The sequence below is a fragment of the Stegodyphus dumicola genome, chromosome X2 (assembly GCF_044657685.1).
Source record: "Stegodyphus dumicola isolate Sdum_Otavi_A_Nest chromosome X2, ASM4465768v1".
Lineage (NCBI taxonomy): Eukaryota > Metazoa > Arthropoda > Arachnida > Araneae > Eresidae > Stegodyphus > Stegodyphus dumicola.
Genome location: NC_140781.1, coordinates 78,960,233 through 79,248,590, shown reverse-complemented (window position 1 = coordinate 79,248,590; position 288,358 = coordinate 78,960,233). Strand labels below are relative to the sequence as shown.

General features: G+C 33.8%; 1 long non-coding RNA gene across 2 annotated transcripts; it reads right to left on the bottom strand.

Moving 5' to 3' along the window:
- Nucleotides 1-76,543: 76,543 nt before the first annotated feature.
- On the bottom strand, nt 76,544-259,804 carry LOC118201721 (uncharacterized). Of its 2 annotated transcripts, XR_015038905.1 has the most exons (5): nt 259,474-259,804; nt 226,987-227,164; nt 108,597-108,757; nt 105,322-105,383; nt 76,544-76,914 (listed from the first exon to the last, which is right to left on the bottom strand). It is a non-coding gene; the product is annotated as an uncharacterized LOC118201721 (long non-coding RNA). The 2 variants fall into 2 exon arrangements; XR_015038904.1 differs by lacking the exons at nt 105,322-105,383; nt 108,597-108,757; nt 226,987-227,164; nt 259,474-259,804 and adding an exon at nt 100,355-100,481.
- Nucleotides 259,805-288,358: the final 28,554 nt, after the last annotated feature.

Genomic DNA, 288,358 nt, shown 5'->3' with positions numbered 1-288,358 from the left:
AGGCCACAGCTTTGCCACTAGACATCCGGTTGAAACAACAACCAGAAAATGAATCACAGATTTAAAATGCGGGGTCAAAAAGTGTCTCAATTTCACTTTCTTTTGAGTGGTTGGGGGGATAGAGAAATGTATATGGTTTAGGAAAACAACATAGTAATAAATTCACAAGAAAAAGCATCTTGCGTGAATTATTACTTTATATAAAATACTTTTAATTAGTACTGGATGCTTTTGTATACTGTGGCCACGCTTATGGAGAAATCGCAATGTATAATTAGTTCAAGGAAACCTTCAGATCAGTATTTGTTTCAATGTAGAATTGTAATCTAGTTTGCATAAATTTCTAAAGTTCTTTAAATTTTATTTTTGGTCACACAATTTTAATATTACATTTCATTTGACTGAGCTATAATGAAAATCATACCTACTGTTCCATCTAAATACAATATGCGCATATATATATATATGTATAGATGCGCAAATATATATAAACATGCAAGATAAAATATATATAAGTCAACTTTATAATTTAATTTAGTAATAGTCTCTTAACTCCTCATTTTTGATTTGGATCCTTTGTCTCTCTATTCTAAAAATAATAACAATATTTCTGGATTGCGATATTTCTAGATTAATCTATGCCACAGTGCTTGCGTAACGCTTTAGTTAATTCGGAATCTAAACTCTGAGAACTGAAACCTTTCTAACCTAAACCGAAAACTTTCTCTTAACAGACTGCCATATTGGATAAATGCGCACTTTAGCTTCAATTTCTGTGATGTTTGGATGCTATTTCACTATTCTCTCTTCCTATCGCAATCGTATCAAAAATGTAAATATTCTGGAAATAGGCACGATTAGAGCGCCAAGTAAATTGTGGCCACAAATGTGAGTTGAAATAAAAATGAATATTTAATATTACTTAGCTATCAAGTTTCCTAATCACTACGAATTCAACATTTTAGCATATTACGCAATCAGAATTCTTCCTCTGCGATGTGGATCTACGTTCTGTGCCAAACAGCATTGTTACGTTTTTGTCTGTCTTTATCACACACACATATACACGTGACTACATAATTTTTATCATCTTGCACATAAAATTGTTGATTTTCATTGTAATAGTATTCGAGAGTTTTCAGTGTTTGCGTTATGAAACAGCGTGCGCAGGTGAAATTTTTTTAAACACTTTTGTGTGTCTTTTATTAAAGGCCGTTTAATTACAGGATTCTGCTAATGAAACTGGAAATTATCGTTTCCTGACAAATTAGGGCTTTATAGAAGTTATGAAAATATCGGCTGAAGAACCGAGTTTATTACAGTAAGCATACATTATGATGACATCGAGAGGAACAGGAAGTTATGTTATGAAAGGGGAAGTTTTTTTAGCAGGCGCAGGAACTTTTGAAAATGTTTCTGTAAATAAAATTATTTGCATTGTAATTTTGTGTACTACATGGTAGTATTTAGGCAATGCATATTGCACTATATATCGTTTTCGATATACATGTAAGTTATGACATTAGTGAAATAAAATATTCATTTAAAATTTATAGTAGTGCACAGCAAACTAAAATTTAAAGTACTCACTCTGCAGTATTATGATTACAAATATTAACAAATCTGTTATTACTTCCGTTTTATGGACTCTTTTTAAATTAAAAAAATCTAAACGCAATAAAGCTTAATCTAAATATTAGTCTAATCTTCTTAGATTCTCGAATCAGCTATGATCCTATCTTTTCCGGTTGATACTAGAATACTAAATAAATTGTAGTAATGTAAAATAACTAAATGATTTATTTATTTGAAGTTAAAAAACTAAAAAAAAATTAGTATTCTTAACTTCCCATTCTTATAAGTGGACAGACATCAATGATTCAAATTATTTACAAATCAAGATTTAAGTGTAAAGCCAAACAAGCAAGCCAGGTATATACGGCTCATTTGCGTATTATAAGCATGGCGGAAAGATTTAGACAAAATAATTACTCAACACTCAACGACTGACCTATCATTCTCAGAGTAAAAGCACCATAGACGTTCTTAACAATGTCCAAAAAGCAGAGAAAATTTGAATACGAACATAATTCTCGTTAGACATTCAGCTATGGTGGATGGCGTTGAAAGCAAGACTCAAAGAACTTAGATGCCCTCTAAATCTCTGCAAACTAATAAGCTGTTATCTGAAGGGCAGGAAAATTACATACAACAGAGATGCAGCAAATATCACAGAAGAATATCACAAAAGAGCCCCCCCCCCCACAGGGCTTGAATATAGGACCTATACTATTAAAACTTAGAAAAGCAAAGGTGCAGAAAATTTAGGTTGGGTTAGGTTATTGAATGGGGCAGAGCACATGACTGCTAGGAAAAGGAATAATTTCGTGGAGGTCCTAGGGAAAAGATTGCTTTCGTAGAGGGCTTTTCTAAGGGAAACTATCTCGTATTCTTGTTCCAGTATGGGGAAAACCGCAAAAAGCAACCATGCAGCCAGCCCGTTTATCAGGGACTGAACTCAGGTTGAGTCAGCCATCTTAAACACTTGGCCACTAGTGGACTCGTGCATACATAATTTGACATAAATGATTTTCACATAACATTTCACTTAAGAAATAATGTGTTAATTAAAGTAAATCTTATAGTGTTGTGATCAATTTTGTGTACGTTAGAAATTAGCTTCACTTTTTCGAGGCGGCTTCATAAAACATTTACAACTCTAATGGCATCAAAAGTTTTGTTTAAATTTTGTATTGGAATTTTGTCCGTCAGAATTTTCTGCTGAATTTCTAATGAACATTCTTGCCTTTGTGTTCAGAGAAATATTCTCTTCTTTTATAACCATAGTTTTTTCAATACTTAGAGATACATCTAAATCGTACGGTGTCAGACTCTCATTATCATAATTTTATACTTCCGTCAACAGAGGCAGGTCGTCTTCATCTTAATAGTAGTCATGACTTCTTTATTATTATCTTCCTACAGTTTGCAGAGATTGTCTTGTAATAATTCCTTAATGATAAAAAACTATCCTTATCAATCCTAATTATAATGTTTTAGTTGTGTGTTCTCCATTCTTGTCAAGGTATTAAATCTCTGTCACTAATATAAATTTACGGTAATGATACTTCAAGCTTCTAAACACTCCCGGGTAAAAATAAATACCTTTTTAATGCTCTTTAAGTTATTAAGAGCGGAATGTGCTAGACAATTATTACTAATTATATGTCAGAATTTACCATTTTTGCAAATTCATTTTCAGATCCTATCATAGTAACTTACTCTGAAAGATATCAGTCAACTTTTAATTTCATTTTAGAGAAATGATCTTTTAATGCTCTCTATTGAAAGGTTTCCTATTTCTCAATATCACACAGTTTTCTTAATCTTGCCCCATTAAAATATTGTGCGTTCATAAAAAAACAGTATGCAGGTCTTTGTAGGATTACCGCCAACCTGAAAATGAAGTTTTCCGATTTAAAGTTTAACATTCTATTTAGCATTAACTTGAAGAAATGTCCAGTTTCATCGGCGTTAAGAATACCATTATTTTTGTTATCTTCTCTCAGTTTGGCTATACTGTCATGCAGTCATATGTTTACAGTTTATTCAATTTTATTCACCTGCATTCACCACAAGAAAATTGCAACGGAATTTTAATTTATCAATGCACCCTGTGGTTCAGATAAACGTATCATGATTCCAAATTCTCTCACGTTCTACGTCGAATTTAATGATAATCTTAAAGCTTAAAACTTTAGCCTCTATTAGTTATTTATGCACTAAGCAATGTATATAAAAGTTAAAATTGTATCCTTTTATCTTGAGATTTCTTCTTAATTATTTTATTTAATATTCATAATAAATTCGATAATCGGCTTGCTTAATCATTTATCTGAATATTAAATAAATACGCATGCCCTTTATAAGAGGATCTGAATAATTTCTAATCAATTTTTTAAGCGAAGAGAGCAGATTCTATGGGAAACTGGCAATCTTCAATTCATTGGGATTCTAGCTATTCAGCAGGAAATTAGAAATTCAATAGAAAATTAGCTATTTCTTCCTGCACTTCATAAATTTAATGAGCAATGTTTTAGCAATTGTTTCATTGTTTCATTTTATAAAATAATTCAACCTTTGCACAACAAAAACAGTAAAGTTGACAAAATAAATCAACGTATGAAATTAATGAAAAACTTTACTGCACACGAAGTTTATAGTAAAAAACATTGTTAAACTTTTGTAAACATTGATTAGCTGAGTGCGTCCAGGCTATACACTTTTTTTTTTTGTCTTCGTCTTTTCTAATGTAAGATATTCGAATTTTTAATCTCAAACCATCTTCTGATTACTGCGTACTGCTTGTTTGTAATTCACGTTGAACTTGTTCTGCAGCAAGGTGAAACTTTCAGAAGCACAAAAAATTTCGAAATCTCCATGACAATGCATATACAAATAAATAGCAGCTACCGCTCGTCCTAAAATTAATGGTCAAAGATCATACTTTAAGAAAGTTTATAAAATTATTTGAATTATTACTCAGCATATTTTTTCTCCTATTTACTTATTCAAACGATAATTGCAGTGCATATTCCTGTTCTTCATTTAAAGCATCTTAAGTTTTGAATAGAATTACCTAGTCTTCAATCAAACTTACCATAGCTTTCATTACTGCAATTTACTTTCAAACAGCCTTTGATGTTGCATGCATGTCATTTGCGAGCTAGTATGTAACTTCCAAACCAACAGTCACTTTTCTACTTTCTTAACCACTGTGTATCACTCACCGGTATGCAGTTTTAAATGACATGTGAGTGAAAAATTGAACAGTCAAAGAAAGCTTTGAATAAGGGTCACCCGTCTTCTCAAGAATATATGATAATTGAGGGAAAAGAAGAAAATATGTAGCTCAATGCTCTATTGGTTAAGAAGCTCGTTTAACAACAGAGTACGGCTCAGTTCGAATCCACCCTTAGGGGATTAGGAATCGCAAAAAAAAAAAAAAAAAAAAAAAAAAAAACTAATTCTTTCCGACTGCAAATTAAAAGCCCGATTTCGTAAGCGATACATTAAATATTTAATGAAAAACATTCGGTTTTAAATACTAATAGCATTTGTAATTAAATATGTCATGCAAATTTTTGACGTTATAGCAAAGATCATTGAAACAAACATATAATATTATTCAGATTATGATGATTTGATTCAGATTATGAAATATCTTAAGAATGCATTCAATCTGAAAAATATCGCACCTGAAAGTATACAGCGAAATTTCCTCCGTCAAAAGTCCAGATACTAAGGGTAAGATATAACTTATTTACATTCTTTTTCTCATAAGAAAATATAACGGTTATTTCCATTTTGTAATAAGTCCATTTCTTCCGATCATTAGAAGAAATGAAATTTACGAATTTAAAAACCAGCAAGAAATTTTGAAAAACATTTCTTTCTTTCTAACAGATTTCTTAACATTTTCATTTACTATATTCATTGTAATATATGGAGGATAAGATCGTTAATTTGTTTTTTTATGCAAATCAAGACTTAATTTTTAAAATCGGAAGAGCGGAATCTTTAAAGTGGGCCGTCAGAAAAGACAAATAAAAAAAAAAATAGCTAAATTAAAATAAATTAAAAAAATTTTTTTAAAAATATCAAAATATGTGAAAGCTTTCAGATTTTATATTACTCCCAAAGGGGCTTTTTTTTAACGTTTTGTGTGTTACCTTTATTTATCAAATATCATGTTCTTTGCACTTAAACCATAAAATTCAATTTAACACAATATCACAAAATATTTAAAAGAGCATACCTTTAGATTTCCCGATACCCAGTCTCGCGCGATGGAGATTTTTTTTTTTTTTTTTTATTTATTTTTTTTTTTTTTTTGTTTTGTTTTCATATAGTGTTACCATTGCTCGCTTTGAAATCATTGAGTTTCTTAACCAAAAAGTCATAAATGCTTTACAATATAGGAAATAGATAATAAAACAAATTCCAAATTTGGGCTTCGAGACGCCCATATTCGGATGCAGATATACGTTATTCAAAATTTGATGGCTTTAGGTACCGTCGTTTTGTCAAAGTGCGAGAAATATACGTACATTTATGCAGATTCTTCATTATTTAATTTATTTAAATATAATGCAGGGTTCTAATACTTGGTGGCAACAATTTAAAAAGTGATTCGCCGTTTATAGTGAATCAACGCAAAATGTCCAAAATAATAAAAATTGGAAAATTAAAATAAAAAATTAATAACCAAAATTCAATAAAAAGTGAAGAATTAAGTAAAATTTAATACGTTATTAAATTAATAATGCGTAGCTAAATAATAAAATAAAATACCGGATCTCTTCTTATTTGGAGCTGCGGGTGGATTTACAATTTCATAAGAAAAACTAAGAAATAACTTGGCTCAGGTTATATTTAAGTCCTGAATAAATAGTATAATATGAACAGTATTTCAAAGGATAAAAGACCATTCTCTTTCCAGCACACCGATGATAAAAGGTTAAACGATTAAACAGCCATTAGTAAATTAGACAATACTAGAAATATTAACGGAGTATGGAAGGATATTTGGTTCTGTAGTTGAAAGGATATTTCGTCCAATTTTACTGGGGCCCACCAGCGGCCGAGCGGTAAAGTCGCTGAACACTGGTGGTTCGGTCCGAGGTTCGAATCCCGCGAACGGGCTGGCTGCATGGGCGTTTTCGTGGTTTTCGTCATGTGTAACATGTATACGAGCCAGTTTCCCTTAGAAAGTCCTCCACGAAGGCATCCCTCCCCTTAGGCAGATAGCCCTCAAGGCTTTGCCATAATCACACACACACGTCCAATTTTACTAATACTCGCACAGCAATCTTAATCTCAGTATTACAATGAGGGAAACGAGTAAGTTTCGTTTATTTCATTATGGCAAAGCACGCTAAGGCTATCTTCCAAAGGGGAGGGATGTTTTTGTGCAGGACCTTCTAAGATAAACAGATTCGCAATCACGTTACGTATGACAAAATCACGAAAATGCCCATGCAGACAGCTCATTTACCTAAAATCTAAACCAGATCGATCTACCAGTGTTCAGCGACATCACCGCTCGGCCGCTGGTACACTTTCAGACTGGGTGAGATGAGAGTTTTTCGCTGTCTCTGTCTACCCTTTCATGCCTTAATCTCTTAACTCCTACCTCTATTCTCACATCACTAGCTTATATTGATATCACAGTTATTAGTAAATTATTTTTGAAATAAATTGTGTTTCATGATTACTAAAACTTCATCACTAGCCCCCTTTTTAATGTACATTTTTAATCTTAAATTAGATATTTATTTATTTACATACTATACACAGTTTTAGATTATAAGCAATAAAAGCAAGAGTATATACTCCTTCTAATTATTAAACAAATGTAATAACATCATTATTTTCATAAATTAAACTTCCACATGCATAAATCAATGCATAACAAGACATAATTTATAATTTCATTCGCATTTTCTCTCTTTATAATGTCAAATGCGATTAAAGTAGAGTAACTTTTTAATTTCTTAGAGAGATAGAGGGGAGGAGAATGAACTATTTAATTAGTGCAGCGAAACGTATTTTAATATCGCAATTTAATCTCCCAAAGAAAACAAAAATTCTTTTCACTAAACAAATGCTATGATTTTGTTTAAAACTGTTATTTATAAACTAAGATACTAAGAATTTCCTTCCATCTGTCTGAGGTTTAAGCAATAACATCTTAAAAGTCATTGCTCTGGAAAAAATTTGCATATTTTCATGCAAAGTAACTTCTTAGTCAAAAGACTCGCTACTCGGAATGTGACGAAGACGAGTGAATTCCGTAAAGACAACATTCCTGCTAGGCTGTATGCCCTGCAATTAACCATAACCAAGCCCAATCAAAAAAAGTACAATTTAATTAAAATTCAGTTTAAGATTAAATATCGAATTAGATCCTCATTCGACTTCCCAGTTATTATCTTATTATTTTTTTACCCTGAAATAAGTATAATAAACTTTTCCTGTTCAGACTATGTTGAATATCTGGAACGAGAGTCGCCAAAACTTCGATAGTGAACTATCAATAGGTAAAGGAATTATCAAAAAGTAAAGGAATTTGCGCTGTGGTGATCTATCAATAGGTCACCACAGCGCAAATTCCTTTACTTTTCATTTAAGCTAATATTAAAAACTAATGTAATAAGTACATGGATAAATATTAAATTAAATAATAATTTTGAGACAGATGGTAAATAACACTACAGCAATAAATTGACTTGAAATTGAAACTATTCCGCTGTATCGGAAACTATCAAGAACTGAATTGAAAAACTACATTCATAAAATATTCATCAGAAAAGTGGCTTTGTCTCTAAGAATATCGCTTAAACTTCAGAATCTACTTGAACTTTTATCTTAATACAAAGTTTCATCTTTGACATTTTCAAAGCATTTATCTATAGAATATAATGAGCAAATTCCTAATAAAGGACTCAAACGAACATCGCCGAATCCTGATTTGGCTTGTAAAGTCGTAAAAATGCTTTAAATAGGTAGGTTAGATATCAAATAACTATAAAATTTAGAATACTAGACATGTTTATAGAGTTTAGTAATAATCATATCAGTAGATAATAATATGATATAGACTGCTGTTATTTACGCAGTATTGTGATGTAGAATACGCAAAAAAGTTGTAAGGCAACTTCCTCAAATTCACGAATAAGGAGGAAGTGCGTACTATTGGAGGGAGGATACCTACTGTGGAGAAAGTCGAAGTTAGAAGTAATTTGAACGAAAGGGTATTGGAGAAAACCCAGAATCATGAAAGAGAGGTTGATGGGGGCCAGCAATGGTTACTCATAAGGATGAAGAAATTTTGGGGCGAAAGAGCATTGCCAAGGAAAATGTTAATGAACATGTACTGGTGTGAAAACAAAGAAGAGTCTAACACTTACTGAACACGACCCCTGCCAATATAATTCTCGCTGTCAAGCAGAATGTGACAGAAAAATAAATGTCCTCCAAAATCCTAGTTGTAAACAGAGCACAAAAGAAAGTTTCTATACAAGTAAAAAAAAAAATCTTCGCCCCCCCGTATTTAATTACATCCTTCAAAAAGTTTCACTTTTATTACTTTCAGGAACGAAAAACTTACCTGCTGTCATAAATTTTATACTTCCTGGAGAAAATGCCTTTGTCATGCATTCAGAAATTAAAATCGGTTTTCAAGGCAGGCTTATTATTGCAAAAAATTTTCTTTTCAAGATCTAAAGAATTCTCCACTGAAATTGTGCTTCGGTTACATAAAAGAAGTACATAAGCACTCTCATTTAAGGACTCTGTCATGCTCTTGCTAGAATTAAGATTTACCTCAAAACCTGAGAAATACTGGAGCCCAGCTCCGGCGCAATTTAAACTCTGATGCAAATATATCAACGCATGGGAAGGTTATCTGCCAAAGAGGGGATATCATCTTGAAAGACTCTGTAAAGAAGATTAGCTTGTATTCACGTATTCCAAGAAAACACCTCTAAAGCCAGCTGTCTTGCTAAGATTTGAGCCCGGGTTTAGCTTCCAGGTACTCAGTTGTTTCATTCTTTCAGTCATTGGTGCGCTATCTTATTAATTTGAAATTGTATTGAAAGTTGATTTCAATCTAAGATAATTTTAAATTCCATTTATTTAAGTGCAAAATATACTACTGATATAAAAAATGCTTTAAGAAATAACTTAAGTTTTGTTCGAGAACCTTCAAATTACTTTAAGCTGGTCAATGCCATGGGTTTTTATTTGATTTCCTTTTGCAAAGCATCTGTCATCATCTTTCTTCAAAAAAAAAATTTAATTTATTTATATTAAAATAAATTTAGGTTTCTAGCTTTGTAATGTTCATTAAAGAACGAAAGTGTCTTTATCCAATGGTCTGAAGCAAACATTTTTACTACCATTTTCCATAATTTTAAATAAAACTGCTAACTTTTATATTATAGAATACTTAGGGCTTCTGCAACCGACATCTAACAGTTAAATACAGAAGTTACGTAATTTGATTGGATAGAGTTTGCCTCTGGTACTACTTACCAGATATCACAGAAGATACTCGAAAGTAAAATTTAACATAAACTGAACTAGACACGACTTGTAGATGTTGCAAACTAAAATGAAAAAAAAACCAACTAAAACTGAGAAATACTATCAAACTGAAAACACAATTGCTTGCCAGTACGGTAACATTAAGAAAAAATTACAATTACAAATTCTACGCAAGTCTACAACGCACTTTGAGTTTGAATAAAAAACTAACCGAGCTTACTTAACACTTACCGAGCTCCATCGAGCCGTCGGTAGCGTTTGCTCAGAAAATAGCTACCACAGCAAGACAGCAGAACCACGAAACATGTTCCAGTTATCTCAAGGTGAGATTAAATCTTGGTTTTATACTATGCCACTTGCGTAGAATTGCTTAAACCTCTGGTCTGAAAATGTATCGTGATGAAACCATAAATATACGGTAAAAATTAACATAAACAAACTGTTAGCAAAACTTAAATCAGAAATGTCACAAACGTAATTAAAAAACTGAAGAACTCTTTTCTGCGACTATAAAGTTTTAAAAATTTTATGTATTTATTTCAATTTCTAAGGCATCGTTGTTGAAAATCACATAAATTACTTGTGAAACTGTGTCATGTTTATTTCTCATACAGTGCTTTTCAGCCTTCTGTTTGTACAACTTTCTGTTCTTTCCTTAAAACTGAAATATGCTAGCTTTTGTTAGTGGAGTTACTAGATCAAGAGTTTTTTAACCAACAGGCTGAAAAAGTAACTTATATGCAAAAATTGGGTTTTTCATGTATGCACAGTGATTTGGTGAAACCACAAACTGAATTTCTTAATGCAAATTTGCAGAAATACAAACATATCTGAGTGAGTTATAGATTTTTTTCTGGTTAAGCACACCCGAAGCTAAACAGTGCTCAATTCTCAAGTGACTTGTCAGCTGTTTCAGAGTTTTATGACTTCTCCATCAGGAATAGAAAAATAATACGGAAACAAAGGAAAACATACAAGGCCATATCCCAGTTATCCGAAAGATAAAAGGCGGTAGAAAACTTTAAAAGATCAACATATAAAATAAAAGAAAGAATATAAAGCTAAATAAACTTGATGCACTCACCTGATGTTTTAGAGCATTTAGATTCTGCACTGACACGAGTCAAAACATTAAGAAGTAAACAAACACTAAACGTTTAAAAAAGATGCAAAATTTGTCTTTTACGTGTAGGCATAAATTAAAGTAGGCAAAACTTAATTTAAATTTTTTTTCAAATATATATATAGATAGTTATGTATGTGGCAGACTGTCAAAATGAATTTTTATCCATTTTTTATCATGTACAATATTACACATTTTCTTAAATTTTTATTTTTCACTCCTGTCTTATAACTTATACTGAAAATGAGAGAAGGCACCAATTGATCTTCTAAAACGCAATAATATGCAAAATGTCACAGAAGAAAATGCAAAATGTAATAATTGCAACAATTCCTCGTCATGGCAAAAGTCCTGTTAGTAGGACCAGTGAGCAAACAGATGTCCAGTTCAAATCCGAGAAAGAACACAGTTAATTTTTCCCGTTTCTTGGTTCCGTTAATGGGCTTTATATACTGAGCCTTAATAATTCAAATTAGTACAACTCAATTCTAAAATTCTTTTTTTATACCTCGAAGGATGTCTACTGCTTTTAACTAAAAGGCGAAATCATTTTTTAGTTAAATAAAATGCGTCTCATGTTTTGGAATCACGATCATGTCTTGGAAACAGGTGAAGGAAAAATACAAAGAATTTGTAACGAAAAAAACTGAGCGATATAAAAGTAATAAGTGTATTTTACAATAGGGTCATTTCTCAGGCTAGAGCGATATAAAAGTAATAAGTGTATTTTAAAATAATTGTAAAATACACTTATTCCTTTTACTAAAAAGTGTATTTTACAATAATTAATAAAAAGTGTATTTTACAATAATTAATAAAAAGTGTATTTTACAATAATTATAAAATCGCTTCATAATTATTGTAAAATACACTTTTATATTAAAATTTTATTGTAAAATATACTTATTACTTTTATATCGCTCTGGCCTGTGATATTGCTTTATTGTAAAATACACTTAATTGCTTTTATATCCTAGGCCTGGGATACTGCCTTAAAGTAAAATATGCCTATTACTTTTATATCGCCCAGTTTTTTTCGTATCGAAATGTAAAATCTTTATTTTACATTTTTAATAATGCATTTAATTGATAAAAATTAAAGTGAATTTAAACTATAACATATCCAACTATAATTTTTATGAACTTTGCAGTTCTGTTGTAATTAATAAAAGAAATTTCTGACGTCGTATGTTACGAACTTACTGACGAATCCATTACCAATACCAAACTTTCCGGCGAAAGTTTAAAATTTCATAAGATCTCCAAAACAATACTGCATTGCTAAGTAAAGTTACACTTGAACATTTACATTTTCCCATTCACACTAATTTAACTATCAAAATTTTAACATTACTCACTACAAAATAAAAACGCTGATATGTACGCCACATGACTTCCTTGTATGGAATATTAAATTATACGCATTTTTTTCCTGCATTTCTTTTAAACTTATTGAACTGAATTAAATTTACTTCGTCGAAAGTGCATAAAGCAAAAAGAATAAATGCACTCTTTAAAATTCACTATATTTATTTATCATAGAGACACTCTGACGTTAGGTTCACTTAACAGCGTTACATCGTTCTCTTTTGAAAATATTATTCATTTTATAACTCAGAATGCACAAAAATTATATCATCTGAAGAATTATCTAACCGTTGTTACTATAATAAATCTATAAAAACTATAATAAATCTAAAACGATATATAAAAGAAATTAAGCAAATAAAAAAGAAACAGTTTTTGAAAGACGATTCAGCGTCGCTTACCTAATGCGCATGGGCTACTCATAAACATTCTCTTCTGTTCGAGACAGCCTAGCGACAATATTTGCTGCGAATGCGGAACACTTATTTCCTCGAATTTCATTAGAGATATGCTTCTCATTCAATGAATTCAGTTCTCATTTCGGAACAACGTAAAAAAAAAAAAAAAAAAAAAAAAAATACATAAAAACTAAATCAAAATATTTTTATTAAAAATTTAAAGATATGGAAAAACATAAAATACTAAGTGCAGTTAAAATAATTAAAAAAATGTTTACAATTAAATTATAGTTTCTCCAAAAACAAGCAATTCGGCCACCAGTCAAGAAGGTAGATTTTTCTGTAAGCAAAACTAAAAGTTGCCTTTTGGTCTCACTCGGCAAAAAGACACTTGAAGGTGCAGAAAGAAATAATTCACCCTTCTGTTAAATTTCAAATGTAAACAAATATGGCTGCTATAGTAAAAAAAAAAAAAAAAAAAAAAAAAAGCTTAGCCGGACTTGAACAACTTTTAAATTGTTCATAATTCTACAAATATTGTACGCAGATTAACTAAAGGCTTAAAAACATTAACCGGAAGATAAGAACAACATAATTTAATCCATTTTAAAGCAAAAAAAATGCATAATTTACCAACATATAAGAATAAAAAAAACTGAGCCCACTGAGCCTAGTAACAGAGTGGGTATACATATAATATATATATATATAATTTATACACTTTTGGTGAGACCGATTGCAACCCAATAAAGGAGGTGCACAACTACATGTTATAGCAGTATTATGTACAAAATTTCAAAGTTCTGAGATTACTCATTTTGAGTTACACGTGATACATACATATGTACGTACGTACCGACGCCGCGAAAAAAATCTCTTTTAAATCCATTTTAAATCAGTTTTATAATTTTTTTGGAGAAATGAGTCCTTTATTCTGTCCTTACGTAAAGATGTCAAGCAAAAACACCGTTAAATTATATTCGATAGCGGTCAAAATGGAGATTTTCGTTGAAATATGGTAGCCGGAATTTTTCGTGTCTAGAATGCATCCTTTACTTTGTGCAAAAAAGTAAAAATAGCATTTATAGCTATTTTATGTATTGCTTTATTTCCAATAGCTTATCGAAGAAATTGCCTTAAGTTTTCAGTAAAACTCTGCTAATCTGCACTTACTTGAAATTTCAGAATATTTTGGAAAACTCCACGCCTTCAGAAAAAAAGATATTAAACTAACGTTATTAGTTAAATTACTGTAAATACAAGCAAAACGTTTTGGTTACTAGTAGCAAAGGCAAACTTTGAATAGATATCGTATACACATTCAGAGACACATTTAAAATTTCACCTCCGCATGTAAACAAATATATTTGTTATGACGCTTAAGTATACGCTTTAAATATTGGGTATTCACAATGTAATTTATTTAGTTAATGAATTATTCTACTATTCAATTGATTATTAACTCATAATACATTCACTTAACAAAATCAATACTTTTATTTAAGAAGACAATGATAGTTAAAAATAATTTCTGAAATATTAATCTTATTTAGTTTCATTTTCACCCCTAAAAGGTCTACTTTACTGCTATAGGTAGCTTTATCAAACCACATAACCTATTTATACTTGTTAGATCCAGAATATCTATTATAAAAGGCGTTTCCGTTTCGGTATCTGTTTTAATTTACTAACTAGTAACTTGATTTATTTTTATTTTTCTACTAATTATAACACAAAGTTAAATGTTGCTGACCGGACCAAAACTAAAGTATGAAAATTAAGGTTCAGTTAAGGTTATTGAAATAGGGCAAAAGACGCAGGGAATAACTGCCTAATGGGAATGATGCCTTCTTAAAGAACTACCTTAAAGGAAACTGGCTCGTATTCACGTTAAACTAGACGAAAACCGCGGAAACAAATCATGCAGTCAGCTTTTTTGCTGAGATAGAACCCAGGTCGAACTCCCAGCATTCAGCAGTCTTAAACCACTCTACGGCTGGTGTATCTGTTACATGTTAACATATTGCATCAAGAAATGCTTTATCCTGCACACTGTGCTTCGAATAATATATAATGAAACTGAATAATTTTAAATACAGTTTCAGTAGTTACTAGAAATTGTCATATAACATCAACAATGCAATTTAGTTAGTTCTGTTACTAGCATTTCAAATGTTAAACAAATAACAAAGTACACAAGTATGAAAAAAACAGAAAAGCAGATAAATTGAATGCAAGTTTGAAAATGTCTGATGCTTTTTTCAAAATTTGGATACTGTGAATAGAAAGTTTTTTTGATTCAAACGCACTTCTATTTCAAACAAGAGGAGCAAAACATTTAAAATCCTTATATTAAATCCATTTCTATGTTACACTGTGACGAAAAGTTCAGTCAACCAGTTCTGTTGAACTGGCACAAATTTAATAATACTGAACGTAAGTGGATGCAGGGATTGTTTGTTCCAGAATATAAGGAGTTCATTGTTAAACATAGCACACAGTCGATGGGAAATTACATTTCCATGCTTTCAATAATGGATTAGTTCGTAAACTACAACAGTCTTTATGTTAGAATGCAGCCTTCTATAAGGTCGATGTCACTCTTCAAAATATTCCAGCAAGAAAGCTGTACTTAAAAAAATTAAAAAGTAGCCAAGAGAGAAGACTTGCCCGTCTGACCCTTTTTGTGACAAGTCAGGTGCAAATTCCAGTTTGGGCTAATACAAACAAAGTACAAAAAGCCGAAATTACTTGCACGCATATTCAGGAGGTTCTTTTGTTATTTAATAAAGCTCTCAAAATTCCTCGGTTTCAAAAGTTGCAATCTGTGTCAAAGGAGACTCGCTTAAACTTCAGGGTTATGACAAGTTGTTTAAATATCCTTCTCCATGAAAGTTTAAACACTGGAGTTGATTAACCTACTACGTTGGTCGGGAAGGGCAAGGAACTCATTTCAGATACTATATTTGCGAAGGATTTAAGGCTGCAATGAAGGGAAGGGTTAAAAAAAAAGATTTGTCGGGAGATTCTACACTTCAAAATCTATCCATTAAATCCAAAATGAAGGTTTCAGATCCTCATAATAGCTTACATTAGGTATGGTGACAACATCAGTAACTTAGAATGTTTAATTAAAGCTAAAATCTCAGAAATTGGAATGATTTCATTTCTCTCGGGAATCCACCTGGAACATTTCATCGAAAACACAAAAGAAATCCATAATGATACACAACCACGTGCAGTGAAAGGAAAATACACAGAACACGATAGTTGATCTAATATCACGTCCATTACCTGATTCTTGGACAAAGACTTTTGGATATTAATCATCATTCACGTGCATGGATTAGTAGAGAAAAAAAAACACCCGCAGCTGGGCGGTAAGACTGCTAAACTCTAATAATTTGGCCCTTATTCAAATTCTGGCGAATGTGCTGACTCCATAGGTGTTTCTGTGGTGTTCCTCCCTGTGTTCGTGAATACCAGACAGTTTTCCTTAGAAACGCATCTATAAAGACAACCTTTCATCAAAGGCAGATAGCCCTTGTGTGCTGTGCCATTATTCAATTAATCCAATCCCATCAATCTAAAAGAAGAAGGCAGTGATTTTTAAAGCCCAAAGTGGCTCTAAAATAATCATTTCTCATTCAACAGAATTATTTTTAGTTGCTCAATTTAATAAATTTAAAAAATGAATATTATTAACTTACATAATTTATGAACTATTGCAGTGCATTTATGCGAAAGAATGTTTTTCAAAGAAATCAAATAACATTTTCCTGAGGCATAAGCACGGACAAAAGTTCAACAACAATTGATAAAAATAGCGAATTAAGATTCAGAAAGTCAAATTTTTAAAGCCCAAAACCTAAAATATATATTTTGCTAAAACTATTCTGTAAATAGTTGAAAAGCATTTTAGAAATGTTAACTATTTTGAAATTATCTTCTTATACTTACGTGCAGTTTTAACCACGATATCAAAGTCCTTTCACCCCGCAAAAGACGGTATCCTGCTGTTATCGGAACCGGGTTCAGAAATGTATGGATGGATGGATGGATGTGTTTATGTATGCGTGTAAGTATGTACGTACGTATGTGTGTGAGTGTATACACATACACATATATGCACATAGACAAATACACACGTGCATATATGCATACATCCCTGAATCCGGTCTCGGTAACAGAAGAGTACCCAAGTAACACACCGATTTTCTTTTAAGGATTTCCTACAGCGTAGGGAAACCCTTAAAAATTTCCACATATTATTGAAACTCTTACAGTGCAATAAGCAATTATATACTGCGAAATATATTTACTATATAATGTAGAAGTGTATTAAAACCATCTACAATAAAAGGTTTGTTTCCCTTTCTCTTTTTACCGTTTCTTATAACTTAGTAATCCTATAAGATGATGTATACGTAGCATATCAGTTTTCCTTTAAATGTCAGCAGTGAATTTTATTCTATAACATTATTATTCTATGGATATTTTCAGTTACTCTGCAATCAGCAGAATGTATGTTTTCATCTTATGATATTTTATTGAAAAATGCAGTTTCTTATTTTTATGAGTACAGATGACGCGTAGATTGTAGAAATACTATTAGGATCACTATAATGTTTTGAAGTAAAACCTCTGATTTCAGTTAAATATAATTCTATACGTAATAAATAATTCACTTCAATAAAAGCTTTGTAATAAAACTTTATCTTTCTATTAAGAGAAAAACAATCTTGAAGATTGCTTCTAAAGACTGAAAATAAATGCATAAATTTTTTACTGATGAATATGAGATTTTTATTTAGGAAGAGTTAAATGACAATATTGTATTCGAAACGAAATCGAAGGCAAAGATTTATAGGCTTGCTTTCAGTGGAATCATCTAGTAATACTAGAAGTTAAACGAGCTAAAAAGCAAGGAATGTTTTTTTTTAAAATGGCCCGGAGCCTTATTTAATAACCATTACACTTGCGACACTGCAAGGGCTGGAAGTGTTGGCCATTTCGTTATGGAAGCACCTAATTGGTGGCCACCTTATTACCATCTTATTAAAAGACGGACAGTTAAAACCATGCCTTCTACGAGATTCGAACCCGGGCCCACCGTTACGGAAGTCAGGGTCACTAACCACTATACCAGCTGGACGACAAAAACAAGGAATGTAAAAACTTTATTCAATTAACTCCCAAGAATTACAACAAGGATAGCTCTAACTGGCAGAAATCCCAAGAATTACACAAAAATAGGATATAACATGTAGTTCTTATACAAGAATTTAACTAGTGTTAATAACAATTTAAAAGCGTAAGATTCATTGGGATAGGAGTCTACATGCAATGTGTTAACTATTAAATGTGCAGTGTAACACTGTATGGTATTTATAGTTATATGTTTAGCATGTCTTGTATTTCAACTGTCAGGTCTAGTTAATATCGAACGTAATATTTAAAGCAATGCATACCTATATGAAATGTAAGGAAACAAATTGTAATATTGCACAATACTATTAAGTGTAGTAGATATCATTAATGATGTTAGCTTTTCGATATGAAAAGCTAAATGAGTTCGTGGCATCTTCAAAGTGTCAAAATCTTATTGAATACTGACTGTTGCATACAGTTCCAGTATATATGAATTCCCCTTTCCTTACGATAAAATGGATTCCATACAAAAAAATTCCAAACACTGTCCTATAATACAACACGCATATCTATCTCAGATCTGCTTTCGTCATAGTATGCAAGGACATGTTTGCTCCCCCCGCAGTTCTCTTTAGTTTAGTAAGCCCGTTGACTTATCCCAGCTCTCCATTTCACGGTTAAAAAGTACAAAGTCATTGAGGAAGACGAATCAAGTGTTTGAGTGTATAACTTGCACTATAACTAGTGCATGATAGTCAAACATAAGTACCAGGTATCATATTTTTATGCAACTGAATAATTTGTTTCAGTTACGCATTTTATTGCTCTTTTAACCATGTCAATGTTTCCCACGGGACAGACTCATAGACTTGAAAAGTGTCGTCAGCAATTGATAATTTCAGAAGCATTAAAAGTAATTAATAAGGTAAATGTTCAAAACACTTGCGTTTAACTCGTAACACAGTCCTACGAGTACAACTTGTTAAGCACGGTGCACACTAAAAGAAAAGTTCGGAATGGTACACAAAGTTCGTCTCATCTCATCAATTTCAAATTCCTTTGGCAAACGCTGCATTCACGCTCTGACAGGTTTAGTGAAGTAAAATAAATTCGTGCATTTGCAGGCAAATTTCTTTAAACCACACAAACAAACTTTTTTCGTGCCTTTTAAATGTTTTTTTTATTCACTACCAATGTTAAAATTGCGATATAGTACATCCCAAGCAGTTTAAAAAGTAGCAAAGATTTCATTGTCAGTTTCATTAGTTTCTTATTTTCATTTATTTATTTATTTATTGTAGCCAGTGTCAAAACATGGATTGTTTTCAGGTGTGACGTTTTTGTAGCAAGGGGCAGTGCGTGTTATAATGACATAAGTCTTCACACGTTGACAAATTATTAGACACAAACAAAATAATTAACAAATTTCAAATAAAGTATTTTATAAGTATTTCCTCTGCCTTTGTAAATACTCAGTCTCTTGATTAAGCAGTATAATAAAGTACAGTTTTGTTGTTCTAGTTCTTAATTTAATAATGAAGACTTAATATTTAATTTATTTTAAAATATTTACATTAATTTTATTTTAAAATATTTTAAGACGCCTTTCAGTAGTTTTAATTCAGCACTTTATTTTCTTCATTTCATTCCATTTTTCCTACCTATTCAATGCTTTTTATGCCAGAAGTTATTGAAAATTATGATATCATCTATTTTATATACTTCTCTTAAGTTATTATTTTGATCAATTTTAGATTAGTTTTATCTATTACGTTTCGTTAAATTTTACTCTTACGTATTTTATATACTTGAAAAAAATGGTTCTGAAAAGAGATTTTTGTCTTGCAAAACTGCATTTATTCAAGCTTTCTTATACGAAAATAATTATAATCTGAAAGAAATTATTGAAAAATGCAACATTAATCAAAAATCTGTCAAAGTTATTCATAAAGCTTTGTTGCTGCCCAATGGTGGACGGTAAAAGTCTTGAACCGGGTTTGAATTCTGAAGAACGGTCTGTCTGCATATGTCTTTTCGTGATTTTCCCCATATGTAATATGGGTAAATAACAGGTCCGCTAAAAATCCTCCATGAAGGCATCTCTTCCCTTAGGCAGGTAATATTCGTGTGCTTTGCTGTAATCAAATAAAACCAAAAATCTAAAGCTTTTTCCAAAACTTTGCATAAACTCGAAGAAAAAAAAATGCATTTGGCAGCAAATACATATCCTCCACAAGAAAAGAGGGGATGAAAATGTGCTTTTTAAATATAAAAGCTATAAATATATTTTAAATATAAAAATTAAACTATTTAAAAATAGATTTATTTAAACAGCTTTGGAAATACCATCTGGAGCAGTGAGAAGATCATACTGAATATCGCATTAAAATCTTGTACATGCAGGTAGAAAGCCAAAAATCTGTCTTCTGTAGTTAATCAGCTATATGGTAGACTTAAAATTTTAAAGATTGAGATATTATAATATGAAGAAGAAAATTTTATACATTCATTGATATTTTACTGTACCAGTATGAAGAATATTCGATTAGGTTTCGTCATTTTTATTTTTATTTTTATTTAAATTATAATTTTTATATATGCCTGCCTATTCATGGTTAGAAATCACATAAATGTGATTAATTTTTTTAGGTGTGTTTAAATGGCGAAATGATCTTATGTATATATGAAAAAACAACACAATGTTTTATATTAAGACACTCGACCTTAAAGATGTCTTTAAGGTCGAGTGTATTCAATAGCTTCTTCAAACATCCAATATCAGTAATGGTGTGGAATGTGATGAGTATTAAAGAAGAATCTAGGAAAGTTGTATACTAATAGAATGAATCTGAGATAAGAACATTTCATCAAAGGATTAAAAGCACGACTTCAGCCTCATTCATGAGAATAGTTTTCTGAAAAAAAAATCTTTTCATGAGTAATGAAATAGAATGAATAATACACTCATGTCCATAAATTAAGGATAATTCGGAGTCACGCGGAAATCGAACTCTAAAATAAATATATTACTTGTAAAATCACTACACACATCTTCAAGAATCATATGCAAATTTCAGGAAGTAACCAGATGACACCGATGGTACGTCACAATGTCGAGAGTGTAAGAGAGTAATATATAAGGAATGCAGGCAAAGAAGTAAAATTGTTCGCAGGCGCTTTATAAGCATTTCAGTGCAATAACCGAATAGTTATGACACAAAGGACGCATTTGGATGATTTTTTACGTGGTAGAATTATCGGCCACTTGGAATGTGGGCGTACCCAACTGGAAGTATCAGACGAACTTGGAATTGCCCAGAGTGTCATCTCCAGGCTTTGGCAACGATTCCAAGATGATAGTAATACAGTAAGACCCCGTTTAACGCTGTTTCGTTTAGCGCTGTTTCGGTTTAGCGCTCTTTTATTTCAATCCGAGGATTCTCCGAAATTGTGCGCAGCGCTAGGTTTCCAAATAACATATCCGAAACAGTGTAGTTGTGTTTCTTGCTTTGTGGACGCATTTTTATCATTTGAAACATTTGTTGACATTATTGTAAGTTTAAATTTGTATAATACTATAACGATTAATACAGTGACAAATATTATGATCTTTAGTTTTTATCATGGGTATTAATAAAAAACAAGAAAAGAAAGCAACCAGGAAAAGCATTTCACTGGAAACTCAAATGCAAGTGATTAGAAGATTAGATTCTGGTGAACGTCAATCTCAAATTAGTGCTGCATTGATTTTGGCAACTTCATCAATAAGGACACTTCTTAAGAATAAAGAAAAAATACTGTCATCGGCAACTGCAACTACGTCAAGCTCTGCAACTAGAATTACCCGTTCTAAAAATAACATTATAGAGGAAATGGGAAAACGACTGTCTATATGGATTGACGACGAAATTGAACGCAATATGCCATTAAGCCAATCTATCATAATGCCTTCTTGACAAAAAGGCAGAAAATTGGAAACCCAGAATAGACTGAATGATCTGACTGAGAATTTTATTTGTTTTTAAAAGTATATGCGTTTATATTGTTTTTATTTTTGTAAGAAATAAATGTTTGATTTCATTTTTATTAAAAAAAACATTATTAAATTTAATGCCTAACCATTTTTTATCCGTCTTCCCCTAACCCCATTATTTACACGTTAAGATAGCCTCGCTTAGCGCTGTTTCGCATTACGCTCTACTTCTATGGAACGTATCCCCCGCGTTAAGCGGGGTCGTACTGTATGAGTAGACGTTGCAGTACAGGTTGCCCCAGAGTTACAACGCCGAATGAGGACCGGTATTTGGCAGATACTGCCAAAAGAAACAGGCAAAACACAGCCTCAGACCTGTCTCGTCAGCTCTCCTCAGCCACTGGTACGACAATTTCAAGGCAGACCGTGTACAGACGCTTAGGGCAGATTGGTCTATATGCTCGTAGACCTGTCAGATGCGTTCCACTTAATGCAACTCACTGTCGCCTTCGGTTAGCCTGGAGTAGAGAGCATGCATTGTGGACACCGCAACAGTGGGCTTGTGTGATGTTTACCGACGAGTCCAGGTTTAGCTTGCAGTCTAATTCTCGCCGGACTTTCATATGGAGAGCTCCAGGTACCCGTTGCTACCAAGAAAACATCATTGAACGACACCGTTACGGTGGTGCAGGAATGCTCGTTTGGGGTGGAATTATTCTGGGTTCCAGAACTGACCTGCGTGTTCAAATTGGAACCATGACAAGCCAAATCCATCGGGACGTCATTCTGGAACAACATGAACGTTTGTTTCGGGGCGCCATGGGCGCACAATTTGTGTTTATGGATGACAACGCCCGTCCTCACCGTGGAAACATCGTAAGCGAATGCCTTCAATCGGAGGGTATCACCCGTATGGACTTGCCAGCATTCTCACCAGACTTGAGTCCAGTATAGCACGTGTGGGTGGGACATGCTTGGCCGACGCGTTGCAGCCCGTCAACCCCCTCCTACATGTCTACCGGAACTTCGGAGAGCATTGCTTTTTGAGTAGTGTAATATCCCCCAAGATCAGATCGATAATTTGATACTCAGCATGCCTAGGCGTTGTACGGACTGTATTGCATCGTCTGGGAGACATACAATGTATTAACAATTATACCAACCATGTAATATTGGTTTTTTTGTAAATAGTTTTTTTTTTTTTTTTTTTTTTTTTTTTTTTTTTTTTTAATTTGCTCCAGGGAGAAAAAATCGCTAATTTTTTTAATAATATCAAACATATAGCATCTTTTTTTGCTCTTTACCTTTTGTTTAATAAATAAGCTTTACAAATAAGTCAAATTTGTTTTGCTTCTAACTCATCCTTTGCCTAATTTTGCATTATCCTTAATTTATGGATATGAGTGTAAAACAGAAATTAAGAAATTTACGAATCCTTGACTTGATAGTATGCCTAAATTTATCACAATCCACAGAAAAGCAAGAAATTCCAATACGTGGCATTAATTTACTGTTATTATGCTGAATTTCTTAGATTTCATAAGTTAAATCTAATAATTTTAAAAATTTTCTCTTCCAGCCTAATCATTCGCCCAAGTCTGCACTAAAGTCTGTTACTACAGATATACAAGCACATCTACAAGAGCATTTTCAACCCTCCATTTATTACACACAGTTCTTTGGAACCATGGTACTAACCGAATAATCGATTAGAATTCTAGGAAAATTAGTGATTCATAGGCTAATCATACGAAAATATATTTTATATCATTGTGTGTTTAATTTCATATTATTAATTTTACTAATTTACTATGAGGATCTAAATGTTATTAATCATTGCAAGTCATTAAATTTTACTAATTGTAATTACTTACTAAATTACCATAATTTACCTTGACTTACCTCGATCTTTCTAATGTGATCGATATATGGTTACGTTATGCAATGGTCATGTTTCCGTTCTGTTTATTTGTATTACACACGATGCAAGTTACTCATATTTATATTCACCTTCATCGTATGGGTCTGGCAGACTCACCAGTGTGCCCAGTATGGCCTTACTAACATGACTGGCTAACTGTCCTCAAATGTTCTGAAACGCTGCAGACAGTAATTCTGCAAAATACGCTAACCTTTTGCTTATTTCAAAATATATTGAACTGTCTAATAGAGAATAATAGCTGAAAAGCAAAGATCGGCTTAGGATTAAAACAAAATATTTTTATTTTAATTTATATTATTATTGATTATTTTATGCATTTGAGAGACATTTATGCTTATGAAAAACGTTGCATGAGGTTTCCTCAACAAATAGTTCATTTCGGTTTCTTGTATTATCAATAAATTTAATTTGTTTTGTTTGTTTTGTTTTGTTAAATTAACTGTCGGATAAAATACAACAAAGCGCTTAACGTTATTAAAGAGAAAGAATGGTCGTAATAGTTACCTACAAATAATTTTTATACATAGGGTTTCTTGAAACATGAATGCTATTTCAAGGGTTTTGCAAGGGTAAAAACGTTGAGAAATGTTGATCTAGAACAATTTTTATAACTTATTCTCCGAGTCGAAACAGTGTGACTTTTTTGAACTCTGCCCACTACTTCCCGAAACATATTTTCCTCTTCTACTCGATTAAATACTAATTCCCTTCCGTTATTATCTTACAGTTTTCCTTACAGGTCAGATCGCAACTGGCTCCAGGGTGATCGCTTCGCAATTGATTTTCCATCTGTTCCACATCAAGTATTCAAAAGCAAAAGAACAGAAAAACAACCACAATAAAAAAAGACCTTCTATCGCGTGATCTACCACAGGCAGTAAAGCGCGGACTTTTCCACGGAAGGGGCTGAGGGGTCATGTTAATAAAGATCTTTAATTACTTCATATACAAAAGAAAGGATTTTTGTAGATGATCAATGTGGAACTTGTTTTGTATTCATTCTAGCCTCAGGTTCTAAATTTTATAACAGGTAAACTAGCTTTCTTCGAATGCTTTAGAAGCCACCGTTTCTTTGTAGCTCAAGTAAAGCCGCGACATTTCCCACAACTGTTGAAGTTTTGAACACATCACTCTAAAACATTCTTAAGTACTCTTCACCCTCCGAATCTTTAAAGCCTCATGGCATGAAAAATTTAAATTAAAAGGAATCCGGATTTCATAATATATCCCTTATTAAGCAACTTTATGAAATCAAAGAGTATTTTCTGAGAGATAACTTTAAATTTGGATGAAAAATTATTCTCTTCTTTGTATCTTATGCAGTTCGCTCGAAAAGGTGAAGTTCCTAAAAATAAGGTAGAGTATTTTACGATAATATTTTAGACTCTGTGGGTAGCTTAAGTACTAAATATAACTATTTATGTGGTCCCCTCAGAGCAAAAAATGTTTGTTTTTTGTATTAACTGATAATGAGAATCAAGCTTCACATGCAAAATTCGCAAAGATATACGTAGTCAAAATGTTGGATATTTTTCACTGCATGACAAAACACGTTATAAAGTTTTTCTGAAGAGATATATATGCTAACCTGATACTTCCAGAAAAAAATTTCGCCGTCAGTTCATTTAAAAATTTTTCTGTACATAAATATACGTCTAAAGTGGTCGATTACTTCAGTGAAAGAGATTGAAACAGAATGATACACTAAAACATTTTTATTGGCAATACTTAATTTGAAAACAAGAACACTGTTATAATACTTAAGGTTTGGTTTGGTTTATTTATTTATGGCAAAGCACTCGAGGTCTATCTGCCTAAGAGGAGAGACGCTTTCGTGAAGGACTTCGTAAGTGGCTCGTACACACGTTATACATGGGGAAAACCATGAAAACGTCCATACAACCAACCCTTTTGCCGGGATTCGAACCTCGGGCCGAACTACCAGTGTTCAGCGACTTTACCGCTCCGCCGCTGGTGGGCTATAAGAATTAAGAACCATACAGTTAATTTAACAATGGTTAAGAGACAACGTTGGTGCACCTTTCTTTCTGTATAAAATTGTTAGAGACATGTTGTTCTATAACAGAAAAGGTCCAGTATCATCATGGGACCAGGTACAAATTCAATAAAGAGTACTCTTTTTTCCAATACGGATTCATGCGTCGCAAAAACATGCAAATTTTATTTCCTAGGTTTTCCTTAAATTTAATTTAAAGGAACAGCATTGGATCATGCCTGATCACGCGGGGGCTATCTACCTAAGAGGAGGGATGTTTTCGTGGAAGATTTTCTGAGGGGAATCTGAATCGCATTTACTTTATACATTGAGAAAACCACGGGAACTTCCATGCAGCCAATTCAATGTCGGGATCCGAACCCAAGTCAAACTACCAGTATTCAGCATCTTACTGCAGAGCCAATGATAGGCAAGAAAATCGATCTTAGAATTGTTCAATCTTTCCTGGTAATGGGCACTGAAACTGATCTAAGTCAGTAATTTCTTTCTCGAGTATTCCGGGAATTTTGCACGTGAAGTAATGGAGATCTTTGTATTACACTTAAGAAAATACACGGATATTTTACTGATTAGATTTTTTTGTTGTACTTGAGCTATGTAAGACACTAAATTTATACCTAAATAAACCTTTCACCAACAATAGCGAAAGTATATACACAAAACTCTACATCTTATTTTGAGAAACCTTGAATCTAGAAGTATTATTGAAAGAAGATAAAGACGTTTAGAAGCACTATTGAAAGAAGTAAAGTTTTTTTAAATACCTGCACAGTAGATTATTTAATTTATGAGAATAGATAAAGAATTTATCGTAATAAAATTATTCGATATTAGCGGTTTTCCACTTTTTAAGCATTGAATAAGTTCCAAGTTCACATTACTAATTATAATTCGATTATAATTACAGATGAAAATAAAAAGCATCTCAGTTTATATTATTCTCGAGGAAAGTTTTGTTAACCAGGCATTTCAGACAGTTTTAATGCTCCAATAAATTTGTGATGAAATGTATGTTCTGCTTTTTTATAAATTTCAGTTACTGGGACGAAAGCAATTGATTTATTGATAAGGATCAATATACTCAATTAAACATTTCTCGCTTTACAGGGCTGGAAGGGTAACTTTGTATTTCGCTCTGTTCTGTATCAATAAAAATAACTTCTAAATAATTGCAATTTTTTATTGAGTACCAAGAAATTATTTCTCCTACAGCAAAGGAGTCGCCTACTAACTAGCAACTTTGTGAATTGGAAAAAAGATTTCTTTATCTATCTTGATATATTCTGTCCAAAAATATTTTAATTCTAATATAATTCGATGAGTTTTGACCGAACACAAACTGCACTTGCGAGTGGGTTTATACATGAAATTAGCGAAGATTACACACAACGCATAAATCCACATGCACTCAAACGCACATGATTTGGTTTACTATTATTCTGTTTGGATTATAGCAACGTATACAAAGCATTTCGTGGAACTGAACTCACTTATAGCCTTTACATAACACTTCGAAATTATTTCGCTATGTACCGTATTTGCCGGCGTATAAGACGCACCTAATTTTTATACACATTTATGAAAGATAAAATTTATTACTGATCATTATAATGAATTTACAGTATTTTAAATATAAAGCAATACTTTCTGCAAATACCCAATCTACCTGAAAAAGCACCTTTTAATCAAAACCCAGACACTCATCTCCAGAGCTAAAAATGAAGAGTCATTAGAAACCTAAATCAGCATCTGAGCTCTCATACAACAAATTGTCCTCTGTCCATCCAGTGCATTACTACCTCTTCCTGATTCCGCCAAATTCTTGTCATTTTCTCAGTTGGGATGGCCCGAAATGCCTCTCTGCAGTTTTGTTTCCCTGTTCTTTAACATACGCAATCACATGTAACTTGTATGCTATGCTATAGCAATGCCGACTTGTTTTTGATCCATAACACTCCAACAAATTTAAGCAAGTGACAAGTGACGGAGGACGCGAGCACCACCCCTCTACAATAGCGGTAAATTGGTACAGAACAGTATGGGGAAGAATGATGGGGCTACATGAACCCCTAACACCAATCGCCGATTTAAAATACGGTGCCTTGCCATACAATAATATTTTGGTTCATACAGCAAACAAATTTAAGAAAATTGAACAGTAGAAATTTCACACACTTAAAAGTTGTTCACAAAGAATGGAAAGTTAAACGAACCCAGCTATGATCGTCGATGACAGCACATGCGCATTCACTGAACTCTACGTAACTGTTATATTCACACTCCGCAGGGAAACAAGAAAAAAATTGCATAACTCCGAATAAATTGAGTATCGACGTACAAGACGCGCCCCTTTTTTTAAGCCTATTTTCAGAGAAAAAAGCGCGTCTTATAGCGCAAATACGGTAATTAAAAATAACATTGCTTATGATGATATTACGTAAGATTAATTTATGATAAAGAAACAATGATTTATTTATGTTTAAATAAACAAAAATCACGAAAAGCTGAACCCCTTAATGTTTTGTTTTGCTTCTAGTTAGACAAGATCTAATGGACTGGGTTTTAAAATAATTATTGATTTCTGAGCGTTCTCATTCTAGATATTGAAGCAGATTTAATAACAAGAAGCAGGGGGAAAATAAACAGATTTTTTTTCTAAACACTTTCAAGAAAAATTCACTCAAAGCGGATGACGCCTCGTCAACTCAAAATATTTCGGATAATAAGTTCAGCTTCCAGTAATTATGAAAATAACGAGAAAACGGCTCATCAATTAAGCGTGTCCCATAAAATGCGGTTCTACGACCCTTTAGCACATTTCTTTCAGCATATCACATAAAAATAAACTGTAAAATAAAAGGAAAAAAAGATTGGTTGAAACTTTCTAAGGGATTTGACTCCATGAACTCGAACAAATACTCCACAGCAGGTGTGACCTTGGAGTTAACCTCGAGCTCTCAATTCGCAAGTTTTGTAAAAAAGATCCGCCCTTCTTATGCGAAGTCTAGCAAACCTAAATGCATTGTCGCCAAATGAACTTCTACCTGCTTAAAACGGCCCTCATTCTTGTAGCATTTTACTATAATTTTTCTTCCAATTTGAGAAGAATCAGCACAACAAGATCGTTACAGCACAATCTCAATGAAGCCAGAACCCTTCGATTCCACTTAAATTTTCCATTCACACTGTAAGAAAGTTGCGAAATAAGTAAAAAAAATTAATTCTACTCATTTTCGTTATTACAGTTTATTTCAAAAAGCTGCTATTCTTAACTAACACAGTACAAATTTTAGAACGGAAGTCTCGCTTGATAAGAGAAATAAATGAATAAAAATTTCGGCATGATATTTTTAAATAAGGAGTTATATTGTGGTGAAATCCTGTTGGCATAAAGTATGTAAAGTATTCTTTCTAAGCAATTAAGGTTTCAAATATAAAATGGCATTTTCTTCAATTTACGCTTCTTTTCTTCTTTTTCATCACACTGTCTCGCTCTCTCTCTCTTCCGCCCTTTATAGTTGCTTAAGCGGTTAAGTGCTGAATACTGGTAGTTCGGTCTCAGGTTCGAATCCCGGCGAACGGGCTTGGCTGCATGGGTGTTTTCTTGTTTCTCCATATGTGACGTGTATACGAGCCAGTTTCCCTTAGAAAGTGCTTCACGAAGCCACCCTTCCCCTTAGGCAGATAACCATCGAGTGCTTTAATATGATTAAACAAACCAAAGCAAACTTTATGTAAACAGTTTATCAACAAATATCACCGAAAGCTAATTCGACAATATCAAGTCAAAGTCACAAAAAATCTTTTGAATATGTAATGTGTAAAAAGCAAACTTTGGGCAAGTAATTGAGATATACTTGTCGTAATTAGCAAGCCCCAGATCATGGTAGACTTTTAAATACCTAAACATTAGGAACGGGGATTTTGTATTATAAAAAATATTATCTAAGGGAAAAACATTAACGATCTCTGAAGGCAAGTTGAAAATGACATCAAAAATTGCAAATTTGGAAATTAAATATTCCGGTCAATTTTTGCTTTACAGGATTAAAACTTCTAACTTTATTTTTTCATAAGGAGTGTAAAACTTTCCATGATATAACTATCGAAACTGGAAGACCGTATTAAAAGTTAAATTTAGTTGTTTGTCGAATTTATTTTGACATTTCTAAAACATGAATATTTTCGTCATTTAAACACTTCTGTAACGGGAAGTATACAACTACGACCAACGATTTCATACCGGATATCTTTAGAATTCTCGATAAAGTGTTAAGTATTGCCATACATTTTTTTATATACTCGCTATATTATTTCTTCAAAGATAGTACATAGAGATAAGTTTTAGTGGTAACATTTGAAACGTGATAGGATAAAAATGTGAGGTTTCAGACCAATAGCAGCCTTGGTGCTAATAAATTCAAAAAAAATCTCGCCAGCAATGGGGTGAATTACTTTGCAATATTAGAATTAAGTAAATAGTGTTTCGATTGAGCGCACATTCTAGGCAGAAAGGTATCATATACGTCTAAGGTATCATATACGTTTAATGCAGCGACACTGGTGGAATACGGCGAACACCGAATACTTCATTTTACTCGAATAGTGACCTAAGTCATCCTTCAATTGATTTGCAAGAATTTACTTATCACATAGTATCTGTTTAAAATGCATTAAATATCTATAATATAATATTATTAAATATCTGTTTTACATTCTAATAGGATATTTATCCGGGAAACAGTTAATAAATGCACTTACAAGCTTTTTTTTTTATTTCGCTGTTCAAACAGACATATAGTGGTTATAGCTTTGACAACAGTTCAAAACAATTGTTCCTTTTCAGATTTTGCACCATAATGCTGCAGAACGTTTGCAGACGTTTCTACTGCTGTTGGAAAATTCCAGAAGGGTAGATTTTAAAATTGAGTTAAATGCAATATAAATCACATTAATACGCAATAAATCACATTTTTCTAGAAAAACGGTTGGAACTTGGATATAGGTTTGGTTTGGTTTAGTTGACTTAGCAAAGCACGCTAGAGTTATCTGCTTAAGAGAAGAGATGCCTTCGTGGAGGGCTTTCTGAAAGACACTGGCTGGTATACACGTTGCACATGGGGATAACTACGAAAACCCCCGTGCAGTCAACCTATTCACCCAGAATAGAACTGAGGTCGGAACCACCCGTGTTCAGCGATTTTATCGCTCGGCTGCTGGTGAGCGGAACTTGAATATAGGAAAGAGAAGGTACACCAAATTCCCAACGTTGGTTTAACTGAAGAATTTTTATGAGTATGGTTGCCTAAGTTTGGCACATTCTGAAAATTTGGCTACTTGTACTAAAGCTGTTGCTCTGATACGCAACTACCCTTCATTTAAATAGCTGGAGGTCGGAGCATAAAAGTGTGCCTTCCACCCTATTCGCATTGTAGAAGTGAAGAATCCATTCATACATTAACACGTTGACGCCGGCCTGACTCACTGGTGGGACATACTTGTGTGTTCCGTGGGGCGGCATGACCCACTGGTGGGTCATGCTTGATTGTTCCGCGGGGTGGCGTGACTCACGGATGAGTCACGCTTGTACATAAAAATACTAAAATACGCTTGTATGTCAAAAAATACAATTATATTGTATTATAAAATATATAATTTTAATATATATAAATATATATATATATTTATATATATACATATATAATATATATAATATATATAATATATATAATAATATAAATATATATAATATATATAATAATATAAATATATATAATATATATAATAATATAAAATATATAATTTTATAATATAATAATTTAATTTTATAAATTTAATTTATAATTTTTTAATTTTTTATATTTTAATTTTATAATTTGGTGCTGCGCCGCCCCACAAAACTAATTCAAGCGCCGCCGCACAAAAAGAACAATGAATATCCGTGCCGCCGTCAACGTGTTAAAATAGTTTTAAATTGCCCAGCTGTATATACCAATCCTTCCTCTTTCCGAACTGCCCACCAGCGGCCGAGCGGTAAAGTCGCTGAACACTGGTAGTTCGGTCCGAGGTTCGAATCCCGCGAATGGGCTTGCTGCATGGGCATTTTCGTGGTTTTCCCCATGTGTAACGTGTATACGAGCCAGTTTCCCTTAGAAAGTCCTCCACGAAAGGCATCCCTCCCCTTAGGCAGATAGCCCTAGTGTGCTTTGCCATAATTAAATACACCACCTCTTTCCGAACTGTTATTACTGCAGCCAGTTTGGCTAAAATTCTTGTTCTACGAGCCTCTAAACTAGAATCTCTATCTTTATTTCAGCTGAATGAATACGTCTCTGATCAGTGTATGTTGCAATTTAACAGCATTATCACGATTTCTGTATCCAAGTACCTTTGATTGTTTAAACACCTCGCTAAATCACCATTTACATAACAACAGCCTCATTCACTGCTGTCTTGACGACGTTAAAACCTCCGCCAAAGTGTTTAGGATACCATTTCCAAATCAAAGCCTTTCAATGATTCATTTGAATTCTGGGTGCATCCTTCTAAGCACTTTTTTAGTAATAATGTTATACAAAGTTCTCCAAAAATACCTTTTTTAGCGTCCGTTAAAGATGCTGGTGTTGAATCTTTACATTTGTAGAATGGCAGATTTCGGTGTATGCACGCTGTTTGATATATACATTACAAACGCATTCCTGTTGTCCCAAAAATGATGAGTAGTTTCCCCATAGGTGGAACATTTGTAGTAAAATATTAATCATACTGCCTTTTACGGACGTGAAATGCTTTCTAAAGGGATTTCCATACTAAACTATAAATTTATTTAAGGCGACCCTTCTCAATGAAAGATTTATAGTTACAAAATTTCTTCACCTTTACATCTCGCTTTCGCATTCGGAAGGTAGTTCCCGTTCTTTTCTGATAAGCAAAAGGAACATGGAGTTAATAGTAAAAACGAAAGCAGTCTGGAGAGGCAAAATTTATGATGGTGTTGCGAATACTCACGTAAATAAAAGTGAGCCAATAACTTAAATTTTCCCATTGGTAACATTTACATCGGAACTACTATTTCTGTTTCATAAATTTAAAATAAGTTTTGATAAATAAATAAATAAGTTTTGATAAATAAATAAATAAGTTTTGATAAATAAATAAATAAGTTTAAATAAATAAGTTTTGATTCAAATATTTTGATGTGATTTATTTTAAATGCCTCAGAAATGAATGCGCTTTCTAAAAACGCAAAAATAATTAAATGAAAATAAAAAAAAAGAAATAAATAAAATTCAGTTTTTTGAAGGTATAAAGGCGATAATTTCCCTAAAATTTCCTCCACGAAGACATCCCTTCCCTTAGAAATATACCTTCACATTCTTTATCGTTATTCAAATAATACATTCTATTCCTATAGTATTAATACGAGCCATGTTCTCGTACAAGACCCTCGTATGATTTGCTATACTTAATCGAACAACAAAAAAAGAGGCAAACCTCACGTTCAATACCAATTTATCAACCTGTGTTCGAATTCCGGTAAAAGGCTGGCTGCAGGGGCGTTTACGTGCTTTTCCCCACGTTTAATGTGTACACGAACCAGTTTTCCTTGGTAAGTCCACCACAAAGGCATCCCTTCCCTTAGGCAGATAGCCTTAGTGTGCTTTGCCATAATTAACTAAACCAAACTGGACTGATTTAAAAATAAAGCATTGAGTGGAATTAAAAAAAGATTTCAGTAAATCTTTCAGATTTCATTATTCATTTCGATATTCGATCTAAGAACGCAATTGAACCCATCTAAATAAAGACAGAAAATAACAAAATTCCTTTTAATATTTGCAATACCAGACCTATATCTAAAACTGAAGTTAATTCAAAAGATTTTGGCAAAGTACACTAGCGTTGCCTGCCTGAGAAGAGCGAAACCTTCGTAGAATGTTTTCTAAGCGAAACTATCTCGTATTGACATTAAACTGCCCATGAAACTAGCCTGTTCGAAGGGAATTCTACCTACGTCAAACTACTAGTGTTTAGTCGTAATAGCCGCAGGGCTTATAGTAGATTATCTGATTCACAAGATATTAATTAAAATAGATATGTCTAGTTGTTCAAATTTCTGGTTGCTCATATTCTACAACAAAATAATGCTTTGGAAAAGTGAACTAGATTTCATTCTTAAAATGCAACTCTTTGATGCTGCAAACGATACTCTGGGGATTAAAAAAACATTATTCATCTCAATAACTACTTAATTGCGCAAAGAAATTAATTTTCACTTTCGATAAATATATCTTCAATACAACCGAGTAATCATGCAAGAAAGTTGCACTGGGCGGATATAAGACTTTCATGGGGTAGTTTCTGCACGTCCATAGAGACCTATATATGAACGACAGTCTGCTGAGAAGCACTAGTAATAAAGTACGGATTTAATCACTGTCTTTGAAAAAAAAAATGCATGGAAGCCTTTGTTTCTTTCTCCTAGTGTGAAATCTAAGTAAAAGCTAGCAACCCTTAGAAAATCATCCTTGAATGATTTCTCTTATATAGACAATTTCTGTATCTTATTGTAAATAAATAATCAACTTTCACCAACCTATCACGAAGAGGCAATCGGCATTTTAGTTCCAAATTGTCGCATGCAACACATATATATATAATCCACTTAACATAAACACCTAACTCCTTTTAGTAGTTACGTGATTTTCCTCTTTGTCATTTCAGTATATTTTTCATTTTCTTACAGTATGGTGGCATATTCACTTTAGTCTGATAATACATATTACAAAGCTGTTTTATTACCAAAAATATTAATGGGATAATAGTCCCATCTAAAAAGAAGTTATCAGGATGATTTGAAAGAAACAGACGTTGGACCGAAATTCATTCACCCCAAGCTGCCAAAGATACAGAAAGATGCTGCTCTAAAATCTTAAACTTTATTTTTGTCTTTAATGTCTACGAGACTGGTTGACTGGATCTTTTCACGATGGAAATTCTTTCTCACAGCATAAAACGACTTTCCGAAAGCGAATTCCTAGACGCTGTTATATACGATGATAGTCTTTCCAATGTAAAAAGTATATGACTGTCTTTCGAAAACTCTTCTTTCCTATACTAAATGCTTTAAATAAACTGCCTTTAAATACAACTAAAAATATGAGATTGCCTTTAAACAGATCCTACAAATGTAAAACTTAGTTTACCACTCTGTTTAATTATACAACTAAGTTAAAATTACTTCAAACGACTACCTTTTTCTTCTACAGAGTAAATCGAATTCGGTATTAATTATGCGATGCACTCCATTTGTAAGATTCATATCTCATAGGACAAACTTTAAGAAATGGCAGAGCACAATACGACAAACATTTTTTGTATAGGAATGCATAAGAGTGAGTGATGCGTTGGACACAAACACAGGAAAAACATATAAAAGGAAACATAAATTGTTAACTTGCAGCATCATTGATAAGAGCGTTTTGGCGAAAATATTTCCGGATATTGCTCAGACTTGTGTGTGTCCACCAACAGTAATAAATACTTGGTAGCGTCGATGAAGCTACTGGCATTACGGTTTCAAAGTATTTCTCTCAGGCAAGCCACTTATTGCTTTTTTCTGGCAATGATACAAGCCAGTAACCAGGACGTTAATTACCTCATTTGATTTATTAACAAATCAGTACTTTGATTGGATAGTTTTCTTGAAAAATAAGTAAGAATTACGAAATTACGGTCCTTTTCTTAAAATTCCAGATTTAAAATCAAAAGAATTCAAAATTCAGTCCTATTATAATTTTTTTTATATCTTCTTACGGAAGAATATTCCAGAAAGCAAAGGAAACCGTAGTCTAATAGTTTCTCCATTATGGCATGTTATAATGAGGATATAATTTCTGTACAGTACTGTATAAAAATTTATATTTAATGCTATATTACTCGCACTGACAACTTTCAAACTGCACTGATGTTCTCATGCTATTGTTACTTTGTAAGAAATTGAGTAGGGATATAGAGATCTTTTATGTATTACTACAGCTTATAAAACAGTACTTTCGAATCCCGCGAACGGGCTGGCTGCACGGTCGTTAGCATGGGTTTTTCCATGTGTAACGTGAATACGAGTCAGTTTCCCTTAGAAAGTCCTCCACGAAGGCATCCCTTCCCTTAGGCAGATAGCCCTCGAGGCTTTGCCGTAATTAAATAACCTAACCTAGTCCATAAAACAGTAATATAAATTTTTAAATCCTCGTAATAATCAAAAATTACTTTTTCATACAAACACCTCAGATTTGAAAAAGACGGAATCTCTATTTGAACTACTATCTATCAAAATTGCAACACCATGAAGGAAGCATCAAAAACAGCATGAAACTTGCATCATGTGTAAACCGCAGTAATGATTATGATTTCAGCACATGCGTACAACATGGGCAACTGCAGCTATATATAAAGGGTATATATAATATATATATAAAAGCTATATATAATTACATTCTATATATAAAGGGACGGAAGACTGCAGTTTCGAATAACATGACTTGTTCTCTAGTGAGATTTTTTTGTGTGTTCAGTTTCAGTATGCCTCGTAGAAAAACACCAGCCATCATTCAATTACTTTTCTGAGTTTGACCGAAGCAAAATCATTGCATACAGAGATTTCGGATTACCTTTCCGAGAAATTGTTAGTTGTGTCAGATGTAGCCAAGAAACAATCATGCGAATATAGAATCGGTGGGTGCAGGAGAGAACGGCTGACGAACAGGAGCAATTGCAGCCGCCTCTTCGCATCACTTCAATTGAAAACAGGCATACTGTGAGCATGGCGCTGCCACATTCGCAACTATATTACAACGAATATAACCTGTAACACAACAATCGGTGTCTGCACGAACAATTCTATATAGTTGACAGCAGAATGGACTGTCGGCTAGGAATCTGTTTCTTTGCTTACCATTAAATTTAAACCACAGGCGTTTGCGTTTGCTATAGTGCACTGAACAGCAGCGATAACACCCGAATGGCTTGACATTGTGTTTTCGCACGAATCATGCTTTTAAATGAAGTACCATGATGGTCGGATTGGAGTTTGGAGACACCGTGGAGAGAGACTTCTCGACTGTTGTGTTATGCATCTCCATACTGGACTTGCACCCGGTGTTATGGTATGGGGTGGTAATGGGTTCCGCTCTCGCACCCGCTTTATTATGCATTATGGGTACGTCATAATTATTATGCCAATGCTATATCTGTGAAGTTTTACTGCCTGTTCTCCTTCAGGACTTGCCTGCGCCAAAATTTCAATAGGAAAATTTTGCGACCATACGTTGCACGCAATGTTCAAGCTTTCTTCTTAGCCCACCATATTGTACTGTTATCCTGGCCTGCCGATTCCACAGATCTACCGCCCATCGAACATGTCTGGTCAATGATTGGAGAATTCCCAGCCTAACTCGGCATGCATACACCAGATGAACTTTGGCTACGTGTGAAGGCAGCATGAACTACCATTCCCCAATAACATCTCCAAAGCCGCTGCGGGTAGCAGCGGCTATTGATAAATGTGAAAGCAACACTCATTACTGATTTTCTCGTCTTCCTAAGCCCAAAGAAGGCTGTATTTCAAATCAATTAACATTGATCTATGTCTAATATCTCAAATAAATTTAAATTCGATATCTCTTGTCCTTCTTCGTCTGCATTTTAGATGGTCAGCAGTGTATATAGGATTCTATAACGTACCTAAAAGTACTATTCAACTCCTATGAAGCCCTTCTTCTAATATTGTATATTATTTTGGTGTTTCGATGCGACATTGTGCGAATTATCAGCGTTATAGGAGGGATACTTGAATTTATGATGAATAGCTTAGTTAATTATTCGTTAAAAACTAATGTTCGAGTTTTCACAACTGAAACTGAAATTGCTTCACCATTACTTTCATTTTAAAGCATTTAAATGATAGTATTATGAAAATTGGAGGAAACAATGTGGTAACTGCTAATTTCCTTTCCCTTTGTTAAACAATAGGTCGTTTCATCGTTGAGTTCTAGGCTTAAATACAGTGGAAGAATTTCTTTGGGCTAACAAATTCGTCACTTTACTTTTATAGTGGGGAAATTATTCGAAATTTTTATAATGGGACTAACTACAGGTTGATTTGTAAAAGAAAAACAGCTAGCTAATTTCTCATTTATCTCTAAACATCATATCTGAGTTTCTCTTGCTATTATAAAATCCTCTTGTTCGTTGAAGTATTCCAAATGAGTTTCTAGTTTTTCAGAAGCGATAACGATAGTGTTTGATTTAAAATAATGAAAAGGTTCGATTTTGGTGCATAAAACTATATAATTCATCATTTATCAGATCGGTGTTCTTATCGACGCATTATTCTCTCGTTTTTCGGCGGCGAAACGCCAGATAAAATTAACGAAAACGACTGGAGGAGCAAGAAGTAATACGTAAAAACAGCCTCTGCTTTCGGTTAAAGTAAAAGTGGTATCTTCGTTAAGCTTGGACCTGTTACATTGACAACTGCACCACAAACACACGTGAGAGGAATATCCTTAATTACTTACGAATGAAGCTCAATGTCATTCACACATGAATACAAATTCTATGAGTCCGATACACATTACTTTATGAGCTGGAGAAAACCCCTTTTCTTCTGTAAAGCGAAGACGACATACAAGGTGTTCGATTAGAAGACTTGTTGTTCGTGCTTCATTCCTTATTAAAACAGCGCAGTTTGATAATCTGAGCATCAGAACATATCACATTGGAATATTAACAATTGAAACTCGGTTTATTTCATGGATGATAATCCGAGCTCACTCTACAAACTGTCATTTTTGCGTTATGCTCTGGAAAGAAAGAATACGATGCAGTCATCCCACCATCTACGCCCCACATTCAGCGAAATTGTTTCATTTTTCTTCTATATATAACTTGCCACAATGCGTATATGTAAACTTTTGCTGTGCTCAATACATTGGCTTCATACGCATATATCTCTATTAGAATTCATATGCTTATGCACTTGAATGCAGCTCCTAGTGTAGTGGTTTCACATTATTATTATATAACATGTGCACGATTTTTCTCTTTTTGCGATCAAGAAATTTATAAGTTTTTAACATTTGGTAAATAATAATAAATGCATCTTTAGTGCTATGGAGGCATTCCGTACTGGTACGTATGGCAGAATCAGCTCCCCGTGAACTGGATCTTTAGTAAAAATTAGTAGCATTTATTAATAATTAGTTCCTTATGCTTATGACATTGTATTAGAATAGTAAGCAGCATAGTACATAACAGATAATATATGAAAAATCTGCTCTTAAGAATTAGTTCTTAACGAATAAGTTAAGTATTAGTTCTTAACGAATTGGTTTCAACAGTAAATCACAACAATATTTTGCATTTATCTGCTTATATATGTTTCATGCGTTTATATGTTATTAAATTATAATTATATTCCCATTTTAATATTGTACCGTAATGTATTATTTTGCAACGCGCCTCTACAGTATCATATTGATTTAGTAAGTTCGCTGATTTTACTTCTATTTTGCAATGGAGTTTAGAATCAATAGTACGAATGCCTAACGGTAATAGGAAGGCGCACACAATTTATTTTGCAACGTAATATTTATACTGCAGAATCCGCACATAGTTATTATGCTGCCCAAATTTTGGAGATCATTTTGTATATTACTAGATTAATATTATTACTGACTTGTCTATATTTTGACAAATAATAGATTTCCCCCGCTGAGACGGTAAATAATTCCATTTGGTTCACGTCCGTGGTCGGAAGCCATCTCAGCGGCGCACTCAGTCACTCATCCTCGAAGTGGCATTTACAGTGGGATCCAGTGTATTGTTCTTAATTATGTATTGGGATGCCGTTGGATATATATGTATTACTTAAAATTATGAATAACCAGAATGTTTACTAATGTCAAACTTAGAGCATAATTTAATTAACTAATGTAGATGCGTCATTTTGTCGAAAGAAACATAAGATAATATTGTAGAAAGTTTTCTGAAGTGTTCTGTGTGTGAAAGTTTCTGTGATTGTTTTCTGAAGAAACATGTTCACTGATTAAAGTGTTCAATCAGTTAGCAATGGTGTAAATTGTTATGTTAATTATCTGTAATTGAACACAAAAGTGGATATCTGCGTACAAATTAGTGCACGAATTATGCAAATTTGTCCAACGACAGTGCGTTGCATAATGGACGCATGTCGTAGTTTGGGTATGTAAAATTACTTAAAATTAATGTTGTTTTCGAAAGTGTTTGTTCACAAAATCATTAGTTATGACTCAAAGGCATTCTTTAAGCGATGAGCGAAAGTGACGTTAATTAGTAGACTAAAGGGGAAAAACTCAAAGGGAAGTCGCTGAGACAAGAATATTTCTTAAAGTGTCATAGCAGGAGTCTGGAAAAGCTTTTAGCCGTGAATCAGTCAGGAGACGACCTGATTAAGGGTGGCCAAGAGCAATAACAGCACGAGAAGAACGTTTTCTGTCATACTCAGAGAAACGATGAATCGACTGTAAGATAGTTGGTTTTAGACATTTAGGCTGCTACAGGAACTCGAATGAACCCTTCCGCTGCAGCGTGAAGGCTTTATGAGGTTGGGCCTTTATGCGAAAAACAAATGGTTTGTGTCTCATTCATTTCAACTTCAATGATCACATTTACAGCATTATCATCATTTTCAGTGGAGCCACGAAGTCCATGTATTATTTATTGATAAGCCTAGATGTAGCCTGAGATGCGATTCTAGACGTGTTTTGACCTGGGGTGAATGAAAAACCATCCCACGCCTTCGCTTTTTCATGAAAGATCCAGTTTCCATGGAAGTGGTTTTATGGTTTTCCGTTGAATCATCAGAGACAAAGTCCCACTAAAGCTGAATATCTTTGATGGAGGCTTTGTAATCGGTCACAGATATGTGGATGAAGTCTTTAAATCCCATGTGTGCTGCTGACTCAGAGATTTTGCTAATGGGTGACAATACTTGTCTGTATCGAGCATCTCTCGTGTCAGAATACAAAGAAACAGAAAACACCACTTGAATGAACTGGACAGCTTACTCACCGGACTTGAAGCTGACTGAGCATTTGTGAAATATCTCAGGCCGCAGCACTGCAGTGCACCAATTGTCTCCCTGGACCATCCAGAATTTAAAAAAGGAGATTTTAAAAGAGTAGCATACAGTTTAACCAGACTTGATGAACAATATGTTAAATTCTATTAAATCAAGTAACGAGGTTTGCATTTCTATCAAAGGTCTGTATATCATATTTAAAGACATTTGTTGCAGAACAAAGAAGCTTTTTTTCCAGTATTTTTAGTTTGACTTTAATATTTTGAGATTATTCAGCTACCAAACATGGTAAATATGGTAATCGCGAAATATAGTAAACATGCGAAATATGGTACCAAACATGGTAAATATGCCAAATATCTGAGTGCGCATTCACTAAGCAAATACACTTACATTCTAATCGTATTATAATATATCACTGTGACAAGAATAAGAGATTTTAGAGGGGACTTGAAAAAGGGCTGAAGAATTTTGAAAACTGTGATTTAAACCAAAAAATGTATTATTATTTTGATTTTATTAAGAAGTATTCAAACGCTCATTAACCAGTTATTTTGCACTCTTCAGTAATACTTATCTTATATGTCTGTAAAATGTAATCGAAAACATCAGAATATACGTATATATTTTTTCAAGTCTGACCGTCTTGAGCTGACCATACTTATTTTGAACGTGATTGGTCAATTAAGAAAATGCATATATCAATGCTTTTGAATTTTAATTAGAATTAAGAATTTGAAGAATTATTTAATTGGTGTACTAAACGACTACGTTTTGATCAAATAACCATTTCTTTATTCATTTAATAGCTGAATTATGTGAATCAAAGAACAGCTAAAAGAAATATTGTGTACATTAGAGTTTCCCAGTCTCTTTATAAATATAAATAATAATGAAAATAAATAATTGAATAAATTCATGTCACGTATCCCCTTGAATAAAATTCATGTCACGTATTGCTATTAATATTTTCTTTCTCTATCATGAACTTAGTTTGCAAGGAAAACATATTTTTTTTAATAGCTGGCTTAAGTGAAAAATAAATTTCGTTTTTCTCAATTTCTCAATCAATACCCAAAGGAATAATAATGATGAATAAACAAATAAAATAAAAGTGCTTACTCAAGAGACTTCATGGGGAGACTTCATTTACGCACCAAAGAAGATAAAAAGAAAAATAACGCAACGCAAAACAGTAAGCGTAATTGATTTCGTATATTCTTAGATCATGTCTACTATTTGCTAAATAAACGCTGAACCTATGCAATTCATATTCTTGGAGACTGTCCGTGTATATAGCTCTACAATGAGTCATTCGATCACACGTGAATCTGCCAGTATAGTTTCTGCGCACAGACATGGGCAGTTTCACAGTGCCACCTTATAGTCGTCATTAAATGTATGTTTAATGATTTAACAGCTGAGGATTTTATTTTAACACCTTTTAAAGTCATTAGGGTTTTTTTTTCTAAATAGAAAATATGGAATATGTGCAGCCCCCTCGCCGGGACTCTAATCCTGGACCTCTGGAATACGCGCCGAGTATACTTCCAGTTACACCATGAAGGCACGCGAAAAAGAAGAAAGAAATATCTTATAACCGAAGAATATTTCACATACGTAAAATAAATTACGAATATAAAATTAAACATGAAAATGGTTCAAAAATACGTTTACGTAAGACTAGCTTACTTAGTGCGGAATTCCTACCGACTTTTCTCGGATTGCTAGAGTTTCGGGAAAGCCTTGTTGAGAAACACTTATGTAGAGTTTTAAGTCGTTACCATCTATGATTGATTATCTACTCTTTCGAAATAAACGACTATTAAAACAAATTACAAACAAAATACGTCCGTATATCGCACGAGACAATACCTATAGCAGTGATACTTGAATCTTCATCAGCAATAAATATCATTAGAATATTACGGTGGATTAGTTTGTTTCTTTGCAGTTATACATACATATATAAATAATGTGCTAAGCAAATCGCCAAAGGACAAGCGATAACTGTGCTTTGTGGCAGCCCAGTGTCAAAGAGTCAGTTGGTGTCATACTCTGGTGTTGACTAACTGAGGTGTTCCTCAAGATAAATTCGAGGTCGTTCAAACTGTTTGCTCTGCGCTAAACAACGGCTGGCACACTTTCAGCTGCATGGGAGGTGGTTCCATCTTTTGTTTGCTCTTCTTCCATTTGCTGTGCGTGGGCGGTCCTCTACCTTTCGAGTTACACTCATAAACATTTCCATAGTTTTAATCAGGACTCTCACAAACTTACGAGTTGAGATCTTTTTGACATCTTCTATAATTTGCGTAATAAAACCATATTCGCGTAAAATAAATTTAGAGTTTTGGGTTCGACAAGCTTTTAACTTTAAATACATTATTATATTTAAAAGATTTTCTTTATCAGAATACAAAAATAACGAAGCACTAAATAAAAACTTTGTATTTTCCTGCTATTAGTATCTGATTGTGCACAATCTACACATTTTGAAATAAAAATCCACTCCCTTCTATCCTTTGGAAGAAAGAAAAATATATCTTAATGAAACATTTTAGATTCAAGAGTTTTCTGAAAATGTACAAATTGATTGCGTTTGCAATCAGCAGCTTCACTCTACAATATTCTTATTCTGTGAGCTCTAATGTAATAAAAGTGACAGGAAGGTGCAATGCTTTTGAATAAATTTAAAGAGGAAACGGTTAATTTAAACAGGGCTTGATAATCAGACTGCAGTCTAATTTACCATTTAAAAAAAGCATAGTTACCAAACTCTTATAAGCATACGCATATTAACCCTTTAACTGTCAAGTTATTTTGATGATTTGGGTCCACAAATTGTCAAATTTTTTTATTGGAAAAACCAAATGTAGCCGAAATAAACATCTCCCGATATATATTCGGGTATGACAATACGATGCACTCAAAAAAAATTACCCCGAGAAATACTCGGGCGTGACATTTTCGAACACCAGTGCTGTGCCCGAGATAATCTCGGGCATGACAGTTAAAAGGTTAATGGGTGTATTACTTCTCATTTGAAAGCATCAAGGCTTGGAAACAGAATATTTGCTAATTAAACAAGGTCTCAGGTTTTAGCCGTAAAATTAATTTCAAGCTGTAGTATGTTCTAAAACCAAGTGCAATATATTTATACGCGCACTTTAAGAGCGTTTTAAGCAGGTACACCTCTTTATAAAGCTAAACGAATAGGGAAACTTTTGAATCTTTTTCACACGTAACTGTAAAATAAATCATGATTTTCTGAGGTGAGGACATTATACAGCTTTTCAACTTTACTTTCAGAAGTTATTATGTACCAGATACAAGAAATGAAGGAATTTTATTGGATTGATGCATAAGTCAGAATTCGTTTTGCAGGATTAATTGTATGTCGAAATAGAGTTACTAAGATTATTGAGTGGAAAATGCGTTTTTGTATTTAGGTTTTTAAGAATGGATTGTAAGTTGACAAGAAGCTCCGTTCCCGAATCTTATTCCTTAGTAGCAGTCCTCAATCATAGAAGTCCAACCTCTCTTTGGAGTAGGCTCCGACAACCATTGTTCCATGCAATATGGGCAAAACAACAACAAAACAAATCCTCAATTGCAAAGGTTACTCAACAAATTTGTGCTCTGTGTAGAAAGATGCTGCTGTTCAAAGATAGCACTAAAACAGCTAGATAGGTTCCGAAATAGAAAGTTTGAGATCAATGCTCCTGTCAACTATGACATTTTGATGAAGGATCCTTTTAAGAAATTAATCTACATGGATCATCATTAAACCACTAACGAATCCAAGAGACGAACAGTGACCAGGCCATAGTTGTCCACATCTACATCATATGATAAAGTTCCAGAAACTAGGATTTTGAGTTCCGCACAATGTTGCAGAGAACCACAAAAATCAGCTGTTGTTCTCTGATTCAACAATTACCACGAAAGATCTCAGCAATATAAACCCTTTATGGCAAATATTGCTACAGGAAACGAAAAGTGGTTCCTTTACGCCAAAATTAGTTAGTATTCCATGCCCGCTGTCTTTCAAGTTCCATTCATTCCAGAAAATTTAGTTCAGTCAGGCCGCTGATACGAACACATTTTTCATATCAGTTGACTCTCTGAACAGTCGTCTAACTTAGAATTAATGTTTAAGTTAAACGACTGAAATACTCAATCGTCGAGAGAGGGATGCATTCCTAAAGTCAGAAAATGTGGCTCCTTTCTAAAAACACACAAGTAGAATGTTGGTTTAACATACACAGTACATATTTCAGGGAAAATTTAAAAGGAATCCCTTTAACGTAGTGACCCCTGAAGTTAAGTAAAAAGAAACTGAATTGATCTTTAATATTTTATGGATAAAGAAAGGAATATTCAACTTACATATCATTTTTCACTATGATGCCCTAGTCTTGACTCGAACCTGGACCACTCAAATACGCACCGAGTGTGCTACCGTTACACCACGAAGGCATGCAGAAAGGAGGGAGAAAATACCTTATAATATTACTTAACAAACTTTTCTTTATCAAGTTCGCATTTGTACCAAGGAGGGAAAAAATACCAAATTCTTCGTAAGCTTTCATGTTTGCATCCCACCAAGCTCATTTTTACGGCATTATAATTTATACCATTTTAATTAAAACTGCAAAAACCTAGTTACCCAGAAGTAAGAAACAGAGTCAACAAGGATACAGAAAACAAGATTTCAGTTTTTATTGCAACTACAGAGTTGCTTAGGATATTCTGGAAGGAGGGATAACAATAAGATAATTTCGTATGTTCTGACGTGGTCTTGTATCTTCCACTTTGAAATTATGATTCAGATATATGTTATGTTCATAAGTAATTTTGTTATTTTGTGACTTTGAAAACGCGATTACCCAGATGACATCTTAGAGATTATTAGGATAAATCTCTCAAAGTTTAACTTCATGAATTCACAGTACATAAATCCTGTTCATTTAACCATCACATTTAAATCAAGTACACATTTAGTTCTAAACTGAGATAATTTTTAAGAAAAATATGCAACAAATTCTGAAAAATAGAACCACTAAAGGAAAACTATATTTTAAAACGGTAACTAGTGAAAAATGAAGAAGAAAAGTCGCAAAAGAAAATTATGTTCTTTAACTGCCATTAAGGAACCCGCTATACATTCTTCAGAGAAAACACAGATAATAATCGCATTGCATTTAATTGTTGACTATTGTGGATTTTCAAACTGTGTTTTTATTATTATTACAAGACATTTATTACACTCGTGCTCAAAATTAATAGAACTTGCACATTATGTTGAATTTCTGAAAAACTAATAGACGGATTGTAATGAAATTTGGTACGAATATACATTTATAACAGAAGAAAGAGATGAAACCACTCAAACGTCATTTGATATATGCACGATTATCAGTAAAGCTCTTAGTGCAGGGATGTCTGAAATCCACGTCGTGATATAGAACTGAAAATAAGTCTAACATGGAGCACAGCCCCCTCTTACAGCTAGACAGGTCGCACAGGGGAATATCATACTGGATAGGAGGCACTTGAGAAGCCCCTTGCGGTAGTCGATAAAACTCCTGTAGCAAGGCAGTTTTCAATTCCGGGACGGTTCTCGTAGGGAAATGGCGAGATAAAATTGCCCTTCCCAGAGCGTCCCCTACATGCTGTATAGGGTTAAACTCAGGAGATCTGGTTGTTCAATCCATCCGGGGAATATCCTCATTTTCCAGATAATCGTCGACCAACTGAACCCTACGTGGACGGGCGTTATCGTCCATTAACAGGAACCAAAGATCAAGTGCTGCCCTAAAACGTTGACCATAAGGATCTAAGATCTCATGTCTGTACCTCATAGCAGGCAGGAGCCTTTGTCTAACACATCAGGGATGGGCGGTCGAACAACATAAATCCTGACCAAACCATCACACCTCCACCACCGTAATGATAATTTTCCCCGAATGATGGAAGGATGCCACCGTGCTCCAGGCTCTGTTCGAATACAATTACGCGAAGAATCAGTGTTGAGGCTGAATCTCGACTGGTCTGTGAAAAGCACGATGTTCTACTGAGGTCTGGTCCAAGGCGCAAGTTGTCTGCACCATGCTAAACGCGCCCTTCTGTGTGCTGCAGTGAACGAAACGCAAAACAGCGGGCATTCTGGCATACTGCCCTATCTTATAAAGCCTTCGAGCAACTATAGACAGTTCAACTCGTATTCCAGTGGCATCATAGAGCTGGCATGAGAGTTGTGAAGCTGTAACAGTCTTGGGTCGCCGCGCTGAAAGTGTCAAACAACGATCCTCATTCGTCATTATGAAATTTAATCAACCTAGTCCAAGTCTTTTCGATATGCATCCATTGTCCTGAAACTGTTTCCAGAAATTGCAGACAACATTAGGCGTTGCATTAAGTTTTACAGCCCGCCTGCGCTTGTGATTGGCCTTCCCTCCAATCTACCGACAACTCTCCATCTCATTCCTTCACCCGTATGTTCGTGGCTATTCATTTTACCTGATACCTTATAAAATTTACCCAACTCTTACGAAAAACATGGCAAATGTCGTGAAGGAATAGAGCACATAAATCACAGAAAAAACCTCATGCACTAATATACCCTCTACAATCACAGCTTCTCTTACACATTCTACTCATAATTACATAATTTATTATTGGGATTATTACGACTCGAATATTTGATTTTTTTCGTAAAAATAGACATAATTTGCAAATTCTCTTAATTTTGCTCATGACTGCATATTCTAACTGGCAAACATTATAAGGATTATCTTGGAAAATAACCGTCATATCTCTAAGAATTTATTCTTATTTTCGCGCCTCATTTTATGTGTGTACGCTTTTTTTCTTTAAATGAATGGAAAATCAGGAAGCGGCTTTTTATGTAATTTATGTTAAAAATTTTAATGACCTTATTTTATTAAGAATTCATTTTGTATATTAATTTAGAACAGGGTTTCTTAAACTGTGGGTCGCGACCTGCAGCAGAGGTTCGCTAAAAATTTTAGCAGTTTTGATATTTCTTTAACTTATTATAATAATTTTACAATTACCAAATATTTTTACACAATGTATCTGAAAATAGGTAAAGATAATACATTACAGACAAAGAGTAAAACGAAGACGTTTCGACGCGTTCTTTTTATAACATAAAAGTTCATTTTCCTTGCTTTGCACGTGACGCTGTCATTTCGCCTGTTACTTATTTAAAATTTTCACATTGTTCTATGCTTTAAAATTAGAAATTAAAGTTAATGACCTAAAACTGCAATAGTATATTACAGTACAAGTGAAAATATTGACAGTTTCACTGACGCGTGTGTCGGATTTGTGCAATACTTATGCGGTTCCGCAAAATTTTTGTAAATGTTATGGGGTCCTGGTGGTCGCGAAAAAATCTCAATGATCAAAAGAGGTCGCGATTGAAAAAACTTTTAAGAAACCCTGATTTAGAACATATATACTCTATGAAAGTTTCGCTTTTGTTTAACGTAATAAGTTATTTGTCACTTATAATTTTATCGACTCTTCAAAATCGCTTAATTTACGTGGAAACCACCACAAAATTATCTAAATTTCATTGAAAAGGTGTATTACTAATTAAGTTTTCTAAGCAAAAAAGTTATTAAAATACTAATTAAGTTTTCTCAGCAAAAACGTGATTAAAATTACATGATATCTAGGACTGCTTTCTAGTTTTCGTAAGATATAAAACCATCCCGAAATTCTCTCGGTGGTTATGCATAGGCTGCTCGAGAAACGTATGTGCAGTTTTTCCTCCTAAAATGTTGATGCTAGGTATATACTTCTAATTTCAAAGTTTTCTAAAAATACAATAATAATTGTTAAGACCTATAGATGATAAAATAACAGCAACAATTTTGTTAAAACGAATTCGATACTTGGATGGAGTGTAGAAAAGTAATTCTTTTATAAGACATCCTCCCGTGATAGTTGCTTTAATTATCTACAGTTTCTAATCATTATTATTATATTAATAGAATATTTTGAAATTGGAAATATATATCAAGGATCGATATTTAACTATACCCAATTATTAAAATGTTTCTTATGCTTTAGGAAATTAATTGCAAAAATAATTCATGCTTTTATGTGCAATATTCGCGGAGCTACAAAAGAACAAATTAGTTGATTTCAGTTTTCAGCACTGAAATAAATCTGAATATTTTCGACAACGAAATTGCTAAATATTTTCACATAAAAAAATTTCGGCAATTATAGCTTCAATGAATTAATTACATAAATCTTGAAATGGCATGCCCATTTCAAAATGAGTAAATTTTAAAATGAGATAAGTGATTCGACATTTTTTGTGAATTCGATTTCAGTCTTAAAGTATTTATTCTTGAAGACTGGTTACTTTACTCGAGAGCATATCCATATTGAGCATTTAAATCAAAATGAACAAATTACTCACCTCACATGAAAGAATGGACAAAACGATGATGATTATTTACGGAAAGAAAGAAATATAGAAGACGAAAAGACTATTATGCAGGAAAAAATAAACAGATCTTTAGGAAATAGTCTTCACTCTAAACGGCAAAACAGTGTTCCTGTGATTATTTATAGGACAGCTTACTGATTTATATCTACAGTTTACTGATCATTGTAATTTTATGCAAGAATTCCATGGGATCTGGAAAGTGTTCTGATGATTAATCCAGCGCACGAAGTTTGAGAAACGTTGTCCTATTACAAGACCTAATGAAGAAGCACTATTTTTAATCTCCCGACGGAATTTTACTGTAATTATCTCTTTCTGGCCTAATTGGTTTGTTTGTTACTTCATGGGGTCGTTCATCTCTTTTTCTCTTTCTTGATGAAGTTTTTTATTGTTTTCCAAAACTGAATAACTATTTGGATTACTGCGTGACAGTCGTGTTTATAACTAACAATTTTGTTCAATAATTTTTATTCACACATGAAATTAAAAAGTTCGTATTTTGAACAAAGTATAGCTTAACGCCAAAGAAAATAAATAAGTAATTTTTTCCCTTTTAAAAGAATTATTATTTGATCTGTTTCTTGTAAAATTTAATTTAGAAATGGGCCTAAAATGTAATATGTGTACGTAAAATATTTATGACTTAATTATTAATTCTTTATTATTTTTTAATTAGAAATATTTATTTTACATCTGCTGATAACCATAAAAGTATTTCATTGTAAATGATACGGAAAAGTATTCAGTATACCAGAAAAGCAAAATGAGTATTAAAGTTTGCTTAACTTTCGCTGTAATATCTTCAGTCTGTTTATATTGTTAATTTAATAATCATAAAACGAATAAAATATCAATATTTTCGATTATTGAGCAAGATGTTCACAGTTGTTTTATTATTTTGTTACAAATTTTAAATTACTGGAGAATAAACTTAAAATGAAAGGCCATACCCCTCATTTTTACTACCCCTAAACTTAGACGCTTAAAGTGTCTCATGTTTATTGTTTGAGTACCTATCTTACATCAGTTCATGTTAATTTACAAGAACGCTATCAGAATGGATACGGATTTTTTTTTTTCAAAAAGTGAAAACAATTATGCCCGTAATTCGTATCAGTATGTGTTTAGCTAGCCACAATGACCAATGTTATCCAAAATTAAAACAAATGCTACCACCAAATTCGAGCGGTTGTAATAAATATTAGTTTATCGTAATTTTCTAATAAATAATACATCTTATATTCTTCAAAATCGTAAAAAACAACCTTATATTTAGCGTAGGTATAATGAAACACTCAATCGATTTCGAGGGCAGCTAAAGGTCCCTCCTCATCAGGAGAAAGAAATACATAGAAAGAAGAAAATAGGAATCACAGAAACACGTGGTGCTTATCAGCACTGCACGTGGTTATAACTAGATTTTTAATCAGAGTTGCACTGGCCGCCTACTTTTACTGAGCCAGGCTGTCTGATCAAGCATAAAGAAATATTAGCGAAGTTAAAATAGGGAGCGAGGGGCAAATGCACATTACGCTCAAAATCTGAACTTCAAATAATGGAAAGCAACCACTGAACGGATTTTTATACCCTCTGGTAGTACCAAGTGCGAGGAGGTAACGCCATCTATCGGCAAAAATAATTGAATTAAGACAGTAGAATTTTAAAGGCATTAGGAAGGACTGGACTTCCTAATGCCTTTAAAATTCTACTGTCTTAATTCAATTATTTTTGCCGATAGATGGCGTTACCTCCTCGCACTTGGTACTACCAGAGGGTATAAAAATCCGTTCAGTGGTTGCTTTCCATTATTTGAAGTTCAGATTTTGAGCGTAATGTGCATTTGCCCCTCGCTCCCTATTTTAACTTCGCTAATATTTCTTTATGCTTGATCAGACAGCCTGGCTCAGTAAAAGTAGGCGGCCAGTGCAACTCTGATTAAAAATCTAGTTATAACCACGTGCAGTGCTGATAAGCACCACGTGTTTCTGTGATTCCTATTTTCTTCTTTCTATGTATTTCTTTCTCCTGATGAGGAGGGACCTTTAGCTGCCCTCGAAATCGATTGAGTGTTTCATTATACCTACGCTAAATATAAGGTTGTTTTTTACGATTTTGATTGTGACATTAGCGTGTTTCTCTTCTAGTCTATCTTATATTCTTATTATTACTTTTCTTCTACTTTTTATGAGGCCTACCGGTGTCAGAGCGGTAAAGTCACTGAGTACTAGTAATTTGACTTCGGCCCGATTCCAGGAGAATGGTTTCACTACATGGGAATTTTCGTCGTTTTCCCCATGTGTAACGGTGTAACCTAGGTACGAGTCAATTTCCCTTAGTCCTTCACGAAGGCATCTCTTCGCTTAGGCAGACAGCTCTCTAATGCTTTGCCATAATTTAATAAAAGAAACTACTTCTTATGAGAGATGCTTATTATCAAATTTTAATTAGGCTTGTAAATACTCACTTACTAACAATTTGGTTTCATTTTTAAGTACCACAAATTCCATAAAGTACTATGCGTAACAACTCAAATGCAGGAAATAACTGAAAATTTGTTGTCCAATGCAATTAGAGATTGAAACTGTCTAACAAAACTTTAGAAAGATTCATCTACTATTTGAAAAATAAAGCGTGAATACACATTCCTCCCCCCCCTTGCTTCTTAATTTTTTATCACTCATATAAGACGAAATAGTTTGCGAAAGAAATATAATAAAGTTCGACTAGTAGCAGTCCACAGCGAAGCTAGTGTCAATAGAGTAGACGGTACTGTAATGTCTTGTATCTTCTTCCTTTCCTTTTGCAGCTACCGCATTGAATCCATCAAAATTCAGCTATCTGATTAACCCCGATGGAAAGGTCAGACCTCACAGTAATTTCTTATCATGCCGCGCACAAAAGGATTAATAGTGGCAATGTAGATAAAATGCACTCGTGTCAGGAAGGTGGTTCCTCATTCATTAAGATTTAACCTACCTTCGTACAGTGCATTATAATCCCAAGATGCTTTTGGCTTTTTGGCCTGTTTTCGAAAGCACTCCTTTGTTTTTTAAACATCGTGACCATGAGCATCTGCATGGAAAAAAAATAAATACTGAGCACTTTTGAGATATCTAAATTTCGACGTTTAAAAATACGTCTCATTAATCATTTATACTGACCTCACACTAATACTTACTAATCTGCTTTATATATGCAATTCTACTTAGAAGGAACGCTGCATTTATTTGTTCATCTTTTTAGTTATTGCTTTTATTGGAACACAGGTTTTTCTAAAGCATCCACCCACTGTCAGACTTAGATATGGACATACAATTCTTCGAAAGGTACATTCTGGATGCACAGTTGATTCTAAAAGTCTCCCTGTTAACGTTTACGGAAAGTCTATTTAATTATGGATTGTTATGAATAATATTAACTGCATATTAATTTAATAATGTATCTGAACTTCTTAGAACTATTTTAGGAATTTTTACGTGCATTTATGTTATTCTTCTGCATCAAAAACTGTTTATAACTCAGCAACAAAAGACTGTACTTTCTCAACTTTTTGACATTAGAATTATAAATAAATTTTCGCAGAAATGGAAAATTAAAGCATATCTCTGAAACTATTAGCAAACTAGATTATTTTCTTTTTCTTCCCTTAATAAGTAAAATGTTATTCTGGGTATAGCCACACAATTTGGACTTCCAGTATTATTCAATGGTGAAAGAGTTACAAAATGAGAATTTCAAATGTAAATAGTATTTATTACTGCCAATAAACAAAAGCTACTTGCGCTTCATTATACGTAATGAATGTAAATATCTAAAAGAATGGAATTTAAAAATTCTATTAGAATGTCCCAACGATGTCATTTTCCATTGTTAGATAGCTCTTCTTTGCTTTGACATTATTAATTAATATGCTAGCGGACAACTGCTAAGGACGGATCACAAACGGCTATAGCTATATAGTGCAATTACCTTCCAGAGGCATATTGGCGTAAGATGTCAATTCGGGATATGATCACCATCAAGAGCGATGTCAGATTCCATACGACTTGTCATACTTTGCACAATATTATCTAAAACCTGTTGGAGTAATTTATCCCATTCCTATGTCAGTGCACGGGTGAGGGTGCCCTTGTTTATTATAGGGTATAAGGTATTTCTCTCGCCTTCTTGGCATGCCTTCGTGGTGTGGTGGTCTGCATGCTGGACGCGTATTCCAGAGGTCCGCGGTTCGATTCCCGGCGAAAGCGTTGCTAATTTTTCAACTTGCCTGCTTCCAAAAAATACCTAATGTCTCTACAAGGGCACTGTCTATCAGCAGAATTTTCCTCAAAGCATTCTAAACGTTTTCAGTGGGATTCAGATCTGGAGAACATGCTGGTCATACGAGGGTTCGAATAGCCTCGTTTTCTAGATACTCTTGGACAGCGACTGTTAGATTACATGCTTCGTTGTCGTCCACGAAAACAAATTTATCAACGACAGCACCACAGAACATGCAAATATGAGGCAGAAAAACATCATTAATGTATGGTTGGCCTGTCATAGTCCAAGCTGCAACCTCATGTAGGGGTGTGTGACCTTTGATCATAGTGCCGTCCCATGCCATGATACTTCATCTCGGATATCGGTGCTTTCCTGGATATTTTCTGAACTATAAGTTGTACCACTCTCACGTCTCTTCAGTTAGCGTCTATATTGCGGTAAGAGACTGAACTTACTGTCAGCTAAGAATAGTACACAAGCCCACTCCTGTTGATCAATTATGATACCATTGCTAGTGGGCAGTACGTTGCTGTCTGAGCAATGGAATGCACACAGTAGGACGGATTGTATATAGTCCTTCTTGATGCAAACACATGGCTACAGTTTCTCGGAAGATTCGCTTGCCGGTAGCAGCAAGTAACTGATTTGCTACTTCAATAGCTGTGTTGTGCCGATTCTTTTGTCGATAGTATTATATACCTATGTTTTGCAGGCATCATACTGCCAACACGAACTACCCCGTGAATTTGCTATTCATTCCATTTGCCTGAAATGATTTCCGAAGCTTTGAAACAATACTATGGCTGACATCGAACTCCCTAGGAACATCTGCTATTTTTCTCCTTCTTCAAGCTTGCCAATAATACAACCCAGCGTGAAATCATCTAAGTGATGTCGGGAAAACGTACCGACAATTTCAAATTCGTCAATTCATTCTTTCCCGTTAAATTTTGATTTTGAACAAGAGAGGTCAATGCGCATCAAATCTTTTATCTCTTTTATCACCGCATCACGTGACGAAAACTTCGGCAATCCAAAATTTGCATATGCACAACACGGCTTACTGTATACCGCACTTATGATAATTTCTACATTTTCCTGTAATCCATTTTGTGGTTGTTAGCGTTGCTCCTGTCATCCGTCCTTAGCAATTGTCCACCAGTATAAGTGATTTTGGAGATGATATTATCGGAGAACATTGTATAACACTGAAATTGCAACACAAAACAGGCAAAGCCTAGTGCTTTTAATTAAAAGCCACAGGGTTATGAATTTTGGGAAGACTATAAATGTAGCTAAGATATGCAAATATTCAAATTTCTAAACTTCAGACAAATTGCATGACTTAAAATGGTGTAAACGTCTTATCGAAAACATTTTTTATGTTGCATGAGACTGCAGGATTGTATCTTGCAGTGCCTCCAGTTGGTCGATATGTCATTTATAATCACTTGTCGTAAACTAAGAGGAGAGAAATGTGAAAATTTTGTAAATATAACGCTGATTGCTGTTGTTTGACTTCTGAATTAGTAAGAGGAGAGAACCCTAGAAGAGAAATATGTTGGTTTATCCTTCCCGTTAGTCACTATGTTTTCAGGCTGAAGTCAGCACTGTTCAAAGTTATATATCCCACCGGCTGCGAAAATAACGATAATAAACAGTGGCTAAGTTTGCTCAAATGTTTTCCTACTTCCAACACAAAAACAGACAAATCAGCTTGGTCTCCAGAGAACGTGGCCAATGCTGTCGGCAAGCCTTTACGATAGAGCATCAGGTCGCTCCTATTATTGTAATAATAGTGCAGAACAATATTGTTTGTAATAAGCAGACAGATCTCTACAGTTCTCTATTAGTACACTGATAGCTCAATCTTATGTTGATTTGGTTGTGAAGTGAGTTTCACGGTCATTCCTTAAGGTGTTGATTTAACGTGCTACCATATCCTTTCGCATATCCGGACTTTTCTCCCATCGAGCACATCTGAACATCATTATTCGGCTACTGCTAAAGGAAGAGCTATCTGCTAATCATTATGCTTTACGTATCCAAGTAATTGCAATGTGGCAAAACATTCCTCAGACAGCGGATAACATCACCACTGTTAGCATGCCATGATGTGTAACTCCACTCATGGCTGTAAAATCCATAACTCTTTGTACACGTTTAACATGTCTGTCGATTTTGTGAATTTAATATTTCTAGGGCTATTCTTGGTGCTGCTCTTGCTGGACTTGCTTCGTGCTTCCTTACTCTTGTTGGTGGTGCTCATACTGGACAAATTTCAAAATAAACTATTTGTACAGAAGCGTCTATAACGGGAAAATGTGTTATCTTCCACATTATACCAATTAATGAAGGTCATTTAATCTTAATTACAAGAAAGGAAGTGCAATGCAACTGCGTACGTTTATTTTTGGAAATTTAAGTGTTGGATAAAATATAAAATAAATTAACGTTGTATTTAAAAAGTAACTGCTTTCAGAATCATACTTTGTTGAGACTCTTGTATAGTGAACTCTCGATTTTTTTGGACTCAAACGGGTAGCAAACGCAATTCGTAAATGTTGTAGCAATTCGTAAATGTTAAATGTCAGTAATGAAATTATAAACGTTTCGTGACCAATGCTGTAGTTTATAAAATGATATAATTCATACACTGGAGGTTCTTAGAAATGCGAGTCCACTGTATTTTAGAAAAACTTTCCATCAGCTTTTACGATTGAAAGTTTGAACATTAGATGACAAAATTAGATTATACGCTTATGTGTATGAATAATTTAATAGAACTAAATGAAATCAGTAGTTCAGGATACAAGTGCCACCAGTCTTATTTTATTCGACATAGAACCATAAAATATATTCCAGTAATGCAGTTTTGAAAGGTACCCACGAAAAACAAAGAAATAATCACATGCGTTTAATTACAAAGTAAAAAATATCTATTTAGATAAAATAATGGGAAAAGAACCCACTTAATTCTACTGCTATTGATTATATCTATTTTAAGGGGATAATGCTCAGTATCGTAGTGACGTTTCTAAGAGAAGCGGTCACGTATTATACTTGAGAGAAAATACGAGTGCAGACGGCCTCAGTAGGTCTGCAAAGTAAGCAATATAAGATAATAATAATCTCAGTCGGTAAGCAAAATGAAACAAGAAGTCGATACTTTTAGCCTCTTGGGTACTGAAGGACTCATCATGTTGCAATCAATCTCATGAAAGAACACATATTCCTGAAGGGTAAATTAATTCTGTGGGTTATTTTTATAACTGTATGCTATTAGGCATATTTTATTGATATGCTAGATGACTAATGTATTTAAGGAAAAGGAGTGCGATTTATATGTTTAGCGTTACAAACATGCTGACATCGGAAGACATATATTATCTCCGTGAATTTTGTGCTTAACAAAAGAAATTCTGCGTTAGTTTCATTGCAATCCTGAGTAATATGACCCGTAAAGAGATGCTTAAGCATAGAAATAACAAACGCAGTCTGACGAAATGGAATAAAATTAGGTACTGTAAAGTTTGAAGGTAATGCTAAAAAATCAAATTTAATACTTGCTTCAATATGAAAACCTCGAGAATAGTTCTGGTTTTTTGCACACAAATATATTTTGAATATTAGCATTCAACAGAAAATGAATGCGTGTTATTAGTATAAAATCGTGAAAATTTGGACTATCATGTAGTCCAGTGCCTTAAGGTAATGAGGTAGCTATCAGAGCTTAAATTAAACCGCAGCTCACTGGAACCTGGCTCCGGTACTTCTGAGTTTTTGAAGTAATTCTTACTTCTAGCCGGAGCAAACCGGAGACCTAAATAAAAGGTTTATGTAAATGAAACACACTTTCAGTAGACAAATTTTATTTTAATAATGAATACACCTTAAAAATCGATTTTAAATCCTGAATTTAAGCCTAGGGAACAGACACTTTGATGGAGTTGGAAGACTTGTAAACAAAGAAAAGACCCCACCCGCAAGTCAAAGGCTTATTCTCCAGATAACTGAAATGAATTTATGACAGCGGATAAAATTTTTCGTTCCCGAAAATACTAAAAGTGATTACTTTGGTCGTGCACGTCCAGCGCTGATGGCCTCCTATTGCAGAGCTCCTGCATACATTTGAACTACGTATTTAAATACGAGAAAGAAAATTGTCAATTGTGCAGGTCTTATATTTGTTCTGTTGTTTCTATCGGATCGGATTCGGAGGAAATTTTTCCTCAATTCGCATTCTGCTTGGTAGCTCGAATTATATCGGCAGGGCAACGCAGTCAGGAAGCGTTGGACTCTTTTTCTCTTCCTTTTCTCCCTCTCAAAACGTGGATCTTTTACTTTTTAGTTCAGTATGCTAACCAATTACACAACAACAACGTGCACAAAAGTATGATGTAATACCTTGTAATATGAGTCCGAAATAAAGAAAGAAAAGATGGAGCGAAATATAAAACAGACTGTTTAGTCAAACTTAAAATAAATTCCAACAAGGTATAAGAATTACCAAGGGCTGGCAGTTTAAATTACCTGAGAAAAGAGATGTTTTGAGGATAATTTGAACTCATTTCCTGAACTTTTAGCAGCTCCGTGCCAAACAAGAGATGAGAAAAATAAAAAGAAGAAAACTTCACATTCTCTTTTCCCACATTCGTGAAGTCACATCTTTATGCGAAATGAAAAGGGAAATCAAGAGATAAAACAACTCCAAGAAAGGTCAAACGATTTTATCGAGAGCTCAGATTGAACATCGTTTTATGCTCACTTGAATATAAAGATGTTTATCAAATACCTGTACCACAATAATCCAGACACAAGCGAGAACTGACTAACTGGATTGCAGAAATACCTAGTTGAAACGAGAAATGTTTTTGTTTGTGTTTGGATGCGAGCCAAAGTATAATTTAATGAATCTTTTTTCAGGGAGTTGTGAAAGCTTATTATTATTGCGCGATGCTATAGCGGGAGGAAAAGGACTTTCATAGCTGAAAGAGGGAGGGAATAACACGAAGAATAGAAATTCTAGTTAAAAACACAGAAATGTTGACGATCATGATAACCTTTTCTTATATAAAGTGTTGCAGTTAAAAGTAATTTTACAGAGCAAATCAAAATCCAGGTTAGAAACGTTTTAACGGACTTGCTGGCACACCTGAAACTCTAACGTTGTGAGCAACAGATCTTAACGGCTACTATTAATGTCCACATTTGCCCAAATACTGCGAAAACTAAGCTGAAAGAAAAAGACAGGCATAGATTATTTGATTATGACAAGGCATATTACAGCCCTTTGCCTGCAAAAAAGAGGAAACTGTCTCGTAGTTGCATTAAACATTGGGAAAGCACAGAATTCTTCTACAGGCAGCACGTCCAATTTTCGGGAATAGAAGCTGGGGCGAACTACTATTTTCCGCTGTTTTAGACATTCAGGAGCTGATAAGCAATTTGAGAGAAACCGCTCTGGATGTTTAGTGGAGAGTGACGGTTAATCCGAAGCCAAAGCTATGGCTTGGATAGTCACGTAATCCTGGGCTATACGTAAATTTTCCTTTCCCACACTTCGCGAGTGTAATATCGGTCCTCTCGGGTGGTTCACAGTTATTCACGACGAAGCTATAACTAACAAAAAAGTTATTTATAATTTTAAAAATCCTGTCATCTGAGGAGAAAAATTGTTTTAAGAAAATAATTTAAATCCATGTACTAAGTCCCCTTCATTTTGACAAATAGACAAACAGTTATCATGATATAACTCAGCTCTGAAAACAGAATTTAAGAACTAAATTTCAGAATCGCGTATAAAACTTACTTCATAATTTTTTTTTCTAATTATGCATCAAAATTCTTTGTTCATATATGTATATCACAAGTAAATGGTTATTTAAGATTCATAGAATGCCTTTATTTTACAAAAATCCTATATATAAAATTAACTAGACGTTATCCTTTTCTTTTTTGGCTAGGTTTTCTTCTATTATTTTAATTAATACTTACGATATTCGTAACATTCATTAACAAAACAATGTCTTATTACTTTTAATGTAATCCTAGTGATACCGTTGTCAATAATAGTACTGTTTGCAAAACAAAATTAAGGTTACGCAAATAAAGTTACAATGGTGTTTTTAAGAAGAATAAACATCATCACAAATCATCATATAATAAATATAATGAATTGTAATCGTGTTAATGTATATTATATTTATGATAAATTTTTATCATTAGATTCGATGGTATCTATGAAGTTAAACGCATGTTCAAAATCAAAATCATAAATATATTTAAATTTCCTGTTGTTTCTGTTGGCGTGTAGTTCTTTGCTGTTAAGAGTTTCTTCAGCAGATAATTTATCATTAGTAAAGTTCATAATTTTATTTTTGCCAATCATATTAATGTAAGAGTTACTTTCGCGAGTTGTTCTAAAATATATAAGCTATTTGTACCATGATAAAAGATAATATTTCATTTTTTGAACTCCTGATATTTATTTTAGTATGCATGTTAATGTACTTTTGTACTTTATTTATGCCATGAAGAAATTTTTTATCGTGAGAAGATTTTCACTGTTAGAGTGCAGTGATTGTCATACTGCGATGGCCATTTTAAATGTAAAGATAGTTTATGCTATCATAAGTATGAGTTTACGCTATCATAAGTAGGATATGTGAATTTCTGTCCGTATTAATTTAATTTTTCATAAATTAAATAAATTCCCTGGGGTTTGTTTTCTTCGCAAGCGTTCTGAACTTTAACATCTGAAACTGGCCATATACACGTTATTCTCATTTGCTGTACTTCTGAATTTTACAAATATTTTATTTCTGTAAGTTAAAATATAGTATTCTTTTATTTATGTTTAAGTCATCATTCTCATTTTAATGATAAAATTAAAAATATTTGTAAGCTGTTTTAATATATCCGGATTAATTGCGGATAATCTGAATTATAATTATAAAATTCACTGAATTAGAAGAGGTGCAGTGAGTGTTCTTATTTGAAACACTCGGCATTATTAAAATATCAATGAGAAATGCTTTTAATACGTTTTATACTAAAACATGAATTGTTTTACCTTTTTGGATTTTTTTAATAAAAATTAAAAATAACATTTCCAATTCTTTGTCCAAGTTCAAATTGCCAATTTTATTAGCTTTTATTTTTTTACTTTAGAATTTTACTTTTAGTAGTCCTAATAATATTCTTACGACTATTATGATAGTTGCTGTTAAATTTTAATAATCTTGAATTTACAGTACACATTACTATTCAAGTAAATCTAATTAAAGCCATGAAGGATAAATAGTACCATCATATTCCATGAAAACATTTTCATACTATAATCTTTCTTTTCGATAAGGCCTAATATGAAACAAATGCTAATTTTTATGCCAGTGTTATGCTGAGAAACCTGTTTCAATTCAAACTTGTGCTCATTGCTGAGAAATTTCTCACATTATGTCTGTATTGGTTGAATCTAATATTCAAAGAATATTTGTCTTGCCCTAAATACTTCATACTACATATAGTACGACTCAATTCGTACACAGATTAAATGTTTTAAGAAGGAAATATTTGGTCTCCGATTACTTTGATTTAAATTTGCCTGCGTATACACTTTACATCTTTTTATCTTTGCGTCTTCGGAGGAGCCATCTTTTAATTTTTAATTAATTGTGGCTTTTCTTGTAAGAACATCTATATTCCGGCTGGTATCTTCTGAATCACTGCTAATTATTTTTCCCGCATGCTATCTTAAAACACGATTTATCGTAATTTATATCACTTTTTTTAATGAGTTAGTAAACACTCTTGTTCACATCATTCACTTTTATCTGGTGAAAAATAATCATCTTTGGAGCTTTTTCGCATTAATTTTTTTTTAGGTTTTCATCAAAATTTTTCTAATTTTATCATTTTTAATCTTTCTTGTCATTTGCTTAACAAATTAAAAGATCATTGTAACCAAAGCAATACCGGTAACTTTCTGCATCTTTACAGATACAACATTAACTCCAAAAAAGTAATCTTTACTGCAACCATATTTAGCTCTTGGTAATAATCTATTATCGACTTCATCACTAGTAGTACTGTTAGACTTCTATTGAAGCATTCTCTATTAAAAAAGAGGACTTTTATTATTAATCAGATTCCCTAAACAATTGTAATCCAAAAACGATAATAAGTAAATTCAAATAATTATAAAATGATAAAAATGAATAAAGTAAAAATTCTATTCGGCTTTAAATCCGAAGTGAAACATAACCCTATACCCAAATCAATATCCTAATAATAAAGTTTCAAATCCCGAAAGAAGCAAGAAATAAAAGGAAAAATTGTTTTTAATAAAAAGCTTAAAATTCGTAAAATTACTAAAATAAATAAATACGTTACACAAGTCTAGGATCTTAAAAAATTTAAACATTAATCTACCCAAGTCATATAAGTAGATATAAAATTCCAAATACGGCAGAATTAAAGCCTAGTAATCATGTGCAGAGTAAACTCTTTACATGGATTTGCAAATAATAATTAACCAATATAATGAAATCATGATGAAGAATGAACTAAGATGCTGTCATATTTATCGACAAATATATAATAAACATTAAATAATGCAGAAAAATAAATAATAGTAATTTACCGCTCGTATTTTTATAACAGAAATAATATAAATAGATAGACAATGAAAGATGAAAGATAAAAAATTATTACATTGGAATAAAAAATAATCAATAATGTACATATATTTATAGCTGATATTTATTTCTTGGTAAAACGAGGGACTGTTAAAATTTCAGGAATAAAATTCAAAACTACAAATTATTCAAACATGCATAAAGTTAATTATACTAATCTCATGCCTAGAAAAAAAGCCGAAAATTCATAAATTTATTATGTATGAAAACAAATTAATTACTAAATATCTAATTTCTCGCCTTCGTAAATTTTTATAGCGTATGTAAAAAGAAAATTCATGCTTTTAAATTTCCCTTACTTTTAAGAGCTCCCCAGGTTTTGTTCATAATAATATTTTGCAGCTAGCAATTGTGCTGGTTTAAAAGAGAAATAAACCTTTATTTAACAAAATGAAGGAAAGAATACGGAGGAGAGGAAAAGAGCTTGGGATCTAAACGATTTCGGTAGAGGATCACAGGAAAACTAGTAAGGGAATTAAACTTTAGATATGTTAAAACGTCTTAAATTCGAAGTTTTAAATCAGTATCTTTAAATCCTCCTTAGCTACTTTCGGAAAGAAAACAGATAGCAGAACGTTTCGCGGCTTTATTAAATCTACTTTAGCAATGGAATCTCACTGTTTAAGTGCTATGATCAATAAATTTATTTCAATATATTAAATTTTATTAAATTTCTACCATCTTTTATCACGAAGAATATGAAAACTTACCAAGAGTTATATGATTATTTTTAAGCTGTTTTTGAAGCATCTAAGACAATTGGAATCCAAAGGTATCCTTCCACCCACCACATCTCTATCTGAGTAGAAACTTCCGGTAGCTCTTTTTTCAGTGGCATGGTAAGACGCCACTGTCCATCGAAACTTCGCTAATTAATGAAATCTTTTTAGCTGAAGCCTTTTGTTAATAAAGATGACCACAAGTGAAACTTCCGGCTTCTTATAATAACGCTCTCCTGCTCAAGGTCCAGTTGTTAAAAATCTTTGCTGAACTGTAGAGAATAGTCTGGTGCTTCGTTTCTATTTCAATGGTCCAGCGGTTAAACTTCCCATGCGTGTGCCCAGTTGTACTGTGTCAATACACCAGTCAATCCCTTCATTTTTCAAAACGCCAATTGCATAAACTCGGCAAAGCACAATAATGTTTTTAAAAATTCATTCTGTGCGCATGCCTTAAATTTAATTTCTTGATAAGAAGCAATTATAAACTGAAGTAATTCATTTTATCCATAACTTTCAGCAAAATTTTAAAGAAAATAGATGAAGTTTCTTTTTGCTACGTATCGCCTGGTAGTTAAAATAGCTTTAAAATTTTGATTTTCAGAATAATGCACGTTCCAAAAAATGTGTAAGATTTTAAAAACATACAATTAAAATTAATAATTTAAGCGAAATCATGCAAAAGCCCCAACCTAGAATAAATCATTTTACTGATACAGCTTTAGCTAAGCATAATTTTGACGCTCCTTGAAAATGATTTCCTATCATTGATACATTGCTTTGTTACATATCTTTCCTTCTTGTCATCTAAAGATGACAAAAAGGAAAGATGACAAATTATTAAACATGAATTACACCAGGTTCTACAGTGTCATATATTACGCACCTAGTGTTAATAATACCTTCAAATGCATATCAAAGGAACTTTTCCAACAGTACAAGAAAGCTCATATTTAAAGTACTGTTATTAATATAAGCTTGTAATACCGGGAAAAGGGGTAGTATCAGTTTCATTTTTAAACCTGTAGATGGCAGGAAAATAGTGTAATGTACACTCCTTTCCATGAAAATTCCGAGATTTGATATACGTGCTACAGTTTGGTTGGATGAAAGTCACTGCAGTTGATTTTTAAATTTTTGATTATTATTATTTAATATCATTCATGAGTCAAAGAAGACAACTGGATAATTCTCAATGCTGGCGTGTTCACAGCGGACACGAAATGGATGTCCGGAAATCCATTATCTGTCATACAAGAGTTACCTCACCTCTAGTGTTAGATATATGGTTTCTATTAGGTAAGCGCAATCGGCGAGCGCTCGCGTCATCTCTGCGAAAATAGTGATGAATGTCTGCTAGTAGTCACTATCTTCAATCAACGTAAAGATCAATATCTGCAATGCGGCAAAGGCTACATATGAGAGGACTGCAAGTGTGCGTACCTTTTGTTTCCAGTTGGGTCGAATTTACTGTCGCAAGCTTAACCTTTCGAAACCAGTGAATAATCATCTGTATTTCATTATTTAAAAGAATATTGAGTTTGAAAGAAATAATGCCTTCCACCATTTCCCGAAAATTTCAATAACCATTTTCGAATAAACTGAAGCATGTGCAGATTCTCTAAAGTATTGCTGCATGTAATAAGCATTTCTCTTTGTTCCAAACAATTCATAATTACGAGTGAGTAAAGAAGGGAGAGTAGAACTTATTCAAAGAATAGAAAAGGAAACATTTTGTTGAATCTAGTTACTTAGCAGCTGAAACATTACTTCTCTTCTAGCTAACCAGCAGCTTTTTCATGTGAATCGACTGCCTTACTTTCATCAGAAATTATAAAAATGAGTTTTAATAACTATCAGATTTCACGTAAATAATTAAATTGTTATCTACCACACCCTTCAAGTTTAATAATCAATATATGGCTCTTTTTTGTAATAAAATATCAGTTATATCATAATGGATACACTCGTACAGATATCTATGTATAAATATCAAATGAAATTTTAACAAATTGACTAAACTTAGGAAATGTTTTATAATTTAAAATAAACCAAAAGCTAATTAGTTTCAGTGGTAAAATATCCATCCGGGTTATACATGCTACGTTACAAATTACATTGTTTATTCCTAAATTTCCAGGTCTTCCATTTCCGATGACAACACTAAATATTTAATTAACATTTCTATATAAAAATATGATTATCATCTGAGTACTACTGGTGCTTGAATAGAAATTTAGAAAGTATGGTCATTGACTTAAGGATCTAGAGGATCTTAAGGATCATTAAGGATGATCTAGAGGAAATATTACCATCCACAGACTAGTTTTGGTTTTGTTTATTTTATTATGGCGAAGTCCACAATGGCTATCTGCCTAACAGGAAGGATGCCTTCGTGGAGGACTTTCTAAGAGAAACTAGATCGTATACACGTTACGCATGGAGAAAACCATGAAAACGCCCATGCAGCCAGTCCGTTCGCCTGGAATCGAACCCAGGTCGAAACTACCAGTGTTTAGCATCTTTAACAGCTCGGCAGCTGGCGGGCCCTTCAGCGTCTCGAAGTTCTGAAAATGGGATAACCAATCGAAAAACCATTGCAGGAGCTCATTGATAATGAGCGAGATACGTCCTTTTCGAAGTATAGGGTATATGAGTTATAAGAGTACCCAAACATCTATTTTAATAAGCGATCTCAGCTACAGACTGAGAATTCTATCACCTCTCAAAGTAATACATAAAACAGTAACTTTTATTAGTGTTAACTTTTATTAGTGTTACTTTATTAGTGTTACTTTATTAGTGTTAATCAGAATGCCCCAAATGTCGGAACACATAGACATTTTAATTAACAAATTTAAGTTCTAAGATAGCTCTTTCTAAGGCAGTTCTAAATCCAAACTGGCTCGAATTCTCTTGAAAAAAAATCACAAAATATCCTACCATCGTCTCGGTAACATCAACATACACTCTACAGTAAAAGAATTTGATAAAAAGAATTTTTTTCTATTTATTCCAGGCTAAATATTCTTCTAAATGAACTTGCATTTTCCTCGAACTTCGGAAAGCTAATGAAAACCTAAAATTAAGTTACGACTGTTTCAGTTCAGCGCTAACTGCTGTTAAGAAGATTGTACTTGTGATGATAACATCAAAGGGAGAAATCATTTACCGCAGAGATCCGGATCGCGTTTTAATATACAGTGATTACCCTGTTTTCGGAATTTTGGAATTACCGCAAGGCCGATATGCGTAGGCGTGTGGCTGCACTGCTACTACTATAAAATCGTGCTGGTTAAAGAATCGCAGCATTTCAATCATCATCATTATCGCAGTCGAAGGCCAAAAATGTCATCGGGGGTCTACTAATTAAACACAGTAAGAACGCCAGAAGGAAAATTGCGAGCTGATTAAATAATGAAATGTATAATTTAACGCAGTGGATTTATGTAGTTTATTTTTGTCTCTCACTTAGATATCATATAATACGAAAACGAGTATTATTTTACTACATTATCAACAGTAAAATACTAAGTATTCAGGCATACTTTTTAAAGTGTCGGAATTTTTTGTTTAAGTTACAAGCTCTAAGAAAGGCTGTATCCAGGCGTGAAAACTAGGTGATTTATATTCCTGTCCTGATTTATATTCTTGCCCAGTAGTTAAAAGTAGCCGACTAATTAAGGCCGCTGAACGCCTGGATGCTGCTTAGACACTTTCATAGTTTTTTCATGTGGTAACGTAGATGAATCCAGCTTCCCTTAAAAGGTTCTCCATGAAGGTATCCCTTAAATAGATAACCGTTACGTTTTTTCCCCCATAATCAAATAAGGCAAACCAAACCTAAGTTACGTTAGATTAGGTACAAGTGCAGAAGCCACATATTATTTACTCTTGAGTAAGCAGATAAATGCCGCTTACACTAGCTATTCAGATTAACAGCGCCTTCCTGAGGCCCACGGTGCCGTTCTGTTGCAGACGTGCTACTGTTTTCTGGTGCAACCAACATCGTAGGCATTGTCACCGCTGGTGATGTCACAAGTTGTCCCGTCGTATGTCCGGACTTTGGCTGATGGGTATTTAATTGCGTACGATACGACTGCATATTCATCATATTTGGCCATTCGTTGTTTACAGATGCAATAAAAGTTTCTCTTTCATACATATTCACTTGCACGTCTCATTGGAAATGCTAATGTTGAGCTTTGAATCAGCCAATAATGTATTTTAGCCGATGGAGTTGTTAATGCAAGTTTTCTAGTTTGTTCAGATATGTTGTATTACACACTTTCCCTATGTTGATGTAACTCACTTTCCTGTGTTGAATCCTATGTTTCCTATGTTTGGCTATGATGAAATATTTTAGAGCATTTATGATTTACTCATTGTTTCGTTGACTTGCTGTTGCTCTTAGGTGCTTCCCAACCCTTAACACGTTGAACACCACGCATATTTGATAGGCAATCCAGTTCAGGCCACGCGCGCCGCTTAAAAGCTCTGGTATTGTAGGGTCAGTGATTCTTATCGCAATAGAATATAGTTTAGGTTTGGAACGTGATTCCTATAGGCATTCAATCAACACGTTACGCACCAAGTCTATTTTGTTTTCTTTACCGTTTGGCCAACTAAATAAGATTTTATCGAAATGGATTTGTGACCGGTGTTCCTTTTACAACAAACCAGTTCATTGCAGTTCTTGGCCCCGTGCAGACAAAAATTTTCTTTAGCCCTGAGCACCAAAATATCAGTCCAAGAGTGTGAAAGCGATAGCAGCAGGGAAATTATTCTTGCTAGAAAATGGCCCAGAGTGGATGTATTTTTATCATCTTCTGAAGAGGAGGAGGAGATTGTTGGAGAATGGCATGACCCGAGAATGGCGGCCTAAACGAAAAGTCTAGTGTCAGTCACAGATGGCTGACACGGCCTAAACGGAAAGTCTAGTGTCAGCCACAGATGGCTGACGTGGCACTCAACGTGTTAATTGATACTGGACGTGATCTAAAGTGCTTTGATTATTTGTAACCACTTTAAGCTAGAAATTCAAACGATAATCGTTGGACGCTTTCTTTTCCGTATAGATTTGGTTGAGATCACTTTGTGTTGCACAGTCCTAGATCCCTTGACGCCAGTTTATTCATTATTTGGGTTATGCGTTTCCTCTTCTGGCTGTTTTTGACTGCGCATCTGAGATACGGATTCACATCTTGTTCTAGTCTCAGGTGTAGATTTGTCGTTATGGTGCATGTGAATAGGTGATACTTTGGATCGCCCCTATCCCCACGTACTCATAGATTTAAAAGTGCGACATTCCTCTTGTAGAAATATGTGGGGAAAGGGCCGTGGCCAGAGATCATCGATGTTATGTATCTGTTTATGATATCTGGAGTGGAGTTTATTCTTGGATACAGGTCGTACGTGCGCCTGATCTGTTCGGCAGAATCCTACCAGTGCTGCTTTCTGAAATGTAGTTTTGAGTTGCATCTTAAGATGGCAGCTTGCCCACAGAACGGTTAGTTTTATTGCATTAATACCCCTAGACGCTTCTTTTGCTAGGATATATACTTTCTTGTTGTCCTTGTTGCTGACATGGGCTTTGATTCATGATATTATGAAATGCTGGCTGTTTGTGTTAGAGGCAGTAGTGAGTATTAGCTATCTGTAAATATATGGCAGTTTTGAAGTAGTAGTGAATAATGTCTTTGATGACTTCCAATACTGCAGTTGTTTCTGTTTGGAATACACTATTTTCTATACTTAGTTGGAACGTTTGTTCTTCTGTATATTAGCTCTTGAGGTATACTTTCAACACACATCCCTTTCTACATTCCAGGCCAGAGCAATCCATGTAGATGTGTGGTAATTTGCTTATGAACGGCTCTTTGTTGATGCAGAGAGTTCTATTGCTCTTCACTAAACGATGTAGCTCATGCGAATGGGAGGGAGTTGACTAGCATTCTGCTTTGAATTATTTTTCATTATGGCTGCAATTCTTTTTTACACTCTTTTTCTGCTGCTATGAAGAGAGGGGAAATTTTAGTAATCCGGAATAATGCAGCGTTCGATGTTGTCCTATAGCCTCTGGTTTAATTGAAAAGAGAAGGCCTTTGAATTGTCCTGAAACGCATGAATTGGCAAAGTCATAATATACTTTGAAAGATTAAATTGTCGGACAAATGTCCTCCATGTCTCATATGACATTTGCGAAGTCTTTGGAGACACTTAATTTCTTCTTCAAGCTCAAGAATGGTTGGTATGCGTTTACACACAGGGTGTAAGATCATAGGTAAATCATAGGGTGTAAAATCCCATGATTTTGGTGACCAATTGTTGCAGGAAATCAGCCGTCCCTGAAATTTCATATATAACAACTCAGTGCCTTCGAGCGTAGCATGGCATGCGGCGCCGCTCTGCTGGAAGAGCATCTTATCAGCATTCATACAAGCCGAAGTCCACGGCTTATAACTGTGGCTACAAAATTGCTGTTACCATATCGCAATAACGTACACATTCATATTACAATAATGTCTAATATTTTTTCACAATAGTTATGCGTTCCTGCGTCGTGTAATTTCTTCACGACTAACTTATCATTAACTGGATGTGATTACTACAACATGCGTTTGAGAGAGCGTTGCCAAGCTAATGGGGAAATTTAAATCCTGCATTAATTTTGATACATCATTTGTTACTTCAGATTTATAATCTAATAATCATAGCAAATAATTATTAAACTAGAAATATTTTTAATTTTCAATTTATGCAAATAATGTTACCAGTAGGATGTTTATTATACGATACTGAAACTCGCCAATGTTTCCTGGAATCCGAATTCTGTTGGATTCTGTGACCAGACCTCCTTTTCGTATATATATATATACATATATATATATATATACATATATTGATCAATACGACACGACAATCTAGAATAGGTAAGCCCTTTTTCAAAAGTAATATTTTATTTTTACTATGCAAAAATAGGAACATTTTAATTTGTGTCCGGCACTTGATTTTGATTTATAACTTTAAAACTAAATATAGATCCAGTTCGTTTCGTATACTATTTGAAATTACTTTGTAAACATAAAAACTATTGTAAATGAGCAGAATCTCTGCATCCTTTACTTACGTACATAAAAATTGAATCTGTTGTTAATATACTCTCAATAGAACGTCTTTAGGGTCTCAAGGAAGGTGCCGGTATCCTTAAATAGTGAAAGACGCCAGATAAATACATGCTTATCCCTGTTAAACATCAAGAATCCTCATCTTTCGTCACCTGTAATGAGCATAAAAGTTCCCTAAATATAAGTGTAGGGACCGGATGAACGTGTAAAAAGTTAGATTTATAAATTTTACAATAGTTATATCTTTTAATTTTGGGGGGATTTATTTTACTTACTTAACAGTTAATTTTATTTTGAAGCAATCTTTTCTGCTGCTCTTGTTTTCAAATAACGCTTTCTTTCAGAGTGAGATTTCAGTTTCGCGTGATATATAAAGTAGGGAAGAAAGATACTATTTAAGCTGGTGTCTGAGCTACTTCAGACAAAGCGTGCTTTGCCTTTCGGCCACTTTGTTTTTTTGCTATTTTACGGCCGTGCATATTAATTGCTGGTTAATCTACTTCTGTCATAACACTTTTCTTAAGCTGAATAAAAAGGTCTTTTCACCCACCTTTTCTTCACACGCGTTGATATAATTGAACTTAGCGAATAGTCGCTTCATAGTTCAAGTAAAGATCTAACCAACAAAACAGTTTTTGCTAGAACCTTACAACTTAAAATAGCTAAAACACAAATAATTGCATCATTTAAAACTTTTATGCAACTGGAAGTATAAGTCCATGAACAATGGTTGCGAAAATAAAAGCTGGATAAGGACTTTTGTGGACAAAGTTATAAGGTATTTCTCCCGCCTCCTTGGCGTGCCTTCGTAGTGTAATGGTTTGCATGCTGGGCGCGTATTTCAGAGGTCCGTCGATTCCCGGCAAAAGCGTTTGCTCATTTTTCATTACTCCTGTTTGCATTTAACCTAATGTCTCTACAAGGTGTTATACTGTTGCGTTATGGGTTTCGTGTTTATATAAATTTAGTTACCAAGCTACCAATTTACAGTTTTTAATAAAACAAAATGACACAACTTTAAAAATCATCCAAGCGAAAGTAAAACAAATGTGCACGAGGAAGATTAGCATAACTGGAATCCCAGACTGATAGAGGTATGAGCTATAAAACTGAAGAAAAATATATTCTGTATTGCAGTTTCAAAATCGGATACCTGCGGCGTTTAGCCGGAGAATAATAGAAATAAAATTTACATATATGTCCTAAGGTGTGCAGTGCTATATACAAATCCGAACAACTGACCAGCTTATCAAAATTTTGGTATTAGCTTGGTAACATTTTAACACATCTCATCATGGTTGATGAAAGACAGGTTGGGCTATCGTATTGGCTTAGAAGGACGTCAGCACTTAGCAACAAGTCTTGAAAAACGGTAGGATGCGTTGTGCATTATCTTGATGAAAACTGGTCTGCAGATGCTGTCATAAGAATGTAAAATACTACGTGTCTCGGGATTCATAAATGTTTTCTTATGACTACTATACCAAATGCATAGACAATCTACTGTCAGTATTTTAATTTGACAAGTTTCCTTGTGCGGAGTCTGAATCACATTGGAATAGAATCTTTTGCATAATGCGTTTGCAAGCAAAAAAATATTTTGATGCGGCGCTACCTGCATCTGTCACAAGCTGTCAGTATTTTGATGCAGAGGTGTAGTCAAACGCAGCGGCAAAGAAGAGAGTATACACTCTGAAACAAAAATTACACACTAAACGGAAGATTTTAAGAATTTTGCTAAAAATAAGTACATAGATCGAAACAATAAAAATTTATTATGAAACTATCTGTTTTTATCACCTTTTTTGATTTCCAGTGCTACACAAATTACTTATATTGAAATGATAGGAAAGGGTAGACTGTTTTTCTTAAACGTTTTGTACGTATTTGCTGCTATGCATTAAATGAGACAACAGAAATATAATTATTAACTTATATATATATATATATATATAAAGATAAATTAATTACAGTCTAACAGGAAAAGCTAGATGAAAATTGAAGCAGTTGAAATTATTCTTCTTATTACACTGTTCAGCACCATTTTTGATTTAATTATTATACCCTAAATATTTAATTAATTTCGAAGCGTACTAAGCGAATTAATTCATTTATAATCTTAATTTTGAAATTTCTCTGTCTACATATATATATGTACATATACATAGTATTAGCATTTATTTATTATCTTCTAAGAACGCTGTTTCAATATCATTGTAACACAGAAAAGATAAATTAATATGCAACTCAACTAATTTAGAATTGTGAAATCTAAGTCAAATTGAACTGATGAATAGTAACCATTAAAAATGGTATTAACGTTTGCCTGATCAAATGTATGATATATTAAAATTATACAAAGGACGCAGAAATGTTAAGAAATTTATACAACAGAAACAAAATAACAAAATTATAATTAAATTATTGTGCATTTCTCAAAGACGAACTTACTTTCAAGGGAAATAATTTTCCTTTAGCAAACGCACAATAATCTGGGAACGATTCGTCACAATCGATCCTTAAATATAAACTAATAAATCATATTACTATAAATTACATTTACAGTAATATAATTTATATATATATATATATATATATATATATATATATATAATTGGCAATTTGGTAAGTTTTTTATATCCAGAAACTTTTATTGAAAATAGTACTCTAAAAATTGTTTAATCCGTAAGGAATTATTGCATCCGTGGCGAGCTCTTACTGTAAAATGTTAAGCACATTCATTTAGCACAGGGAGATCCATGGTTCAAATCAAAAGAAAGCTTATTGTATTTTCATCGAAAAAAAACTAAGAGTTTCTAAAAATATAAAACACTAAATGCTCTACATACTCAAGTCTGCTTACTTTTTATATTTACAATTTTAAAGCAAGCGTTCAACAATGTTTTAGATACTAATTGCTAACTTAAATTTCATTAAAACTAATTGTCAATAGTTGGTAACTATTAGAAAATTATCCAAAACTGTTCCATTTATCATTTTATTACTTTCTGAAAGGGAAAGAAGAGTTTATTAATTCAAAACAAATTTGAAAAGGTAGAGACATTTTCATGAATGAAGAAGTATGAAAGAATAGTTACCGAGTTCTATTTCTAGAAGTCCAGTTATTTCAGTTTATACACGTACATATTTTAAGCACACGAGATCATTTTTTAGCTTCTATTTCTGGAAGAATTTATAGCAAGGTGTTGCTGAAAGATATTTCGTGATCTTAGAAGAAAATAGTTTTGTCGCATTTCTTTTTAAAACATTATTTCTACAACATCTACCAGACGATGACAGATAGCCGAAATAAGGCATGATTTGGTTCTTTAAACAAAAGAGTATAAGCATTCAGATCTGAATGAAAAACGGCCAATTGTCCATTCAATAACAAAGCACCTGTCGACTGGACTTCTTTAAAGAAAGCCTAATCGCCACAGTTTACTACTTTAACCAATGGTTTTTTGAAAAAAAAAAAAATTATGATGATTTACACTCAAGTGCCAAGGTGGCAAAACAGAAATACTAATACAGTTTAGAGAAGCTGCTCTTGCAGAGTTACTTAAGATAACCTTAGAACACGAAGAAGGCGGGGAGGGGAAGGAGGGGAATCGACAAGTCGTCACATCGTTTGCAGACAATGTGATGATTTTCTATAATTTGACGAAATGTTTTTGTTTCCTTGACTTTATGAAATCGCTTATTGTTTCGGCTAAGCTGCCAGTCCAAAAGTGACTTATTAACACGTCTGGAATTTTCTAAGAAGGTTATCTCATTCAGAATTACATCTCGATGATCACGTTGTGTTTATTATTTATGTTGCGCGCATTTGTTCGGTTATGTATTTAAAAGAAAACACTCAGCGCAGTGAAGGATTCTTCCGGCATTAAATTCTAGCCTGAATTTTACAATGCAACAGACTTAAAGTAATAATGGTAGTTTGTTTCTGCTGATTTGCTATTATTACAAAAGAGAAAGAAATAGTTGAAGGAAATGCAATTTGGACATACATCCGCTAAATGGACATTTAAAATCACTTGAGGTACAATGTCTATAATTTTCTTTTCATAGTTAATTTACTATGGGAAGGAAACTATAGACATTGTTAAATTCATTTAGCACATTTTTAAATATAAAGGAAAACGAATACGAAGGTGTTTTTGCTTCTATAGAAGAGAGACCTATGTCGATCTCCGAAATCGATACAGTTTTATTTAGAACCTGACACAAAATGAGTTTTCTGTCAAATTAATGGTGGAATATTATTTTGTATTACACTGACCCATCATATTATGCTCGATATTTGGCTACAAAGAAAACTTTCTAGAGTAAAGAAAGCATTAGAAGAAAGCATTAGAAAATGTACTCTTTAACTCTTTTGCGAATTCAAGCACCATCTCATTCCTTTGTACTTTAAAATAACACTTTAATATTTTCAGAAGAGGTTAGACCGACTCCTATAACTGATATAAACGTAATCAGTCGGAAGTAAAGCTATTATGCAAACTTTGAGGTCATTATAAAACTGAAATTATTTCTTACTTGTTGCAATATAATCTTAAAAGAAACATTTCCTCTCACAGAAATTCAGGAAAATGTCTGTCTGAAATATTTAAAGGTATTTCAAATAAAGAGCAAATTTTCTATTTAAAAAACAATTACTGATTTAATTCTGCTCATTTTTCTAACTTACTATCACTGCACCATATATGTAAGAAGAAGAATTCTTGTTCTCAAAGGAATTTATGTTAATTTAATTTACTTAGAATGAGCTACTACGTTTAGTTGCATAATTTTATTTAAGAGTGAGTTCTCAGGAAACCAGTTGTAAAACAAGAAAATTTAAAATGTATGCATGAGAGCCACACACTCATATATACATACATTCATACATATATATATATGTATGCGTGTATGTATAAACTTCACCCTAAGATACATATATATGCATGTGTGTGTGTGTGTACAAACCTCGTATAATCTGGCTTCGATCAGTCCGGATTCACTCTGATCCGATGAACAAATTTCCAAACAAACTAAAGTTTAACAAAGCAAACTAAAAATCAATTCTAAAACATTAGAGCATAAAATTACTTTTAGGATCAAGTTTATAACATTGAGGTAGATTGCTGTCTTGCTAAATTGGCTAGATATCGCCAAGCTGGCGATGGATTTGGCCACTAATTTTTAGCGCCAAATGTGGCGAGAAGTCGTCAAATGGTAGCCAAACTTGGCTACCACCACTACTACTTACTTGGACCGGACCCATATATAACTGTAATTGATACTCTATATGAGCCGTATATGTCATGGTAACCGTATCCTGACCTTAGATGTAACTTTAACCGTATATGCCTTGCATTAATTTTGAGATATGTAAGGTATTAGAGATTTCTCGGCCGCCGAATGAAAACTATATAAAAGTGGAGGAAGCGTCTGCTCTCATTTTTTCAGTTCACAGTAGACATCTTCGTGCGAGCTTCGCATTTTAGACGCTGTGTTTAACATTTTTAGTAGTTTGAAATGTAACTCTGATTATACTCTGGGAAACTGAGAAGAGCTCTGTGAGTATTTTGTGTGGAAAGTCCCAGAACTACATATTAAGCCATTCTTTTGGTTTAAAAAAAAAAATTGTCAAGCTATCACCGGTTCTGTGTACATTCAATCTATTACGAACCCGTACGCGCGGAACATAACTAACATACATGAACAACCGATTTATGAAGAACGCAAGGACCACTTAGATATTGACGATTGTAATGAAATGCCTGAAAACGAATTAACAGTTGAACAACAATAAAAAATAAAAAAAATATTGAAACCTTGTTAGAACATATTATTATGGCTGATTTCATGTAGCCTTGCAGTTCAGCGAAAGGTAGGCAATGCAGTTGGTTGTTACTCAGAAATATGTTAACAAAATGTGCAAAAGATGAAAAGCATGCACTTTAAAAAATATTTCTAATAAAGACATTTAAATTTATTAATCGGGTACTTTGAATTGATAAAAAACGAAGGAAACACGTTTAGAAATAGTTAGCATTTTTTATATATTTATTTTCTAGATTAGCCCGTTTTCAGATATTTAATGGATATATGGACATACATAAGCACACATGTACGCACACATATATATTTATATATATATATGATGATTTGACTATTTATTTCGTTGTAGGTAACTTGATATTTGAGAATAGCTTGAAACTTTTGCCTAGATAAAATAGTGGAGTTGCAGAAAAAAGCGCCGAGTTCAACACATAATCTTGATATATCTTTTCAGTCACATCTTTAATTCATCTTCTAATTTAGAAGGTTAAGGACTTCAATACTGCAATTGTACAAGCGACTGTAACTGAACTCGCTGTAAATGTGAAAAGTCAAAAGCCAAATGCCATAGAAGCTGTCCCTGAAAAAATAAATAATTTGTTTAATATACAATAATACTGCATTTGCAATGTAATTTTGTTTGGAACTGTTTTACCTTCTTATGGTGATTTTTTGCAATGTAATTTGTTTCAGGTAATGAATAAAGAATGTATCTTATAAAGAAAAGTAATCCTTATCATAAAACATTTTTCTTATGCTAGCCAAATTCCATTCCTAATAAAACTGTTAATGCATGTAATTTCATATATTTCGTGCAGCATGACATTAAAATTGCATTAGAGTTCGGAATTTCAATCTGTTATGCTTAATTAATCACAATGAACAAACTCCTTTAGTAATTATTAATATTTACCAGTAAGTGTGATTATTGTGCCTTATTTATTACATTCACTAAAAGGCGTTGTTATTATTAATAATAACCCTATACTTATGCCATTATATGCCTACTTGTCTGCCTATCACATCGCAGAAATATATGTACGATTATTATAGATAGTTAAGGAACTTTATGCCTGCCTATAAAATCATGTGATTACATAATATAAGTTAATTATACACGATGCCCACAGAGATCCTTACTTGATCTTTATTTTCGCAACGTTTTTTCGTATACTTGTACTTCCAGTCACAAAAGTGTTTTAAATGAAGCATGTATTCCTGTTTGGGTCTTTTTAGTTTAAAAACAGCATTTTAAATCTAGAATTTTATAAAAATTATTAAATCTTACTTTTTAAACTTTCCTCTGGCCACTGTACTTAAATTTAGGAAACTTTCATACTCTTTATTAAAAATAAAACATAAAAAGTGCGGCAAAAAATCCCTCGGCATATTTTATTTCAAAGTCAGAAATCATATTTTGGGACCGCACTTAAACTGAAGAGCGAAACTTTAATAAAAAAAGAAAAAGTAATATTAGTTTATAGAAAGGTTTCAAATGTTAAAGAGATTAAATGACCAGCATTTCTATGCAGATTATTGAGAAAAGTATTCGTCAATATATTTATCTCTACATATAATAAAAGGAAGAGTCAGTCTGTCTTTCGTTCGTGCTGCGCGTAAGCTAATAGATCAAGGTTACGAAATTTAGTAGCCCTGCACAGGTGCATCTAGACAAGAGCCAGTGTACCTCGAAGCAAATTTTTCAAAATTCGAATGAGTTTCTTTTTATTTTATGCTTTTTGATGAAATGGCATCAAATCGATAATTCTCTCTCATTATATCAGTGACAATGGCACGCAGCTATTGTTGCTGATATCTCACTGTTGTCGTTGTTGCTGATATCAGCATTGTCGCTACTCGGAAAAACGAGGGCGATAAGTCTGTGCAGTTTTTAAATTTAATGTTTCTCTTGGATACTGGACGTTTGTCGAGAGATTGGTTGGTGTTGGTGTATTTAATTATGGCAAAGCACACTAGGGCTATCTGCCTAACGGGAGGGATGCCTTCGTGGAGGACTTTCTAAAGGAAACTGGCTCGTATACACGTTACACATGGGGAAAACCACGAAAACACCCATGCAGCCAGCCCGTTCGCGGGATTCAAACTTCGGACCGAACTACCAGTGTTTAGCGACTTTACCGCTCGGCCGCTGGTGGGCGTTTGTCGAGAGAAGGTAACTGTAAGTTGGTTAATTTATGAATTAGAGTAATTAATGTTTGTGTTGAAGAATATTGCTTATTTCATTGTAGTGTTTTTACATGTAATACATCTTTATTAAAATTTGTGATTATTGTTTTTATAAAGTTGTTCTGAAGAGTAAAATTCTGTGCAACTTTTACATTTATTGTTTGGCGTTCACTTTAGGCATTTTTCCGGTATATTTAAAAGCCAGAAGAAGGCTGGACACGTAGCGGCTAGTATATACACACATGCACAAATGTATTTTAAAAATGGAGATCTTATTAGTGTTCCAGAAAATAATAGCAGTAGTATTGGCGTGTAGCAAATTCATAATGTTATTTCCCTTAATTAAAAATACACAGTATATAACATTATATAACAAAGTAGTTTATGATTTCAAAGCAATATAACTTCATGAGAATATGAATAATTTATTTTTAGACTTTGCAAACATAAATATTTTGTGTGAAAATTCTTTTGTTGCACCAAATGTAACACAATTCTAAGTTAAATAAGTTATACATGCTAGTAAATCAAAAAGAATATCATTGCATGGTGTTTAAGAGGTAAAATTTCGAATTATCTAATTTATTGATTACAGTCGAAAATAATGAGGACGAAACCCTCGCAGAGAAATCAAGGCAAGGCATAAACATCGTAATTCTAAAACTTTGTGTTAGAAAATAAGGTGGTGCAAAAACTTCGCAGTGTCGTGCAATATATCGCAGTAAAAAATAAATCATCTACAAAATATCGCAGACAATGCATCTTCGGAGTATAAAAGTTTCATGCAAAATTTCGCGTAGTGATTTGCGAGTAAGAAGAAGTGATGGATCTTTTACCTTTATATTTCATATTTTTATAGTAACTGTAAAATATTTGCTGAAAAAAAAACAAGAAAAGCATTCAGAAACTGAAAATGAGTAGAACCTTAATGCTATATAGAGTTACTAATATAATTTTAAACATATGTTTTTAAACGTTAAAGGTAGTTTTTAATGAATCTTTTTTATAAAGTTGGTCTAATAGTAATGTCTTTTATAAAGATGGCTTGGTAGTACGAACTTTCATTGAAAAAGTTTAATGTCTGAAAACCTATGTCTACGAACATGCGATGTTTTGTTATTTTGTGTTACGATATTTTAAAACTCCAAGAATTCTGTATCGCTTTCTTCCTTTCTTTTTTGGCGGCGTTTCTATCTGTACATAACGATGTTTAAAACGGCGACATTTTCTCCTCGCTCTCCCTCCCCCGATGTTTTCTACGATGATGTCTTCCGCTTACGTTGTTTTATCCGCGACGTTTCCTTCCATGATGTTGTTGTCGCGATGTTTTCCGGCAGACACCTGTAAGCTGCAGAGAAATAAGCAGAAACAAATTCGAGAGCATTTTGGGTTGCTTTTCTTGTTTCCTTCATGAAAATAGATCACACGTTCTATGTCCCACAAAGACATAAGAATTTTAATGCACAGTCTAAAGCTGAATTTCGCTTAATTTTGAATTTCATATCAGCATGCGTTGTTTGCCTTACGCTCTATTTCCTGTGGTGTACTGAGTTGTTATTAACAACATATCGCCTAGATTTATTTTTAAAAGCCTCTCAAACTTACACATTATGTTCATATAGCCCGTAGGTCTTGTTAACAGGGAAGAATTAAACGAAACCTATGCAGAAGCTTTTGCGGGATACGTAGCAATGCATTTTATTCATAAATAAGAAATTTCCTTATGTTAGTTTAAAAGGGCTTATTTATTTTTTTTTTTAATTTCGATAAATCAAAGGTATTCTCCCTATCATTTACTTTCTCTTCTTAAAATTAATTACATCCAATAATTATGAAATAAACTTTAAAACAAGCCACCAGAACAGTATAAGACTAGTTTATGCAAAAAACAGCTCAGGGCATATCTCATACTGCACGGTAAATGCAAGGTGGATTTTTTTCTAAGCACAAAGTCTTCGGTTTGATTATTTCTAGATCTATTTTGATTGTAATTACAAAATATCATTATTAGAATTCCGTATATATTTCCGCCGCTTATTATGATTAGATTTTTTTTCTAAAGCTATATTATCACAGTAAGGAGAAATCACATTCAAATGTTTAAGCAATTCAAACCATGTATTTACGTTAAAAGTGACGTATATAAGTTTTCAATAACACAATTAGTGCATATTATACTAGCTCATTTTCGCAATTGATTATAGATATATAATTTCAGTTATAAAACTTTTCTAATTAAGGCAAATATACTTTGGCCTATTTCAAACTAAAAAAAAATTAATTTTATAAAAATTACAAAGTTTAACATTTTATACTTCCCTTCAGTCTCTATAGTTATAGTTGGCAAACTTTTTTACTTCTTTTAAATAATGAAACATAAAATGCTTGACTTTCATACGATAATAATTGGCCAAGCTATTGAATTTTAAGGTTTGATATCATGTTCCGAAAATTTTCAGGAGTAAAATATTTAAATTCATATATAAATGAAAAGGAAGTCAGTTTAGGAAAAGATTTTTCGTGTTAATAGATTAAATAACGAGCTTTCGTTAAAAATTTTAATCTATGCAATTTTTATCAAATAGGAGATCTTATTCACATAATCTTCTTAGAGAATTCACTGTCAAGAAAACAGTGGCAAATTTCAAACATTGGCTCATAGGTATATAAGAATACCTATAAGCCATCCATTTTTTATTTACCTAAATTAAAAATGAAAAAATATTCTTCTGCGAATGAAGTTTTTTTATATTACAATTAGATTATGATCCTAAAGTACGTAATAAAACTGCATCTGAATAATGTTAACATATTTTCAGCATTCAAAAACTATAAAGTACATGATTTCCACACATGAATCACAATAAAATTATAAATTAAAGAACGTTACATTTTAATAAATCGTGAAGGAATATCACTGAATGTCACTAAAAAACATGAATCTCGAGATGCACTAATTTATTTTGAGGTCAGTACCTCAAGAACATTTATGCGAATTTTCGACACTGGATAATCTAAAAAATTGAAACAAAATACCTCTGTAAATTTTTGTCAAACACTTTGGGTTTCATTTTTTAGAATTAGTATAAACTTTTGCAAATATAATTATGAGGGTCAGGGAAAGTAAAAAAATGGATTTTGTAATTTTTACAAAACTTGTCTGTTTTTTTTTTAAATTTAAAGAAACAATTAGCATGAAAATTTTCCTATCTTAATTCATTCTTATAACTGAAAGCCCATGTCTGCAGCCAACGGTTGCGAAAATAAAAAGCCAGATAAGAACTTTTATAGACTGGCAGTGTATTCTAATAAACAAAACTAAAATACGTTCCTATAATTTAGCTTTTACGGATTTGTTTAGAAATTTGTCTCTCGATGGAATTTTCCAATGAATAAGTCTTCATGATCATAGAGGCCGCCTTTTAGAGTGCTTCAAAGAGTTCAAATTGCATTTTGTGATTCAGCTGCTGTTAGAAGTCTAATGTCGTCTGCATCGGAATTCGAACCATTTTATCTAGTTTCCCTCCTTTTCTATCTTTAATTAATACCCAAAATAGTATTGTTGCGGGCGTATGGGTTCGTAATAGATTGAATGCACACAGAACCGATGAGAGTTTCATAAAATTTATTTTACCAAAGGAAACACTTCGTAGTTATGGAACTTTCCACAAAAATAGTAGTACAACTCTTCACAGTACCACAGAGTACAATCAGTAGTTACATTTCAAACTACTAAGAACGTTAAACATACCTCAATGCAAAGCGCATCTAAAGAGTAACACGGTAGCTAACACGCGTATCTCAACACTCCCGAATTCAGCTCTGAAGTAACAATTACCAACAGCAGATGGTCTTTCCAGTATTATATAGTTTTCACCCGGCCGCGGAGCCCGCCTAGGAGCGGATGACGTGTCTGAGACGTCAAACCAAAAATTAAACTCTTGGGTACATTTGACGTTTGAGAGACGTCATTCACTTGTTTTCCCTAGGAGCGGATGACGTGTCTACGTTATTTGAGGTTAGGCACAATTCTGTTCATTTCATTGTAGCTTGTACCAGTCATAATAGAAGAGGCAATTACAGTATTTCGGTGGACATTATTTGCGATACACTGCTCCATTATATCAAAAACAAGGAATATATTTTATGATAGTGATAGCGAACGTAACTTTGAGAAATCTAAAGAAGAATTATTTAGTGATCCTGAAATTGACAATTACAATGAAATACAAAGCGAAGGTGAAGAAGACGATATTGAACTAGAAAATGATGACAATTGTAATATAACATCAAGGTTTCGAAGACGCCCAAGACGTCTATCGAGCAGTGATAGTGAATCTTCTCGTGAACCAGAAAATGATGACACTTGTAATATAAAACCAAGGTTTCGAAGACGCACAAGACGTCTATTGAGCAGTGATAGTGAATCTTCTCGTGAACCAGTATCAGAGAAATGGATTTAGGAAGAAGAAGAAAATGTAGCCGATATAAAAAGTTTTTCTGAAATATCTGGAATTAATCCTTTGAGCCTGCGTGGACTATGTGGTAATCCTACGCCTTTAGATGTTTTGAAAGAAGTCTTGAATGAAGATTTTTGGGACACTATAGTAGAAGAGACGAATAGATATGCCAGATAAGGGTTAGAAAAAGAAGGTTGTGTAACAAAAAAAAAAAAAAAAAAAAACCAAAGGTGGTTTCCTGTAAGTTCTGATGAAATGAAAGCTTATATTGCATCATGCATCTTGATGTCGCAAATGAAGAAGCCAAAAATGCATATGTATTGGTAAAAAAGATATGCAATAAGTACTTCAATTTTTGCCAGCACTATGGCACGCGATAGGATTTTTGATATTTCAAGCTTTCTACATTTTACGGATAATGAAAAGGAAAATAAAGATAACAGAATAAGAAAGATTAGAAATATAGTGGATTACCTAAATAATAAATTTTGTTACCTATACTCCTGATAGTGAAGTGTAGCTATTGATGAATCGCAACCAAAAATTATATCCGTTCTACATGCAAATATTTTCTCAAATAAATCCGTACCCAAGGGGTTAAAGTTACATCTAAGGGTTGGCTACGATACAGTTGGATAACTGGATTAACTACAGTTATTACTTCTACAGTTGTATTCTTACTTTTCCGGCAAGGCTTTTCTTCATTAGATTTTCATACTACATTATGCAAAAAATATTTAAATTTCAGATATAATTTCACTAAAATTATTTACACATGTACAAAATTCGTCAACAGTTTCTCCACACATTGTGGGCATTTTCTTTTAAGGGCAACAGAATCCAAAAATGAATCATGGTAAATTTCTCTTTCCATTCAGGAATGTTAGATATATCCAGTTGATTTTGAGGGAATCAGTAGCTTTAAAGCAATTTTTTATTGTTTATTTACTATCATATCGGCATCATGCAGTAGCTCAGTTTTTAACCGCTTCAAGGAATCCAAAACATAAGTCGATTTGATAACTTCTTTCTGTGAACTTAATGTTTGGTTTCTATCGATTTCATCAGTCACTTTCTTCACTACACTCTTTCCGCAGAGGAGTGTGATATCTTTGTTTGCAGCCTTTCTGTAAAGGTGTTTGAATTTTCGAATGATCCCTTGATCTTACAGTTGAACAAGAGAAGTTGTGTTCGCTAGTAGAAACACCAATGTAATGTGATTTGAATGTGCAGGACGTACATTTTTTATTCCTTTTTGATGGGAAATTAGGGAAAACTTTCTTAGAGTCATCCAAGCATTTTTATTTCTTAACTTGATTTTTGGAAAATTACTGCTGATGATTCAGCTTCGAATATAAAAGCACGCTTCTGTAGAGTTCGTTGCAACGCAGTCTTTTCAGTACTGCAGTTTTGTTGTGGCTTGTATATTTTCAAAAGTTCTACTGAAAGGCTTTCATCAGTTTCATCATCCGCATCTAAGCCCGCCTGATCAGAGGATTTTCGTTTTCCCTGCCCCTTGAGATGGATTGCGTTAAAAAGTTATTTTCATCTTGTAAACCATCTAATCAATCGGAGCAAAATCTTCACCTCGCAGTTTGGCAAACTCTGGCTTTTTCCATTAGCATCAACTAATGGAAGCATCCTAAGCATCAACTTTATTTTAAACTTGGCACCACTGAACAACTCCAGCAAAACAATTTCATCCTCTGTAGATTATTATACTTTCTGCCTTTATTGCACTTTCTAGATACATATCCGTTCTTTACCTCTTTGATGATCAAGTTACGAGGTTCTCAATTTCAAAGCAACTTTTCAAGTCTAGTCCTATAGATATTTTAATCGCCCCCAAAACTGCCAGATGCCGAGTGGACTGCTGCACACTGGGTAGCTTCCCCTGGGTTTGAATTTCGATGAAGGGAAATACATATTTACCTCGTGTAACGTAAATACGAGCTGGTTTTCCTTAAGCTGTCCTTCACGAAATCATCGCTCCCCTTAAGCTGATAGCCTAAGTGAACTTTCCGCATTTGTATCAAATAATCCAATCCAATAAATCGCAGTAGCTAATTAACCTGTTCTCCTACAAGTAAACAGGGTAGTGAACAATTAGTCAGATGGGTAAGCAAGTGTTTCTAGGCATGTAGGGAAAATCCTGGTACATTTGATATTCGAGTTTTATATGAATTTTAGTGTCTTAAATGAAAATTTAATACATTCTTTTTTCGGTTTTTGATCTCAAATGAACCAGGAGAACGAAACATGTTTTCGAAACATATTAATCCACTTTTGTGAAGCTTTAATTTATTTTCCCCTGATCCAGTTATCCTTTTACTAAATTGGAGTTTCAGTAAAAGGAGTTACCATTTATTATTTTTATAATTTTATTATCTTGTATTTTTTCCCTTTTGCATTTTATTTTTAGAGTTTGTATTACTATGAATTCTTATTTTAATGTTGATATGTTTGGATTTTGTGTTAAACCTCTTATACACAATTGCTAAAATTAATATTCTTGAGCAATAACCTTGCTTTTACTTTAAGTTACTTTTAACTCTAGAATCTTTAAGTCTATTTTACTTCAATCCTGCAGCTATAGCGCAGGATGGGTATAGCAATTTGCTTTTAATTTTAGTATCTTGTTTTTTTTTTTTTTTTTTTTTTTTTTTTTTTTGTATTTATATGTATATTCCTTTTTCCTAAATTGTCACTTAACGAACTAATGCAACAAAAATGTATTTTTACTTAAAAAGGATTATGATGGAAAACACACATTTATCATTATTTTGAAAATCCCAATAACGTTTCATTTGTATTAAATACGCATTCTTATATTGTGACAGAAATGCTTAAACATGATGCGAGATTAACCTATCAAACTGTGATGGATCTCATCGGTCATTAATTCTGCGCTGACTTGTAAAAGGTGTTTCAATCTGAGCCTCGAATGCTTGCCTATGACAGACGCATCCGCTTTTACGAATTTGCCTTCTTCAAACATCCATTAGCTTGATTAATGAAGCCACTGACAGTGATTTGTAGTCATCAGAGATCCTTTAACTCCGACATAACTTAACTTACTAACAAGTGTGACTTCTTTACTGACAAATTGATGGGAAAGGAAATTGACTGCAAGTTGCTTGAGCTCAAAATATTGCTTCTGCCCATAAAAATTTACTTGTCCACGTATACTCATTTTATTCCTAGCACTCAGGATTTATGACATTGAAATAATGGAAATTTACGATAACGAATAAAATGTAATGCTATTTATGAAAGTTTTCTTGTGTTACTTCGCTATCTGACCTAAGCTCTTCAAGATGTTGCTTCTTTTAAATCTGAACTTAAATCTGAAACCTGAAATCTTTTCCTCATTTCTTAAATGTAATTTTGCCAATGGTAAAATACAATCAAAGAAAGTTACTGACGAAGACATTTAACTGTCAATAAAATGTCAACATTTATCATTAATTACACATTTATTTTGTCAAAAATATATGACTTTTGTAATTTGAGGATAAACAATGACTCTTACCCCTGGTAGATTTTCTATCGCTACAGTTAACATATGAAAATGGCAAACATTTAAAAAATGTATTTAATATTCAGAACAAAAAAATATATGTGCTTAAAGAAAAAAATGTTTTTCATTATTTAAATTACAAAGTTTATAATGCGCCCCCTGCAAAATTACTAATTTGGTAACATAATAATAGTACTGAAATAATTTTTGCTTCAAAATGCGAGTTTAAATAGATAAAGCACTGATAATACTAAACCAAAGACGATTACTTAAATAATTGCTATATTTATCGCCCCCCCCCCGTTGAAATCATTTTTTTTTTTTTTAGTTGATGGACCTGGAATCAGGATACCCCTTCGTAGAATCGAAAAAATTCGGTATTGGTTCGCAAAGTTTATTATGTATCATACATACATCAACATTTCTTTCCTGTGCTAATAAAACTATAAAAATAAATCATATTATTTTAATAAATCATATTATTTTAAAGACCCCATATAAAATCTTTCTCGAGAAAGCAAACAGAATAAATATATGCTTCTTTTTTAATGTCCTCAGTATTTTGTATGGATATTACCTATACACATATATGAATATATTACATATACACGTATATGAATATATTACCTATACACGTACATGAATATATAACCTATACACATATATGGATATATTTAAATTTTACATCATTTTTTTCTATCGTTGTTGAACACAATTTTGCAGAAAGTTATATTTGAACCACTCATTTCTCATAAATGTATTTGCTCCATGTATTTCAGATACTGTCACTTTTATATTTTGCGCAATATCTCTTTTGGTTTCGTTTACATTTATACTCAATTTTTATCGCATTGGTTGATAACCTACTACATCTTTATAAAAATTGTTTAAACTTGAGACAAATTTCCGTACTTATTTTTGCCCATTTTTGAACAACATTTAAATGTTACAAATACTAGCGGAAACCATATATTTACAAGAGTTGAATAAAAAATAGTGGTAACGCATCAGTAGTTATCGAAAAGGTTTTATTACCATAGGTGAAAACACTTACAGTATAATTTTCTAACATATCTATCACCTTCTGCCAAGTTCTTGAAAGTCGTCGTATACCAGCAGCACTTTCACTTATAAGGTATTTCTCCAGCCTTCCTAGCATGCCTCCGTGGTGTGATAGTTTGCCCGCTGGGCGCGTATTCCAGAGTTCCGTGGTTCAATTCCCGGCGAAGGCCTTGTTCATTTTTCATCTTTCCTGCTTCCAAAAAATACTTAATATCTCTACAGTGACGCCCGAACTAAAAGGGTGCTGGATATGATGATTCTCCGCACCCAGGATTTGGCGATTTGGTCCCCTAAAAATCCCAGACGCCCTTTAAAAGGGAGAGTATATAAGGTATTTATCCTGCCTTCCTAGCATGCCTTCGTGGTGTGGTGGTCTGGACGTTGGGCGCGTATTCTAGAGATCCGTGGTTCGATTCCCGGCGAAGGCGTTGCTCATTTTTCAAGACTCCTCCTTTTAAAAATACCTAATATCTCTACACACTATCCTCCGCAGCAACAACCATACAACATAAGCACAGCAACAACGTCGTACACCAGCAACACTTTCACTTGTCTTTCTCCACAGCAATAAACCTAAAACAAGAATAACTTTCTGTCTGCTGTAATAAGATCTACCGTAGTATTGCAATAGATCTATCGCAGTATTTCTTTCATTTTGTCAAAGAAATCACAGTCACAAGACTTATATCTGGTAACCATGGCGATGACTCTAGTACCTCCGATCTTCACCGTTGCATTAGACCATTGATAGAATTTGCATTACGTCCCGCGTATTGTTATAGCTGATGATGGGATTCGTCTTCTGAAACATAAATCTGCGTCCAGTACTCGAAAAGTGACGACGCTTTGTAACAAATCGCATCTTTAACAACAAGCGTCGTCAAGCGTTTTTTTCAATGCGCATGACAATATTCAGTGTAATGATCTCCAGCAACTGTGCTGATAGGAGGTACTGATTCTCACCTTACTTATGCGATATATGAATCTATGTGACCATGATCCCTGCACCAAAATGAAGGAACCATTATAGTAAAAGAGGCAGGTTAGCCGTTCGTGAGGGCTGTCGATGTGGAGCATCAGCAGAAGCAGACGTGTCTTCCAACAGCTTTCCAAAAGGTGATAGACCTGTTAAGTAATTATATTGAGGAATTATAAGTATATTTGCATCTATGGTAATAGTCTTTTCAGCATCACTGACGCATTGCCATTACCTTTTACCGAATCCATGCAGTTTTCATGCTTTTCTCGCCATTCCTTTGATCATATCCACCGCGCGTTAAATATTATTATAAAGTACTACAGTTACCGGCATAATTGCACCATTTTTAAGAATTTATCTGACTTGTGCCATAACTTTAACTACAGTGCTTTTTCGACTCGTTAATTTTTTACAGCATTTTTACAATTAATGCAGTTTTGGGGCTTAAAACAACCGTCACTGTGTCCTACTTTAATTTTTTAACTTAAAATAGGTAACTTTTCCGTTTCCTCTATCAACTCCAAATAAAGTACCTGTTTTAACTAGTAATTTATTTTTAGAAGCGCGCCCATAAAGAAATTATTTTTATACACTTTCTATAGACGGTTAGATGGTTTCATAAGCTTTAGGATGCAAATTCATCCAGTGGCCTCTACGAAAGTCTTCTTTCATCCTTTTAAAGGCAAAAAAAAATATTTATTTTATTATCATTTCTTCCCTTTATCGTTTTGCTTGACAAAGTGCGAATATCGATAACAGTGTGATTCAAATGGAAAATTTATGAATAAATTTGGCAGCAGCATTTATTAGTAAAACATTTGAATTAATATTCGAGTTCGTTTGATTTACATGATTATGGCAAAGCACTTTATGGGCCATCTGCCGAAGAAGAGGGGTGCTTTCGAGGAGGACAATTTAAGGGAAACTGACTTGTGTCTACGTTACACAAGAGAAAAATCATGAAAATGCTTATAGAGCCAGCCAGTTCACCTGCAGCTGAACCCAGGTCAAACGACTAGCGTTCAGCGACATTACCCCTCGGCCGTTAGTGGACTCGCATTCGAATTCGTACACAAATAATAAAAAAAATTTCTGTATAGTTTACTTATAAACTAGTCTCTAAATGAGTTAATTAAAGTAAAGAAATTAATTGTTGACCTCCATTCTTCAAGTATGAGATAATAAACTATTTATAAGTTAATAAATAATGCAACTGCAAACAGCTAAAGAAACGTAAAATTTAATGCATATTTTTTTTTCTCCATTAACAATTTGAGGATGAAAAATTTTCTTCTATATATGCTAAAAGTGCGGAAAAAAATTCGTAGTATAATAGAAACGGTTATAATTAACTCTAATATTTATATAAGAAGTACTTTTTACCAACAAAAATATTTTTTATTCTCACTTATTACAAGTGAGAATAAGAAATATTATTATTATCATTTTCATATTTAGGGCGAAATGTAGATTATATTTCGCCCTAAATATGAAAAATCAACCGTACCTTCTCTGAAATCCGCACCACGAATCTTTTAGTTGCTGGATGTGCTAACACCACCAGAATACTATAATTCCTCACTAACCTACACATACGATAGCTGCGTTAACCATGAGGCCGATTATCATCGGCCAGGAAGGTTGCAACATACTCGTAAACTAAAATAAACTGAACTAAACTTATGATATCTTCTGTACCTAACTCTAGTTCTACAGATCTCAATTACGTTATTGTCACTGTAATGTTCAAATAAAATTCCCCCTGTCTTGGCATCTTTGTTCCATTTCCCCGCTCCTTCAGCATGATGTAGACTGGGAAATGATACTAATATTAACGATTGTTTGTAATTCTTTTTATATTCTATCCAGACTGAATAGTGTAATTACGGTAAAATTACGAAGTTATTAAATTTGTTTGGATACCTACTACTGTTTTTAAAAACCTAAAATCATTTCCACATTTTAAGGAAAATGCTGAATTACCTTGGCACGTTTGTTATCAATGCTTCGTTTTTGCGATTCAATCCTTTTATACGTCAACCTTGTTTCAGTGCGCTGTCATTTAAATCTATTTCATAGTCTCATTTTTGGCCCTTAAAGTCATTCATTTCAAATCATTTAGAAAACCATAACCAATGTTTTTCTTTTTTTATGTTCAAATTTTGCAGCGGATTTCTTCCACTTAGCCATTAATTTTCAAGTGATTTGCGCAGCAAGTAACTTTCATAGGTTTGAGGGCAATTTTATCATTAAAATGCTTCAGATTTGTCCTGCTGTCCTGTTCATATGTACATATTTATACATGTATATATAAAAAATAAATAAATGCAAGAAATGGCAACATATATCTGCATGTATGAAATAATTCCCAACTTAACTTTTTAATCTTTCTAAAGGCGATACACAAGCGCAATTCCTCTAATATGTCAAATTTCAAGTGCAATATGTGTATAACCCCTTAAACGTTTCACGTTAACGCATTGAGTAATGACAGTGGAAGCATTTTTTATTTGATGGACGCTTTTCTCTCTTTACAAAAATGCGTGATAGGAAACGTCGAATTCTTTATACCGACGGCATCGTTTATTTTCATCACGCCTGTCACAGGAGAACATCTCCGAAAAAGTCAACTCCTTTTTACAACAGTTAAAGTTGGCTGCAGGTGAAATGCCCAAAAGGATTAAACATGTCAATAAAGTATAAATATTGTCATAAGCTTATGTCGAGGAATAGGAACCTGTAGAGAGCAAAACGCTTGTAAATACATGGCTTTTGTGAAGAATAAATCATCCAGGGTGTAAGAGGTAACCAAGTGAGAAGCTTGAATAGTACGATAAAGAAGAGTTGTTCGCGTATTAAAGACATACTTGTTTCTCCCACCTAGTGTCGTTTTACTGGGATCGTCAATTCATATATATATATATATATATGTATATATATTATATTATATATATGTATATAGGCTTATCATAATGTTTTTTATTCAAAACGGGACAATTTTGAGAAAATACTCACAACAAAAAATAAAATCTACTAAGATAAGTACACTGGATTGAAAAGGTTAACTAAATTGTTAAGAAAAATTGACAGTGAGTTAAAAGAGAATTTTGATTACTCAACTGAACGTACCTGATTGTTAAGAAGTTGTCAGTATTTACGAAAGCTTCACATTTTGTTCTTGTTTCAAAGAACTTATAAATCGGCTGAGACTTTTAATTTAGATGATATTAATCTTCAATCAGTTTAGATGATAATTGGGTTGAGACTGTGAATAGCAACATGAAATCAAAACTTTGCTTCTTTAGATATTAAGAATTATTCATCACTTAAATCGATGCCCTTAAAATATGATAATATAGCTGAGGAAGTTTCTTCCACTGTTATTAGGCTTGCCTAATATTTCGCACATTTGAAGTGATTTGTAACGTCCAACCGTCCACCATGATTTATTGAAAATTCTGAAAAACACGACTCATATTTCACTTTATCATTATGATCACAAAGCTTTTCTAAAACGAATATTCCGTTTTTAATTCATCATTAAAAACACATTTCTTTTCTGGAATTTTGAGGATCGAACTAGTTTAATGTACATTACAAAATAATCGCAAATGCCGACTCGAAGTTTGAACGAAATTAAAATAGGGCATGCGCAACAATCATGTGATCAGTTAAGTTCCAGTGTTGCCAACTCTAACTGAAACAAAATATTTATAAAATGAAATAAAAGTATCTGGATCTCATAGGCTACATGGTATTATTAATTGTGTGAAAAAAATATGTTGATAGAGAAATAAAACATTTAAATTCTTTAGGCCACTTGCTATAATTTTGTGGGAAAACATCTAAACATAAAAAGTACTCTGATCTATATAAAATGTATTAAAAATTGGTAACAGTAAGTGTAACAGATATGGTATTTAAATTACCATTTCCCTGGAGGGTGCACTATTTTTACTTCTTGTGTAGTCGGCATCTGTAAAATTTGACCAAGTAACCGGGACAAAAATGCAAACTGGCCGGGACGCATTTCTTTTGAAATCATGGATGTTTTTGAATAAGAATTGCACGAGCACAGCATCCTTAGCGTGCCTTAGCCCTACTAGTGTCGAAGTGGTTAAGACCGCTGAATATTAGGAGTTCAATCCCAAGCAAACGGGTTAGATGCATGATTGATTTTCGTGGTTTAGTCCATCTTACGAGCCAGTTTTCTTAAGAAAGTCATCCACGAAGGTATTTCTCTCCTTAGGAAAATAGACTTCTTGTGATTTGACTTATTCAAACAAACAAAACTGAGATCCGTTTAACACCAAACTATCATGTTCACAACGAACGACTAAAGCCGGGGCAGCACTTCGTTAGAAAAAGCATGACATCCACTTCGGTGACATTCTAAAGCTAGAATATTTCCTTTCTCACTTGATCTGCCAAATAATGACACGGAATTTTATTCATCTGACATCTGATCAATCATTTTGAGTGACCTTGTGCTTTACTTTTCAAAAACGAGAGACAGAAAAAGAACTAGCACATGCTTGGTAACTGTATTGCGGTACGCATTTCTACTTCCTAATATTTAATATCTTTAATATTTTTCTGAACTAATTTAATGCATTATTTTAAACCTTGTAAAAAATTGAATGAAGAGTCTATTGATTATAACTGATAATTTTCCTTCTGACAAAACAAACGCTAATTATCTGCTTGTTAGAAAAGATGCCTTTGTGGAGGATTTTCCGAGGAAACATAACTGGCGTTTAGGTTGCACATGAGAAAAATCACGAAATCCTCATATAATTAGCCCATTCAACTACACTCACTAAAAGAACAGATGAACTACAAGTGCCTTGTGGGTTTAGCTACTGGGCCATTGGTCAGCCGAGCGATCGACACAAAAGTCTATTTAAAATCCACTGTAAACATATTTTAGATTACTTTTATACAACAATATTATTTTAATCTATTTCATAAAAATATTCATAAGAATATCACGCTGGAAATTCAGCCACTGTAAGAGTTATATGCTTCAGTGATCTGCATTATGTTATGGTGTTAAATTAAACTGGGCCGCTGAAACCCCCTGATGCGAAAGAAACGAAGGGCATTATGACCTAGAGTCCTAGGCAGAATCGCCTGCTGGCTGGATTAACGACAAAGCAGCGGCCCATCCTTTGAGCAACGATAAACAGTTGAAGTCAAATATCATCAACAGCTGGCTATCCTTATTATGCTATGTGCAGGTTTAGTTGAGTGACAGAGGTTAAAGAAGTGTGCAATCAAATTTAGACAGTGCTCGGGGAAGGTTTGGGCCTTTTAAAACTAACGATGGCTGGCGACCTATGTTAATTCACCTCTGACTTAATCGCAACCCACATGCGCTGAAGGGCTTCGCTCTTTTACTGTTGCTCAAACCTTCACTTTAACTGATTTCGAGGTAGTTCACCCTCTAAATTAGGCAGAACAATGCATAAAATTAAGTATAGTTGATGATGATGTCTCTAAGTGACAGAGTTATGTAAAATTGTTATTGTAAAGCACGGAATGTACGTTCACCTTGCCAGTTTCTTCCCTTCATTTCGATGCGGTTGTGTTATTTCTCTGACGTAAAAAACTGAATTTGTAATTATTTAAAAGCTCACAGTTGCTTAGAAACACATAACGATTCTCTAAGGAATATACAACTTTCGTTTGTGTTAAAATTTAGCGAATTTATCAAGCTGTACATAATTCAAAAGCTTTTGGAACTACGAATAATATACATTCGGTTTTAAATTAGGTAATTTTTAAATTGCAGGTCTTTTATAGTTAGAACTTAATCATTTTATTTAAGTTCTATAAATCATCCGTCTATATGGAAGTAAAATTAGCTGTCGTTTTTTAAAATCAATTTTCTTCTTGACATTTATACCATATGCAAAGTTTTTGTCAAAACCTGCATAAAAGATAACAGTGACTACGCAATGAAAGAAGAAAGATTTCATTTTTTAATTTTAAAATAAAAAATTTTAGGATAGCTTTCTTGAGTACAATTAATTTAACTTAGTTCATGTCTTCTAAATCTAATCTGTTTAATCATCGAGTTATATAATACTTTTCTTCTTTAAATTTTATATACGACTGAGATAAACATATTTAAGCTCCTTTAAATAACTAGTTTAAGCAGAATTGTACTTTATAAATTTTATATAAGTAAATTAAACAAAAAATGTTTAACTGTTATCTCTTATAGGATTTCTAGTTACATTTCGCTGAAATTTTAGGGTTTTCAAGGCCCTAGTTGAGAAACTTTGGTTTGCATTATCAAAACAAGTTAATCCAGAAATTGTGAACAAAACTCTGGTTTCATTTAAAGTCTGCTCCAATTCAACACTGCTTTTTAACCCTATTCTAGTCTTTATTGCGCGTTTTTTATATTAAGATAATCAAAAATATTTTTAAAAATACGCTCCTCGGTTAAACATATGACTGTTACAATTTCTTCTAAGCATAAGTCTCCTTTCTGTCTAGAGTACACCATTGTGGGCATGACTAAATAATCTAAGAATCTGTTTCAACATTATCTGAACAAAGGCATCAGAGCTAAAAAATACATAACAAATTGTCACATTAAGGTATGCTTGAAATAATCACCTATTTTAACCTGCATTAAAAATTCTCGAAACTAAGTTATTGTTTAAAAATTTAGCTATAAAATAATGCTTGAGAATAAAGCATAATTATTCTATGGACTTGAATTTCATATTATTAGTTATCATAAAATTAATTAAATTTCTTTTAAATTCCTATTTAACTAAAATTTGGACGGTACAGAAATTTTGAGAAATAGCTTACATGATTTATAAATTAATAATTTTACTTGACCTAGAGATGTTATTGCATATGCTATCATATAAATAATATAAGCAAAATAGAATACAACTGCTTTTTTATACACATGAAGGATTGAAAGTTCCAATTAAATATAAGTTCACTAGTTTGGTATAAGTATGAAATAAGCGTAAAGCATAATATTATTTAAATATAGTTGAAATGCTTGTTAAACAGTCAAATAAAACTTGATTAGCAGATCGAGGGAAATATCGGCAAACATGACGAAATGAAGTAATTACACAACTTTTATAGTATATCTGTTTAAGAAAAGTTACTTCTTCCTCATTAAAGGGATTAGATCTCATACTCGTTGCATTTTTATGAACCTGGCCAGCTATCACGTTGTATGTTTATATTAATGTTTGCTGACTTCCTTTTCCTCACTTAAAATTTCGAAAGTAGGTCATTGTCTCAAACTCATAACAATTACTGTCTTTCCAATAAGTGATTTCTTTATTTGATGTATTTTGTCCTCTAATCTATGTAGTAGATTTAAAAGCATTTCTATAGAGGTTATTATGATTTTTATGTTGTTTTAGTTTATTATTTTTGGGGCTTTGAATATCAACAAAAAATGAAGCAGAAAGGAAAATAAAGTAAAGTAACTTTTTCAAGAATGCATTAAAAGTTTTTGAGTGTAAATTAAGAGAAGTGCCTGCAGCCAAGACAGGTTGATGTAGAAGTAATATGATACTAAACATTCCGTAAATCTCGTACGAATGTAGTAAATTGTATTTACCAATAATAGTAAAACAAAAGACTCAAGTTGATAAGCAGATGCAATCGAAATAAGCGATTTAAAATACCATGTTGAATAGTAAAATACGTAGTACAGTTAGGAAGAAATCGGAATGAATTAATCAGCTAATCTGATACAGTAAACGATCATGCGTAAAAAATGCATATACTGTGGTTGTAACGAGCTCTTTGGATTCCCGTATAATCAAAATCTTCAACAACATTTTAGAGGAAGGTTTTCGCCAAGTTCTAAACCCGCCAGAGCTTTCCCAGCAACCCAAAATTTTGGTGGCCACTGTAAAGGTATAAACACTTCTGAGAGTAAATAATCTACATCACAAGGAATGGATTTAATTCCTTACACGTGCACTTAATGACTTCTATTGGTAATATTTTCCTCTTATCCACATTACAAATGCATATCTCTGATCATCTCAGGCCTATAAGTATCCGTCTGCACAAGATTACTTATTTCGATTCGAACCTTGGAGAATCTTGCTGGGCGTTTTTGTAGTTTCCTTCACATATAACGACAAGATAAGCCAATTTCCGTCAAAAATTCGCAACAAAGGCAGTCTACTCTTGGAAGATAGCCTTTGCATGTTTTGCCTTACTTAAAACCAACCAATCAGTCATAGCCAATCGTCTCTGCTACAGTCCTCCTAGGAATAGCAATTTATGAGTTTGAAGGAAAGGACTGTGTAGATATTTGCAAATTGGAAACACGTAGATATGCGTAGATTAGAAGCATAGATTCTGTATATGTATATGCAGTCTAAAGAAATACTAGATAGAAGACTCCCGTGAAGTTTAAATTGACGTGCGAAGCAATTTATCTTTTCAGAAAGTTCCTTAAGGGCATACATAATTTTTTTCATTTAAATACTAATATTTCTGAATGGTAACATAAATTTGTTTGAATTTTTGTTAGCCCACCAGCGGCCGAGCGGTAAAATCGCTGAACACTGGTAGTTCGGTCCGAGGTTCGAATCCCGCGAACGGGCTGGCTGCATGGGCGTTTTCGTGGTTTTTCCCATGTGTAACGTGTATACGAGCCAGTTTCCCTTAGAAAGTCCTCCACGAAGGCATCCCTCCTCTTAGGCAGATAGCCCTCGAGGCTTTGCCATAATCACACACACACACACATTGAATTTTTGTTAATTCCAGCTAGTTGTCTCTAATCGATTAAATTTCAGATATTCTTTAACATTCAAAAGGTTAGCTGTAATAATTCTCAACAAAAGCAAGTTTTAAAAATAAACGGAAAGAAGTAAAGGACAGCACCAAAATGAAAATGCACTATAAATCAACTAAATTACCAACATTACTAAGAAAATAAGTAAGGCAAAGCAACAGAACTGAAAACACGAAAAATACTTCGTAGAAAAGGCTAAAATTTATAAATATTTTTAACTTATTTGCAATACTTTCTTTTATTTTGTAGTTAAAGTAAAAATTATGAGTAAATGTGACTAATTTTAAGATTTTACGAATTAAAAGTGATTATCGTATTAACTAAACATGAATGATATTGAATCTTTTGAGATAATATTCAAGAAACATATTACAACAATCTTCCCATACAAGTTCTATAGAAATTTAAAACTGCATATGAAAAGTATTATTAAACATTTTCATACTTTGCCGTTATTTTAATAAAAAATTGATGATACATAGCATTAATAAAAAGCACTGAAACTATCATTTCCCTTTTGTGAAAGAAAACTAAGCAGAAATTCCGCGCGTAGTACCGGACAGCGACGAAACGCCCTACTTGCAAACCTAATGGCATGACATGAGGTGTTACCGTGGTAACGCCTTCACACCTCATAATATTACGTACATATACTTAAATAGATAAGCATATTTTTCAAGGTTTTAATTTTATGCTATTCTGTTTGGAGTCTAATTACTTTTATATTTCCCTTTGGTATTAATAAGCCTGTTGTTATTTGTATCATCGTTTGAAACTTTAATGTCACGCATGACTAAAACTAATTAAACACGATTGTTGTAAGAAATATATAATTAAAAATGAGATAAAAAGTGTTATGAAAGGGAAGTATAGTAATAATTTTATTCTGTTAACCATAAAGATGAAAATGTAATTTATGGCTGGAAGGTACTCAGAGCAAAGAAGTTTGTCTAGTCAGAGGAATGACTGCGTAGGAGGTTATGCAAAAGTGGCTAACATTCGCTTTTATGCAGAGAAACTACTACCCGCCTACTACTGGAATCAAACTTAGAATGAAATGGCTTTTAGGTACCTGATATAATTGACCATTTTGGTTTCTCATCATGAAAGAAATACCGCATTTGCCGGCGTATAAGACGCAAATCCTTTCTTTATACACATTTTTGAAAGATAAAATTTATTACTGATCATTATAATGAATTAACAATATTTTAAATGTAAAGTAATACATTAATAATATTATGTAATGCATAAAATATAAAGTAACCAGGCCATTGCGCAGTTCCCCTTCGTAGGCTATGTTTACTATGAGTTGCGTTTTTTTAGATCCTCTTTCTGATTCCTCCAAGTTCTTATTTTCTCAGTTGGGGGTAGCCTGAAATGCTTCTCTGCAGCTCTGTTTGCATGTTATTTAGCATACTCAATCACACGTAGCTTGTATGCTATTTTCTAGCAATGTCGACGTTGTTTTTGAGCCATAACTTGCCAACAAATTTAAGAAAGTTAAACAACAGAAATCTCAGACACTTAAAAGTCTTTAAAAAAATTCAAAAGTTTAAACGAACCCAGCTGTGATCGTCGATGACAGCGCATGCGCCTTCACTGAACGTAACTGTAAAATTTCCACATTCCGCAAAGAAACAAGAAAACAAAATCGATTCCGAATAGAGGAAATTTCCAGAAATGACTGTAATCAAAAACTGACTATCGACGTATAAGACGCACCCCGTTTTTCACACCTATTTTCAAAGAAAAAAAAATCGTCTTATATGCCGGCAAATCCGGTAAATTCTGTAACAGTACTTAGTCATTGACATTGTAATTTTGATACTTCCGGGGTCTTGATAAATTAGAAGCCCTAACCAACATCACATATAATTACATATGTCCACATACCTTTAAAATGTCTTATTATTGCATATAAGATTTTATGTAATTTTAATTTGTTTTCATTAATCATTAACAACTACCACGCAAAACAGGTAAGCTACAATAATTTCATACAAGATTAGGCCCATTAGGGGGTGGCCGAACACTAAAGTGGCTGAAACTGGGTTCGATTCCAAGCGAACGGTCTGACTTCATGGATATTTTCACGGTTTTACTCATGAGTAACATGGATTCCAACGAGCCAGTTTCCTTTAGAAAGTACCCCACGAAGACATTCCTTCCCTTAGACAAGATACCCCTCTTGTGCTCTGCCATAATCAAATAAACCAATCGTTTAGCGTTCATTTTTTCAGGGTCTGATTTTTTCAGGGTCTGATTTTTTCAGGGCCCGCCAAGCCTCGAGCGCTATCTGCCTAAGGTGAGGGATGCCTTCGCGGAGGACTTTCAAAGGGAAACTGGCTCGTATACACGTTACAAATGGGGAAATCCACGAAAGCGCCCATGCAGCCAGCCCGTCCGCGGGATTTGAATATCGGACTGAACTACTAGTATTCAGAGACTTTGTTACTGTTATCTTCACAGAGGTTTCAGTGGTTTTCCTTAAACGTAGAGTGAATATCAGTTAGATTTCATCAGAAAATCCTTTGCAGACTTGTTTCTTCTAAGATAAATAGTTCACATGCGGTTTGTTGCACCAGCCATTATATTTTTAATATAATTTAAAAATAGACAGTCTGATATGCAGCTTTTAAAAGTTACAAACACAGATGCAAAATATATAAGAAGAATATTTTCTTTTTCTCCTTTTTTTTTTTTTCTCTTTTACTTTCGAAAACTGTATCACATATAACGAGATGACTTCAAAATATCGACCTGCTTTAGAGTACCTTTCTACTCATATCTACTATTTCAATATGTTTTTGTCAAAAAAGAAACAAATAAACCATAAAAAAATCATCGCGATAATTTAATCTGTGAGAAAAACGGGCGCACTTAGTAAGCAGAAATTTTTTTTAAAAAAACGCATAGGCTTTATAACCTTCACACCTGGTTTTTGAGAAAATACGCACTCAAACTGGTTCACAAGAGACGCGAATTTTAAGCACAAGTTGTAATTACCTGGAAGAGGACACTTCTCTCCGCAACCCGGATATCATAAACGTTCTCACAGTTCCCATACCAACCCATGAGGTGTCTATTTTAAAATGCTGAAGCGTCCAAATATGCAGAGTAAGAAAAACTTGCTCAGGAAAGTAGACCGCTCCTACCAAGCTATCCCATGACCTCAATGACACCTACATCGGATTACAGCACCTAGACTATCTTCACTGGTGGCTATTTGCGGCAAAACTTAGCCTCGTGAAAGGTTATATCAGCTTTTTACAAGGTCGGATTTTTCTGTCAGACGTTACCCCTTTGCAAGTTGGCCTTTCTTTCATTTCTCTAAATTCTCCGTCTTTCAAGAAACATTGTTGAAACACAGATAGACGCTCACTTCTCTGATATTATGCATTAAACGCGAGCACTTGCTACAGAGGTTAAATCAAGAAAAGAATGCGTCATATGCTAATTAATATAACACGCACTTGCATGCATACCAATATTTAAGAGAGAAAAAACACAGAGAAATGAATATGGAAGTGTAGCACACCAGTGTAAACTGTAAATTGGAAGAAATCTTAAAAAATCGGAATATAGTTTAAATAAAATTCTACTGACTTCGAAGGTGACTGACATAGGTCCCTCTTCACTTCACTTTTCTCTTCTTTAGAACAAACCTTTTTTTTTTCTGTTTTTGGGGAAGAGTCAGCCTCCCTTAACATCCACAGTTTTATTTAAAATCCACGCCAATCTAAGTTCTTTTTCCTTAATTTATAACACAGAAAAGTGATTGCAATTTTTTTATTAGATTAGGATTCTTATTCGTCCCATTTTTTGAGAGATATTTCCATTTTTGTGATAAAATGTATAAGATGCCCGAATTTACTTAAAATATTCTTTCTTTTTAAGTATTCTTCTTCCTGAAAAATGCAGTTTATTGATTTTATTTTTCCTCTACCCATGCAAAAATCTTGCGACTAACAGTAACTTATACGATGAGTTTGAAGATGTAAAAAAGTATTGTGAAAGAAAATTTGAAGAGAACAAAAGCATCAAAATACCTTTGAAAGTAACATTTGTTAATTTTGCGATTACAATTACATTAGTATATATGGTAAAAGTTTAAGAAACTTAGTTTTCAATTCAAATTCCCTGCACCCAATCCGGCCTGTTGAACATGTTCTTTCGTTAATGAAGTTGCATCGGTCTTAAAACTGATGCAACGAATGCGTTAATCCAAGAGTTTTTATTCAGAGGGAAAATTTCGTCCTGGTGGATATCATATATTCAGGGGGCAAATGGAGCCAATGGTTTACTTAACTGTTAAGTACGTGGTTTTAGTTTATGAACATGTAGAGTCATTAGGTTATTTTTATTGAAGCACGAGATATGAAAAATGAGCAATGCCCTCGCCGGGACTCGAACCACGGATCTCTCGAATACATGAGACCGCTACACCACGAAAGTATGCCAATAAAGCGGAAGAAACACCTTATAAGTATAAAAACTACTTACTCAAGTTTTGGCATTTTTAACATGCTATGTACGTTTTGCTATTTAATTCATAAAACATGTTAAAAATGATAAATCTATCTATGTATTTTTTTCGTTTTTGAAATGAGGGGGCTGGAGAATGATCTTCTGGCAATAGTAAGAGAGGTGTATGGAGCAACACAGGTTGAGAACCACTGCTTTAACCTTTCTGAAGGTTTGTCTTGTGCTAAAAGCTATATACAATATTACATATCAGAAAAATATAACTTCTGGAACGGGGCAATGAATCTAAAAATATTCTGATAAAACTTAAAACATAAATTTAACTTTTATGCTTTGCTTATGTGCTAAATTTTCTTATCAAACTATCCTGTGATTTAACATGCTATTTTGAAACAGAATTTACATTAGTTTCCCCCCCCCCAATGACGGGCACTTACCTATAACGGCAGAATTTACATTAAAAAGAAGTTAATATATACATTTTTATCCCAGTATCTATCACCACTAGTGCAATTCTCTGTTGAGTTCTGTTTTCTACACCAGCAAATACTTGACTTTAATAAATTGCTACATTTCTAAAGATAAAAGCATAATACTGGAAATTATGTTAATATCGTCACACATTTAAAACGTGACATGTTGCGCATTAAAGCAGGGTGACTTAATACATTTATTTCTCGTTTTCGTTCCTATTTTGGGAAACTGTCTCAAATTTTAAAACAAAAATTTGGAGATGTCTGCTTCAAAAATATTATGGGAACTGGAGCAAGAGGTATACAAAGTACATCAAGCGGAGTTAGGCAAAGAAAAACAGCAAATTTTAGAAAGAAAATTACACTATAATGAATAAAATTTAATTACAATAGCAGTTAAATTTCACAAAATAAAATAATTTAATGTTCTCTTTTTATTAAAGTAAAAATATATAATAGATCGGTCTGCAATCAGTATGACCGATAAAGTTTTTAGCTTTCAGTTGAAAGTCGAAACCGAATGTATAAAGCTGATGCAAATAACAAAGAGATTACCTCTGTATACATATGAAGAACTTTTAACTTACCTGTTTAAATTCTTTAGTTTGTTTATTGATTTTTCTCATTTTCACGTATTGGATGGTAATAATATCTGTCATTCAGCTGCTACTGATTTATAAGTTGCTTTAAATGTCGTTCACTCAACAGGTTGATTAATTCGCTTAGATTTGGAATCCCTTTTAAAATAATGTTTTTTCTCATAGAAACGAGTAATTAGCAATTCAGTATGAATAACATAGCTTCATTCTTTCCGAAGACATAGAATACTTTAACTACAGGTGACAGAACTCCTGGGTAACATTTCACCATGACAAACGAATACGAGCATTCAGTTTTGAAAACAATCGCCAAAATTTATTGCGTTTAAAGGAAATCGTGTGATGGGAATATTGTGAAAGCAATTTGTTTTCACAATATGTTTAAAGGTTTTGGTGCCCCCCCCCCTGGCTGGTAAAGTAGTCACTGACGCAGACTGCCGTACCGATGGGTCGGGTTCGAATCCTCGAGAAGGCAGGGTTTATTGTAATAATGTATGTGCATCAAGGGGCACTCAAAATACACGGCGAACCGAAAGGTAACTCTAGAGGTTAACGGTAGGGGAAGAGGGACATGTAATCCTCGGAAAGCCCTTTCCCTCTAGTACTCTGCAATAAAATTGAGGCAGAACCGTACCATTGTACGATCAATGGTGAAAATTCTGGTTTTTCTTTTACTTGTACCTGTATTTTTTCTCTACTTACTTCATAGTAACTTAGCAGACAGTGTAAAAGGTTAATAAACACCTTAAAAGGTGTAAATATTCATTTTCTTGTTAAAATTGTTGCAAATACGTTGCAAAATTTTCAGAAAACATTGGTTTCTTAGAGTATCATTCGTAGTTATCGAATATTCTGAATACTAATATATAAATCTCACCAAAATAATGAAATTAGCAATGCTTCTTAAAAATATTGCACTTGGATGACATTACTTGCCAGCGAATCTCTCGCTAATATTCATAATAAGCACTTAATAAACTCATGATAAGCAAATATATATATATTGCTAGACGAATCAGTTTTGACTACAGTATTTTTGGTCTTGTTTTCATGTACGAAATCAGAATTTCAGTATCGCGCAAAATATTTTCGGATATAGAATGAAAGAGCATATTCGAAAATATATAAATGCATGCACACCATCGGTGTCAAAGAAGAATGCAAATGAAGACAATTTATCACTTTTCATCAATAGTCGTGCATTTTTCGTTCGAGTTCTGTTTTCTCCATTAGCACGTTTTTGAATTTAATAAATAGTTATATTTTTAAAGTCAAAATCATATTACTAGAAATGGTGCTAATGCTGTCACAGAAACATGCTATTTTCTGCTGTACTTGGCCAGATTACCATTGCTCTTAAATTCCTCAATATAGTCAGCAAGTATATTGAGAGTATTGTTCAGATCTTTTCTCAGTATCAGAAGTTTTCCCCTAACATCTAGATCTGTATTCACCATTAACTACTTTGAAACTGATAGCGGCAGAAAGATAATTTCAAGTTTTGAAGTTCTTTTGCAACCTGTGGCTTCATATACTTCAAGGACACTTCATAACGCATTTTTTGGAGGGGGGAGAGTGTTAAGTTATCTGCCAAATACTTCCCCAGAAAATGTTTGCCAAGGTTTTTTAAAAGACTGCAGTACAGCTTTCTTCACCTGAATGCAGCTGCGCATCGAATTTCGGACCAAAAAATTATTTTCAAATCTGTGGCTCCCTCAATCACTTTTCCTGCGATTTTATATTTAGAATTTTGTGTCACAACTACGTAAAATCTAGGCTCTTTATAAACCATTGTTTTTATTTCATAAGCCAGAGCTTAATGTGTAGAAGAAGAAAATATATTCTTTTCAGAATTAGTTTGACAAGAAAAGACAAAGACAGAAAAAAAAAAAAGATTCAAACTTTGGATCAGGATTGATAAATTCATACTGATTTGTAGGGAATTCTCATTATCTTTATGTTCATGACGAGTGAAACACTGAAGAAATATAACATAGGTAATTATTAATTTTTCTGTACAGTTTAACCGTACGAGATCTCTGATAAGCTTTAATAAACAAAATTATGGCTTGTGTGCTTTTTACTTCGTTCCCATTAGGTCATAGGTACAGTAAATTTTGTATTATACTTAGCTTTAACTTAGTTGGTGAAGAGTTTACTCTAGTTAAAACAGCTGATATCAAAGAGTTATATGTCTTGGTTTGATCACTACTCTGCAATCAAAATAGGACTCGCCACAATGTATAATGAGCGTAATGATTCTTCTGATTCTTAAATGTTAACACAATACAGATTAGTTACCGTGTTGATACAACCTCTAAATATTATGCCTCTTTCATTAAAAGAATTAGCGATGCAGTAAAAATTCAAATAATTGCTGATGAAAAAGCAGAACACAAAAGAAAAATTTTCTTACCATTCATGGAAAGTATGGTGTCTTCATTCACATTTTTGCTCTACTGCAATGCTTACGATTAACTGAAAACCAGAAAAGGAATATCAAAGATGGCAGTAAAACATAAAGAATCAAATTAAAAATATTCCTAGCAAACGAAAATTAATATATTTGCATATAAAATTCAAACTTCAATGCATCTATAAAGTCTTACCAAGTATAGGAGGGCTTATCAACTTAGTCACTTAGAGCACTGGAGGAAAAGTGGTGAGTACCTCAGAGCGTATTCGCAGTTAGCACAGAATAATACATGAATACAAATCCATTTTTTCTAATTCTGTGTTAAATATTTTTAAGCGCCAGTGTAATTTTCTGTTCCTATACTTTTCTTGATTTTGCTCATATTATGCTACTAAAAAAGTTTAATTTATTTATTTTTGAATATTTCTAACAATGGTTTTAATCACTGATTCACAATGAAGCATTTTTCAGTCTTTCTATTTGCTCTTTATTATATAGACTTGAAACAAAATTTAAAATTTTATCTGAACTCCGTGTGGCAATATTTGTATTTGGGCAACAAATTAAAATCTTTTGGTTTAACTGAATATTCTCGAAACGCTCTTTAAAAAACTTTTCCTTGTGTTTTTTAAATTAGGGCCGAATGTACGCTCCGTGCTCAAAGTGTAAGCTAATATTATCTCATTTGAGTTTACTTTCTTTGAGCTAAGTATGCTTACTAAAATAACTGTGAGCAGATGAAAATTGTTATGCGTAACAATGACCTTAAATGAATGAAATTAAAAATACTGCGTGATATAAAGTAATACTGTTTCGTTATCCAAACTTAGTCATAATTTTAGGTCTATATACCGGGATTTTTCTAACTACGTCGGACTTAATTAATACGGCTCCATTATTAGTTTTGAATTATGCAGAAGAAAATTTCCACGGAAATACTAAATAAACTTCAACGCCACTTCTGTATTATGACATTTCTATACCTTTTTTTTTTTTTTTTTTTTTGACAATTTGTTAGTATATTAATGTTTTCCTAAATACAAGGAGATCCATCTTATCCTGATGGTGGGTGTATTTTGGTCTAGAATGTGACCTTAGAAATTCGCGCTCATCGTGGAGGCTAGAAATGCACCACTAATATTTTTTGTTGTTTTTACTATCGACATATTTCCATTCATTTTAGCTGACATTTTTCATAAGTCTTTATGTGTTTTGCTTATTTTTTCCAACCCCCCTTTTGACAAATTAGCATTCTTTCTTTAAAAAAATAAACAAGAATGCTGGGAATACATAATTTATACATATTCTATGCTCAAGCCGAAAGTAGGCAAGTAAGAAGATATCTAAAATGTGAAAGGGGATTTAGAAAACAAATTTTACTCCTATAATTGTGAATTTAAATATACTAAAAATAAATTTGAAGAATTTATAAACTTAACAAACCACCAGTATGCTCTATCCGAATCGCTAAATAACTAGTTTTTTAATTCATCTTCAAAAGTGAATATTTGAGGAATTGCTTGTTATAGAACTTCCGAAACAAATAAGCAATTTGCTAGGAAAAACGCATCATTGTACTAATCCAAAATTAAATACCGTATTCGAAACAAAAATTATAAATGGCTTGTACCAATAACAGCGAACTAAAAGGAAAGCAGCAAGTAAGCTACAAAAAGGATTAATAATAATTATAATAAACCCTACATGTTTTTAACTGCAGATCGAGCAAAATTCTGACATTATTCCGTAGACTGACCTCACGTTGCAACCTGGTAGCCTTTAACCCTTTTGCTTGTGCTTCGAATAAGGAAATCGGGGCTCTTCCATCTTTACTTACAGCCCCCGGCTACAATCATTATTCATGAAAATTATGCTTCATAGAACTTTCTTCTCTCTCGGAAAGAAATAACAATAAAAAGCTATTACATTTGCGCGGTCAAAGCATTCGAGCGGCGAGTTAGGGGTGATATATTCAGTTTGACAATCGCAAGCACCTCATTTCTCCGGCGCATTCTCACGTCATGCATTTCTCGCTCTGCTTTCAGTAATACTAAAATGCCTTTTGCGAATTCAGTAATACTTGAATTGAATGTTTGAGTCATTGGATGCTCCGAAATTACTACCTTTCTTCCCTTGTCAAACAAACAAATAAATGATAATACATAAAAGATCTGAAAGGAATGAAAAATTAACGGGTATTTTGATAGTCCGCATATAATCTACCAAAGTATAGTCATTTTGATAATCCGCTGATACAATTAGTCGATCATCTAAAATTAGTTGTTTGAAATCACCTTATAGTCTAAAAATATATTTCATGTATATGTGCATTACCTAACAATTGTTTCAAATCAGTAGTTTTCTGAGTATTAATAGTAAATACATGAATCTGAATACTTGCTTTTGCAGAAACATTTTGATACCTTGTTGTTTGCAGGGTCAGTGGGTTAGACCTCTCCAGTTGCACTTCTGGATTCTTTTGAGTTAATTAGATATAAATAAATATTATACCTCAAGGATTTCATAATCGATGGAATTTTTAGCCTTTTTCATAATTAAGTCATGAAATTATCATAATTAAATCTCACATTCTTTCCCTTAAAATATCTTCAAATGCTTTTATTTTTCATCTCGCATGAAAGATCAATAGACTATGCAACTAAACATTCTCGCTATTTTTTGACTTGATTGATATTTTAAATCGGTAACTTGCAACTATTTTTAAAATGTCAGTTTTTCAAGCAGAGCTGACTACCTCTTTAATTCGGTATTTCATAGTCTGCTGAAATCATCGGCTGATACTGTGTTAATTAAAAAAAACTTGCAAATTTATAAATTATACAAATAAATTTCTTGCTGTAAGTAAAATTTTACTAGGTGATATTAAATTATTCCCTATTACCAATTAATAATTTTGTATTTTAATTAAGATCACAGAAAGTATTTTATGACAACAGATATTTTTAAACAACATCAACAAATGTATTTTCTCAGGAAAAACAGTCATATTTCCTTTTAGGTTATTTAAATGCATCTTCTACAACTTAGATCTCAAGAGAAACCTTGCCTTTAAGATATTTTTAAAAAGGTAATCAAGTATGCCACATAATTTGTTAAGGAAATCACAACATCGCATCAAATGACTTTAGAGAAGCTCATATTAATAATTTGAATGTATTGTATTAAAATGCATTCTAAAAGAACTAACCTGTTACAAAAATAAAGTGAAGGAAAAAGAATTGTGGTTTTGGTAGCTTAGTTAGTAGAGCACTCACCTGGCAGGCAAGAGGTCACGGGTTCACCTCTCGCTCAAGGCAACAATTTTACAACAGTTGTTCTTAATACTGCATAGTTCATTGTATTTTGAAAAGGAAAAAAGTGACAGGAAGCAATGAAAACGTCAACGGAGGTCTTTGTATACATCTAATTAAAGAATCTGTGGAAAAAATATTAAATTCCAAATTAAAGTTAAAAAAATAAAGCTTGGTTGATTTACAAACTAAAATAAAAGGAAAAGTTTGTTATCTAGTGACCACGAATCTCAAATATTAATTTCATATCAAAAATTAAATACACAATAATCCACGACTTCCATTTCAACAAAGTGAACTTTAATAATGGCATTTAGCCCTTTCGCAACTCATTTTCCCCGATTACAAAAATGCTGATATTGTATCTATTACCAAATCGGAATACCCGTAACGTATTGCAGTGACATTGCAACATGATTTCACGAAACCCTGGAATTCTGTAGAACGTTTTCAGGTTTTCCTCATAAAAATATTAATTTTTTCTTATTTTTTACATTTATTTATTTGAACAGTTTTATTACATTTTTGTTCACAGTTTCTCTGCTATCATATTTTAAACTGACAAAATAAATAAATAAATAAATAAATAAAATGGTATGAAAGTTTTAAAACCCCATACTGTAAAGAAAGATGATTTAACATACTTTTCTGAACGGATTTGTTGGAACATACCGTCGGAAAGCATATTCATAAAACGTGGTTCTTTCAGCGAATCAGTTTGGTTATACGCATCAAATGCGCTTACATTTATTGCTCATTTGAATCAAAATAAATAATGAATTAATGAATATTTTGTTCATCCTCTGAAGGTTTGAGAAAGTGTAGAAACAAATAATAATATGTATGGGAAAATAAATAAATAAAAATATTGTATTCAAATTATTTGGCAATTATCGATTAAGTGATAATAAAATTAGTAATGATCGTTGGATTATTCTATGCGTTATCGGCATGACGTGAGATATAGATATTTTATACAATGCCTAAACGATATCGACAATTTACTAATTATGTATTTACGAATGAGTCATTACTTGCAAGTCTCTATGCGGTGTCTTCAGGTGGTCTATGTAATATTTCAAAGGCTGTTTTAGTAAAAACTGTTCGAGAAATTTATTAAGTGTCGTCGAAAATAAGTTGAGTTTGTTGAATTTTCTGAAGCTGAAAAATATTTATATTTACTTTTATTCTATACAAGCTCGTTTCCTTAGAGTTTTGATTTGTGAAAAATTTGTTTTCATGTGCCAATTCTAGATTAAGAAATGGGAGAAATAAGAACCAGACTTCTAGAAATTTAACCAATAATTTGTACTTTCTGTGGTGATTTCTTTTATGGACAAGAACTGCTAACACTGTAATACTGAGCTCTTTATGGTTTTGGGTTACATTATAGAGTCATGTCTCTCCTAATCAGATTCAGTTATTCCCTGCTTATCGCATATCAAAGATCAAAGAATATTTTCGAAAATTAAACACTTTAAATGGTGTGTGAAGTGCGAAACGTTTCAAACCTAGAATATACTGTAAGATTCGGAATACAGTAATCGTAATGTACTCATTGCTGTTTTTCAGTGGATATCTGTGCTATAAGCAAAACCATGTACTTGGACTAAGGCTTTTTTTTTCATTGCTTTGATGGAAGGCGTGAAATTATTTTGTCAGCTCATGAAATTATCCATGATGCCATATATTCATGTGCAATATTTATTCATCACTCTGTAAACCTTTCAGATTTAATGTTTAAATAGAATTTTATACTTTGTTCCTAACTTCATACGCAAGAGAGAGAAAATGGCTTAGGTGTAAAATCAGTCTTTCTCATACTTTCCGAAGTCATCACTCCCTTTTTCTAACTTTTCTTATAATTCGTCTCTTAAGCTTTTCGTGTGTATGTAATTACAATTCGTCCGAAGTTATGTCGAGCGTAGAAAAACAAATCTTTATGCATAGGAACACGTATAATGTGTTTTCTCCTTCTTTTCCGCATGCCTTCCTATTGTAATTGGAAACACACTCTATGCGTATTCGAGAGGTCCAGTGTTCGAGTCCCGGGGACGGCACTTCACATTTTTCATGTCTCCTTCAAAATAAACTAATGACTCTACAAGAGGCGCCCAAACTAGAAGGCAGTGGATGATAATCTGTCACTACCAGGATTTGACGAATGGGCCCCCTCATCCCTAGTCGACCTTTAAGAGAGGAGTATTTAAGGAATTTTTCTCTCTCCTTTCCATATGCCTTCGTGGTATTACTGGAAGCATGCTCGACGCATATTACAGAGGTCCAGGGCTCTAGTCGCGTTGAGGGCACTGCACATTTTTCACGTCTCCTGCTACAAAATAACCTAATGACTACACATGTAGCCACAAATGTAACCTTTATACGCTAGAAGTACAGGAAGAATATAAGATAAAAGAATGCAAATAAAGCAATATAACATGTTTATCAGGCATAAATATGTTGCAGTTTAAGAACAAGTTCCTTCCATGAGCGACGAAGCTTACCTCGCAATGTGCACACATGAATCAACGATCAGCTTTTTCAACGAAACCAGACCTCTCAACTACTCTCGCGACGGTGTCAGCGTCAACGGCTTCGAAACTCTCTCACATAAATATGGTGACTACCCATGAAAACTACTTCGTACGAATTTATAGAAGAAAAAGTTAAGCTTTGAAAAAAAAAATATAAATTTATATTTGCCTTTGTTCACTCTTTAAGGGATTTTATGACATTACTATGTAATAACCATAGATCAGAATTTCTGAAACTGTAGTCCGTGGTGCCTTTATGACCCTCCTAGATTTGCAAAAATGTCTTGTTATTTGTAAACGATAGTAATTATATTTTATATTATTTTTTGCTGATGACATGCACTAAGTTATACAGGCAGTTCTGAAATTCTGAATTCTTTGACAGTTCTGAAAGCCGATGAGAAATTAAAAGGGTTTAATTGTAAGCTTAATTTTTGGGTTAGCTGCACAGAACATGAATATTTTTAGCCCATTCTAACCATCGTAGAATCATTCATGGAATCATATTTTAGTAGAAAATTATATTATTATTGGGAAAGAATTATGCAATGACATATATTTGTATTTCGAAGCTCTGAGGTCAAAATTTGAAACTTCTTTCCTAAGTGGTAAATATAACGAATTTTCCTGGTTTCTTGATCCTTTCCACTGCGGTTTTGAAAATAATGTATCAGTGAATGAAAAGAACAGTTAATTGAACTAGCTAATGAGACCGGATTTAAAAGTTAAAGTCCTAGCAGAAAGTATCGTTAATTTCTTGAAAAAAAATAAAAATGTGAAAATGAAATATAGTGAGCTAGCTTCAATGTTGCTTAAAGTTATAATTCAGTTTGCTTCTACATATCAGGGTAAGAAAGGATTTTTATCACTAAATCATATAAAAACAAAGGACAAAAATCGACTTCATGTATGTGCATCAGGCTTAAGAGTACCAGCGTACATCCAGACATAAAAGAAGTATCGGCGAACTCATCCATGTGAGTACCAACATTATTTAAATTTTTTTAAATATGAGAACTTACATTAGCCAAACCCTAATAACCTAAAACGAATTTTTCTATTAACTTAATACTAACATAAAATTAAATTAATTTTAATGAATTGTATTTAAAAAAAAATATAAGTATATTGCTAGTATCATATGCTAAGATATTGCTTTGGTTTGGTTTATTAGATTAGATTACGGCAAAGCACTCGAGGGCTATCTGCCTTAAGGGAGGGATGCCCTCGTGGAGGACGTTTTAAGGGAAACCGGCTCGTATACACGTTACACACGGGGAAAACCACGAAAACACCCATGCAGTCAGACCTTTCGCGGGATTCGAACCTCGGACCGAACTATCAGTGTTCAGCGACGTTACCGTTGGGCCGCTGGGTTGGAAAAGGAGAAGAGTAAGATTGTGCGCTAAAGATCGTAATTTGTAAAAGTGGTTTCACTAGAAAAAAGTTTGAGAAACGCTGACGTAGATGAAATCACCATAAAATTGCTAAATTAACATATGTCCGAATATGTCCAAACTGGCCTTACCCTAAAATTCTCTAAGAAGCATACATTTTCATTATTTAATTTTTCTATTTGAATATAGCATTTGAGTATATTTCATATGCAATTTCCATAATTTCCATTCCATTTATTTATGGGGTTATGCGCTGTGGGATATATTCTGACATGTAAGAAAAATTTGGAAATATTTTGTTCATAAATTTTAATAGATTTTTATTTTAATTAACGCACAAGAAATCTTAAAGTATGTTACTGATTATTATCTTATCCTTTCCTTTGCTAAAAGGAGTTGTACGTCAAGGGAATTTGAAGTTGATTTCTTATTTTATTCTTGTTCATTTTCACAGCTGTAAATATTTTTTTTTTTTTTTTTTTGAGTTGCTGCTGACAACGGAGGCATATATAGTTTAGAATAATATTATTAAATCGAGAAACACTAATTTTTCCTTTCAAAAATTTCATTCCATAAAACTTTGAATAAACCTTTTTTCTGTTCTTTTACACTACTTGTTAGATACATACTCTATCAAATCTTTATAGTTATACACATCAGTAAGATTTGGTAAGTGCAAAGCGTTCAGATTTCGGCAACTGCTAGCACTTTTTAAAACACCATTTCTGAAATTTTAATTACTCAAAAACTTGGTTAAGAATTTTACGAATTTTACGGTTAAATATTACGAACATAAAATAAGCTTTAGGTACGAGATTTTGTAGTAAAGTAACGGTATAGCATATTAAATACCGTTTTTGCGTGAGGTCTAAATTCATATTATTTTATTATTTGGAAAGAAGAAAAGACTCGATCTGATAGTAAACGTACTATAGGGAAATATTTTATGAAATTTTCTTATAAGAAATTTATCTTTTTATAAAAACATATCTTACATCAACTTAAAAGACAATTCAGCCAAAGAGTTTCAGCTTTCAGACACAGAAAATACGACAAACACAGAAATATATATTAAGCGGTGAGTGAATGCTTACTGAAATGAATTTAGATGAGAGTGAAGTTTAGGAAAAAATGGCATTGAAGAAATACTTGGCCATCTATGTAGAATTCTTAGTACTACAAATTTATAAACTGTACTAGATCTAGAAAGAAAGCACTAAGCTTAGTCACTCTGAACTAAAAATTTATAAACTATATTAGGTATAGAAAGAAAGCACTAAGCTTCTTTCTGTATCTCTGCACACGTTCTTTAGTGGTAAACCGAGAGGTAGAATTCAGTGGGAAGCAACAACTCTTGTGCTCGTGTTGATCAAAAGGTAAGCAAAGCACATCAAATGTGGTTTACGAGCCTATGATCCTATACAAAAATTAATTTTTGATTCTTCTGTAGAGTTCTGTAGTTGTTTAATGTTTAATTAGTAAATAATTTAATCAATTGATTAAAGTTATTATAAGGAAAGATGCACAATTCCTACGCATAAGTAAGAGAGGTAATGTTTTCTGTCGAAAAATGCGATAAGGAGTTTTCAAAAAGGCAGTTTTACTTGCTATAACGGAGGTTCCCAAACTTGATTTAGCATGCTTGAATTTAACGACATAAAAAAATATCAAATAAAAATAGGTTGATTTTAGAAAAGCAACGAAAGCTTTAACAAAATCAGTCTTATTCAAAAGACTCCAGATACAAAATTAGACTATGACCTAAGGTTTTGAAAACCCTAGTATCTCGCATAAATTAGCATAAATTACGCATTTAATCAAAATCATTGGTGACCTCAACACCGATCAGCAGCGATTTTGTTAAATGTATAATTTATGCTAGTTCTTACGAATTTTGTGCGCAAATTGCAAAAATGAAAATGGGCTTTTCTTATCGCTCGTGTTTTATCTGTAATATGAAATTACTTTTCCTTTTATTTAGCATTAGTTTTGCTTTCCCTCACATGATTATTCAAGTACCTTTTGTGTATGAATGGTTTTATAAATAGATTTCAAAATAGGAGGAAAATTGTTTAGTGGCACATACGTATTTCCTCCAAAATCGAAATCTGGGATATTTATGCGCAAAGAAATCTTCATTGATAGATGGATAATCGTAGTTTGTATAATTTAGTGGCACTTGAGCACAAAAGAAGCTTCCTCGATTATATTTTGGAATGATAACTTTGATTATTTATTTACTTTAGTAAACTTTTAGACTATCGGAATGCACAAATATAGATTTTGATTACATATTTATATTACATTATGTTAGAATTTAAAACATTTTTTTATGTCGCGCGTTAACTAAGATTTTTTCTATATTCTAATTTTTCCTGATTGTATTTTAATTTCTGCTTCTTTTCAGAAAAATTCAATCTGAGCAATCTATTTAACAGTCTTTGTATTCAGAACTTTCTTTGAGTGTTTTGATGAAATTCCATAATTTCAGACGAGGTTTTTGCATACCTATGTTGAATTCGGGATTCTACAATATTATTTCCTGTATGCTTCTCCATCTACAGTTTCACATTTGCACAAAGGAAAATTTTCGTTATCTAAATGACTGGCAATATATCAACAAATTCTCGTAATTTAAGTTCTTTATCCTGTTAAGCATCCTTTATCGACAAGTTGCTGATTAAAATGAGCTAATGATATACGCAATCAGATATTTTGGCAGATTTTTGTTTTTCATTTTATCGGTACAGATTTTATTATCACAATAGCTTGACTGCTTTGCCAAAAGTTATTCTGTAATGTGGTTATCCTACGATGGCTGTGGTAGAAAACGGAAACAAGTATCATAAATGGCCCTATTTACTCCTTGATTGGAATGTAAAGCAGAGTTTAATATTTGTATTGCGCTCCACATTCCAGTACATTTCCCCCTTAAACTTTCAAAGAGCTTTATTATTAAGCTTGTTGGGAATCAGAGCATATGCTAGAGTTGTAGAGACTTTAGGTTATTTTTGGAAGCAGTCAAGATGAAAAATGAGCAATCGCCTTACCTGAGAATCGAACCACGGACCTCTGGAAAACCGGCCCAGCATGCAGAACCACTGCACGAAGGCAGGAGAAATACTTTATAGAGTTACTATTTTATGTTTGTCCACTAAGCTATTTAGATCTACATGCAAGGGATACAACTAAGAAAACTGCTTGGGTACATTTAAATACTACAAATATCAAATAATTTGTACTATATTCTAAAATCTATGTACCCTTTTCAATACTAAAAACTAAAACTCTTAGCATATCTTTGTGATCGTATAAAAGAAAGCTAATAAAAGTGGTTCGAAAAATTAAAATCATCAATATTATCCGATTCTGCCTTACTATTTCGAGCTTTTCTATGTATTCTATGAAGAGGTGACTTAAAAATTTTAAACCCTGTGACACAATCCAGTGATACATTCAATAAAAAATTTTGACATCAGGCCATCATGCTCACTAATTCGTTTACGTGTATTCGAAAAATAAACTTGTGTTTCACCTATGTTAAACTTTCAAGAACTTTCAAAACTGCTTCTTTTTTTAGTCTTCTTTCACTTTTGGTATGTTTTAGTTTTGCTTTTGTTCCCTCCCTAAATAACACTTCAAAATTTGCATTGACACGAAATTGCCGATATTGATAATAATTGTGTACTGAACGTGGTTTCTAATTAGATGCTGTAATAAGGAGTGAAATTAATTTTACTTAAATTTCTCAAAAAGAACATCTTGAAAAACTAAAAACATCGGAGCATGACTGAGAATAACTCTCAGAGAAAAAACGGGCATTCTTAGAAAAATAATATAAGTGATCATAGACTGATTGATTGCTGCTGATAAGCTGTGCGAAAGTGCCATTTGTTGCTCCTGATTAGTTATGAATGTTAAAAAGTTTCATGCCCTACCACCTGTGATGTGCAGAAATAACACATACCGAGCTAATTGTCTATAAAAATCATCCATTCACTTCCACCTAATTAACAAAAATTTTAATTTTGGGGGGGTCAGTGTTATTATTTATTCCCGCACACTTTTATCAACTTAATTTGTAATTTGTTTTTTTTTTCAAGAATTGTAATGTGTAAATATTTGTACAGATGTCATCTTTACATCTGTACCTGTAGTTCCGCCCTACCCTTATTATACGAGTATTTGTATGTCTAACATACACCATAATAGAGAAAAATATCTAAAACATTGTTAGGTAATTTTCTCTTCCTTTGCTTTCGTACGTTTGGTTTGTGCGGATTTGGAGTGAATAACGAGAACAGCACTTGATTAATTATCGAAACACACTTTATTTAGCCAATATTAATCAGGACCGCTCCAAAATCGCGTTTACAGTCGTCGAAGAACTACCATAAACACGCTGACACAATCAGCGACACAGCCTCCAGGTTATCAGGCTTTAACGGTGGAGATAGCTTCACTGCAAAGCACCAGAGTACAGCTCCCGACTCTGCTCGGTCGTTCTCGGAACTCCAAGCACTTTCGAAACTCTCTCCACGCTATACTCGCGATACACTCAACGATACACTACAGTACAGCTCCCGGTTCCTCGGTTCAGCCGTTCCCGAAGCTCAAAGCACTCTCTCGACGATGCACTAACCGCGATACACTAAGAGATACTTTCGGTGCAGTCGACGACTAACTCGGCACTAGGCACTCACTGATTAACTCTCAACTCAATGGACCCGCACGGACTAACTAACTAACTGACTCTCCGCGTACCAGCAGGGCTTATATAGCTATTGGCTTGTGTTCGAGAACGTTCTGGGCTAAACCAGTAAGAATTCGTTCCAGAAGGTTCTCCATCCTTCTATGGCATATCGCCAATTTTGTCGCCAAATGGGCGATTTCTCCCCTATTGCAGCAACTCTGTTTTCCCTTGCCGTTTTCTGGCAACCCTAACCTGCTTTGCGGGGAAGCTATCTTACCGCGCCTGGACATTTCGTAACAATAGGTATTGAATTAGCAGAAATACGTAACATATTACAGAACTGCAAAGCTCTTGGTAATGTAGTACCTACAGCATCAATATATTTTTTAAAAATTTAATTATATAACTGTTAGTACGCATTACAACTGTGAGCACATTGCATTCGACAATGTCAAAGTACTTCCTTACAAAACAGAAACTCTCCAGTGCTCAAGATAAGCGGTCATCAGGCATTTTCCCCTAAGGCATAACAATAGTGTCCCGCCGACTTTCTGTCCCTGTTCCAGTCATTCTTTCAGTATTTCTCACTTTACCTAGTCAATCCTCGGAGGACAAAGTACTAGAGTCTAGTATTTTTCATATTTTTGTAATTCCATGGATGAGATTCAACAGACTGAAGAACACCTAACCATCGGGCCAGCTGCTGTGTCGACAGGGAAAGGAAGTGTTATATTTCCTATGCATTTCGAGTTAACTGCGCTATTTCGCAAATGCGCTATTTCTTCAATTTCGAAGTAAATCGAAATCTCCGAAATATAATTTACAAGCTTTTTTTTAATGGAGTATTACTGAGTGATTAAAATTCGATAATTAATAACTGCCATGTCAGCAATGTCTAATTGTTTCTTAAAAAACAGCAAATATCTGTAGAAAGCATCTAAGCGTTCTGCCACTGATTGAAAAGCTGTGCAACGTTAAAAACCAACAGCAGTTCCCTTGGAAGACCGATATTTTTCCATTTCAACACACTGCAATAGGTAGTCAACAGCCAGGCAGGTATAACTAGAAATTTCGTAGCAAGACAAATTATGTACAGACGATTTCATAAGGAAATGGTGCATCGGAATTACAGTCCACAACAATGGAAACACATAATGTCCAGTGACTCCTCGAATCCTAGTTTAAACAGCGATTCTAAGACATTTAATATCCAAAGAACCAGAAATTCATTGTCTCATCACCGACATCAGAAATCTTATTTCTTCCCTACATAGCCTCACGGTATAATAAAGCATCATGTTAAATATTTGTTCACCCCCAACACGTGTCTAAGGAAGACACAATCACAGCTAGTGTCTAAATAATCTCGAACTGTGTCTAAAGGAGACACAATTCGAAATAACACTTCGAAAAAAGGGTTCAAGAAATTGATTTGGACTAATTTTAATTTTATGAATAGTTCAAACGCTGTTAAAACTTGCTAGAAAATTTCTCGAAATTATGGCCACCCATAGAATACAATTATCAACAAATTTCCAACTAACATTCGATAAAGTGCCTACCAGCGGCCGAGCGGTAGCGTCGCTGAACACTGGTAGTTCGGCCCGAGGTTCGAATCCCGCAAACGGGCTGGCAGCATGGATTTTTTATGATTTTCCCCATGTGTAACGTGCATACGAGCCAGTTTTTCTTAAAAAGTTCTCCACGAAGGCATCCCTCCCTTGAGGCAGATAGCCCTCGAATGCTTTGCCGGAATCTAATAAACCAAACCAAACCAAACATTCGATAAAAGCTCTTTTGAGCGCATCAGGAAGGGTTTCTAAAAACAGTTTATTATCTCCAAGAAACTTTAAAATTGATTTAGTAGAGAATATGAAATATCCCACTGAAGTATTACAGAGTACTTTAATGTTCAGTGCATAATGCCGTTTGCTACGCTATGCTAGGCTTAAAGTTATAATGCACTATTAAATCTAAAACTTTTTAATCTTTTTTAAAGGCATTTAATTTTTTGCCGAAAATTCTTTTGCCTAATATTTAAATGAGATTTTTTAAATTTAAATTTCGTATTAATTTATAACTGATTTACAATTATGAAATTATACGCTGAAATGTTATCGACAGTTTAGAGAAATTTAACTCAATTGCAGAGACACTATATTTTCCCGTAAAACACAATTTTAGTAATTAAATGTAAAAAATTGTAAAAAAAAAGACAAAGATATCATAAAATTTAATATCATTGTAACATCTACTATAGTAGGAAATAAAACTAGAAAAAAGTATTAGCTTATAAAAATTAGAAATAAAAATTAATCAAATACAAGCCACCGCAAAATACAATGTGGCATTAATTTGACTGCGCGAATATGATAATTTGGATGACAAAGAAAACCTTTTGCTTCATTTTTTAAAATTACTAATGGAAGCTGCATATTGTTAACTTCTTCAGTTATAGTAAAAGGCTAGATGATTTAAATGGCCTCATAAGTATATACTGTATATGTAATGATATTTTTAAATCAGTTGATTAAATTAAATTCTAATCATATTACTTAATAATGTGTTGGCGAATCTCTACCTAAATTGCTACCCTGTTCCTAAATTTGGACGAAATCATTTCTTTATTATAAATTATATTAACCTGTTGGCGCCCGCCAAATCGCCAAACTCATAAATCTGTCATATTACATAAAGTCCTTAAGAACACTCCTGATGAGAAGATAGCGTCACCTCGTGATTTCAATTAATACCGCTGATTAGATGAGCACCATGACGCATACATATCTATAAATAGGGCTTCTCCTCAAGGTACAGGAGGAACGCATGTGAGATGAATGCTAAAATAAACGTATCACTTTATATTCCAAAATTTCCTGTTGCCCCGGCTGCACAACACAAATATTGTATGAGAATCTACATTTCATATATGTATATATAAATATACAGTCTAACTGTGATATTAACATATCTAACGAACTTATGTATTAATAGCATAATGAGACACTCTGTTCGTTCCACATGAGAACAGTATATTTGAGGGTAAAAACATAGTAAAACCCGCTGTGCAGCTTAGTTAGGTAATAAGAGCTTAACTAGCTAGGATACAGTTTATACTGTAAAACATAATAGCACGAAAATGGACCTAACTGAAAACCGTTACGTTAAAAGACTTTCAGTTTTAATGAGCCTGCATTGCTAATTATTCTATCTCGACTCATAGTAAAGGCAATGAATTAATATTACAGATATTTTACTCATAAATACTCAAGACTTTCGTGTGAATATCTATGAAAATGTATTTCTGTTTGCTTTATTTCATATTTGCTAGAGAAAGTAAAGTCGTCCTAACAAAAAGCATATCAATTAATGGCTAAATTGAATGCAAATTGGAGCTCTTAGTTTAAAAATAAGTTTCCTTCTGTAAAATAAACTACTTTTAAATTCTAAAAACATGGCAAGAGTAGAAAGGGGCTCAGGATTAATCAATGTCTAATTAAACAATCAATGATCCAGTAAATAAAATGAATTAAAAATCATGTGCAGTTTCGCCACTACTGCGTCATTTCTCTAGAACTCACTGCATAATTACAATAGCCAAAACAGTTAGAAAAACAGTTTTCAGAAGCAAATAGGAATGCATTTTGAGCTCTGCCTAAATAATGTATTTTAATGCCGTATTATAGCATCTTATTTACATGGAAAATATTTTTATTGTCTCGTTTATGAATTGAATGGAGGATGAGTTAATTTTTTTTTTTTTTTTTTTTTTTTTTTTTCTCTCCGATATTTGTGTACTCAGAGTCGGACCTTTTTTTAAATGTTTTTGAACTGACAAGAAATATTCTCTTTAAAGACTTAAAAGGTTTGAAATTAAAACTGAAGATATGGAGCATTCCTTCTAAATAACTGACAGAAAAGCTCTCAAATAAAATACACTAAATTAAACGCCCAAAATCAAAAATTGTTGTAAAACTAAGTACAAAGCTGAGATCCCATTCTTATGTCATACAAGGAGATTTAGCTTAGCGTATACAAACTTCTGGCAAAGTATTTTTCACAAAGGCAAACTGTAACGATATAACAATTGCATGGTATAACACATCGCTTTCTTGCCGTAGACTACGTTCGGCTGTGATTGTGCTCCTGCGTTCATTCAAGAAGTCGTTAGTTATAAATCTGTCGCAAGGTTAGATGGTTGGGCTCACTTAATATGCCTTGAATACTTTTGGGTTACATCAAAAGGATAGATGTATAACGATTATCTGTAGTTGCTTCGGAAATGCGCCAAGAATTTTCCAAAATGTGCTTGATTTTAATGCATCTAGCACGTATTAAGCCTGTGTACAATGTGTGTTCATGTGATTTTGATTTAAATTAAGTTAATAATCATGAGTTGCTAGACTTTAAATTTAAAGCTTTGACTTGCTAATAATTTAAAACAATTATTGTTTTAACCATCAGAAGATAACATTGATTTTGATAATCGATTTGAATTATAGTTTCAAGTTGAAAATCAAATAAATTCCTCAGCTTTTTTATATTAAATATTCTGATACTGAAAGATGATAACGGGAAAACTTTTATGATCCCTTACAACTGTCCCTTCTAAACTGTACTCAATTAAATCTTCTGTATCACTTCACAACGTAAAGCTGGATTATTCGGATACCCAAAATACTTACTGCTCAACCAATGTGATGCCAGCTTCATGTTATATGACCTCTAATTATGCAACTTTGAAACGTCGTCGTCTGAACGTTCCTTCCACTATGAACAAATTATTTGTAAGACATTTCATCTTTTACAGTTATTTTTTTTTCAGATATGGAATTTATATAATTATGCATAGTCAGACATATACATACTGTCAAGGACATACTGTCAAGCATCCTTCTTCATCTAATAGCTTTCGGTCACCTAATTAAACACATTTTTCATTCCACTCTTATTATAGCTTCTCTTCCAAAGTTAGGGATCCCTTCAAGATGCATTTGATGCTCTCTCTCGCGTGTCTTCTAGTTTCAGGTGTCAATGTCACTAACCACATATTTGCCGTAAGTAGGTTTTGAAAAAAGTGTCCTGGTAGATGAGGGACGCGTTATTGCTTCCAGGTAAAGTTGCTGAACACTGGTAGTTTGGTCTGAAGTTCGAATTCCGCTAATGGGCTGGCTGCATGGCCGTTATCGTGGTTTTTCTTATGTGTAACGTGTATACGAGCCAGGTCCTTTAGAAATCCCTTCATGAAGGCATCCATCCCCTTAAGCAGATAGCCCTCGTGTGCTTTGCCGTGATCAAATAAACCAAACCAAACTGTTGTTTCCAATACACTTTTTATTGCTATTAAATACTAACAGAAGGTTATATCTTTACATCTAACACTTCGAAGTAAGGATTCAAGAGCTCTTGCACACGTAAAAAGCATTCGTGGGGCCTTTGTAAATGCATAGATTGCGCCTAGGCCTTGCACAAAAGTCCACGTTTCTTTGTTGGTTTCAACGTTGGGTGAGGCTGTTGGACTCCAAAAGTTAAGCTTCTGAGTATAGATAACAACACTCTACATTAAAATTATCATACTTCGGCTTTTGTCAAAAGACCTTTTATGAATTTAGGAACAAAATACCTTGCAAAATCTTTTGTAGTTGTTTGCGATCACAGTAGGTCTCTGCCGTGTGAACTGTATACTTTGAATTGCTTCGTTTTGTGTTAGCTAAATCCCGCAGACAGGTTTGCCATACATTGAAATACACCACGAACTGTGTAGTTTGTTAAGCTGAAGTATTCATAAAAAGGTTTGTTTTAAACCTTCTATGTTCATTAGTTATTTTTATGTAAGACTGAAACGGGACAAACAGAGCCTGCTGAAGGGAACAAGTGCACCAATCTATGCAAACTGCAATGTTACAATTTTCTGCCCTGTAATCTAATTAGAAGTCTTAACTTTAATGATATTCGTGGTTTCTATTTTTCAACTTAAATTTATCTTTATATTTTATTATAGGGATGATATAAACTTGGAAAGTTTTAGTTTCCCTTTTATTAAAGTAACTAGCTTTTGAGGTCCCATTTAAATTATTTTTAAATAGATTGGTCATTCTTTCTGTCAGCGTGATTTCATTTTAGCTCCTGACACAACAGTATTTAATGTTAACCTAAATGCATGTATATATATAGGTATATAAATATATGTACAGGGTTTTAACCGCTTTTAGTTTTTCATTACCCGACCATTATTTAAGCATCTATGTTTTTTTTCAGTTTTCGTGCTTAAATCTTAATGCTTTTCTTGTTGCATCATAGATCTGAGTATGCTTATTTTATTTCACTTTACACATATTTTATATGCTACATATGTATACACAGATGATCTTTTCGATTAAGTCGCAATAGCGACAAAATGGTAAAGTCGCTGAACTGGTAGTTCCACCCAGACTCGAATCCCGGCAAAGGGCTGGCTGCATGGGAGCTTTTGTGGATTTCTCCTTGTTTAACTCGAATGAAAGATAGCTTCCCTCAAAATGTCTTCCACAAAAGACCCATAGACAAATAGTTCTTGAGTTGTTTTGCCTTAATCAATTAATTTGCTTAACCTAATCTTTTCGATTAAAGTTTGTTCTTATATACAGCACGTATAATCACTTATCCCATTCTAAGTTTGAGCATGGAAGCCAAACTTTTACAGTAGGCGTGTGGGCAAGTATCGCGCAAGTAATAAATTTTGAACAAGCGCAATATTGAATAATTTATTAGACAAAGCAGTTGATTAACTGGTTAATTTATTAAGGCAAAACACGATTAGATTATTAGGTTAAACTCCAGTTAGATAAATTAAACTAGTCTGAAATCTACAAGACAAATTTTCGTCCCACGAGAAACTCATAAAGCTAAAATGAACACCCCAGCAGCAAAAAAATCACACAGTTATAATTTATAATATACTTTTGCTTGACGTACGAAACAACACAAATTTTCCTCCACTGCTCGGGAGGATAACTAACAAGAAAATGAAATTTTATTCAATTACAAGTTTAAATTCTGATATGGCTCGTTGTGAAAACAAATTTTATTTAATTATAAGTTACATTCTATCGTAGCATCTGGTTCGTTAAATTTCATGGAATAATCATATATCTAACAGAGTAATTCGCACTGGAACTCTGGAAAAGAGGAACTCGCACTGGCTCTACAAAGAGGGGTTTGATTAAAGGTGACGCTTTCTTTCCTTAACTTAGATTTTACTTTATTTAATACTCTTCTCGTTTACATAATCCAGTGGAAGGCGATGAAGCAGTAGATGTGTAGAATGGGTTTTAACGTAAGCAAAAATCTGTCAATTAAACTAAACCTTACATGAAACAGACTGTCTGGGACCAATCTTTCTAAAATTTACAGGTACGGACAGATTTTACTTCGGGCCCTGTAAATTAATTTTCATATTATTAAAGTATTTATGATTAAAGTTATTTATTTATTCATATTATTAAAGGTATTTTAAGAAATTTACATTCGACAATTACTTGCGTAGCTGTCTTCAACATCATTCGGATACGGCTACCTAAATTCTTATTTAATCATATCATTAATAATTAAAAACGATAAAGAATGGAATGGGTGTTATTTGACTAACTCGACTACATATTTCACATTGGAAGTTTTTCTCTGTGGGACTCGTATAATAAATTCGAATTTCGTGTCCTTTTACAATTATTAAGTTATTACAGCATTAAAATAAAATAAGGACTCCGAAAGCTTCCCTTATTTCATTAAAGTATTTTGTAAATTTATTTCATGCAAAATTTCCTTCATGTGTAATCTCTTATATCTCGTTCCCATCGATGCAACATTGAAGTTTTGTTTCCTGTTAATCGTGTGCACGATATTGTGGACCTGGAACTTTAGAAAAGTTGCATATTGAATACCACAAAAATCAGATTTCATGTCATGGTTGATAAAGCTCCTTGGTGCTTTAGATCTTATTGGGAAAACGAAATAAGACTACTAGCTCGTATTTTAATCTATTTCATTTAGAAACTTAATTACTGCTAGGTGTCTTCAACAACTACAATAGCAAGGGGAAAAGGATGCCTTTTCGCAGAAGTTTTCGTGAAAAGCAGGCTATTCATTAAAGAGTTAAGTCGAATCCATGGTCTAAGGCCAATTAGCTCAAGAAATGTTTAGTCGTGCATTTTTCAGTTCAGTCGTATAATATTGATGAAATTTAAAAGATGAATTAATACCTGTCAAACGAAATAAATAACTATAATTTTCGTAATTAATTTAAAAAGAGCCAAAATGTGCGTATAAACCTGTAAAAACTAATAATTCCAAAAATCATTTGTAATAAAGATTTTTTGTATCATACTGTCAAATTATATTATAAGCAGTGCTGTAATAAACTGCTCCTGTACTTCGCTTGGCATTATTTATATGTGCATTTTGACTCTTTAATTAATCTACAGAATTATCGCTTCTTACTTCTTTTCATAGTTGTTGGCATGCATTAGTATGTTTCAAGCAACACTAAAAGCTCAAGCAATTAAAAATAATAAATAAGAACGGGAATGTTAATCTAAATTAATTTAATCTAAATTAAAGTTTATTCTCATATATAGGTTTATTTATTTATTTTTTCAAATGGCGAGCTCTGGCTGTTTATAGGATTTGGCCGGAATCTGTGGTTTCGTTATTATGGAGGCACCTAACAGGTGGGCCATCGTTGCCTTCTAAGAAGGGACAGACAAATTACATCCATCCTTCCTAAGGATTCGAACCCAGGCCCTTTGGTATGGCAGTCAGAGTCACTGTTAACCAGAGAACAGGGGCTCCATTACCTAGCTGACATGATGTCTGCCTTACACGGATTAAAGCCTCTGCCTCCAGAAGCTATTTATTATAACTAAGCAGAATAAGTTTACAGTGGCATACAAGGCCTTCAAGAACACAAGGACATAAGTAACATAGTTATTAATAGACCCTAAAGAAAGCATGTTACAAGTAGTACCTATAGCATTTAAACAATAAACCGAGTATACTTTCATAATTTGTACTGAAAATACGAAATACTTTCAAAACTGAGTCCAACTAATTTAAATAAAAACTATGGTACAAACAAACAAACAAAATATAATACATCCATTACTGTATTATACACAATTAATTTCAATTAGATTCACAATATCAAGAAGAACCATATTCAATTTAGAAAAAATGTATAAAGATAAACTAAGACAATAATAAACTGCCAAATAAAATTTCTTCATATGAATTCAGAATTAAGAACCAAGAACTTTGATAACTGAACAATATTATCATAAAATACACTGAACCTGAGATATTATTACAATACAAAACATAAACTTGGATTAGAAATAAAACCACTCCAAGTAATATAAAAACTCTACATCAGGTTTGCTGGCAACGCGATAGAAATACAGTGCAAGAATAATGCCAACATAAAGATATGAAAAATTTTTAATTCAAAAACCACATTCATTCAAAAATAAGTCAAACATTCAAAAATAAGTCAAAGAAAATTATTATAAAATACTGCCTTAAATGCACATTTTACAATAGAGAACTCAAGTAAAACCAATAAAATTCACAAAAACAGGTCAACTATTCAATTCAGAAAAGTGCAATAAGGTATACAAAATAATTATTCTAGATTAGGTTTGTTGGCATCGCTAAGACAAATGCAATACTAGAAAAATGCCGACATAAAATTTTACAGAATTTCAAAATCAAATACAAAATGCATTCAAGATTAAAGTAAAGAAAATTAATATAAAATAACTATCATGAATGCAAATTTTTATAATAGAATACACAATTAATGCCTATCAAATTCACCAAAGCGAATCATTTCAATTACAAAAGAATGCATTAAAATATGCAAAATAATTAAAATTGTCACAAAAATTTTCTGTTAAATTTAATTAACAATTGTAAAACTGAACAAAATAATCATGATATATATATATGATTAAGAACGATTTCAGTACCATACAACAAATACTATGTACGTCACAAATAAAACCGACTATTTGTACAATATAAGAAAGTAATAGGCTACCAGTAACCGTTACAATTTATAAGAGCATAGATGCATTCAATGTCAGATACGTCTGTTCTACGTAAAACCATTTCTAATTTTAAATAAGTAACATAAGTAGTGGAAACAACAAAACTGAACAATAATAAGCATCAAACACAAAAAGTTAAACAATTACCATTACGCATTAAAAATCTAACAGTCGCTGAAAGTCAATTACTCACTCCCAATAGAGATGATCTGAGAGAATTATTTACAGAAAAATTTAATTCCTGACAGAAAAGCATAATTTCCTTAAATTTCTTACTCTCACTAGAGTTTTTTAATATCAATTCAGCCCATTTTGGCCTGTGTTGATCTAAAGGTTTATTCAAGTGAAGTTTTTTAGTAAATGGACAGTGAAAGATAAAGTGTTCAGGGTCTCCCAACTCCCCGTAAGAACAAAGCTCAGTCGTACGTAGTCCAAATCGAAAGAGATATGTATTAAAAGGTCCATGACCAGTGAAAAATTGAGTATAAAAATTCGATGTGCTTCTTTGACTGAGTGAAACTTTTAGAAAGAAAGAGAAGACTCGTCTTCCTGTGGAGTCATTAGTCCATCTTTCCTGCCATTTCACAAGCAGTGCATTTGGAGTCTTGCTCTTCAAGTGTGAAATAGGCAATTTTGTTGGATTTTCAATTCCGTTGATATCATTAGCAGCCCATTTAGCTTAAGTATCTGCTTCTTCGTTGCCTAGTATGCCAACATGAGCTGGCACCCAACATGAGCAACATCTGAAAGACCACATCTGAAAGAAGTGGTCTTTGAGATGAATTAAATCTTAGCAATTTCTCTTGAATAATTTGTACAATCGGATTTCTATTCGTAATGTCTAAGATAGCCTGCAGACTAGATAATGAATCACTGAAGATCTTAGTCTTGCCCGATAGATTTCTTTTAACATAAGTGAGAGCAGCGTTTATCGCTAAAAGTTCTGCCTGAAAAACAGTATTTCTGTCATCAAGCCTTCGAGTCCATGTATATACCTTTTGAGTATTGTTAAATACACAAAATGCACAACCTGTTCCACGTTCAGTTTTAGAACCATCTGTTAATAGAGCAATGTCATTGGCTACTGGAGCCGTATAGTATAAATTGACTTCAGATTTGAGTTTTAAAGAGGCAGGATGGCCAAGATTAGATGGAACCTGTAGTTCATAATCATTTACTAGGTGATGTTGGTTCCATAAATTCCCATTCAATCGTAATCGTAGGAACCGTCCTAAGAAAGAGTTTCTTTGAGCCTGCAGATCTAATGGAGGTATACCCGCCAAAATCTGCAGTAAGGCTGTCGAGGTTGTTCTATAACCTTTAGAAATAAGTAATAGCTGATGCCTCTGTATTGAATTCAGTAAGCCACTCATAGTTTTGTTCATATCAGAACCCCAAATGGAGACTCCGTACAAAAGAACTCTTTCAATGATTGTTTTATACCACAGCCGCAAGATTTTGGGGGAAGTACCCCAATTAAGGCCCATAGTCTTTGTCATGCCATTCGTAAGAACGGCACATCTCTGTTTAAGATGTTTCACATGTGGAAACCAAGGCAGCGTATTGCTGATAACAAAGCCTAAATATTTCAAGGTGTTTGCACATTTTAGGGGCCTTCCATGGATTTTTATAGACGGATTTCGACGCATTTTTCTTTTCCTACCAATAAACAACATAGTAGTTTTTTCTTCGGAAGTTCTTAATTTATGCATGTCTGCCACTCTACAAACTTATTAATCGCTTGTTGAGCTCTTACTTCAATGTCCTTTACGCCTGAGATAATTAACAGAAAATCATCGGCATAAGCTTGCAGAGTTACTTATTCAGTATTTTCAAACATACCAAAGGCCGTATTAGCGACTAAGTTCCACAGGGTTGGTCCTAAACAGGAACCCTGTGGACAGCCTCTTTGCAAATCTTTTACTAAAATTTCATTATCTAGGGTTAATTGAATTTTGCGTTGTTCCAAATAATTTCGGATTAAATTCAAAATTTCTACAGGGCAGTTTGCGCTATCCAATGCATCAATTATGTCAGGCCACCAGACCGTGTCAAATGCACCACGTATCTCAATGGAGAGGATTAACGTGTGCCTGTTACCATCCCTGTTGCCTTTTACTGTGTTTAGCAGATTAAAAACAGCCATTTCAGTTGAAACCCCCTTTTTAAATCCAAATTGAAAGTCGCTGATCACTTTATTTTCAGTTAGAAAATAATTTAGTCTGTTCAATATTAATTTTTCAAAGAGTTTATTTAAAGAAGAAAGAAGACTCACTGGTCTATAAGAAGACAAAAATAGCAGGATCTTTACCTTTTTTGCCAAATAAGACTATTTCGGCAATTTTCATCTGCCGTGGAAATAAAGCCAATTTCCAACATGCTCGATATAAAGATAACAACAATTGGGGAAATTCTTTGAAAAGTATCTTTATGATAATATTATCAAGACCGTCTGGTCCGAGGGCCTTCTTAGACGGTAGAGAACGAATTGTATTTTCTAACTCCTCAAGCTCCAGGAGGGCAGAGTCACTTAAAGTAGAATTCCAAGTTTGATTTTTAAATTTTTCTCGCATTACTTTATGTAAATCCATATCGTCAATCTCCAAATCCAATGGAAATAACTCATCTAAAATTTTTTTATATTTCTCTCCCAGAAGTCACTAACCACTTTCCCGTCTGAACGGCATTGTATTTCATTACAACTTTCCAGTTTACAGTAGTTAGAGTTGGTGAATGCTGTATCATTCGTCCGGGTTCGAATCTCGGAGAAGACTTGGATGTTTGTAACTGTATTCTGCTTTTGGGCACTTAATGAAATAACATGGCGGGTGGAAGTGATTATGAATTGCGAAAAGCCGCATTATCACCTATAAGCTTTCCCAAAGCCCATGTTTAATGACAAGACGCAATCCTGCGCTTCTTGCCACGATAAAATTTGTAAACTTGTTATGACACAACAACCTATTTTACTATCAAATAAATATTAACTAGATATATGGATGCTTCTTAGCTATGCATGATTTCGAGGAAATTTTACGCCATTTTCTCATAAATAGATAAATGGGTTTTATATATTAGCTTACGTAAGACTCTCTCTTCCCCTCAGGTCCATTACCTTCACATCACTAGTTTCACAACAAATGCGATCTCCTATAATCCTTGATCCGTGTTCTTTAATAGATTTTTATTTGCTTTAATATTATGGTTATTATTGCAGTTATTAGGAGTGATTCAAAACTCTTTTTGAGAGTTTTATTGTCTCCGCTTAAACGCTAAACCTTCTTTAGATTCATCAAATAAAAAAGTCCGCATTATCCGTCCTTCATGAGAGCTACAAAAGTGAAAGTTTAAAATGAAACCTACTTTCTTCTCAAATGATCTCTTCATTTACTCCCACGTGACCTTATTTTCATTCAAAATGACGTCATTACGATGTAGAAAAACGATACCTCATTTAAAGTTCTTTTATTTAAGCAAAATATGTTGGTAGAATTAAATTAACCACGGGTCAAAGAGCAGGTTATAGTGTGCTTAAGGTTATGTAAAAGTCGCTGAAAATTTAGCGTAAAGTAACAAAATTGTAATAGAAAGCAAGCATATTATTTTTCCTTGAATGAAGAAGTAGAACTTTTCAAAATTGCAGGTAATTTTTTCTCATGATTTCAACTTTATTTCAGCCTTTTGAATAGCAAAATGCTCTAGGGTCAGTTATATTGTAACACGGCAGGAGATTCATCTCCTTTCTATTCTGTAACATTAAATGAGACAATTTTGCTGATGACAAGAGTGTAAATCAGCTGCTAAGAAGCTTTCAATTCCATTTAGTTCAACCTGCTGGTAGAGTGTAAATTTCAGTTATAACTTTGAATAAATTAAGATTAGTTGATTGAACGACAATTTATGAATCATGATACATTTGAGCGATGACACACCAAAAATAGGGTCCTGAGATATTTTTAATTGAAAATACAACAGATTACATATTACTATTATACTTGTGTATTCACGAGTTAATTATTCGAATATAGGAAGAGGCATTTTTTGCTACATGCTATGGAGTTATGAACAACAACGTGTTAGAAATTATGATATATGTAAGAAATGGCAAGAGTTTTAATAATTTAAAAGTTGCAGTCTGTATGGTATAAGCAAATAATTAGATACCACATTACAGAAACAGTTTAGAGGGAGTAAGATCAAATTAACAAACAAAACATAGGTTTATAGTACCAAAATCTAGTAAATTAAGATAAAAAGGGTAAATTAAGGTAGACAAGTCACTCTTTCAAACAGACAATTTTCAAGAGATGCCTTTTAAATAACTTTTAACTGAGACACATCAGTATTTTTTATATTATTACACTTTGCTTATGTCAACGGTATTATGCATAAACCTTTCCTTTCAAAATTTCCTCTATTAGCTATAAAACATGTTTTTCAGACGGACAGAAGCTTCAAATCATAGGTTTGTAAAATTATTGAAAACTGGTGAGTGAAGTTTAGTTACGTGGTTTAAAGAAGTTATTTTTTGTCGAATTGAAATGCTTACAGCTTCAAAGATTCACACAGATGTGCAATAATATATACTTGAGGGGCTTAAATATTGACAAATTCCATTTTTTAACGTTAAAACAATGATTTATAAAATCGCTCAAACAAGAATCATAAAATAAAAGGAAAGTTTTAAAAACGTTATTGGTAAAGCAATATTTCCGTTTTTCTCATTTTGTTTTTTAAAGAGAGCTTTTATAATATTTAGGTACATTTTTATACAATTCTACATATCAAAAAATTTTTTATTTTGTTTTATAATATTACTTAACTACATGAATTTTGTTAACATATTTAAATTTTTCTCCAAGAAAAAATGAATTATTCAGACAGTGATTTTATTTAAAAATAGGCTACATTCTTTAGCAATTTGAATTTTCTTGAATTAAAATTTTTTTCAAATTTTTTCTGTCTCTACATGTTAAAACAAACAGGTTCATTTACATTTATTAATAAATTTGTAAGTACCAAAGAGAGTTTGAAGTTCTACGGATAATAAAAATTTTTGTGTTTTGAGTGTGATCATATATTATGTGTTTAAGAGTGATCATATCCATCCAGGACCTTACAGGATTTCTTTACAAAAGCGTAATATTGAGAGTAAATTTAAAAAATTTTATTTTAACATTATAAGGTATTTTCTCCCTCATTCCAGCATTCCTTCGTGGTGCAACGGTTGCACACTGAGCGCGTATTCGAGATGTCCAGCTTCGAGTCCCGGTAAAAGGCATTGCTTATTTTTCTTGTCTCCTGCTTCAAAATAACTTAATGACTCCCCAAAATAATAATGTGTAATTTTTGTAAATAAAATACGTTGACTATGCATTGAGCTTTGATAGGGAAATAGTCGAATTATTAATAATGGAAATGTTTAAGTTTCTTGCTGTCGTAGTCTTACTTCCTTTAAAAAACGATGATTCCCTAATCATTGGCAAAAGCATTTACATGTGTTATTATGCATGTCATATACACTTTACTCTGAATTGAGAAATAAAACGTACAGAGATTTAATAATACGAAATTAAGGACTATTAAGCATTGGATAGCTTATATGATACGTAATAGCAGCTAAGCGACACGAAGTGTAAGATAAAATAAGAAAAACATTAACAACTGATCACCAACAAACTTAATTCTCCCTGCACAAATCGGACATTGCAAAAACGTATTCCATTAAATGATATTCCAGTTTGGTGTGAAATCAATTCTACGATACAAATAATTAATTAATGGAAAAGTAATTTTTCGCGCATGAAGCGTAGAAAAGGCAAAGTAGTTTTAAAAATGTTTTGAACAAAGTGCGTATGTAAACATAAAATTGCCAGCATTTGCAAAAGAAAGAAATAATTTCGAAGAATTCAATTATTATTTTTTGGCTAAAAACAAAAAGTTTAATTTTTTCTTTCAGAAATAAACCGCGGAATCAGTATAAATGATAATATTTTATTCAAAGAGAATAACGTCATTTCCACTCAGAAAGATTTAAACTACAGTGAACAAGAGCAAAAGTAATGTCAAATAATTTCTGAATCTAAATAAAAAATCAATAAGGGAAAAAGATCGTAAATAGGAAGAAAAGGTAAAATAAAAGAACTTGAAGTCGTGAGACTAAAAATGTTAAGGGCAAAAGTTTGTTTCTTTTCATTTTCGCAAACTCGCGTCTCATTGCGATTACATTCTGCGAACAGTGCCGTTTCTTTTGTTTTAAAAAAGGGCGAAACAATAAATTTCCTTATGACAGATTTTATGTATCGTTACACGTTGCTAATGCTTTTACTACTATTATCATATAAAAGCGTTCTGTGAATTTTATGCCACTTTAAATTATATTGCAAAGTTGTCTGGCAGTTTTAGAAAATTAAGAATATCTTAAAAGAAATTACCAGCTGCAGGTTAAACCAGTCTATGTCCGAGTGACTAAATAATCACACGAACCTGCCATATAAAAAGAAAGTATCTAAATGGCTTGGATTCAAGGCTTCGGTGCAAAAGCAGTAAGCATTTTACAGACTGCACTAAAACACTCTGAATTATTAAGCTGTTGGCAAAATCAAAAATAATGGCGAAGTACTCCATATAAATTCCACGATTTACTCTGTCCGGCTCTTTCTTGGTTTTATTTATCTCGGAACAGAAAATTAACGTAATTTTGATGATAATTTAATCTGCTTGTCTGTCGTCTTAATGCGGATGCTACAATCAGCAGAATCCCATTGTAATTTAATGTCCTCAGTTAATGAAGAAGAGTTTAATTCTTTTGAAAAGAATTAAGTTACTAAGAACTAAAAGTAGCCTTTTGCGCTGTGCTTACGAAGGTATTGTACAACATCCAAGATGTGGTGAAAATGCTAATCGATGTATCACATAAGTGTGTGTGTAATTATGGCAAAGCCTCGAGGGCTATCTGCCTAAGGGGAGGGATGCCTTCGTGGAGGACTTTCTAAGGGAAACTGGCTCGTATACACGTTACACATGGGGAAAACCACGAAAACGCCCATGCAGCCAGCCCGTTCGCGGGATTCGAAATGTATCACATAAGAATAAGAGGCAAATTAGAATTGAATATTAACAGCTTCCCTTCAAGATTTGCGCACAGAAACAGAAGAAATAAAGAAGCAAGAAAAAGACTCGCTCAGTATGTCAATTATTAACTTTGTCGAAAATGTTAGTTAGCTATTTGTCCTTAATTATTCTCATAGCTGCGCAGAGATGGGCATAACTAGAAAGTACGTATATCAGTTTTTCCACTTCTCAAAACTCAACGCTCAGACGTGCAAGTGCAGAGCTCGCAGGAAATATTGGACGTCTTTTACGACCATTTGATTAGTCAGTAAAAATATAAACATGATCACCGCCCTCTGCTATCATAAGACTCAGTGTAATTCGTTTCAATATTTACAGGTTTTTTTATCTTGGTAATGCAGTCACAAATATAAAAATTTATCCGACATTTTGATGAAATCGAAAACGATTCGAAATCAACAATATTTATTTACTTTTGTTTATTTTGAACCAATAGCAGACATATAAAAACAGAATTGCCTGGCAAGAGTGTAGAGTTTGCGTGTATTCTATGGGACCATACACTCTTACCCTACATTGAAGACTAAGAGCGAAATCTCGCTATGTCTTTAAAAACTGCAGAAGAAAGGTTTGAATAACCTTTTTATTAAATCTAAATTAAAACAGATGTAGAAAATTCTGCTCACAAATCACCACCACTTGTGGCTACATAACGGAAAATAAGAATGTAACAAATCACTAGTAAATTAAAAATTCTAATGACTGGCTCCTTAGCTTAAACTAACGCTAAATCGACTGCACACAGCAAAGCCGAGGAATATCAGTATAAACTGAAAGGTGTCAAATACCGAACTAGAGAGCTAATTTTAATCTCGCAGCATAAACATCGGAACTAAGTCCGCTACTACTCTTTTGAGCTCTTGAAACGCAGCTTAAATACCGAACGTTGAAACACGTTGAGAATTTATATCGACGTCAGACAAAAATTTACATGCCGGCAAGAAACTGAAATCAGGAGAAGTCAAACTAAATATAACAGGTTAGACTAAAGTAAATTCATTGTCGAAAAACTCTTGATGACGGTAAATGTCAATTGGAATGCACATTAGCAGGATAGTTTAATGTAAAAGTAAATTTCTAAGATATTTATCACATAAATGTTTGGTTGATCACCTCCATCAGTTCTGTTGCCAGCTTTATATGCGTGATATGAATATGAATGATTTTAGGATATCTCAAACAAAATATGATAATTTAATTTTGAATTGTATCTTCTCCACCATCAGTCAGTCATTTTAGATTTAGGGCATGTCAAATGAATTTGCCGAACGAAATATGGTGCTTGTTTCCCAAACTCAATTATCGTAAGATTAGTTTCAAAATGTTCAGTCCTTTATAGCGTGTAATTACCAGGTATTGTCAATAAGTCCAGGTTAACTTGTAATTAGGAATCACTCATAATAACATTGAGTACAGGTTGCATTTCATTAAACTGTTAGGAATTTAAAGCTGAGAAATAAATTTGTTCAAAGACTATCCTTTGACTATCCTAGACTATGCATTCATTCTCAAATAGCGACTGTATGAGCCATTAGTCTGAAGTCTCGGTCTAAAGTATGATTTAGAACACGCCCCTAAAGCGTCTGATAACCAGGTAGTGATATTACCAGCAAAGGTGTTCTCTTATGCGAAGTTTTCTTAGAATATCGCCTATTAAAGTGTTCAACGTGAGAGTTTAAGAACAATTCTCAAATATTTATCAAGATAGTTAAGCATTTTCCATGTTATCCCAATCTTCAAACAGAGGAGATAGACTGACAGTCTTAGAATGTTTTTAATTCAAGGCCAGTTTCAAATACTGTAAAAGTTCAAACAGCCACTAATCAGACAAATTTTAACTTTACATTACAACAAATTTTACTTACGACATTGCAGGCTTAAAACTAGCTACTTCCCATTTCGAGAGTGGAACGACTGTTTTATAAAATATGCCAAACGAGTTCTATCCTGTCTCCAGAAACTCCTTTTCATCAGTCACATTCAGAATGAGACCCTTAGAACGAGTTTATAGTTAAAATGCGTCTACAGATATTTTACTTTACCCCTGTTATTCTACAATATTAGTCCAGATGGGCTAGCACTTCCGTTTTCTCTCAATCTATTTTGCATAACACCTTCTACACGCCATAGCTGAAGTAATGTGATAAATAATGGAATTCATAACGGTTATTTTCTTCCAGTAGAATGGCATACTTACATGAAGTTAAAACTCTATTGCATTCTTAATTACTGGTCATATTTTTTTCTACCGTTTCTTAGCATCACATCCGCGACGTCTCAGAAATCAGAAGTTTCTGTATTTCATATGATTCTTTCAGTTTTAACTTCGAAATACCCGTTTTAGAAGGACAATTAATAATATACTTTGTAGTTTTCAGTTTCACTGACTTCTGAGGGATATCCGTGAAAGAGTCATATCAGTTTTGCTAAACTGATTATTTGTATGAAGATTAATGTTTCATTCATTTGAAAGCATGCTGACACAAAGTTCCATAAGTATAGGAAAGAGATCACTGAAAAAATCCACTCCTATATGAAGTAATATAATTTTTTCTTCAGGAGTGCTATAAAAGTTCTAGCAAAATATATTATTTTTATCCAACTGTCTTATTTGCAGGATATGTTAAAGTATATATAGGTAGCAATATATTACGCAAGCATATGCAAAAACCAATTATATACGTGCAGATAAGTACTATATAATCAATACATATTTTATCATCTGAATAGCATATGTTCAAATAAATTTTAAAAAGTATTCTTATGCCAAAATGGGTCAGTTATATATGAAGTATTTTTACGAGTAGAAAACGAATTATATGTTTCAATGATACTTAGTGAGTATTAGAAATAAATGCTGCACGAATTCACACCCAATACATTCCTCATAAAACCCATAAGTTAAGCATCTGTTGATTAATAATTATTTAGATTTGTTGAATCCAGACTGCAGTTATTGAATGCAGCATAGTTATGAGATAAATTATCGAGCGATTTGAGTAAACGCATGCGCCAGTGTTGAGAGGGCGACAATTTTATACGGCAATAGGTAGCTGAAGGCACGCCCACGGATGTCATGCAACTGCAGAATCAATTAGAAACACGTTTTTGGGTGTGCAGACATGAATGTGCAAACTCGCTTTTATTTCTTACTCTTTAATCATTAACATGCAGTCATCATGTTTACATTTTAAGAATGCTCACAGTACCTAGTTAAGAAGTGATTCGCTTCCTATTCCCAACATCCTTCACAGTGTCAGTTTCGCAACAGATTTTTGAAAGAAACGGAAGTGATTACAGAGCGCTGAGAGGTTCCTTCGGACGAAATATTGGCCCAGTCAACGTAATGTGTTATTCTATTACTGAGTAGAGTGGAATCCCAGTTATTTGGTTTGCTTGTTCTTCTTTCATAGCCATGTAAATAAATTGGCGCTAATTTTTAATTTTTCATTGATTTAAATCAGAGTTTCTTAAACTGTAGCCCCCATAAGGGTCGCAGGACCTGCAGCAGGGGGTCGCCAAAAAGTTTAGCAGTTTTGATATTTCTTTAACTTATTATAATTATTTTACAATTACCAAATATTTTAGCAGTTTTGATATTTCTTTAACTTATTATAATTATTTTACAATTACCAAATATTTTTATACAATGTATCTAAAACTAGATAAGACAATACAGACAAAGTAAACACGAAAATGTTTCGATGCATTCTTTTTATAATATAAACGTTCACTTTACTTCCTTTGCACCTGACGCTGTCATTTCATCTGTTATTATTTTAAATTTTCACATTCTATGTCTTAAAATTAGAAATTAAAGTTAATGACCTAAAACTGTAATACTACTCGTATATTACAGTACAAGTGAAAAAATTGAGAGTTTCACTCAGGCGTGTGTCAGATTTGCGCAATGCTTATGGGGTCCCACACAATTTTCGTAAATATTATGGAATCCTGGGGTCGCGAAAAGAAAAACGTTTAAGAAGCCCTGATTTAAATAATACAAAAGGATGTAAAACGTATGTAATATATTTTTATAAAGTTGGTCGATGAATTTAAATAAATACGCGCAATACATTTATTGAATTCCAATAAAATATATTTTATTATAAATTAGTAAATATATCATACATATTCACGTCATTTAATTCAAGACGATATCATCACATAATGCTACCACAATATCATGTAACAAACATTATACGTTTTCAAGTCTATATCACCACACAGTCATCCGCAAATAATATGTAGTAGCTTATACATATAAATAGGAAAGGAAAAACATTCAGTTGCCCCTAAGTACATAAATTAAACTGTTTGTAAAAAAAGACGCAAAGTGGTGAAAGAAATTACAACAACTTAGACCTTTAGCTTTCGTTCGCGGATGCTCAGAGCCGTTCGTCGGCTAGCTGTTTGAGATAGAAAATAAAAAGTAATCCTTTTATAAAAACTTCTTAAGTTAGACATTATTCCTTCAATGTCAAGAAATTTATCGAATTTTAGCGTCATAACTAGGGATCATTAATTAAGGTACAATAACACGCCGAACAAATATTAATATAGAAGTCAAACAACAAAAATCAGCGTTATATTTTCAAATTTTCACAGGATTAGTTTCGATGGTTTTACCTAACCAGCATCCTCAGCTGCAAAAGCGCAAATGGAACCGAACCATCGAAACTAGTCCTGTGAAAATTTAAAAATATAACGCTGATTTTTGTTGTTTGACTTCTAAATTAATAGAGGAATTATTAGTTTGTAAATAGTTCTTGTACCCTAAAAGTATCAAATATGCTTTCAAGTTTTCCTGATTTTAAATAGTTACTAAAATACAATTAGCAGTGTATAGTATATATTTGCATTTTTTAAACAAATATTGATTTAGGTTTTGTGGATGTGGCAAATTCCATAAAACTATTATCTAATAATAACCTGTTTCCTTTAAATGCGCTTTACGTTCTACCTCTCTAACTAGCCTTGTTACTGAAGTATTTCAGTAGGATCAGTGCCTTGTGACTTTAGCAGATGGGCTGCCAAGCTTTAATAGATTAACAGATAATTTTGCCAATATCACATATGAGGTCTGTTAAAAAAATTTCCGAAATATATCTTTTAATGAAATTCAAATTATTCAACTTTGTCACTTTTGAATTACTATTCTCTTCATTGAATGACGTATTGCACATAACGTCGTTTCCAATTCGAGTAAGCGCTTTTCCAAGATCACTTGTAATTTTGTTTGCGATTTTACTTTTATCTACGTATTTCGCCTTATTTTCGTTTTTCCCAGCATATCTTGCAAGTCTGTTTGCATTTTTATTTCGATTGTATTGACTTTCGCCTTTTCAAAATTAATTTTAATTCTGTAAAAAGTTTGCGGGACTAGGTCAAGAGAGTGGCCCAGCAATGGGTCGAGCGGCAAAAGCAGCTGAACGCTACTAGTTCGGCTCGAGGTTCCAGTTCTAGCGAGGAAGGGCTGGTTGCATACGCGTTTTCACGATTTTCTCCACGTGTGACGGGGATACGAACCAGTTTTCCTTATAACATCCTCCACGGGGCTTCCCTTCTTTTACATGTAGTGATCCTCCTCAAAAAAAAAAAAAAAAAAAAAAAAAAAAGGTCAAGAGAGTAAAGAGGCTGAGCGCATTTTTCTTGGTTTTGGCGTATATATCACGAATTAAAAGAGATGCTTATGCCAGTGCGTTATTGCGATGAAGGCACCATTCTTATCTTTTTCTCCGAAATTTTTCTCTCAATCATTTCAACACTCTCCTGCTCCTGAGAGACAGCAGATATGGGAAAAATTTTGCAGCAGTTTTACGCATTTCCAGTTTCTCAGGCAAAATATAATGACACAGTCCAATTGAAATGCTAGAATACTCAGCGATTTCTCTTACAGTCAGTCGCCGATTTGAATTAATGATTTCACGAATTTGAGCTGCGTAAGTTTCGTCATTTGAGGTCGAAGGATGCCTTGAATAGAAGTCATTATCGGTGATAGTCGACCAACTTTGAATTGCTTATACCATTAAAAATACTGCATACTACTTAATCGTCCAATCTAGTGATCGTCAAAATTTATCACAAATTTATTCCGGGCCCACCAGCAGCCGAGGGGCAAAGACGCTAAACACTGGCAGTTCAGTCCGAGGTTCGAATCTCGTGAACGGGCTGGCTGCATGGGCGTTTTCATGTTTTTCCCCATGTAGTAACGCGTATACGAGCCAGTTTCCCTTAGAACGTCTTCCACGAGGGCACCCTTCCTCTTTGGCAGATAGCCCTCGCGTGCTTTGCCGTAATTAAACAAACCAAATCATAAATTTATTTCAACACTTGATGGATTTCTGTAAATTTTTACCAAACTTTAACGGAACCTTTTATGTTAATTGATCCCTTTTGAAAATCACACGCAGCATGCACTTAAACAAAGTGATGTATTACGATTACTAAACACAATTCAAATGCGTGGAAAACGAGAAGAATCTTGCCAAGATCACTGAAATGTAATATCTTACACATCGCTGTAAAACCGCGTTGCGCGTTGGTAAAGAAGGTCTGGGAACGTTTTGAACAATTCTTTTAAATTATTATAGTTTTTAAAGAATTTTTCCTATTTAGAAGTGCGCTCTAAACATTTTTAATTTCACCACATTCGGTTGCTCCACTCCCACATAAAATACTTCAGAAACGAATATATATGTAAAACAGAAAGTGCATTCCACATTCCTTGTTAACCATGCGCAAATAATAGTACAGAAAGAAAACCTATTACACACCTTCAATTTAGTATTTACTTCTTACAATTAGAAAGTCTTCTTTGGCAGAGGCTTTCTAAATTTTCCCTACAATTATATAAAAGTTACATTATGCTACCATTCCATTTATCATTCACATAGCATCACAAATATTGTAGTTCCGAGACATAAGATAGTATTTATATTTTCTTCCTCAAGATCTGACAAAATAACCTGTTCCAGTTTTCATTTTCGTGACGTATTATTTTTAATTTGTCTTTTAAATTAGGAATTCTAAAAACGCTGAGAAATTTTAAATGAACAGATACATATCTTAAAAATGTATATCGACGTTTTATTTTTAATAATACATCTAGTTGACAGAATTTAAAGTACGTTTAATTTATATTATATCCCACCAATAATTATGAACATTTGTAGCATTGCTAATAAATAAGAACGATAACTCTTTCACTTTATGCCTCTTTTGAATAATACTGTAGGAAGGATAAATGCTAATTTCAAGGGATGTTGTATTTATTCTGGGCTATCGTACCATCCCTTCCTCAGCATCTGCAGTTCGCTTCAGTGTTAGCGCTTGCGCCACAGTACATTATAACTAATAAAGCTTTTAGATCCAAATCATTGATTAGCTTTTCCTAAAACTTTAAGTTTAAAATATTTCATAAAAATTGTTGGTGTCCGCCAGAAACAGATCATTTGGAAACGTTGTGGAGTAAATAACGCAAAAGAAAAACATCGTGGGATAAAAGAAAGCTAGGAGAAAAATATCGCAGCTTTTAAAGATCATCCTAGAAAACAAAGTGATAAAAAAAATAGAGAACCTACAAATCAAAGAATGACGAAAACATCAGGGACATGTGTTTTTAGATTTTAAAAGCTCTACGCACATATTCTGAGTACTAATCCAACTTTATAAAAGAGATTAATTAAATAATGAATTTTAAACAGTTTATTTAATACATAAGCTAAAAGTTATGTTAATTGTTACAAGTAGCATTCATTTTCTATTCATTTTCAGTTTTTGAATGCATAAGTTTCCTTCTTGTTGTTTCAGTAAAAATTTATAACTTAATAAAAAATATGATATATGGAGACAAAAATATCTTTCACTCCTTCTTGCACTCACAAATCATTACATGAACATGACAGCATATGAAACGTTTTTTAAGCATGAAAACACATGTTTGCAATGTTTCTCCCACGATGTTTTCCCCTTGCGTTATTTACTCCATCCTGCGATAATTTATTTTTTTGTCACGATATTTTCTTACGAATTTGAACGTTTTGTAAATGCTATTTGTTGTAAAGAAGTAAGTCAAGACTATCAGAGTTCTTTACATGTTAAGACTTAGATCCTTTTACGAAGCTACCCAGGTAAAGTGTTAACACTTCAAATAATAAAAATGATGGAAGAGACAAACGCGCTGATGAGAGACAAATTATAATACCTGAGGAAAGTCTCGAAACTAAGTCTCCTAAATACTTTTATTGCTTCAACCTTTATATTTAATTTCATATGTTTTAATTTTGCGTTTCTTTTCATATTTTAAGTCATTACCTAACTCGCTGCTGACACGACTCCTCAAGAAAATGTCAGAATTTGTCAGTTCTACGCAAAATAATTCAAATAATATTTTAAACTGAAAATATGTTCTAGTGTGTGTGTGTGTGTGAGAGAGATTATTGCAAAACCTCGAGGGCTATCTGCCTAAGAGGAGGAGTGCCTTCGTGGAGGACTTTCTAAGGGAAACTGGCTCGTATACACGTTACACATGGGGAAAACCACGAAAACACCCATGCAGCCAGCCCGTTCGCGGGATTCGAACCTCGGACCGAACTACCAGTGTTCAGCGACTTAACCGCTCGGCCGCTGGTGGGCCAATATGTTCTAGTGTATTGTAGCTTACAATTGCTCTAAGATTTAAACATGTAATCAATGTTTATATAGTGCATTTAGTGAAGTACTGCCAAATTTTAAAAATTTTTCGTTTAAAAGAATTGTGGTTCTTTTAATCTAAAATAATTCTTAGTGTTTAACGTTAGTGTCGATTTTTATTGAAGAGTTCATTTTTTTATAAATTTTAAGCTCTAATTCGAAACGTATATAAATTTGAGGTATCTTAGTTCAATAGATTTTTTTCGCGGTTTTCTTTATTTGAGGTTTTATTTAGTAAATCAAGTTCTTGTGAGGATTTGTTTACGGATATTTCATTTATAAGCCGAATGAATCATTAGAATAATTTTCTGTTGCTTTATTTCCTTGCCCTTGCGATAACTAATCCTCAAATAAAGCTTTCTTGTTTTTGAAGAACGGTATTATTTATCAATATTGAGGAACTTAAAATTAGTAAAGATTTTTGCTCCAATAGTTAGTTTTAAAAACACATATTTTACAATAGAAACAGTTTTGTATTGTTAATTTTTCGTTAATAAATGAACTGTTTTGTTTGTAATTATTACAATCCTAAAATAGGTTTAAGATTAATGTTTTAAAATTGGGCTGAACTTAATGGGCTAATTTAGCATAATTTATAATTGGCTTTAAATAATTTCCAGAGAAAAGGAAATTTACACCATGTTTCTTGGTAATTCTTAATATATTTATTAATAATATTACATAGAAAATTCAGTTTTATTTCGTTACAAGTGCATATTTAAAAACATATTTGTCACCATTTATTGCAAAAGCGATAACGAGAAATAAATTAGATATTAAAAATAAAGAATTAAAAAATTAAATTTAAATTTAGTGTTTATTAAACTTACCGCTTTCCGTCTTTTTTTTACTTCTAATTTTATGTTTAAAACGATTCTTGTAAACAGCTATGGGTAATGTACACTGTTTAACTTAACGATTACAATTTTTTTTTAAATTATTTATAAACTTTTAAAAAAATGACAGGACACTTGCAAAATGCATTCGTCGGGAATGACCGAACCCATCGGTTACTTAAGCCATCTCTTCACTTACAGCCTTATCTAGGATGCATCTCAGGGCAATTTGATATTATACCCTCGAAAAGGGGAAAAATACTTGCACAAACAAGTAAACGTTACATGGGATTCGAATTCACGTTTGGATTTAGGACTCGCACTCAACCTTCCCTAAGCATTATATCGACCATGGTGATTAATTTACCTACCAGAAACCCCATTGGGCGATTCAAAATCTACACTAAAGTAAATCAGTCTAAATTAAACAATGATTATGCGCAAAAATTATCTTTCTACGTAAAGAGAAATCTGGGGAAATTCAAAATTAAATTAATTAATATTGTAAACAACTTAAATCACACATACCAAAAAGTCTTTGATTTCTATAATTAAAATTTCTTTTTGTCTCCTATTGAGAACCGAAGGCACAGTCAGCTACAAGCAAAGCTACCTGGCAAAGTGGCAGTGCTGAAAGCTGCTTCCATTCCACAAGGCGGAAATTGTTTAATTTGTCTTTCATTTTTATTCGTGCAACAGACATTTGAAAATAAAATATATATTTCCTAAGAAACTTCAGCTTTATTTTATTTTTTAAATGATGTATCTAAATTAGAAAGTTTGTAAACATTTCTACCATTTATGTAATTATTAACGACCCTAATGTTAATAATTACGTTGTTCACATTACTCATTAAAATTAATAATTAAGGATGTAACCCATTAGCGTTATTTCCTAACGTTAATGTATTGCACTCAGGTGCAGAATGTTATTTATTAACGAATCTTTTTTTTTTCGTTGTTGTTGGGCTTATTTTTATTAGAGAGCATTAAGTTAGTTTTCAAAATTTTAAATGAGATTTTTTGAAAATTTTAGAGTTTACCAATTTTGATTTCTCAAGAAATTTCAAAATTTTTCATGGAAAGAGAAATTAAAAATTTTATTTTTTTCTCGAAAAAGATTTTACGTTTTCTCGAGCGAGGTACCTGCAATGTAAGTATAGAAGAATTTTCCTTAAGAAGGTTCTCAAGGAAGACGTCACTTCTCTTTGACAGGTAATTCCTTATATATGTTGCTTTGTTATCAAAATATGAATCTTTGGGCATGCAAGCAAAAATAATTCCCATTATCTATTAATTTTTTTCTTTTTATTGTTAATAATACGAGTAATATTTACAATATATAATTTAAAACATCTCATGCCATTACTGACAGACAAATAATTCTTCCTATAAACAAACTTGAATTTTTTATAAATGATGAATATTAGATTCACTGGACTGTCTAATTTTGAAATAGCTCACTAGGACTAGCTATTTAAGTGAAGCATTGATTTTGCGGAAAATTTTTCTCAGAGAAACTGACTAGTATTTACGCGTTACATGCGAATAAAATGCCCAATACATTATACACATACTTTTTTGATTCCTTGGGATTTTCTCTGTTAAAGATTCCTTTTCTCAAGTTTATTTTATTTTAAAAATACAGCATATAATGCATACTGAATGAAAAAAAAATATAATCAACTGTTATTGTTAGAGATGCAGCTTGTAGTCAATAGCTGGCAATTAAGAAATAAATTTTTACCCATAGGAAGACGCGCGCATAGTTCGAGAGTCAACAGTGTAAACTGTAAAATATCAAACAAATTATGCTTTATAATAATGCGGCTTTATAAAATGTACAGAATTTCTAGAAATCATTTTCAAATTTAACAGAATATTTTATTCTAATTTTATAATATCGCAGAATTTTTTAATTACCTGATTTATAAGGTATGATAAACGTGAATAAAATTCCTGTTTACGTTTTACACCAAAATTCCTCCTCAATTAACATTGGATCAATAGAAAAAAAATATTCTATGAAACCTACTTATGTGCAGTTTTGTCTAAACTGGAACTACATGTTGGAGTGTTCATTCCTAGTCGTACATATGTATTTTGGTTTGTACAAAAATTCAAATATTTCACTTTTTAACAAATCAAAACATTTTTGCTTTTATGTAGCAACATATAAATGACATTCTTTAACTCTAAAACCTTTAAATATTCAGAATATTAGCATTAATATTTTCAGACACGTTTTGAAGCTTTGTAAATTAATTGTAGTTTTGGTAGTGAGCTTTGGTAAACAATAAGAGGAAAATAAATCATCTGTTTACTTTCTTGTGGCTTAATACAAAGAATAATTATTTTCAGTTTCATAAATTCTAATCACTAGCTCTGACGGAAGGTTTCTGTACACATAAATCAGCAATCATTACCCATATGAAATGAGCTTAATTTAAACCTACGACTAAACAATCGCTAAGAAATTTGTTAGAATTTATTATACATTCTCCTCCTAAATTGCTTATTTGTTTTAAATTATAGTAATAAACGTAGCTATATTTTACTATCTCGTGCATATCACGTTATTTTACTACATACCAAAATACAGTTGGGATAATTATAAACATAAAGGCGCATTTTTTTCATCCACACCAAGAGCGAATTTTTATTTCATCAGAGCTGTCATTTACAAAGTCTTGTATTGCAACGTTTATGGTCTACTGCATGTATTAGTACATCAAAAAACTTATTCACATTTTTGCCATGATATTTAAGGAAAAAAGTGGTGGAAAAAATGTGAACCATTATCTTGAGGCGTTTGAATAATTTTATGCGTATGCATACTGAAGTAAATAAACTAAGCAATTTACGAGATTGTTTTGCTTTAAAAATATTCATTAACAATTTTTCTAAATAAATTACTTTTCTTTTAAAATATTTTCTTACATTTCATACTGCCATGTATCCATATCATACTCATATCAGTTTTAAAATTTATAAGTATAAGCAAATTTTCTGTTTGATCCTGTTCCGTGTATCATCTATTAAATTTCCCATATCACATGATAAAAATTAAAATGAAAGGTGACTATCATTAATTCAATTAATCAAATAATTTGAATTTTTCACTTTCTTTATTTGAAAATTAAAATAAGTTCATAAATGAGTATAAATCGCAAATGTGTTGTAGTAACTTTTTTTCACGTTGAAGATTTTCTGTTAAACGTAAAAAACATATTTTTTTTTCATTCTCTACTTCTCATTATAACTGAAATCACAGCGGGGCAGCGATTATACCTATAACACAGGAAGTTCTTTCGCAGATCTCTAGCATAATTTGATCAGAGAAAGTTAAAGAAAATTTTTTGAGTTACATACTGAAATGAATTCAGCTCGAAAGTTCAAAAGAGATATAAGTCGGCAGAAAAGGTAAATAAAGATATTATTCTCGGAACAATAAAAGTAAAAACAAGGGAATGTCGAAATTTCTCTTTCCTTTGATGATTATTTCATTGGCAATTGGATTACTGCAACAGAACAAGATCGAACAAAGGAAAAAATAAATAAAACATTGATGACACTATCCTCATCCTTTGCTCTGAACTAGATCAGTGGCATATGAGTGAAGAATCTGACCCTAACGACCCCTGGTGGCTGGGATGTTAGTTTGCCGTCGGTAGTGCGACGACCCAGATAAAGCAGTATAGGAGATTAACTAGGCCACAAAGCAAGTCAAAAAGGCTGACCCATCCCTGGGAACTGAAGACATTCTTCCGATTAAATTTCAAAGTTGAAAAAGGGGTGTTATTTTCGGGAGGAGGCTTTAAATAAATCATAAATTTGAAATTTTCTCAGTCAGGTTTTCTGCTGAAAAAAGTTGCCTCCGTTTGTCTCTTACTTCCTTGTTGAACATCGGGAATTTCGAAAATGGGTTTAAATGAATTATTTTGGTCAGAAAGTTCAGTATGGCACGAAGATAACGTTAACAGCCACTTTAGAACAGGACATAAACACTGGGTGCAGCAGTATATCATTAAGGAAGTTACGAATTTCACTTGCTCTTTCTTTGTTATGAGATTCTGAACATAGTTATTAGGATAAAATTGCAACATATTTCTTTAAAAAAGGTAAACATGGACTAATGACTTAAGTAAAAATCGTAAAATTTCTATAATTTCTCATTATATCATTTTCGAGAAAATATTCTTCGAGAAATATTTAATTACTGTGTCGCAGTATACATTATACATGTTGGGCTAAGGTAATATGATATAAATATAAAATGTATAGATTTATGTTTCATTAATTAAAGAAGATTTTTATCATATCATTATTAAATTTTACTGAGCAAACACTTTGTTGCTAGAGGCAAACCTAACCAATGCTCATATTCAGTTCAAATACCCTTGAAAGTGGACTGCGAAAAAAACTCGGTAATTTGATTCATTTGGGTTTCAGGATTCTGTAATATTTTAATACTTAAGACACGTGCATTACTTTTTTGATACAATCTCCTCAAAAATAAATTATGCACTATTGTGGAATATGCGGGAGGGTCTCGCCAAATCCACCTCTCGAAAAATCTTACATTCGAATCGAATAGCCTCATATAAATCTTCTTCTTTAATGGTGGTGCTAAATGATTTTAGATGCAAATAAGAAACTAGAAACACAGTGTTTTGTTATTCCATTGCTACACCGATTTCTTTACTGCCAATACATTCGATAAAATAGAAAAATTCAATGATTAAAATTACCCTCCTGTAACGATATCTGTAAACTTCCTGTATACTTCACTGTAAACTTTCCGCATATTCTACAACCTATATTTAGACCTTAGTACATATATTATGGGCTTAGAGGTCAGTGCGCGTTCTATGATCAGATTAATAAAAACCATAAGTCTATAACAAAGGGAAAACGTATATCAGAATTTGGAAAAATATTAGCCAAAAAAGTGCTAAACTTTCATAAATACGTTGAACGCATTCCAAACACGAGAGTCAACTTATTGTTTCTTCGTGCTGTTCAGCCTAGTGATAATTCTGAGGGCTATATGCACGCGTAATTCTACATTTAAGCTATTATACATTCTCAGTGCGTATGAAACGTATACAGAAAGTAGGCTTGTTGATAAAAATCGATTTGGACATAGGATGAACATTGATTTGGAAAAATCGATATGCAAGAAACATATTAATAAAACATGCAAGAATGGAATAAAAGGAATGAAAAAAATACTGCAAATTTTATTTTAGTTAGTCAAACGTAAAATGTTCATTTCATTATATTCGATTTCGATTCGTGAGTTTCAACTTTAAAACTTAAATATTTTACCCCCCTCCCCGTGGATTTTGTGTTAAACTAAACAGTTTATTCCCACTTTCAGAAAATATAAAATACTCTCTTTCCGTTCATTCTTCAAGTGTTCAGTATTTTATTAAAAAAAATTCGAATGGTCACTGTAAAAATATACATGATAATGCATTTACCCATATTTGCTCATATTTTATATCAGCTATAAATAAACCCCTTTTTACTTGTCAAATTTTGGCCTTGCATTTAAACCCAGAATTTTCTCTTTGCGTGAACAGAATATAAGTTATTTCTAAGACGTTCATAAGCAATGAAAATAATTTTTAAATTCCATTTCTTCTTTCATCAGTAATAAAAGTTTCAAAATGAAGTAGAAAAACATGATTCTTTTGAGTGAAAAACAATATAACGAATAATTATTCAGGATATTTATAAGTAAAATTGTCACCCTACAATTCCAATCGATCCATGAGTTATAAAACGTCAGCCTTTATTGGATTAGCAGTGTGTTAAAAACTCGTTTTTATTAATGATAGAAAAATCTCTAAATGAGGCTTTTGTAGAAAATACTACGTACATTCAACTCTTTGCAGTAAAATTTAAAATCCCAAATAGTTTTTCATATAAGTGCTATTCAGCTAAACTTGAGTGTGAGTAGCAAGACTTCTAAAAATATGATTATTAGCATATGTTTTTTATGAAAATTTGATTTTCAACGTGCAGCTATGAGTTAATAAAAGACGCTTTCATTACGAAGACAGGATATCTCATGCAATGGAACGTAAGTTTGTAAATTTTACAAAATAAAATCAATAAACGTTTTCAAGATTTATTCTTAAGACATATGAATCTCCCTACCGGATCTTACTATGTTATGTATCATTCTGATGCTAAGTGAAAACATAGTGTCTTTCTATGTACTCTTTGTATTTGCTCTTTTTATGTACCCATTTTCTTTTCCGTACACAAGTATTATGAACAAAAATATGTAATCAATGTGTGATCATTAAAAAGGACAAAGTTTAATTAAAAAGGTCCTGTAACGAAATATTATATCTTATCCTAGTTACACTTCAATTGAATTCCACAGAGTGTTTGAAAACCTTCTTTTAAAATTAGACTTCCTTTTTATAGTATCATTACATGAATCTTTTGTTAATTTTTTTATTGTTCAAATTTTCCAAGTTCGCATTTCATTTTGAGAAAAGAATAGTAAAAACACATTACTGCACATTTAAATGTTTACAGTGCGATTTAAAAACGGAAAAATTCCTGTTTTTTACGAAGAAAGTTGCTCGAGTGAGTAGTTACAGTACTTTTTCATGAAGACTATTTATTTTAGTTAAATCCTTAGCCGAGAAATATACGTCTTTATAGTCAATGACTTATTACTTCTTTGTCTTGATGTGCAACTCGAGCCAGTTTTCCTTTAAAAGTGTAATTCTGTCCTTTGGTTGAAAGATTTTAGTGTGTTTTAACACAATATAATAAATCCAAATCCACATCTTCTGCATTAAACAGGTTACGTTTCTACGAAATAAATTAATAAATGTCATAATGACGCTCTGAATAAAAGGAAAATTGCATGGAAAACGTATACTAACATATCGGGCAAAATAACTAAATCGTCAGAGGAAATCATTTACTCAAAATAGACAATGAAATTGCTTTAAAACTATCATTTATAGCTTTCAACCATTTTCAGATTTAACAGTTTTATACAGTTAACTATCATTATTCATCACAATGTTATAAGTTAACCATCATTATTCATCACAATGCAAATACATTCAATATTGTTACGTAAGGCGTTCGAACAATGGCTAGCTCAGAAGGGATTCATGAGTCATCTACCCGATGAATTAACAGCTATCTTATCATAAATGGAGCACTTCAAATCATTTAAACTTAAGCAAAAAGGTTTATTTACACATAAAGACAAGTTAAAAGAATAAGAAATATTTATCTAGCTACAATATCTATCTAACTACATCATGCAAACATCGTCCTTAGCTACCTAAACCGCAACTATTCGTTTTTCTCTGGCGTCTCATGACGTCAGTCTTTATCTGGCTTTTGATTCGCTGGCGTAGTGATGCCATTCCCAACAAATGTGTTAAGTATGCATTCGCTAAGTTACAGACATTTATGAAATGAGGGTTATTTGAAAAAAATGTCATCAGGAGACATTTAATTTGCATAACAACCGTTTCAGAGTTGGCCAGAATGTGAGATTGTCAGCCATTCTGACTTACCTAGTATGATCTTAATTTTGAGATGCTGAATTTTCCTTTCCTATTTTGACTCTACCATGACCAAACATTCTATTATACCATTCTATTTTATTCTACCATCACAAAACAAATTTCATTCAATCATTCGAATCCTTTACTTGTTGTTAATTTCAGCTAGCTTAGCAATTATCGTATCTTTTGAAGCTCACTGCACCAGAACACTAAATTCGAACGGGGTTATTTCTAACATCGGAAGATATGGAATTCGAATCCTGGTGAAGTCATTGCGCATTTCTTAGCATTCCTGGCTAGGAAAAATTACAAAAAACTTTATAAATTAATGTACTAAAATTTATTGTATTTTATCGAGATTCAATACTCAGTAGAATTTCGCATAAAAGTTATTTCATAACGCTGCCAAAATTTAATCTAAAATCCACATCGGAGAGATATATTTCATTTCGTAAGAAATGCACAAAAGACAAGTTCACATAAATATTCATGTTACATGTGTTAATGCTCATTTTTCATGTCTCCTGTTTCGAAATAACCTAATAACTGTACAGACTTACCATTTCACGAAAACCTACTGCTATTCAGGTAGCCTCTTTCTTTACACAATACGCAAAATAAGCGAATAAATAGAAAGAACTCTACCCAACGTCGCATATATATTACGGTTAAAAGTAAAGTTTGAAGTGGAAGGACTCGAGATGTATAAAAGCACACATGGACATCTCCGGAGAGCTTATTATTCCTCAAAGAGTCTGATTTTAGGAATCTGGAACCCCTTTTTAAACATAGGGAACTCTGTATCGTCTTGCTAGCCGAAGTCGTCCGCGGTTAATGCAGCATCCGAGGATCGTTATTTGTTACTGCTTGACACTTAAGAAACCATTATACAACCACAAAGCAGTTGGCTTGGAACCTCTTAGGAACCTCTCAACAACCTCTGTCATAGATAGGAAGCTTGGTGCAGCTGTTTCTGATGGTTTCTTCTCGATTACCGCCATCACGAAAACTGTGCCTTTCATAAATATTCCAAGGATACTTGCGTGTTCCAGGCTTACTCCATACGAAATTACAACTAGAATTACTAGTTAAACTAAACTTGGATTCATTCGAGCTTTCAAAATTTAAACAGTCTACTGAAACAAGTAGACCTATTACTTAAAGGTTTTGCAGACATGTTCTTCACTTCCTTGAGTCCCGGTTTCTACGTCTTCCAGAAGAGAGCATTTGAGATTGTAGTCTTAATTGTCAATGAAATTAGTATTTCGTTTATAGGTAACATTCCTCGAATTCATTACATTCAAACATATTTGGGATCTGAGGCGCCCTAGCATCTTCCTCTGAGCCTCAAAAATGCCATCTTAGAGGAATGACATTTGAGTCTACAGGGATTTAATTGAAACTTTAATTAATAACATTAAAAAAACATGGTGAAGTGTATCTTTCCGCTGCAAGAGATTAAATAACCTATTAAATAATTGTATCTTCGAGAATATAGCTGACATAATGAAACTTTTCTATTTCGCTTTAAGTTTAGAACACGTAGCAAAATTTTAGCATTATGTAACTTCTAAATAAGGTAATACATACTTTTAAAAATGCTTATAAAAAATTTTTTCGTGTTCTTTTGTTTTGAAAAAAAAGTGGTCTAGTTTGATTTCTATAATTATTCATTCAGTGTAATTTATATTGACTTATTGTTTGGGACAACATCGGTGACGATAATGTTTTAGGAAACAAGTGTCCTAAGTGCAGTGAAACTACATGAATTAAGTTTCTATTAGCTTATGCATGTCATCCATGAAGAAACATTGCGAGTTAATAAAAATCAAGTTTTTGATGCTCTTTGGATGACTCATTCATGAAATCATGAATCGTAACTTAAAAAATTAAACATTTAGCAAATAAAGATTTCCTTTTTGGCTCTTTGTGGATACCGGTTGTAAGACAAGTAGAATTTGCTGACATGTTCTCATCTTTAAGGATGATCCTATAAATTCTTTTTTTAACCCTGTCAACTAAATTAGCAATGATGTTGTTATTATTTCACAGGTAGTAATCATCAGTCTAAAATTTCAAAGACCAAACAATATTGCAACGACAATTATATTTCAGTTTATTCCGCCTACATAATCACAGTTGCTAACCAAGATTACCTTGACATAGTACTGAGTGGTTTCACTGCTGACATAATAAACCTTTGAAAGTCAGTCACATAAATATGTTACCGAGACATATTTTAACTTAGTGAAGCATTTAAGCTCACAAGGGACATTTTTGTCATGTATTCGATGGCCTTTCTTTCTTCCCTGAAAGGTACATGTGATAATTAGGTCCTCACTAATCATTCAAGGAGGACAATAAATTATCGTGATTAATAAAATAAGCAATTAATAAAACAAAAATATAGCAAAAATAAAGTCATTAATAAAAAAATAGTAAAGTATAGCTTTAAAAATTTAGAAAGAAACCTGTCGTTTATTTTAAAAACGCAAACTAATACTTTCCAGCAGCAGAAGAATTAGAGGGAAACGCATGTTCAGTCGGTTGTTTCCTGAATGAAAAAGGCTGGTTAATAAAAAAAATTGATTAAATAACTACGAGGCTCTTTGTCTAAAAAGGAAATATCTTAAAGGAGAAAACGAAAACATCTGAGCAATCAGAGCTTTCCTTCTTCTAAAATGAAACTCACGACGAAATTACTGGTGTTATTGTGTCAAGCTACATGATAAGAGTGTTACAGGACGTATCTGTCTCACTTATTTTATTTTATTTTACATCTGCATCAATAAAATCATTATGCTCACCCCAAATTTTCCTTTTCACTCTTCTTACTAACGTTGATAAAAATTTTCGAGGAATACTTCTCTTTCAAAGATAACTCGTTCTTGAGAGTTATGCCTTTGAACTACGTCGAATCTGCTTCAACATTTTTAAAGTATACTTATGAAGAAAGTGATTCAAAATTTTTAGTATGGTCTTTTAAAACCATTCTTCCAACCCCCGTCCCAAAACATGCCATATTTTCATCCAAATGTAGCCATAAAATTACCTGAAATAATCAAAAGTAAAGTATGTGCGTCATATAAGGGACAGTATGTGCCGCAACACTGATAAATTGAACCAAGTGAACAATTCCACACGTAGCAAAATTCCGATGATCCATCCCATTCGAGACTTTAGCGATGCCGGATTGTGGCACTAAAATCGTATATTGCTGCAAAATGAATTTTTGCGAGTTATGAGAAATGAAATATTGCATATGGTAAACCTGAAAACATAATTTTTGAGTAAACCTTATTAATAAATTAATTTATTAACACTTTAGTGATATTTTATCAGTTTTACATTTGGAAATGAGTAATGCAGAGCATTCAGACTCCCTTTCTCCGAGTAAAGTTCACATATCCACTCGCTTCATATATACCGCTCTTTCTTCAAAGTAAAATTCCGTAGAATATGAATATTCATTATTCTTACATTATATTTCTTAGTTTCTTGGGCGATTTCACATATACATTTAAAGCTTCGCTAGCCTCACGTTAAGTCATCTTTTGAATTGAACTGAATTTAATGCTGCTACGAGATGTTTATAAATTTTTCAAACACGAACTCCTATGTTTTCAAATACCTTTCTGAATAACTCTTTGATCCATAAATTGCATTACTGTTATCCGACCTGTGGTGAATGCACATTTTTACGTTCCCATTATATTCCCTTAGAAACACTTTTAGTATTAGTTCTCCAAGTTCTAAAAATTTTCTAAATAAATTAAGAAATCAAACACGAAATTTTGAACAAAGACTAAGTAAAAATGGAAGAAAGACGCAAAGAAATCGCCAGCCTTTCCAAGCGTTACAGAATGAAATGCTAGCACATATGTCTTAAGGCAGAAATGAGAGTAAAAAAGTTAACAATCGGAATGCAGGATCCGTGAATAACGCATTCACCTTTTATCCTGAATACACGTGAGGAAAGTTCTTTTCGCGTCAACAGAAACTGGAATTTCAAATGCAATCAGTTTCGCAGAGAGAAGAGGTATGAATTTTGTACCGTTAAGTTAGGTTAGGTTAGTTTAGGGAGGGTTATTTGAATATGACAAAGCACACTAAGGCTACCTGTTTAAGGGAAGGGATATCTTCGTGGAGGACTTTCCAAGAGAAAATTGCATGTATTCACTTTACATATGATGGGGAAAGCCACAAAAACCAAGCATACAGCCATCCCATTCGCTTGCATTCATAGCCAGTTGGAACTACGAGTATTCAATGGTCTCAACCACTCGTCCACAGGTGAAGCCTTTCCATGCCAGCAGCGCCTATACACAGACATGTAAAACCAGTTCAATGAGTTGCCAGAATCAAGTCTGAAAAGAAATTATCCCCATTCAAAAATGTTTTTAAGTATTTCAGAAATACCAGTGAGGTGAACATAACGCATGTTACATCTCAGACAATGCAGGTTGCTAACATAAGTGCATTTTATACTTGTGATAAAATTAGCTGAGCAAAAGTGTTGCTTAATTAAAAACCGCATAAATTGTTCAAGCAATGTGGCTGCAGACTTGATTGTCTTCAATATTAATCCTAGGCATTATTTATAACTACCTTAACAATTATTCCTAGGCATTATTTCCTCTTACCTTAAGCAAAAGGGCAAGAAAATTTATGAGAAGAGCTTCAGCAGTACGTGTAAGAGGGTTGTGGACATAAGAAGTTAAAAATTTTAAATAAATCCTGTTGATAAATAGGACCAATAGAAAGGTGTTCATAATGTTTTAATGAATTAAGTTCCATTCCTTTACGTATAAAATTCCACAAGATGTTCGTAATTTAGAGTTCTGTGAAGAGAATTCCTGAGTTAATAATAAACATAGTTTTATTTAATACACAGCCATATTATTAATGATTAACTGATCATGCTAAAGAACCAAAGAAATATGTATCATCATTAGAAAGGATGTCTCATAACGCCAGGCCATTTACCAATAGCCGAAACCAAGGAGAACTATCAGAATTAAGCAGCCTAAATTCATTCTAGCACTGGTAAGTCCCCTAAATCACAGACACAATCAACTTTCGGATAGCAGTTTCTTTCCATTTCTAGTCAAGACAAGTAATCCCCCGATTTTCTGTAACGAAAAGAATAAACGAAAGTGTGAAACTCGCTATGGTATCAACTGCATGGGAGTGAGAATGGCAGATCAAAAAAATAGAGAATAAATGCAACTTTAAAGTTCTATACATACTTTGAGACTTGGCGATAAGATTAAAAGAAATGAAATAATGAACAAATAATATTAAATAAAAATTAAACGAAGGTGGATCAATTATTAAATTGTTTTATTTCACGAAATAACTCAAATTTTGCGCAACAATGTGCAGTAAAGTTAACAAAATAAATCAAAATTAATTAATGCACATGTAATACATATGCACACTACTTTAAACTAAATGTAAACTTCGTAGCAGAAAATTCGCCTTTACTTTGACTAAAGCATAATAATAAATTGCGACACAGTCAGTACTAAACAACGAACACTCACTTTTCCCGCGCTAAACGCGGGAAAGACCTCAGGAAGATGAGGAAAAATTCGTTCATGCTTTTCACAATTGTGCGATGGTTAGGTTTTATGAGATTACGGCAAAGCCTCGAGGGTTATCTGCCTAAACGGAGGGATGCCTCCGCGTATTATTTTATAAGGGAAACTTTCTCATATGCACGCTACACTTGGAGAAAACCACGGAAACGCGCATGCAGCCAGCCCGTTCACGGGATTCAAACCTCGAACCGAACTACCAGCGTTCAGCGATTTTACCGCTAGGCCGCTGGTGGGACCGCGTTATGGGTAGAAAGGAGGGAAAGGGGGAATCAGAGTGCTTGATCAGCTGATTGCGTCCACACCACACATATTTTTTTCTCCTCGTCTTTTCTAGTCTAGGATCTGTCAAGTTTCGAAAAACTGCTATAAGTAAGTAAATTAGTTCTCGAATATGCTTGAGAATTTTACACGTAAAGGTTGGGAACGGTATATATTTTCAAGAATTAACGATTCAAATATAAGTAATTGAATTTTTTTGCTCTGCGGGAATTATACAAAAAGTTATATTTTGTATTTTCAGAACCTTTTCATCCTCTTTTTGAAATTCTTATTAGGAAACTCCTCAGCTCACTTTGAGGAGCATTTCAAATGAAAGTGTGTTCTGGGATCAATATTTCTGGTGGAAAACTTGAAGCTACCTTTCTGAAGCACTCTGTACAGGCATTTGGCTGCTGTATAAACTCAGGGCATTCATAATAAATCTAAGAATGTGTCATGAAAATTAATGAAATATTAGTTCTTATAACAAAAGAAAAAAAAATGATTGCACCTGAAAAATCGGTTTTATCTGCCAATCGTTAAATACAATTGTGATATAAGCTGCGTAACCGCAACACTCTTAAACTTAAACACTGTTTCTCTTAAAAAGTATTTTCTCTGATTTCGCACTTTTTGGGAGACTTTAAAATGAAAGAAAAACATTTTAGGAAGACATCAGAAAGCACAAGTATTCTTTGTTTATTGGATAGGTAAGAATTAGAGCAGAACCAGAAATCGTAGAAATAAGATCCTACCCAATTTAGGGCTTGAAAATACAGTCTAGGGTTTCAAAAAATAGGAAAATCATGTTGTATATAATAATAAATTAATGCAAAAACCAAATAATTTTCTTTATGGGCAAAATGCACGGTAAAATTAACAACAGCTTGCAAAAGCATTAGGAGATTTTGATGATCAAGACTCGGGGAGAAAAGGATCATACCTTCGCTAGATGTGCAATCCGAGGCCTTCCAACTACTAGTTAAAGGAATATGAGAGAAATGTCTTTAATGCCTTGACGCCATCAGCTTAATCAGAGTGGTCACTCGTTTACGTCTGTTATAACATTTTTATTCAGGCACAAAGTTAAAACATTAGTTTTCTTGTTAGCAGAAATTACGAGAAGTCAACCATGCCTTTCTGGGCAATCGAGCCCACAAAAGTCCACTTATTAGGTGAACATCCTGGAAGGCTTGTTTTCTAAAATTAGAAATTCCGGAGCACTATATTAGGTTACCAGGAATAGGAAGAAGATATATAAGTAAAATAATAAGCAGATAATAATGAGGGGCAAGCAAAAGAGCATAAAATGCAGACAGATAAATTATTAAGAACTTAATTTCAGTTAATATAAATTATGTAAAAGATAAATAAACATAAAATAAACGTATCATAAAAATTTATAAGGAAAAAACAAACGAAGGATAGATAAATATTTCGAAGCGTATTCCTTCTAACTGGATAAAATTGCTTGTTCTTTTCGGCTCTTAATCTATTTAAAACTTTCTAGACTGGATGTTTACAGCTTATAAATATTCCACTTATGACTTTTTTCCCTTCCTAACTGACCAAAGTTTGCCGCATATTTCCCTGGTAAAATACACCAAGCTTGCATTCAGTACCTTACATCAATACTAGCATTAATTGTTAAGAGAAATGGAGCGCGAATAACATAATTGTTTACTAATGCAGAAATTCCTGGCTCCCGATGAATGGAAACACTATTTTCTTACTGACAAGTGTACTACAGATACACATGAATAGTATATTCTTAATTCCTTTGAATCTTAGTTTATGATTCATGTGAAAAGATTTTATTTTCATTAGTATAACAAAGGCCAATCGTCTTTATTACCACATTAGACCGTATCTGAAATGTCTGCATGTCTGACGTGAGTACGAGCCAGTTTCCCTCAAATTTTTACACGAAGGCTTCCCTTTCCTTTAGGCAGATAGCCCTCATGTGCTTTGCCCCATTCAAGCAACCTAACCTTCAAGTAATCGCAAATGTTTATTCAGTCGAATACAGCAAAGCATTCACGATCTATCTGCCTGAAGTACGGTTTCATATTCACAACAGGAAAACTGCGGAAATGGCCTTGCAGCCAACCCATTTTTCGAGCTTATTATTATTATTATTTACGTATTCCGCCCTAAGGCACTACACGGAAGGGACGGATGCCTTCGTGGAGGACTTTCTAAGGGAAACTGGCTCCTATACATACACATGGGGAAAACCACGAAAACGTGCATGCAGGCAGCAGCCCGTTCGCGGAATTCGAACCTCGGACCGAACTACCAGCGTTCAGGGACTTTACTTCTCGGCTGCTGGTGGGCTTATTTGTCGAGCTTTGAGTCCGCATCGAACAACCAATGTTCAGTGACAATATTTTGAAAGCAGCCGTGCAAAGGCACTACGCATTTACAAGCATCCATGCTTTCTCCTGTATTTACGTAGTAGAGGTGACCCTGCCCCGTGACAACGCTGCAGCAGTGTGTTAGGAGCTCCTCGTTGAACGAGTTATAACCGCGGTAATATTTGTCGTGTGTCTACAAGGTTAGTAACATCGTAAAGGTCTCAACAAGCTACAAATTTTGATGCTTGATTTGTGTTCCTACGTCTTATAATTCCGGAGTTATTGAAATTTTTAAATTCTCATCCATTGTCTACGCATGAGCCTATGTTTTTGAATGAGGAACCGGAAGAAGAAAATGAAGTGCTGCTTTATGCTCCGTCGTTGTTAAGTGATTACTCGCGACCAAATTGCCTTCTGTTCTCAACACAGATATCTGGAGAAAGCTGGCGCATTCCGCTTTCTAACGGTGCAAGAATTGTGTTTGTGGTGTGCGTTTAAGCAGAGTTATAATTATTTTAATTAGAGTCCATATAGTGTCATTTTTGCGGATTTCTTCTAGGATATCTCGGCTTCTATTTGGAATATCACCATCATTTATCCTCGGCAAAGTAGGTCTTCTTGTACTCTTTATTTCGGTACCCCTGCTTTGAATTTATGTTTATTAGTTCATCTGCTATGCACACTTTTGTGTTATTTTTATAATCCGTAACTCGTATTCCCCCCTACTAACTTCTTCCAAGTCGAATTTTTCGACGCAGGGGTTGCAAGGTTGTTGTTTTCTCAAGAAGCCCCTCAGGGTTAGCATATTAACAACGACCTTTCCCCTCCACCTACAAAGCGCATGCGCGCTTGGCACAGAACCTGTTGACACCTGTGACATTAGAACTTTTTACCGCGCGGCTTTGTTTATGTTTCGAACTTCAACTTTGTCATTTATTCGCCCATTCATGTTTATGTTACAATCTTTATATACTTTATAGATGTAAATTTATTGATTAATGAAATTTACTGATTGTATTATGTATAAATTACTGACTATTGATATAAATTTAATAATTTTGTGTTTGCACTTTCTACCTTTTTTTTTTTTTTTTTTTTTTTCCCTCTCTCTCTCTCTCTCTCCTACTAAAATGTCTGTATTTTGTGGTTTAAGTTACGGGTAGTATAAGTTCTCAGTCCAACATTAATTTTATTTCCTCTATGACTTTCTAGTTAAGCTGTCTTCAAGCCTTTTCCCCTCTTCTTTCCCCCTTTAACTGACTTCCCCTTCTTTTTATTTCTCTGATAAGTTCGCTTCTATGTAACTTAGCGGCCACAAACTCTTCTTTTCATCCCCTTGTTACCCTGTTATTCCCTTTTAATTTCTAATATTTCTCCTTAACTACATTAGATAGCGCCCTCTTTTCATTTTCCCCTCTTGACACTTTACCTTCTTTTTTATTTATTTTTTTTTTCTTTTGCTGACCCCCTCTTTCTTTCCACTCCAACCCTCCTGACACTTTTTTTTATATTTTAATTAATCCTTTTTTTTTCGAGCAATTTTTGCAACTATACACTTGTTGTATTTTTAGAATTTTTTTTTTCCAGTTTCCTCTAGTGGAAACACCTCCACATTCTTCCTGTTGTAAACCTGCAACCTCTTTAAGGTCCAGGCTCTCCTATTACTACTCTTTCTGCACCTGCAATTCTCCTTCTGTTCACGTTTCAGCTATTCCTTACATTCTCCCCCATTTTTCATCACTCATCTCTTCTCTTTGCTATCTTTGACTTATTAACATTCTTCGGGCCTCTGGCATACCACTACAACCTCTCGGTTTACGTGCTTATCACTTAAATATATGTGTATACTTACAAAATATCATGTGTACTGCTATTTATTGTGCTTACTGAAACTTTTGTGCATTAATAATTAATTATTTCCATCACACATTTGCTGTGTTGTGTACTGTAACTCTCACTACGTGCTCAGTTTCAAGTTCTGCGTAAGTGATAATTTGTGTGCACTTTACATTGTAATTCTTCCTGCGGGCTCAATTTTAAGCACTGCTCAAGTGAACTACAGTTATGCAGTGGCTTTGCGATTTAGTGTATTCAGTGAATTAGAGACTCAGTGCCTTAATATAGAGATCTTAACAGCTTCCTAATATAAGACTTCAACAGCAGTGCTTTAATATAGAGATTACAGTGCCTTAAGATAGTTCCTTGTTATAGTGCCACAATTTAGTGCTCAGTATAGTGCCTCTAATTGCCATAATATAGAGATTTCTACAGCATTCAGTGAGATAGTCTACACAGTGAAATTAGAGACTTAGTGCATAATTTTAAAGATTCCAATAGCAATTAGTGACTCTGCGGAATAGCAGAATAATTTATATATATATATATATATATATTTTGTATCATTAGTGATTTCATACAATAGACTCAATGCAGTATGTCTGAAATGCGTACCTCCACACACTGCAATGATCTAGATTTGCCAAATCACTTAGTTTCAACTGACTTCTCATATAGAGAAAAAATAAAAGCGGTCTTCGACGAGAGCGTATAAATAGCCAATACAGTTCGAGGTAATAAAAATATATTACCACGCCTCATAGCCACTCTAGAGATCTTTCGGGACATCGCATTACGTGGAACAAAGGTAGTCAACAAAGACGTGAACACTTCTGTAATCCCGCGCTGTACCACTGGCACTAACACCCCTTTCCCTGAGGTGGTTACTTCAAGTAAAAACACGGACTCCCTGCCAGTAACAGCAACTACGCAGGCTCCCAGGAACACCGGGAAAAGGCATAGCCACTTGAAGTCCGCGACAACACCATCAGCGATTGTGGCCCCGAAACCAACTTTTGCGGCAGTGCTTAAACAGTTCAGTAAACCCAGTCTGATCATCAAACCTTTAGGGAGTATCCATCCACGTGATCTAAGAACACAGTTACAGGAAAAGGTTCCACTTAGTGAGATCCCAGTTGTCGTCAACGCTATCAAACCGGCTCCAAAAGGCGGACTAGAAGTTTTTTGTAATACAAACGAGGAGGTACTCAAGTTACAGGAGCACATCAAAAAAGCTGAGGTCCAGGCAGAGGTTCGTCTCAGGCAAAAGAGGCAGCCGAGAATAGCCATCCACAATGTTCCAGAACATGTTAAACCAGAAAAGCTCATTGCAGAGCTCAGCGCAACAGCAGGTCTATCAGCAAGAGTATACAAACCCCTGTTCCGACTTAAAGAGCGCCGAGCAAACAGAGTCAAATGGGTTCTCGAGTGTACCACGGAGAGCTTTGGAATCGCCATCAACATCAGACGTCTGTTCACAGCATGGCAGGCTCATACTATCACGGAGTTCTTGGGAATCCGTAGATGTTATAGATGCCAGCAATTCGGGCACTCCCAGGATCTCTGCCGCAGCAAGAAACAGTTCTGTGCCTTCTGCGCTGGGTCGCACAACACCAAAGTCTGTCAAGCAGAGTCACCAGCCTGTATCGATTGCGGGGACTGTAACTACCGCAACGGCACCTCCTACTACTTTGAACATCCGGCATACCACCCTTAATGCCCGATGTGCCAGAGAGCCGTCTACAACACACGCTGCAACACACAATACTGAAGCTATAACATCTCAGCAGCCTACCAATGCTATGTTACTACCTAATGCGTCTGAAGATAGCAACACTTTCTCACAAGAGATCCTACCGACAAATATCGACAACCCAGTCAATCTGATTCTGACTCATTCCTCAGCAGGCTCCCTAAAATGCACGCAAATTAACCTCCAGCGGGCAGAAGCAGCTAATACGCAACTAGTGCAGCATGTCCTCGATCATGAGATAGATATCATCCTTCTCCAAGAGCCTTACTGCAGAAACGGCGCAATAGCCTGCCTACCACTCTCATGGAAGATCTTCCAGCGGAAAGCGCAACTTAACGAACTACCCCCGAGAGCGGCGATCATTTGTTGTAATTCACAATTGTCCCCACTCATTATCAAGCAGGCACGAGATCATGTTGCAATTCTTCTGAATTATAATAACTCCCAGATTATCCTATCATCCGTCTACAGCTCTCCACCAGAAGACATCAGCAATGCAGTAGATAGTATAGCAGAAATACAGAGAAAACATACTACCATTCCTCACGTAATAAGTGAAGACCTAAATGCGCACAACGTCATTTGGGGATACCCAGATACCTCACCGAAAGGAACAGCGTTAGAAGAATTTATAATGACAGCCAATCTACAGTTAATAAATACTCAGAATGCCCCACCGACGTTCGACAACTCATACAACAAAGGATGGCCTGATTTAACAATAGCTACAAGTAACATAGCCAACAATATAACAGATTGGAGGGTCACAGACGACGAGAGTTGCTCTGATCATAAATATATCCACTTTGCAATTAATACCGACACAAGCATCACTATCCTTAAGCGCTACAAAATCCCAGGCAATAAACTGCGTGCATTAACAAAGGCTTTCTCGGATACCCTACAGAGTGAAGAAGAAGTAATAGACCAAATAAATAGCCCAAAGGAATTAGACACTTATACAGATCATCTCCTCAATACATTGCGATGTATTTGCGACAAGCTCCTGAAGACTCGCACTGCTAAACGCATACAAGGCATATGCTGGTGGACTAAGGAACTACGCCAATTACGGCAAAAGAGCAGAGCCCTAAGACGGCGTCTCCGAGGTGTAATGGACGAAGCCACCAAAATGGCATTGCTGACCACATTCCGCAGGGAAAGAGCGCATTATAAAAAATGCATACTACGAGCCAAAGTCAATAGCTGGCGGAAATTTTGGAACAGCTAATACCAACGTCTATGGAATCCTGCATAAACTAGCTACAAATAAAGTTTACAAGCCTGACCAGCTTTATGCCCAATCAGCCAATAACTCAGACAACACCAATCTTGCAGAAACCACAGCATCTGCTATCCTTAATGCAGTCTTCCCAGCAGATAACCCGGATGATGACACAACAGAACAACAGAAGATACGGGACAACCATTCCATTCCTAACACATCAGACGACATACCCTTCGACTCAGCTGAAATACAGCAAATCTTCCGTTTTCTTCCCATAAAAAAGGCTCCGGGACCAGACGGTCTAGACTATGCAATAATAAAGGTAGCTTACACATCCCGCCCTACCTTCTTCGAGAAATATTTCAGCAAGCTCTTAAAATACCAGATCTTCCCAACTGCTTTCAAAAAAGGAGAAGTGGTCCTGTTCCTGAAGAAGCAGAGATCCCTAGATGACCCAAGCTCGTTTCGGCCAATTTGCCTATTTTCGTCTCTGGGAAAAATTTATGAAAAATTACTGGTAAACAGACTTAAATTCCATCTCCAGCAGACCAACTTCCTCAGCCCACGGCAATACGGGTTCCGAACTGGCTTGTCAACCACGCATGCCCTGAGTCATCTTAAAGATAGCATAGTACAAAATAGAGGCAGAAATCTTCACACGGCATTCATATCCCTGGACCTGCAAAGCGCCTTTGACACCCTCTGGTGGCCTGCTATAAAGCAAGCACTTAGAGAGGCACAATGTCCCAAAAACATCTTTAACATCATCACGGACTATCTACATGCACGTAGCCTCATAGTAGCCAACAACAATGGCCACACTATCAAGCGGCAGGAAAGAGGGTGTCCACAAGGCTCTTGCGCCGGTCCGTTGCTCTGGATAATCACCTTTAACTCCATACTACGACATGAATGGCCTTTGCACACAGATATCATAGCATACGCCGACGATGTAGCCCTTCTGGTGTCTGGCCGCACAAGAGATCAACTGGAACGGAATGCCACAGAAACCTGCTCGATATTCACGGACCTATGCAATAAACTTAAGTTAATCATCTCTCGACAAAAGCCCGCAGCCATCGCAATTCCACGTCCTGGCACAAATCCCACAAGACGTCCATGTATAAAGCTACTGGACTGGGCAAGAACTTAAAAATAACGAAGACGATTAAATATCTAGGAGTCACTTGGGATCAAAGACTCACCTGGTTACCGCACCTCCAAGAAATACGTACAAAAACATCGACCATCGCAAGGAAAGCCAGGCAATTTCAAGGGAGAAATTGGGGACAAAACCCCCATATCAGGAAACTATTATATCTGACAGTGGCAGAGAGAATAATTCTCTACGCAGCAGTCATATGGGCACAACCAAAGAGCAGCCGAAAGACCAAGCTACTGACCACAATTCAACGGTCGTTTGCATTAAACATCTGCGGAGGTTATCGCACAACAGCGTCCAGCGCCGCCACGATACTTGCAGGCCTGCTGCCATTACACATAAAGGCAGAGGCAGAGGCTACCTATGTACGAATCACCCATCACAGACAAGAAGCCACATATGCAGGAATTACGTTCAGAACAACAGACTATGAACTCCCTGGCAGTGTGCAACACATCCACCCTGCCATCAAAGGTAGAAGGATCCATGTCAAAATCCAACATCAGCAATAGCACTCCAGATAACACACTTCCTCTGCGATTACACAACTGTTCACTGATGGATCAAAACATGATCAGGGAGTGAGCTGCGCGTTTGCTCACTACGAACATGGCACACTAGTAAAGGAATGGAAAGGACACCTCACTAACAGCAATAGTATCTTCCAAGCAGATGCACTAGCAATAATATACCAATGCGCTTTTTTAAGGCGCTAGGACATGCCCTCAACCTTTCCCTTACCAATGCGACTTTTTACACGGACAGCATGTCAGTGCTACACGCACTCAGGGATCATCACCACACTTCACCCATCATCATAGATATACAGCAACTTTTACGCAATAATCATCAAGCCCGCTTTAACATGGTATGGGTGAAAGGACACTCCGACAACGAAGGGAATGACGTCGCAGACCGACTGGCTAATGAGGCTACCAACAACATCCACGCTCAAACTATAAGAGCCCCTACCCCCCGTCTCACACCTCAAGAAAACTCTGCGTAATATCTGTAAAGAAAAGTGGCAAGAAGAATGGAATAGTTGTGACACAGGGAGAAGGACGTATAACTTCCTACCAAAGGTAGACACGGAACGTCTTATAACAATAGCCCCACTGACACAGTACATAACGGGTCATGGCCCATTTCCATCTTATTTTATGCGTCATGGCATCTCAGCATCTGACAATTGTGTCTGTGGCATGCTAGGTTCTCCCGAGCACTACCTATTTGACTGCGGTCTAACAACAAACCACCACTTACCACATCCAACGAATGATAGAACACTTTACTATCGTTTCATAATCAAACACCCGCCAGCTATAAGGAGTATCTGCGCAGTTGTACAGCAAATCAACGCCCTAGGGCAAGACATTTGCGAGCCACAGTAGCATGGTACTGCAGACAATGTACTCAACGATTAGATATTCGCAGTATGTTCACATTCTGTAATACACATTCCACATTCAATTTCGAGCCTCGTGTTAACATCTGCTTTCAATAGCCACCAACTTGCAGAAATAATGTTACTGACATGTTTATCAGTGTAAAGCACTGGGCACCCAATGGAATGATGTGTTATCGTAAATCGAAATATATAATATCCGTACAATGCACGAATGTAGTGTATGCAACGAAATATGTAATTCATGCAACAGAAGCCCCTAATGAAAGTATGTACATTATGTACTATGTGAACTGAGCATATTTCCGCACAGCGCTACTGCTTTACGCACACGTTACTATGTCTCATATGTTTCTTCTGTGTGTAATATTTGCATTTATGTTCTCTACGTGTTTCCATATGTATTCTATGTGTCATGATATGTATTCTCGTGTGTGTTTTTATGTCTTTATGTTACGTAATTAGGAGTGTGTTTTTATGCTTTTACGTTTAATTTTGTATATCTATGTGTTTCAGCTTATATGAGTGTTTTAGTGTTTTAATGCTATCCTTTATATTCTTTTTTAAGTTACTTTGTGTTATTAACAACGTCCTATGTAAAAACTACCCGACATCTAGCACCTGTATGGCCATGTAAACTCCCGGTGCAGCCTCACGGGGCTCCAGCGAGTTGCTTCTTTGAGATAGTGGAGGACGTGGGACATATGCCTGTTTACCTATGTTATACGCCAGGCGTCCCCGTCCTCCGTCACCTGTCACCTGTATTTACGTAGTATGCGACCTACCGCATTTACAGTCGCATCCTACTATCATCGAACTGTAAGCCATTAAAAGAACTTTATCAATCCTGCAGACGGTATTTAATACTCTAACAATTGAATTGTACGGGGGGCAACATGCAGACTTCCATGTTATCATAAAAAATCACTGTGGAGATCTATTAATAAAACTGACAACTAATTTACATTGTGGCCATGCTGGGCGACATTCGTAATGAAACGTCTGAATGACGTATAAAAATGGAGCTTTTAAGGGCCACTACTACATTTCTTCGTAAAATTGTAAACAATTAAAATTGAATGGGATTAAAAAACTTAATAGGTTATTAAATTACTTAATGGAATCATTTTAATTTATCTCTTATCTAATATTTTATATTGTTAATTATTTCTACTTATTTTCATATTTAGAAATTGCGCTTGGCGGCACTATCTGAGAAACAAATAACTAACTAAAAGCGGTAAATCGCATACTACATCAATGCCATTTCTTGAATCCCTATCAATACTTTTTCTCAAATCAATACCCTATACACTCGAATCTGGGCACAAAGCTATAATAGATAGCTTACCATCATGTCAGTGTATGATTTGAAAAGCAGAGCTAGAGATTTTTCTCACGTCTTTTATGTAAAAAAGGACAGGACCCTCCGCGAACAAACTGCAATTTGATACACAGAAACTGTTGTCCGTTAGTAAACTGTCTGCTCAGCGGGATTTTTGGATAAAGAAATAACAGTTTAATTTTCCTATATACAACTTGCGTGTGGACCAACATGTGTAGATCAAAAACTAATTTAAATCATTTCATTAATTCATTAAATGCAACTGGATCATCAGACACATTTTGTTTCTTTCTATGCAAGTTAAAACTATACATATTCATAGCCTCGTCCAGCAAGCTTTAACCCTCGGACCAGAACAAGGTTTCGCTAACAATGCCCAGATTTCCTTTAACTGCCATCAGAGGGGTCTATTTTCTTGATTTTAATGTCAAAATGTCTCTACTTTACACCTGGATTACGTTTTAATAAATTGCCTTAATTCTCTGGACATATTTCAAGATGCACATATATGTCTTGAAACAGACACTCACTGTAAACGAAAAGCAATCTTAGAAAAGTTGAATACAGTAGAGACAGTTGCTGACGTAGGTGGAGAAATATGGAATTTCTTCATTGTAATGAAAAGACGTAGCAATACTGATGCAGCAGAACGTAGATCCATAATGAAGAGCAAACTAAGCAGTTGGGGCAGATTAAATACTTATTTTTATTTCAACTGTCTTTGCAGCCACAACTCATTTGGCACACTAATCGTGCCTGCTTCAGAACAGTTACATTTGTTGCGTTAGGACGAACAGCATCAAACAACATCTTAGTGACTACAATGATAGAAGCAAAGTGCGCATTTGCCAATATGGAAGATTAACAAAGACAATTTTTCGGTTAAAGTTACGAATTAGTTACGTCATCAACTTTACTAAGTTATATGTATAGACTGATTTAGAAATGCATCAGTCGAAATAAATTTTGATGCATTACAGATGCCAGGAGGAGGACGTATAAAAATTTAAAGAGCTACTGGAAATTAAGTTAGTAATTTATTAGGGATTTATTTTCTTATTTTATATTTTACATGTATACACATTTTAAAGATGTCACCAAAAATATTCTAGGCCGTATATATACGGCCTTGCTGGTCAGAGGAAGCGCATCATCAATGCAGCATATTGCAAACACATTTTCTTTTCCCTGCTGTTCTAATAATCCCTTACCAATTTTAACAGTAGTACTGATAAGAGCTATTGAAAGAGCAGACATTTGTAAGTTACAAAAATGGTACAAAATGTGAACTTGTATAAGGTTACTATAAATGCAGTAAAATTTTAACTATTGAAATTACTGATTAATACAAATGCTTCTCACAGAAAGACTTCTGTTTCAATTTGGAAATATACTTGGAAAATAAAGCAGTTGTTTGTCATGACGCGAGGGCAGGTTGGCCATGTCTGGAAAATAAATAAAATTAGCTAAACAATACTGAAACACTACACATTTTCAATTTAAGTATCAGTCAATTTTATTTAATAATTTATAATAAATTTACACAAGTACACTGTACAATATTTGGATATTGTATGAAGGAAATCATCTAAGCTCACTGCAACAAAAAGATGGATTTCACCAGACGTTTCGGAATTCTCAGGTTAGATTAGACTGAACCAAGGTAATGTTAAGTTTATTTAAAAGAATGTAAGAATATTTCAAAAATATTAGTAAACTCATTTGACTATCCCAAGCCAAATTAAATTTTCATTTTCATTTTAACCCCAACTAATGTTAGAGAACTAAGCGAGAATAAGTTTTGCTTTTATAGGCGTGCATGTTATGAATAAAGAGATTTCTTGCAAATTGAGTCTACTGTTCAACTGGAAGTGATTACCGCCCTCATAGGTTGAATTTTGTAGTCTAGATTATATACGCACCACGTAATAAGGTCTCGTCCCTTATTGAAAAAGATTACTTTCCCCGATTCGGGTCACCAAAGGGTGCGGTTCTCATCTTCACCTATTCAACATGCTTCATCAGGAATTGCAACACTTGTAAATTTTTTTCCGAGCACAAAACTTTAAAAATATTCCTCAAGCAGGTATGGAAGCAACCTCTTTACATCATTTCAGATGAAAGAAAAATTTTGAAACATATGGGACAGAGATGATTTTATCGCTTATCTCGTGTTTTTACTGATTTCTTTTTTAACAAAACAATATTTATATACTTGTTATTTTATCACTAAGTAACCTTTCTGCACTTTATCGAAAGTCGAATTAAAAAAAGTGTTTCGAAATCAATTGTCGTTTTTGTGAAGAAATTATGTAATATATACCGGGTAGAAATTTTCGTTATGGTTTATCCAACTAAAAACATATACACTTAGATTAAATCTAGGACCATCGATTATGCAATATTCTGCTTCATCTGACATACCACAAATTTTTTATTCACGTGAAAAAAGATTGTTCTTCATATTATTATTAATAATAATATTGTGGTTTTACGTTTCTTAATACTAACTATAAAATTATTAAAAATGCTTTCCTTTGGAGGTCTAATGTCCTTATTGCTTTCAAGAGAATCGTTAGTCTGGAATCAAGGTTAATCTTCATAGTTGTAACTAAGAAGAAAAATACCGGAATTCCAGAGGATAAGCCCCACGAAACTCTGCCGCTAAACTTTCATCAAACAACGCAGCAGCAGTGCTTCACAAGTTCCGGAAATGTTTCAGGATTTGGTAGGTACTTTTTCCGCTTTTCTTAATGAGACCACTGAAGGTAACGCATATAACAACACATATAATATACACAGGTAATAATTTGACTTGTGTAGAGCAATATTTTATCACTTTTCAAAGTCGCAGAATATCTGAATTGCCCATCCATGAAACGTACCAATTCTTATTTCACTACCACTTAATGAGTCACTTTAATCGCAAACTTTTAGTCTAAAGTCATTTTCTTTTGCGGAAAATTATTTTTTCCTCTAAAACAGTTTAATAACAGATTTTTGACATCCGGTATAGATAGATTTGATTCCAAACAGTTTTACATCTTAAATTTTCTCGGATGACCGTTGCGGCCAACTTGCATGAGGATGCCTGTACCTTTCTGAAAGTTGCCGTTGTTAACCAAGAAAGAAAATGCCCATGGCACCCTCATAAAGTTCAGTTTAAACCATATAGAATGCATAAATCACTACCTTAATTATGTAGAATGCAAACTTCAGGATGCTGGGACATCCAATCAGGAGGTTCTTATAACAATGAATAGTTGTCGGTTTGCATAAAATTGCCAGCATCGATATGAGATCAACGTAATGGAACATGAAACATCCCCCTCCCTCTTTTATACTATGGTAAAAAGAATTAGATGCATCAGTTATGAATTTGAGACGAGCTAAACAATTTTTATTTTAATGAATTAATTATTTTTTATTGTATAAACCCAGTAATTATGCTTAATGATTCATTCGTTTTTAAACCGTCGATATCAGGGAACAAGGCGAACTTAGAGCCACCGTCACCTCGGGAAATGTCAATCCATCCTTTACGTTTCCTCCACAGAATACACTGCGAACGTTTAAGGGAAAATAATCAATTAAGGGTACGGTTGTACAGAAAATAAAATTAATACTTTTTCTCAGAATGTCTTAATTACAAATCAGTCCATTTGAGTATAAGTTTTGTATCGTAAGGAGGAAAAGTTTAAGAAGGATTTTATAGTTTGAATTTGGCAGAGAAAACTCCAATTACATTTTTCAAATGTTCAGTGTTTTACCTTATTCTACGCAGATTTTTTTTTCTACACTGAATATTGAAAAGGTATTTTTCAATTGAAAATTTAAAAACACCTAAAAAAATATCTCATTTTTCTTAGATGTATTTTTTAATATTTTTCCATTTCATGCATATTGAAAGAAAAAAGCAAATATACTTAATGAAATGTCATCATTAAAGGCTCTTTTTCTGGGGTCGCCAATTCCTACTTTTGCTTCCATAGATAAATATTTAAAGGCTTTTCAAAATCGAAAGAGGAGGAGAATTCGAATTTCAATGAATTTAAAGCATCATTTAATCATCCTTCATTTCATAATTTTAAGCAAACCAAACTCGGCAATGTCCCAGTTTTTCAGAATTCAGCCTCAAATGTCGACGATTTACTGAAGTTATATAAATGAAAACTTAATATGTAGTGTGTGTCATGCATCATGCATCATTTTATACAATGAAAAAGGATTTACTATCCTGTTTTTCCATCAATAGTGTTATTCCCATTTATCGCAATATCTATGTACCCTTGAATTTACAATGGAAAAACTGCATAAATTGTTAAGAGGAATAAGAAAAACAATATCAGTAATGAAAGTTAAGACAAAGTTTCTTCTGACAGGAAAATATTTTAGATCATTATTTGTTGAGCAGACGGAAAGAAATTATGGAAAATAATGAAGGAGTATCTTAAATAATGTGCATAACTCTAGGTCAATATTCTCAAATTGGGGGCCTGCGAATTCATTCCCAGTAAATTAATTACCATTATGACTCTGCTTACTATAGAAAGAATTTAAAGAAAGGTTTGAGATTTTAAAAATTTTGAATCCAGTTTTACATTTTTCACATTACTGTTAAAAATGAACATGAGTAATACCCCAAAAAATCTACCCATGGAGCTAATTAATTTATATGTGATATAAATATTATTCAAAGATTTGAAGATACAGAATTGATTAACTTTTGGTTTGGTTCACTTAATATGACAAAGCACTTGAGGGCTAACTGTCTAAGGGGAGGAATGTCTTCGTGGAGGATTTTTAAGCGAAACTGGCTAGGATACGCGTTACACATGGGGAAATTGATTAACTTTTATTCGTACTTATCAAAATAAATATTCTGAGTTACCAATTTTTGCAATAAGAATAATCGCTCTGTTTGAGAATGCATTTAGATTTGTTTTTCTTTTCTTTTCTTTCCCTGAAGTTAAAAATAAGACCAAAAAAAAAAAGAAAAGAAAAGAAAGAATTTATAATTGCGTGAGTTGCGAATATCCAGAAAGCTGAATAATTTACAAAGTTTTATAGCTGAATAATGTGCAAAGTTTTATTTAAAATATGCACCATATTAAAGGTGAATGTCGTTACTTAAGTTGATAGGCATTTCAAAGATCTGATGTATAAGTATTTAGTTCTAGTTATGTGCTTTTTACCTTTTCCCCTTGTAGTTACCAAATTTTAATAATAAAAAGATAGTTAAATGGCGTTAAATATGATTTTCTGTGTGAAAAGGAGAAAGAAAATTTCACTATCCTTTAAAGTATGGCATTTTTAATAATTAATTGCTGAATTAAATTTTTAAACAGTTTTCAACAAATTAACCCAAAGTATTATGATTTCAGCATGCGCAACGGTCCGCCAATGACCAAGTGGTAAATTTCATGAATACTGGTATTTCGTCTCCGATTCAAATCTTGGTGGACGGATTGGTTACATAATACGTTTTATGGCTTTTCTTTATCTAACATGGATACGAGCCTTTATCTTAGAAAGTCATCCACAAAGATATTCCTTCTCTTAGACACACAACCCTCGTGTGCTTCGCAGTAACCTGAAAAACCCAATCCAATTTAATATCAGGGTAATGTTGCTGACCTCTGGTATTTCGACTTGTTTTCAGATCTCAGCGAACGGTCTTGCTTCACAGGAGTTTTCGTAGTTTTCCGATGTGTAATGTGGTTACGAAACCAGTTTCCCTCAAAACGTCCTCTAGGAAGGCATCTTTTCTCTTGGCGGATATTTTTGTGAGTTTCATCATAATATAAATATGCACAAAATTAGGAATAAACGCTTATAAAAGGATCGCCTTTTATAAGCGTTTATTTCTAATTTTGTGAATGAATGAAATGAAAGTTAATTAATGAAAGTTATTCCGAAAGAAGCGACGATGACAACAAAATTCAGTGGTTCAAAAAAGCGCTATCAAACAGCAGAAGTACTGTTTGACAAATAAGACAATTTTGGATCAAGCTTATTGTGAACAATGTCAATTTAAAATTCATATGAGTTAGTTCATTGCATTCTTAACTAAAAACCAACATACAATGGAGCCTCGGAACACGAATGCCTCACCTCAAGTCCAAATTAATCCTGAGCAAAACGCGCAGTGTTTGGCGGACGGTGTCTCGAGTTATGAAACTTATGATTTTAAATAGGTGTTTTGAGGTAACCTATGCCACATAAATAAACATGAGGGATTTCTGAAACATCACTTTAATATTTTCCATTGATGAGTTAACTAGCTAAGGTGATGCCTCCCAAAGCCAGATACTTGTCGCTTCTTCGCATTCAAACAAAAGCATCTTTTTCACCCTTCTTGTCTTACGCCGTCCACTCTCCATCATACATGTACAACTGGCCAGAAGGAAGGGGCACTCAGACATGGCAAGCTCGAGGCTGCCTTACACAGTTAAACTCCACAATCCCTGGAGACATCCAAGTAGGCATGGGTGGACGATGTCAGTTTCACATAGTCTGGGTTTTGAACGCTTAGAACAGCAATGGACGGCTAGCGTCCACCGAAAAGTTACACAAGAAGGTATGTTAGACTTCGACCATCCCCCAGAGTTGACCAAGGAGAGCCAAACCTCCAGGATATCCTTCGAAATCAAACCATGTAGCTTCCCCACAACCAAGGAGCAGACAAGACAGTTCCAGTACTGTTCCTGCCGAGCCTGCAACTACCACCGAATAAACGATGGTTCTAGCCCTGTGAAACCTGTTAATTTTACCCCAGAATTCGAGACTGTCTAGGTATAGATCTAGCCAGAAAGCTCGGATTGCTTCGACTCACGGGGGGGTGGGGTCATCCGAACATAGTTAGCCCAGCGAGCCTAGTTTCCGGCGGAGCCACGAGGACGTCTATGTCGTATTTAACACTGAGCGCATCATGCACCGTAACTAATCCTCCTTCTCAGAAGGGCCAAACTAGACCCCGGGTCTCCTCCCAATAAATGGTCGGTTCCGAAAAATTATATCCAACCCCTTCTTAAGGGAGTGTAGCTACTTCCACCTCGTACAGGTACAGAAAAATTAAATTAGTTTTTTGTCTATTTTATCTGTTTAACACTGTGCTTATATTTTTTCGTTTTAGTTTTAATAATTTCCATTGGTTTTGAGATATAGCAGCTATTACAAAGTATGGCTAAAAAGTTTAAATAAGTATCTATGGTCCAGGAACGAATTAATCTGTTTAACATTAATTTCTGTTGGGTGAACTGATTCGGTTTACAAACATTTCGTTTGACGAACGTCTTTTAGGAAGTAATTAAATTCGTAAACCGAGGTTTTACTGTATCTCAAAAAATAAGTAATTGTATAAAGCCAATAAAAGGCGGAAACAGAGCTTAAAAAAGTTTACAGTTTTTTTTTTTCTCGTTAAGAGAGACGCGCAGTATAAAGGTTCCTGTCATTAAAGGCATTCTGGTCAAACAAATATTTTTCTCATCATTCTAAAGGATGTAGAGCGAAAGGAGGGATTAGTGCTCTATTACCAGACAAAGCATGAAGATTTTTTATGTCTTATTCAAATAATGAGTGCAATACCAATCTGCACGAGTGACGCATATTGGGGAACGTTCTTAGTAAATAATGAAATATCCTATACAATTGGTCATCTTTCGAAGCAAGATTAATTTTCAAATAAACGGTCATTTTTCTTTGGGGGGGCGGAGAAGACTGCAATCTGAATTGGCCATAAAATTATCAATTACAACCTCAGTTACAAAACTGCATATGGTAATTTCATAATCAAACACCATACTTAGTGCAAAATAACCTTTTCATCTTTTTTTACTTAAAACTTCATATTTCTCAGGCAATTTAATTACCTTATTAATTTTGTATCGCGTATACCTGATCAAAATGAAGAGCACGTTAAAACATACTATCAGCTCTACTTGAATATTTGAATTCTGTAGAAGGCTTGGAAAAAGTATAAATCTTTAAATCAATAGTTTTTTAATTCTTTTTTAATATTCAAAATTTGTTCCACTTAGTGAAGTTTCTTTTTCATAACCAATTTCACATGACATTTTCATGAATCCAAATCACCTTACGCTCACATATTGGGCTAACCTCTTAAAAGGTCTAAGCTATTCTACCACTGGCATCCCTCCACCTATGTTTTCTTTATGAAATAATAACTCTAGCCTGACAGAGCGATTAGATGCTGCCAACACAGCTGTGTTAGCATAACAATAACAAAACGTGTCAGGAAATAATATTTGCCAAACATAACCCGCAGGATATGGAACTAAAGAGTAGATTGATTCTTCATATCTTTTGGGGTTGCACTCAGCCTGGAGCCGAATTTTGATTTGTCAGATTGAGCAAAAGGATAACAGATGTGGGAGATATTCCTTCTGACTCATCATCTTAAGCAGAGCGAAGATTTTGAAGTTTGGACGGGTCTTTATTTTTATAACTTCAGGTTTCTAATCCTTCAGACAATCCCCAGACAATCGTTTACCTAAGAGACTCTGTGATAAAATGGGGAAAATAATTGATATCAGGAACTGTTCGAAGAGCTATTTATTTTTGAAAAGATGCTTTTATTATCTGCTAAATAAAAACCGAAGATTGCAAACATGTCTTCTAATTGTGTAAAGTACGTATATAGGCTACACTTCTAAATTTACATTTTTAATAAACTTTTATCAGTTTAGTACTGAAATATTGAAGTGAAAACTAAAGTAGTGAAGTAAACAAAAAAGTATTAAAATAACTAATATTTAAAGAATTGAAAAAATAAAGCGAACCCTTAAATATTAAAAAAATTAAACTAGTGACTTCTGAGTTTCAACGTAAAATGTAGCAGTTAGAATTTTGCAGTTTTTGTTTTCCTTCCTGAATTCAAAAATTCTCCTAAAGCTTTATTGGCGCCTAATAATGGATGCACGAATTCAGAAAATCAGCTATGTATGCTCATGTACTTAAAATTTTACATATTTAAACATTTTATAGGAAATAAAGAGCAAAATAGCTGAATAATAAATTTCTTTTTAAAAGAAAGCATTCTAAATACTTTTTTAACTTCTTCAATCGATTAAAAAACTATTTCCTTTATGCATTTTGAACCTAACTCCTTTCAAATCTTAAAACATCAATATTTTCATGGTTGAGGCCTATTTTCAAGTATTATATAAAGTAAATCTACAACGAAAGTGTTTTCTCTGTTGCAAGAGAAACCGATGGAATAACTTTTATCATATAGTCTAAATGCATAAGGATGGAAGCTGTCTTCCTATTTGTTATGAATAACTCTAATTCGCGATTCAAAATCAAGAGCAGATATGAATTCTAATCTGAAATAAAGTTGGATATTGCACGAAATTTGTATTTGGTTGAATCTCTGCTTACAGAATGCCTCTTAATTTCACGCAGCTTACTAGTTGTTCAACTACTTCTATACTTTACGTAGCGACTGGATTGAATTGAGATTCGTTTCCAATGAATAATATTGCAGTCAACGTCATTTAAGAAAAGTCATACTTATTCCTTTGTTTGGGAATGATGGAAAGCCAGGATTCATTGAGGAAGTCACATAGCTTTTAAGCCCCACCAGTATCTGAGTTTATCTCTGCTGAACACTTGCATTTCGATCTGAATATGGGTCTCAAAGACTGGTTAAGTTGATGTTACTGGATTTCCCCATGTATAATGAGAATGACAGCCAGTTTAACATAAATGACATCCTTAAAAGTATCCATTTTTTAGGAAAATAGCCCTTATGATCTTTACTGTTATCAGCTAAACAAACAAAAGCATTATTTTTCTAACGTTTGATGTGGAACATGAGTCGTCCCAAATGTGATGGAGAATATCCCCAGATCGGTCCAAGGTTGTCCCATCGCTCTTTCCCTACCACCTAACCTCTCAAGAGGACTTTCAATTCGCCATTAATTTTAGTGCCTCTATGCCGCTGAGACGCTATACACTTAAAATATTGTGGCCTTTATCAGCACTCGCATCTGAATTCAATGACACAGGAGCCAGCAATCAGGGCGGCTAAAAATCAGACGTCAAAAATTAATATATCTTCAATTGATAATGACTGTTGACTTTTAACCAGCCTTGCCCCCCCCCCTTTTTCTGCTAAAATTATACAAAAATACTTCATCGAATGGTGCAACAAATTTTCTATAAGCATTTCATATCTATTAAAACTTGCAAAATTTGTTTTTCAAGATTTAAATTCCTTATCCTTGCCATTTTTTCCAGCAAGTGTATCACTTTGTGTTATATCAGCATGAAACCAGAGCACATGTGAAAATCTTTCTTTTGGTGATGATAAAATGCCTCAGTTAATCAATCGAGATACATTAATACAAAGCATTTGAAAATTACACAAAAATAAGGCTGGATTTGTCATGTACATATGCTGACTTCTACACTACAAAGACAGTTGGGAGGAATGCTTTTCAAATCTTACAGTAGTATTTCGATGCGTTATTATTAATCACATATATCCTCGCTTATACTACAGATTTACCACATCCTTAAGCAGCTGAATTATAAGCATATTATTTTTATTTATGAAAGCAAAATATATTTACGAGCAATCATTCAGGTTAATGCCCAGTACTCTGATTAATTTTACTTGTTACATTTATTTATTAACTATAAATTTATTTTATACTTTATAGATAATAAGCACATCGAGTCGAAAAGTCTTCATGATAAATCGAGTAAATGAACAGTATGAAATGCAATAGATATTTTCCAAACATTTATCATCGGTATAGGTAAAGGGATTATCAGATCCCTTATTCCTGTAACCTTTTATAAACATTAAACGACTGACGAAAATGAAACAAAGAAAGTTAAAATTTAATTCATTTGATAGTTAAACTTATCAATGAAATACTTTTACTGTAGATAAATATTTAAGAAATAGCTTAGCAAAAAATATTTTAAAACAGCAGCGTCAATGTAAAACAAGGTAGAAAAATTTCTGACATTTGAAATGTTTATTTGCATATGGTTAATTCAAAGACAAAATTTTCTGAAGAAGAAAATTTTATCTTTGCATTATATATGCAAAGACAAAATTTTCTGAAGAAGAAAATTTTATCTTTGCATTATATATGCACATAATGTTTTGTAATTTGAAACGCCTTCCATTGACTTTTAAGAGAGAAATATCCACCGATAGGAAGCGGTGAAAATGTTTGTGTTTCAAGTGGCAAAATATCCATTTAGTAAAGCAATGTTTTGTTATGAGTCTCAGAGTAGACGTACTGATTCAAAAGTTCAATCAACTGTGATTTTTTACCAAGACCTTTAGATCACACAGTTGAGTTAAAATAACGGTTCTGTAAGTATCCCCGTAGGAAATCATTCACAGGTGCGAGATTTAGCGGTAAGTTCCCTTGGCATTGAAATGGTTCTTAATTACTTTCACTGTGAAAATGTCACCTTTGAAAGGATGATAATTTGGAGCATGCATGCGAATACGATCTGTTTCTAGTACTTAGTTATTTCACATATCATTTAAATGGGTGTAAACTATAATTTCACAAATTCACCAATTTGAAAAACATTTTCTTATGATATAAAAAAACCGTGAAGAAAGATGCCCATTTATGATATTCCTATCTATGGACTACCGTCATGAACCAATATTATGTTATTAGGTGGTATGTCAAATTACGCTCAGTTTTTTTTTTTAATTTATAATATATATATATGAGGCAAGCGTGGTTTTGCCTTTAAGTTATTAAGACTCACCGAATAAGAATCCTTAATGGCTAGGTTTCAGAGCTAATAGAAGTAATACTTAAAATAATCTCCGCTTTCTTCATTCAGAGTTTTAATTGCCGAAGCAATCGACTTTGCATAAGGCACGGAAAACTTGTAATTTCATTGGTTAATTCGTGCAGACGAGTCTCGTGGATCTGAAGGTTTCCCTCTATTAATTTACATAGTCAAGCCCTACATAATCTTGTCATTCTCGTGTCAAGAGTAATCAAACATATATTGCAAGTCATTTTTCATCTTCATTTAGTGTTTATCAGACTCTGATGGTCTGATGGAGCTGCAGCGCTGCTTCATTAATAAAGTTTTCATGCATAACATAACCTAACATCTCCATCTGGATGTCAGGAGACGTCCCGGATGAAGAATATGAAGAAAGCAGCAGGGGCAACGCAATCCAGCAAATTCATCAACGTCAAAAATGAGCATTTTCAGAGGAAGAGATCAAAGGTCTCCGAAATGTCTTTATATACGAGGTGTTCATTGCACAAATGAGGCATACTCTTTAGTTGCATGCCCAGATCTTTTTACCAATGCTTGTGAACGTGAGGAAATTTAAACACTAAGAGAAGTTAATGAACAATATTAAAACACCAAACTTTCAAAGAGAAAGAATTTTCTTTTTAGAGATTTGGTGTCATAAAGCTAAAAATCCCTGCGCCTTTTGAAGCGAAAAAAGCCCTCAAATTACTGCTGTTGTTTTATTAAGTTATTCAAAGCTACACTTTCAGGTCAGCTTGTTCTAAACTTCGTCTAAGCTCAGAAGCTTGTTCCAGACTTCCCTGGTGCTAAACAAGCCTTGTTTGTACTTAGAACATGTGTGTTACATTCCGGCAGAAACTCTTATCAGACGTAAGTAATACCAAGTTTTTTATAAAATTTTAATAAAAGAAACCTTAATTTGCATTTCGTGGGGGGAAAAAGAAAGAAAAAAGCAGAACGGTATGGAACATTGCCATGTTTCTATGCTTATTTTATTTTACTATTTCTTGCTAATAATCCTCCGATTCTCTAACCCATCGCATAAGTAGACACCTGAAACTCGCTGATCGATCAGCGTCCGAGCGGTAAAATCGCTGAACACTGGTAGTTCCGATCTGGGTTCGATTCCAATCTAACAGACTGGCTGCATAGATGTTTTCGTAGTTTCCCCCATGTGTAATGTGTATACGAGCCAGTTTCCCTTAGAAATTACTCCACGAAGGCATCCCTTTCCCTTAGGCAGATAGCCCTAGTGTGTTTCGCAATGGTCAACTAAACCAAACCATCCAACTCGCTACTGTGATATAGAAGTGTGTTACAATCTCCTGGCTGATTTTTCAGCCCTATGCTTAGAAAACTCATTACAGCATGAATTGCATGGGAATGAAAATGGAAGAATTAAAAAGTAGAGAATAAACCTGAATTTATCATGAAAATTAAATGAAATTAAAGAATAAATAATATTAATTAAATATTTAAAGAATGTGGATCAATTATTTTATTATTTTAGTACTTTAAACTCAAGTTTTGAGCAACAATGAGTAGTAAAGTTTAAAAAAAAAAAATCCATCAACTGATAGAATTAATCAAAAACTTCATTGTTCAAAATGTTTCAGATAAAAATATTGATAAACACTGTTAAATATTGTTAAAAATTAATATTAGTGCTTAAAATGCGGTGATAAATTGTGCTAAATATAAAGCTAAAGAACGTCCTTCCACCTGATGCAATAAGTTCACCTCATGCAGATAGGGAAACATTTCGCCGCTCCTTTACGTTGCGGGAGGACAAGATGGAAGAATTCTTTCCTTTGACTTTCTCAGATCAGCTGAGTGCGTCCACGCCACCCACAATTAATTTTTTCTCTCTTCGCTTTTCCTAATATAGGATTACCGCACTTTGGAGTCGTGATATTCCCTTTTTCTGTCTGTTACAATGTTTAGTATAATGATGCTCTTCTTTTGATTTCCTTCTTCGCGATATTTTAGCCTACAGCTAGGATATCAGTTTCTTGTATAACCTTGTTAGGTAAATATACAGCATATTAGCAGCCTCAAATGGCTGCCCGCAGACCGCATTTTGTCCAGGAAGCAATTTTATGCGGCTGTTGAAGACATTTCATTTATAAATTTGTTAAAATATGGTGATGCAAAGATTTCAATATTTTAGTGATTTGAAGTCCGAATTTATATTATTTCTATTTCTATTAAAAGCGAACATAAATGGAGCACCAGGTAATTTATAAATAGAGCCAAAGAATTTACAATGTAATACAAATCTTGCTCAAAGATTTGAAAATACAGTTTAACTTTTATTCGTACTTGTCAAAAAATAAACTCGGTTATGAATTTTTGCTCTAAGAATCATCACTTTGTTTGGGTGTACATTTATTTGTGAATAATTTTTTTCACGGTGAGAAAATTAATAATTGAATTGATTTGATTGAACGACGAGCACCTAATAATCAGTGATGGAAATAATTTCTAGTGATTTCTCTTCAAGGTTACAAATTTTGCCAGATTTGAAATGCTTCCATGTGTCAAGCTCGGTAAAAAATAAAGAAAATTTAATACATAAGAGACTAGGATCTAATTATTCACCATCAAATTTTGTCCTTCATGGTAAATCTCTGAAAACTTAAAAAGTTTTCATAATTTGTTATTTTAGTTTAAATCAAAGTTATTTAATGATTATTTAAACATGTTAGAATTATTTGTAAGAAATGTCAGTCCATGAATTTAATATTTGAATATTAATATAATATATATTCAAATATATCTGTCAATATATTTGAATTACAAAGTACAACCGGCAAAAGTGTTTTACAGATACCAAACTTAGATTTCGGACAAAAATTAAATTTGACTTTTTTTCCTTCCTTTGCGAAATTATTATTAATGTTTATGTATCTTTTGATAAATATTTAGTCAGCTAATTTTTAAATTTACTGAAAATATTTTTTTAATAAAATTTTTTATTTTATTAAAAAAAATTCTGGCTCGTCAGCTGTTTCCATGACGGGCATTCGGCCGGCATGCAAGTTTGAGACTACTGTGCTATACGTTTTCTAAAGAAGAAGTAAACGCTTTTTACGCTAAATTAGTTAAAGAAGTAAACACTGTTTACTTCTTCTCCAGAAAGCACCTCAGTATTCTGAACATCCTTATTCTTTATTGTTAAAGTAAAATAGGAAATTTGTCTGTATAGACAGTATAGAGGGTTAAGTACCGCCGAAATGTCAAAATATGCCAAAAATTTTAGCATACTATAAAACTGAATATGTTTATCGGCAAAATTTTTATACGAATTTCTGTATCTTTTACATTGTACTTTCAACCTCTACTTATAGTTACTTTACTCTTTTACCCTTATCTTCAGATATTAAAATAGTTTAAATGATAAAAAATAAAATACCTTAATCTTCATCGACATAAAATTGTAAAACGCATTGCGCGTGAAGTTATGGATAAAAAAATCATTAATTTAGATCATTCTTTTTTTCAAATTAGAAAACTAATTTTTAATTAAAATAACGTGTTTTAAAAATAATCAAAAAATATTTTCTTAAAGAAAAACCTTTTTTTTTAATCTAAGAACCTGAAATCGACTATTCTTAACATAAACGTAATTTCTAAACTTTCTTCTATGATAAGTGCATTATATTTGATCCTTTTATGCTCACACTATGCTTATAAATTAGTCAATTGGTCTGACAAATGGTTTCAGAGAAATCATGTGCAAAAGTTAGGAAATTTGCAGTTGTGAGAAATCTTAACTTGAAGATATAATTACTTTCAAAGCCTGGTAATTGCACATTATTTTTGAATATTAATAAACAGAAATATATTTATCAGTTAAAATTTGTAGGTATTCCCAATTACATATTTAAACAGCATTGCATACTGTAGAGGCAGTAGGTTATTTCGAAATAGGAGAGATGAAAAATGAGCAATGCCTTCGTCGGGACTCGAACCAAGACTTCTCGAATACGCATTGAGCTTGCTGACCACTACACCACGAAGTCAGACAAAAAGGCGGGAGAAATACCTTATAATACGTAATCATGTAAATTTTGAGACACTGAAAAGTAACGAGTGAAACTTTTCATAGCATTTCAAATTTATTTTCAGATCTGGATGTCCTTACATCAGAAACACAATAATTGGCTGTTTTATATAGGTGCAGTGTATACACAAGACTTCCGAAATTCTTTGACATTCTAATCAGCCATTTTAAGTTAATTATGCACGCTAGCAGAAAATTCGGATTTTTATGAAACCTAAAATCAAAATCAAAATTATCTTGAAATCTTTTAAACGTATTACTTTCTTAAAATTAATAAATATATAGATAAATGTGCCAAAATGTTAATTTGTTATATTGTATAATTATCTGTTTTGTATATAACAAACATTCTCTATTCATAAAAAGCAAATTTAAAGTTAATTAAATTTTAAATGAAATTGAATTACAAATAAATTATTAACTAATCAACAATATTATTTAAATTCTGAGAACATATGTAAATCAAGTGCAAGTATCAAAATCTGTGAATAAATATATAATTCCAGTAAATTTTTTAATCCTAAAAATTTATAAAAATGCATAAGTGAATAATTGTTGAGCAGGCAGGAGACAGACTTATCAAGGGGAAGTTGCTTCCAAACCTAACTCTTCAGTTATTCAATTCGACTTTCTGTTTTGTATAGTTGTATATAGAAGCAATTTATATGTATTTCAGAGAATTTAATACGAGTAATTTGAACCTTTCTATTTGTGATTAAGTGCTTCGGCACAAAATTAGTTTTGCAATTTAATTTTTATACTTGGCAACATTTTCTTGTCCTTCTGTTTGTGTTTGCATTACATTAAGCCTATTTTTTGAAAAACGTGATTTTTTTCAACTTCTTTTTTACGGTAAAAACTTTAAAATATTACTATAGCAATTTAATCAAACTTTCTGCAAATATTCTATGAAATATTGTGAATTAAACGGACTAAAAGTTTATGTAAATAAAGAAAATTTTGTAAATGAAAATAGAGAAATTTCTCAAAACGTAGCTACTGCATGTACTCAAACAGGTATATTTAAAATTCATTTTACTTTATTACTTACCTTTTAGTTCATTTAATTCCTTATACTTTAACAAATATAAGTGACAAAAATAAAAGTAAAATATTGATAAAAAATTTTACGGAAACGTATCTACTAGTAATCCTGAAGTTTAACACATTTTTAACTCAAAATGTATAGGGAAAAAAAACAAAACTTTCTTAATCATTTTGAAAATGCATTTAAATGTCACGAATACTAATAAACTTTACTTGTTGAAAAGAGGGTATGTTTTTACATTAGTTTTTTAATCTGCACTTTCCAGATGACGATAGGGGACCTTTTAGACTCCTCTTAAAATCTGGGTGAATAAGATCTAGAAATTCAAATTAGAATACTCTCATGTTTCTATTTTTCGTAGCTAATCAGAAGTGAGAAATTATATGCGTTGTTAATTCCAAGCTTGCCTGTTAGTCCAATAGTCAAGCCAATTGTTTGAAATCTTTCTTAGGCAAAAGACATGAACAACTGTCTCTGTTAAATAGTGCACACAGTACATACTGAAAATCTGGCTTCGTCCTCGATCCTTCAAAAGAAAGGTACGCGATATTACTCTTCATTTAGGCTGTGCTAATAGTGCAGAATCTTTGTATGATTATGATATTAATATAAGGGAAATGTAGCTAAAGTTGTGGCATCTGATGTTACTTTCACCCATTGTTCATTCACAGAGAAGCCTCTGAGATAAAAGATACGTCCTTTAAATTCAAATCCGTAATCATTAGGCTACTGCATTTACTTGAAACACAGCCTCTCAAGAGCAGAATATTTTCATTATTTTGGAATGGCATGGATGATAGAACAAACCGATTTTTCTTCATTTTGAAGTTCGCTGGCTGTTTTAGGGTAGGCGCTTTGAATTAAAACATGAAGTCCTGTTATTCATAAAAGAAACTAAATATGATTTTACATCATTTCTTGCTAATGAAATGGGGTTAATTACATTGGCATGACTTTCAGAGGTTTTTCTCAAAACTAAATGAACTATAACTCTGTCTTTGACTGTTCTCATAGCCCATGGTCCGAGTTCCATGTCACCATAATCAACCTCAAATCGTTTTTAGTAGAAAATGATCATCGCGTAATTGTTTTCCGATCTTTATCGGAAAACAATTATGTAATGACATTCGCATCTTTACAGTTTAAAACTTATATTTGAACTGGAAAATATAATGAATTTTCATGGGCTCGTGATCATTTCCATTACGATATTGACCTCTTCAACAATGTAAAAAAATACAGCGAAATGTAAAATAGTGTAAAATGTTTAATAATATAAAATGCTAAGAATTACAATTCAATTTCTTTCTACGTATCTGATTCAGAAAGAGTTTTCATCACTAACTAAAATAAAAACCAAAATAGTCTTGATTATGTGCCAATCTCATATCTAAAAGTGCCAAAATAGTCTTGATTATGTGCCAATCTCATATCTAAGAGTACTTGCATAAATCCAAATATAGAACAGCTATGCAAGAATCGGCAGGCTCATCCATCTCATTAATGTGAATACCAACATTTATTTAAATTGATTCAGTAAGATAAAGAGATTATCCAAACTCTAATAATTTCGAGTTATTTAAAATGAATATAAATTCTCTTATGTTAATTTAATTAATACCAATATAAAATTACATGAATTTCAATTAATTATATTTTTAAAATATAAGTACACTGGTAACAATGTATGCTGAAAAAACTGCTTTACAGAATGATTTTTTTAATATTTTCTCCATCTACATTTATTACTATTACCATCTCTATCAACAGTTTTTAAAATTATATAAGAATTCTAATTGCTTTTTGAGATTTCATATTGCATATAACACGGCGCGCGCGATTTTAGCGGACATAATTTTCAAGTAAAAAAAATACACACGATAATTTATTTTTACATGAATTTAATTTTTAACCAATTTGTTGCAAATATGTTTGCAGAAGTTGTGAAATAAAATTTATAAAAAACAAAAATTAGTCGTGCTTTGTTTATTATCAAAAAGAGAATTATTTAAAATGACAAAAAGTTTTATTTATTTATAAATATTACAAATTATTTGCATTGACCTTATAAATGAAGCTACACTGTTATTTCTACTTATTAATTATTATTATGCAAAGGCCTTTTACGTGCCTTTACTTTGAAGCATGGTTTCAAATATAATCGAATTTGACACTATTTACGCCAAATATGAGTCTTTTTACACATTTTCTTTCTATTTTTATCTTTCTTGGAGCACACTATCTTCTGGGTCCTCTTTTTATAGGATTTAGCGGCATCTTTTCTATGTTGGCAAACTGCCGTTCTGCAAGGCGAATACAGCACATGCTTGGCATCAGTGTAACGTTTTAATGCCCAAATTCGAAGCTTTTCCGCAAATTCTCTACAATGAAATGGACCATTTAGATCCACCTAGCATAGAAACAATGAACATTAAGACAATTTTTCCCTGCACAGAGAAAGAGAGGGATTCGTATTGAAATCAAGGGCAAAAACTTCGTCGGTGATTTTCACGTGAACTGTAGTAGCGGACGAAATTGATAACCCCGCGCTTAAATCGCGTGAGGCGTACGCGGAGGGTTAATGCACGCAAATAGAAATCTCCTAATCTTGATCTTCAGGAACATACATATCATAACTATAGGCATCATTTTATATTTCTATATTTTTCTATACTGAAAAATATAGACATTTAAGTAATGCTGCATTTAAGTAAATGCTACATTAATGCTGCATTTAAGTAAATGCTGAAAAAAACTGCATTTTCAACACGGGAAAACTTACCCGGCCCGGACACAGGAAGGATTGACAGATTAAGAGCTCTTTCTTGATTCTGTGGGTGATGGTGCATGGCCGTTCTTAGTTGGTGGAGCGATTTGTCTATATTTTTCTATTCTCATATAACAAGACGTGAATGTTCAGTGTTCTGCTAAACTTCTTGTATTTTTAGACCAAAGTATAAATAAATGTTTTAGTTCTTTTTACATTTTTTATATAACGTTAAATTACTTATATTATGTTATCTTCCTACTTTTCTAGGAAGATTGATCAGTATTTAGATGCAGTGTAATTAGATTTCAGCCTTACAATCGCACTGTAAGATATCATTACTTGGTAGGTAAATGCACGTTTCCGTAGCATAGTTCTATTAGATGGCGACTTTTTAGGTAGCATATATTTATTTGAGCCATATCGAAAACGAGATTGCATCAAAATTTTTTATATTTTTATCACATTAACAAAATTCCAGATTCATCATGTATAAGCTGAGCTTAAAAATTCAAGCATTCTAGCAAGAAGAAAGAAAAATTTCAATAGATTTAACTTCCGAAAAACTGATGACAGTTTTCTTAAATCGATGACTGGATAATCTGCTATGTCCTAGATCAGTAGTTCGTAACCTTTCATCTTTCTGCGAGTCACGTATGAGTGATTACACACTTCCACAGTTCGTATAGATTTTAGTTTGAAAAAATGATGAAACACCGTTGGTGATGTGAACATTCCTGCCTTCGCCCTCAGCAGAAGACATCGTACTTTATGAACTTACAATAACGACGTATGAACTGCTTTAACAAAAATATTCATTTTAAAGGAGATACATACCTAACTGAATTTTCATGCAAAATCATACTTCATCTGAAGAAATTTACAGATTTCAAAAGAAAATCTTGAAAGTATGTAATATTACATAAACAATGGTCTCAAACTCAAATTGCATCCTGGCCGAATACCCGATCTGAAAACAGTTGACGGGACAAAAGGCTTTTAAAATTAAAAAAATACTAATTATTATTTACTATTAATAATAGGCCCACCAGCGGCCGAGCGGTAAAGTCGCAGAACACTGGTAGTTCGGTCCGAGGTTTGAATCCCGCGAACGGGCTGGCTGCATGGGTGTTTTCGTGGTTTTCCCCATGTGTAACGTGTATGCGAGCCAGTTTCTCTTAGAAAGTTCTCCACGAAGGCATCCCTCCCCTTAGGCAGATAGCCCTAGTGTGCTTTGCATAATTAAATACACCAACACCAGCTATTAATAATAATAATATATTTTATTTCCACTTACTGAATAGTTATCAAAACATACATAAATAATAATGATAATAACACAAAGAAAATACTTTCAAATTTATACCCATTTTCTATCTGGAGTCTTGCAAGAAATTGGACTTGGAAGAAAATTTTATTGGGAATTCAAACACACTGTCAACTAAATATTAAATTCTAGACTGACATTCATTTCAGGTAATTCCAATATCTTAAATTAACCACTAAATTATTTACTTTTAACCTTAACCGAAACTTCAGAACACTGAAGCTCCTGTAGGTTAGCAAATTAAATGTACTGACTGTACGAATGTGGGAAATTCTACCACATTACACCAGTCTCGTGGACTCATGTACAAGCGTTAAAGTGACAAAGATTCTGTTCCTCCATCTATACACTTTATTCGTTTTTCCTTCAACAGCACTAACGCACATAATCTCAGTCCATATCTTTATGTATCTAAAACCGTACTTGCAACAAATACATAATTAAAATGTAATCGCGGACCACATAAAACTGCTTCGGGGACTGCGTGCGAGTTTGAGACCACTGACACAAAACATATACGACGGTGTCCGTCGAAAACATAGCGGCAGAAATATCGCGAACGAAAACGTCGCGGAGAAAACAGCGCAAGGCGAAAACGTCGCAGAACGAAACATCGTCGGAAAAAATAAAGCAAAGAGAAAATATCACAGTTCTAAAATATCGTGGTACAAAATATCGCCATCGAAAATAAAGCGGTTTAAAAACTTCGCAGTTTAAAAACATCATCGTGAAAAATAAAGTATCTACAAATAATCGCATGCCGATAACATCGCAGACATGCGTTTTTCAGGCTTTAATAACTGTAAAAGGATACTCGCATAATGATTTGTGAGCGCAAGATAGAAAGAAGGATAATTTTTACTTTTTTTATTTTTTATAATTAATAAATATTTGTTGAAAATGTAAAATGTAAAATAGAAAAAGTAATGCAACTTATAGCACTTAATAGAATTTTAAACTGACATAGCTAACTAAAAAACGTCATTAATAAATTATTTTCTTATAAATTTTTACTGGTATTTTTTCATGAAAAGTATAATGTAAAAAAGAATAGAAAAAGAAAGATAAGTAACTGCATGACCTTATCTATAAAAACTTGCGAAGTTAATTATGAGATTATTTTCTTCACTTTTGTTAATCTGATACTCTTATAATGAAAATTATTTTTGTTTTGTTGAAACTTCTTGTTCTGTTTTTCAAAAAATTTATTAATTAATAAAAAATATGAAAGAAAAAATTATCCTTCTTTCCATCTTGCACTCACAAATCATTATGAGGCTATCCATTTACAATTATTAAAGCATGTCTGCTATGTTATCGGCGTGCGATGATTTGTGGATACTTTATTTTTTACCAAGATATTTTCGGCGACGATGTTTTTAAACTGCGAAGTTTTTGAACCGCTTAATTTTCGACGACGATAATTTTGTACCACGACGTTTTAGAACTGCGATGTTTTCTTATTTCCTCCCACGATGTTTTGTACCGCGACGTTTACGTCCACGATGCTTTCGGCTGCAACCATACAGATATTGATACCATATACTTTATTCTAAACTTAAAACAAAAAAAAAAAAAAAAAAAAAAAAAACACTTGGAAAAGAAAGCATTTCAAAGCGATCACCGAAGTTTCTCAGTATGTTGCTGCATTGATTTTATAAAGAATGTTTCAATGAAGAACAGAACTCCTCAACCCTTACTCTGTATTCCGCAGAACAAAGCGCTGGCTGTGTATTGTAACTTTTTACTATCAAAGATGTTGATTTCTCCTTCCTTAATTTTATTACATTTTGTTGAAAACAATACACAGATTAATTAATTCATTAATCACTTATTAAAAGAAATTGGGAGATTTAACTATTATTAATTCTACATTATTCATCTGCTGTGTTTCGTAAATTCGCCTTAGATGTGCTGCCTCTGAAACGAGAATTTTTTTTCTTTTTTTCTCTGGAAACCTGTTCATACCAAATATTAGCCGTGTAAAATCAGTATCAGTATCGTTATGCCGCGATATACTGCGCCTTTTGCCGTGGCCTTGGCCACGCGTTTGCACTGTGTCCGGCTCAATACAAATGTTCCCCTAAAGGCTCTTTACGTAAAAATGTATCAAGTGAGATTCTCAGAAGAGAAAATTTAACAAATGTGTAAGAGAGAAGAACATTTTCTCCTAAGTTTCAAAGATCTAACTAGAGTTCTTATGGATTGGAATATGGCATTAAAGTCATAGTAGTGATAAAAATACACGCACAAAATACAAACAGAAAATTCAAATAGAGACAAAAAAAACTTTATGCAGTATATACAAATGTAGGAGTGCATGTGTAGAGTTTATATCATATTTTTTTTTTTTTAGTTATGTTTTGTTATCAGTTTCTCTTTTATTCAAAGTGAAAGTTGGCGTATTTTTGCTGTCCCAACTTTTGTTAAAATTTAATTCATTCCTCCATAATGACTGTCACCAAGAATGGACGAGACAGTCATTTAGCCGCCTCATAACCGAGAATGCTACCTAAAGAACATCACATGGAGCGACCGAAATAGAATTACACCCGCTAGAAAGGAGAAGTTGTATCTCAGTGTTGATGCAGAACACTATGAGGTACCGAACCGAAGATCTTTGGGAAGGGAAAAGCATTCTTTTTCCCTTACCATCACCTTCACGAGAGGACTTTCAGTTCGACAGTATTTCACTGCTCCTAAGCCCCCAAAACACTATACAGTTATAGAATACCATGAATTCTCCGATATTCTAAACTAGGTTCAAGGCTGTGGGAGGCATCTCATTTACCAACATATTAGCAGAGCGGCTCAAATGGTAGAAGGTTTCTTTTAATTAACAAATTTTGCTTATGTTAATACTCTGTCCTATACTTTTACTGTTCCGTCTGATTTCATCAGTATATGATTTAGACACATATTTCACTTTAATTAAATTTAACAAAGTTCTCTCTGTAGTTGTACCTGACGCGAGAGAAAACTATTCTCGCTGGTGAGTTTCAATTTTGCTGTTGCATATTAGATAAAATTATTCGCAAAATTCGAGCTAGCTGATGCGCTAGAAATTAGATTTTGTGTATTGCACATAATCTGAATTTAAGTATTATCCGTTATTCTCGCGAGAAATAAAAGTAAACTTGTGTTAAGTTTGTTTTAGACTTCCAGCAGAAGCCTAAAATAAACTTTATTGCTTTTATTTTATAACTGTATTTATTCAGAATTCAGAGCTTATAGTAGAAAACGGGATGAAAATTTGTTCTTTAAAAGGTTAGACTAGATTAGATAACCATGTGAAACAAATATGAAATAAATATTCTGAATAAATATATATGCACGTTATACAAAATTAATAATAAACTACTTAAATGAAGTACTGAAAATAACTCTAATATGTTGGCCACTAAATTCTAATTTGTTAACCACTTACTTGTAAGCTCCATTCTAATAAGTTAGCTACTGCTATTAACCAAATCCTCAAAGAACTTTTTTCCTCATTGCCGGGCACTTAGATGACATAGGCTTAGCCACTATTAAGGCAGGAAGCGACGGCCACTTTATTGTGAAAGCAACTACTAGGTGAGCCACCATTACCTCCTGTGAAAGGACAGTTACAGCCATACCATTCTCCGAGATTCGAACCCGGGTACTTCAGTACTGCAGTAGGCTTCCCTGACCACTATACTGTTTGGGAGGCATCCTCAAAGATATTCTTCTCTGAAGTATAACCCAGTTTTGATACCAAAGAAAAGTAATTTCTCTTACAGATTTGTTCACTAATAAGATACGAAAAGCCCATCAGAAGCTGAATTGTTAAACCCTCTAAACACTTCTAGTTTTATCTGGTTTCAATTCCGAGCAAAATGCCTGTTTACGTGGATGTTTTCTTGGTTTTCCTTATTTGTTAAGAATAAATACGAAAGAGTTTCCCTTGAAAAGTTATCTCCGAACACATCCCTGCCTTTAAACAAATACCCCTTACATGCTTTGCTAAATTCGGAATAGAAATAAGAATATCAAAATCCGATATTCTTCCTTAAAACTCCCAAAAATTGTTATAAAACTTAAAATAAAATTTTGAGCATGGAAACTACTGAAGTTTCTAAGCATTAAGTTCCTAAACAGCACTTTTTTATGTTTTAAATTATAACAGATTTATTTATAAATTATGCATAGGTTAGTAATATTATCGCAGCGCGCATTTTCGTGATTATTTCAAAGGATTTTCAGAAATTCCGCAACTATGAAATAAAAACGTAAATTTTAGATTTTGTCCTATTTTCTAGTTCTTATTACGAGTCATGGATTATTTTTCATATATAAATAGTTTCAGTTTTGGAGAGTTTCAATTTTCAATTTCTTTTTTTAAAGGCAAAGAAATGAGTTACGGGATAACAAGTATTGATATTATATTTAAAATATATATTTAAATATTTGTAACATTCTGTACGTATTTATTAATACGTACAGAATGTTACAAAAGTACCTGTTTAGAAAAAAGTTGTCGCATGATTAGTCACCCTCGATAAAATTTTAGAAAAGCTTTCCAACTTATTAAATACTTAGAAAACGAGTCGCTCACTTTTATTTTTAAAGAATAAGTACAGCTTTTGTATAGTTTAATTATTTTCCTTTTTAATTATAGGCAAATATTACATCATGTTGTCCTAAAAGCATATACAGTGTAGTCATAAAAAAACTTCCCCGTTATATAAAACTCTATCGGCTTAATTGCTCAACTAATTTAAAAGGAATATCAGATATTGTTATTTGAAGGCATATGTTCAAGATTTGATTATTTACAACAATGGAGCTCTCATGGTTATAGTGACAGTAAAAATTTTCCAATGGCAACACCCACTTTTTTCCCGTCCAAATTTATTAACGCATTGAAAAACCACAAATGGTTTTGGAAAGGTACACGCATGACGAAGCTGCCGCGGCAAAACATTTGTAAAGAAAAGCATTGTAAAGAACCAATAACAATACAAGAGAGGAAAGGGAAAAAATTTTATTGGAATTACAAGTTTTTAACGTGCCAGCCTTCGCAGAAGATAACACACTGCATGTGGGAGAATGTTGACAACAATGACAAAAGGAACATCGCAGGAGGAATCTGAGCAACTTCACGTTTTATGACATCTTTCAATCCTGACAAATCTCGGGGATTTGATGCGTTCGCTTTAGATCTCAGATGACCAGAGAAAAAGAAATCCACCGGAATGAGGCCGGGGGATGACGGTGGCCACGAAACTACAAAGTTACGAGAGATGACTATCTCGAAACGTTGTACATGTTGAAAACTTGCAATTCCAATAAAATTTTTCCCATGTCCTCTCTTATGCTGTCATTGGACCTTACTTTGTAAATGTTTTAGACAAACAATTTTCGTAATACGTGTATCGTTCCAACGCCATTTATGGTTTTTCATTGCGCTTATCAATTTGCGCGGGGAAAAAAGTTGGTGCCGCTATAAGAAAATTTCGAAATGTTTTCACTATCACTGTCAGCTCTGTTGTTTTATATCGTCACAAGTTCGAGCGCATACCTTCAAATAATAATATCTGAATTTTTCATTTCGATTGTTTGAGCGAATAAGCCGCTAGGCGTTTATATATCGAGAAAGTTTTTTTAGAACCCTCTATAATTGAAGGTTTTCGTCTACCTACATGAATCTGTCAAGATTATGTTCCTAATTAAAGATAAGTTTATCACATGCTTTGCAATTCCACAAACGAAATTTTTTTTATCCAATAACTATAAAATGCACTTTTTTATAAATAATATGATCATTTTTACAAATATTATCATTAAAATCTTGCAGTTTGGTCTTTCCTTTTATTATAGGAATAAATGCAACTTCAGCAGAAATTAAAAATCGTTTTGTAAATATATTCAATAATAAGCTTACATTGGTTGCCTTTGATCTTTACAGTCTAATTTGCGATGTGGAACTCCAAAACTCTTTCTTTCGGTGGTAATAAAATGTATACAAATAATTTTTAAATTTTTAAATGCTCTGGTAGTACTTTAACATAGGAAAACAAAACTAGATGCAGCTTAAATAACATTAAATTAAATAAGTTTTGAATCAATTTTTAACGGTAATGATTTCAATTACTTTTACTTTTCGTACTAAACATTTGCATCTAAGCATGGGTTTCAAAAGCATTACTGCATTTTAGGTTTGCAAAGCAGCCCTCACCAGTGAGAAGGCATTAGGTATGAAAAACCTGAAGTTTTGTGGTCTTGCATTTTCCAATGGTTATTAATTATAAAAACTGTATTAGTTACTGATCGAATAATGTGAAACCAACAGATGCCTACTTGTAACATTTCGAAACCTCAATTTATACAGAAAAGAAAAAAACTTTTCCCTTCCGACAAAATACACGATCAGTCGAAATCACGATAAAAATAATTGTAGGAATGCTATTCCTTCTTCAATTATTAAAAATTTACCAAAACAATAAATAATAAAATAACTAAAATATAAAACTTGCAGATTAGTTTTAAGAGATTAATCAATGGGCTTAAAACGAGAAGTAATGTCATTTACTTGATTTGTATGAATTATATAACTTGATTCGTTTTGTCTGGGGAAGGTGTTTAACTCTTTACACTTCTACAAGTTTAGTGTCCTTACAAGTAATTTCACTGATCATGCTTATAAATATTATATATTTGCTTCGATACCATACTGAGATATTTTAGAAAAATATTTTACAACATTTTTAGGAAATGTAAAAAATATTTTGCAAATATTTATTTATAGCAACATCTTGCAGTCTCTAAGCTATAATGTCTAACATACAACGAGTAGCTGTAAAGTTCTTTCTCTACAATCAACGTAGAAAACAGATTGGATACGTTAAACGAATTCAAAGCAGACTTAAACGAGTATCAGAGTTTCGTATGAATGAATAAATGACAAATTACAGAAAAAAAAATATCACTTTTCATATAAAATGAAAAGTTGGAAGGTTTGCTTTTCTGTTGCTTAGTACAAATCTATATTCTTGTCTGCACTTGTAACAGGTAAATGACAAATGTCCTTTCCATTACAGATACGTAAATATGCCTCGACTTTTATGCATTCACAAACCTACACTTTCCATTTCATGAAGTATAGCTTACTTTCAAATTTTCCTTCTAAATATTCTTTGCGTCAGCACACTAATCCGTCATTCTCAAAGCGCTATGTAATCCTCAATATCTGAATTGCACTTTCTCGAAAGAGCTTAATAAATATTTTCATTTGACTCCGATAATAATATGTCAGTGACTAACAGCGAGGTTGAAAGCCTTATTTCAGAGTATCTAATTCAACATTGATATCCTGTGACAGAGTCATCCATAACAGCTCTCATCTTTTTTTCCCGGATTTAGTACCAACTCTAGCAAATCAAAAATTCCACCGACGTTTTGTGGCATCACGTGACGACTGCCCTTTCGCACCCAGACCTCTTGACATGAAAGGTGACAACCGACGTACTGCCTCCCCGTGACACATGACCTGCGCATAACATATCGTGCAGATCGGAAAGCTTTTTTGTTCTTTGTTTTTGCTTTACATTTTCTTTCTCCATCTTTTAGTTTTCTGATCAAGGGATCAGAATCGTGATTCCCTGGAAGATAGGGGTTGGATCAATTTTGGGTTGGATCAAGGAAGGGTTAAGTTTCAGCACTGTGCGTGCATATGTATCAACAGTGCGCAATGCATTCATATTTCCTTCTCCCACTGAATTCCGCACGCGGCCAGGTCTTGTACTTTATGGTTGATAAGCACCGAAGAGTACCAGCCTATTTAAATTCTTTTATTTTTCAACATCTATTTTTGTTTTCTGTCACGTATGTGATATAACCTTGACAGGGTTGAAAACAAAACACCCATGATCGTGGTATACCGTATTCCGAGTCGTGATTTCATTTTTGCTTTTCCCTCCTTCTCGCCGCTCTTCTAAAGTAATTGTAGTAACGTGCTGCCACGGGAGCTTTCAAAACCTTTTAGTCAAGGGTCAACGTTGTTCGGTCGCCAAGCGACATTTATTGGCTAGTCAATAAGCTTCCACATTCACTTAAATTGGTATTTAAAGGAAACAGAAAGCTCGTGTTTAGTACCTAAGATCTATATAAACAGTCAAAAATCTGGATAATTATCCACATAACGTAGTGCGGGGAGTAAAATATGTCTTATAATCTCTCTCAGGCAATTTAGATTCTTGAAGAAGATTTTGATTAGAATGTTATTGTTTCTTTTACTCATTTTTCAATAAATTTCCGCAGATGCTGATGCATTTCTTTACAAGTAGACCCATTTACTCACAATCAAAATGATCCATTGGATTGCCTGTCCAATGGAACGTTGGGAATATACCTATTCGCTTGATATGACACTAGATGATTTAATTTTTGGCCTTCCAAAAACGAAAAGCTTCTATAAATTACAGAGCCACAGGGAAGGAGAAGGAGTTATTAGGAAGGTTCAAAAATAGCTGAAAAGTAGAAGAAAGACGATTTTTTGCCGAAAGAGCCTACGAAAATCTGCAGTGTTACAGACTCTTTCTAACTCAGCACATCGAATTCACTTGAAAATTCACTCGTAAAATGAGAAACACTTCGCTTTCACCAGATAGACACCGCTTTTAGAAGCTTAAAATGAAGGACATTTTTTATTGGTAGAAAGTAATTCACGATGAATTTTTGCTTGAGGGAAGATGTTGGGAATAATATTCTCTGTAGAAAACCAAGTTTACTTTCTTTTACCTCAAGCAAAAAATTCATCGTGAATTACTTTCTACCAATAAAAAATGTCCTTCATTTTAAGCTTCTAAAAGCGGTGTCTATCTGGTGAAAGCGAAGTGTTTCTCATTTTAACAGTAGTAATCATAATGTCTCTGGTCATAAATAAAATTATCATCCCTAGTAATAGATTTATTTAAAAATATTTAGGATTATTATTTATCATTTTAAAGAAATCCTTATTGCTTCCTTTTTTTCAACTTTTGAATCCGTAATAGCAGATATGAGTTACATGAGTTTAAGTAAAAAATTGACATTTTAGTTTCTTTTTGTAAGGAAACAATATTTTAATCGAAAGCCTTTGAGGTATATTAGTAATCTTTGTCACTAGTTGTTATTTGCAAGATCCACCTGTTGAAATATAGTTAAAAAATTAATTTAAAAAATTCAGATCTTAATCTTCATAGACAAATTGTGTAGGAACATAAGTGACTATTATATATAATTTTATTAAGAACCAAACTTTCGGAAATAGTAGCTTTTATCTATCTATCATTAACAAATTCAACACGTTAAAAATTCGACCGTAAGAATCAAATGCGATAATAAAAATCTTCGTATATTTTTAATTTTTATTTGAACGCTCTGCTAACAGTGTAACATAAAACTCAGCATTATGTTCAGAAATTCAGAAAATAGTCATTCATAAACGCATTTTATGATGCAGAGCTCAGGTACGATTAATTTTACACTTGTGAATAATTACCAGTTCTCAAACACTTCATAATATGAGCGTCTGTACTAAGTTATTTTAATTAAAATAATTTACATTAGCTTTAAAAGTACTTAATTGCTTTATGATGATTATATTTATGAAAACTATCCCTTCAACTACTATACTCTTATTTCCCCTTTTGCAGAAGTGTTCGGAGGCACAAATGTTGAGATTTGACTCCAAATATTCCATTAACCTATATTATGTTACTGCTCCTTCTTTTTCTATTGCCTTTTCTTAAATCTGTTACACTCTAAAATGCGTTTGATTAATTCAAAACGATTGGTTCTTCCACCCACTCCCTTTATTTTTTACTATGTTGATCCAACGGGTAGTGCCCAAGAATCGAAGTACGAAATCCCGTTCGCTAACTAGGATATCCTTTTGAACTTTGACCTCTCTTTTCAGAAAGAGAAGTTCGGCTTTATTGGCTGACTTTCGGTGGCTTAGGATCAATTCTGTCAGCCAGCAACGAGAAAAAGTAGCAGCCCTTAGTTGTGATGGATTCACAGCAGTGAGTGTTATACCGTCAATCAGCCTCATGAATATGAAGTGCTATTTCTGACCGTTTGTCGATAATGCCTGTTTTTGTCTTGGTTCATATGGAATCCTGTTAGATGGTATAACCTCTTATGCCATATCAAGGATGCTTGAAGCACCACTGATACGGCATAACAGGTCACACTACTTAACAATAGAGATTAAAGAACCAAATGGAGATTAACGTTTAAGCATAAAACGTGCAATAATTGCCATAGCGAACTTTTAGAATGACACTTTATTGCTTTCAATTCATTTTAAGAATCTGGTGTCTCATGCTTTTAGAAGACTCTAAGGCATTAATTTTATGCGTTTCTAAACCAATGACCTCAGCTTTTGTAGCAAGTGCAATAGTGTATAAATTTTGCTAATATTTTTTACTCACGATTTATTTTACATTAGAGAAATCTCAAAATATCTCACAAAGTTCCGGAAAATAATTTCGAAGTTTTTTTCCGCCAATGGCGGTCCCAAAACTTCCACAGACGTTGCCACTTTTAAGGACAGAAGTTGTGTTCACTTTATTATGAAGGCCTGCATAGACCTGCTCTTCAATTTATTCCTCCTTCATTTGAGCGCCGGAAGACGTAGCAGTAGCATGTGACTTCAAATTTATGCCTTTTTTTACAATATTACCATTTACATCTCCAGCTTATGATTCAACTGACTCTTAGAACTGTACATACGTAAGGCTCACTCACTGCTTATCATTTTCACTGCTTATCACGACATTTATTGCTTATCACGAGAATTTTTCTCTGTTATGAACTTTACCATGATATGCCAGAAAAGATATGCTACTTACACGAGTTACACACAGGATGTGGCTTTCCCAGCCTAGGAGCCTGTTGAAGTGCCTAGCACCTGAGCCTTTATTACGGAGGCATCTACCGTATTTGACGGCATATAAGACGCACTGGCAAATAAGACGCACCCTTATTGAGAAGGCCACACACATGTAGATTTAGAAAAAGTTATGTGTGTCTACACCTTTATCCGAGTTAAAAATAGCATTCAGTATTGAATGTTAACCCGTGTCCTTCACGTATAAGACGCAGGTAACTTTTTTGAGACCAAATTTAAGAAAAAAAAGTGCGTCTTATTATGCCATCAAATACGGTAATAGGTGGGCTATCTTTGCCTCCTATGAGAGAGCGAACAAATATAACCTTGCCTTCTCCAGCATTCGAACCCGGGGTCTTTGGTATCTCAGTCGGAATACCTAACCACTGTACCGCCTGGGCGGCTCCGATTTCGAAAATTCAGACGCGATATAATTATCGAGCTTTGGTAAACATTAACCTTAACTATAATATCTGCGCTTTCGTTTTGAGTAACTCCGACTGATTCTTGATGCGCCATCTTTTATTTCTATGAATAAAGATACTATGAATTAACTGTTACTGTTGTATTCTTCCTGCATTTTGAAACAAAAAATATTAAAATTTGGAATCTGTTTTCTACAAAATATCAAACACAGGATTATTTTCAAAGTTATTGGATTCTACTATTAAAAAAGTGTCTATTAAATGACATGATATGGTTAGCTGAAATTCACGAACAAAACAGTAAAACACTGGAACAATTTCCAGCGGGAATTTTATACTCATAGCTTTCTCAACAGAGCTTTCAAGGCAATTGGAAGGCCTAACAAATAGTGGAAAACGAGAAAAGCATTTTTACGACGTGTAAAAACAAACTGGGTCGAAAACCGATCGTTTATCAAGAAACATCAGTTACTTCCGAATTCCTAAGGAACGACTGGTGCAACATTGGTGGTATCTCCGCAAACTTTCATGGCTCTATGATAGCCAGCTTTCACTTTCGACGGTATAATAAAGTACTCAATTTTTATACAATTGCAATATCCACTGCTAGAGCATTAAACTGTGAAATGCAAGTCATTATTTTAGATTTCCCACGTATTCATATCAAGTAATATTACATTTCCTCTGAGCATTACAAGCATTTTATATACATTGAAACAATATACTCCATGTTGTTAATATGCATTTTTCATTCAATTGTACTGTGGATGCTACAATGAATGTAGTCATTGAACAGCATACTTTAAAACTTTTAATTGACAACACTTACTTTTAAATGAGAACACTTTTGTAAGAGATAAAAAGCAAAATGTTTAATTTATAGGAGGCTAATAGGCAACAATGTTGATTAAGGTCTATTCAGATGGAATTTTGGATCTGTTCCGTCAAGATGACTGAATTTAAGTAAGAAAGTGCAATTAATACCACAATATATTACTATATTTGGCCATATACCTTCAAGAATTTAATGAATATTGTGTTACAGAGGGAAATATCCCTGAAATCTACCCAAAGTTTATAGTAATATTTATGATTTAATATATGATTTAATAACATTTATGATTTAATAGCATTTATGATTTAATAACATTTATGATTTAATATACTTTTGATAAGTTAAAACGTTTTGCGTCCGTGGTTTTATTTACTAGCAAAATTGATTTTGAATAATAAATATGGTAAAAAATGTTATATCGTTTATCGGGTAACTGAATTAAAACAATAACATGAGTGATGCTATTGCTTTAATCTATGTCGAAATTCCCAGTTTTATTCTTTATTAAAAAAAAAGTACTTTTCTGTTAACAGAGCGCCAGTCGCCAAATGTGCGCCAGAGAACCAAATTTGGTACCCTGTGTGTATCTTATCATGTATAGCTGCACTGAATAGCTGTGCAATGTTTAATGTGCACTGCGTGCGATGCCGAATTTGGGCAGTTCTCTGGCATTTTCACTTTAAAAAAAATTGCTGAATTGTACAAATTCAATATCTAGCACAGCTTCGGTGTTGCGCATATTGAACATTATGTATATTATATTATCTGATATTATTGTTATTCCAAGTTCATTTTTTTCCTTGAAACTTTACGTATCGGTAGGGCTGTCGCCATCCATTTAAATTTCGCGTCAAATTTACGTTACGCGCGTTATGTTTGACCCATTAACACAGAAGTTCCTTAAAAAGGTAACGACATTGAAGTGACACTGTTGATGTTAAAATCCCGCTTTTATCCGTAAACAAAATTATCCGAGGCCAGGTCATAAAGGTCCCGAGTTCAAATCCCAGATGAATCTGAGCACAGCGTTTCAGCTCTTGGACTCAAATTTTAGATTATCCCACGTCCAACATGTATCTCAAGCGTCATAGATAACACAAAAGTGAAATTTTAAATTTCAATACTGCTTCACTAGTTTTAGACTAAAAAAATAGTAGTTTTTCCATTATTTATTTTTATTCCATAATTTTATTTTTATTTACCTATTACTCCAGTGAAACATCTTATAGATTGCATATACAAGCAATATTATAAGAAGTTGTATATGCATAACAAGAAGAAAAAGATTTAAGTTTCCAAATACTCATGCCGTGTGTAACGTGTATACGAGCCAGTTTCCCTTTGAAAGTCCTCCATGAAGACATCCCTCCCCAAGGCAGATAGCCCTAGTGTGCTTTGCCATAATTAAATAAACCAAACCAAACCAAATACTCGTGAAATGATAAATGCAAATTTTATTTCACGATATATGAAATCTTTACTTTTAGGCAAAGGAACAGAACATCAAAATAGCATGAAAAAATAGTTACTTTAAAAATATTTATTTGAGAATAAATCAGTGGTAAGGATTTTTTAAAGCACAATAGTTAAAAATAAATGTATTACCCAATAACACAAAAGATTATCTAGAAAGAAAATATTGTGAGGTGATAATTTGAACTGTGTCAGATAAAAAAAACATAGCATGTAATATTCATAGCTGAAAACGTCACATGAATCCGGAAAAGTCAGATGCTGTTTTACAGTAAGAATAGTGTTAAAAGTAACGCAAATTAATATTTTTGACGCCAAATGAAACACTTCCGGGTCAGTGTGTCAAGAAAATCATTAATTGAGGCGTCGATGCAGTACACGATTATAAATATTTAAATATGTTTCGCTGACTGCTGCACATATAAACTAGTAAAAAAATTACATTTGAATTTTAAAAAGGCAAGCGAAACATTCCAAAACTTATTTTTACGAAAATGATAATTATGCCATTCTCATTGTCACCAAATTCAGATGATGAGCAGACTTGAATCAACTTCATTATTATTTATTTACTACTACTGTATTTTATACTACTTTATTTTTACTTTACTGTATGCTGCTTTATATTTTTACTATTACTACTACTACTACAGAAAGTTGTCTATTGACCACAGTTAAATTTAATGTTTTATTTTTTATCTTATGTAACAGGCTTGTTTTCAAAGTAAGTCAAAAGTATGTCAATAAAAATATTTTAAAGTGAATCATCCCCTTTCGTTCTTTGCTTATTAAAACAGTGACCGAAGAGAGAGATATCTTATACTTAGAAATACATGTACTTCACGTCCATCAAAATGAGCTGACGACAAAAGTATGTTTTTTCTCGCTGGAAGTAAGAAGTTGGAGCATGTATATCTCTCAAGGGAACTTTTTGGCGCTTGTTGTACAATAACGGAAAATATCCGGTTATCTGCCTAAGAGGAATGATTCTTTCGTGGATAACTTTCTAATGTTAGCTGGCTCGTATTTACGTTACACATGTGGGGAAAACCTCGAGAACTATCAATGCAGCCAGCCCTTTGGCCAAGATTTAAATTTAAGTCGAGATGAAAGTGCTAGGCGATCTTATCTCCTAAGTCACTAGTGAGATCATAATACATTTCTAGACCTGATTTTATTTCGCACGTGACCAAGCATCGTAAACAATGCATTTGCTTTTAAAAGAAGCTCTTATTTAAAAATTTGCATGCAATTAATACCTTTTATTTTGTCATATTTTCCTATCTCTTAAATAACTTCCGTCCACTAGTGGCAGAGCGGTAATGTCTCTGAACACTGGTAGTTCGGTCCGAGGCTCGAATCCCGCGAACGGGCTGGGTATTTTCGGGGCTTTCTTCCTGTGCAACGTGTATACGAGCCAATTTTTTCAGAAAGTCCTTCACGAAGGCATTCTTCCCCTTGGGCAGATGCCAACCAGCGGCCGAGCGGTAAAGACGCTGAACACTGGTAGTTCGGTCTGAGGTTCGAATCCCGCGAACGGGCTGGCTGCATGGGCGTTTTCGTGGTTTTCCCCATGTGTAACGTGTATACGAGCCAGTTTCCCTTAGAAAGTCCTCCACGAAAGGCATCCCTCCCTTTAGGCAGATAGCCCTCGTGTGCTTTGCCATAATTGAATAAACCTAACCTAACCTAACCCCTTGGGCAGATAGCCCTGGAGTGCTTTGCCATAATCACATAAGCCAAGCTTAAATAACTTCCAGAAAGTGAACTCAAAAGTTGAGAAATCATTACCTAAATTGCACCAAAAAGTCGTGGACAAAATTATGAAACTAATTGCTCGAGAACAGCACCTGACATTCAGCTTGGATTACACAACAAACTAGTTAGAAGGGGAATTACCGTGATTGTCCAGTAGCATAATCCTTTTCATTCAAATGATGTTCTTGTCGCTTCTAAACAGTCTTACAAACGAATCAGTCTGGTTCGTTTCTCCGACAACTTTTTATTCTTTTCCTTTTATTTTGTCATATTTAAAACTAAAATAAAACCTAAATCTCTCATCTTTGACACAAGATTTGGTGTGTTTGACTGGGAAAAAGCTTGTGAAAGCCTATTCGCCTATGCGAGGATGCCTTCGTACAAGACTTTATAAGGGATAAAGGCTCATATCCACGTTACGTATGGGGAAAACTACGAAAACACCCATACAGCCAGACCCTTTTACCGGGATTTGAACCGGTTCGAACTACTAATGTTCAGCGACTGTGAACTTACTCGGCCAATGTTGTGGGCCTGTTTTTGACACAATGGACAGCATTTAGATAATCAAGTGTGAGAAACAGAATATCTTCAGCCGAAGTCAAGTTTTAGAAGAATCTTATCCTGAAAAGTTTCCTTTTATACTAACAGTATAATAAATGCAAAAAGTACACTAAATTATAAACGTCTCAGCTATAAATTGTTGTTAATATATGAAGATTGCACATTTTTAACAAAACATAAATTTCTCATAACGTTCCTGCCCCACTTCATTTTAATTTATTTTGAATCTTTAAACTAATTATTTACCCGTTTTAGTAGCATTTAAATAATTGTTTCGTTTCTTAATTGTTCAGAACTGGAGATTACTGGACTGTTTTCCCTTGAAATAACGCAGAACTCAGCTACTTACTATGATAACGCCCCCTTCCTCAAAAAAAAAAAAAAAAAAAAAAAAAGATGAAGTTACCTTAAAATGCAGTTTCCGAAATTCTTTTGACTTACTAATTCCTTTTCTATCTTTTCCCTCCTCTTCATCACCACCCCGTTATTTTAATTCAGCACTAGTGTAATCATTAATTTCCTAACAAAACTTAGGATTTTCCCTCGCTCTCAATCTTTGGGATATGATTTTATCCAGTGTTTATGCAATGAAGTTTGAAATTAAAGAATTGCGATTTGACACGACATTTTTTTAATGTCACAAAAGAGAAACTTAAATGCTACGACTTACGTAGAAAAATACATTTCCTCGTTTTAACGAATTGCTCAACAGCTTTGGTGTTATTTACCTCATTTGTTTGCCCTGAAAAGGTTACGTTCATTGTGATTCCATTCCAAAGTGACAAAAGCAGGAAAAATGATGCTTCAAATAAGTGCTGTCTGAAGGTTTAATACGATGCCCAAACATTTGTCTCTTTGAAAAAGAAGAACGTACAGTACAAACTTTGTTTAAGGAAATAGCTCTGCTTTTAACTAATTGTTTTAAGCTATCAACACCGCAAACTGATAACAAGAAAGATGTTTTCTTGTACAAGATGATGTTTCTTTTGCGATTTTATTTCTTCGAAAACAATTGATGCTTTCTTTTCGAGTCTTTCCCGGTAACTAGCATTACACCATCACCATTGAAGATCGAAAACACTCTGAATCAACAGAATAATCAAAAAACAGGCATATTAAAAAAAACAATTATGACAATTTATAAGACTTCATTTTTAAACTACGAAAATATTGTTATAATAAATATAGATGCGTTGAGAAATGCAATTTTTTAGCCTCAAGATCAAAATAAAATTTAAAATCCAACTTTTTCCTGAAATACAGGTTCGTGGGTTTCAGAAGAGCATTTTAAAGAATAGACATTGCCTTATAAGTCGGGTTAATACGATACGACAAATAATGACAACAGTTTCATTTTAAAACTATAAAATCTGTAGTAACTTCAATATAAAGTACAAATGAAATAAGGCAGAATTCAGCTATTTACTGCGATATCCCCCCCCCCTAAAAAAAACTTTAAAACGCAGTTTCCTATCTTTTTTGGGGGGGAAGCATTCCGAGTTCCGCTCCTTAGTTTTTTTTAACAATTACTAATTACTTAGATACCCTTTGAATACAGGCGACACTGATTGAAAACCCGGAAAATGTTTTAGGTATTTTATAGCATTTTCATGCATCAAATAAATAATGAAAACTTGTCATGTAATACAGAAACAGAATAGAAATGGGGACTAACTCTTTAGCGCTCCACCTTGGCGCAGTTTGACGATTTTTAACAAAAGAAAATGAATGATTTAGAATTGAAAAATTATTACACACATACATACATGCTTAAATTAAGTATTTATCCCTAAAATCAGTCAACAAACCGATTAGAGTAGAGAGAAGGGAACTTTGTATTTATCGCGAAGTTGTTCCATTTATAGCCAAGTTGTTGTTTAATTTAGGGTAGTCTGAGTATTTGAATGTTATGGAAACCCTATTATGACGTAATCGGTTGCATGATTGCAGTAAATTCGTAAGGGCTTGTGTATGTGTTGGTTAGGAAGTATATTACTTGTTTTGTGGTTTAAATGGTAAAATGGCTGAATGTGGTAAGATTAATTTGAAGTTTCTGTTCGATTTGGAAAGAAAGGGTAAAAGAGAATTACTTGACTGGTGCGTAAATGAAGGTTTACTTAGTAGCCATTATTAAGTGTCCTGTTTGTAGGAAGGAAATGCGTATGGTCGAACGACGGACGATAAATGGCGCTACGGAGGATATTTTTGACTGTTATTTTGTGAATTTATGTGGCGACGCCAGTATACAGATTCTAGTTCAGATAATTTTAGGAAGTTTTTGGATGCTGTTAAGGAATTTTGTTTAACTGAAGACATTTTAATTCGTAAATAACGTAAGTGGATATTTCCGTTGTGTAGTGCAAAGATGAATTGGTACTATTCCGTTTTGAGGACCGTAAAAATCGCCAAACTACTGTTGATGCCAGTGCTGCCAAAAATAATTATGGCAACCGTAACGCAAGAAAGGAAGTATAATAGTAAATAACTATTTAAAATTTTATTGTTTTAAATTAGATGAAAGGTTAATTTCATATAATACTTTTTTATTGCTATAATTCATATAAAAAAAGGTTAAAACATAACTGATTGTATACATAAGAGTAAATGACTATTGCAGATCATTATTATAATATATATATAAAAAAAGACAAACATAACTGAATAGATTCCTGCATCGCTATTTTGTTACCAAGTTATCGCTAAAGCATTAATTTCATCTCGTTGATTGTTCAAACATAAGTTTCTATAATGAATGATGCCTTTTCTTTGAAAAAATTCTATTGCAGACTTTTCGTCATGGGCAATTCCTAAATTGTTAAATCCATAGGATATCAGAAAGGATTTAAAAATTAAACTAGTATTTCAATGAAGTCTTAAGAAATATAGAACTATCTAAACTTACGCAATCTGATCTGAAATCAGCGCGTACGCTAGATTTGGCGCGCTGTTAAATGGGCGCGTTTGCTAGATTTGGCGCTTTTGCGCATACATTTTCGCTGCAATTTTTTTTTACGGTTCTCAAAACGGAATAGTACTGATGAATTTCCTTTTTATAGTATTTCATTGTTTGATTTAAAATGTAGTTTATTGAGATTATATATACGAGGGCTATCCAGAAAGTAGATTACGTTTTGGAATAAAAAAATAAACAAAGTATAGGAAACAAATTTTATTATATACAGATGAAAGCCACACTCAAATACTACTTTTCTACATAGTCACCATACAAATTAAGGCATTTATCGTAGCGATGTACGAGCTTGGAAATTCCTTCGTCGAAAAATTCGGCCGCCTGCGCCTTCAACCACTTCGTTACCTCTTCTTGCCTTCCATCTTGCACAAAACTTGTGGTAACCAAGCTTTTCGCTGATGATTTCGTGCAACAAACTTCGCGAAATTTGTGGAAAACTGAAAGAAAGTTCCGTTATTGTGAAATTTCGATTTTCACGGACTTTAGCATTGACTTTTTCGAGAAGTTCGGCGGTCACTATGCTGGGTCTCCCACTTCGATCTTCGTCGTGAACATTGGTTCGGCCATTTTGAAATCTTATGACCCACTGACGCACTCCACCTTCAGTGATAATGTTGTCCCCATACACTTCACGAAGCTGCCGATAGATTTCTATCGGTTTACAGTTTTTTGCAGTCAGAAACCTTATTACTGAGCGCACCTCGCAGGATTTTCAATTAACGCAGACATTTCAAACCGTCACAGTATCTGAACGGAGCACAGCACGAACCTCTCACTAGCACGGCTAGATGCAGACTGAGCTGCGCAACGCTCTGACCCCAAGATGGCCGCGCTAGCCCCGCCCCTAGCGGACACAGACGGAAACGTAATCTACTTCCTGGATGGCCCTGGATGGTATTTTTTGTTGGCTGCTCCTTTGACCTTTTTAAGTGAAAATAGGTCGTTGTGTACATGGATACCGAGTTTGTGCATTTCTTTGTCTTGTTATTTTGGTTTTATGTAGCGGCCAAAATAACAAGTCAAAGAATTGCACAAACTCGGTATCCATGTACCTCCAATTTTCGCCAAGGGGTACCCGTAAATATATTTTTACCAAGAAACATACTTACAAGCGGGTTTTTTTTTTTGTTGTTGTTGTTGTTGTTGTTGTTGTTGTTGAAATTTTGCGGCATTCGCTTTAAGAATTCAAAGCAGTTGCTCCCTTTTTGATTTTGCGAAAAATTACTGTATTCCTGCAGAAATTTTACCGTAGTTTCTTCCATTGCAGGCAAATCCCATTAGTGTCTAAAATAAAGTTTAAGACAAAAAATATCATGATTTGCTAATAATATCGCTGAAACCTGGAATACAACAAAAAGATCGCGTACAAAAACGGCCGGTGTTGCTTTCTAAAACTGAAGAACTGTTATGCGCTTGGTTACCAGAGTTTGGCTTATTTTGAAAATTTAACAACTCCGGTTAAGCCTGGAAATGACTCAAATCCTCTCAAAGCATTTAAAGTAATAAATTTGACAAAACACATACAGATTCCTGGAACGGCACGCGCTGTTGTATTATAAGGCAACAGTTGCTACTTGCTTGGATCAACATATATGAACGGGCATATGAGGTGAGGGTATGTTTTTTGTAAAGAAACGTGACTGTGATATTTGTGTAATTAAGTGAACACTTAAATATTTATTTCAAAGATATTTAAGAAAGCAAATTTTCCAAGCGTGTTTACTTGCTGCAGCACTTGCTTCTAGATGTCCCCTTAATGTCCTTTGGACTAAAAGGTGCATTCCTGGAACTCTTCAACGCCTAGACCCTGAAACGCTGCTTTAAAACATGCATATATTTGTTTAATATTCTTTAGTTTTTGAGATAATTTAAATTGCAGATAATTTAAAAATTCAGACAGATTACTTCGCTGTCTGCTTAAGATATTGCTACTGTAAAATCTCTCTTACTGAACTCCTTAAATAAAAATGAATACAAAGCCTTTCTCTTCCAGATAGTGCCTCCGTATTACGAACATTCCAAAGATACTGTGCAGATAATCAATGGGTAATTAAAATTATTGAATGGGTATTATTTACTCAACGAATTCTCCTAATTCAGTTCGCAACTGATTTGATGACATCGATTTATAAACCAAGTATATTATTATATTATCAAATCATTCTAACATAAAACATACTGATAAACATATTAGTATAAATACTTTTATTAGAGTTTCTCCCAGACAGCATTACAATGTCTATTGATAACAAAAGAAAAGGGAATTTTAACGGGGAAGAATTAAAGATTAGTTAAAAATAAGAAAATAAATTGGTACTTGCATATTATGCCGTCGACAGTGAGGCTCTCGCCAAGCAGCGGGATTTCACGGCAATTATGGAAAAGCCGTGACGTCACAACACACTTATAGCATCTGCACTTCCGTTTGATGCGACCCCAGTTGATCCTTGATAAGCCGCCTGGTTACAGGTCAAAACGTCGCTGAGAAGGCAATGTCTAAGGCGATAAACGCGTCGTACCAAACATAGTGGGAGGGGGGGAGCAAGAAAACATCTCAGTTCTAAAATATCGTTTTCGACAATAAAGCTGTTAAAAAACAACGCAATTTTAAAATATCGTATCGTGGTGAAAAATAAAGAGCGTATAAATCACTGCATGAGGATGACATGGCAGACGTGAAATTCTCAGGATTTAAAAGGTACAAATATATATTCGCCCAAAGACTTGTAAGCGTAAAAAGGAATGAGGAACATTTTTACCTCAATACTTCACACGTTTCTAAATTAATAAATTTTCGCAGAAAAAGTAAGAAGGCAATTTAAATTCAAAAACTAAAAATGAGAAGAAAATTAATGCTATGTATAGGTACTTGGTAAAATTTTAAACTTAAATATTGTTGCGTACGGGTTCGTAAGAGCTTGAATGTATAAGTCTAATGAAAAGTTGATGAAATTTATTCTTATCACAAGAAATAAAACAAAATGCTGAAATTTTGCCTCACGGATATGCCTACAATATTACACAATAGTTATATTTTAAACTACTAAAATGTTAAACAGAACACAATTCAAGCGTAGAGAAAGCTAATCTGATCTCACCGCGAATTCTCTGCATTCAACAACAAGAACTAGGAAACAGCTGAACTGAGATGTTTTCCTTCGTCTTTTTAATCATGCACGAGAACATTCTAGTAATTTTTATTTTCTCGAGTTTTCTGGAAAGCAAGGCAATTACGAGATATCTATATATTAAATGTTAAATGCACGGGGAAATAAAACAATTTTAATTACAGTTTTGATAAAAAATAGCTAAGTAAATACATAAACCGTAACAATGTTAAAGGTTATGATTAGCCCAAAATGGCTATTAGTCTTAAAACACGATTTTACTTTCTTTCACTTTCCATTAGAGTATGTTACCAGTCGGAAAAAACGTAAGATATTATTCTCTCATACTTAATCCGTCTGTTATTAATTCACAGACTAACATACTTAAAAGCAGTTGATGCATTTCTGTAGCATATTATTTTTTTACATTTTAATCTGATTGATTTTAAATAAAAATAATTTTTATAATATCTAATTAAAAACATTAAACATGTTTTAGAATTACATTACAAATTTTTCACTTTTTAAAGATACGGAACATATAAAACTTCCCCGTGTTAATCTAAATGCATATTCATCTAACATTCAAAAAGGCGTTTCCGCTATTCCACCCGAGCTACGTCTATCGACAGTTTCTGCTGATAAAATCATGTTAAACTTTTAATGAGCCCTTTTGAGCAATTAGTAGAGTCTGAATCCTTTCCGACTTCCCCCCCCCATTTTTTAATTAATCCCTTTTATAAAATTACATTGGGAATTTTTCATAAAAAATATATTCTAAAAAGACAGAAAAGGGAAGGTGAATAACTGCATGAAGTTACCTATATTAAAATTGTTAAATTAATTCCCAGATTGTAAAATTATTTTTTTCACATCGTTAAACTGATATTCTTTCAGTAAAAAATTGAATCTTGTTTCAATTTTTTAGCCTTCTCAAACTATCATTAAAATTTTCATGTACAGCATTCAGTCAATTGTTTGGATGTTTATGTGTTAGTTTTGACGAAACAGTAAGTCAAGGGTAGCTACAGAATATTTCAGCAGAGGATTTGGATTTATTGAATTATGGCAAAGTCCATTAACACGTTGAGCGCGGAGCCGGTCCTGGAGACCGGCAGCGAACTTTTTGGCCGACGTCGGTCCCTGGGGATAGGTACTGGAATTTTCGTTTGGCTGGCGTCGGTCCGCGGGACCGACAGTATTAAAGTTAAAAAATAAATATAGTCTCAATGAAATGTGATCAAATTTAGTTTTAATGAAATGTATTGAAACATTCTAAACAAAAATACGGCTTACCTCGCTGCCGGCTGAACGGAAAGGACAGCAAATTCGGCGCCGCGCTCAACGTGTTAAGGCTATATGCTTAAGGGAAAGGACGCCTTCGTCAACAGCGTTTTAAGGGAAATGACTCATATCCATGTTATGCATTAAGAAAATCACAAAAATTTCCCCGTTTCCGGGCCAGCTCGTTCGCCGGGTCAAACAACCAGTGTTCACAGAATTTACCACCCGGAAATTAACATTAACCGAAACTAGTTCGTTTTTACATCAGTCACTGAAAAGACCGAAGTTTAAAATTATACCCAGAAAAACTTAAACTAAGACCTTTCTTTCTTCCATTCAGAAATTGTTCAAAATGACAGTAAACTCTTTAGAGTCATTGCTTGATAGCATCCATTGAACCATCTACCTAAAATGACCAGCTCCAAAATTGTATTTGACATGCTGTATTCACAATACAGCTTTATCAAATAATCAGTATGGTTATAAAATTGATCCTTTGCTGCAAAGTTTATTTGCATGTATTCTACATCTGCAGCATATGAGTACAGTTATAAATTAGGACTGTGTGCGTTGGAATTTTACTATTTTATAGCTCACGAAAAATCAAGATTTAAAATAAGGGAGAGCAGCAAAAATAGCATAATTAAGGAAAAGCTTGGTGTGCCTATTATGACTTTCTTCCTCTGTTTTTTTCTTACTCTTTCTTTTCTGTTGTTATTTCCCACGTTAACTTACTTCCCCTGTCCTGTACTTTAAACATACTATGTGACTCCCCTTACAAAGATATTTTTAAATATATATAGGGTAAATAAAAGAAGATAATTTCTAATTAAAAGAAGTTAATATTGCTAAAAAAATTTTAAAACTGAGCTCTTTTGACAATAAAAGTTCTAATCCGAATCACATATTTTTTATCTCAAAACTTTTGTCGCTATAATGTTATAGATTTTAAGAAATAGTTCCCTTTTTATTTTTAGCCCAAAGGTTGTTAAGCCTGAAGGGCTATTAATTTCGTTTTGGCATTTTGCGTTGAAAACTTTAAATGTCGGTTCACTTTTCAAACTGTTGCTACCAAATACTGCAGCTCTGTATTATACTCAAAGAAATCAAATAATGAAAAATCTACATAAATGTATGCATGTTTCTCGCATTGTGATAAAACGACGGTACCTAGAGCCATTAAATTTTGAATAACGTAATCCTTCAGCGAATACGGGAGTCTGGAAGCCCAAATTTGGAATTATTTTTATTATATAGTTCATATTTTGTAAAACTTTAACGAGATTTTTATTAACAAACTCAACGATTTAAAGCGAGCAATGGCATCGCTCTACGAAAAAAAAAAAACGCTTTTACCACCAGCGCGCGAGACTACACCGGAAATTGTAAAGATATGCTCATTTAAAAATTATATTCCGATATTGTTGTTGAACTGAATTTTATGGTTTAAGTGCGAAGAACATCATATTTAATAAATAGAGGTAACCCTCAATACGTTAAAAAAACGCCCCTTTGGGTGTAATGTAAAATCTGATAGCTATCAAATTTTAAAAAAATAATATTTTTTGTTTGTTTGTTTGTTTTTATAATTTTGGTTCAGATTTTCGTATGTTTGATGACTTCCGTTTTATACGCTTTTCGAACTCATTTCGCTTATATTGAAATTATGATTATTAGATTTTCAAACTTTTTTGCTTGTTTATAATTTGGTTGGCACACAAAAGTTCTTTTTAAATTTTTAACCCGACCCATATGGATTTAAAATTTACATATTTTATTTTCTCATGCATTGAATATCTTATATTTGCATGTTTTTATTGTTTTCTGAATTCTGTACGCTCAAAATAATGATATTTAAGCTTTAGTTTGTGTCTTTATTGGATCAGAAGCAGGCTAATTTATTTACTTCTTTCGTTGCACCAATCCCCTGATTACGATGCAGTGAATGATGTAAATTCCTAATTTCATTTTTGGTTTTTATATGTTTTGCCTCTTTTTCTTGCAGTTTGCCAGTGTGCTTCTGTTTTTTCCATATGTTTATTTCGAATTACATATGGGATGAATTCTAAACGCATTATTTATTTTAATCTATTTTATTATCATTATTAGCCCCCACTTGTTGCTGCTTTCAGCGCAAAACTGGATTAGGTTTTGAACTGCTTTTTACTTTGTATATATATATCTTAGAGAGCGTCCATAATTTATTGACTCTATAAAGATTTGTTTTAAGTAATACAGAATAAGAGATGAGGAAAAACGACTGACTGAATCTTATTTAGCATTTTAAAGAATTTCTATAAATACACTTCAACATGAGCACCATTATTTCCTCGGAGAATATCAAGTCTCAATTTCCCTCTAGACTTTATTAGTATCGGAAACTAACAGCTATTTCTGTGGTGATTCGATTTTTTAATCCTTCGATGTTGCGAATATCTGCAGCATAATCTCGGTTCTTCAAATACCCCCAGAAAACGAAGTCGAGTGGTAAGACGTCAGGAGAACGGAGTGGTTAGGAATTTGGTCCAGCTATACCAATCCAACGATCTGGGAATATTTCATAATGGAAATCACGCGCATGTTAATAACAGAGAGCACCATACTGTCAAAAAATGTTTTGCTACATTTCTTTTAATTAAGGTACAGTAAACAATCTCAGCATGTCGTAATAAATATCCGAACTGATTGAGAAAAAGAAGGAACCAGTCACTTTGTTATGAGTTAGTGTGTAGCATACGTTAACTTAATTTCCCTCATACAATGCGAGTTTTCCGACCCCAAAATCCTGTAGTTATGTCGATTAACCTCTCCTGAAACACGAAATGTCGTTTCGTCACTGAATACAATTTTTTGAAGAAATTGGTCATGATTAAAGGTACGGTCAAGAGTATCTACAAAAAATTCCTTACGAATGACTTAATCATTAAGTTTAACTGACAAATTTGCAATTTATACGCAGTCACTTTCAACCGTGCATGGACAACTTTATGAACAGGCGAACTAGGAACTTCGGTTTGCAAGCTGGCAATACACAAAAGCACCTCGAATAGCAGAAACACTTTCACCCAATGATGCTTGACCTATCTGCACTTCCTTTATGCAAAACATCGCCTCTGATCTGTTTTCAGCGATTTCATTTCCCATAACCGTAGAAAGCATACTGTTTTCACTGCATGAAAACATTTTGTCATTTATGAGTACGAATTATCTGGATACAGTTTAGAATATATGCTCCTGAATTTCATTAGAAGTTATGCTTTGTAAACACCAGATAATGTTGTTGGCTTTCCAGCGCTGCTTCGATTTCCCTTTAACTTTTTTTAATGAGTCTAAACGCTCTTGAAATAGAAGATCACTTTATTACACATTTTGTTCGACTCTTTTTTTTTATTACAGTGGTTTCTACTTATTTTTATATAGAAACATTTTTACAAAAAAGCTAAGCAACTAAAGCAATGCAACTAAACACAACGACATAAAAAACACAAATATCACATTTAAAATATTAGAACGGAGTGCTATGATCTAGGTTACCCACAGTTCGCCTTAAATAAAACGCAGTAGATAAATTATAACACAATACATAATAATGATTTTTATTAAGAATCGGGCACCCTTGCTATGGCGGATAAAATAAAATGTCGGATAGTTATCGAAACTCCAACATATGCGCACCATATTTGTCACCAAACTATTCAATAAATAGAAAAAGCTTGAAATTTTAAGGCGATGGATTATAACGAATTTTGCTCTGAAACACTGACTCTAAATATCTAGCAATTTAGAAGCCAAACAACAAAAATCAGCGTTTTGGGAATAAAAGGCATGTTATCCGATGCGAGTTTTATGCAGTTTTGCTTATAAAAAGATATATTTTTCCCATCACATATAATTTTGGACAGCTTAATTAAACGCTTTGCAAAAGCGGAATGTTTCAAAATCATAATGTAACCTTATATTTTGTTGAAATACCTCAAGAAACTTCACATTAAATTCTTTGTAATAGTATTTTTTCAATGAAAAAGGAAGATTGTTTTCCGCTTTGGGCGTCGTGGATATGAATTCGGTTATTTAAGCTCGTTAAGGACAGAAAACTACAAGGCTGACATATAGTAGCCTGAAAGCTCAAATGTCTAAACTTCTGTTGTTGTACCAGCTACATCTCGAAAAGATCCTTCGATCAACAAATTTTAAGTTTTTCTAATGCAATCAATTAATTCAAAGCGGGAGTTTTAATTTAACGATCTATAAGGCATTTAACTAAGGATCAGGATAAGAACAGAAAAATATGTTTAAATACTTATTAAATGTAGCAAATATTAATTCCAATTCAAGAATCAACTAAAATATGCTTGAAGAAAATGCAGTCTTTTTTTCTCGCCCCTCCCTTTTATTAACAAACAAAAGTCATCTAGGAATTGATTTTAAATTATTCGCTCAAATATCAAAGATCTGAACACAGAAAGACAGGTGATGCTTCCCATACTTCTGTGAAATTTCTGTCTTCAGGTATAAAATATTGTTTTCCGGACAAACTATATTGTACCAGTTCCTTACCGTGATATCATTTTTTAAAACTGTCTTTCTCTCTTTTGCGTGCTTTAAAAAATTTATCATGTTCGGTTATCATTATATTAAATGTTCGGTTGCTAAAATAACACAGGCAAATCGATAACCTTGTCTTCGGAGTAGATTTTGTAAAATGCCAATCGATTACGAGGGCAAAACGGGTCCCCCTTCATCAAGAGCAAAAAAATTCAGAATTCTTTTGTTCTTTTCTTATTTTATTTATTTATTTATTTATTTATTTTGCTTTTTCCCCCGTCGGCGTTTTTCTCTTGCGTCTTGTTCGGTTGCTAATTATAACATACGAAGTTAGCTTTGAAATTAGTTCGAAATAAAATCGCTGATAGAAAAACCTATGCATTCGTTTTCAGATTACAAAGCTAGATTATAGTGTGTGTTTATTTAAGTTACACTTTATGTAACATTATATGCACATATATATTTATTGATTTAATATTGTTACATATTTATGTAGCTCACATTTACTAATAATAAAATATGAAATTATAAATCTTTTAAATAAAAATAATTAAAATCATTGGTAAAATATTTTCCCCTAATTAAAAAATACATTTTTTTATAAATTTAATAACGTTACATATTTCTATTTTTTAAATTTTATTACTGTTCATATTATGGCGTGCCGCTTACAAAGCTGTGCTTCTTAATAGGATTAAGTTATGACTTGCATGTATTCCTGCGTTAGTTATCAAATGTGCCTAGAGGTTCCCTAATTAGCAACTTAATCCGTATTTCTATATTACCTTGTTTGAATACAATATGTTAAGTGTATAATTTTTATATATAGGTGAACAATACAAAACAAAAGCAAATAGATGTATGAACACATAGGGGTACAGTGTCTCTGATAAGTATAAACAAAAAGTGTTGTTTTTATAAATACAAAAATAAACTTGAATTATGAAGCAAAGCACCTTCAAACCAGAACCCTTGCAGCCACCTGATTTTTTAAATCCATAAAATTTGTTTTCATTGGCAGAAATATTTTCGAGCGGTTTTGTTAATGCTTGCAGTAGTTGGGGAAGGATGGGGGGAGGGATAAAATTATGAGTACTGACTAGCATTATCAGTCCTCTCTAACCCCTCAGAAACAAAGTAAGAAAGGATGGTACGATCTGAAAAACGTGTTTCGCTTTCATGATGTGGTACGGGTGGCATGACCTTACGCCCACAAGTTGAGCTAGAAAATGACTTGGATTCCTTGTAGCTACACTCGTAATGACGTTGATTTAGTATTCCTACAGCGTGTCCAGTTGTTTAGAAAAGGTCTCAAAATGTTGCTAGAAATATGGGTACTAAATTTGAACATCGATTTGGGAAAAGAAAAAAAAAAGAAATGGGATTCTTTTTATCTTTGCCGTTTCAGAAATTGCTAACCATTAGTCAATTCTTTACTGAAGCCTGTTTGTTTGATTTAGTTACTTCGGTTCGCTAAAGCATCATCTAGTTTGTTTCAGTTACTTTGATTTAGTAGTGTAATATCGGGTAGCCCAAAATAAACCGAACTCAAAGCTAAGTGAAATCCCACATGTCCGGTTTGGTTTACCTTGGTCCATCCGATTTTAATTCACAGTTTACCCTTCCACTTTTTTTTCCGATTTTCCGGCTATATTTAGTTGACAGATGGATGATGATGTGACTATAAATAACATTTTCTCAAATAATATAATCTTCATTTGTGCACTACTTTATTATTCCAGAATTTCTAATAATTATTTCTCAAACATGAAATGCAATAATAAAATAATGAAATAAGATTTCGTGCCATGTAGTTTTCTTGCATGATGCAATATCTCTAAAATAAAATCACAAGAACTAAAGTTTTATGATAATCTAAATCATAGAGACCAACTTCTGTACAAATGAAGTGTAATTTAAAATGTGTCTGCCCTCCATCTTGCTCAGAAATACGCTTTGAAATAATGGAAAGGGGTTACCATAAAACTGCATTTATTTCAAATTGTTTTTGTTAAATGTTTCGCAGCCACATAATATTGATCACATAATAAATTTCTAAACCCGTTTTCAATATATTTTTCAGTAAAATATTTATATTTTCAAATACAATGCAAAATAGTGAAAATATTATGGGTGGTCATAAGAAGAGCAATTTCAACAAAATCAGTTTTCAATGGCGTTGCTCATACTCGTACTTTCATCAAATCCTAGAGAACCCCAAAGGCATATTTATACATTATTTAGAAAATCCATGACCAATAATAATAAACTTTATTGACCCTTTTGGGACTCCAACTATCCTTGCTGATTAAATTATTCATTGCCGAAATACACAGTAGGCATCACTGGGTGCCCTTGGCCCTTTATTTCTTGAGGTTAGGATGCTATTCTAATCCTCGTACAAACAGAGGAAAAATAAACTGCATATTACAGAAAATATCAGTTTTAGTCAAATGTTACTAAAATCTGAATATTAAACTGAGAGCTTATAAAAGGAATCGTATAAAACCAGAGCCGAGATGGAATTTAGAAAAAATCATTTTCAATAAAAGTCTTGATTCAGTACAATTAGAATTTTTTAACTAAGCACGATATCTTCAGAGAAGTTTCAAAAATTCATTTATTCGGGGATTGATATCGGGTTTAAAAATTAACTTATTTATCTCCCATTTATGTAATTTCAGTTTATGTAATAGCAATTTCCAGTGAAAAAGGAATTTGGGAATTAAGAATTTTTATTCTAATGAGCATAAGTGATACAAAAATTTTAACTTACCTCTCGCGCACCAGCGGCTGAGCTGTAAAATCTCTGAACATTGGTAGTTTGACCTGGACAAACTCGTTGACTACATGGGCGTTTTTGTGGTTTTCCCCATGTGTATCGCATATACGAGACGGTTTCTCTTAGAAAGTTCTCCAGGAAGGCATCTCTCGCCTTAGGCAAATAACGCTAGCGTACTTTGTCATAATCAAATAAACCAAACTTATTTTAGTTTTTTTTCCTTGACAGCATATCTTAATGTGTGGTTAGACGAGAGCTAACAGTTATGTCACTTAGGTGATTAAGATTATAATCCTTAGTGCATATATCCTAGACACTGGCAATTCTGAGAAAGAAACATGGAACGATTAAGGGTTCAACGATTAATTTTTCACCTAAAGATTGGTTGGTTTATCTGAGTATGATAAAACACGTTGTGCCATCTGCCTAAAGGGAGGGGGCCCACCAGCGGCCGAACGGTAACGTCGCTGAACACTGGTAGTTCGGTCCGTGGTTCGAATTCCGCGAACGGGCTGGCTGCATGGGTGTTTTAGTGGTTTTCCCCATGTGTAACGTGTATACGAGCCAGTTTCCCTCAAAACGTCCTCCACGAAGGCATCCCTCACTTAAGACAGATAGCCCTCGAGTGCTTTGCCGTAATCTAATAAACCAAACCTAAAGGGAGGGATCCTTTGTGGAGCATTTTCTGAGGGAAACTGCTTGGTATATACGTTACACATTCGGAAAAACCACGAAAACGTTCATGCAGCCGACCAGTTCGAATGGAATTGAACCCAGAAGTGTTCAGCGAATTTACAGTTCTGCCGCTGTTGGGCATTTCACTTAAAGAAGTGTTCCTTACGGATTTACCTTCTGACTGTAATGCAGGGATCTTAGGAGTTACTATAAAATAAAGAATTTAATATTTATGCACGCATACATAATAGAAATGCATAGTTTCTGAAATTTTATTGTGCAAATATCATTTCAAATACTGACGGTATTAAAAATATTCCTTAGTTGTTTCTCAATAATTTTACGATTCCTTCTGTGATATTTTTCCCAAGCTTACAGGTATAAAATGTGACTTTAGTGATTAGAGAACTATTTTAACTTGGCCCCATAAACAATAGTTAAGTTAGAACAAACGGATTAGACGCTCAAGATGGTCAAGCAATTGAAACAGCCCGATCAATTTACTTGTTTGGAAAGAAAGCATTTAGAATTATTTGCATATCCGGTACATATCAATGCACTAAAGCTATATAAATATTGTTTTCATTTATCATCATCATCATCCTGTGTTCATTCCAAGTTATTAACCTTTAAATTCGTAAAAAAAAAAAAAAAAAAAAAGAAAAAATTATTATTTAAACGTAAGTGAAATCCGTTGAGCATACATTGCTTAAAGGAAAAACTTAAAAAAATTAAGCTTAAATTAAAAGAACGCATGTATTCAATATCAAGAATTTATGTATGAACGAAATAGGTTTCGAATTTATCAGGTGTTTGCTTTTGCTTTTTTATTTGCCAAATATCCGGAAAGCGTTAGACTCAGACTCCGATCCCCGCAAAATAAAGCTGTACTTTTATTTTTGGAGAAAAATACCGCGAACATATTCAAGCCCAGTATTTAAAAACTAAACAACATGCAGTGCACTAATTCGAAAGTAATAAAATCACTTTCGAAATTTAAATAAACAAAATACGTAGGTTGGGGCAAAAGTCATGGCAACTATTTTTTTTTCTTGAAGATACCAATCCGGTTGGAAAATGTGACATATACAGACGAATGGACAAGGTTTTAACTACATGTGTGGACAATGAATAACACTGAAATATCGTAACACACGAGTTTATTACGGTAGTATACAGGGCAATGTAGCCTTCACCGTGCAAAATAATGATAACGCAATATACATAAAATTGACATGACAAACCTGGACCTAAAGACCTTCAATGTAGTCCCCTGTTACAGTCACCACACGCTGCCAACGATGTGGGAGACGCTGAATACCCTCAGCATTTGGGGCACCATGTGTGAATCGGGTCATCTGTTGGCGCACAGCATTAGCAATGTTCTCTCGTGTTGCAAACCGCCTACCACGTATTGATTTCTTAATCTTGGGAATGAGATCAAAGTCACAGGACGAAAGGTCAGGAGAGTACGGTGGGTGCTCCAATTCTTCCCATCCCCAACGTCAGAGTAGCTGTCGTACACACTCTGCTTTTTGTGGTCTAGCATTGCCGTGCAGAATTATTGCACTGTCCACAAGATCCGGACGTTTATCCCGAACGCCACGTCGTACCTGTCGCACCAGGAAGTCCCTGTAGTACTGTGCGGTCACTGTTCTGCCATGAGGAACAAATTGGCAAACAACGACACCCCTGATGTCGTACGCGACGATCACCATCAATTTGACTGGGGAAGGATTCTGACGCTAGCTCATTGCGCAATATTCTGTGGACGGTGCGTTTCTCGATGCCACTTGCCCTCTCTAACTCCAGTAATGTCCATCGTCTGTCTTTATCCATGACGGTCCGCAGACTCACCGGTCGTCCCGAACGCTGCTCATCACTGGTTGACACACGTCCTTGCTGAAATCCTTGCTGAAACTTTCCTACCCACCGTGCTACTGTACGATATGGTAGGGCATTATTCCCAAGGGCTTTTACTAATTCACTGTGACATTCCATAGCATTTCTCCCTCTGAGAACGGCTATTTTGATGTAAGCGCACTACTCAACACAGGTTACTTCCATCTCGCACGGCACTCACCAACTGACTGATTTCAGAGCCCTCGCTATCACAGAGCCATCTGCTGTTCTTCATACACACTATGCCTGCAGAACTTCCACACGACACATATACGTTTTGTGATCCGTTCACATATCTACAAGAAAAAAAATAGTTGCCATGACTTTTGTCCCAACCCTCGTATATTTAGGCATTGTGAATATTTTATGAGTAAAAAGCGTTCATTTCTCTTAAAAGGTAACAGGCGGCAAACAGGGGTTAAAAAGAAATTTAAAAAAAAAAAAACTTCTATTTATTAGGCCTGAAAAAAATGTAGAACTTCAAACACATTCATAACTTTGCACCATTTTTAATGTTCGATGAAATTATCGTTTTTTTCCCTTATTGATATCAAAAATACATCTTGAAAATGAATTGGCAAGATTCCAACTATGTCGTAAGGAAATTATTTACCATAATTCGGATATGTCGCGCTAAAACTATTCAGGATTGATTAACTTCTATTTATATTACTGGTCGTTTCATACTTCTTATTTGGTGCAGTTTTCACTCAGAATTTAGCAGTTCATTATAGAAAGTACAGGCTCACCAGCGGCCGAGCAGTAAAGTCGCTGAACACTGGGAGTTCGGTCCGAGGTTCGAATCCCGCGAACGGGTTGGCTGCATGGGTGTTTTCGTGGTTTTCTCCATGTGTAACGTGTATACGGGCCAGTTTCCCTTAGAAAGTCCTCCACGAAGGCATCTCTCCCCTTAGGCAGATAGCCCTCAAGGCTTTGCCGTAACTAAATAACCTAACTTACCATAGAAAGTACAGTTCCCGAAAAATGCCTTCCAGGCGGAGCATTATTCTGATGAAATTGAGCTGAGTCATTCGAGGAATCAAAAAATGGATTGATATTTAGATGATATTAGTTACAAAAGCTACTTGATATTTTAATAGACTTGCATGTTTACCCTCAGTCCGTGCTTAGAGAACATTTAATCGTTTTCTGAGGTCTTGCCATATAATACTTCGCATCTTCAGAATAATCCTGAATTAATTTCTTGTCAATGTAAACAGCTTATTCCGTTTTTGAATTCAAACTGTATACTACCCACTCAATTTCTCACTCTTCGAAAGTGTTACTGCAGTTTTCACTTTAATAGACAAAAGCACGTCTTGCAAAATAAATCCGTGCTGATCGTACCTTGAAAAGTGCCAATCTTTCCTGAGGGATTCTAAAGGAACTAGCGCCTTTTTTAGTAAACAATCAGTATTTGACTCGCTTCGTAAAAAGGCTTTCGGCTAATCTTTGGAATATGGTAACAGGTAGTTTGGCGACATTTTGGTAAGGCGATAAAGGTTACTAGCTAGGACTTTAGCAGTGTACATGGATAAAGTCAAGAGTGTGCGCAATGCCATTTTTGTGCAATTCTGGGATGTTTTTTTAAGTGAAAATAGGTCGACGTGTACATGGATGATGCCGTGTGCAATTCTTAAAAACGCGGCAAGCAGTGGGTGATTCTGCACTTTCTCCCAATTTCGCACCTAATCTTCGTCATGATTAAGCATTTTTGTTCCATAAAAGTTCTAGTATAAGCGTAATTCGGCTAGCAGATTGTTGGAAAAAATGTTGAGTAAAAAAAAAAAAACCATGCCTTTACTTCGTGAAAACAAAATGGCGTCCAAAACAAAACTAGCAGGTTGCTGTAGTAGGGTTGGTCGCCAAATTTTCGCCAAAAAACCGCCAAGTTACCATAATCCAAAGATTAACCAAGGCTTTCCTTGATTTCTATTATGGTAGGCTTTCTGATTTTACCGGAAGCTCTGTTTAAAATGCTATGAGTACAAACTTCCTTTGGTTATCCTTTCGCATCAAACGAAAGCGCAGATGTTATGAGTGTTTTTATACCCATAATTGATGCGAAATAGGGCTGCTTGGCTACAATTTCACGGTCGACGGCACAATACGTAATGTTAAATCTTTGGTGTGTGTTATAAGCGCAAATACTATCTTCACGTAGAATTAACTTACCGTAAATTAGCAAAATTTTTTTCGTTTATTTTCCTCTTTTGTCTGTCCTAGATCAATTTATGTATCATCTGAAAACTGAGCGGTTGATTTATCTCAAGAAGAAAACTCAAATGTATCATTAGCAGTGGCGTTAATTATATCTGAAGTTAAATTATTTTACATTATTAATTTCTTTAAAAATAAACAGAACTGATGCCCTTTTAAGCTTTTTTTATGTTTTTGATTTCCCTTCCCGTACTTTATTAGATTTCTTTATATTATGTTATAGTGCATTTCGCTTGAAAAAAAACGAATGTAATGTTTATTGTTTTAATGATTCTATTCCAGATTAATTAATATTAACTTTATTACTAATTAGTTAAAATAACTTAATTCATTTTACGTTCTTTATTTCATTCTTTTTCAATGAACCATTTTCGACTATTGTTAAATTTATTAAGTATTGTAAGTAGGTTAAATTGTTGGAGACCTAACTGGTCAAATACAGTATTGTTATTCAAATTTAAAGTAGCAGAAATAATAAGAAATTTCTTTAAAATTTCATCTGTTTTCATGATTTTTTCAATTTCCATAAACACATCGTGGTCTATTAAAAATTAGGAATTTAGTTAAATACAAATACGCTGTTTCAACATTCCAAACGTAAATAATGTTATAAAAACAAAATTTAGAAATTCAGAGTGGTTGTATGTAATAATATTTACATAGCTCTGTTTATATTTTTCAGTTCCATTTGTTCTGCCACCTTAAAAATTAATTCTTCTTCGATTGTAATGTGAAATTTTCAGATTGTATGTTTTTTTTTTTCGTTGATATCGATATTTAAGACGAGAGCAACAATCCATTTTTTGACGCAGAACACGTCTTTTGAAACCCCTAAATTCAGAGACTTTGAACAGCCTCTCATGAAGCGTAGAGAACACAACAATTGTCACTGACCATAAATTGCATTAATTTTAAATAATTCAAAACAACATACTGGGAAGGAATCTTGAACTTCTGAAGTTTGTTTACCAAATATTTGTTGTTATTGCATCCCTAAACATCTACTGAGTTAATTCAGTGTAAGTACAGCAGGTGTAATTAGACTTTCACATGGCACATTTCTTTCAATAAATGTTGCGCTGCAAAAACTGTCTGATGAAAGGAAATGCTTGCAAAATATGAATATTTTACACTAATGGTTCTTTCAGTTTGGGACAAAATTCTAGTAAAAGAATTAAAATAGAACCAACAACTTTTTGATACTATAAATTTAATTTGACAGCTTTATGCGAACCGCTGTAAAATTTTTTTTTGAATATGGTTTATTAGAATTCTTAATTCAATATCAAATTAGATTTTAGAACCAGCTGTATCATTCTGGAATAAACGATTGTATATATTTTGAAATTTTCTTTTCAACTAATAAGAGTCGATGCATGTTGAGTGGAAAGTTAAAAAATCAATTACAGATTTTCTGAAAATTAATTATTACAGTTTTTGAAACTCCAGTGCTTCGACTGCTAAGTTTCATTATATTTTTGTTTTGATTAAGAAAAAAGAAAATTTTCCCATATTGCATTTATTTATTTGTGACAGCACAGGAATTCCTATTAATAAAATGACTGTAAAGCTAACAGTCCTCAAATAAAATGCACATGGATAAGAATGAATTCGAAATATAAAATGAATTGAAAACAGGTCCACGGGTATATTCATTCTTCTCTTTTTCTGCAATGAAAATGCATGCATTCATCTAAAACAGATTCCTTGTTCATAATTTGTTATTGAAACCACTGCACGTATTTGCATGTCTTTAAAAAATTTTCTTAAATGTCATTTAGTCATCACAGACCATTAAAGGCAAGAAATCCCACTTTTAACCATTTCTCCGGATGTAACAATAAGATCCTGCGTAGCACTTCCTCCCACTAGCTAGTTCTAAAAGAGTTGTCCCTGAGGCGCTTTAGATCGTAAACTCCAGCTCAGGTCATAAGCTCTAAAAACGGCAACTTTTTATTTAATATTAAGAAAGCAGCTCAGAATGTATGAAAACAAATAATAATTTCAGAAATATTAAAAGTAATTGACAAGGTAAATGTTTAAGAAACACTTACATATAACTGCGCAGCACAATCCTGGGTAGGCGTATTATCACTTAACCGACTAGGCATGGCTCACGTTTGTCTGAGCTCGCCAAATTTACACTCCTTTGGCGAACGTTGCATCGAGTTTCATTTTTCAAAAGCACCGAATTCCACTCACAATCCTCTTCATCAAACATAACTTCAGTGTCTAAGAGAACACATATATAAAATGAACATACATTATAGAACGCATACATAAATTAACAATTAATACCTCTTAATAACAACCGATCCTTTGCAGTTCAGTTGGCCAAAATACTTAATGAACTCGAGAGAAATATCTGCCGCTCATTAACGAGCACAATTACGCGATATTCCTAACAGTTTGCGTCCACTCTTTTTTAAGTAATTTAGTTTACCTATTCCTGCGGTGATAGGTAGGTTTCCGAAATCTCAAAAATGAAACGACGAGGCAAGTAAAGATACTTGTTAGTTAACGCCCAAAGAAAACAGAATAAAACTTTTGTCATGATACATTACATCTGAACTATACTAGCACTGAATCAATTTCTGCATGCGGAGCTACATGAACAACAAAGACTCTTTAAGTTTCATTTAAACATGACTAAGATTCAAACTCTCACTTCAAAATGTCAAAAATAGATTAGGTTTATATACGAGTAATAAAATGCAAAGATAAATCGTACATTTTGCATCATTTCTCGAATACTTCTTTTAATTTTTTAAATAATGCACCAGTCAGAGAACATAAACTACAATGTTCTTAGATTTCTATGCGATAATAAGGAAATAAAATTAAATACTATTTGTCTTAACATTCCTTTTCATATTAAAACACTAAACGCACTTAACTTCCCGAATGATTAAAAAAAATCTATAGAAATCTTCAAAAATTAAATGATAATCCTCGTATATTTTCCGTTTATATGGACTACAAATGTAAGATTTGAAATAACTCGAGAACAGTGAAGTCATCGACAGACTTTAATGAGAAAAATAAAATTTTCTCTCTATGCAGCTACGGAACTAAAACATGCAGTGGCGGGAAAAATATTTGCGCAAGACTTGTTTAAGCACTAATTTTATTGTTAAGAAGTTAAATCAAAAATAAATGTTGGTAGGGAAACACACAGCTCTTCAATTAACATAAAGAATTAAAAAAATTCCACCGAGATATTTATTAGAATATTAGAAGCAGAGATATGCAAATTTTGTTGAGAAAAAAATTAACAGGCAATTATAAACATTATTGAGTTTTTATTGGTTAAGTAAATGAGTGAAAGTTGCAATAAAGGCGATTTGTAAATTTATTTTAAGAAAACATTGTCGGTTAAAAATTTGGATGATTTACCTACTGTATGGAGAAAAATAAAGAATTGCCTCTACTGGATACTGATAAAATAATCAGTTTAAGGAGAAATGGTTTTATCTATGGGCAAATCTTAAAATTCAAATTTAAACGTATCAACTGTGTTTAAAGTAGCTAAGAAGTACGAATCAAGTGACAAAGTGGCAAGCGATCAAGCCCACCCTTTCAGCAAGTGACTGTAGGGCTGATTGAAAGGTCTGTTAAAAGAAATAATCCCTTTATTAGTAGCAATGAAATTACAAATAACGTGTAGTGATGCTCCAGTGTTCCTGTAACACCATGTAGTGTAAGAAATTGTACACGTAGACTTGGTTATAAGGGTAGAAGGGCAATGAAGAAGCCGTTTATTAGTGAAGCAAATAGGAAAAATCCTATACTTTAAAAAAAAATGACTTTGGCGTTTTGGAAAACTATAATATAAACTAATAAAGGTTTAACTTATTTGGATCTGAAGGCAAAAGGTTCGTTTGGAGGAAAAGTAAAAATACTTTTATTCCTCAAAATGGGGTTCCGACAATAAAACATGAAAGAGAAAGTATTATGGTTTGAGGATGTAGATTTTGAAATGAACCCATTAAATTGGCTTTCATTAATGATTCTAAATGCACGTGAACTTGTGAACATTTTGCGAAATAACTTATTTGATAGCGCGTTAAAATTAAGTCTATAAAATGATTTCCGATTCTTAGAAGATAACGTCTCCAAACACACAGCGAGGGTGACTACAAAATTGTTACCTAAAGTTTCTCCGTAAATTAGAAGCACAACCCCATTCCCCTGATCTGAAACTCAATCGAGAATTTTGGGAGTCTTTGCTTCAAAAACTGAGACAGGATAAGTTTTCAGTTAAAAATAAATCCGAAAGAATACTTTTCAAAGAATGGGAAAAACCTCTCATCCGATTTATAATAAAGAGACTTTTGAGTTTTCGTCGATAACTTGCAATGGATAGCAAGGGCCTTTTCGCCAAGTATTTAATTGTTGGTTATGATCTTCTTTATATAAAAAAATTTTTTGAGTTAAAACGTTTATCATTTTAAAATGTTCATTTTGTGGAAATATATTATAATTCCATTAGCCATATTATTTTCACGTTAAATGAACCTTGTTCAAATGCTTTCTTATGCCACTGTACATTGACCTTCAAAACAATTACTGAAAGCTTTCGTTACTGTAACACAAAGTTTTATTTTTCAACGGAAGAATGCTACTGATCACATAGCAAAAACTTCAGAAGCGTGCTTTGTTCGTCAAGCACATCAAGCAAGTTCGTCAAGCATAAAACATCGTCAGGCCAACAAGATCTCTGAAGACCAGTAAGATTCTCGATAGTTTTCACCAACATAAGAACTCAGAGGATCAAATGTAAAAGAAAAGGGAAAAGTGCATCAAAACTGTATTAAAAATTTGCTGCTAGGTATATCAGAGAGAAGTTTTGGAACTGACAATGGAGATCAAAAGAGATGCATTTTTTAAAAATGTTTCATAGAGTTGTTGATTTACAATGCAATTTACCTTGCCCATATTTTTACGTGTCTAATAATAATATAAAAAGGTGTTTTTTATTTTTATAAAATAAAACTCAGTGTTAATTTAGCATCAAGTAATAACTAAATTTAAATATTTGTAGTTGCATAAAATATCTGAAACAAATGTTTATCTGTCTCCTTTTGTCATAATGTGTACTTGCTTTAATTAAGAAAATGGTCCCAAAGTCATTCAGCACTCCTCTTATTTCATAGATTAGAATCATTTTAATACATTCTCAATGACTATATGACGCTTTAACAGGTATAAGATGTTGCTCTAATTCCTCTGATCTGTATACAATCCAGATAAAATTCCATGAATTCATCGCAAGCAAGTGGCGGAGGGTAGCGCCTATATATCGGAAAGTACGAATATGTGCTACTTAGACTCAATTTTTGTGAAGAACATCCCAGAGGACGGATCCAAGGATCTCCTACTATAGTTCGACCGCCTCATCTGCGACCATGAGCGCAATTACGCATGCGCCATTTGGACTAAATTATTCTCAAAATAGGGTGAAAGGATGGGTACTTTCTTTCTCTCCAAACATAGCTCTTCCCGGAGAAGAGAGACGTTCACATGGCCTTTTTCGTCGCAGCAAGTAATAACGCCCCTTTTGGCGGAGTCTACGTGTTTTGGCAGAATTGCCAGCCAGGTTTGCGTTTCAGACGGTCGAACTTTACCAATCTCGTTAAGAGACTTTTAGATCGATGGTCTTTTAAGTTTCCCATGTTTGAAAGACACTTTAAATTTATGACCATCTATGTCTTCTCCACTATTCGAAGTTTTCTAATATAGAATTATCAAATTTCCCTATAGAGTAAACACTAAAATTAACTTCCACATGACTGTGTGTGTGTGTGTGATTTATGGCAAAGCCTCGAGGGCTATCTGCCTACGGAGAGGGATGCCTTCATGGAGGACTTTCTAAGGGAAACTGGCTCGTATACACGTTACACATGGGGAAAACCACGAAAACGCCCATGCAGCCAGCCCGTTCGCGGGATTCGAACCTCGGACCGAACTACCAGTGTTCAGCGATTTTACCGCTCGGCCGCTGGTGGGCCCAACTTCCACATGACAAACGATGGAAAAGGAATAATTGATGCTTCAGCCTTTTTCTGCTCAATCCATTTTTTTTTCTTTTGAGCATTCAGATAACACCAGAATAATCTTTCCCATCTTTGAAAGGGTGATTACGAAAAATCCTGAGGTATTAGGATATTAGTAGAGCTTCACTTTAACATAGAATTTCAAATATTCATCTCTGGCATTAAAAGGTTTTAAGCTTCTAAAGCTCTTGACTTTTCCCTTTCAAATTAAAATATAGTGACAACAGAAAACATTTCTTTTCCCTTAAAACTACTGCATGTAACTATATAATAAACGTATACAACTAAAATAAAAAATTTTACATATTTTTTTGCTTCCACCAATCTTAAATTCATTAAACTGTGAAAGTGGCCGCATTAAATCTGATGATGGACCACATAACTTAAAAATATATCTGTAATTTTTAATTTTTATTTTTAATGGCTGGGACATTTTATTATAACTCGAAATTATTTTTGTATTTTGTATTCATTTGATATTTCTGTAGCGACTTACTGCGTTATACAGGAATGGCTAACAAATATTTACTATTGAAATTTCTTTACACTGCATAAAATGTAACTCTGTGTGCGTAATAAGAGGAAATATTTAACCATCATGCTTCTGATATGACGGAAATCTTATTATACTTGATCAGGAAAGCACCATTCTGTCAACTTATTGATATATTAAACAAACAGAAAACGAAAAGATATTGAAACAGTGGAAAAATAAATAACAAGAATAAAATAAGAGAAATATGACTGGATGTTTCAAAACATTTAAACTGAGAAATGGAAAACTTGAACAAGTTATACGTTAAGATACGAAAAAGCATCTTGCAAAGTTTCTCTGCATCGGAAATAGACACTATTGTTTACAATTGGTGGACAAACTCCTGTACTCCATTACTTTTAAGGCGAGAATGAAATTTTTTATATTAGAACTTTTGGGTTGAATGTGATGAATGAATCCTGCACTCGATTATTTTTAAGACGAAAGCGAAATTTGATGTTGAGTTCTACAGTTGAATACAATGGATAAAACTCTGAAAGAGCAAAAGAAAATACTGAAACAAAGTGTGACCCTGTCGGATGATGAAAGTCTTCTTAAGCGTTTACACACGTATACCGTTTAACTATGCTATTTTTAATTGTCTGTATGTGCTTTGAAAAAACTATGTTTACCATACTATTTTCACATAGCATGTACATATGTGTTCTGAACAGCTTGAAAAGTAATTAGAAACTGAGTTAGTATTTCGATCTCTTACCCTATCCAATAAGAAAAGATGTATGCAACCCTTAACAACAGAACAGCAGCAATGTCACGGACTTCGATGTTATGCTTGCTGGAAATTCATGGGTGATTGATTCGATGCTGATGGCTTTCTGTTCTTCTCTGAAACCTTCTAAAAATTCTTGTCTGTTGTTTCCGCATAGACAAATGATTTTCTGACGTCACTGTACTTGTACTCTGTGAACTGATGAGGAAAACTGCACTTAACCTTTGAAATTATTACATGTTACTCCCATTCTTAGTGATCATTATAACTTTTTTTGGTACTATTCGGTTTCGAGGGCCGTAAAAAAACTGCAGCGAAAATGTACGCGCAAAAGCGCCAAATCTAGCAAACGCGCCCATTTAATAGCCCGCCAAATCTAGCGTACGCGCTGATTTCAGATTGCGTAAGCTTATATAGTTCTGTATTTCTAAAGACGCCATTAAAATACTAGTTTAATTTTTAAATCCTTTTCTGATTTTAAATCCCTTTTTTTTTTTTTTTTTTTTTTTTTTTTTTTTTTGATATCCTATGGATTAACAATTTGGGAATTGCCCATGACGAAAGCTCGGCAATAGAATTTTGGGTAAAGTGCAGAATCATTCACTGCTCGAAGCGTTTTTAAGAATTGCACATAAACGGTATCCATGTGCACATCGACCCATTTTCACTTAAAAAAAATCCTAGAATTGCACAAAAATGGCACTGCGCACACCCTTGACTTTATCTATGTACACATCGACCTATTTTCACTTAAAAAGTAAAAGAAAATTGACAAAAATCCAATTGTTCTTACCCTTGTAAAAAGCGGCAAACAAATAAGTGAGCGATTCTGCACTTTACCGAGAATATTTTCAAAGAAAAGTCATCATTCATTATAGATAATTACGTTTGAACTACCAACGAGATGAAATTATGCTTTAGCGATAAGTCGGTAGCGAAATAGCGATGCACGCATCCATTCAGTTATGTTTAGCAATTTTTATATAAATTATAATAACGATCTGAAATAGTTATTTACTCTTATGCTTCCATTCAGTCATGCCTTTTTCATATAAATTATAATAATAAAAGAGTATTACTATATGAAATTAACCTTTCATCTAAATTAAAACATCAATCTTAAATAGTTATTTACTATTATACTTCCTTTCTTGCCGCAATTATTTTTGGCAGCATTGGCATCAACAATAGTTTGGCGATTTTTTACGGCCCTCGAAACCGAATAGTATCCTTTTTTTTACATTGATGCTGCTCGTTTTAACTCTTAACATATTTTCTTTATATTCGCGTATTTTACAATATAAATTTATTACAATATTTTAACGTCAAATTTTATTAATGATTGTATTTAATAAAAATATTCAGCTTACATATAATTTAAATCAGTGATCTCTTAAGGCGATAGATTGTAGTATTTCGTGGTTATTTAAAACACAACTGAAAAGCATTCTTCTTTATTGGCGAATATGAAACTTTTAATTTCACAGTGTAATTTGTATGAAAAATTACCAAATAGGTACTTATGGAAAATCCCGTCGACCACAAGAGACGGCGCCAATCGCACCAAACCAAAAAAAAAAACCATTTACTAAATACAAGAACAAACGTTCTATTTTTATTTTTATTTCAAATTTATTATATCTTCATTTATTTATATTTAATTTTTCATTAAAAATTTCCATTACTTTTAATTAAGAAGATCTACTGTAAAAACAATTATTTTCCCTCGAACCACTTTCCTTTTCGAATTGGCACTCTTTTCGCACAATCCTTAACGTTGCAACGTCATTGCTTCTCAGTTTTAAAATAAAGCGCCATTTCGTGGACATTAACACATTTTTTGATACCGGTAAGATTCCATAACTTTGGAAATGTTCAACAGCATGTTCTTCTGTAGTAGGCAGGTCCAAAATTTTAATCTTTTTTTTTTTTTTTTTTTTTCGAAAAAGCGTAATAGAGGGGGGAAAGTCTTTACTCAAGAATAATAATTAACCCGTGTAATCAAGGTTACACCAAACCCAACGTATTTGGAGAAGACTTTTCCATTTTTGGCAAAAAAATTACGTAGTTTGGCGTCTTTTCTTTAATAGGCAAAAATGGTCGATGGGATTTTCCGTAAGTACCAAGAAGGGTAATATAAATGAATGTATGAAAGATAAAGGAACGATAACAGTGAATTAGCCCGATAAGAGTAAATTCAATCGTTTTGTCAATAATAAGTTAACAGTATCATCGTTCATGTGTATACCAATTAATCCGTATTTTGAGTCTGTAACTGAGAATTTAGGTAGGAATACATTTAAAAGAAAATACAAGATAACTACAAAGGCACATGAACTCTCGTCAGATCATCTACCTGTCATTGCTACACTTGGGGTTTGATTTCAATTCCTCAAGGAAAATAACTGATTGGCAACTTTATGGAAATATTGTGAAAAATTCTATATTTAATCTGATTGATCTTAACAGCGCACAAGAAGTCGATGCAGCTGTCTCTTCTATTACTGAACATATTCAAAGCGCTGTGTAAGAAGCAAGCTATATGATTAATAAAAGCGAAAAGATTTTTCTACTCCCTAGGAATATCCGACAACTCATGAGGCAGCGTAATCGACTCAGAAAAGTCTACCACCTAATCTGGGATCCCGTTGCAAAAAGGGCGATAAATCGCTTAAATAAGGACGTTAAGAAAGCAGTGAAATCCCACAAAGACGAAATGTGGAGCGAAAAATTATCGGAGATTAACATTCAGAACGGCTCGCTCTGAAATCTGATTAAAAATCTCAAATCGACTTATGCTTCAAATCACCCTCTTTATTACAATGAAAAAGTGGCTATCTCTAATAGTGACAAAGGGGATATTTTTGCTATGCATTTGGAAACGCAATTCACGCCAAATGAATAGCCTGTTGATAAAAATTTCGAATCATCCACGTTACCACAAGTACGTGACTGGATTTGTGCACCATCTGTCAAAAATATCCCAAAATTTGCCACTCCTGCAGAAATTGCGAATATTATTAAAAACCTTAAACCGCGCAAGGTGCCCCGTAATGACGGCTTCACCAATGCTGCTATCAAAAACCTCCCGCACAACATTTTTGGTAAACTGACCAGCATTTTTAATGCATGCTTGTACCACAACTATTTTCCTAGCTTATAAAAATGTACAAAAGTTATTTTGATTCCAAAGCCTGGTAAGGATCACAAAAAACTTGACAGTTATCGGCCGATCAGTTTGCTACCAGTGCTAGGAAAAATCTATAAACGGAATATTTTATCATGCATGCAACCTTACCTTAATTTACTACCGCCTGAACAATTTGGTTTTCGAGCCAAGCTTTCAACGACCAAGCAACTAGTACGCATTACGGAGTTTGCAGGCTCAGCGCATCATAATAAACAGTGTGTTTCTCTCCTCATGCTAGACGTGGCGAAAGCTTCCGACCACATCTGGCATGAGGGACTTACCTCAAAATTGATTTCCTGTCGCTATGATAGAGAGCTATTACTTATGATAAATTCGTTCATCACGAACAGAACTTTTTATGTTTGTGTAAATGGTGCTGACTCCTGCAAAAAGAATATTCGCAGTGGTATTCCTCAAGGTTCGGTTATAGGACCACTTTTTTATTTATTTTATGTTGCAGATTTTCCAGAAATAACACAGAACAACTCTATTTTGGCTTGCTATGCAGATGACATCGCGTTAGCTGTAAAATCTGCAAATGTAAATCACGCAGTCAAAAAACTTCAAGAACTTATTCTTTCTATTGAACAGTGGCGTGCACAATGGAAAATCCAAATTAATGCCTCAAAGTCACAGATCTTGGTTATTGGGAAACACAAAAGGAATGCTCCGGTCAAAAAATATATTTCTTTATTTAACGAAATTGTTCCAGTGGTTTCCCAGGCCAAATATCTTGATGTTCTATTTAATGACCGCCTTACTTGGACACATCATGTTAATAATATGCGTGACAGGGCCCGTAAAAATCATAAAATGCTTATACCCAATTATTGGGCAATACTATCCACTGGACCTGAACAAGAAGAGACTTATTTACCTCTCCGTTATCAGACCAGTCATGACTTACGCTTCTCCGGCATGGACAACTATCTCCGATAAGGAACTTCAGAAGCTTCAAGTGGTGCAAAGCAGATATCTTCGCATTATTACAAATGCCACTTCTACGCGCGTAACAGATGTCTTCACGACGATCTTAAGATCGAACCATTGGCGACGTTTCTCAGAAAATTCAATGAAGGCTTCTATCAGGAAGCACAAGAATATAATATAATGAACCACTTTCAACTTTTCAGCTACGAGATTCTTCATGAGGACCGCCATCTTCGCCCTTTTGCGGGTTTCATGCTTAGCGGTAATCAAAATTTTCCTACATAAAGCTCTATTGGGCTTTCGCATCTGTGCTCTGTCCAAAATCTCTGCTCAATATGTGTTTATAGCATTATTTTGACTTCATCACTCATTTAATGAAAAGCAAATAGTTGTAAATATTGTGTATATAGTCTTCCAGTTTATGAGAAAAATTTGTATTTTATGTATATAATCTTGTCTTCAGGATTCACTTAGGCATTTCTGTCCTTGCATCGCTATATGAAGTAACCAAATGAAAATAGCCGGTATACAGCTTGCAGCTGTGCAAGCTAGACGCGGCGGCAACGACAAACGGAACGGAACTACAAAGGCATTCGCTTAAACTCTTTGGCATAGCAGGTATATGCTTCTTATCTCTTGCCAGCGTGTGGACCTAAAAAGCAACTAATAATAGAAATAACAGATCGCTGAATAAGTCTATATTTCTATACGCCTCGTTTGGCTGACTGTGGAATGCAAGACCTGCTATATCATCGTAACATTATACGAAAGAATAAATTAGGAAGTTTTTGTTACAAAGCTTTTCGTATTGTTTTTAATGTATTATAGTTACGTCTGTTTATGTATGGCCCCCAATTTTATAATAAAATGCTATATCTTCATCAGCTTGTCTACCGGGGTAATTCCGTGTAATCCGTCATTCCCGAGTACCCAAGCATCATTTAATCCCATGTTTCGTATAATATGAAATCTTCTATTATCTCAATAAATGTTATTAAGACCATAAAGAAATTAAATTTAATAAACTTCATTTAGTGAGCTAATACGCAATCCTAAGAGGAAATACTATGCTGGAACTACAATGTATATAAATTTACAACATAGCTGCTACATGTCTTTTAAACCGGTACTTTTTCATTGTAACTATATCACGAATTTTCGGCTTCATCTTGGAGCATTTTGGTTTAGCTCTTTCTTTTCCCACAACTTTGTTTCGATACTAGAAAAAGCGGAAGGATCGGGAATGGAAACAAGGAGCATTCGCTGACTTTTAGACAAAATCTTTCAATAACCCATTGGAGGTGTATGCCCCAGTCACACATAGTGAGTGGATTTTGGGCTCAAGGAGAAATATTTTTTCGAATATGTTTTCATCCAATTTCATAATTTTTTAGAGTTAGGACGAGGTAACAAGAAATTGGCACATACCTCTGTTACGTAATTAGTAGTTCAATCAACCGCTGTGTTGTGATTCACTTGAATCAAACTTTGGATCGCAAAACTCAATAAACGTTAACTTCTGATACCGTAAGTAAATGAGTGCGTGGTCTAACAAACCAAGTTTGTATTCGAGGCATGAGCGAAGTCTGCACAATCATTTTAACTAAGAGTCACATTTTAATTTCAGGAGGTGGTTATTCGAACACAGTCTTTCTTTGAAAAATAAATCTCTTTCTTAAAAATAGGATGGCTGCTTTTTCGTAGGATGATTCTTCGCAGATCTTAAGTCCTAAAATTCATAAACTGATTTCATGAAAAATAGTCACTCGACCAATGGTTATAACAATTACCTCCAAGAAAGAAGCCAGACAAAACTGTCGACACCTGGTTCCGCGGAAATACACTTAACTAAAAATAAGCGCCATATAGCATGGCTTTTGGTATGTAAAATTACCATTAAAATATCCATAGGTATTTCAGCTTTTGTTGCTGCATATCACTTGCTATATCAGGAGTGTACGCAACTGAAAGCTGTCGCCAGTCTCTAATATTTTTGTGCTATTATTAATCCCCCCCACACTTTTTTAATATTCTGTAGTTGTAGTTTCCATAGAAAATTTTAATAATTACTTTTTATTATTGTGTTGTAATAACTATTGCTTTGTTCAGTTTTTATTATTGATCACTGGCGAATTTTCGAAAACTAATTAATTTATTTTCAATTTACTAACAGTCAATTTCAATTATTTTATTTTATTGTTTTTTGTATTTTACCTATGTATATATAAGAAATGATGGAAATGCATGTACATAAATGCAGAAAAAGTACCAAATATGTTTTGATTATATGATCATAATAATACCTGCGCTGTAAGTTGCTGCAAAACATAATAATATCTTCTTAAGCGCTCTAAAAGCTGCTGCGAAGAAAGGACTGAATACAAAAAGTAAAAAAATAATATAATTGATAAATTTACTAATACAGGAGTCGTCATATTAATTCATAAAACTTCCTCAACGTAATTATTTTTATTACTTTTTTAATACAAAATAACTTTTCTCATAATGCATAATTTAGACATGATGGTAGTTTGTAGTGTGAAGGTAATATTGCTCACTCTCCTTTTTCTTGCTGAAATTCTTTTGAAAAGATTTATTATTACAAGCTTTAATTTCTGTTCATTAATTCTATGCCTTTTTTATCTTTTCTTTAAATAATTTAATAACGGAATATTCTTTCGTACAGATTCAAAAATATTCGTGATAATTTTCCTATTTCTACAAGATAGTGCCTACCAGCGGCCGAGCGGTAAAGTCGCTGAACACTGGTAGTTCGGTCCGTGGTTCGAATCCCGCGAACGGGCTGGCTGCATGGGCGTTTTCGTGGTTTTCCCCATGTGTAACGTGTATACGAGCCAGTTTCCCTTAGAAAGCCCTCCCCTTAGGCAGATAGCCCTCGTGTGCTTTGCTATAATTAAATACACCACACCATTCTACAAGATAATTTTAAGTTGTGTAGAAAGTGGTTTCATGACTCTTAATTCCTTCTAATTGTTAAAAATTTTGAATTTTCTAATTCTAGATATCAAAAACATATGATCTTAATATTCCTTATTAATCCTAAAACTGATTTTCTGAAAAGCAGTTTAATCTTCATTAAAAAAACACTACTCAAATGCAAAGGGCTAGTATTCTGAGAATTAATGCGATTATGAATAAATTTTTACAGCCAGTACGTATTATAATAGTTGAGGGTCTTGTTATTTCCTCGGAAAAAACTGTCTTATTTTTCTGAGAATAAAAGCTGTTCGTTCATCAAGTATGCCGTCAACTGAAAAGGCAAGATTACATCAGGAATCGGACACAGATTCTTCCGTTTTAAAAGAAGTGCTGTGGTTTTAAATCAGCAAAAAACAGCTTATCAACCTATTTTCACTCCTACTTACTGTAAAAAGGCCCACCAGCGGCCGAGCGGTAAAGTCGCTGAACACTGGTAGTTCGGTCCGAGGTTCGAATCCCGAGAACGGGCTGGCTGCATGGGCGTTTTCGTAGTTTTCCCCATGTGTAACGTGTATACGACCCAGTTTCCCTTAGAAAGTCCTCCACGAAGGCATCCCTCCTTTTAGGCAGATAGCCCTAGTGTGCTTTGCCATAATTAAATACACCGAATTACTGTAAAAAGCTATACACTTCTACTACCCGTCATCGTTTTTAATACCTTCTTAATAAATCGAGTGAGGTATCTTTCAAAAAAGAGCTACTCAGGTAACACTTTTTCAAAATTTTAGAAACAAACTAGAAATGATGTGTTTGCAAATTAAATTTCAGTTTCAGAAGTTCTATTCAATTTCTATCTTTAACTACCTACACCTATTTCTATCTCTATCTTTAAACTACTTGTTATTAGTCACGGATATGAGAAAATTGGTCATTGTTCTATGATAACGCTAGAGTGTTAAGTATAGACTTACAATTCAGAAATACTTTATTTTTAAGCTCAGAAGTTTTCTTTTTTATATTTCATTATATACAAAGAGAAGATTAAAAGGAACAATTCTGAAACACGCATTTTGAAGTTCCTATTCTACGGGACATCAAGGGTTAGTGAAACACCAGTTGCATATCAAAGAGGATTGTCCAGACCAGCATCGTGATACACTATGTACAAGCAAAATATGTTCAAACACAAATAATAATAACACTTTTGTGGCTAAGGAGCATCAAGGTTATTCCTTAATAAGTACTTTCATCTGCCTCTTTGACCGACTCCAGATGCCCATTCCGAGCACAAGCTATTGACACTGTGAAGTTAAGGGCATGAAATTAACTCTCGTGACCATAGACGATATTGAGCAATAGAAAGAGGTAGAAAATACTTTTAGAGAACAAAGCTATAGTGCAGGAAAGTTATGCGGTAGTCCTTTGGAAATAAAAATACACCCCGAGGTTATATTTTTGTGTTAACCTTTGGCACGAAAAGGACTAGATACTTATTCGTTTCCCCAGCCCTATCCGAAAAGAAGTTTAGGAAGTACAGATAAATAATGTAACCAAAATATATTACAGTATACTAACTCAACAATACTGTTTAATTCTAAGTAATAAAGCTGATATCATGCATTTTTGACTGTATATTATAACAGTACAGGAGCCGCAAGGAAACGAATGGTGTACACCTAAAAATTACATTTCTTTACTTCTGAGTCTCGCAATAAATCAAATCAATTAGTTAAAAACGGAAAAGCTAAATGAATAACTAAAGCAACTAATAATAAGCAGCTGTTGTTACATGTTAATGCTTTAACTTCAACACTTCTAATAACGTTTTGAGAGGCAAATGCAGTAGCAACGGCTGCCAAACGGATTCGTTTCTTGGAGCTGAAAATTTAATAATTTCCATTTTTTACTCCTAGTAATTATGCAGAAAATAAGCATGGCTCTTTTCGGCACTGGCCATCGGGATGCTAATGCTTAACCTAAGAAACTGTCAATTTATGCTATTGTCTGATGCGCGTTTTTACTAATAATACTTTGTTTATTATTTAATTATACATAGTGTCCCAAAAGGTCGTTTACATGCTAATCTATCAGACCATGAAAAACAATTTTGCAAAGGAAGTTGTGTACGAAAAGACTTGCTGTCGCTAGATGGGGATGTTCGCAGGCTTTTCTGGAGAGCGAAAAGAGTGATCACTTCAGGCAAGTACGTTGCAGAAGGATGCACAGTAACGAGGAACTTCCCGATATGCATTACGTTTAATGAGGCCGTGGAGGGAAATGGACAAGTCGCGAGGTGCAAGTACAAAGAGCGCTTCTCAAACAAACGTCTGCCATGTCATCCATTGTTTGGATAATTACGCCGCAGATTAAGTGAGGCTGAAGCTTTTTAGAGTAAGAAGCCATAATGGTCGGCAGTGTACTATGTACATATCTGCCATAGAGGAAGCTGTGCTACGGGAAACTGAGAGGAACCCGGGAACAAGAATCAGTACAATTAAACACGACTTCTCTCAATTTCTCGTAGCACAGCTTCCTCTATGGCAGATATGAGTGTAGTACGTTGCCGACTGATGTGGCTGCTTATTCAGACAGCTCCAGCCTCCCTTAACCTTCAGTGCAATTGTTCAAACAATAATGGATTATTTGGCAGACGTCTCTTTGCGAAGTACTTTCTGTATATGCATGCCGTGTCGTGTCAATTTCCCCCCACGGCCTCATAAACGTTATGCATATCGCCCACTTCTTCACTACAAAACCGATGCAGCCTTCAACCTTGTCCTGCAATAAATGATCCCGCATTCCTCTCTCCAGCATGCCTGCGAAATTCGCCACATAGGGACGGCTGGTCACGGTTTCAGACGCAACTTTTTATGTAAAGTTTAGAAATAGCCTTTTGGGACCCCTATGTCCAACAGAACTGGTAACGTTGCGCATCGCGCTATAAACCAATAACGGTTCAATATGGTAAAGCATGCGAAGGTTCTCTGCCTAACAGAAGAGATGAAAACCACAAAAAATAGCCTCTTTGCACCTCTGCCATTCGAACCTGAGACTCTAACGATTCTGCCAGGATTTAAACTACAAATATTTAGCGTTTTTAGTGATATCAGCAGTATTGTGTTATACATCTCAAGCTCACAAGCATCCTTTAATATAAAGTCATCAGTTATGCTCAAAAGAGGCTCATAAAAGAAGTTGTAGAGACATTAGGATTTTTGAAAGCAAGAGAGATGAAAAATTAGCAAAGGCTTTGCCGGGAATCGAACCGTGGACCTCTGGAATATGCACCCAGCGTGCAGACCACCACACCACGAAGGCAGGCTAAGAAGGCGGGAGAAATACCTTATATACTCCCTCCTTTTACATGGCGACTGGGGTTTTTAGGGGACCCAATCGCCAAATCCTGGTTGTCGAAAATCATCATCTTCCACCCTTTTAGGTCGGACGCCACTGTAGAGATATTAGGTTAATTGGAAAAGCCGGAGAGATGAAAAATGAGCAAACGTCTTCTCCCGGAATCGAACCGCGGACCTCTGGAATACCCGCCCAGCGTGCAGACCACCTCACCAAGAAGGCGGGTGAAATACCTTATAAAGTATAGAACTGTGTATCATGTTTTTAAGAAAACGTTTTTAAGATTATTAAAATATGCATTTAAATTGTCAGTTTTGGTCAAAACGTCGCTTTTGTGTTTAGTATAAAATATTTATTTATATTTTCATTCAATGTATAGACTGGTTTTAATTTAGTAATTTTTTTGTCCTTGATATAGTTGTTTTTTTTATATAAAAGTGTCATTTAGAACTTAGATTACATTTCTTTTAAATATGACTTGCTAACTTATTTCTCAAACAGGAAGAAGTGTTCTGTAAATCGGAATATCATGCTTATTTAGATTACTCTATTTTAATTTTTGTTCTCAAATTTAATTCTGTAGCTAACTACTAAATAGCTATATATATATAAATTTCTCTTCTAAAATATTTGAATTAAAAAGAGCAGCTCATTTTTTACCGATTAAAAAAGTCTGGCGATTATATATATTTGTCCTAAACCTTGTACTACGCATTAATAGTGCTACCTTCTAATTATCTTTTCTAAAAAAATAAACATTAACGAAAGCAAATGAAACATGAGTTTTACTAAACATCCGTAAGATTTGAAGGTAGTAAAAAGCGTCTATCATGTCTTCAGAGATTGTTGATCTTAATTCTGTTGTTGTTGTTGCTGTTGCCCACTTGTCTGTCCTATAGTCAGCCCAAGCCCACGAAATTCCTCGTGGCAAGGAGCGCAAGTTTATGCCTGTCGTTGGCAACAGCCTTGAGCACCTTGCAGGTGACAGTGAGATTTAGCTCAGTTCTGACCCCAATTTTGATGGACAGCAAGCACCCCGAGAGAGGACAGATCCGAGGGTCTACCACTCTTCTTCCCTTACCAATAGCCTCTATAGAGGACTTTCGGCTCGCTGCATATTTAGAGTGCCCCCCTGCTGCACGGGCACTGTACATTTACAAACATCCATGCCTTCTCCGGGATTCGAAACCGGCCCCTTCGGCACGGCAGTCAGCGACGCTAACTACTACACTGGTTGGGCGGCTTCATTCTCTTAAAATTGATAATTACGTGTACACAAGGCTATAACAACTGAATTTTGACTTGAAAAAAATCCTTAATTATTTTTTTACATCAATGTATTATGCCATTAGACTATACTCATGTCAATAGAATTATATGACAAAAAATATAAAGACGTTATATTTCTTTCCTTAAAATGTACGAAATGAGTAGGATATGACGCTGTTTGTACTTTGTTAGTGCATTTGAAAATTTCTCACAGCTTTTGAAGGAGTTGCAAATCAGTCTTGGAATTTTTACACGGAACATTTAAGCAAAAATCAAATTTGCGTTTCTAAACTTCTTTTACTGTTTGTGAAAAATGTGCGTAATATACTTTTTTTTTCAATGGCGGGCACTTGCTTATAACGGCATTGGCCACTACTAAGGCCAGAAGCGGTGGCCATTTTATTGTGGACGCATATAAAAGGAGGCCACCGCTACCTTTCTATGAAAGGATAGACAATTTTACATCCATGCTTTCTCCGGGATTCAAACCGGGGCCCTTCGGTATCGCAGTCAGGCTTCCCTAACCACTATATCGTCTGGGATGCAATTTTAAAATAATTCAGCGAAAAAAGATCCATAATGTAAAATGAAGGGAATATGGATTTTTTAAAACGGGAGTATCTTAATCATTCACTAATTTATAAACATTAAAAACTGCTGGAACCTGAAACATCATAATTTAAAAATGCGAAATTTAAATACTTTGAACTTGTGAAGATCTATTTGTAGCATATAATGAAGAAAACAGACTAATATTTTAATATACATATGAAAAGATCATACTCATGATTAGGTATTAATAAAATTCTGATTTATATTGGTTTAGTTCAGGTACTCTCTCCGTTTTGCTATGATTATTAAAATTGTCCAGTCCTCAAAGAAATTTATTGTAATCAAATTAACAAATATTAATTGTCTGCTTTATCTTTGAACTACAGTATTTTCTGCTGTATTTCCTCTCTATTTTTTATCTTAGAAAAGTCCAGATTTTTATGTTTATTTAAGTCTTATATCCTGTTTAATTATAAAATACTAATTGGAATATAAAATTTTAATGACTGAAAAAACGATGGCATCCGAAGTTGAGTGGCTGTCTGAACACAAGTAAAGATGTTTATTAATACTGAAGTATTTATTAACATTAATACGCTAAATCAGCGGCTCCCAATGTAACATTTGCACACCAAAGCAGCGGGGCTGTACGGGTTTTTCAGGGGCTCATCGGCAGCTCCAGGAACTAGAATAAATTGATGAAATTAAAGATTAAGAAATAAAATGTGGAATCAAAATTTTAAAAATCTAAAAATTGCCAAGTTCAATTCTGCGTCTCCTCTAGCACAAAATGCATCGCTAGACTGTTGTATTTGAATAGGCCCTTCAAAGTTATTTTCTCTTCCCAAACCAAGCCGTAGTAACGACTAAAGGGAAAGAAAGATTAAATCCTCTAATTTGCTAAAAATCCCTTAATTCTCCCTATGAGGTGAGAACGACACACGTTACAATCATGAATGAGGGGAGTGTCGTTACGACCTCGGAAAATTCTTTGCTCAGCGTGCCTATTTTAAACTAACAGATTCATGTTCTTTATAATATGAAGCACTCTGGAAACCAATGCAATAGATATCATAACACACTACCCTTCCTCCCGCTACAAATGATAGAAATGGCTATTTGCGCAACAGTTTTCTGTTGAGCGAGAATTCCTAATTGAAGCTTCTCGCCCCCCCCCCATTCCGTGGGACTGTAAAGTAGTTTCTTTCTTTTTACTGTGTGCCTTTGCGGCGTAACTGAGAGCACTTACTCTAGATTATTTGACCTCATGCAGATATTAGTAAGCACTGCAGTTTGAGATTTGGCATGCGTAGAAAGATAAAAATATTTGATCGTACTTGCATAGTTTGACATATCCTTGGAACACGTTGTGATTCAGTATAGTGCATATTTTAGAGTTTATTATGATTAAGATATACAAAATTATATGAGCGTTTGAAGCACTCATTCTGAGATATATTTTTTTCTATTAATTTTTATTCATGCATCTTAGTCTCAGTATTTCACATGTGTTTAGGCTCTGCACTTTTCAGGTTTAATTTAAACGATGAAACAGACAAAAAAAAAACATTCTCATAATTTGCAAATGTTTAGTTTTCAACTAAAATTACAAAATGACACTGGGCTGTAAACCTATATCTAACAACTAATGTGTCTTAATAATATATCGCCAATTAAAGTTATTAATTCCCAGTTCGTGATTCGAGTGTGTAAAAGAATGTTGCGCTACCTGCGTTATATGAAAAGACATTTGGATTAGTTTAAACCAATAAATAAATGTTAATATCACTTAGTCCTGAATGGGATCATATATTCGCTCGTAAGATGAACTCATGAACTTCCTAAATTTACGCACTAAGCGCTTCAGAGGTTTTACAGCTTGAGTTTCAAGTAAGGATGGCAGTATGCAAATTCGCTTGACGCATTAAGTGAAATGTTCTCAAACTTCCGGTTTGAGCGAATTACTTTGGCAATCGACTATGAATTCTGCTAAATTCGAAATCGACCAATCAGGTGCCCTCTCAAGACCACATGACTTCTCCTCTGACCGCCTCCACGCCAAAGCATCGCTTGACGAAAATTATCTACAAAGTCTTGACTTTACTAAAATCAAGAACTTTCATAACTGTTTTTCGCCTCGTGCGATGATGTACAAGTGTACATCTTTAATTTTTTTAAAAGAAGCAAATGTCTAAATGATATTAATTTTCAGTAGACTGGTAATAACTCTTAGTAGTTGAGGCCAGAAGTAAAGATACGATCCTAAATTCTAGAATTACTTTGTCAAAGAACGATACGATGTAACTTAAAACTTAACTGTTAACAGAACTTAAAATAATTATCAAAAATGAAGATACGCTGTGTGTGATTAATCATAATGAAATAGAAGTTGAGACGAAAATATTCTGCACTCAAAGTATTTTTTCACTTTGATGTCACTGAAATCTTAGAGTAAACCTGTTGCTGTACTTGTTCCTTCTCATTTTACTTCTTTACGTGAGATAAAATTGTGGAAATTAATTATAAAATCTTTATTCTGGCTCAGTGTTTTTCGCTTTAAGATCTAAAACAGGTACAGATAAAATTTAGAAATCCTATATAAAACTACAACTCTCAATAAGAAGGTTTAGGAATTGAGAAAGGCTATTATTAACAGCTTACGGAGAAAGCACACATCGAATTCGTCGATTTCTGCTAACTAAGCATAATTGCAGAAATCCTCAACTGAATATAGAAATGTTAGTAAAGACAGAGCCCGCAACATCTAATAAATAAGCAAACAAATCCATACTAAAAAAATGCCTAAATTATTTAATTTCCCTCTTTCGTTGAAAGCACCGACTGCTCTAGTGGTAGGAATGCTGTTGTTGAAAAGACTTTATTTAGAATCCTGCTGCTGTCAGCATTCTTCATTTGATCGGTATTATTATTTAATTAACATTATTTATTTTTGAAAGGAAAATTTTTCTTTGAAAATATTTGTAAGGTAATAATGCAAAACTGATACACTAAATAAATAATTTTAATGAAAAACAAATTTTCATGAATTTTAGTCGAACCTAATGTACTTTTGTACAAATTTATATGTAACTGATGGAATGGTATTTGTAATAAAAGCATTCAAAACATGCAACATTCCTGTATCAGATCTATTTAATGAGTAATGGCTTATAGTAGTCAAAAGTTTTTAATAGAAACCAAAATTTTAAGGAATATACACACTTCATTATTATTCATAGAAAATTTTTAGCTTTCTCTAATCTTTGCGCAAATCGCGCCAATTTCCACGTGGCTCAAAATCGGAGCACTCATTTGATATCAAATGAATCAAAGAAGGAATTTTGTTTGCAGGGTCAAATAACTCAACGCTGTATAGACAGATTTTTCCTCCTCCAAATTGCTAAAAGCTTTCGAACAGCTTCTATAACTCTACTTTGCATTCTTCCTGACATCTCACCCTTTCACTTAAAAGTCTGCGAAGAATCACGCTCAGTATGTCTTATCCTACTACGTAGTGATATTCCTATTAGATCAGAAATTCTCCCTGTGGATCAATTTAAAGAAAACAGTGCTGCTTGCGCTTATGAACCAACAATGCTATCAACATCATTAAAACATTGTGCAACAGATTTTCTGACATCCTAATTCAAAACGATCAATTCTCTGTTGATCTGTTATGGGTAAAAGAACTTGCAGGATAAAAGGAGAATCAAAAAGATAAGATTTTGGCGAAACAATCGTAAAACAATCAAATTACCTCATTATCTCGTGAATAAGGTAACAAATTTTCAAAATCATTCTTCCAGAAAATAAACAAAAAAATCAATGGAAATGCAACAAGAATGAGATTTTTTAGAGGTTAGAATAAGTTTATATAATCTCCTAATCTCCATAACAAAGTCTCATTTAAAACAAATTCAACCAATGGTTTCGTGAACCACTTCATTGCAACAGACGGTGCCTTCTCTATGTTTTATTTTGGAGGGAAAAAAAACAGATCTATGCCTTTGTTAGAAAAGCAGTACTTATTAGTACTATGTTCCCCATCGCCCTCTTTTAGAGGATATAAAATTTGAGGCTCCCAGGCCAGTACCTCCTCGGTTCAAAAACGTGTTACTCAAACGTCCCACAAAAGAGAAACCAAATCATTTCCATAACGAAAAGTCTAATCATATAAGCCTTGTCAGCATTGGATGGAGAGAATCCTAAATTATCCCTTTGTCTTTAATACTACTTTGTTGGTTATTCTGGCATTCAGTGGAAGATGCCCCCTTCGTCTTCTTCTCCTCCACTCTCTCTTATACCTGAAAACTTTGACTATGATAGAAGTCTCCTGTTTTAAAGAAAATATATAGACTCTAGTATAGTAGTGCGGTAAACTTAGAAGCAATTGGTGAATCACTGGTGTCCCGCCGATTTCTTTCTGCCCTTTCGAGTTTGTTCAGTTAAACACTGTAAAGCATGTGAAGCCTTTCAGCCGATTTCGTAATTTTGATCTATCAAAAAAAAAAAAAAAAAAAAAGGCAGTGTTCTTTTAACCCTCCGCGTACGGCGCCCGCGATTTCCATGGAATACGAAATCCGTCTCGTAATACGGATAGCGTGAAAATAGAGTGCGTAAGTTTATTTCTCTTATTTTCAATACGGATCCCGCTTTTTCTCCGTGTAGGCGAAGAATATTGTAATATTTATATTTTACGTTTCGTTTTGCACCTAGATGGCACTACAGGTTTATAGCATTGTAAGGAAGTACTATTGTTTCCATTTTTATATTTTTAGTTCATGTACGCTAAAATCGCATGAGCCGTATTGTATGTTTTTAAAATTAAAAAAAAAAAAAAAAGAAATAAACTGCTAAAATTTCTGCATTACTCTAATTTTGTTTATAAAGATGTGAATGGTAATATATGAAGATAGAGAATATAAAAAAAAAAATAAATAAACCGCGTCGTATTTCAGAACCAGAATGGGTTTAAGTCGCGCCATACGCGGAGGCTTAAGTCAAGAAACATCATAGCGGTACTTTTCAAAAAATTTAACAGTCACGATACGTTAAGCTAAGCAAATTTTAATGCGTGTGAAGAGTGTGCTATGATTGTGTAGGGATTTATATTTATTTTAAATAGCAAATTTAATTTAAATTTATGTTCTTTCCTATAAGCCTTCATCTCCCTAATTGTCAATGGCAGAATATTTAAATTTGGTAGCGCGCGAGAAGTAATGCAAATTCTACCTTTCGGAGGAAAGGTTTAACTACTGAGTTCTAGATTGGAAATGAGAGAGTGTGGGCAATCACCGTTACCGCTGTAGCGTGAGCTTCTATTTCTGCAGTTATTGCTGGTTTACATGGCATACCAGCTATTACTTTGCTGCCACTAGATTTCGAGGCGAGTTTAAAAAACAGGAATTTCTGCGCCCTTTAGCTTAATTTCTGCTACTTGTTAATATCTTCGAATTTTTATTTTAGTTCTTGTTATTTGAGTTACCGTCCGAGTGAGGCATGTGTTAGCGTCAAGTCGACGCATTGTGAATTTTAAAGAGTTTAATAAAGGGTACTTTTAACCCTTCTCCTGTGCAGTTTCTACACTCACTTCAGTTGTCACTTTAGAAGACAGACAAGTGGTTCTTACAACTCTATAAAATTTTAAGTAAAATTATTCGACTTCCCTTACGGTACATCACAAGTACTGCAACGCACGGAAAAACATTATATATTGTTACATAAATACAAGGTAAAAACATAAAACATTTTTATTCATAAATTCCAAGTAATTTTTAAGTTATTCTATAATATTTAGACATCCTCTTCAAGATATGCAAAATTAAAACAATTCATTATGTAAACAAGGAATAAAATTGTCATAACAACACATTAATATCAAAACCTTGATTCAAAATGTCGTCATCTTATTTTAAGTAAATTTAGTTAGAAACAAATAAAACGCAAAAACTAATTATTTAGTTTCAGGCAGACACCCAAATTTAATTAAAAGGAAATTATTATTTTCAAATCCTTATGCGAATTTTATTGTCTCAAATGCAGAAGCATATTATTATCGTTTCAAGGTGAAAAATCACACAAAGCCATGCTTTCCATTATCGCTTTTTATCTCGCTCAATATTTCTTTGCCCAGTATATCTCTCGAAGCTCTTTCGGTTATTTTACAATTGCGTTCTTTATTTAAAAGCAAAATTCAGCTTTGTTTTTCTTTATATAAATTTCAAATGAAGACTAATTTTCGCATCGTGTGACAGAATTAGGATTTAAAACAGTAAAGAAAATCTTGAATATAAAAATGAGAAATTTACCGAATGCTACTTTACATACATTTATAATTTATACACATTTATAACTTATTTTATACACATACTTTTTTCCTACACAGATTTAAACTGCCAGCCAATTTAGAGAATTTAATATACGTATAGTGTCGTTCGGAAAATATTAATCAAAGTGGTAATTGACTGCTCATTTTATAAAATGAATTCATCAGTCACTAAATTAAGACACTAGTTAAAGTCATTAAATTCGCATCAATTTGTAAGCATTCAAACCAGGAACTTTGTTTTAAGAAATATCTGCAATTAAATTTTAATACAGTTATGAATTTAAATTCGTCTTACGAAAAGGATATTTAATGCAATTAAAGTGTATGAAATAATATTTGTTTTGGCACTGCCACAAAATGAAATTCAAGGTGTATCAATAAATGTTTTGCATTCTAGACTCGATGGAAAAGTAAATCTACAATTAAATGAGAAGCACTGATAGCATTCCCATATTAGGAATTAAATGTTAATCATATAGAAAAGCATAAAGTGCTTAGATATATACTTCCGTGAATCTCTGATCCTTTTATTAGAATTTAAGTGTAGACATTCAGCTTTAGTTTTCAATGGGCTGTCTTCAAGAAAATTTCTCTCTTTCTCGCTACGATTTCATAGTCTGCAAGACTACAACTGCGAGCGAATACATCACTGTAAATAACTCTACCACATAGGAAGAGCTAAAATAAGGAAATTGTGAGGAAGACCTTGTCAACGCCGCGAAAGGCCTTTAGGCTGTCGTATTTATTTAAACTTTACCTCCTCCTTATTAGTCAACCGAGGTTTTGTTATTACAGCAGAGTGCAAAATGAGACCAACCAGAGCGATAAGTATTAACCTTTGTGTCCCTCCTGGCGACCCGACCCCAATAAACCATACAGCGAGTCCATTTTTCTTGGTTAACCTTTTAAAATCGCGTTTTGTCAAATCAGCAGTTTCTTCATGGTTCAGTTTTTTTTTTTTTTTTTTTTTTTTTTTTTTTTTTAAACTACATCCCACTGTGAGATAATAAACAGCACACGAAAACGGAAATAATGTGTATGCGACTCTTAGGAAAGAATTTTTGCTTAAGTAAAACATAAAATTATATTTTAAAAAGAATTAATGGCATTGTTTTCATATAGAACAAGTGCTACAGAATTAATGAGACAGAACATGTGAATACACTTTCAAACTTCTTAGAAAGTAATGTCTGAGAACCCCGTAACAAGCACTGCTTTCCAAAAGTTAAAAAATAAATAGTTTCTGCACCCTAATTTTTAAGGAAAAACAATACAGGACCATAATCAAGTAAAGATAATTAATTTATTGCATTTTGCATTGCCTATATATTTTGTAAAGGCAAATCAAATTTATTAAGCCTAATAACTTAAATTAAATTACTTAAAATGTACATTAATCAATAATATATATAATTAATCACTTAATATTACAGAAAAACAGTTAAACCAATGATTCATACCAATGATTCAATGAAAAATACCAATGATTCAGAGTACGACAATGTGCGATAGGAACGGATAGATCAGGTTAACTTATTTGAATGTGGAAAAGCTACTAGATCTATCTGCTAAGAGAAGAAATGGCTTCGTGGAGCATTTCTAAGGGAAACTGGCTCGTTATCATATTACACAATTGAAAAAGCTATAAAAAGTAACCATGCAGCCAGCCGCCTGGATCGAGCCCAAGATAAGTGTAACTACTAGTATTCATCCTTCTTAACCACTCATGGTGAGGTCAGATAAGAACTAAAAAGACCTTATTCCTGCAATAGTCTTAAATGACTACGTAACTTCTGTAACAACAAAATAAAGTAGTAACTTAATTGATTTTATTTATGCTAATAAATCAATCGATACAACCATTTAATTTTTTTTTTTAAAGAATAGCATTGTGTATTAGAAATTTCCATTATTTGAAGAATGTAGAAAATGCAGTTTTAATACCTTGTACATGCTGCAAGATGAAATTATTTCTGCACAAGGAATTTCAGCATCTTTACTGATAGATTTTCATTGGTGTCATTGGTGATAAATGGTTACGTAATAACTAAGGGAACATGAGTTACTCAACGCATACTTGAGATTTAACGCTTTGCTTTTCGTTTCACACAAACATCATCCTCGAAACGCTGCGGGAGGTAGATAAGTAATGGACGAGTGTGATACAGAAATGTAATCCGGAAGTGACGAGGAATCCACTTATAAATTCCATCTGAGATCGAGGACGCACCTGAATTTCAGAAGGGTGGATCGAATGATTGATTAATGCATTCACTAACGAATGACATGAGCAACATCTCAAATTGGATTATACTGCGGAGAAATACTGTAAGTCATTGCGAGTCAGATATTGTACAGCAGCTCTAAAGGACTTCGTATAGGATTCTGAGAAGTTTCTAAATAATTAAAGAAGTTACTAATCTGAGAAACGTTTAAAATTCAAGCCAAGAACTAACAAGGCGTTGTTGTTGTTGTCATGTCCGTATTAGATGGAACAATGGTTGCCAGAACCTACTCCAACGATAGGTTGGACTTCTAATTTCCACCCCAATTTTGAGGGAGATCACTCGGGGGAGGGAGGCTACGGAGGTCTCCTACTCCTCTTCCCTTCCACCAAACCACACGAAAAGACTTTCGGCTCGCAGCCTATTTAGAGTACCCCCATTTCGCACGGACACTATACATTTACAAATATCCATGTCTTCTCTGGGATTTGAACCTGGGCCCTTCAGTACCGTAGTAGGTTTCCCTAACCACTATACCGTCTGGGCACACTAACAAGGCATTAACACTTCAAAAAATTCCAAATGAACGATATGCAGAAGAAGAAATAATAGATGTCAGTAAAAACTTGAAACAATGTCGGTCTTACTAACAGTAAAATTTAAATTTGAAAACGAAGAAATAAATTTTATTCTGTTGGACTGGAGTAGACTGAATTATTTAGATTATGGTAGAGCACCCGGTATTCCGCTGTGTTCGGTATGATGGTAGGAGAGCAGGCCGCCATAGTGCCGGACCCGGGTTTGAATCCTGATGAATGCGTGGATGTTTGTAAATACACAGTTTTTTGGAGCATGAGTGCGCTTAAAATGATATCAAGCCGAAAATTCTCTGTAGAGGAACGTGGTAGCTGAAAAGAAATAGAAAACTCCTGCATTCGTCTTCCGGGGTGTTTTCCATCAAAATTGAACAAGAGCTAGGCAAACTTGTATTATCAGCGATGATGTGCCTCATACCTTTGCCAATGACAGACGCAGCCCCTTTCCTCCTGACCCCGATGAATTCTTGGACCCAGTTTACACAATATTCGAAACAACAGGATTATTCACAGCAACAAAAGAACAGAAAATAGATTAAATCACTGAGGAAAAGAATCTCAGCTTGTTTATTCAAAATGCATTTAATTTTTAAATATGTAAGAATTTTTCCAAGTTCCTCCAAAACAATATGAGCACGAGTAGAATTCAATAGACTTATCTTAGGGGAATGTTAGAGGAGCGATATACTAGTTATTAAATCTAATAGCTTTAGCAAAAGGTTTAACATAACTAAGTGTTCTTCTAGGTGTTCAAATGTTTTATTCTTATTGTAAATAGAGTTAACCCACACTGCTCTTTGTATTATCTGGCAGCAAATGTCGATAAAGTTTTTTTTTTTTTTTTTTTTTTTTTTTTTTTTTATTTTATTTTAAATTAAGATTAAGACAAATTTAAAATATTTTTGTAAACGTTTTGCTTAATTGTATTTTACTTTATTGTTTGAAGGCAAAGAAAGACGGGTAAAAATGGTAGGCGTAATCATAACACTCTGGTAAAAATGAAATGGGTTCTAACGAAACTTCAATCAAACACAAATTTCAAGCTTATTTGTCTGTGTTTAATTTTTTTCATGTCTTTCCATTACTGAAAAGAGACATGCATTGTCGAAACGTAGCAACAGATCATGGGAAGGAAACATGTCAAATGTAAAATATTTCTATGACATCCTCAAAAAAAAAAAAAAAAAAAAAAAAAAAAAATCTAAGCGGCGCTGTGAATTTAATTTCTCCTAAACATTAAATTTTTGGTAGACTGGTAGTTGTTTTTAAAATTTATTTCTTCAGTTGGTTTGGTTTCGTTATTTGAATATGAAAAAGCATACGCGGGTTATCTGCCTAAGGAAACTGATACCTTCGTCGAGGACTTTCTGCAAGAAACTGGTTCGTATTCATTAATTTCTTGGGCTTATTTCTATTACAGAAGATAAATGCATTTTAGCAGGTAATCTGAAACTCCAGAACAATTAACATATAATTCATTATAAGAGAAAAAAAATGGTTAATAATATTATACTGTTTCTTTTTCTTTTCCTTTAACTTAATACACGCCCATCCAAAGTACCTGAAGATGCCATATATCAACGCTTGAAAAAAACTGTGTCTTATTTACAGGTTTTGTATGCGCATGCTCCTTGAAGGTAGCGTAAAAACGAATGTTCAGATCATACTTGAGCTTCGAATCTTTGGCATCTTTAATTTCTGGTTTTTATGATATTGCGTCATCCTGTTAACGGTGTGGCTAATGGCCTTAGCTAACCATCATACAAATTGGGGATCGCATTCAGCTTTTTCGAAAATGAAATTAAACGTCAAATAAAAGCTGCATTTTATTAATCATTAGAATTAATATTGGCTATACTTTTATTGCACATACACTCGAAAATGTGACATCTACTGAGCTACAGACACTCTGATTTTTGTTATTTAGCTAGAATTAATTGCGTTTGATTTGTACTGCTGAAAAGAATAAATTAGGATATCAAATAGGAAGAGAAGCACAAGCACATAATGTTAAATTAAGCAAAACAGCAGAATTATTTTGCTCCTGAAGAAGAGGGACCTATCCCTGATCTCCCTCAAATCAATAGAATAAGGTGGCTGTTTTGCCTAATTTTAAAAAAGGATACGTTTCACTTCGTCGACTTCTGTTCTAAAAGTCGCCGTCTTAGTGACTTAACCCTCAAGATTCTTACTTTAACTTCTACAGATTTATAAGAAGTCGGTGACCTCTGTAGTTCTTATGAGTGACACGAAAACAACATTTTAAGGAATAAGTAAATGCAAATGAAAGGTGATGTTGGTAACAAAACTATTAAGAACATACTAAGCTCCTGACACCATGCTCTTTCTCTTGTTTTTGGACTGCATTAAATATAGCTAGCCTTTTTAGCGCACTTAATCACCGTTAATCAATAATAGTTCTACTATTGCGGTGTCTACATGTCAATCTTATTTCATTACATTAATTCAGCTCCTGGGGCTCAATTTTGATTATTCGTTCTAAAAGAGACTTGAAAAGTAAGATTAAATACCTGAAGGCGTTTCGACATATTGAATAGATGTAATGTATTTACTTTTATCCTCGGCAAAAGAAACCTACTTCTAAAGAAGTTGCTAAATATAGATTACAACGAAGTGACTTTGTTGTAGTAGTTTCAGAGGCATGAGCGAAGGTAGATATCATAAGATTAAAGCAATGATAGATATATCTAGAGCCTCAATGGTAACCCCTGTCAATCAAGACTCTAGTTTCAGGTCTCGACGTTTTAGAATGAATTGAAAAGTGCCGCTGATCAGTCGTCCAGCATATAGCAGTAGTTTAAATCCAAAAACATTCCGTTGCATTTAAGAGCATCTTTCCCGACATACCCAATGTGTCAAGTGTGTATAACACATAAACATAAAACGTTTTTTGCGTTCCTAAGGAAGTTCCAAAGATGATCGTCAGGGGAAAGTAAATTTAATTTTATAATACTTTATATTTTGGACATTTTTACTTAACGATAACTTGTTTTAATTAGTTGGAGTCTTAACGAATTGGGAACGAGCTTATTTTTCTTTAAACATTTAATTTCCATCTATAGGAGTAAATTAAGCAGAACATTCACAAAAAAGGAATAATATTTTTATTTCTTTTTGTATTTTTCCCATCATACGTTCTTAATTATATTCGCTCAGTAGATTGTGAGCGCTATACGAATGTTTAGCTTGTTTAAAAGAGTTAAGCTGGGTTAGAATTTGCCACGACATCCACCGAAGGCTATCTGTACTCATAGGATAGTTTAAGAAGGATCTGTTAATTCAAATTGGCTGACATTATATATTGGAAAAAACCCAATATATTCCTTTCATTCACAGAAATCTATAGTTTGGTACAACGATTTAGTATTTAAGTGTCTTGATGATCGATCTCAAACTCAAAAACAATGAATTATTAGTACCATATATGCCCGACAAAAAACATTAGATTATGTTTCCATCTTGAATGAAAACATCATTTCGCCAATTAACATAATTCCCGAAAAATAAAATAGTTTTATCTTTTAGGACAAAAAAAAGATATCTGTACATTCTACTAAATGGATATAAAATTTCATTGATACACTCGGACAAGAAAAGACCAAAGGTGTTTTTTCAATACATTGCAGTACCTTGTGTCTCGAAAATGGACCTAGTTTAAAACATAACAATGGAATGACATCGAATTTTTTCGTTACCCCTTTGAGTGCGAAACGTGAGGCATCATTTGTGTTCTAACTAGAAATCTAACCGCTAATTTTCTAACTGGCTACTCGTTGTGCCACAAATATGCAAGGAAAAAATGCCTTTAATTTCTTACACTCCCCCACACACCATAAGAGAGATTAAAGGGAGAAAGCAAGACCAGATCATATGGTTTCATCACTGAGGCAATAGGCGCAATTCTTTTCCTCTTTCAGATCAACCTCAAATGGAGAAATTCAATCACGCATTTTCTACATACGCCAGAACCGAGACAGAGCCCACTAAGGAATCTGGAAAGCGCAGAACTTGAGCAACCCCTGCTGAATACCAGAATTCCCACAACAGTATCAAAGTATCAAAACTCATATGGTGATTGTCCACCACTCTAAAGATCAGGCGCCACTATAGAGATTAATAGATCTTTCTCGGAGTGGAAAACGCCAAACTAGACGAGTCCAACTTCGAAACTTTAATCTTTCAGCTGACACTGAATGTGCTAACCAGTTTATCATGTGGATACATTAGGAAGGAATGCTTTAATTCCTTATAAACGGGTGAAAATCGACGTTATAGACATCGGCCTTTTTCTCCATCAAGCCGTTCTTTTACATCAATAATCTCTCTGCAACAAATCCAAACATTCTCTTGGAGAACATAAATAGATAAAAAAAAAGGTCAAAATTGCTTTTCTTGCAGGTAGTGTAATTACGTTGAAACTATAAAATGAGAAACAAACTGAGAACATTTTGAGAAATTTGAAAACAAGATTAATGAACAGTAGGAGATGATAACACTACTAAATCAGAAAATAACCGTGAATGAAACTTATTTAGAATGTTACTTATATGTCATCTTCACTTTTAAGTACATAAAATAGATGATTACCCTTAAAGTTTAAATCATAAGCGAGAGGAAAACATGTGTAATATAATTCGGAATTAAGATTTAATTACTACAAAAAATCATGCAGAAATGTGTAAATTTATGAATTAAAAGATGTAAAACAGTCATTTTTTCAATAAAAATTTATCGCTTTCCTTATACTCGTTTTGCAGTTTTCCTCATACTCGACCCTAAAACGACAGTGTCCGTTGATATATTTTCTTACATGAAAATTTTTGCATTAACGAGCAAATAAAATTTTTGAAAATATTTCAGTAAATTCCTTCACTTCATTTTTTCTATAATTCTCTAAAACGAATCCACAAGCGGCTGAGCGACAAAATCCCTGAACGCTGATAACCTGATCCAAGTTTAAATCCCGGTGACCATAGGAGGTTTCGCAGTTTGGCTTTCCCTATGTGAATACCACCTAGTTTCACTTAAAAAAAAATTACATGAAAGTATACTTCATCTTGGACATATAGCCTTCGTAGGATTCAAATAACCTAATCTAACTCTCTGAAATGATACTCAATTTACGTGGCCTTTAAGATTTGGATCTTCGGCATGTAGAAAAGACATCCAATCCAATACTGCACAACTATTTCGATTTATGTAAAGAAAACATTTGACAGTAAGGGATGAACTGAATATTGAATATAAGAATAAGATAATATCTGCTCCTAAATCATAAAACTAAGGGAATATCAACTCCATCTGCAACAGCATATTTTCGCGAGGCTGAATTTTCAGCAGTGATTAAGATAAAAAACAGTTATAGTGAGAAAATCAATTTGAAATAAGAAATGAACGTAGTTAGCTCCAATTTGATCCCATGATTTGGAAAGATAAGCAGAAAGAAAAAGCAGCCAGCCTGTTCAGCGGGATTTGAACACAGATCAAACTCCCAGTATTCAGCAACCTTTTCTCTCGGCCAGTGATGGCCTTTCACAGAAGCAACGATACATTTTTATAAGGTATTTTCTCCTTCCTTTCCACATATCTTCGCGGTGTAAATGGAAGCACACTCGTATTTGAGAGGTACAGTGTTAGAGTAACAGCGAGGACACTGCATATTTTTCACATCTCCCGCTAGAAAAAAAAAAACCCTAATGACTCTACAATTTATAAATATATTTTTTATAATACTCAGAATTCCTAAATGCTGGTAAAGTAACTTTTGTTAGCATTTTAACTAACCGTAATATTTCAAATAAAAATTATTACTTACTTCTTCGTATTATCTTTCAAAATTAATGAACTGTATAAAAAGAATATTCGTAAATTTCCTATGGTCTCAGTTTTCAGACTTTTATATTCACTTTCCCAGAGGATACGTTTATATTATGAATATTTTTAGTCAAAAATGCTAACAACCCGTATAGCTTTGACACTGAAGTTCAATGTGCAAACTTAAAAGTTCATCACTACAAATATCTGTCGACTATTCATGGAAAAAAGAAGAAAACATCATCAGGAGATGAGTAGTCAAGTGTTTGTTCACGATTTCACGGCGTGAGTGCGGACTGTCAAATGCAAATGTCTGACAAGCCTGGAGATGTAGGGTTGAGAGCAACAAGCTAAAAAAATTAATTCTTAAGATGGAATAAAGCAGCAACTTGTCAACAGTCGATTGTGACAGCCTTTTGACAACAGGATAGACAGTGTTCGCCTGATGGCCTTGGCTTTAGGTAACTCTTCCTTCAAATGATTAGCAATTGGTTTTGAACGTGTTTTTCATATAAATGAATACAACAATATGCCTATTTAAATACCTTGTAGCTGTCTTAGGACAAACATCTCGCGCAGATAGCACATCATCAGACTTTTAAGATATTTTTCTTTATAAAACCAAGCAGGAAATACATTTTAAAGTTTTTAACTTGATATAAAGAAACATAACTTAGTAAATCATGTAACTGCTATGAACAAAATAGCATCTGGAGAAGGAATTTCAGAAAATATCGAAAAGCAAACAAAATTTCTGTTAAGAAAACTACTCGGAAATATATAGCGCTTGTCTCATCTTTAACATTTACTACAATTAAAAATGATTATTGTTAAGACTTTTCAAATTATACAGCATTAAAATACTCTTCTTAAAGAATCGTTTAAGGAAAAAGTTGTAAAATTTAAGTACAAGCCGGATTCCCTTAGGAAGACCTCCATGAAGGCATCTCTCAACCTAGCCTAACCTTTCATTCAGAGCGTCGCATATGCAAAAAAAATGAGATCCAGATCTTTATTTGTTATGAAAAGTAATTTTCATCTCCAAAATCCATCAGGTGATAGAAGTTTTATGTGAAATATATAATTAACACTCCAAAGCTTCACCCCAAAATTGATATAAAGTTATTATCAACTTATGAAACTGGCATATATGTCATGTCTAACGACTATTAACTCTTTCGCAAATTAAATAATTTATTCACAGTAAATTTATGAATTACTACTAGGAATTTATTTTTACATATTTGGACTTTAAACCTGTATTATGTGAGCTTTTCTATTTTTTACATTGCACAGCTTCTGAAATATCTAGGAATTTTAAAATTTAAAAATTTGATTGCAATCTCTATTTACCATATTTTGTTTCTTATATTACTCTATTACGTACCAACTTAATGCATTTACTAATTCTTCATATTAATACTGTCTGTAAAATTCTTCAAAGTATTTTTGTAGCATTAATTTAATGTATTGTGCTGTATCTATTCGTTTTTTACCGAAATTTGCAAATGTAGGCGCAGACAGCACTTCACCGATGACCAAATAGCGTTGAGCTTATGTCTTTGTTTCCTAATACCTACACATATGTCAAATAAATATATTTTCGTTAACAATTTCTGAATCACTGATGCTATCTGTACATTTTCTCAACGTGGTATAATTTGTCATATAGGCTTGATTAGACGGCTACGATGCAGCATTTTTTAAACAGGTCGTCAGCTTCCTAAATTGTTTGAACTGTTCTTGCATTTCCTGTCTGAGTAGCTGATAGTATCCCACAATCAATGTTCAAATGGCATCAAAATAATTATTTTTTTGATTTAATTAAAGTACGTCTATTTCGAAACTCACAGTTCACTGCATGTCCGCAGAGTTTCGTTTAGGTGATTAACCTTAACTTAAGGTATTTTAACCATATTGCACTAAAATATCTGCAAAACGGAAAACAAAAGCATTAAAATTTGAAATATTAAAGTTTCTTGAAGGTACTGCTGGCGATCTTCAGTGTTGGCAGAAATGTACAATAAAATATCGATACTAATCAAATCGTAAAGTTACGTTATTTGAATAAGGCACCCAAACCAGGTCCAACTACTATTCAGCGGTCTTAACCATTCGGCCACTATAAAGACTGCTAATTTACTTTATGAACGTTATTACGTTAAAAAGTAAAGACAAAGACATTTAAAAGAGGACGTAATTAATCAAAAGCAAAAATTAAATGGCCAAATTCTGCTCAGTGAATATTTAAAACCGCAGTAAATATTTTTTAAATTTTGAAACCAATTATATAATTTGAGGTTTCTGTAAGGTATTTTAGCTTTACATATAAGATCTATGTATCATATTCTAAAATATTATTTACTCTCAATATATCAGAAAATTAAGAGGCATAAAATAATTTCTTTTAAGGTCTGGGGAAAAAAGAAGAAAGATTATGTTTTACGTTATTTTCGAGAAATAAAAGAAATGTTACTCTCTCCAAACTGTATTGGTAAAGAAACAAACAAGGAACATTGCGTTCTGTTTTCTACGTTGTTAGAAGACAAGAAAAAAGCGCTAAATTCTACATTACAGGAAAAAAGAAGAAACGTTCCGTTCTACGTTATTAGGAAAAAAAAGAAGAAACGGTACATTCTACCTAAATAGAAAAAAGAAGAAGAAAGGTTATGCTCTACGTTATTGGAAAAAAAAAAGAAGAAACATTACGTCTTACGCTATTGGAAGAAAGAAGAAACGTCACTTTCTAAAAAAGAATAAACGTTACCCTACTTCGTTTATTTGGCATTGAGGTTTGTAATCATTTAGCAGTTTTATCTACACTCATGTCCATAAATTAAGGATAATTCCGAGTCACGTGAAAATCGAACTTTAAAATAAATATATCACCTGTAAAATCACTACACACATCTTCAAGAATTATATGCAAATTTCAAGAAGTAACCAGATGACACCGATGGTACGTCATGATGACGAGAGTGTAAGAGAGTGATATATAAGGAATACAAGCAAAGAAGTAAAATTGTTCGCAGGCGCTTTATAAGCATTTCAGTGCAATAACCGAAAGGTTATGACACAAAGGACGCATTTGGATGATTTTTTACGTGGTAGAATTATCGGCCGTCTGGAATGTGGACGTACCCAACTGGAAGTATCAGACGAACTTGGAATTGCCCAGAGTGTCATCTCCAGGCTTTGGCAACGATTCCAAGATGATGGTAATATGAGTAGACGTTACAGTACAGGTCGCCCCAGAGTTACAATGCCGAATGAGGACCGCTATTTGGCAGTTACTGCCAAAAGAAACAGGCGGAGCACAGCCTCAGACTGTCTCGTCAGCTCTCTTCAGCCACTGGTATGACAATTACAAGGCAGACCGTGTACAGACGCTTAGGACAGATTGGTCTATATGCTCGTAGACCTGTCAGATGCGTTCCACTTACTGCAACTCACTGTCGCCTGCGGTTAGCCTGGAGTAGAGAGCATGTATTGTGGACACCGCAACTGTGGGCTTGTGTGATGTTTTCCGACGAGTCCAGGTTTAGCTTGCAGTCTGATTCTCGCCGGACTTTTATATGGAGAGCTCCAGGCACCCGTTACCACCAAGAAAACATCAATGAACGACACCGTTACGGTGGTGCAGGTGTGCTCGTTTGGGGTGGAATTATTCTGGGTTCCAGAACTCACCTGCATGTTCAAATTGGAACCATGACAAGCCAAATCTATCGGGACGTCATTCTGGAACAACATGTACGTTTGTTTCGGGGCGCCATGGGCGCACAATTTGTGTTTATGGATGACAACGCCCGTCCTCACCGTGCAAACATCGTAAGCAAATGCTTTCAATCGGAGGATATCACCCGTATGAACTGGCCAGTATTCTCACCGGACTTGAATCAAGTAGAGCACGTGTGGGACATGCTTGGCCGACGAGTTGCAGCCCATCTGCCTTCTCCTACATGTCTACCGGAACTTCGAAGGGCATTGCGTTTTGAGTGGTGTAATATCCAACAAGATCAGATCGATAATTTGATACTCAGCATGCCTAGGCGTTGTACGGACTGTATTGCATCGTCTGGGAGACATACAATGTGTTAACAATCATACCAACCATGTAATATTGGTTTTTTGTAAATAGGTTTTTTTTTTTTTTTTTTTTTTTTTTTTTTGTAATTTGCTCCAGGGAGAAAAAATCGCTGATTTTTTAATAATATCAAACATATAGCATCTTTTTTACTCTTTACCTTTTGTTTAATAAATAAGCTTGACAAATAAGTCAAATTTGTTTTGCCTCTAACTCTTCCTTTGCCTGATTTTGCACTATCCTTAATTTATGGACATGAGTGTATATACCGATATTAATAAGCCTACTTCTTTAACTGATTTTAAAAGTCTTGGAAAATGGTAAATCTATTGTCTAAATTAGTAAATAAATTGTCATCACCGTTATTATTTTCTCCAACGGGACTAAACCTTCGAAAGAATGAAGTCGTTTGTATCCGTGAGTGATTGTCTTAGCGAGGATTTATTGTGCCTTGAAACGCAATCATACTAGCACATGCATTTTTCGCCGTGCATCAGAAATAAAATCAATAATATTTTTAACCAACAGAGTAGAAAAACTATCGCCTTATACATTTTAAGTGTCTTATTACTATTTTAGAAGATAATTTTTAAAATCTTTCGAAGAAATTTCATGTCGTGCATTACACAACTCCAAGAATTTACTTAATTTACATAAGTGCGTATTTTTAACGTAACAAATACGTATCTTAACCTCTTTCTTTAACCTGAAAATACTTAGCCTTCTACAAAACATAAATATGCCTTTAATATTCTATACAGCTAAGTTCTTAGTTAGAGTGCACTCTGCAGTGTTGTAAAGTCGTGAACGAGCATAATGACTACTCATTTGTTAATCGTGTTCATGAACGAACAAGCATAGCATATCCTTTATGCATTTTAACTCATTGTAAAACTTTCAATCTTTCAAAAAAATGCACTTGGGAATATCGTAATTTGAAACCACAGCAGGTAAATGCAAATTGAAATTATTTCTGAAGAGAGGCCGTAGCTCTTAAAACATAATACTAATAAGTATTTTCAAGCACAACCTACCACCAAGAACTTTTGATGTGAATTTTCAATGTCTGCCACAGAAGATGTCAGATGTCGTCCCACCCAAGCTACACGAGCTAGAAGAAATTCTTTCATATCGCACTAATAAGAAGGAGTAAAAAATCGGAATTTCGTGACGAGCCGAATTTTTGTTCATTTAGACGAGCAGAGCTGCGACCCCGCGCCCATACGTGATACCAATCTGACCCTAGTAATGAGAGGGTAAAAAACCTTTTTTTTTTTCCAAAATGGTCGCTTTTTCTGAACCGGAAATCGTCCTCGGTTCCTTCTGCTGCAAGAAAGCATGTGAAAAAAAGCTAATAAAACTCCTCTTGAAATTACATATTTAAATGATTGAGTTAGGTGAAAGAGCATGAACATTCATTCGGAACAGAAAGGGAAAAATGCATCGTTCTAATTATGATCCAAGATAACATTATTTTAGAGGAAAAGTGAGGTTACAACATTGCATATGTCACTTATAAAGCAACTTTTTACTCGTTACAACACAATGAGTTCTTTTGAATTTGGTGAAATTTACGCAGTGTTTTCATTTTATCATATTTATCTAATCAGAAGATTTTCAATGACATATATTAGTCTCACTGCTCTTATATTCGATAACTTTGTAGTTTTACTTACCAACTTTGTATTATTTTGATATGACTATAAATTTTTTCAGTTATTTCTACATACAGTGATAGTGTAACACAAATGATTGTTAAAAATGCTGTACTTCAGTTTCATTAGGTATATAATATGTTTGAAAGCTAAACCCTTAGTTTATCGTTATTGAAATATAAGGTATTTTCTCCCTCTTTTTCGCATGCCTTCATGGTGTAACTAGAATGTTAACCTTTTCTCTTTATTAATAAGTATACCCGGAAGTAAATTTCTTCCTTATTGTGCAAGATTGCTTTTTCCAACTCATTTTATTATATCATCCAGAAGAAATGTTATTCTAACTGATCTGTTTCCTCTATTCAGTTACAGCTCAATTCGGTTTCAGAAATCCTTCAGAAATATTAAATCTTTTTGCAGCCATTAAAGGCAAATTCTAACATTGAAGTAAACATTCAACACAGTTTTAAATGAAAGTTTCATCAGTGAGTGAGAAGCTTTATTCTCAGCTTGAATCTATACTTAACCAAAGGGATTTATTTAAGAACACTTTTAAATGAAATTCAGAACATTTTGCATGAAGGACTGAAATATTTTAAAGAAGAGCAGAACAACCTGGACTACTGAAAAAATAGCATACTTAAACAACTTGTAGGGTTTATATTTATTTTAACTAACATTTTATTTTAAGCTATCTTACCTGTCAAGCCTTTACTTTCACCTAGAATTGCCAATGCCAGAGTATGTAAATCGTAGTAGAACGCGCAGAGTATTCAAATTTTAGCAGAAGTAAATTGAGTTTAAATAGAAGGGAAACGAGATTGTAAGTGTGCTTCTTGAATCGCGAGCTTGAAGGTTGCTAGGTAGAAATTTAAGAACTGCGCGTTTCGGCCTGCGTGCCTATTTCGGCAGTTCGTTGAATCTTTCAACTTCTTAAACAGTAAGTTTGCAGAATCTCAGCTGTATCTTAGAACGCGGTTAAGTTAGTTACGATTATAGAGCCTCGTAGGTAGTGATTTCGTTATTTATTCATCCTGTCATTTATTTTTAGTTGTACTTTTCTATTTTGTTAAATCTCCGGGTCGGCGTAGTTGTGAGCGTCAAGTGAACGCAGCTGTATTTCTAAAGTGGAATAAAAAGGGATTTAAACCCTTCTTATGAGTTTGTGTAATTTACAGTTCAAAGCAGTCACTACCAATGTTGCTGACAAGTTGGGGCCACGCAACATTATATTGGCGCCCGAACACCTTACGAACTTAGATGGCCGAAAACTGGATGGAAGCTCCTGTAGAACTCCAACAACAAGAAATGGCGAATCAGTTAGAAGGATTTGGATACCTGGTCCAAACGATGAGAGCATCTATCAAGCCAAACGTCAATTTCGACGGAAAAAATTCGGTGGCGATATTCTCAGAAGGCCTCGAAAATCACTTCCAGTTATACCCTGTGCCTGAATTACAAAAGGTTGCCATTGCCACGTCTGTACTAAGAGGACAGGCCTCACTATGGTGGAAGAGTATAGGGAAATTTTTATTAGGAGAATTCGGAGGCCAAACATATACCTTTGAAAATTTGAAACTATCATTATTAAAGGCCTTCCCCATAGTGAAAGACCGAGCAAAGCTAGAAGCCGAACTGTATAGTTTTTATCAACGTGATATAGAAGATTTGACGGACTTCATTCTGCGAAAACTTAAGCTGACAAACATGCTGTATGGGAAGAAACCTGACACGGAGATAATTGAAATAATCTTACCAAGATTGCTACCTGCTGTCCAAGATTACTTCGAAATCCGAAACCCAAGCACCTTGCAGGAACTCTTCGAGTTGGCGGTCAAGTTCCAAAACCGAAGAATAGCGGAAACATCTAGAGGGGCATCGTATTCTCAAAGTCTCCGAAGGCAATCCTCAAATCAACAGACCGGAAACACAAATCGCTCTTATGGGGGAAAGAGCTATCAAGCCAACTCATCGAAGCTCGAAGGTCAAGGCCCAAATAGGAAATTTGAAAACAACCGTCCGCGTACCCAGAAGACTGAAGTTGAAAGGAAAGCTTTAAACGAGTAGAGGGGCCTGTAAAAGCGAGGGTCCAGACCCCGGAAGTTTCGAAAAAACCCTCAAGAAGATACCTAAATACGGTCGTGGTAAAGAATTCACAATTACCGATTATACAAGTCCTGGTTGGCGATGTACCAGTAGAAGCCCTCATTGATACAGGGGCAGAAGGTAATTTTATGAGTGATATATTTTTCAAGAAGAATTTTAATAGGTTACGATTATTTAAAAATAAAAACACAGAAATTATAGCGGCGCAAGGAAAAACCTGTCAATGTACCGGGAAATTATCATTAAAAATACAGGTAAAAGATGAGAGCCTCAAAGTATTAATTTTTGTGGTGAAAAATTTGCAGAGTCCAGTCATCTTAGGTATGGAGTTTTTAAAGGCCGCGAAAGCCAAACTAAATTTTCAAGAGAATTCGATCATGCTGGAAATGGATCGGAGGGTGGTGGAGCCAGTGAAACAACCGCAGGTAGACCTTAGCCATTTGAATGACCATGAAAGCCAAGCCATCCAGCAAGTGGTGAGTACTTTTTCAAACTTGTTTTCAGAACGACCTGGTAATTGTCAAATTGTAACGCCTGATATTCAACTAACTGCCGATAAACCTTGTAGGACTAAACCCTACCGGTATGATAAACAGAAAGAGCAAATTATCGAAGAACACATTCAGGAAATGCTGCACAACCAGATAATAACGCCCATAAATAGTGAGTACGCGAGTCCAGTCGTACTATGTAAGAAAAAGAATGATTTCCCTCCTTCGGATAAAAGGGCTTGGAGGTTTGCTATCGAATACAGAAAACTTAATAGTGTTACTAAATTCCCAGTTTACCCTTTGCCGGTTATAGAGGAAATTATTAGAAAAATTAAATCTACAAGATACATGACTACGTTGGACTTAACGTCTGGCTACTATCAAATAGCTATGAGACCTGAAGACATACATAAAACCGCGTTTATAACAAAATCGGGCACTTATGCATTTTTACGCATGCCCTTTGGGTTGTGTGGGGCCCCGTCAACATTCCAGAGAGCTATGGACATTGTTCTAAAGCCTGTCCTAGGAAAATCGACTTTAATCTATCTAGATGATATAATTATAACGAGTAGTACGTTGGAACAACATATTAAAGACCTAGAAGAAGTTTCTAAATTATTAAAAGAGGCCGGTCTTACAATTAACGCCTCAAAATGCAAGTTCGCAACTAAAGAACTTAAATATCTGGGTTATAAAATTTCGCAAAAGGGTATAGAAACTCAAGATTAAAAAGTAAAAGCCATTAAGAATTTCCCACCTCCCAACACCGCCAAGAAACTTTCTTCTTTCCTTTTTCCTTTCCTTATTATCGGTCATTCATAAAAAGTTTTGCTAATATTATTGAACCCTTGTTAGTAATTAAAAGAAAGAAAAGTAAATTCACGTGGACAGCAGAAGCAAATACCGCATTTGAAAGGTTAAATGAAGCGCTCATCAATGCCCCTGTTTTGAAATTCCCGGAGGGGGACGAAAACCTGGAAATTGCAGCAGATGCGTCGGACTATGCTGTAGGTGCTCTTCTCATACAAAATGGCCATCCTTTGGCATTTTTTAATAAAACGTTGAACCCTACACAAAGGAATTATACAGCTACAGAGAGAGAAACATTAGCCGTATTAATGGCTGTACACAAATTTCGAGTTTATTTCGGCAAAGCGCCAGTAACAGTCTTTTCGGATCATGCGGCTGTTGGTAGACTTTACTCGGGGAAAAACCTAACGCCCAGGTTAATAAGATGGGCTTTAAAACTTCAAGAATATAATCTCATAATTAAATATAAACCGGGTAAGGAAAACAATGTAGCTGACTCACTTTCTCGTATAAAACTGGACGATGAAGGAAATGAACTCAAATGCGCTGTGTTGACTTCAAAAATTTTAGATTCTAGAGAAACAATTATTGCTGAATTGAAAGCTGATCCTGAATTTGGAAGTATCTATGCATATTTAAAAGACCCCGAAAGCTTTGAGCACACAGATATCGATGCGATAAGAAATAGAGCAGAAAACTATGAAATAATAGATAATTTATTGTTTTATACGAAAGCAACAAACGAAAATTTCGAATATAGACCAGTCATCCCAGCCTCGCTTCGATTAAGCATTTTGAAGGAATTACACGACGCGAAAACAGCGGGTCATTTAGGGGTCAGAAAGACTATAAAAAGGGTACGCGAGGCGGTATATTTCCCGCAATTATACAAAATAGTAACTGCGTATGTCAGGTCTTGCAATCAATGTCGATTAATAAATGATATTAATTACAGCCCGGCCGGGTACTTAAAGAGCATTCGCGCTACATTTCCGAATGAAATTTTAGGCATAGATCTTCTTGGTCCTTTCCCCCAGAGTGAGTTAAATAAAAATGGTTTTCTTTTAGTAATTGTAGATCATTTTTCAAAATGGACAGAAATTGTTCCACTTAAACGCGCGTCAGCCAAAACAGTCGCAGATGCATTCTTACACAGATACATTTTAAAATACGGTGCACCGATAAAAGTCATTAGCGATAACGGTAAACAATTCGTTAGCCAAATATTTGAAAACATTTTCACTGGACTTGGCATACGCCATATCAAAATGGTTCCGTATAGACCACAGGCAAACATCGCAGAAAGAGTTAATAAAAATAATTCGAAGTTATGTTAGCACACATCACAAGCGCTGGGATGGCTACATAAATGAGTTAGCTTATGCTTTAAGAACAGCAAATCACGATACTACGGGGAAAACTCCAGCAGAATTATTTTTAGGACGTAAGTTAATTACGCCACTAGATAAATTATTCTTTGTGCAACAAAGAAAAGAAGAATTCAAACAAAAAGATATACAGAAACTTATTGATCAGGCGGTTAAAAGTTCGGATACGGCAAGAAATAGACAGAAACTGTACTATGATCGAAAACGCCGTGAAGCAGATTTTAAAGTAGGTGATAAAGTGTTAAAGCGGAAATTTTCTTTATCAAGTGCCCCAGATAATTTCACTGCAAAATTGGCTCCAATGTTTGAAGGCCCCCTATGTAATACAGGAAATCAAGGGAGTCATATTGTACCTTAAGAACGAGAGAGGGGAAATCTGTAATACAAAAACACGAAGATTCCCGTTTGACACCACACATGGTGGAGAACCAGGGTAAAGTTAAATTCATGTTTGAATATTTGGATGAATGTGAATGTAAGCAGTTAAATAAGGAAAAGAAAAGGATCGAAAACGAAAATGTATCGAGTGTTAAGAAAGTGTAAATCATAATGTATTTCGAATATACTGATACTTATTCCTTCCAGATGCTGGAAGCGAGAGAAAAAGATTGCTTGATGAAGACCAAATTCCAGAAAGGATCCTGTAAGAAGATATGGTAATTTAAAGTCCCGACCAGGTGAAAAAATATTATAATCAAAATGATTTTGAAATCCTCAAAAGTTTCTTGCAGGACTCAAGCGCAAAAGAAGTGGAAATTCCAGAATTAACACCACCCGCTCCACCACCCAAGAAGCAGAGAACAGAAGAGGAACCTAGCCCTTCTACAAGTTATTCTAGGGCCCCGAAAAGAAGGAAGGAAAATGGTCACACTCCAGCATTCAAGAAGTGCAGGAAATCAACGCCGTGAAACGAAAACGAAAGTGAGCAATATAATTTTAAGTCGAAAGATAAATTAATAACCTTATGCCATACTGAATGGCAATATAGTGAGAGCAGACAATCTGTTAAGACACGTCGATGAAAAATCAAATTCATATGCCTCGTGTAATGGCAACCCTTGCCAATGCATGTGAATAATGAAAGCTTTGGTGATATGACATAGCTCAAGGCAAGTGGTCATGAAAAAAATTAATTAAAATAGATATAACCTCGGAATCTATTAAGAAATTGAGAATTAATGCTATGTAATTTCTTGAAATACCCAGTTCATCCGAAATCCTTTCTCAGATTTCATAGCATAGTTACAAGTGAGACCCAAAATAACTAAGTTTCTCTCAACTGTAACTAAAAAAATCACACAAAATAAATGAGTAAGTTAGAATTGAGGATCTAATATTTAAATCGTGAGAAATGCAGATTTTTGTCATTACCTCAAGCTTCAGCTTTTCATTACAATCTACTTCCTCATCGCATAATTAATTAAAGATCCAAATATTTAATTATATCAAGTATTAAATTCTAATGTATCAGCTTTAAAAATACTCAAAAGTTATCAGACTTACATATTATATATTATATACCACATATTAACGGTTATGCATAAAAGTTTTAAAAATTTGTTGGGAAAAAATCAAAACAAGCGTTATATAATGTGTTTCAAACACATTATATAGCATAAAAGGAGACACATAAAAATAAAACGAGTTCTTAGAACTACTATTATATATTTCATGAAAGAGAAGTAAACTGCATCACGTTTAATACGACTATAAAATGAGTTGAAGAAAAACGATTGCGATAAGCCGAACGTGTGAAGCAAAGTTTAATGCGACATTACAGCGAGTTTCGATTGCATGCATCAACCATTGTAAATCAAAGAACTTTTCAGAGCACGATGGACCAAGAAACGTGGGCAGACCCACCAACGGCCGAACGGCAAGAAGCCCAGAGATTGGTGTTCTATCCAAGTTCATATCTCGGTGAATTCACTGACTGCATGGGATTTTTATGGCTTTCGCCATGAATACCAATTAATGAATACGAGGGAATTTCCCTTAAAATTCCTCTACAAAGGCATATCTTGTCTTAGGTATATATATCCCTCGTGTGCATTCCTTTAATGAATTTCCTGCAAGCTACCGACCCATAAGTCTACTGTCTGCTCTCAGTAAAATCCTAAAAAGAATCACCTATAATCGCATTAAGAATTACTTCAGCGTAACAACTTTTAAATAGCATGGATTCCGCAAGGGACTTTTCACAACAACGTAACTTGTAAGAATCACAGAATTCATCTGAAGAGCACTGCACAATAAAATGAGTACTGCCATCCTGATGCTAGACGTGGCCAAAGCTTTTGACCGCGTCTGGCATACAGGTCTTATTTACAAGTTCATTCAAATGGACTTCCCGCGTGAGACCATTCTCATAGTCCACTCTTTCCTGCAAAATCGTACTTTCTCTGTCCGGCAAGGAAACATCATCTCTAGTGTCAGAAGCATCCTTAGCGGTGTCCCCCAGGGAAGTGTTATCAGTCCTATTTTGTACATTTTATACGTAAATGATTTCTATATTTTTACTGTATTTTATATTAGGGTACACACCTTTATAGTGGACCAATTTCATGAACCCTTAACCCACGAAACCCCTGCGTGAGGCCCCTCGTGGGATTTCATGATAAGCTCTGGTAAGAGCGGAATTAATTCCCGCTGTAAACCAGAATATAAAACCAAATCATCAAAGCATCTTAATGAATTTCTCACGCCTTCTCAACTCACAAGTCGTTTAGTCCACTGCTGCGTCAGAGAATGCCGCGCTTATCTACTGCTACTGCATTTGTTATAATTTCTTACTAACAAATTACTTGCTTATTTTACTATAAATGCTATATGGACTTATCGATTGCCGCTTCGAGATATGATTGCCTAAAGATTGACAATTGCTATATACTGATTTTTCAAGACTTTGTTTCTCTCCCATCGAATGTGGTGTATGAAAAGTCATAAACCTCTAGTTTTAAAAATTGCTAATGGCCCCTGGCATAATGTTTAAAGTACTAGCACAAACCTTCGTAGTTGAGGCTAGAAGTAAAGTTAGATCAACGATCTTAATGAATTAGTCCAACCGAACCTGGAAGAAGAGAACGAGTGCTGTCTCTCTACTGGCCTGACAGCAGCGGATTTTTTTCTTTCAGAGCTAGGTATCTTAAGCACAACGTCTACATCCATGGTATTCCCCAAATTGACGATTTGAAGCGATCAACTAAGATTTTCATAACTATCCAACTTTTCTCAATTTAAATGTGTACCAGTGTACGCAAACATGTCGATTAATGTGTCCAAGTATGTTTCAGTTAAGTTATTCGAATATGGCAAAGCAGACGAGGGATAGCTTCCTATGGGGAGGGATGCTTTCTTATCTTGTAAAATGATTTACCGTTAAGTTGAAAACATAGTCGCGTATTTTTTAATTCATAACGTTTATTTCCATATTCTTCATATGGAAATATCCCATATAGTTTATGCCATATATGTAAAACTTAAGTATTATTTCAGTTAAATTTTTTTTCAGATAACACAGAATAATCTAAAAGTGCTCTTTCATCTTAAGTTTCCTTCATCATATAGTTTGAAACATTGTACTATCAAGGGAAAGTAAATCAGTTTGCTTAATCATACTAAGATAATTAAGAGCTGAACACTTTTCTCCATCATAAGGGTTCGTTAAAATAAAAAGGGAAACCCCAAAGAATTTGTAAAAAGAAAATGCTTCCCTTAACTTCTCAGTTTACAAATCTTGTTCCCACACTTTCTTACTGGCTCTTTCTTGCACATTACCCTCCTTAAACTCAACTAGGGTTGTCCATGGATTGATCCGCCGGAGTCTTATCTTCGTAAGCTAGACTAAAAGAATCATAGCTTTCCCTACTAAAATTTCATGAAATCAAATTAAGGAATTTCTCACAAAAGATAGTTATTTTTAGTGAATCAAATATACAAAAGTGTAATTTTCAATAAAATTTTGATTGGTATTAAAATAAAAAGACTAAAAAAAATCCAACTAAATAACGAGATGGTTTTAGCATGCTTCTGCATCCATTGTTATAATTACTTATACAATTGAAGACGATTTTCGTAATTTCTAGATGGTTTCCTCTCCTCAAATGAATGGATTTCACGCTTTGCATTCCCCAAATGATAAAAATGATAATAAACTGAAATTCAATTCTCAAATGATTGGTATCGCAAAATGCAAGAAAAAAGCAGTCTGTCTTTTCTTTTATAAACCTATTTTTGCAATTTGATCAATTATTGCAAAACAACTGAGGCTTACCTGCGTGAAAACGAATGTTTTCGTGAAGGTCTTCCTAAGGAAGACTCTCTCGTATGCATATTACAACTGCATCAATTTTCTTAGTGATATTTAAATTTCTAACTTTACTTTTTACTACACTTCATTGCTTATCCACACTTAATAATTTCTCATTGTAAACTGGCCTTAGATAACTGAAGTAAATGATTAAAATAAACATTTGATTTAAACATTTAATAAATAAACAAGATATCGCTTATTATTTTATGCTTCCTATTTTTATACATCGAAGTTTTTTTTGTTTGTTTTTTGTGTGATTACGTTAAAGTCTTGAGAGCTATCTGCCTAAGGGAGGCATGCCTTTGTGGAGGACGTTTTAAGGGAAAACGGCTCATATACACGTTACACATGGGGAAAACCACCAAAACGCCCATACAGTCAAAATAAGTTTTAATATGGGATTGGGATGTGATTTCACTTTACTTTTGCACAAGATTTTTATCGACATTTCAGTCCTTCAGTCAAGCGAACCAGCTCAATAATGAACAGTAGCTGCTCTTCCTGTAGAAGGGATGTTTGCAGCTCTTGTGTACTTGAAGGATTGCTTTTCTCAGGGCATACAGCTTTTCGCTGGGAATGAGGAATGCGGAATGTACTGATCATCAGAATGTACTTGTTTATCTCTCTAACTTTCAGTTATAATTGAGACTGTTTCATTTCATTCTTCTGTACCTTCTTCTATCACGACTGGACGGATTAACTTACGAGATAGCCTGGAGAAATATTGCCGGAAATTGTTGCATGATTTTCCTGTACTAATTTTTCTCTTCGACAAGGCACCAGCATATTTCAGCATTGTAGAATTTATTCCCCCATTATGAGGCAGCCCGGAGGAACCCGTCGTTTGACCATAACTACTATCCGACATGCCCTCCTTTATTATTACTTTTTCGGAAATTACCTCAAGTATCTAGCTTACGAGACCCCACTGTATCTGATGCTAAGTTCATCGCAAGTATCGTTGAGGCATCTCGATATATTTGCCATACGCCTAGCGTTTTTTACATGCTCTCTGATCACTCATCGACGTGCGAGATGGAATTTTGAGCACCTTATTTGAACGTATATGTCTTATACGTATAAATCTTATACTGTAAATGTAAAGAAATTCTATTGCCGCAGGAAACAGTTTAGATTTGAAAAGGATTTTATGAACTTTAAAATGGCAATATAACAAAATTGAGGATTTTGATTTGATGTTCTTAACTGTATTTTTGTTTTAATCTGTGTTGGGTGTGCTGCGTTAACCATGAGGCAGGAGCGTCGCAGGACATTCGTCCAGGAATTATCGTCTAGGAGCGTTGCAGCACATTCGTATATTACATTACATTACCGTAAATATACGATAAAAAAGGTGCTTTATAATCCTTAATATCTCCTTACTTTTTTGCTCCTAGCCTCTGCAGATGGCGTTTCAGACAGATGTTCTCATAAGAATACGGTTTGATGTTTACGTCAGATCTTTCTTTACACTTAGTAAAAAACATTTTTTGATCATTCTGTCCAGCTTTCAAATAAATAACAAATTTATCGCAGCTAAGATCAAGTCAGGAAATTGTTTTTACCATTTTTGTAAAAACATTCTGTGTAAAATTGTAAAGCTTTATCCTACGTTCATAACATTACAATAAATTATTAGAGAAAATTTTTTATTCTTTAGTATATGAGTTTTCAAGATTTTTTAAATATATAAAATGTATCAAGAATGTTTATAACTTTATATCGGTACTTCGCAAGTTGGATTTATCAGATAATGGCAAAACACACTATAGCTATTTGCTTACTGGGAGGGGTGCCTTTTTGGAAGACTGTTCTAAGGGAAATCGGTTCATATTCCTCTACATATGTGGAAAACCACTAGGGTTTCCCGTGCAGCCAGGTTGTTTCCTGGAATTAGGACTCGTATCGAAATACTAGGACTTAACCGTGTTATCCGCTCGGCCACTAGTAGACCCCCAAAATATTTTAGTATTGGAACATAAATATAGTTCTAGATCATGAAATTTTGGACTTACTATGACAGAATACGGAGAGTGATTTTTCGATTTGGAAACAATGGATCACTCTTAAAAAGAATTTGAGTTTGTAATATTGCGCAAAGTAACATTTTGTTCCTCATTTTGTTCCTCATTGGAGAGATGATTCTTAAAACTAAATTGTAAAGTCACCGTTTTCCTCCCAAGTAATATGAAATGCATTATAAAATTTTGAAACCACGGATCCTGAAGCTCGTATCCACTGATGCAAGTTAAATTTTTTCGGCAGCGTTCACAATATATCTACTTCTCGCTAAAAGATATTTGGGATAATGAAAAACTTTCAAATTATTAAAAAATTACTTTATATTATATATGCAAGTTTAATTTGAACTTGAAAATTAATAAATTTAAAAAATATTACTTCCGATTATAATCCAAAGTTCTACACTGCTAAATGAAAATTGAGTACGTAAATTAAAAAAAACCCTTTAATATTTAATGTAGCATTTATGGAACATTTACAGTTAGCAAAAAATTCAATCCTTTTTTTAAGTATTTAGTATCCACATTCTCTTCCGTAGTTTTTAAAGCATATAAAGTAAGATATTTTCTACTCTTCTTTCTCAAAGTCATTTAGATTCATTTTTTTATGACAAAGCACGTGCAATTTGTGAAAAGTAACTTTGGAGCAGAATTATGTCATATTACATCAAAGAGGAATTCAAAGGATAACTAATTCTGGAAGCTTAGCCAGTAAGGCAATGCATAAACTAAAAACTTAACTTTGAAACAATAATCTATATTTTGGAAATAAACCCCCTGGAATTAGCCGGTATTAAGACATCCTATCACCGGTATGTAACACTCACCCAGTCCTGCTCTGGCAAGACGACTCCATTACGAGAATCGCCAGCCAGGACAGAGTACCCACTGCCGAGTACCACTTTCTCAGTGTGATGTATAAATGTACCATTTGCTCAAGTCCTCCATGTTGGGGGGGGCGACATTTTTGAAATACAGCCAGATCGATAAGGTGATTAATTAAAGTACATCCCTGCTAATGTGCCGGGCTGCATATTTCGTAAGTGCATATCTGTTACGCCACTGAGGCAGTGGCTTCTGAAATGGGCCAATGGGCTTCCAGTAATATTTCTATCATTTCACATATTTGCCCAGCTTTAAGCAAGATGGCTAAAAATTTTCTGCCACGCAATTTCCTGTACAAAACAATTAGAGCATCGTGCATTTCTTGCGAAAATTTTCAGTCCAAAGTTAGATTAAATATAAGCCATTATTATATATGTAAATAGTAGAAGTCTTTGATTTTCATATTGCCGTCTGTCTGAATATATGTTATATAATAATAGCCAATACACAATTTTATTTTTGTCTATCTATTAAGTGATCTATTTAAGTGAACTTTCTTAATTTGCATTTCCACACATTTAATGGGTTAAATTTAATATCAATAACTATTCGCTTTTAAATGTATTGGTTGCACAAGAAATACTCTTCAAACAGAATGAACTTATCTTATTCACAAGGAATATATTTAATTTATTCATATATGACTTTTAATGTTTGCAATAAGTACTACAATCAGATCATTCAAAATATATATTTTGAATCTTACACTTCCAAAATCATAGGAATGCAAGCATTGAGATAGAAAATAACTAAATTCATTGTAACAATTCCAGTTATTCTCAATAAAAAATTATACACTTGAATTCTCTAATTCTACAGGTGTTACTAAACGCATACTAATTGAGGCTGATTGTAGCTTTGGTCATTTCCCCGGTTTAAAGAGCGATAATATGCCACAAACATTAATCCGAATATCCAATGCGAGATAAGGTTCGAGAAAGTGAAATATTGACGATTGAATAAACTTATAAAAGGAAAGCACTACTAGATTTTCGACTAAAATGACAGCAGCATTTATACATCATATATTTATAACTGCTAAACAAATGCAAAATAAAACTTAAACAACAATAAGCGCTCATATGCACATTTTTAAAGATTCAGCGTCCCAAGAGCAGTAAAAGCTCATTGGTCCATTTTTTGAAACCCCTTCCTCAGTGGCGATTCGAATGCGCACTTGTGATGCTGCCGAGCTTCAGACTCCAGATAGACGCAGTTGTTTCTATATTGTAATATCTTCGTAGTATGAGGGCTATTTAAAATATGTCATTAATGTAGTCCCTCTTAAGAAGCTATTGGTAAGAGAAAACGATTCGTGATATAAAAAATAAGGGCAATGGGTAATGTAGTGTAATAAACGAGTATGCTGCAACTCTTCTGCCCTGTAATGAACGGCATCATGGTTGAGGCATCACATCCAACATAGATTAAGAAAAGGAAAACAAAAGAAGAGCAGAAACCAATATTTAATGACAAAATTTAAAACAAAAATACTGCTGAAAACATCAAATCAATATGCCCAATATTGTTCAGTTGCCTTTGATAAAGTTCATCAAATCCTTTGCAAATCTAAACGCTTTCCTTTGGCAATAAAATTCGTTTGTGTTGCCATGTTTTCCCCTAATAGGTTTCGAAAATACGCAGTTCTCGACGAAATGTCGAACATTGCCTTCAGCACTGCAAAAATTACAAAGACTATTACTTTGCAAATTGAAACGTTTCAAGTACGTCAGGAAGCGTCCACGCCCAGTAATTATTTGATTGTAATCAAAATCACATATCATTCTCATATTTTAGAAACTTCAAAGTAAACAAATAATCTTTCTTTTTTCCGAAATGTTCCATTTCTCTTTTCAGCAGTCATAATAGAAATCCTCGATTTTACCAATAACAATTCTTTTTTATGCCTGAATATCGAACGCATCCCGTCATTACCCATAGCAGCCTCCTTAGCCAGTATGCCGAACCTCTCGTTGCTTGTAACACCAAATATGTGCTTTTACCCAATTCATTTTCACTTCATGTATTTTCTCAACTTTTACAAGAAGATCTTTTATATATGAGACTAAAATATTAGTCTTATCAGCCTCTGCTAGTGCTGCCAAACTAGATAGTGGAAGAGTCTGTATGTATATTAATATATATTTTTACAGTCAGATTTTCATCAATCAATTTAAGAGCAAATATGATAACAGCCAGTTTAGCTTGTAAAACAAAAAATATGATAACAGCCAGTTCGACTATACCAAACAAATAAAGCACATATACAACACGAATTTCATTGTCATAACCCGAACCTTCAGTAAACATATCCAGTTCTAATACGCAGATATTTTGTCTTTAATATTCCATTGCTTTTCTTGCGGTATATATACAGTTAATATTAAAAATAGAAAAACATGTATAATATGAAGGTGACAGATGAAGAAGAACGGGGGGCGCCTGGTGTCTAACATAGGTAAGCAAGCATGTTTCCCGTGTACTCCCTTATCTAGAAGCAACAACTCCCTAGAGCCTCAAGAGGCAGCACCGCTAGTTTATTATGATTTAAAACATCGAGGTTACAGTGCCATACAGGGGCGGTTTCAGCTTTACATTAGTAAAAGAATTACATAATGTTGGGATTTTAGATAAACACATATAAACGTAAACAAACATAGAGGAAAAACGTACGGAGAGAAGGGAGTTGAGAAAAGGAAGAGAAGAAAGGAGAAAAGATGAGAGTAATGAAAGAGAGCAAGAGTTTAGAAGAAAAAGCAGGTACACATACACTAGCAAAACAATAACAGTTACGCATACATTAGTGCTTAACACTAACATATAGTAACACACAAAAACAGTACAAACTTATATGGGAGACATGCCCTTAGTATCTAAATACACTCCTGTCCATAAATTAAGGATAATTCGGAGTCACGCGGAAATCGAACTCTAAAATAAATATATCATTGCACACATCTTCAAGAACCATATGCAAATTTCAGGAAGTAACCAGATGACACCGATGGTACGTCACAATGACGAGAGTGTAAGAGAGTAATATATAAAGAATATTGGCAAAGAAGTAAAATTGTTCGCAGACGCTTTATAAGCATTTCAGTGCAATAACCGAATAGTTATGACACAAAGGTCGCATTTGGATGATTTTTTACGTGGTAGAATTATCGGCCGTCTGGAATGTGGGCGTACCCAACTGGAAGTATCAGACGAACTTGGAATTGCCCAGTGTCATCTCCAGGCTTTGGCAACGATTCGAAGATGATGGTAATGTGAGCAGACGTTACAGCACTGGTCGCCCCAGAGTTACAATGCCGAATGAGGACCGGTATTTGGCAGTTACTGCCAAAAGAAACAGGCGGAGCACAGCCTCAGACCTGTCTCGTCAGCTCTCTTCAGCCACTGGTACGACAATTTCAAGGCAAACCGTGTACAGACGCTTAGGGCAGATTGGTCTATATGCTCGTAGACCTGTCAGATGCGTTCCACTTACTGCAACTCACTGTCGCCTGCGGTTAGCCTGGAGTAGAGAGCATGCATTGTGGACACCGCAACAGTGGGCTTGTGTGATGTTTTCCGACGAGTCCAGGTTTAGTTTGCAGTTTGATTCTCGCCGGACTTTCATATGGAGAGCTCCAGGTACCCGTTACCACCAAGAAAACATCATTGAACGACACCGTTACGGTGGTGCAGGAGTGCTCGTTTGGGGTGGAATTATTCTGGGTTCCAGAACTTACCTGCATGTTCAAATTGGAACCATGATAAGACAAATCTATCGGGACGTCATTCTGGAACAACATCTACATTTGTTTCGGGGTGCCATGGGCGTACAATTTGTGTTTATGGATGACAGCGCGAGTCCTCACCGTGCAAATATCGTAAGCGAATGCTTTCAATCAGACGATATCATCCGTATGGACTGGCCAGCATTCTCACCGGACTTGAATCAAGTAGAGCACGTGTGGGACATGCTTGGCCGACGAGTTGCAGTCCGTCAACCTCCTCCTACATGTCTACCGGAACTTCGGAGAGCATTGCTTTTTGAGTGGTGTAATATCCCCCAAGATCAGATCGATAATTTGATACTCAGTATGCCTAGGCGTTGTACGGACTGTATTGCATCGACTGGGAGACATACAATGTATTAACAATCATACCAAACATGTAATATTGGTTTTTTGTAAATAGATTTTTTTTTTTTTTTTTTTTTTTTTTTTTTTTTTTTTTGTAATTTGCTCCAGGGAGAAAAAATCGCTAATTTTTTTTAATAATATCAAACATATAGCATCTTTTTTTTTTGTTTACCTTTTGTTTAATAAATAAGCTTTACAAATAAGTCAAATTTGTTTTGCTTCTAACTCTTCTTTTGCCTGATTTTGCATTATCCTTAATTTATGGACATGAGTGTATGTGACTAATACAGGTTACAGAGGCAGATGTTAATGGAGAAATGATTTTCATACATGAGGTTTACATACAGACGTTTATAAAATGCTAATATTTAGGATATGTTAATATAAAAATTCTTGCAATACAAAGATAAGGTACTTGTAATACAATGCTTACAAATGCTCAAGACTGGAGCAGATACGTGATATTTACAGGTACTGTAATACTAATACCTAGAAGTACACAATTCCTACAAAAGCAAATACACAGTATAGCCACAAATAGCAGTAATATGATTATACAGTGGCACACTGCCATGATATGATTACATGATTATTCAGTAGTACAATATAATATTTGATTATACAGTGTGCTATTACTAATATTAGCTTAATAGGTTGAACATTATGCAGATGTTAATATAATTGTCAGATATAATATATGCAATGCAACTTTTACTCATAACATAAAAATTTGGTAATACATTGGCACAATACAGTATCGATACCAATATGCACATATTAGATATCACATTACACATATAGAAGCATAAAAGTCAAACAAAGTACACTGAGTACTACACTTATTCATAGCACGTAGACGTTAACTGTTGTGATTAGCCTTCTCCTTACTGGGCACTTATAGCACTAGGGTACAAATAATAGGGTGTTGTTGTAAATTAGGATGACATAGGTATAGACTTGGACTGCGTTAATGTAGCAGGCAAATGTCTTTGCCATAAGCCACTATTGTATGAATAATTTTGCATATTTTGTTCATAGCCGCTGCTCTATTCTTGTCCAGGAATTTGCGAAAAGCTGTGAGGTTGTTTGCAGGTTGTGGCAGGTGGTGGTTTGCCGTCAAAGGGCATTGAAAAAGATAATGGTCAGGGGAAACTTCGTTGTCTTTATTGAAAATACCACGTCGATAGCAATAGCTTGGGAAGGGGCCGTGCGTCGTTATAAAACATACGATCGGAGAAATGACGTTCTTTGGCCAGTCTGTCTGTGTACCCAATCTTGCTACCATATTTGTATTGCTTTCGCTCTCAGATACTGTTTGAGGTGGGAAGGGGGTGCAGGTAAAGTAACTGCTCTAGCATTGTTATTCTTGGCCGCCTCCTTCACAAGGGTGTCTGCCGCTTCATTCACGACATTCCCTTCAGGACTTTGACCCAGATCATGTCGATGTGGACTTGTGGGTTGTTTCGCAAAGTCCTCTGAAGGTTGACTATAAGCGGGGAGGTGTGGTTGTGATTCCTTAATGCGTATGGAGTAGACATGCTATCAGTATACAGTTTGGCATTTTCTGTGTCATTGTTAATGACGTACTGAGTGGCGCTAGTGATGGCCACCACCTTAGACTGAAAACGCTGCTCAGGGAGTCTTCCAATTCATGTGCCACCTTGCCACCCTGTATGTGGTACATAATGAAGAATTTCACTTTCCAAAGCAGCTGTCTCCCAGACGTGATTAGTCTACATATACATACCAACCTTCTGCAGTGCCTGTTGTTACGTTAACTGAAGGGCCTTGGTCATGAAGAGTCGTTGGCCCCGAACTGCGCCTCCACCTTATCCCTAGCAAAATTCCTTCTCAAAATTGAAACTACCTTATGGTGAACAAACTCAGTCTTCAGTAGCAAATATCATCTGCTGCCACAACTGTACTTTCATTCTTAGATCCAAAAATAACAATACTATAATTCCCATTACTAAACCCTGTAATGCTCGCCTTAGAATGTTCCCATTGGCCCTTGACGTCTGATTCACCTACGTCTGCCCATACCACCTTTTCACCACTTTCAAAAGTAAATTGAGATTTGATGAATTGTACTTTCGTGCCCCAATCGCCCCCAATGAAGTACCAGAAGTTGAGGTAATAATCGTTCTTTGTGTAATTGTAATCCGGCTCTTTGCATTTGTGACTCACCTGGCACCATTGATCACTATATGTTTGAATGTCCAATTACTAAGGATCTTTACATTCAACATTATACACAAAACAATGCTCAACTTTGGTTTTCTAAATTATTGAAAAGTAAAATTCTTCGTTATAAATTAGATAATCTCATAAAATATCTCTCGACAAATTGTGATTATGTCAAAGTCACTTAATCTTCACTCTGGATAACTACAAGACATACTGAGTGTATAGAACACTGGCAAACTTTTCCATATTTCTGAACTAATGATACCTATACTAATATAAAAACATGTTGATGTAAAAAATTTCTGGAAGTTTGCATGTGTATGTGAATTTTCGAAATTGTAGCCTGTTTATGTAAAATTTCTAAATTGTAAAAGTTGAATTTTTAAAATAAATGGCAGCTTGGGGCCGGTCCCTCTTGGGATAGCCGGTAGTAGGTAGCCTCATATCATGGGCAATCAACCGATATGCCTAAATGGTGGCACGGTTGTCTATGTTGTGGCTCCCTGCCCTGCCCTGTATGTGGAGAATATTCTCTGGTTTCTCTTCATCATACGAGCTAATCTTTCGCCTTTTCTGTATGTGGAGAATGGTGTTTTCAACTCCTTCTTCGTATTTCGACCGTCCGTGTAGCGCTCCGTTCTGGAATGATGTGCGTTGGGTCTTCGAATGCGTTGTGTTCTTGAGATGTCGACGTGTATAGCGTGGCCTTTGAGGGCTGGATGTGTGCAGTGTAGTACACGGACACTCGTATTGCGTTGAGATATACATAGAATTGTCGAATGAGGCGTTTCTTCTTAGATGAATGGCTAGATGTGTAGGAACATACGACCCGCTAGCACTTGTGCTGAATTCGTCGCTGTTGTACGATATGCCCTACACAAACCAAGAGCAAATGGCCGTTGGAGCATTATGAGTTGTCGTTCCTTACGCGCAGTCATAGGACTGGCTCAGGTGGTTGTGGCGTAGAGCGCGATTTTTCCCCCACCGTTCTGCAAATTACTTTCTGTAGATGGGGTTTCTGTCCCCAGTTTTTCCCCTGGAACTAACTATGTATAATCTGCAGTAAAACCTCCGTAAGCATTAAAATTAACATTTTGTTAACATAATTTAAATTTATCATATCAAAAAGAATTAAATGTCCAGAGGGCCCGTATATCGGCCAATATGCAAAAGACTTCCGCCGAGACTGTTTTAAAGCAGCAGCCAGTTTTTGTATTAGAAGCAGCATCCAGGGTCGTTGTATCGTATCTAATTTATTTCAGATTAGCTGCAGGCCTGAGGCTCTGGAACTCCAAGCCCCAACATCATATAATGTAATGGGAGTAATAACTGTTTTGTAAATTAATCTAACGATGTTACTTTTCAGTGCTAATAACATAGCTGAGAAATTTCTTTTGCAATACATCAGAATAGAGATAGTTCTTTTACAAATATAGTTAAAGTGTTGTTCAAAATTCAGTTTCCAATTCGCAAAAAACACGAAGATATTTAAAGTGTTCAACATATTTAATTCAAAAATACTTTCCTATTTTATTTTAGTTGTAGTGGTCTAGTTTTTTTCCATCTTTTGGATAAAATGAAAAATTAGTCTTTTATAAATTTAATCATAGCTTTTATTTTTCAATCCATATTTAGATCTTCTACAGCAAGTGAAAATATTTTCTCTAATTTCTCCAAAGCGTTTTCACGGAATCACATATAAACTGTCATTAACATAATATAACATTCTTACACCATTTCGACACTCTGTATTTAACAATCCATACATTACGGTGTAGCAGAGCACTTCAGGAACACTGTAAGCATCCTATGTAAACCATTCTGTCAATACAAATACCCTTGAAAATTACTTTCCTTTTCTTTAAAATAACTAAGAAACCTTCTATAAATATTTTGGAGGATCCCAAAATCTCTAAGGCTGGAGAGCAAAGATATCCATCTAATAGAATCAAAGGCTCCCAAGACATCGAAGGTGGAGATTACAACCAGATGGAATTCAGATCTTTATGAGCTGGTAAAGGAGAGAAACGGGTGTCCATCCCCGAGCATTATCTCGAAACTGGGATGAACAGTGTCAAAGTCCTACTGTCAGCAATGGTGCGCTTAAGCTGTATGATCAACGACAGATTCATATGCAGCAATACATATGATCATTCATAAGGGCTGCTCGTGGTGGCAGATTTGCAGGACGTGGGACAAGTAAGAACATACAGTAGAACACGTTATATCCAAACTAATAAAAATGAAGCAATTTCTCTCCGTATAACCCATCATCGGACTTGTTTTCATCAAAAAAGTTATGGTTCTGATCTATCATATTCGAAATTCTGAACACATTTCAAATAAATTAAACTTCAAAAGCGTCATATTAGGTTATTTTATATTTAAATTACTTAAGAGAAGTAACAAATATCTTTAAAAAAAAAAAAAAAAGATCCCATCACTTGCCGAGTGGTTAAGACAATTGAATACTGGTAGTTCGGCCCAGTTTGGATTCGAGCACGTGTAAACTTGTAAACGAGCTGGCTTTATTGTTCATTTCAGTAATTTAGTTTTTTCCATATTCAAATAACCAAATCTATAAAAAAAAAAAAAAGACTAAATTTCTTGGCAGGACGTTAAGTAAGCGTTACTGACTTTTCCCGTCATCCTGTATGAAAAAAACTAAATGATACACACAGAATGAAAAGAATAAAATGAATTGTAAAAGAGAATACATCTTTCCTATTTTTCTCTTAACGCTTACGTTTGTACTCTTCTAGAGAAACTTTTAGCGTAATGCAAATTTTAATTGTCATAATCTATCAGTTAATGCAGGAACTTAACTATCATCTCAAGGGCATGTAGTTAACAAGCCACTATTTTTAGATGTAAATGCACTACGATTATCTGTTTATGTTACTGAATATTTATTTAATTTTAATGGTGAGAGTATTAAAGAAAATATCTATCGATTTTGTTATAATTTACAGAATAGTATATGTTAACTGAGGTTTATAAAATTTTTAGATAAAACGATAATAATAAACGATAATAATAAACGATAAAATAAATGATAATAATAAATGATAATAATAAACGATAACGATAATAATAAATGATGATCTAACATATAGAGCAATTACAAAGAAATGGCAATATACCGATCAAGTCTGTGTGCATTTTATGAAGTATTGCTTTCAAAGTAGGATAGCACTTTGAATGCTAATTAAGAAGCAGCTGAAGAAATTCGGAGACTCTGCAAAAACATTGCAATCAAAAAGGAAAGTTGTTCGAAGGGTAATCATGTGTGAGGAGTCCCTGAAATAACGCACATTATCGTCTTTTGAGGCTCAGCTCCGTTTGACCTCGCCCTCTAAAGGTCACCCTTGTCTGTAAAACAAAAGAGTGAGATCTCCCTTTTTAAACAAGCTCTAGTTAGAGAAAGGATCTCTTCTATGCCATCAACCTTAACACACACCCCTTGTTGTTGTTCTATAGATTGAAAAGATATCGCTGATAAGAGCACGGCCTTTTGTGAGATTTAATTGGCACAGTCCTCGAAGGTGAAAGTAAATAGGATCAAGCATCTGAAATTAAAAGGGCAGGTACGCTGGAGTGATCTCGTTTGAAAGAGTACAGAATGATAAAAATCAGTCAAGTCTAATAAAGGGCACTTGTTTGCATTTGTTAGCGATGTCGAACTTGTTGCAAATTATAAAAGATGCATAGATTAAAAACTCAACTTTGAGATGATTTTTAAAAAATTTGCATTTCATTTAAGAACATAAGTTCAACTTCTAAGTGAAAATTTAGATGTTAACTTTATATTTAGTATTATATAGTCAACTTCTAAATGGAAATTTGAAGGAGAAAAAAGGGTGCAAGAAGCGAGAATTTTAAAAAACTACAGCAACATTATTAAATAACTTTTTAGCGTCACATCATACACATCAACAGCGTGTATAATAATCTGGCTGTGCATCAAAAGCTAATAGTCTGCTGTATGCTTACTCCAAATTTTATATAAAATAATGAAAACAATTTCATGGTAGAGAGTTTGGATTATTTTATTATTACCAACTCTACCAATCATGGTAGAGAGTTTGATTTATTTGGTTATTACAAAGCACGCGAGGACTATCTGTCTAAAGAGATGGAGGGCTTTGTGAAGGATTTGCTAAAAGAAGCCCTCTCCTATCTACGTTACATAAGTAAAGACCTTAAAAGCACAAATGCAGCCAGCCCATTCGCCTGGAATCGAGCTTAGGTCGAGCTACCAGTATTCAGCAACTTATACCGCTCAGCCACTGGTTGGCTCATGGTGGAAGGAAAAAAATAGTGGTATAAGTTTGATACTAGATTAGATATAACCTTCCCAAATACAAATTTCTCATTTACGGATTAGTTGCTGTTTGCTTCTTGAAAGACTACGTATACAGAACACCTCACATGTCCTGAAAATCTTGTTATTAGGCATCATTCGTTGAAGAAGTGTAATCAGTCCGTTGATACTGAGAAACTTCGGGGGGGGGGGAAAAGATATTAGCTAGGATACTTTACCTAAAACCGGATATCATTTTTTAAATTTGCAGGTGTTCATTACAGCGGCTCCCAAAAGTATTCGTACACTTACGATTTTCATCGAAATTGAAATTTCATTTCATTAATTAGGGGTCCACCAGCGGCCGAGCGGTAAAGTCGCTGAACACTGGTAGTTCGGTCCGAGGTTCGAATCCCGCGAACAGGCTGGCTGCATGGGCGTTTTCGGGGTGGAAAACTGCACATGGGGAATATGTAACGTGTATACGAGCCAGTTTCCCTTAGAAAGTCCT